The sequence below is a fragment of the Onychostruthus taczanowskii genome, unplaced genomic scaffold (genome assembly GCF_017590055.1).
Source record: "Onychostruthus taczanowskii isolate IOZ18803 unplaced genomic scaffold, ASM1759005v1 scaffold148, whole genome shotgun sequence".
Taxonomy (NCBI): Eukaryota; Metazoa; Chordata; class Aves; order Passeriformes; family Passeridae; genus Onychostruthus; species Onychostruthus taczanowskii.
In genome coordinates, this window is record NW_024498663.1 from 353,785 (window position 1) to 642,142 (window position 288,358).

The 288,358-nt window shown below is 39.6% G+C and overlaps 3 protein-coding genes and 1 long non-coding RNA gene across 4 annotated transcripts; all 4 read right to left on the reverse strand.

The window, feature by feature from the left end:
* Positions 1 to 142,213: 142,213 nt before the first annotated feature.
* On the reverse strand, positions 142,214 to 174,175 carry TRIM36 (tripartite motif containing 36). Its single transcript, XM_041398427.1, has 10 exons — positions 174,113 to 174,175; positions 164,131 to 164,365; positions 156,194 to 156,519; positions 152,878 to 153,024; positions 151,761 to 151,856; positions 150,610 to 150,863; positions 149,883 to 150,007; positions 148,813 to 149,106; positions 148,239 to 148,536; positions 142,214 to 144,149 (listed from the first exon to the last, which is right to left on the reverse strand). The coding sequence occupies exons 1-10, from the start codon at positions 174,173 to 174,175 to the stop codon at positions 143,795 to 143,797; spliced, it is 2,193 nt and encodes a 730-aa protein (XP_041254361.1). The 3' UTR covers positions 142,214 to 143,794.
* Positions 174,176 to 186,151: 11,976 nt separating this feature from the next.
* Positions 186,152 to 222,605, reverse strand: PGGT1B (protein geranylgeranyltransferase type I subunit beta). The gene is given in 10 exon segments (XM_041398426.1): positions 186,152 to 190,439; positions 190,442 to 190,576; positions 193,814 to 193,922; positions 194,235 to 194,419; positions 196,090 to 196,135; positions 201,696 to 201,828; positions 203,249 to 203,400; positions 209,119 to 209,186; positions 217,481 to 217,599; positions 222,464 to 222,605. Coding segments are annotated over 10 exon segments (1,122 nt in total). The 5' UTR covers positions 222,595 to 222,605; the 3' UTR covers positions 186,152 to 190,395.
* Positions 222,606 to 222,868: 263 nt separating this feature from the next.
* On the reverse strand, positions 222,869 to 231,621 carry CCDC112 (coiled-coil domain containing 112). The gene is made up of 10 exons (XM_041398425.1): positions 231,491 to 231,621; positions 231,034 to 231,149; positions 229,752 to 229,873; positions 228,057 to 228,146; positions 226,711 to 226,786; positions 225,737 to 226,127; positions 224,539 to 224,946; positions 223,711 to 223,806; positions 223,086 to 223,204; positions 222,869 to 223,008 (listed from the first exon to the last, which is right to left on the reverse strand). The coding sequence occupies exons 1-10, from the start codon at positions 231,536 to 231,538 to the stop codon at positions 222,978 to 222,980; spliced, it is 1,497 nt and encodes a 498-aa protein (XP_041254359.1). The 5' UTR covers positions 231,539 to 231,621; the 3' UTR covers positions 222,869 to 222,977.
* A 20,937-nt stretch (positions 231,622 to 252,558) lies between these two features.
* LOC121332720 lies at positions 252,559 to 256,562 on the reverse strand. The gene is made up of 4 exons (XR_005952189.1): positions 256,437 to 256,562; positions 255,844 to 255,980; positions 255,162 to 255,239; positions 252,559 to 253,433 (listed from the first exon to the last, which is right to left on the reverse strand). It is a non-coding gene; the product is annotated as an uncharacterized LOC121332720 (long non-coding RNA).
* Positions 256,563 to 288,358: the final 31,796 nt, after the last annotated feature.

Below are 288,358 nucleotides of genomic sequence, written 5' to 3' on the forward strand. Positions count from 1 at the left end.
CTTCTTGAATGTGTTTCCAAGTAGTCATGAGGATTTTTTGAGACTGCACATTTGAGCCTCATAGAAGTTCAGAAATTCAAGACCAGATCCTTCAAAAGAATTCCCCAAAAGGCCAAGACAGCAACCATAAAATTAGCATGATTTTAATATTGCTGAGCACATTTGTTACATAGTCTTCTCAAACTCATTCTGTGACTCTTTGTTACAATCTGAGGTTAATTGAGTGGCTGCAGAATTAAATCAAATACTATTTGTCTACTGCACTAAAGCATTGCCTTTCGTCAGTTTAGTTAGTCCCAAAATATTCATATAAAGGCATAAATAACACCTAGAATTAAAAGTACTGATAAAGTTTATTCAACAAGCAAATAAAGTGTAGTTGAATATAGCATGAAAAGTCTGAAGGAAACAAGCATTTAAGAATGACTTTTCCCTCCCTCAACTTATGCTTTTGAAAAAAGGAGACAAATAAAAACCAGGGATTTTTTAAATTGTAGTTTTGATGTTTTTATTGTTTGTGTATTTTTGTTTGGTCTTGGTGTTGTTTTTTTCTTCAACTGCCACATGTAGAATGTGGTTGCAGAGAGCAAACTACTGAGGCGATACTGGGGCATTTTTCCATAACTTTCTACAGATTCCATGGATAATGCATGAAATAACTCTCAGAAGCACTGAGAGTCTACTTCTGGTCAGACATAGAACACACGTGGAAATATGTGCCAAAAGGAGTCAGACACCTGTAAGCTTGTAGGGAAAGGATTTCTATGTGCAAATAAGGTAGACATATATATTTTTCCTTGAAGGTATACCCTTTAACTTTGAAATCTGCCACAATCAATCTTTTTCCCCAGCAGGAAAAAAAAAAAAATAAAATAAAAAAGACCAAAAACAAAGCAGAAGAAACAACAAATGAAAAAGAAAAACAAAACAAAAAACCCAACTCAAACCCACTTTTTTCCATCCCTATATATAGTTTCTTCTTGTTTTTTGGCATATGCACTACTCTTCTCCTTTGCTATTATTATTTACTATTGTTATTTCTATGAGAAACTACTATTGCCTTTTAAGAGCAAAATCCCCTAGGAGACAGGTAAAACCTAGCCCCATGCTAAGTTTCATCAGTTTAACAGGGAACAGGCCCAAGACTTAGGTCCTTTTCATACACCTGTATATAAACAGCTTCCTGGTCTGCACTGTCCAGTACAGATTCACCCCTTCCAGAGATTAGTGCTGATCTTTTCCAGTTCAGCTTCTAGTCTGTACTGAAAAATTGTTTAGAATTGCTTACAGACCTCCCAGATGTTAAGATGTTAAAAACTGAGGTGATTTGATATCCAAACATTTTACTTTTCCCATACTAGACTGTACAGATCCAGAGTTGGACTTAGAAGTTGTTACAAATTAGAGTGTTTGAGATCGCTTCAAAAATCATCAGTAAGGGCATGAGCAAACATCAGATTTTATATTTAAGTGACAAAGGACAACAAGATTGTTGGCAAGATTCACTCTACTACTTACAGGACAGCTCAGGCACAAGGGAAAGTCAAACAATATCCAGGCAATCAAACAGAAATCAACTGAGAACTATCTAGGGGGATAGGTGGGTGTTTTTAGGAGTCTAGGTGTGGTGTGGGTGTTTATGTGTCAAAAGAGTGCAGGCAAGGATAAAAAGGAACACAGCCTAAAAGCTTAACACTCAAACTTAGCAGTACTTTAACTTTATTTATACCGTAAGCCTAGCAATTTAATATAGGAAAAACACTTAACAAACACCCAACTTAGCTTATAACTTAATTTATAGCTTAACAATCTAACAGAGGAATAACATTTAACAGCATTTAACCTAAGTTATAACCATAACTTCAATGTCAAACTTCACAGCTTAACAGAAGGACACTCAGCAACACCTAGCTTGGCTTATAACTTATGTTTACCAATTTAGAAAAAGAACAACATTTAGCAGCACTTAAGTTTGTAACTATAACTTAACCTTATTTACAGGCCCAACTTAATTTGATATCTGCGGTACTTAAGCATCTAGAAAAGCAGAATTTCTCTCAGATTTGCTGCAGCATATGCACAGGGGCATGTGCGCAGACAGAGAGTGCAGGCAGCGTAACTTGTGAAAAATTCCTCTCAGAGGTCAGTAAAATTCTCACTTTGGAGGCTTTTGCATCTCCCAACAGGAGAAGGATCAGGCCTTGAGGAATGAGGTATCGACGCAGGACATGTCATGTTTCAGCAATTGTGCAAGTACAGAGAACCTGAGGGTTTGCTGTCTCTGAGAGTCCCACTCTGAGGGACGCTGCCGGTCACAGGTCACTGTGGTCCAGGAGTGCTCAAAGAGCCCCACCTTGGACTGCTGTTTATAGGGTCACGAGAGAGCGAGCTGCAGTCAGAACAATGTTTCGTTGCAGCCACAGTTTGGGTCGGCACTTTCTTTGAAAGTGTGAGCACAGGAACGTTGTGGCATTCAGGCCAGAGGAATATTTTCCAAGGCTTGTCATAAGGAAAACAGGAGCTTGTTAGCAATTCCTGGGAACAGATCTTGTTTCTGATAAACGTGGAAAGAGCTGAGCCCATGTGCTGTTTTCAAGGCCTAACAAGAATTTCCCAGATGATGCTGCAGCCTGGAAAGGGGCAGGGAGCAAGAACCACTACAGGTGTATAAATGCTGACATAGATGAACTTAGCATTACAGGATATTTCCTGCTCACTACTTTCAGGCATATGAAAATTAACAAGTCTTTTCTGAGCCTGGGCTTCTCCTGTGCTTGAAGACTACATAGATTATGAGCTGAGCTTTCCACTCCACTCTGAAAGATGTCTTTAGTATTACATGCTACGTTGCTTGCAGCTTACATAAAATGTGTAAGAGTAGCTCAAATACAAGGTATTTTTTACACCAAGGTTCAGCCATCATTGTAAAGACCAAACAGGTTATGTTAGGCTCAAGGATCACAGCAGGAAATCATCGTGTATCATCCTTTTAGATTAAGGGTTCCAAAGAGTTTTGCAGTCTTACATAATTCAGAGAGCATTTAAAAAAAAAAAAAAAAAAGAATGCATTCTTTAAAAACAAATTCACACTACTGCACTAGAGGCCGTTCATTTTATAACTCCTAACTCCATAAAAACAAAATTCTACCTGTTTTCTAAATACACGTCCCATTTCCACAAGAATCAACAAGAATCAATACATTTTCTCTTTCCAGGGGTGATAGAATTAATGTGTGAACATTAAGTTTGAGTGAGATGATCTAGATGAGATTCTGGTGGCATTGAATCCATGGATAGCAAAGGTATTTGCATTGCAATGCTAGGAACACAGTGTCTTTAGCTCTTGAACTCCCAGTGCTGGACCAGAAGATGTTGCAACCATGAAGTGCGCAGTCCAGCTGTGGTATAAACCATTCTGGGTTGATCAAATTCTTGCAAAATGTCAATTTTGCATAAGCAGGCTTTGGGCTAGTTTTATCCTGACTAATAAATGAAAGACAAGGTTTTGCCTGTTCTGTTTTCTTTACCACATCATTTGACAAATCCTACAGAATTGTGGTCCCATGCCATGCCCAATTCAGATTTTCACCCATGAGTGACTTGAGTTTGTAGTGTGCCCATCCTGATTTATGACTGTGGAAGCAGCAGTCAAAAATGGAAGAGATGTTTATAAGGCAATGAACCTTACACTCATGAGTAAATTCTGTTCCATGTGTAGCACATGCAAAGTTATTGGGAGATAAATAATTCTAACATCTTCAATAAATATCTCTCCACTAGCTTTTGGTTTTGTAATTGTACCCATTCTTATTTCTTGAGCCTTCTGCTTTAACATTAGTTAACACAAGATTGTTATTTATACTGAGGAGAAACTAAGCACATTTTTATGGCTTGGCACTGTTAAAGTCAATGTCTCAAATGCTGTCCCTCTCTGCCACAAGTGTTTAGATGCCTGCATTCAAGGTCATCCCTGCCATGGTGCAACCTTGAATGGAACTGCTGGGAAAACGCAGTGTTTTCCCAGAGAGAAAGAAGAGTGAGCTGTGCAATGACTTGGTGACCACCACTACCTTCCTAGCTTGGGAGCTGCCTGGCAGCTTAGGCAGACCCCGGCCGTCTTTGACCTGCTGGCTTGGCTCCTGGCTGTGCCTGGAGCATCCTCCTCTGTGGTGGCCACAGATCCTTTGGCCATCCCTGATCACTCTGTCCAGACCTACACCACTCTCTCTGTTGGGATGTGATGGGTCTGTATGTGGGCTGATGCAGGCATAGTCCTGCCAACCTTCTTAACACCCTCAACAGTTGCTCCTGGCTCTTAGGAGTCTTAGCTCCCTGGTGAAATCCTAGACTTTTCAATCTCCTCTTCTACCCCAGAGTTAAGCAGTGGTGCTCATTTTATTTCAGCTATTTTAAGCTTTGAGATTGTGTCCTTCTGTTGCTCTTTTTAATCTATGTTCCAGAAGTGTCAGGGGAGATATCTCTTTTTATTAGAAGTTCTCAGTAAATTAGCATTTCACACTACTTACAACAGTAGTAGTAGACTATGTAAAGTTAATTTTTTCTAGTTAGGGAAATAACAAAATATTTTTGCATGAAAACTTTTTCCTCTCTAATTGGAAACTGACAGTCACCTAGAGACAAAAATAATTACATGGTTCCCAGTTAATATTTTTTCATAGAGAACATTGAATTTCTGGATTTTTCCTACAGCATACTGATTATTTATGACAGTTTTTAACCTCTCTGATGACAATTTGCCTTTGGATGTTGTGACACTCAACATACTGTAAATTCAGATATCATGAAGGTAAATACTAATTTGGGTACCTGAATTGTCTGTTTTTCCAGTTCTGTAGGCTGAAAATGAGCACCATTCAAATGTCACAGCAAAATTCAGCTCTAAGTAGGTCTCTTCACTTATAAATGTTCATTTAGTGCTTCTAGAAATTTTCTCACAATGCTTAAACTTTGTGGTTTTTTGCTATTTTCCAATGTTTCATTATCAGCTCTTACAGGGTTACTCTTCTTTCCATGGCAAGTAAGTCACCAGTACCACTGATCTTGTCTCATAGAATAGTAAGTAGTCTCAGGACTGGTCAGTACTTGAAAACCAAGCTAAGCACTGCAGAAAGTGATACTAACCAGCTTTTCCAAAGTATTCAGTATAGAATTGATTGCACCTCTATGACTTCTATTCTATTTTATATCACAGTTAACAAGTCAATTCTGGAACAGTTCTGTGAGCCACCTTTTTTTTTGTTTTTTTTTTTTTATTCAGTAAGTTATTAAAATTATTGTGCATCATTTGGGAGAAATGGCTATGATACAGTTTCATTTTGATATTTCAATGAACATGAAATAAAGAAAATTATTTTTCCTGTCTCTTCATTCAGGAAGGCAGGAGGCTAGGTGGATGATGCAGGACTCTCTAGAACAAAAGACAGTTTTTCTTTTTCTTTTATTTATCTTGTATTATTATTTCTATCCACATAGCTGAATTTCCTTTAAAGCTCACTGTAAGGCACAGGTTAGGAAACAGCAGCACTGCAATTTAGGACCCACCAATTAAGTTCTGAAATTGTAGTGTTCACCCTCATTGCTCAATAGTCATACAGGGATTGTAGGAAAATCTGAGAAATGCCATCTTGACCTTTGTGCATAACAATAAAATGAACATATCAGAAATATGCCAGCACCCAAAATGAAAACATATTCCTTTTCCCATTCACATCTTCAAAGATGCAAGGGAAACACAGAAGGAGCTAGATGGTCCCACAGACCATGATGCTTATTTAAAAGGTATACCAATGCTTATCAACACCTACTCTTGTAAGCTTACAGGTCTTCAACACATTCAGATCTTTCTTGTGCAAGCTTGCTCTGCAGCCATGAGTTAAGATCTTGAAAACTGTTCCTGTGTGTTCCTTTGGCCATGCCTTTGCATTGCACACTTGCCTGAGAGGACTTGTATTCGCCATAGGGTGCAGCCAACTGGAGATGACAGTTCCTCAAGTTACAGCTGATTCCTAGTCACTTTTCTCTTTGCTCAGCTTCCCTTCTGCCTCATACACTTCCTATCCCTGACACTGTCTAGCTCAGTAACAGGCTAACTTAAATTTACTTCACTTTAAATTTACTGTTTCATAAGGCATATGTAATGAAAAATGTTTTTCCATGCCCTGACTGTGTCATCTGGTTTAACGGATTACTTTAAGGCCATACATCTATGCACATATAATTCTTTCCACCCTATCCATGCCACTGCTTTTTGTCATGGATTTCACAATTCTCAGAAAGAAGTTGTCTTGCTATTTAAAGTGCTCACATAGAGCCTAGTAGAGTTTTTCCACAGTTCTTGCAGCCCTTTTTTCCCATGTGAAGACTTAAACCCTTTCTTAGAGAGATGCATAGAAGCATCACCTTGATGACCTAGTGAGCCAATATTTCCTTTGCTTATGACACCAGCCCACAAAACATCACAAGGTCCTATTATAAAACTCTGCAACTCTTACCTTGTCTACTAACACAGCAGTTCATATACTGATTCTATTCAATATCACATCTCATAGATTTGTTATAAAATCCTTGTATTGTTTTGCTCTTACCTGGAACTCCGGATCTGGGTTCATAAAGACTCCATGTCTTGACCAGTGTGTAGGACAACACTGCAGAGGAGCAGATTCCTGATGAAACAAAGCTATTCAAATTGATGGTGTTACTGTAGAATAAGACTTTTTTTAAGGTTTTGTTTAAATCCATAAGCAATAGAAAATGCTCATGAATATCCATGAAGATCTTCAGGATACTTACTTTTGGCTACTTAAAAAGATTAAACTCTGAGAACATATAAACATTTAATAAAGGTAAATAAGCAAAATTACTGAGGTAAGAAGTCTTCACCACAAAGAAACAAGGAGTACAAAGGAAAATGGGACATAAAGATACTTTATTTACTTTTTAAAAACAGTACAGCCTTCATTCTCACATAAAGACTACTGGAAATTCTAGAGACAGATTAATGAAGAAAATGTTCTGATGTTTGTCTCAAACTTTTGATGTCTTTAGTCAAAATCTATATCTGTAAAAACTGGAAAGGCAGAAAATATTAATTTCAAAATAGTAATGCTATTTCTGGATAGTTCTGGAAGACTTAACAGGCTGGAGCCCAAGAAACAGTGAAAGAAGAATAAGAAATTCCATAAATTAAAAAGACTACAGGCATGAAATTGTTTTCCTTGCTACTCATAATAAAAACACTTTTCTTGATAAGGTGCAGAGAAAAGATGTTGAAAAGCCAGGAGAACCTGAGCAGTTAAGCAGCTAAAAGGTTTATTGTGTCAGCAATAGTAAATTGCAAGTGCGTGCAAGCACAAGGCCATGGCTTATTATAAAAGCAGCACAGTTTCCATTTCTATACAGAAGAAAAGGAAGTCACAAATTCCAACTAAGCAGATTTACTATGGCTATATGTAAAACAGAGCATTTATTTCTAGGATATTCCCTTATAGGAAAATAGAGTCAAACTGGAGCAAATAAGAAAGAAAAGCAAAAGGAAAAGTTTAACAAAAACTCTTGACAAAGTTGATCTAACAGTAAAATAAGAAAGAGCTGCTGATCCTGAAATATGTCTAATAAAGCATATTGTGAGATAGGGTGCAGGCTTCAGAGCCAGCCATATGCTAAAAAACCCATATTTCTCTACCATTTTCCTTCCACCTTTTTGAAAGAGTACTACTGTAACAAAACTCAGAAGCACCCAGGTTTGTGTTTTGCACTGTCATTTCCTTGGCAGCTGCTACAGTAATGCGTTCAGGAGTCTGAGCTCAGACAGGGAGGCAGAAAGAAGGAAACATTATCTGAACCCTTATCTGTCTTGTCTCACAGGTTAAGTCACATACTTAGGCCTGAGTCACCCTCTATCCTGCTCTCTCCTCCTCCATATCCTCTCTCATTTATGCAGACTCCTCCTCCTCATAAATTTAGCTGCTGTCAGCATCTTTTTCATCATTTCAGTTTTCAACCTGCTTCTCACCTTGCAGGCAGTCCTATGTATGAAACACTCGCACACGGCTAGCATCTTGCGCCTCCTCCTTCTGCTCCCCTGTTTACTAGAAAGGCTCAAGCTGCCCACAGAGGGGTTTGCTTCTCTCTGTACCTTCATGCCAGTTGTGAGCACTGTGAGCACAGCCAACTGCTGGGCTCCTCCAGAGACTGCAGCCAGGCAGAGCTCGTGCCTGGAATGAGAGGAAACAAAAGCATCCAGCTGCTTGGAGTAGGGGATGACTGGAAAGGCACATACAGAAAACTCAAGGAAGGTCTGACAGCTGCAGAGAGTGCAAGATTTAGGATGTTGTTTTGTTGTGCTGCTCCGAGGCTCCAGCACCTCTGCAAGGATGGCCCAAACCACAGCCTACATCTTACTAATGTCCTCTTCCTCAGGACATTAGTACTACTACTATTAATTCTGAGAAACTAAGACTGACTTCTGGCGCAAGGTGATCTATGGAAAAATTAGCATGCTTCTGTGTATCATTGACAGGCAGAAGTTTCTCTTCAAATATGAGGGGATTCCCATATTTATTGTTTTTCTTTATATAATGAAGCATTACACCATAGGAGTGACAACTGATGGTGGGCTATCCCAAGTCATACAGCAGTAAAAGAGGAGTTTGTTATACTGTGCTTGGGATTTAAAATTAGGTTGCACAGAGCGCTACTTAAGCACTACTACTAAAAAGATTTGTACTACTAGGGTAATAAATTAAATTACTTCTAAAATCTTTTTCCTAAAGTTACTACTATCATTTGATCTGTTTTTTCAAGGACCTTTGGTCTTTGATGTGCATAACAGGCCATACCATAAATTGGGAAAAATTTGAATAGGCTTAGGAAGCCTATTGCTACATAACCTGTTGCTGGTTTGATGTCACCAGGAAATTCAAAGAAATCCTTAATACAAGAGGAAGTCATTAGAGAAAAAGGCAACAGTCATTATATTTTGCATTCCAAGTACCATGAGAAAATAGCCAGAGGACCAATTTTTTTCTTTTTTTAAAATGTAACATCCTGAAGGAAGGAAGGAAGTGAATTTGAAGTTTTAGCTTTGTATGCTGGAAAGTGAATAAATAGTCTATGACTAATTAAGCCCCAGGTAAAGCTGAGAGTAATGCCCCCAACATTTTTAAAGGAAAGACTAAGAGAGAGATTGTTGTCCTAGAAGTCAATGCCACATCAACCTCAGAAAGACTCTCTGGAATACCCAACAAGACATGTCTGGCACTAAAATATTCCACATACATTTTCCACAGCAGACTAAATGCCATAAGGAATATTTCAGCTTTTTTTTTTTCTGAGGTAATTTCTGTTGGGAAAATAACTATGCCACTTCCATGCTGAAAACCTCTGTGACAGGAGCCTTTTAGCAATCTGCCATTAAATCTTATCTTTGTATTTAACAGAAGTGCACAGCATATCTTCTTCATTTCCTCTTCAAGACAATGTCCCATCTACAACTATTTTTCTAAAGAAGACCCCAAAATCTTGTTTCTACTGCATTTAAGGACAATTTCTAGTACACAGCCATAGCTACTTGTAAGGAAAGCATGAGCTCCACTGCCTGACAGCTGAGCTCTGTCTCCTACAGTGACTTAGCAGATCGAGGGACACAGGCTGGCACTGCGCAGCAATACGTGGCACTCAGACCACAGGCTCCATGCATACAACACAGTCCCTCAAAACATTCAGATGAGTGTCTATGGAGATTGTTTACTGCTGATCCAGTATTCTATGAATTAAAACTGAAAACCCAAAGACCTCCAACGTGTATTGCAATTGGAGAGTTGTGCTCTTTTAGCAGGTTTAAGGACAAGGATGGGAGTCTTGAAAAGACTCAGTTATCAAACATCCTCTTTAAGGAATTTTTAATGCAAAAAACACTAAGCCTCTCCTATCCTTACAGCTCATAATATTTTGATTATTCTATCTACAATAGTGGGGTAAATAAGTAGGAAAAAGAAAAAAGTGTTTTATTCTCTATTAGGTCAAAGGAATGTATTTTTCAAAAATCTTCGTTCCCACATTTATTTTTGAAACAAACCATAACTTCCTACTCAGACAACAGACTTAAAAATTAGATATTTTTGTTCTTTTAAATTTAAAATAACAGGGGAATAAAAGGCATCTTTTTCTTAACTACTTTGTTCTCAGAAGTTATGACTGTAAATCAAGTTTCCATCTGTCAGACTTTTCCTGCTTAGATGCAAACAATAATTCAATATATCAAGAGAGCAGTTTTATAAAGATACTCCACATAAAGTTATTTTACCCACTGGAGACAAAAGAACAAAAATTTCCAGAATGTTTGAGACTGAGCTCATTCAGATACTGAAAACCTGAGAGCTGTGGAGCTGTGGAGGTTTTTTTTCAATCATATTTAACCAGGTGCTTCTAGAAATAAGCACATTCGTTGACTGCAAGTACTAGAAGTTAAGAATTATTTTAAATAGACATAAGACAGATATGGTTCTGATTCTCAAATTTCATCACTTCCACAAGAAAGGAGAAATTATTTTTTTCTCCACAGTATCATAGTAGAGGCCTAAATGTGACATAACAGAAGTGTATGAGGTCATTTTCTCATCCAGAAGACTTTAGTGTGATACAGCTGTACAGAACAATTCTATATCTATAGATGTAAAAACATGCTTTACACTTACAGTGGTAAAATAAAGGCCACTAATTATAATTTTTAGCCATTCATTCAAAGAGAAGTGTGTTTGTACTTTGATAGAACTCTAGATATTCATGCATTGGTGAAAATTGCTGTCACAGGCTAATCCTTGCATTTGTCCCTAATTTATCCTCATAGATGTGGGATAAGGAATAAAGAAAAGTCTAGTCTCTATGATTAGTTAGAGCTTACTCAGCATTGTTTTCACTCATGAGCAGCTGTTTCCTGGCCCTTTCTGCCTCTTCTGATTGCAAGCAATTACTTGAATACATAGGTGCTTGACTGTCATCCCTTCTACCTAGAAATATACTTGCCATTGAGACCATGGTGAGAGGGAAATACGTGTATATCTATGTCTATATCAATATATATATAAAAAGATATATATAGAGATAGATAGGTGATAGATAGATAGATAGATAGATAGATAGATAGATAGATAGATAGACAGACAATTTAAGGTAAAATAAGGTAAATAGGAGTAATTTCTTGGTACCCTATTTATCAGAGTAGAGTACAACAGGTGATACATTTCTAATGATATGACATGTATTCAAAGTTTATTAAGAGTTCATGTAGAAGCTGATGAGGATTGAATTGAATTAACTGATAAACAACCACTGGTCAAATACCACAAATAAATTCCAAGACTATTGTATTGTATATGTAGAAGATTAAATCAAACTGAACATTTTTTACTCAGAATTAATTTCTAAGCTAATTTCAGAACACTTTAACCACTAATTTATTGTAATTAAAAAAGAGGTTTTGAGATTGATCATATTACTTTATGCTCAGGAAACTTAATAAACAATATTATGGATGATAACAAATTCAGTTCTAAAGAAAGATTGTCTGAAAACCTTCATAATAAATCTTTCTTTAAAAATCAAGAGATTTAAATTATTTAATGCAGAAAAAGGCCATTTGTCATTGAGAGGGGAGAAGAAACAAAGGATGAACCAGATATTGACAAAGTCTTTTTTTCAAAGACTTTTTCTTATGTTGTTAAAAACTGCTATTTCAACTGAGCTGTGCACTTGATGAGAGGAAGTGCTTTAATGTATGTCTCTATCCTGCCAAGCCATAGCTGGCAGCAGAGAGGCATGGTGCTCCACTATGCCGTGCCACTGAAACGCTGCAGCGTGAGCAGGTTGCACTCTCCTTGTTGAATGAGAAGGGAGAAAGAGCCTGCAGTCTGTGCTACACCATCCTGGATGGTGTTACTGAGTGGTTTCTATTGGACAGACATGGTCTGCTGGACGTTTTGCACTGCTTTGCTCTAATTCCCAAATGAGAACGGCTTCAAGGTATTTCATGAATAAATCCTATTCAAAATGTTATACTTGTGTCATGGGGATATAGCCTACTGTTCTTCACAGAACTACTGTTCATTTTGCTCTAAAAAGCTCAGTTCAGGGAAGTTAAAAAGACAGAGATTTTCATATGTGAACTGTTTCTTTGAGGTAGCTAGGGTTCATAAGTGTTTCACTTGTTCACTGATACTTCACTTGCATTTTGAATACCCTAAATCTTACATCATAATTTTTCACTTAAAGGACAGTGATTTTTTTCTGCTTGTAGTAACTTAATCTTTAATCTTTTTCCATTTCTTTCTCTCTTTCTCACGTGAGGGACCCTAATAAAGCCTTTGTATTACAAAACAAATCCATGTGTCTCTCCTTACACACTTCAGCTAAGCCTTCCTTTGTTGGGGATACTAAAAACCCACTGCTGGTATCAGTGGAATTCCCAGCCTCCTGATGGAGGCTGTGTTGCCAAGACAGGGCAGGACTGCAGTAGTTGCAGCAAGCCAGACCTGAGCTAAAAGGGCGATGTCATATCTGTGCTCTTTATTGAGCAGGGTACCAAAACCACACTAAAAATAAGCCAGATTTGGCAAAGATACGTATAATTTAATTTCTGTTAAAAAAAAAAAAAAGGAGTTCCCTTTGTGTTTAACAGCTACAAACACAGAAAACCATGTTCTATATATAGTCCAGGTTCTTAGGTGGCACAAGTGAACATTAGACACTTGTCGGAGTGTCAGAACTTGTCAGAACAATTTGTGGTCTAACAGGATCTGAGCTCTGGTTCTATCACCAGTTAGCCTCTTTCTTTGGTGAGTATTGTGGAGGGGGAATCTGGTTCCTTATCCATTTTGGTCTCAAGAACATTATGACTGGAAAGGACAGATTTGACAGGGAATGCAACCTCTTTATATTATTAGGAAATTGTGCTTGACCTCACTTTGTGTCATTTTGGGCCTGGATGCCTCTGTTGCACCCCCACTGGAGTTTCGTAGTTTTTTGTAAGTGCTCAGGTATCATTTTAATTATTACTCTATAACCTCCTAAGAAGATACATGGAGGGACAGATTATCCATATATTTTAATCTTATAATTCACCATTTGATTCTGTCCAACTGATGCCAAACTGACTTCTGCCATTTTGTTTTTATATATATTTTTATATATATTTGTAGCTCTGTAGCCTATTATTGTATAACCACATAAATTCATAGCTGGCATTTTACCAACTCTGTTAGACAGAAAGGCAAAACACATTCCTAAAGGCTCCAATACTACTCTTGCTTCCTCTGGGAACCAAGGTTAAAACAGCTTCTCGAGACACTTTTTCATAAACAAAGTTTACTAAAGGGAGAGTTTTGGAGAAGAGTTGAACCAAAGGGGAATAACCTCATCATCTGTGTCTCTAACTGGGGATTCTTGTCAGTTATGCTAACCTGCTAAACATGTAAAGTTGTGCCTGCTTTATGTTACCGTGTGCATCTTCGGCGCATTTTCGGTGTTGTATTTTGGTGTGTTGTGTACCATAAAGAAACCTTTATAAAGATAACTGCACCTTATCACCTAACTGTGTCTGTCTCCTGATTTTAGGACCAGGAAAAACCATCACAACCATGTTTACACTGAAACTACTTGTAGAAGTTTTGCAGTAAATCTAGCATTGTAATAAGAATTGTTAGATGCTATTACATACTTTTCTGGACGTGACTAGTGAAAAGAATTACAGATGAATAATTGTCTATAATTTTTATCAAAGATCAAATGGTAATAATGTTTCATTTTATCCAGAAATTATAAAGTGCAACACATTTATCCCCAGCATATTGTTGTGGTTTGGATTTTTTTTAATATAAGTATATAATAAAAAATAGCACATTAAATATGCCTTATATGTACATATATGTTCATTATTGTTCCAAAGGAATCATTCAGCTGAATCACAGCTGAGTCAAAGTACAACCATTAACTCTAAAAATACAAAGTTATTCAAGTAAGTTATATATAGGACAACCACTAATGAATTATAACCATCCAGGTTTTATAAAAGATAACACAAGAAAATAGTGAATTTATATTTACTAGCAAATTATAGAAATTACCATGGAACTGGGTAAAAGGTTTGCTTTAAAATAAAATTCTCTGGGTTTTTTAATGAAGAATTTAGAACTTTTGGTAATTCTCCATGCCCACTTTTTGTTTCACCAGTCAAGTATCACTGAGTAGGCTTCTGTGCAGCAGAACAGTCATGATAATAACCCCAAGACATACACAGCCTCTGCTATAATTCTGCTATGCATATAGGTTGAGCTCTGCTCACTAATGTCAAACTTCCCCAGTGAAACTTAAAAATCATTTTAGTGGAAAATTCCTACATTATGCAACATGCCTATCCACTTTGAAAGTTGTTCTTATGCACTGGTACTTTTATTAGGTAATTTTTAATTTGAACAGCAATATGACATAAGAGCTCAGCTGTGGGTTAGATCCCACCACACTCACCACTGATAACCATAGATGCAAAAAGAATCTGTGCCCCAAGGAATTTTCAAAATAAGGGGTTTTTTTCACTATTCTCATGGGCAAAGTTTTGTTTTTCTGTATCTGCTTATCAGAGAAATTTTTAGCTTGCAAAAATGGACCTAAAAATAGAACAGTATAGAGAAATATAATTCAAAAATATTAGTTCAAATGAAAAAGGGTATATGGGTATGAGACATACAAGGGCTAGCTCATGATAATTCATCACCTTCCATATGGAAAGCAGTCCCAGGAAAAATGGTTGATCTTCAAAACCAAAAAAATTCCAGAATACTGGATAACAAACAGTGCAGAGCTAGGTACAGATGCAAAAGGTATTCTCTGGTTTTTTAGGTAACTTTCATCTCTGGAGTCTTGATTTTTCTATCTTCTATTTATAGAAAAATTTATGGTAATTTCAATTCATCAGCAAAAATAGACAGTGCACATAAGCCTGTAAATTCAAAGCCTTCCTTTTACACACAGAAGGACTTCCATGGTCTCTTTCCAAAAGAAAGATCTTAATATTGTAGGAAAACTATAAATGCTTATACACCCTACAATTAAACAATGGCATCTAGAAGAATATGTACCAGCTTTAAACTGTGTATAGTGATAAGTCACACAGATGATACATAGGTTAAAGAAAACTAAGAATTTCAGAGGCATAGCTTGAAGCTCAGAGACCCTATTCAAATGTCAGGGCTTTATTGTGTCTTGGATCTGTCAGATAATATTTCTCACAGAAGTACAAAGAGAACAAGGATTCTTGGTCAAAACCTTTCTGTTGAGCTATGAAAGGTTTTTAGAAATTAAAGGTTGTGCTTGTTTATTTTTGAAAAAAAAACCCAATACGACTATTTACTCATTAGTATTATATGTATGTTATCTTTGTCATTACTCTCAAAGGTTTTTCCCATAGGCATTTCATACAACAGACAGAAGTACCTTTATAAACCCTTGATTTTTCGGCAACTGAAGGCATCCAGAAATTCAGTAAAAGCAATGGACTGCTATTCCTGCACTTGTATGTGCAGAGTTAGGACTTCTGTATGTTGCAGATGGAGATCAAGAAGCAAAGTACTATTAAAGGATATGAACCACAGAACACCTACCTTGCATGGACCACCATTCCTGCCTATCTGAGTGCAGTTCTTTGGTGACATTTATGGATTTTATGTGCCATATTTGGATGATAGAAGATTGCAAACTTTAAAAAAGAAACAACCTAACAACACAATAAGGTATAGCAAAACACACCATTGCTACCTTAAACACAATTCTCTGAGAAATCTGATGCTTTAATGCCTACATATATACTTGCTAAATGTTATTATCTCGTATATCTATCTTTGTTATTATCTAGTATATCTATCTATATTATGTAGTATACCATCTATCCATACAGATGACTATTCTCTGCATTTCAAAATTGCTAAGGCTTGTTTTTAGCAACTGAGGCAGATTGATTTAATATTATTTATTATGCGAAAACATGATGAACTAAGAAAACTCAGCAAAGCTGAGTTTTGTGTGGTGACTGTGTAGCAGGGAAGTTAAAAGAGTTGTACACCTTTTGAATTTTGCAGATACCATGTAGCAATTTCATTAATGCTAGTAAGAATCATCAACTTGGAAATATCCCAACAAAGAGTAAAGTAATCCACTAAGATGCATTTATTGTTGTAAATGAATGCAATATTTATTAGCATTAGCAGATGCAATACTTACATAAAAAAGGAACAACAGTGAGCATCAAGTCATTAGATTGCATTAAAAAGAGAAATGAGCTTGAACTGAAAAATCTGTTATTTAATAACTTAAATGTTATTAATGTTCAACTGCCAGACTTTGAGTTCACTTTTTTTAATAAGGGGTTGTTTTAGCAAGACTTTACTATATACTTTGATTCAAAGAATTGTCCATGTTTTACATTGCCAAGATGACCTGAAGAACAGGTAGAGATAAGGACAGCAATGTTTATGTCATAATATTTAAACAGTATATCTATAGTTTATAGTATAGTTCAGTATATCTATTCCTGTGGATGTCATTGAGATCATGACCTACTAGAAAGGTCATGTGTGTGTTTTGACACATTTTTTGTTACCTTTCAGCCTCCACAAGATTTGGAACTGTTCACCTAAAGCTTCAGGCTGGTGAAATAATTTGGTAGCAGCTTACATTATGCCTATAGCTCCCAGTGAAAGTTTTGTTCCAGATCTTTGTGAAGCACTGTGATACAATCACAGATTTAAATTATTTCTACATATTTTATTGAATTCTCAAAAAAGTGTCAAAGATAGATATACTAGATAATGTATTTAACTTCTAGCTGAGTCGTTTATCAGTGGGCATGTTCTCTGGGGATGCCTCAGGCCTATATATAATTTTGAGGTTTGCAGGGGACAATTTAAGTCTCTGGGCACAGTCATATTGCCACAGCCTGGTCATCTAGCCTGCTGCTTTTGCAAAGTTATGGCAGGACTATATAAAAGACAAACATTTTATCAATCTACTAATATCTTCCTTGATTTTTTGGAAATTTTTTCTACTAATATTTATTCAGAGACAGTTTGGTATCCTTGTTAGAGCAAAGTCATTTAATACAAGACAGAAAGCAGAATATGTTTTATCCTTGCTTAAATATTTACTACTAACATCTGTGACAATGATATAATTCATGTTGTGTCTTTTTAAAAGTCTACCTCACAAATCATATCTTCACTTTGGCTCAGTAAATTGCAGCCACTTTCTGCTGCAATTGAGATAAATGTATAACTAAAACCAAATGTTCACTTATTTCTTCGAAGCTGCTTTTCATAGAGGAGATTTAAGTTCAGAGTCAGACTGCTGAAGAAGAGGATGTTCTTTGCAATGTAACCAGGTAATTGTTCTTTACTGGCCTTCCTCAAATAGAAATAGAAGCTGTTCACAGATTAAAATGAAAAATGTATGTCTTTTTTCTCAGTAATGCAGGAATGTTCATGATCAATATAAAATGAGTTACGAAATATGGGAAGTATACATTTTTTCAAGGAAATTTTCAAAAGAAAAAGATTTCACAACATGTTTCTTCTGCTCTCCAAAATGCATACGAAATTCCTTAGAATATTATTTTATTTCTGTTTCAGAACAAAATTGTTCAGATGCAAAATCTTGATCTATTTTATGTTTTAAATTCTTATGGGTACTTTGAAATTTTTTTCCACTTTCTACAAGGTTTTATTCTATTTCTTTTCCTTAGAAATAAATACTTACCTTTATTTTGAATACTTATAGACTTTTTTTCCAAAGTAAAATAGGACTCACTTACTTAACATTCAGGATGATATTGCCCTAAAACTTGGTTAATGCAAAGATTCAAAAATAAGGCTTGTTTGACTTATTACAAAATCCTGCAGAATAACGACTATACAGGGAAAAAGAGGAAAATAAGAAAACTACCATTTTCAGAATGTAAAAGGTCAGTGATTAATTTGTGCAGGCCTGCCAGTATTTCAATGGGAAGGCAATGAGGGCTGTGTGTAAGAAGGGAACCTGCATCTTTTTTGAGAGTTCAGAGTACTGAGTATCCAACTCAACCAAACAATCTCTGTAAACAGAATTTGGTTTTATAGATCATTTTTAATAGAAAACCATAATCTCTTGTTGCTAAAAAAGCAGTGACTTTAGAAGACTGATAGGAAAATGTTAATTTCTAATGTTTAATGTAGTTGAAAAAATTTTGTCAGAAGCAATGATTAATGTGTTCAGAATTTTCTCTGCAGGATGTATTCTGCTTTAAATGAAAGAAGTCAGACCTGTCGAGAACCTGTCTCTGTGGATTGCACACAAAGGTTTCCTCCCTACTGCTACATGAAATTACTGTAAATTGCCCTTCAGTTGATGGTGGCTTCAAGCTATTACAAAACATTTAGAAAGTATGATCCACACATTCAGTGCCATTATTATACACAGTTTGAATTGGAGTCTAGAAAGCAAAGAGAAAGTGGTGAGATTGGCAGAAATTATCACAGAATCACAGAAGATGCTGAATTGGAAGAGACCTGCAAGGATCATCAAGCCCAGATCCTGGCCCTGTACAGGACCATCCCCCAGAATCTCATCACATGCCTGAAAGTATTGTCCAAATGCCTCTTGAGCTCAGTCAGGCTGGTGCTGTGACCACTTCCCTGGGAGCCTGTTCCAGCCACCCACTGGGTGAAGAACTCTTTTCCAAATATCTAGTCTAAACTTCTCCTGACTCAGTGTCCATCCATTCCATCATGTCCTGTCGCTGCCACCACAGAGAACAGACAGGTACCTGCCGTTCCCACTTCCCACACAAAGGAATTGTAGCTGCAGTGGTGTCTCCCCTCAGTCTCCTCTCCTCCAGGCTGAACAGACCAAGAGACCTCAGCCACTCCTCACACGGCTTCACCCCGAGGCCCTTCACCATCCTTGTGGCCAGATGGAGGAGGCGGAAAGGGGTATGAGACAAAGCTCCCCATGTGAGGCTGAAGGGGGCTGTGCCATTGAGAGAGACCCCAGTGCTGTCACTGACAGGTAGCAGAAGATTTCACTTTGAAGTCAAGGAACCAGAATAACCTAGTGCTTCCTGCTTCCCACTAGCAGCCCTAGTGAACACTGTCAGGTAGGACACAGTGGTAGCCTTGCTTATACTCCCAGCTCTGAAGAAATCAGTCCTATTAAATTCCCCAGATTGAACAGCACCACTGAGCTTTCACCACCTCACAGCTGCAAGTATGAGCCTCCAGATGTAGTATCTGATAATGAAAAGGAGCATAAGTAGAAGAAAGGAAAATTTAAGAAGAAATTAAAAAAAGAATGAAAGGTTATGGTGTGTTTCAAGAGGACAATTTCGGTGATGAAGCTGGAAGTTCTTCAAAGTTGAAGCAGTCCAAGTGAATACATGTCCTCAAGAAACCCAACTTTAAACAAAATAAAAAATAAAAAGGAATTTAAAATTAAAGAAAAACTCAAAAATGAAATGCACAGAGAAGATAAACATAAGAAAGACAAACATCAAGAAAAAGAGTTAAGATGCAACTGCAATAGAAATTGTAAAACAGTGAGGAAAAAAAAGCAAGCAAAGAGCAACAAGCCAACCTATTGCCAAGTAAAGACAGGAAAGAAATTCTGTTTTACTCAGGATCCTTATCCAGGCATAAAATCAACTGAACTGTGAAAATACTGTAATTTGAATCAAACTGCAAAAATTAGTGCTGGCTGTATAGGCTCTGTAAATAAACCTTTCTTCTAAGCCTGGAGAGGTTCATAATTGTGTCTTCTACACACCAGATTCAGGGCAGTTTAGAGAGCTCAGAAGAGTTCACCAGTGACTTTCAGATTATTTCAAGACTGATTTTCTCCAGGTGAATTAAAATAATTTAGTAGCAGTTTCATTTCCAACCAAATTAATTATTTACATTATGACACTTGCCTTGCTGTGAGTTTGTAAGGAGGGGTTTTAAGTTACACTGAAAGCACCTGAATGTTAAAAACCTTTTGATGCATAATTTTTTCCTTCCAGAATTTACTATGACTAATTTCCTGATGGAGCAGCTTTCTCAACTTCCAAGACATGATTTCTATCACCGTTTCATTGTAAACTTCTGTTGCTTGGTGTTGTTTGTTAAATATATTAATCACCACTACAGTGAGCAAATTATCTGAAAGTCACCATTCAATGCAAAACAAAATTGTCCAAAATTGTGCATGCTTTCAACCTTAAGCCAAGGCTATGTGGGAGAAAAGAGGAATATAAGAGATTGTATATCAGGCACTCTTTATGGAAAGGCAGATTGACATCTAATTGTTTGTGTGGGCTTTTCTTGGTACAGCAACATACAGGCCTTTAATTAATTACTTTTACACATGCTGTGTACAGCTTACTTTTCATAATTGCACATAATTGCAACTTTTTGTGTTTGATTTGAAGTGAGGTAAAAAATAATTTGTTTTCCTCTCCAGATTTTTTACCCTCTGATTTTTTACCTCTGATTCCCTTTTCAGTGAGGAAGGTTTAAGAAAAAAAAATAGTAAAATTTCAGCTTTATATAGTGAAGGTACTTTAAAAGTGTATGAACCTGGCATCAATAATCACATTTCATGATCAATGTAGGTACCTGATTTCATTTCATGAGAATTACTCATCAAATTTCATCATAACACCCATCAGGCCTGTAACATGTGCAGCCTTCCAAGAAGACAAGCCCCAGAAGACCATATGTTAAAGTGACTCTCATGGACTGGGAAATCTCAACCTGCCTCTCCACGTGCACACATTTCACAACTGCAGAGGCCTCCAGACAGCAGGATTTCATGAGAGGAAACACCAACACATTTTAAGTAAGTGGAGACAGTGAAAATAACCAGATGTTTCCGGAGCTCATCTCTGCAGTTTCCAGCCATGCCCAACAAGCTCCAGAGGAAGCAGATGGCAACAAATGAATTATGCAGGTAGCTGAGAAGGGTACCACGTTTTTATAACTAGATATAGATTTGTGTAAGGTTATTCTATGATCATAAATGCAAATGAAAAGAGTTGCTGTAATAAGCTGTGGTCTGAAACAATACAATTGTTTGTTTAGGTACTAACAAATAACAGACATTTATAAGTAACATTTCTACAGACATTGATTATTATGGTTTGAGTAGCATCCTAAATTAAAAAATATGAAAGACTGAGAATTGTATTGAGCTGAAAATTGTATTCAGCTTAAGAAGTACACATAGCTATGACACACCTGGAATAAGTATATACACTTTTAAAATATTACACATTTCTGCGAATCCACCATATCTTCTATTTCTTCCATATTTTTCTGCTTAAGTATCACACAGGTAGGAATGCCTTCAGACATCCTGGGATTTGTGGGTATGTGGGGAGGTAGAAGCTGACATTAAAGAACAAAACCAGAGCATCCTATCCCATGCCAAAAATCGCAGTTCCAAGTAAAGGTGGCATATGACATACATGAATTATTCTAACTGAAGTCCCTGCTTGCTTCTGCAGCTGTAGGATGCCCTGCATGACAACTTGGAGGGTAAAGCCTAAATGATTACCTGGTTTTGACAACAAGTAGGAGGCCTTTCTGAGTCTAGATAACAAGCACATTTAAGTAAGTTAATTAAACTCCTTATGGCTTTTTATAGAAAGAAAAGTAGGCAGCACCTTAACACTGTAAAGTCAGAAAGTGAATGTAAAAGAGCAAAAACACTACAAACCTGTCATGAGAAATCTGGGGAAATCCAATGCTGATTTTGTTGTACTGAAGGAAAGAGGACTAGAAACACAGTCTGGGAAATTTCATTGCCTAGGCAATCACAGACTTTAGCAATTTGTTTTAATAAGTCTAATTATAAGGGTCTCTGGGCCTATTGTTATATTCTTGGTAGTTGAGTTTAAAACATGTACCACTCAGAAGAGCACTTAAATATGTTTCACTTTAAACATATGAACCCTTCAATTGTAATCAGTGGAATTACTGAATGCATATTGTCAGGCACATGTTCAAGTCCCATGAGGAATCAGTTTTCTCATTGCTGCTCAGTAGATTGCACAGACCAGTATTTTTAAAAGAAAACTCAACAAAGCCCACCTGCATGGTTGGGTTAAAAAACAATGGAAGTCACAGTTGCCAGTGACATGGCTTCTCTTAACACTTAAAACCAGAAAGACATGGGACTGTTAGGGCTCACGAATAATTCCTTAGGTGTCTCAGTATAACACTTAACAGTTTGTCCAGATGACAGGAAACTCAGCTTAGTAATTGATCATTAGGAAAGAAATATATACATATTCAGAGTTTTGGATTAACCTTAGTTATGATGCATGACCAATTTACAAAGAAAATGGAGGAAGCCAAATGAAAACCTAGAATCACAAAATTACAGAATCATTTAGGTTGGAAGGGACACAATATCACTGAGGCCAACTATACACTTGATGATGCCAAGTCTACCACTAAATCATGTCCCTAAGCACAGGTCTTTTAATTACTACTTCCTGGGCAGGAACTTTTAATCAGTTAAAAGTATAAAATAGGAAGCAGATCTCTAAATCTGAGGAATGTTCTTCAGAAGAAAGAAGGACAATTTGTCAAGAAACACAGAATATCTTTCTTTTCAATACTAATCCTAAAGAGATCTAATAAGCTTAGGAAACTAAGACAACTGATCTGAATCAACATTACTTTGAATCTAACAACCACAACACAGTAAAGAGAAGTCTTCACCGCGAGTACATCTCACAGTCTTCTATGTCAATACACCACACAGCAAGACTTCAGCATTCCCTTGGTTTATCTGTCACATGTTTAGCGTTGTGTGATGGCCAGCAGGTAACTGATAGCAATGATGGCCATCAAGTAACAGCTTTAATATGTGTAGCTTCAGAATGTGAAATACTCATTTTCCAGGATTTCTGTATAGACTACTTCAAGACAGAAATGAGGCAGACGCATTAAGAAAAACATAACTTATAAAACAAAATATTAGTCTTACTTGGTACTCATATGCTAATATACTGTTTCAAAAATCTTCCCTTGCCTATCAAACAAACATCTCTGTGGTTATTTCCTGTTCCACTGTAGCTGGTGTGTAGAGAATCTACCCGACAGCAACACTTCCTCTCAGCTGGAGACAAAGAAATGAGGAAAAAACTTCAGGAAGCGCTTCCATTCACTATGCAAGGATTTCCTGTCTGCTAGCAAAAAGCCAAACAGAGAGAAGGAATAGATGACACCAAAGGAGCAAAAGTGAGAATGAATCCACAGGTTTTCTGAGTTTTTGGACTCTCACTTAGGTTTAAGTGAGGAAGGCTCTACGATTGTACAATATTTAATTTTGTCAAAGAAAAACCATAATGACGGAGGTGAAAGTCTGAGTATGAGAAAAATACTGTTATTAAAAAATCTAGGCAATCAAGAAAATTACTTCTGAAATTTCCAGATTCTTAAAGTCCCAAATGAAAATGTGGGTTGTCCTTAATAGCATAGTCTGTATGTGTCTATACTGTACTCAAAGGTGTTTCTTTTTCTAATATCTGTGTGGTAGCAAGTAATGCAACACCTTCACATAAATTATGTTGAGTAATTGCTGGACTGTTGTGTGACACATGGAAATCAAGTCAAAGACTAAGAAGCAATATAATAAAACAGCAGAGATGCATCTCTACATAAAAATATTTAGCAGCTACAGAGATGAAGTGTAAACAATGTGAATAAATAAGCAGCTTTTACCACATGATCAGTGTTCAAACACTCTCCCTCAGAAAACCAGCTGAGCTACCCAGTTTCCAGACAGGGCTGGGGATGCCCATCTGGCACAGGAATGGCAGCAGTTTAAATATTCTCTCACACATGCCCACAGGTGACTCTCTGCCTTTCTTCCAGGGACAGCTCTGAAAAACTCTGATGCTGTCAGGACAAGTGCTTCTACGTTCCTCTAATACAAGCCTGTAGGGATTTGCTTTGTGTAGCCCTATAGCTCTGGAAAACCTGCTTTCTAATAAAAGAAATTAGTGTAGGTTTGAACCACGGATATTTTTTTGCCATAAGCCATATGTAAGAGAGAAAACTGTACACTTAGCCTATTGAATCTATATTATGCTATTTCATCTGTAGATAAAATATCTTTTAAAAGAGGGAGAACAGGACCAAAGTATAAAAAAGAATTTGCATGACATTTTAAGCTACTTACCTGGGTTCAGTGCTATTTCAGGATGAAATAAATTTTACATGTCTGGAGGAACATTTGATTTCAAGACCAATACAAAAAAAATTGCCTGATCTCATCCAAAGGCTATTTATCTTCTAATCATCTCCCTGCTTTGCCTCTAGCCCCTAGTCAAAATTTCTCTTGTGCTTGGAAGAATGCCTGCACCAATCAAGATGATTGGCTTGCAGACTATTTTTCCACTGCTCCTTGGGGAAGGAATTCGATCACACTGTCTGACTGTAGACATCCAGTTGTTACCTCTGCTGACCTCAGCTGTTGTCATGATCTGCCTAATAAAATCAGAACAATCTTTATGTGAGAAAGCTTTGCAGTTAGACAGAGATTAAACACACCCTTATCAATGTCTCCAAATTAAATTTTCACATCATAACTCTTTAGCTCCAGACTGTTCCCTGTAAATGTACTGGGCCAAATTAAATTTCTGAATTCACTGCTCAGAATTGTTTTTTTAGTATCATAAATATTAATTCTTTTACTCCTCATGCCAAGTCTAAGACACCACATCTAAAAGTAGAAAGTATGTTTCAGCTCATTAATTGTCTATAACAGAAAATTCTATAAAAATGCAAGAGAAAATGTACAGTGAAGCACTTAGAAAATCATCTGTTGTAAAATATGTCCACTTATAACACAAGAGAATGGGGTGCACAAGAAGTAAATATGTATTTCTGAAGTGAAATGATGTCAAGAAACCATACTTAGAGAAGTCACATAGCAGAGAGTAAGCAGTTCTGTAATCAAAGCACATGCTCTTTGCAGCCTGTAGTGATGTAGTGAAAAAAACCCAGCCACAGCTGGGTTTTTTAGACCATGTTTAAGACTAAACCATAATACTGAACCTGGCAGCACAGGTAGAAATTGTCCAATGTAAAAAAAAAAAAAAAAAATGTTTAGGGATAAGAGCAGCATATTTCAAATGAAAATTGGATGTCACATTTGTGCAAAAAATTAATTTCTTAGGGGAAAAAAGGAGCTGAAATGAAACATATGAATCTCTAGTATGGAAATATAAAGATGTATGTGAATCTTGGGAGAAAGAGTACAATTTGAAGGACAGAAAAGGCTGAAATAACAGCATTATGTTAACCAATATGGAATAAATCCTTACCCCTGGAATAAAAGCTCTAGTTACAGCAACTATGTAACAATTTCCTTTAATAAAAATTTGTACTGACCTAAGACGTGGTTAATCCTTGTCTCTTAGCCAATCACTCCTCCTCTCTCTTCACCCTCCCACCAAACTTTAAACAAGAGGAAACACAGTAAATGAAGGGAAATTAAGAATGAAGTATCTGGAATGTGCCTGTATGGGAGCTCCTGTCACTTTTCATTCATAGTTGAAGGATTGAAATCAAAAGTACTGAAATCAAAAGAACTGATGGAAGATTTTCAGGTTCATTTTCTCCTACAAAAACAAATCTATTACCAAAGATAGACAAGCATTTCAATTTGCCTTCTTATGCAACAAGGACGGTTAAGTATGTTTATGAGGTGCCTCAGATGTCAGGAACTTCTGAATTACCTTTCAGGATACACCAGGATTACTAATATCTGGGAAAAGTGAGCTAATAGCTGTAGTATAGCCTGTGCTCATCTCTTATCCATAAACTCTCTTTCAAGGAAGAAAAAAAAAAAAAATAAAAAAAAAAAAAAAAAAGTTTTGGGCTGATATTTCCCTTCTTCTTGGAATTTCAAGCAGGTTCTCTGCTCCACTGCAGAAAGTGATGGACTGCCTGTGTGACAAGGCCAGGGGGGAGCTGGCTTGGTCCTAGTGACACCACTGCTCTCCGTGACTGCAGTAGGCACGCTGTGCTTTTCATGAATTGACAGCAGCTGTCAGGAGGACAGATAAGCCCAAGTTTGTTGTTCTGGCTCCACAGTCTTTCTCTACATGCAAAAGTTCCCGGTTTTCCTAATATCCACCTCTAAAGATAGAAATATTGTCTTTACAGATTTTGAGAACTAGTTCTCTGGTGTTGGATATGGAATAGAATATTAGAATATACAGACTGGTTTTGGTGGGGGTGTAAGACCCAGTTTCCCACAAATATAAAATACTGAAACTAATGAGAATGCACATTTGTGAATTTCAGTGCATACTCCTCTGCAAAATGCTTACAAGCATGCCCATTAATTCACAATTAGACCTCTTATGGCAAAAGCACAAGGTCTAATAATATTAAATTCAATATGGAAAATTACAGGGAAGTGAGTGCAGTAACAAAAGAAGTACGGAGTTTTTTCCCATTTGGCACAAAGAATCTCTACCTACATTACCCTGAGGAAACATATATGTCTTTAACATCAGCATGTGCTCTTCTATTTTATTTGGTTGCGTTTTTAGCATATCCAATCTGCCTTCTGACTTTCCTTAGTAGTATTTTTCTCAGAGAACTTACATATCTTTATTTCTTCACTTAGCCTTTTCAAACTCAAAAAGGGCCTTCTTTAATACACTTTTTTTCTGTAAGTGTTCATGTTCTTAAAAAATATTTACTTATAAGACCTTCACATCAACAGGTTAAAATTTTTTAGGATGTGATGACACAGAAGAGCAGTGCTAATTATCCTAATTTCTACAATGTCTCACCTTCACTTGTTGCTCTTTAAGTCACTGTTTAGATATTATCTCAAGCAAAACAGCTCTGTATTAGACTATATAAAAAAACTGCATACTGCATTAAAAATAAATCCAAAGACAAAGTGGAGAAAACAGTAATATAAACATATTTAGCACAATTCTAATTCTTATTAAAAGAATCTGCAGCAAACTATTTCTATCTGCATATAACTATTTCCATTATAAACTTCTCTTCCTTTTCTATTGTATCTTCCTCCACACAATCCCAGCACTGCAACTTTGTTAAATGCAAAGACATATTTAAAACTTTCTTACTATTTTCCATCCGGAATTCAGTCCCAAATCAATACAGAGTAACATTGCATAGTGACTGTGTTTTTATCATAGCATTCTGTAGTTGGGATGCTAGTCTTTGCACAGTATATGTATAACTAATGTTAGTTATTTTAATTTACACATAGAAAGCTCAGGCTTTCTGAGAAGGGAATACATAACCCTTGGGTTTCCTTCTACTTTCCTCTGTTATTGCAATGTCACATTAGGCCCTTTCTAAACGCACACTTTCACACCAATCCAAAGAGAACAACTATTTTTCCTTTGAAAGTACATGCAATTACAGGATGATAAGCAGTAACACAGAGCTATTAGGTTTTTAGGAGGAAAAAAAGAAACATTTTCTGTACCACAATACACTACTTCACAGGAATCCATGTCATTTCTTGCTCGTCTCCCATTATCTGTGATTAGGGCCCTCACATTGAACACACCCAGCAAGCAAACTTTGCTGTGTTTGTAATAATAGCAATAAGTCAACATTTAGCACTTGAACAGCCTTTCTCACCCATACATCCCTAAGTGTTGCAAAAAAGATGCAGGAGTAATCTTGTACAAGTTTGAGGCTAGCACCAAGCTTAGGTGAAAATCAAGATGCTCACGATGTCTATAGCACTAGATGAAAGAGGGACAAGCACTGCTCACTGGTGCTGAAGCAAAGTGCCAAGTGGTGCTAAAGTCAGTGTTGATGTTGCTTTACAACTTGGTAGAGATTATCTGTGATGGACCCCATTTTAGTGGTTCAAAACAGACACGGGGGTCAATTAATAATGAAATTTTGTGGATAATTATAAAGACAAAAGAAAAAAAATTCTCACTTCCTAAGTGCCTTTCCAATCTTGAGATTCCTTGGTCAGAGAAAAACTCACCTCTATTGCTATATGGAAAAGAGCAATCAGATAACATAAAAAATAAACAGTAAAAAGATTCACCAAGGAGAAAGAAACAAAAATATTCCAAATGTTAAAGAATTTTCAACATCTTAATCAAGTCACACTCTGTACTGTAACAAAATGCAAAGAATGCTGAAGTGCTCACACTATATCGCAGGATATATCACAGTTTTGTTAAAACTGTCATGTCAGTTATGTAGAAAAATCTTCATTGTTAAATTAGATTAATATATTGCTCATTATTATTTTGTTTACTTTTTTAGTAAAGCAATTAATTCCACCTCTAAATGCAGGAACAACCATTAAATTATTTATTGATTTTGTCCTCTGTTTTCCTAGGTTATACACCATTTTTGTTTCTTTTCGCCAGAAAATGATAACACTGTATTTTTTTATATCAACCTTCATTTTCTTTCTGAGTTCACAGTAAGGAAACTATTAACAATAAATTGTGTTCTGATAAATGCAGGTGTTTTTCTGGTACCATATAAATCATCTCTCATAGCAATAAGCCTTTCTTGGCTAGACTTGTAAATTTATCCATCAGATTCATTCATGAAGCAAAGCCAAAAGGAACCCCAAAGGAGGATTACAGTCACTGGGTATGGCTGTTGTGAAACAGGTCAAATCTCCATCAGTGGTATATTCTTTGTAGTATTCCACTTTGTAAACTCTGTCTGGTATTAGATTAAATCTACTCATAGAGCACCTCAAAGACGTTTTATAAGCCATAGCTGTTAGTTCCTTTCCATATCAGGATAGATTCTGAAGCCTGACTGAGGCAGTCTTCATTTGGGAGATACACACACACACACACACACACACACACACACACACACACACGCACATATATAGACATATATATTATACATAATATGTAATACTATATATAACATAATTCAATTTTTACTGGTTTTCTGGAGCCAACGGGATGCTGCTTTTGCATCTGTTGCTCAGGGGGTGACCTAATGGGAGACATGGCTCACAAATAGTTGAAGGTGTTCCAGAGATTTATGAAGCCTGATACTGCTTCTCTGCATAAGCATGGTGACAAGACATCTTCAAAACTGACTTTGACTTACTTGTAGCCCTTAACAGCCCACCTACCTTTCTAAAGAGTAGAGAAGTTGGAACTGAGAGAATAAGAGGAAAATTTAAGCACCATGTTGTCATTACGTTAGTTTGTTTATCACTTATCTGGACAGTGGCAAAAATCTTCTTCCTTAGAACAACTTAGGAATCATGAAGATGCAGAGGAAGTCATCACATTTCCCTGCTCAGCCACTGAGTGCTCAGAAGGAGCATGGACATCAGCATCACATGGTGGCTGTTTGCTTCACAAGAAATGCAACTCTGGGAAGTGCAGATCATGCACAAGAAGGATAATTCAGAGCTTGCTTTTTGTATACCCGGCTTGGGGTTTTGTAAAAAATTCCTTGTTCTTTTCTTCATTTAGTGAGAAATAAATCACCATTTTTTACTGTAAGTCCATTTTGACATCTCTGCATATGGTCCCAGCTTCAGACATTGTGTATGGGCCACAGTGGGTGACAGGTACAGTACTGCTAGCTCTGTGGACTAAAAAAACCCTTCATATTCCACAAAGAGGTACGACTGTTTAATATTCTGCTCCAGTACTCAGTCTGCTGTTAGCTACAGGGAGTCACTATTAACTCTTTTCACCCACAGAAGAAGGTAATTTAGATTACAAAGATTTCTGGCATTGCTACAGTTGGTACAAAGTAATTGCAGAGATTCTTTATTTCTTCTTTTATTTTCTAGAAATGAAAGAGAGAAGAACAGTTATAAAAATGCATGTTTCTGCTGAGCTGCTCCTGAAAGCAACATGGAGAAAAGAGCCAGATTTAATGGTTATTTAGTACAAATTGATATTCTTAAATTCATAAAGGAGTGAGAAACAACATCATTCAACAATTTCCAAAATACTTTGCATAAAAGTGACTACTTCTTTAGTAGTAGCAGAAAATATGCAAAAGGTAAACTTTGAAGGATTTCCCATTACTAAACCCACTCAAATTCAAACTTCTTGCTCTTAAGAATGAAATTTTTTTTTCTATAACATTTCATTCAGCTTTGTAATGCTTCTCTGTGTAGTCCAACAAGTCTATTTCTTCTATTGACATTTATTGACTATTAAATCCAACTGATTTGGGGTATGTTTTTCAGATGAGGGACCTTTAAAATGTATATAAGTGCTCTTAGTTTGGAAGAGGTCCCAAGCCAGAAAAACTTCAATATTGTTATTGTGGTGATTTTTTGCTTATCTGTTGTTTTGTTTCTTTTTGAGTTTGTTGGGGGTTTTTGTTGCTTTTGTTTGTGTGAGGTGTTGTTTTTTGGGTTTTTTTTTGTTTTGTTTTGTTTTTTAAACATCCCTTCATTTACAAGCATAATAGCATTAATTTTTCCTATTATCCAGTTGGGCACACTTACCTGCTTTTTGTAGTATCACCTACTGAAAAGAAGCAGCTGGATTTTAGAGATCAATGAAAGGGAAAATGTAAAAGTCAGGTGAAACAAACCTTCAGATCTCATGAGTCTACAAAACAATGTGAGAGCTCTTAAAAGAAAATGGGTTTTTACACCTTTGAGATTTCAAATATAATTAGATGATTTGTGTTTCTCCTGAACTCGAAAAGCAAATTAAACTTTGTTCCTTTTTAATTTCATGCTAAATATTTGGTGTCTTGGTCAGAAAGATCTTAGTATTTGATAATTTGATAGCATCCATTTCTGTGGATGCAGTGAATGAAACTGTGCACACAGTTGTAACAGAGAGTAGGATTATTATGGAATTCTTTAAATCATTATGAAATGAAGATAAAAATCTTCTATCACTTGTTAGGCAAATGTCTGTCAAGAACCATATGATGGAAATGGATATAACAAAAACAAAACCAAAAGGTTATAACACAACCAAAAGAGTTGATACTGGTGCAGGATCCCACTGTCTCCCATGTCCATGATATAAAATTTTATATTATATTTATATTTTTATTGATATTTATATTATATCAAACATTTTCAAAAGATTAATGGTTAAGCAGCCAACTACTTAAATAATTTCTCAGGTTTATTTAAAGTCAAAAAACTTCTTTCATTCCTTTTCATCTCTATGACCTGTCAATACCTCTTCTACCAATGTTAATCTTGTCTAAGCCATTCAGGGTATTATGTCCACCCATACTAAATCTAATTAAAGAGTTGCCTTTTTGAGCCATGGCCCTGGGCTATTCCACAAAAAAAATCATATTTTATACCTCCATCTAAAGATGAAATATGATAGAACTCTCTGAGTGACAACTCTTATTTCAGTGTTTAATTGCATTTTTTAATTGATTCAGCTTTAGATGTAAACATTCTTTGTAATTTGTTTTCTCAGAGTGAAAGAAATTATGCTCTATAGGACACAATTATTTTCACCTTTCTAATGCTGGTATTGCATTTCCACAGCCTGAAACTGACATTCCCAAATTCCTCCTGTTCTTTTGACATTACTTTTCTGGTTGAAAACCCTGATATAAACCCTGATATAACAACACAATGAAATCCTTACCAATGCAATGACACAAACAGCATTTTAAAGAATCCAAAAATATGTCATAGAATGGCCTCTGTTGAACGGACTGTAAAGAACATTTAGTCCAAACCCTCTGCTGTGGACAGAGACACTTTTCACCAGACCAGGTTTCCCAGAGCTCCACCCAAACCCTTAAACCCTTTCAGTGATGGGACATCCAAAGCTTCTCTGGGCAACTTGCTGCAGCACCCACCACCCCTACAACAATTTTTTCCCAGTATCTAATCTAAACCTAGTGTCTTTCAGTTGGAAAGCCGTTCCCCTTTGTGCTGTCATAACATACTCTTGTAAATAATTTCTCTCCAGCTATCTTTTTGTGTCTCTCCAGGTACATCCCTTGCAGATCCTTCTTATTAAATATAGTTGGTAAGCATAAGCATAACATGTGACATAAAGCCAAAAATTGCTACTTGTATAAAGTATATTAGAAAGGTGTATTAGAAAACAAATGGGTAAAACAGCTCAGCCAGAAGGTTGTAGATAATTGTGGCATCTAGGAACTCTGCATTCAGAGTGAGGCTAGGGTTCACATTTATTTGGGTCTGTGAGACCAGGCACACAGAATGCTGTAAATAACTTTGTGGGTAAAAGACATTAATAAAATAAGACATTAATACAGTAACTTTGTGGGTAAAAGTTAGTAACTTTGCAGGTAAAAACATGAATAAAAGACAAGAAGCCTCTGATTTCAGCTAGCATCTCTCTTCTACACAGCTCACCTAATCAAAGGAAAAAAGTGGCAGTGGGCTTGGAAATATGCAAAAACACTCATGATTGTTAATATTCTGTATTAAAATAATGTTAGACTCTTCCAAAGTCATCCTTGACTGATCAGACATTGCTTTGGCTTGTTATTCTCACTTCTAACCCCTGACTTCCTGCCCCTAGCTGCTAGCTGGAACAGGAAAAAGTTCTCAAAACAGAGCTGACTCCCAGGAAAAAGGTTGAATTAAACATAATGATAACAAATAAGTTCATAACAAATGAACTTGATAATATGTTGTCTTTCAGGTCAAAATCTTACAAGAAAGATCACAGAGCTAATCAGTCCAAGCTAGCCATGCATTACATTCAAAATTCCTTTGAATTTTGGTGAATTTACTGAGAAAAAAGATTTGGAGAATAGTAGGGTGAATAAAAAGTTAGGAAAAATTCTGTGGATGGTTTTCTGGCACTTTAGGAGCCAACAAAGGCATATGTAAAAAAGAAAATTCTTTGTCATAGGTTCATATAAATATGAGACATTTCTCATTTGAGATATAAAATTACTTCTGTTTGAGAAGTTCTTCATTCTTATGAACTACTTAATCTTTTTTTTAACATCCTTGTTTTTTTATATCTTGTAGAAGTCTCGTTTCCTCTTTTGTATGCAAGACTAATCTGCCGAAAACAAATTAAACAGGAAATTACAAAAGGAGAATTAATACTCATATCCAAATTCCTTTAGTTCTACTCCCACCACTTCTGTAACATGAAGATTGGCAAAGAATTAGAGAGGATTAATGGTTCTTGCTGCTGTATCCCATTTCATAAGTAATCTGCATACAAAGAGTAATTGAAAGCAAATTAAACAGGAAATTACAAAAGGAGAATTAATACTCATATCCAAATTCCTTTAGTTCTACTCCCACCACTTCTGTAACATGAAGATTGGCAAAGAATTAGAGAGGATTAATGGTTCTTGCTGCTGTATCCCATTTCATAAGGAACAGCTAACTATGCAATACTGCAATGTTATATTTACTGCTTTCTTAGTTAATTCTTTTCACTCTTTCTAGCCTAACAATGGTATCCAGCTTATACATATGAGCCAACTGGTAGGGCAAGTCACTCTTCAAGGGGACATTGTTCTCCTCCCTATAGAAAATACTCTACATCTCTTTGCAAGATAAGATCCCTTTTCTTAGGACTGTCTACAACTATTACAACACACAAACAATACCTGCAATGTACTAGAAGAATAATTACCAGTTAAATCTCTAGCTATTTCTTTCACATTAATGTGAACCTGTAGAGGATCACACTGTGCTAAATCAATCACTGTCTTCAGCAGTGGCCACAGAAAAATATAAAAGACCAAAATTTGATATTTCACTACAGATTTTTACATTTAAAAATCATTGCAGGCAAACACTTAAGGGGTAAAGGTTAAGAATATTGTCAGGTAACTCTCAACTGGAATGCTTCAGTGAGAAAAACGTATGTCAGACTGTCTTCTACAGGAAAGTAAGCCTTACCAGTCTTACATATGGTAGGCTAAATTCTTTTAAAGCACTGTAAAGTGTTTTCTGCCATTTTAAAATTTGTTTCCAGTATCCTAGTGTGACCAACACTTGCAGAATATAAGAAGCCTTTATGACTCAGATGTCTTGGAACAATCTATGCTGAGCATTCAAAACCTGTGAAATGCAGGTTTTCCATGTATTTTCACAAGACACGACTCATGAAGATCTAGCTGGAGCAGTGTTTCTAAAACAAATTAATTCACTTCAGCACAGTTTAAAACAACTTTTTCCAGTGTAAGGTGCTTTCTAATATATATTTAAATACTGGAAATGCAAAGCATTTGCATTAAAGAATCCCTTCTAACAGGGATATTTATCCATTCTACTTAATTTTGAAACTAAAAATAAAAGGGAAAAGTAATTTAATTAGGATATATAATTTTGATACATAACATATGCAATTAAGGCTTAGAAATTATAAGAAATAGGGCCTGTCAAACTCTAGTGTCAGTTTTGTGCTAAAGTGTTTACCAGGACTTGGCAGGTAAGGGTTGATGAAATAGGCTTCAGATTTTGGATTTCATTATGGTTGTGGTAAAAAATGGGAAAAGTAAATGAGGTGCAGTTATTTAAAAATGTTAAAGAAATCAAGGTAGATCTCAAAATTTATGCTTATGTTTGTGGGTTTTTTTGTTTAGGGATTACTGAACTAGACCTAAAAGCGGGACTGAGTTTGGGATCCTGGGAATGTAAGAAAACAATGGAAAAGGAAGTATTCATAGATTCCTGATGGGCTGAAGAATTCAAGCAAAGGCTTAATCTACTGCTTAGGAGAAACTGAGTTTAAAGTGTTAGTGTAAAGGAGTTGGAAAGAAATTCCACGGTTTTTGTGTCCATTAGATCCTTTCATCCCCATTGGAACTGTCACCCGAAAAACTTTGTCTGTAGGTCTGTATCTCTGATCCTCTCTCTCACTGTGGTCTAGAAACACCTTCTAGCATAAGATAAAATCAAATCTGCAAGCCTAAACTTCTTTTAAACCCCTTTCCTACCTATTTCTCAAACAACCTTCTGTGTAATGTAGTGTTCTGTGATGACCCAGGATTTAGCTCCTTCTGAGCCTTTATTTAAACTTTAGTCTTTGCTGCAGTCAGTGAGGAACATAAAAACAACCAAAAATATGTTAAACGCCCATCATGGCTTTTTCATGTCTCCTGACCTAACTGGTAATCCTGTTCAAGGTTACCAATTTATCTAACGTAACTTCAGAAGAACTATGTCAGCTTGTACAATGTGTCTTAGCAAACTGTCACTTTTGGAGAAATTAAGAGTGTTTGGCATAATTCTTGACAGAAAGCAGGACTGGAATCAGCATTTGTTTTCTACCCAGCACAGGTGAGGGGAACGAGCACTGCCTGTCTTGAGAGCATGCATCCAGGTTAGGTTTTGGCATTCATGCAAAGAAAGACCATTTGTTTACATTTAAATTGCTTGGAGAATATAAGAAAGAGGTTTGGATTTGTGTAACACTGATGTTGACTCCCAGGATACAAATAAATTAAAAATAAAAAAATAAAAGGTGTAAAAATACATTAAATAGAGACGTCAGGCAAGACGCAGCAGTGGTCAGAGACCAACTTGGTGCCTCAGCACCATCTTGTGTGAGGCCAAGAGGGATCACCACACTGGTGTCAGAGTGCAAGCATGACTGAGGATGTGCAGACAACCAGAACAACAACTTAGACTAATAAGCGGCTCATTGGAAAATGTAAAGGCTTATGTCATAAAGAACTCCAGCCAAAACATGGAAAAAAGACAAGTTTCAAAATGCTAAAGCTATATTATTTTTTCTTAGTTTATTATCATAAAATGACATAAAGTTTTATTTCTTCTTCCTTGGGAAGTTTTTGTAACAACGAATTCTGTTACAATTAAAAGTTCATCTGCTTCTTTCCCACTTGTATTACTTCAATTGATCTTCACAAAAATACATCAAAATGGCACCTTGACAGCATTTTCCATACTCTCAAAATCTCTTGTGTTGCCTATACAGACTGTATTTTTGTACTCTTCACTATGTGAAAAACGAATTATTCTCAAAAGAAAATAGCATGAAATGAACAAGAACTGGGCAATCCTAAAGGAAATAGTAGCCAACTAATCAATTTAATAGTATAAAACTGGCTTTAAAAAATATATGATTATACAGAAGTCAAAACAGGCTGACAGATGCACAATGCTACTCTAACATTTTTATTATTTGGCAGATGTGTTGAGATGGACCAAGAAGCATTTTAATTTTGTGAATGTAACTGGCACCAGAGAGATGGGCTTGTGATGGAATTAATAACTATAACAAAAATTAATTGTTCCTCCGGAATCAGGCATTATAAAAAGTCCAATTTATTAAAAAAAATTCTGAAATCCTAAGCAAAACAGATAAAGACTTGTCTTTTCAAAAGAAGCAGATAATAAAATAAGTAACATCTTGTACAAGAAAATAAGCCGTTAGTACTGTATGCTACAATGTTAATTATTAAATATCAGTTAATAAAATTTATTTCCAACAGAGACAATGACAAGAAAAAAAAAGAGCTTTTGACACGATACATGCCATTAAGAAGCCACAGTAAAATAGGAGCATCATCATTTGTAGCACTGCCAAAACACTGAGAAATAGTTTCAGTCTCATAGAGTTTATGTTTTATAGTGGGATATTTATAGGATTACAAGAATTATATATAGTATTGTAGTGTTCTTAGGCAAGATATAGCAATCTGCTTTTTAGAGGGTTTGAGTTACCCTAAACACTTTTTATGTTATCAGCAGTCTAGACAGACTCCATTTCACACAACTGAAAGTCTACCAACCTGCTGGAAAACTGCAAAGCTTTTTCCCTTGGAATGAGATTCACTCAGACTCAACCACATTGAGCACAGAAAAAATGTGGATGTAGTCAATTAGTAGGAAAAAAACATTTTAAACCAATTTGTTGCTTCAGTATGTTTCACCTCTAGGGTAAAGAGAGATGTTGCCACTTGGACAAAAAGGTGGGAATTCCAGTGAATTAAAACCTGCATTGAATTCACAACTAGATATAAGATTATGACATCAATTCTGAATTCCCTTAGTTCTGAAATGTTTTATTCATGGTTAAAAGAAAAAGGCTAACTTAGAAGTTATTGTATAGTGCTTTCTTGTGCTAGAATTCCATAGGAATAGATCTTTTTCAGCTCAGTAGAAAAAGAAGTCTGTTAATTCATCTTTACAAACAACCTGCAATTATTTACAAGTAATTATCCAGAGAAGGAAGTCTAGATCTGAAGTATAAGATCCAAAGCATTGGATCTATCAACCCAGGTCCTTTGTTACTCTGTGAGGAATCCCATTAAAACCAGAGGGTCACACAAACACTTGGCAGTGACTAAGTCGTCTGAGTGCTCCAGTTTTACTGACCAAATCTGAAGAGGTCCCAGCCTACAAAGCGTGCTGAGCATCTGCCTCCTCAATGTAGATCCTTTTGAAAACTCAAGCTGGGTCATCCCATAAAAATTTTTAAAAATCTTTCTTCTAAAAAGGTTTCAGTTGGGCTAGACCTAGCTACAACATATATAATATTCCATATAACTATTTATGGAGCTTCTTCTATTTGTTCCTTCAGGCTGTCTCTCTGATATATTCTCCCTCTGTGATCTACCACACATATCCTCTATGCCCCAGATAAACGTAATTTTCAGAACATGTTCAGTTCAGAAAGTGGCTCAAATCAAAGTGCTGTTAGAAGCATCTACACAAATGTGTTCCAAGTTTGCTGTTTTCTTTCAGTATATTTTTACACACTTTTATACTGGCAATTTCCAGCTTTTCTGTTTGTGCTGTTGGCAATTCTGCTTTGTTTCCTTCTGCAGCTCAAACAGAATTTTCCTAGCTTTAGCAGAGGTGTTTAAATAATCATGTGTATTTCCTGGTGCTATTTGGCAACATCTCAAACCAACCTAGTGCTGTGGAGCATTCGAAGTTAAAACTCCAGATTTCCACTACATAGCTGAACTTACTTCTCTTTGTCATTAAATCAAGGTGGTCCTCCACTCCATAAAATCAGGAGAAATGGACCATAGTACAGTGTCCCACACCAACAATTTTGTGTAATTTCTTAAGAGAATAACTATAAACAACTATATATTTTCAGAGTCAGTAATGGGTCATTGTGCATTTTGTGTACACATCATTAGGTGCAGATGAAACTCACCTCGAGGAGCCAGCACATGGGCTTGTTTAATATGAACAATGGTTTTTTTACACTGTACAAGATAGCATGCTCCCTCTCAACCTAGAGGTGAATTTTATTTGCATACCTCTCGTGGAATGGAAAAGCCAACATCCTGAGCTCATGTCCTAGGCACACAAATGAAAAGTATTTAAAACCAATATAGAACTCATAAAACTGCATCATTTTATTTGCTTGGTTCTATGTTTAAGGTATTGCTTCATTTATTATATAAGTAACGTAACAACAGTGCTGAAGTAGATACATAAGTAAAGTATGACTACAATATATAATGATAATATGACTATTGTAAGTCTCTTAATTCCTGATATTTGTGAAATCAACTCTTACTTAATTCAAGAGTCTATCTATCTATCTAAATCGAAATGAAACAGTGAAAAGAGGAAATATGAAAAAAACACTCAACAGTTTGATATAAGGAGTTCTTAACCCTCAGAAGAAATATTCTCCAAGACCTCTTATCTCCTATAAATCAAAACCCTAGTTTTACCAACTAAGAAGTGCAGAACATAAAAAAGAAACTGTTCTATGTAAATGTTATGTTTTTCCAAATGCAAAGGAGATTTGGAACTTAAAAGCTTGCAGTTTAATTACTAGTGGTTTTGATCTAAGCAGAGATATTTATTACCTCTTGCAAACCATGACATCCCTAGAGCCAAAATATTTCTGAGGTGAGAGACTTTCATATGCTAACAGGCAATGCTGGAAAAGCCAGCACAGAACTTTATCTAGGCAACAACTTAAATCCGTTTTTAAGTCACATTAGGAGAATATTTAACTTCAGTGAAAAAACTACATATGCTTATGATCTTGTTTGGGTATTTCTTCCTGAAAAGTGTTTCTATTAGGAGACATATTTTTCCAAGGAGATTAGCAGTTGATGATCATGTGAGCGTACTCTCAGAGTTAACACAAATGGTTTTTTGCACCAATTTATTCTAAGAAAAGACAGAAATCAACAACTCTCTTGTATAGAAGGCTGTTGTATTTTGTAGCTTCTTCCTTTTTTTCTTTTTTTTTTTCTTTTTGTATATGTGTGTGTCTGTGTCTGTGTGTCTGTGTGTGAGCAAGTGAAGAGTTATGTAAGAACTGGAAAATTATGCATGGCTTCAAAAAGTTTAGAAGAATTTTTTTAATAATAACAGGTTACTTAAATATGACCTGTTGCTACACTCTCCATGTTTTATTGCTTTGTTAACCTAGTAGTTGGAAATGTACAGACGTTTTTCACACATCACTGTTTCTGCACCCACAAACAGAAGAAGGAACAAATGTCTTATAAATATCTTACGTGGTGGTATGAGACAGAGCTTTAAAAACAATGTAACTCCATCTTCAGTCAATATGAACCACCCTTGGCAAGAAAATAAAGTGAAATCTCCAAGTTTGGATATAAAATACGCAAAAACTTCTCAAGACCAAGAGTCATGTGCTATTACAAAATACTTGTATAATATGCTGGTTGTAGATTAAGACAGCATCACCAAGTAGAATTGAAGGATGATTTCTGTTTTGAATAAATGACTCAAAACTCTATTCACTTTCATAAATATCTGTGCAGATTTTGCAGAAGGGAAGGTTGGTGTCAGTTATTGTGTCTTCATTTCCATGTTTCCATTTATATGGTGATGTGGCTGTGTTGAAAGAATGACAGTGCTTATTTACTTGATGGCAAGCTGCTTTTCCTGTTGCTTGAATAATTTCTTACAAATGACTGGCAAATACTGGGGTTTTCAATGGCTAGATTATCCTGTTAATTCTTTTTAAACCAAACAAAAACCTCTTTTCTCTTCTTCGGTAATGACATGAATTTGAAACTCCCCTTTTTCTGAGAATAATGTTAGCTCTTGCTGTCTAACTTTTGCACTCCTTGTTAATAATTAATTTCATTTGATATTTTACTTCCTCTTCTTTCATTATTACCTTTTCTATCATCTGGCTAACACATGCTGCACCTTCTTCAAAATGAGAGGTGAAGTCCTGCTCAGGAATGGTGTACATGCCCAGGTAAAATTAGTACAAGGAACCAAAATATTTTTCAATACTATTAAGTATAAAAACATGTACTTTGTAGTAGAGCAAGTAATGCTGACAAGATAAAGGAACTCCATCTTCAGAAAAACTGTCTTAAAATCCCACAGTGATTGTTCTAGTTTAGAATACAGTTGTAAAGGCTAATACCAAACAAGATTTGGACTGTCATGTGACCAAGACTAAGTTCTTGAGGAGGTCTAAAAAAACAAATTATAATAATGAGATGACATCTCTCGGGAAGACTTCGTGTAGGATGAGAAAGGGGATTAGGCTATGGTGTAAAGTTTGGTGGAAAACCAAAGACCAAACTGTCTTTAATGGAAGTACTATTAAGGATCAAAGAAAGATTTAGACAGTGACAGTGTCCTCAGTCTTTGATCCTGCACTGCAATAAATAAGATACTCTCACCCCTTGACAGATGAGTGCCAAAGAAGGAAATGAACCATGACCAGCAGACACTATGGGATTTTACTGTCTGTGTGTTATCTAGGTACCAATGTTAGATGAGGAAAAGGAGAAAGTTGAGAGGAAGAAATCAAAAATGAGCAACAGAATAGTCTTTGCACTGAGGCCTGCAGAAAGCAGCTGTACCAATGCCCATGCATGATTTGTCAGTGACTTGACATTGCCTTTGCACAGTTCACAACAACTGCTTAATATTTTTACAACTGTCTTGAAAATTCAGCCTCAGTTGTAAAGGTCAAGTTGGACTTTCTTCCTCTTACATATCACCTCTCACAAGGAAGTGTTCAGATGACCAGCACTCATGCATTTGTACAGGCCATCACCTTCAGGTTGCACTGGCATGTGCTTACCCACCTGTTGCTGTCTGATTTTTCAAAGGATCACTTCAATACATGACTAATAAGAAGAAATAGATTCCTTATCACTCCCCCATCTTAAAGAATAGCAGGAATAAAATGAAGGGAAAAAAGAATGATGCCAGGCAGGACTCTGGGCACACATATGCACACATGCACACACAAGCTCATATGTTATCAATTTGACTTAAGATGCATACAGAGAGGAATTTCTTAGTCCACACTTGTACACAGTAGTGACCAATGTTTTTGAAGCAGATTTTTGTTATGCAGGATGACAATATTTGTTAATTATTGCTTCACCATTATGTAGTACAGCTTCTCTCCTCAGAAATTAGAGTTTAAGTACCTGATAAAGACAACCTTTTTTGTGGCCAGGTTGTGAGTGAGTGTTTACGGGTGTACACCTCTATCTTATTTCCATTAAATGGTTCATTTTCTCTGGATTGCTGAATACTCCATATGTCTCCAGTATACAAACAAAAGCAAAGTACAATATACATATAATTTTAACTACAACAAGAAATCAAGGTCAGATATTGACTCTGCCATAAAGGCATAATAGCATTTCTTTATATTATCTTTGAATCTGCAAAACCTTTGAACTGGAAACAGAAATGTATCATGTTTGAATCATTGAATCAAATGATTTCGTTTGGAAGGGGCCTCAAAGATCCTCTAGCTCCAAACACCACTGCCATATATTCTAATATGGCTCTGTGCTGGCCACAGCTTTAAGAAAAGGTTGCACCTTTTCCTTAAACTGAAAAAATCTTTAAAATTTTAATGTTGTTTCATTAGAACAGGATTAACTAGAACGGAATTTTAACTAGAAGGAGTCCTAGATCTGCCCAGTGGAACAAATTAATAAAGTAACTGGCAAACTTTACCTTGCCCACTCTGTCCACTCAAGGCAGGCCATTTCACAGAATTACAGTATCACATATGTTGCAAAAGACCTCTAAGATAATCAAGTTCAGCCTTTGACCAGTAGCCTACACATCACCTAATCCATGACATCGAGTGCTACATCCAATTTTTTCTTGAACACTTCCAGGGTTGGTGCCTTTACCTCCCTGTGAAGCTTGTTCCAATGTTTATCCATCTTTTACATTAAGAAATTCCTTCTGATGTCCAAACTGAACCTTCCCTGGAGCAGCACGAGGCCATCTCCTCTTGTCCTGTCACTGGCTGCCTAGGAGAAGAGGCTGACCCACACCTGGCTGCAACTTCCTTTCTGGAAGTTGAAGCCAGAATTAAGGTCACCCTTGGAGCTTTCTTTTCTTCAGGCTAAACAACCCCACCTCCTGACAGGACTTCCTCTCCAAAACTTTCCCCAGCTCTGTTGCCCTTCCCTGGACACGGTCCAGCACCTCGATGTCTTTCTTGTGAGTGGCCCAAAACTGAACACAGGACTCCAAGTGTGGCCTCACTAGTTCTGAGCATTTGGGGACAGTTGCTGATGTGGTTCTGCTGGTCACGCTATTACTGACATGAGCCAGGATGCTGTTGGCCTTTCTGGCCACCTCAGCACACGCTGGCTCACGCGCAGCCACTGCTGACCAGCAGCCTGGGTCCTTTACTACTTTACTACTCCTTACTCCAGTCATGTTCCCCAGCCTGTAGCACTGCATGGAATTGTGGCAGACTTGCAGAACCCATCAGCTGGCCTTGCTGAACCTCATTCAGCTGGCCTCAGCCCATCTATCCAGCCTGTCCAGATCTCCCTGCAGAGCCCTCCTACCATCCAGCAGACCAACATTTCTGCCCAAATTAATGTCAATGCAATTAATGCAGGACACTGAGACTGCCCTCAATCCCCTTTACCAGATTTGCAATAAAGTTATTAAACAGAGCTGGTCCCAATACTGAGCCTTGGGGAATCACACAAGTGAGAATTCACCAGCTGGATGCAGCACAATTCCCCAGTACTCTCTGGGTCTGGCCATCCAGGGAACAGTGCACCTGTCCGAGCAAGCCATGAGCTGACAGCTTCTCCAGCTACCTCCAGGATGTATGGTAAACAGTAACAGTTGTCCTTTATCCCAGTCCAGCATGTTCCAGTGACTTCCTCAACTGCTATAAACTTTCTGAACCTCCTTCTTTCCACCCTGTCCTGATATTTGCCTTCTTGTCTCCTCTCTGTTTCTCTCAGGGGATCTGGGCTAGATCTTCATCTGCATCATGTCTGTACCTCTCTTCACCTGGCCTCACCCTGCAGATTAGAAAGATGCTCCCAGCTGAAAACATTCAGATTTTTCATATGACTCAGCACATAACAGCCAAGACAAGACTGTCCAAAACCACATTTTCACTGAAGAATAATGTCTAGCATGCATATGTTTTGGCAAACAAAGAGAAACATGCTTCCTGTCAAAATCTGTCATACAATTCAATGCTAGACGTAAGGTTAATTAAATCTAGGAGGTACTAACTGCAGTGGCAGGAGACACATTTAGGGAATGAGACTTCAGTTCTCTACCCCTGTAATGAGATTTTCCTTTTGAGGAAAGCAATATTTTTGTAAGGAAGCAATATTTTTGTAAGGTTGAAGGCTTCACTTCTGTTTGGTTTTACAGATCTACATTTGTCTTCCAGGCACCTTAAAATCTTTCTCAAAATGCACCTAGAGCTAGTAGACATGCCATCTCCCAGAGAGTATGCATATCTATGCCTACAGGATCATCCAGTAAACATGCACATTCACAGTATTAATATTTATGAATGATAATTAATTGTTCACTAAACTATCATCTCTGTGTACTTTAGCACAGCTAGACTTTCCATTCTTGTTTTTGCAATTTCAGTACAGGTCAAATAGAAAAATTTCTGAGAGCAGGAGGGGATACATAAGGAATGACTAAAGCAATGGTGAGACAAAACATATATTTTGTAAAAATTGTCTGGATCTTCTTATTTAACAGTTAAGATTTTTCTGAGCCCCAGTACTTCAAGGATTGGTCCATCCGTAGTAGCTTAAACTTTAAATGCTTTCCAAATTCTACCTTAAGTTTTGGTAAGTGCTGAGGCAATCTGCATGTTGTGTATTGCAAACTATAAATTACATAAATCAAAGCTGGCAATCTAAAAACTATCACTGAAGCACTTAAAATCCATAATGGTATAATTTAGATGCCTCAATAGATCCCCTTCCAGATTTTGCCAAAAGTTTCTATCACTCTGTGACTCCAATTTGAAAAGATAATGCATTATGGTAGCATTGATGGGATGTGACTATTGTTGTTAAGAGTGTATCAGCATCTATTAGGGAAAACACTGTGTATCAGTCCAGGCTCATCAAATTGTCCATTATCAAATGATTCAGACTTTCCAATTATGTTTGAGTTTGCAATATTATCTGCTAACCCCTATGACATTTCTTAAGAATTTTCTTGGTCTCTGAAAAATGAAAAGGCTCAGCACACATGTTAACGAATAAATTAAGAATTTAATGCAGGAAACTCTGTATCAGAAAAAGTAGAATGCTGTCCCCTGTTGTATCATGCTTTTTGTTTTATCAGTGGGTCTATGGTTTGATTTGTGATTTAGTGCTTTTCTTGGTGCTGGTTTTTTCTTTTGTCTCCACCCTTTTCCCAGAAATGTCGTCAGCTAGTTCCTATTTCTCCAAATTTTACCCATTTCCTAAAACTGTTTTTCTTCCTTGGAAGTTTATTGGTTCACTCCTGTTATTCCCCGCCTGGGTTTTTACTCCCAACTCTCCTGATTTGTTGGAAGTTGGGTCTGCCTCTCCCTTTCGCCTGAGATATAAGTCTTTGTCGGCCCCTTAGTCAGGGCCCAGGAAGAAAGAGGGGAAGAAACAACATCAAATAAAGTTTCCCTGGGACCCCTGTGCGCTGCCTGTGTTTTATACTGTGCCGAAACAACTGACAACTGGGATTCAAGGAGCTCCAGGGGGAAAACTGCCGCCCCTCACTCTCAACATCAGCTAGCCAGGGAAAGCGAAGCAGCAGTCCCCTAACAAAAATGTTCTTGTTTGAGATGTCTCATCTTCGTCTGCAAATACATCAGGTAGTTGAAATGCTGTCCTCTGGAATCACTTCATTTTCTGTCAACAACTACTAATATCCCAGCAGCTACAACTGGACAAATTACCATGAGAATTAGTACTGCTAAGAGATATATCGTGTTCGATTTAGACAGTTAGAGTACCTTTCTGTACTGGCCTCTGCCCTCTCATCCCATTCTGTGGACAAACGCACAAAGACTTGCAGCACCTGAAACATATTTGTCTTGCAAAGAGCAATATTGTCCAAAGTATTGAGAATTGAAAGGTCCTGATGTAAGTATACGTGTTAATTTGATTTAACAGAAAAGGAAGAGATTAGGTAAATCACTGGGGTAAATGAAAATTACCTTGAAAAGAAGATACCTGCAGAACTGAGCAGCAGGCACTAAAACAATCTTAAGAAGGAGTCAGCTGAGGTGATTTTGTATGAGCTGAGTCAAAGTGAATTTACTGTGGATTGCCGTGAAATAAGGAAATGCTGTTGGCAAAAATTAAAAATTAACTGCAGATACAGATATGGGCACAAGGCATTTTCCTTCTCTCAATCCTTCTCTTGTTAATACTCTTTAGTTTGGGGTTAATGACTTTATGCAGAAGTAGTTCGGATCCCTCTAAACATCTTGATGTGTGAGGTATCCATTTCCAGGGCAGTAGTCTCAACACATGAAGCTGAGTCTTTGGAAGATCACAGCCTCTGAGAATAACATGTCTGAACATCAAAGCTTTACTTCAACTTATAAAAATATAAATAAAAAAGCATAATCTGTGATGCATGAATGTGCTATTTTGAAACATTAAGAATCTTATTTAATAGCAATGACCATTTTACATGGATTTTCCTTCCTGGACCCTGCAAACAGTCCATAAGAAAGTGTATTTCAGGTCACGATTCCCATAAGAAAATTGGATTAGAACTGAACGCTGCTGTGCTGGATTATTATATACCATTAGTAGATGGCTGAAATTTGAAGATCAACTTCTATTTCAGGCTTGCTGAAAAATGAAGGCATGTCTGTAATCAAAATTTCTTTGAATATTTATACTGTAGGTCCTTTGTACAGATCTGTTTTTCATACCAAACCATGAGATTTAGTCTAAATTTATATTTCAGTGTTATTTTACTTGAATATGGGAATTCTGGTTTAAGCTTGTTTTGTCCTTCTCTCCAGACAAAATTAATACTGTTTTTTATGTTCTTTGAATTAGACATTTGGCTCTGTTATCTGGGCAAGTTATGTTGTGATGTGTCTATATTTATAAGTGAAATTAATTGAATCTGTGAATTAATCAATTCATGGAATAAATATCCAAATATTTCAAAGCAATTCCAGATGAGGACTCTGGGTATGACACCCTCAGGGGGTTTCTGATCTTTTTTTAGGTGGATTCTCTGTTGTGCTACAACATAGCCAAGTTTGCACAAAAATTGAAAATAGAAGCACCAGGATTCAAAAGGGGTATTTTTGTAAAATAAGTCAGGTCTATGTGTCGTTTTACTCTTCCAATAGAAAATTTGCTTTAGAAAACAGGATGAAGTTCAGAACATGCTGTTTTTGATGTACTGTTCAGTGATGGGGGTAAATTCATGGCAGATGTCTATTACTTTCTAAATGTTAATGGTTACGATGGTGCACTAATATCATGACTCCTTCTCCTTAGAATATTGTTTTTATACCTTAGAGTGGATGGATCTGCTCTACCTTATCCTTAACAGACATAAACTAAGTTCTTGTAATAATATTCCATGTACTTAGCTGGATACCATTTGATACTATGGCAAGTTTTGTAAAACTCCATTGAGATTGGTACTGTGGTAGAGAAGAACATATGAGAGTACTGCACTTAGACAGAGATTCACACGTAACAGAAAAAAATGGAATGAAAAAATATATAATTCCCCATAAACCCATCAGATTAAACAGGCATAGGATAAACAGAAAGGAATTTAAGGCCAAAAAAGCTTCATCTCCCTCCTTTCAATTAATATAAGAGAAATAACTTTTGTCTATGTTATCTTATCTCACCCTAATGTACAAGTCCATTTCAGAACAAATGTGATAGGATCTACTCAGAAAGAAACATAGCTTTCTGAATTCATGTATGCAGAAGCTACCAACAAACTTCCACAAATAAGTGTGCTTCTGCTGGGAAATAAACTGTGGCATTTTCATTCTGGGTACACCAGAGCTTTAAAGTTTCTCTATAGAAAAATCTTTCCATATCAAAAAAAAAAAAAAAAAAAAAAAAAAAAAAAAAAAAAAAAAATCAGAAGGCAAATTTTCAGATTTTCAGGGGAAATTAAATGCTGTGCTAAGTCCTTACTGTTTCAAACCTCCTCAAACCTCCTTGAAATTTTTTTTAAAAAGATGGACAGAGACTCAGGTGTTTCTCTAAACATTACAATAAATATTCCATGCTCACTTATTATGAACAGTGAATTTGTGGCTATTTTGTCTTTTTAGAAGAAGTTTAAATTTTATTTAAAATAAGCATAAATTAGCAAGTAGCGTAAGTTCCACTGGTATCAGAAGGGCAGAGCAAGACTCTCACTACCAAGCAAAAGCAATACAGAACAGGACGTGGTGAAATGTCTTTGTGATTTATTAGTGCGGAGCATACTTCATAGATAAAAACACTACAAGTTCTGAGCAATGCTGGCCAAGTTTCAAACAGTGAAGGCCAGCTTGAGCAGCAGCTGAGGTTATTTTTGTGTGTGTTTATATGGTCTTAAAATTCAGACAATTTGGGGCTCTCCAGTTGTGTAATATTTAAGCTGCAGTGTCAGTCCATGGTTTGAATTTTCATTTCCACCACATCTACCATTTCTGCTAGTGAACTTCAGATAATCTTATTATTTTATTATACATATATTACATATTAAAGATTATACATTTATTATTACAGACCATTTTCTTATTACATATTCTTTTATCTTCCCCTTAAACTACAGACAATTTTTCCCTGTGACAGAGAAAACAATGTGGTCCCCAGCACAAGGGTGCCTTCATGCCTACTTGGGATCTAATGCCAGGCTAACATTAAACCAGTAAGTTAACAAAAAACTGATGGGAAAAGTGGCAACAGATTCATCCAGGATAACCACAAAATTGATCAGAGGTACTGAAAATGAAAGATAGAACACTGAAAGATCTTACTATTTTACTGTTCTTGTATGAAACTACCTTGTTAAACTAATCAACAGGAGAGCAGGTATGTTGCTGTATTACACCTCAGTAATTCACGTGATAGAAAGTCTCAGACTCTGTCTCTAGTATCAACATGCAGTATCCTGCAGCCTTAAGTGCTTCCTCACCCTCTTAGGGTGACAGATTTGAAACTGTTTCTATAAACCTGAAGTTTGGAAAGGATTCTAATCTATGTCTTCCTCTTTGCAAGGGGAATGCAAAATTAATATATAACATTTTGAAATTAAGAGACCTTTATGCCATTGATCAGAAATGTTAGGGGAAAGATTTAATCAGCTGAGTTGTTTAAAATATTAATATAATAGTGTGTTGAAGCACTTTCTTTCAACCTGCATTAGTTTTCTGAACTTCCATTTAAAATATTGTGCTTTAAAATGCTAGCTATAGAGAGGAAAAAGATAAATGTGATCAATGAAAATTTACACACTCTGTGCCTATCCCAAAAATAGCAGAGATTTTTTTAGTTCAGTCACACTCACAAATTCAAAATATGCATAGAGTTCCATACCTAATCTGTGAGTACATTGACCAAGGCCATGTGCTCCTAATACATAATCATATTTAGAAGTAACTACTTGATATTGGTGTATTTCTTTACTCCAGAGATAACTGACTCATTAGTTGCAATTTCCTCACTGCTCAAAAGAGTCTGAATACTTATATATAAGGAGCTTGCTAAGTTCCTTCAAGAGTTTGTATGACCTGATTGCTCAAAATAGGCGGGTGAGCCGAGTAAGTGGTGCAGGAAATCTTTCTCAGTTCAATGTCTCTAAGTGTTTAAGCTCTCTGACCTTCATAAGACTTTCAGAAAAGCTTAAAATTATATGTCCTTTGAGGCTTTGATGTATAAGAACTATAATGGTTGCATAATGGTTTGTTTTCCAAGTGGTATCTCAGAACTATTATATTAATAATGTAATGTGCTTTGCAAGAATGATACATTTATTTGAAGAAAATCTTCAGATGGACAGCAAACTAATGGATGTATTATTATTTACATTTCTTTTAAAGGGATACCACAGGAGATAAGTAAAATGGAGAATGGATTGCTAGTGCAGGGATGGACAATGTAACCACCACTCCTGTGGTTTGCAGCAGGTACCAGAGATTATATCACTTGGCATCCCTGCTGAGAAATTGGACCATAACTTCGCACTAGTTTTATATTTTCAAAATTTTTCTTAAAAGAGAAGCATTTGAATTTATGTGTCTTTGTGTCTTTTCTTTTAAAAAATAAAATTAAAAAAAAATTTAAAAAAAGGTCTGGTATTGAAAAGGAGAAGGACGAAAAAAGAACATCCTAGCAGTCAGTGCCTCATCACTGGCTTACCTTCTAACATATTGGGGGTCAGGGGTCTCTTGGCATCTAATGCTGTCCTTCAGAGGAGGAGATGTGCACAACCCTCCCCTTTCTAAAAAACAGTCTTTTAACCTCTTATCTTGCGAAGTTTCAAGCACAAGAAAAGCTCAAAGTAACTCAACACTTCAGAGCAGATTTCAGGTGACCTAACAATGTTTTATGCATGATAAAGGCAAGTAATTAAGGAGAAAGCCAAATTTTTCATTCACACCACCCTAGCTGTCAGTACTTCATCTTCTTCAAGGCTTTTTCTCTGATGCCATATTGTGTTGTGTCACCTCAGCTATTTTGGCCAGGACTGCAGTCCCTTGCACTTGTTTAAAGTAAGTCTGGTGAGTTCATAGGTGTTGCCGATGCACGATAACTACTGAGAAGATCACAGACTCTATTAAAAGGTATTTTTACATGAGTATAAGCTTCCTGAGTATAGCCTAAATGAAAATGTGTAGGGGCCACTCCTTTCAATTTTCTTTATTAATTCTTATTAAAAAGTACAGATTACATAAATTCCTAAAATCACTACCATTCTTCTAATAGAATAAAATGGAAATCAGTGACAATCATAGAATCACACAATGGTTTGGTTTGGAAGTACCCTAGCTCCAACACCCCCTGCAATGGAAAATGTATCACATAACTCAAAATCTGCATAACCAATTGCTTAAACATTTACTTTTACAAAAAACTATGATTTATTTAATGCTCTGTAGTAGGTGTGCACATAACAAGTTCTGGAAAAGGATAAGAATAATAAAGGAGGTGAATAAGAATAATCAGGAGGAGAGTCAGACATTGAGGGATACTACTGGGCTGCAGAGGGATATGTATGATAATGTTGAGTAGCAGACAACATTGGCAAGAATTTATTCCAATATGAAAATTTTTTGGAGTATTGAAGTCAGACAGAAACAGACAGAAAGTGATGGGAAGGGAAGCAGTAGCAGCGAAGTTATTTAGCAAGAATATTAAGTTCAGACAGAGAAAGTAGGAAAAGAAAATATTGTTCTCAATTTCTAAATTGTCAAATTTTAGAAAAGTAAAAAGTGGAACTTTTTAATATAATTTTGTGTAATTGCATACATCTGCATATGAAAGTCAGATGCAGATGATACAGGTCTTTATGTAATAATTTAAGAAGCAGGCTCTGGAAAAACTCAAAGATTGTGCTCCCTCAAAATACTGTTTAGTAGAAATTACTTCGGATATTTGCTTTCATTAAACAAACAAAGAAAAGAGAAGGAGAAAATCTCATCCTTTCCTTATGCAAGACTAGACCAAGAACATGTCCAAAAGAATCCATGGAATCACATTTATGCAAACCTGACAGTATCATGTTCTGAATCTTTGACTGTTATGATATTATGAGGACTATTTCAGTTCAGTGTGAAATTGTTCAGTGATGATTTCAGTGCTGCATTCTAGAAGGCTATCAGGATAAGTGATATATACAGTAAGTATCTATTTCAGTGGAACAGAAGGCAGAGGAGCAACATATCATTCCCAGGTCTAAAGTCAGAAACACCCTTCCCAGAGGATTAGGGAAAATCTACTTCCTCACCACCAAAATTTTCTACCATACATTAGGTCCCAAATTTGAATATATATATATATATATATATATATATATGAAGTATGCCAAAATTTCAACCTGTGAACCCAGAAGCAACAGGTTCTGTTTTTCTTTCAAGCAGCTTCTCCAAAGCAATTAAATAATAGAAAGATCTATGGAAATGGAAGATTTTATGTGTTATGAATACCAGGTATTTTGTTTTTCAAATCAACCTCTTAGATTTCCTGTTCTGCCATGTGATTGCAGCAGTTATATCTGACAACAAGCCACAGTGATAGACTATCATGCAAAGGTTAACTTGAGTGCAATGCATTCTCTTCTCTCCAGGTATGTGCACTTTCCACAACATGCATGCTATTCTCTAGCTGTCCTGTATATTTGCCCAAATTAATACACGTGTAAAATCCTATACTACATAAAAAAACAGCGCAAGCATGTGAGATTTGCAGCAACTTCTAGATGATAAAGCAGTGTCTGTAGCTGTTTTGCAAATATAGATTGGTAAAACATAGACAAATATAGACAGCTTTCATTTTGTAGTAGAAAAGGCCAAATAGTTTTCCAGAGCCATATACAACTGTACTAAAGTTTCATTTCTAAATAGTAAAGCAGTTTTACAGGGGAAAAAATTAGGCTTATGATGCTTCATTCTGCCCTGATACCAACTACAAATATAGTCTGTATTTTATTAAGAAAACTTATTTTACAGGCTCTATTAATAGCATATGTATATACACAGGTTCAGAAGCCAAGTGCTTTAACTCCAGTTTTTTTATCCACTTGCTTTACCTCACTTTGGACGAAAAGATAAGAGTTGAGTCTCTAATGACTGTGGGATTATACTGTTATACTGTTGGAAAGTCATGAAATTCCCTGTAAAAACAAGCCCGTTACTCCTGCCTTATCAGCATATTTCCTTCATCCTCATGAACTGATTAAACTGTGGGCTTTTTTTCTTCCCAATACAACTACAACTGGCAGTCAATGTTTTATTAACTAAATATTGCATTAGGACCCTTAATTCACAATTGAAAATCTTCAGAATGACGTTGCTTTTTTTCTTTTTTAATTGGAAAATAATTACAGCAAATTGCACACAGATTTTCTTCTAATTAAAAAAAAAAAACAAAAAACAAAAAACAAACCCAAAAAAACCCCAAAACTGAAAAAAAACACTCAGAAGTTAGTACTCCTAGAGCTCTGTCTTAGAATATTTTTCTCTTGCAATCCTCAGGGCTCATTTAAAATTTTTCCACTACCTTCAGAACTGAAAATTTAAATTGAACTGTACAAGAGGGGAGAAGAAAATGGAAATTCTGAAGATTGCTTTGACCCCTTGAAACAAAGCATTTTTAAAAAACCATTTTCCATTTGAGTTTAATATCTCATCAGTCCATGCATTTCATGTCTCCTTTGCCACACTTGGCTCATAAAGGCCATACTCCCTATTTATTTCAAGCAGCTAAGACACACTTTCAGTTTCCCAGATCTCTTTGACCAGCCTGCAGTGTTCAGAAAGATAATGTCTGGCCCTGAAAAATGGTTGATGACAACAGACAGTCCAAGCCCAGGGATGAAAGCTTTGCAGTCTCAGAGACAACTGCCCACCTTCACATATCAGTAACTACTCAGTTACTCAGCAGTCTGTGTTCCTGTTCATTCACTGGCCTCACAGTTTATTGCAGAAACAAGGGGTATTGAACATCAGCAACTCAATCTGATAAGTCTGGATGGCTTTGGTTTAACCTTGATGCCCATAAAGCCAAAATAACAGGCATACTAAAATGGACTGATGTCCAATTACCCAATAACATTGTTGTTTTCATATCTTAGCAATTAAAAAGGGGAGTGCAAAAAGTGATGTTTTAAATAAAAGTCAGATTAACACCTATTCAGACACTCAAGAATGCAGAGAATATTAGAAATCAGCAATTTCATTTCTCCGCACTTGAACTCTAAATTGTTTTCTACGTTGGTGAGTATGACACAGTGGATAAGATCTCTTTACAAAAATAGTTCATTGCAAGGGGATGAGACATAGATGAAATACTGGTAGCTTGCTAAAATGGGCAGAGAGCCATGAAAGCAAGTAGGCGCATATTTCTCACGTAGTATAAGAGGCAAAAAACTAGCTGTAAATTTACTGTAGTCCTCCTGCAATGCACATTTTCCCCTTTCCCCAGTTGCTCACCAACTGCCATACATACCACCCAGACATATTTGTTGTGTCAATTTAAAGAGTCTTTAAAGACAATACTGGCTAAAAATATAGCTCTGTTTTATTTACACTATCTGTATTAAATAATTTCTGCTGTGAAAACAAGGAGTATAATTGGTTGTTATTCAGAGAAAACACAATTCTTCTAGATATTGCTTCAGTTTTATATCAGCATGGAACGAATGAAACCAGTAGAACTCTCTTAGCATAAAACTGTCAGTGGAAATATGAATTAACTTTACCCATTAGACAGCTTCATCTGTATGGAAATGATAATGGTTGCTCTGGCATCTCTCAGAGGAGAATGAGGTTGGATTTCTTCTATTGAAGATCTCATTTCCACCTGCAAATCTCTATTCTCCTTAAAGGTTTTATTATAACATAATTGCAATCTATTCTTATTTTACCTCATCACGGATGAATACACAACTTCCTGCAGCGCAGCCACGCTTAGCTTTGAAGCTGAATATTGTACATGTAAAAACCTCTGAATCCACATCAAAAAAGTGCTGTTGACTGCCACTCTAGACCTGGACACTCAGTTTTCAGGATAATTACCTATCTAAAATATGGCAAGCCTGCAGTCAGGTGCAAAAGTTGCACTGAAGATAGTGAGTACCACTCAAGCTTCTAAACTGCTTCAGAAAGGCATTGAAAAAGCACATCATAGTTTGCACCTGCAGTACATGAGCTGCATAAATAGAATTTCCACAGAACAAGACCACCCTATTGTCCACAGGTACAAAAGCCTGGGACCATCCTGCTGTCTTAGGAGATTCTAAGCTGGTCTTTAAGGATCTGTTCCTAGAACAGATAGTAGGAGACCATATTGCCTATGGAACCAAGTACTGAAAGATGTTGCAGTTATGAAACTCTCCTCTTCTACTCTAACCTCTTCTAATTCTCACCCACATTTCAGTTGTACATGAGATTCTTCTGAAAGCACCTTAATCAATATGTATTACGTACATTACTATCACACACTGTTCTTTATTCTGTCTTTTCATATCACTGTTATAAATTAAAAGAGAGAAAAAAATACATTCGGGGGGTAGTGTCCATAAAATTTAGGAGCTACCTCTTGCTCTTGTAAAGTTTAAAGGAAGAAAAAAAAAATTTTTCCTTTGGACTTGTCAAATACAGGCCAAATACTGATGAAAATTAAGCTGTTATATGAAGGAATACATAATCATACAACTACAGTGAGTAAGAAGACTTACAGGATTTTTTACATTTAAGAATGTTAGAAATCAAGTCTTCATTAAATCTTGAAGACCCACAGAATGCTAGAAATATTATTTAAAGAAAACCCCCAGAAAACATTTATTTAGATTTTAGATACTGTAAAGACAAATAATTCATCACAGAGTACTAACTTATAAAGAGCTTTCAGACATACTGTGCACACTGACATGATTCTGGTTTACTTCACTTTGCTGACATAATTTCCACGAAAAGGAGCCATAAAAAGAGAAAGAACAGCATGACTCTTCTAGGGACAAAAACCACTTGTTCTTGGATTTTACAGAACTAGTTCATTTGGAAGCAAAGCATGTATTTGTGGATAAGAATGGTAGCAGGGTAATAATCTAGATATTCATTAATCAGTAATATGATTTTAAAAGAAAAGAGGTGAAAATGAAACTTGAAAAGACCAGTCTGACTTTAGAAAGTATTTATTCAAAAATTGGATTTATTTTGTAAACTTTGCTTTTATTGCCTTATTTAAAAAAATTAACTTCCTAGGAAGTCTTGATCTAAATTTGGACTGAGACATGAGATGTCAGAAACATATTTTTCCTGTTTATTTGAAGCTCACTTCCAGGAAAATACTGTGTACCATTCTTCTGGTGGATACCTTTTTACTTAATTTTACTGTTATCACCTGCAAGCTGTAGAAATTTAGAAGTTCAAGATGTCAATTCTTCCCACATATAGAAGAATATGTTTGAAAATAAAATCACTAGGTTTCCCATTTGAAAAGGACAGCTTTCCAAATAGGAATAAAGAGTGATTTCCCTACTTCATAGTTCATAGCAGTAGCAGACTCCTCTTAGTTTCTGCAAGGGTTCCCTCGGAAAAAAATGCACTTGCCTGGCCAAGTACTTTTCAGATAAGGTGCCTGACTTGCAGCCAAGGAAGATGTCACTTTGGATATCCTGCAAAAACAACAGACAGCCCAACTCAGCAATGCAGCTCATTTGAATAAGCAGAGGTCTCTGTCTCTTAAAGAGGAAGATTCATTCTCTATGGCAACAGCAATTCAGAGCCAAATGTTCTACAGAATTTGCCAAACAGAGAAAACAAAGCAATATATCATAGAAACATGTGATTTTATGTTACTTAAAGAAACTATAATCTTTGTTCTTACTAAACATCCTCAAAAGTTCTCTGAAGCTGAATAGAATATTCCGATGGACTTCTGCATCATCTGGGTAATTCTTTGCAGGAAAAAAAAAAACAACAACAGCAACAACAAGCAAACAGACAAACAAAAAACCAAACAACAAAACCTTAACTGAAACTCAAAGAGAAAGGATTAAAGAGAAAAGTAAAAAAATCAGAGAGAGTAAAAAATCAGTCACTGTCATAAAATCCTCTTTAAAATTCTTTTCCCTTCTAAGCTTTATGGGTACCAATAATAAATGCATGATTAACATCTTATACAACATGTTAAAATCCAATTACAGATGACACTTCCTTTTGCCATGCAAATTACTAGAAATAAATCCTAGAAGGTGTAGAGATTAATGTGGTTTATATAAGATGTTGCTGTATTTCTCTCCTTTATTTTCCCAGAGATCTTTCTGAGGTTATTCCCTTTTTTTCCTAAATATGTCAAAAGTTTATAGAATTAGCCTTCTGGAAACTTAAAGACTATTATCTCCCCCCATCACTGACTACACTTATGTGCGTTTCAAGTGATAAAATGAATACTGATTTTCTCCTCCTTGATCCTGCTGGACCTGTCAGAATTTTTTAAGCATTGTCTCCAATGTCTGACTTGAGAGGGCATTGCTGAAATGCTGCCAAAGTTAACTTTGCAACAAAGTGACAATTCAAGCTTATTTTCAGAATTTATTAACAGAAGATAAATTAACAAACCATTGAAATTTACGATTAAAAAATTATCAGTCTGTTCTCAACAGCCTTTCAGTTCTTTCCTTCATTACCTTAGTTCTTCAGTCACTACTTATTCCTATGTTGCAGAAATCATTAATGTATGTAGAAAAAGCAATCTTGAGAGACTGCTCAAGCCTGCAGTTTATATTATAAGAAAGTATTAATGAACATAAGTCTATTTTCCTTTTCTTTTTTCTTCATATTTTCATTAAAGAAAAATATTAAGAGTTATTCACTGCTACAGAAAATAATGGTCTGAAAACTCCAGAACAAAATTTACTTATAATAATACTAACAATTTTCAAATAAGGTTATTTTCAGATTGCATTTCCAGTAGTCTTTATCTAGGTTACGGCTAGATTGATAGCAACAGTAGACAGCATGCCAAAATTTTCGAAGAAACCTTACTGATTTCCTGGCGTAACCAAACACTGAGAAAACCATGTGGACTAACTTCTTGTGGGAAATCCAAACCATCAGCCTTAGCATCTAAACTAGGGCAAAAACCAAAAAGCTGCTTGAGGCATAAGAACTAGGGAGGAAATTGAAGTGCAAAGTGCCTCTGCCAAAGCTGTAGCAGTTGCAGCTCCTCTGCCAAGTGCCATCCATCCAGGCGGCTACACTCATGGTATAAACAAATGGACAGTAGTGGTATAAATCAATTTAGACAAAGGATATGAGCTAGGAAGGACCCCTACATCATTCAAGAGGATAACATTAAAAGAACAGGCTGAGCAGCTGGGTAAGAGATTGTGTATCGCAGACAAATCATTTTTTAAATGGCCAAGTTCACTTAAGAGTTGGAACTTGATCCTTGCACGTTCCTTCCAACTCAGAATAATCTGTGGTTCTATGAAGATGAAAAAGCATGGATATAGAAGGAGAGAAATTAGACCATCTGAAAATATTTCATAAAAATATGTCTTCACAACAGCAGTTGTTGTTAATTCTCATGGAAATCAAATAATATCAAGGTATGCTAGTATTTTCAAAGAAGAAATCATGTTTAGAGGATGTAATCCTACAGAAGTTACATGCTCCCAAATGGCATTTGGGTTACTAGCTGTAACCACAGACTTCTCTCACAGAAATTACCAGGTAGGGTTTTCTGCTGAAGTAAGCCTCTGTGTTCACATGTGCCCCAGTGAAATTCATGGCATCTCGGGAAAAACTCTGCTTTTCTTGGGTGCAGAAGTTAGAAAGCAATTCTGAAATACTAACTCTGTTTTGGGGGGACACTTGCTGGCAGGGCCCTGAAAGCAACCACTTACCTTCTGTGTGTCCACACCCTCCACCATGTGTGTTTACTTCCCAACTCAGAGACAGGCACCACTTGCTTCATTACCCAGCAAGTGAAATCCTCAAAAAATTACTGTCCTGCTAGTGGTGGAATAAGATCAATGGTGAGAAATTTTGTTGCTGCTACTGCAGTCTAATACAAACAGGAATACCTGCTAATGAATACAGACTTCTTTCCTTTCAGAGTAAGGCAGAATGCGAAGTATGGAAATGGGTATTTAGCATGATTATATTCTCTGAGGGGAAGCCAAATACCACTTGCAAGCCTCAGTGGGGCTTGCAGACCTCTTGCAAAGCAGTAAACAATGCCACTTCTACCGGTATTAAACTAGCTATTCATTGCCAGTAACTGCATATTTAACAGCATATTTATTAGCTCTTGGGGAGTACAGAATTCAAGCCAGTTTGTTTCTTTCTGCCTGGCCTTGTCATGTGTAGTTCTCTGTTGGGCTGCTGCCCAAGGAGTTCTTAGTTAATTTAATATAATTATTCTGCATCCTACTTTCAAATGCTAATGCAGTTTCACCTCTCCTTGTAACACAATACAGATGAGAGCCCCAACTGTTGTCTGGTACATGTAATTCTTTCCTCTTCAATACATTCACCTCCATAATAAAGCAGCAGTTTGCTGGGTGTTGTTGATCTTTAAGTATAATGTACAATGATGACTAAATTAGTAATGAAAGGTAGTTAAAAGTATTAAAATGCAGTTAGTTCGTCAGTGAAAGATGAATTTTATAAGCATTCAGCACTACTCTTTCTGTCATTACTCATTAATAAATTAACAAGGCAGTCAATTAACACGTTCGTCTTCACCTGAGATTGACAAGCTGTAGAAAGCAGGGAGGACACAGAGGATGCTTTTTCACTGAGAGAGAGTCCTCAAATATCAATAAACATCTGTCAGGGCTGAGAGAGCTCTTAATCAGTTTGGAAAATCTAGATGGCCAGTTAGTGTTGCATTGCCTCCAAAGAGGTCTTCTGTGTCATTTTAAAAGAGCCAGAGCTTCGGGTTTTGTTTTAGTCAGATATGTCTGGTATTTTGGTTTTGTTTTGTTACTTTTTTTTTTTTAACACACTTTAAGACATGTTTTAACTTAAAACAATTATTTAAGGGTTCTTTGCAAGATTATGCCATAAGATTATGCCCCTACATGCAAATTAATAGATTTGGGCAGCAAATATTCTGTGTTCTTTTATATTTATTTTCTTTATTCTGGTGCAATATATATTGAGATTTCAAGAGAAAAAATATTCTAATTTGAGATTTTCAGTCAAAATCTCAGCTTTTTTTTTTTTTGTGGAGCAGTTTTTCAACAGTGCTTATGTAGATCCTTCAAAGGATTCTTTTAAAGAACAGTTCTTTCAAAATGCATTTGAAAATGGAAATGCAGGTTTTCAAGACTGTTACTCTAAGGATGATCTTCAGAAAGCTGAAATAAATTTTTGATAAAGGGTGTGATTTTGAAAAAGAAAATGAGTGTGTTATTATTCAGTGCAAAAAAAATTGTATTTAAATATTCTCATCAGTTCTGCCAATAAAAAATCCTTATGACAGTCTGTGCTGTCAACAATACTGGGGAAGATGTATACTTAAAATTGTGTGTGCAGGCAATTCCTGACACTAATTGAAATTGAAGAGCCCTTGTCAAATATACCTAATTCAAGATTTTGGGGAATACCTGGGAAAGGCTTCTGACAACTTAGAAATGTCTAAATGCATTAAAGCCTCTTTTATTCCTCTTTCCTAGTGATTTTAACATCCAGCATCCTTGTAGATGTTATTGTAAATATGAAAATGCTTCAGCACTGTATCAAAATATCTCAGATAATATGTTTAATTTTAACATAGAATACTGTCTTACCATGGACTACTGTCTTAACTGTTCCACTAGTTGGTATAGAAAAATGTTGGCATATGCTGCCAATGGCCTTGCAAATGATGTTGCCCCAGGACAGCGTGCTTGACCTCCTCCTGTCAGCCAGGGTTTTTAACTATCCAATCTTCCACCCAAAAGTGTTACCTGAGTGTGAAGTTCTCTACCATTTTGGTTTCCCAGCACACAGCAGATTGTTTCAGTTGGGTAAAAGTATGGTAGAAGGAGCCAAGGTGTTAATCTGAGGAAGGACAGATGAAATCATTCTTACAGGATAATTCCAGATACAACAGATTAGTGAAATAACAGTAGTACTTTTGGGTTAATGTTCAGATATTGCACTTTACCCTTAAATAAAAAAAAAGTAGCAAGGCTCTTGTGTTTGTTTTTTTTTTTCGGGTTTTTTTTTTTTTTTTTTTTTTTTTTGAGAATCTCCAGTTACAGAGTGTAAATTCAACTCCCACCACCAGTTTTTCCTTATGTGTCTTGTAAGCTTTAATAAGGGCTAAAAAATATGTTTCTGGCATATTTGTACATATATTCTGTGATGAAATAGGAGAAAAAATTGTGGCTTCTATATAAATAATCATCAGGCACTTAAATATTCATAACATCAGTGAGAAAAGACTAGTTCATAACTTTTTGATTTCTAGTTATTTCATTTGATCAGTTTCCCTTCTGGACATCACTACAGGTCTGTGGCATTATCAAACTTTCTTACTTTGTTACTCCATTATTAGCCTGCCTTCTAGCCTTACCTCAACAGTGGATACCAACCAAAATCAGAACATACTTAAAATAATCTGTACCTCTTACAGCCAAGAGGTCTTCTCCTATTTCACTTGATCATTACACCTAAGTGCTAACTTCTTTTTATTTGGATGAAGACGGTATTTAGTGTCTATCTCCAGACCCTCAGCCTGATAAGGAAATATGCTGGATGGTTTCAAAGTCATATTGACTAGACAGGACTGCAGGAGACTGGAAACACACATCCCCTTGTCTTTATTTGAAAGATAAAAGTTTCCCTTGCATCTTTGTGTTTGCAAAGGACATACAGAAATGTGTGATGGCAGAAATTCAATCCACACCAAAATTAACACTATTTTCTTGAAGAGTTTCTGCCTCATTTGTGAGAAAAAGAGATACAGCTTAAACACTGTTGACTTGTTTAGTCCTGCTGTCTTCTTCTTTTGCAGTTGCCTTTTCTAAATGGTGTACTGGACAAGTAGGGGATTCTTGAGACCATTAATCATGGTTTTCTTATGCCCAGGATAAGTTCTGTTTGCTAACAAGTTTATAAAACCAGCACCTATTTATGCCTAAGGAATGCTATCTCACTGAGATCTTCCATTTTGGAGCTCCTCTCCCAATCTTATAAACAGTCCTATGAATATTCCATTAATTGGAACATGTTGCAAACTGGGAGAAGCAGACAGAAACACTTAAGAGTTGCTCATGTTTCCCATGCATCCCATTTTGTTTTGGTGTGGATGCTCTTTTCAGTTTTGTGCTTTTTTAAATGATTTGAGTAAGATTTTTAAAAGTTTTTTTCACCTGTAATTTCTTATGATTGAGTCAAAATTATGGGGAATACTGATGAGAAAAATTGGACTGTAATAGCTGTAAGGGCTTATTACTGATTACTGCCTACCAGAAACTGCTATTACAAAAAGGCTGCTGTTGCAGGCATGTGTGGAAAACAGAACACAAAGAGACATTTTAGATACAAAATTATTCACTTGCTAACTAATACAAATAATTTAAATAATCAGCCACCAATGTTTATGGGATGATAACATACATATTTGTTATTAACTTCAGTAAAAACAGGAGGTCTTAAGATGACCCTAAATTGAAAGAACAGACATGATATAATTGCTGACCATTTCCTTGTGGAATTAGATGGATGGACAACAGGTATTCATTGCACAGTTGGCACTCTGTCAGGTGATGCAAACTAGGGATGCCATGTATAGATATGAATCAGTTTTGTAACAAAATTTGAACTATTGCTTGAACTGCCAGTTTACACTAAGAGTAAGCAAATTTTGATACAGATGATGAGGATAGTTCTAATCCTTTTGCAGCATTCCTTAACAAAGTTTATAACAGAAATTAAGTAAAAAATAGTACCCCGTGAACTAAAGCTCCTGATGCTTTGTCTCATATTTCTTTCAGTCTCATTAACTTGGTCTGGTAACTATTATCCAGACAACTGTGCATGCAAATATTGAGAGTATCTTCTTAATAGCACACAATCTTGACTTAAGTGGTGCTGTAATATGGAGCTTGATGGCCATTTGGTGAAAGGGGCTTTAAACTAAAGTGCTGCTGGTGTCTGAACTGGTAATGAAAGAGGGATAAAGCAGCTCAAGCTCCAACATTGCAAAACACATTGCGTGTGCAGCTTTTCAGCTACTTATGCAATTACCCTGTTAAGAAACCACCTTCTACTGTTCTAATGCTGCTCTGCATCATGACCACTACCATTCTTCTGTCCCTGGAAAGAGATCGCCTTGAAGAAATGATTCAGAGATATTACCTTATGCAATTTATAAATTGCATTCACTTTCACAATTACAACAAGCCTCAGCTCATAAACACTGTAGAGTTTGTCTGCTGTTTGTACCTCCTTTATCAGGTGCAGGGTGGGAAGTGGAAAACTTCATATTGCACGTCGTGCTTTGAATGTTTATGATTATGTTCATGTTTAGACAAATGTAGGCCTGGAGGGGACAGTTAAATCCACTATATGCTTCAAGACAAGAACACGCACACATCAAACCCTGAAGATAACACTTTTCTGTGTTGTTCTGGAAAAAAAAATAGCAGTATAGATTCTATAACTTTCCTAAGCAGAAGATTCCATTGTTTCACTATGCTGTTACTAGGATGTATCCAATATCTAGTTTCAGCCTTTTTTATTAATTTTAATGCTGTTTTGTCCTATCCTAATAGATTGCTTCCCCATTCTAACTTAGACAAGCTGAAAATTTTCAGCTTCCTTTGTTTTGCTGTCCTCCTCTAGATGCAGGCTGACACATTTGCTCTTGAAGTGTGTATTGCATTCAAGATGCCACTTCAGCAGCAAAGAGTAGAACAGCTCATACTTGGAACTGAAAAGCAAACTCTGATCACTCTATTGCTTGGAGCATGCCCAAGACAGAGGAAATTTCTGGAATATTACACACAAAAAATCACTAAAGGTCTCTACTGTGCTAACAATAGTTTGGTTTTTTTCCCCCAAGGATCTAACCACTTGGAAAATCTAGGAGTAAAAAAAAATATATTTCTGACACGAAGACCAAATCCTTTCCCAACAGAAAGCTCCAGTGTCCAGCACAGGAAGATTCAAGTACTAGATCTTAACACTTCCAAATTCTCCTCTTTGAAGGGTCTATTTTGATTCCATTCTCTCATGTCAAATTTCTCCTCAGGCAACCAGCTTGCAGCTGAGACCTGACCAGAAAATACCAATTGAAAACATGAGGTCTTCTAGACTGACAGAATTCAAAACAAACAATGGGAAAACATTAGGTAATTTTTCCACGAACCATTCAAAATCAGATTTTCTTACTTTAAAAATAATATTTTTTTTTCTCCTGATAGATATGCAGAAAAAGAAAGAAATCTGTCAAGCAAATCAACAAGCAGACATAGAAAAAATAAACCAGAATATATCTTGGCTTTAATTAAAGAATTTCCTCTGAATTTCTATAAGACAGTGGAAGCCTGAGCCAGCAATTTATTTTGGGTAATTAAATCTGTGTCCTTCCTTCACATTTCATTATAGAAAAGAATATTTGTACCAGTCTTTTTCAGAAAATGTAATGCATTTGGAAATACTTGAATAAATGCCTGTCAGTAATGATAGACTAGAAGTCCAAATCTGTGGTCTGAAAATGTATTGAAGGATGAAGAGGTTAAGCAGAAAGGAAAACAGATTACTGGCATACTGAAAGGCCAGTAAAACTGGGCAGCAAAACCGAGCTGAGATAGTCAATAATGTGTTTACTTTGATCAGATAGGGTTTTCTTAATCAGGACACAGGTAATTTCAGTAGAGCACTTGAAGCAAAAACAGAGACACTGGTGTTAAGACTCCTAAGAATTTCTATTGACAGCTCTGGGTAATGACTCATGCACAGAGAACTAATAAAAGCATTACTATGTGTGGTTTAAAATTTCAAGCCTGTAGTTTTTACTTATTTTTACAACAAATAGCACTCACAGAGTGACAATACAGATCACTACTATCTTACCCAAAGTGGGTGTTTTTACATTTAAACACTAAATGTTTAATACTTGGCAATGGGTCCTCATCTTCCTACACCTGCCACTATTTGTTTTTATAAAAATGAACCCATACATTTTCATCTGTTAAATGTCTGTGGTCCAAAATCAAAAATTATTCAAGGCTGGTCTGGAATTTTGCTATTTCTTGAAACTATAGCTCAAATTAAACATACAGTGATTTTGCACACTGTGGGAGTGAGTGTGGAGGAGGCTAGGAATGAAAATTTGGAAGCAAGCTCTTCTTCCAGTGATCATTGTTTGTGCAATGGAGATCAGAGTCACCAGCTTCATAGGGAATTTACTGAAGAATAGTGGTGGAGCTTGTAGCATTTCATGCAGCTTACATACTCTTCTTACAATGCCCGTTCTTATAGTGCCTTGGAATCTGCAAACACCGCTGTTCTTTCAGGAGAGAAGCTGATTGAGGCAGTGTATTACTGGAGCAAGGAAGAAACACGGGGTAAAAAATTAGGTAACAGCTCCAGCTTCTGGAAACAGGAAAAAAAAAAAAAAATTGCTGGCAAAGATCGAGAAATTTCCTCACTTTAGGAAATAAGATAATGATCTTCCAAAGAAGAGCATCAACGAGTGACACAGCAGATTTGCCGTTCTTTAGCTGCTGGAGGATGACAATGGGCAGTAAAATTCTAGTGTCAGCTGGAGGGTCCCCAAAACACATGTTTACATTTTTTATAAATAATATAACCTGGGGTATATGTATGGATGCGTGTTGAGCAGGAGGAGTTCTTCCAAATCCCTCAAACTGTATGGAAGCTCTAAGACTGCTTTAAAAATCCTTAGGCTTGAAACTTAACTTGGTTGTGAAAAACAAAGAAAAAAAAAGTTGGGTTGTTAGCTCCCAGCTGTGAATCTCACAGCTCATCAAGAAACTCCGTGGAGTCACAAAAGCCGGTCAGACCATCCTTCTGAGCAGGACCTCTGCAGTAAAAGCTTTCTTTAACATTGCTGCACCAGGTACACCTATCTCTCAATAACTCTTCCCAGACACTACATTTCATAGTAGAAAGTATGATGTCAATTTGAGAACAAGGTAAAGGTTTTAGTGTCAAAAGGGGATGTGCACAAGGATGATATGGCAGTCACTTTTTTTATTTCCACCTTCTATTGACCTTATTTTTTGTGACCATGAAAGCATATGGACATTGAAATAAATGGGCAGGAGATCTTTCTCCTTTTTAATGCCTTTATTAAGCTCAGGTGGGGAGAAATCGACAGGTTGAGCCCATGCCGCCACAGCTCCCAGGAGTGGCACGAAGGAGGAGCATGAAGCAGCTTTGTCCGCTGGTCTGCAGGCAGAGCTGGGGACTGCGTCCTCACGAGAGATTAGCAGATTCCTGCTTTTCGGTCCAACACTTCGGATCCCCTCTTTAGCGAACATCCTTTTAGGTTAGGGTGAGAAGCAAAAAGGATCCAAGCAGGCACTGGAACTACGCGCCCATCCTTAGGCATCACCTAGGTCTCCTAATTCTATGTTGGCTCGTTGTGTTTAGGGGTTTTCCTGGAAAACTGGAAGATTTGGAGCAATGCATTTCTCATCTGCATACGAGGTCTCAGGCCACTTCTATTCTCCTGGTGCTACCTTGTCCAGGTGTTGCTCCAGGGCAAGCATCAGGAGGACAATGGCTAAATCACCAACCATTAACAGGCAGTTGAAGAAGAACTCTTAACAATGAAGCTAACTTAACAGCAACCGGTTTTAACCCTGCAACCTTAAACAAAAATAGATAACTTTTTATTCATAACAGACATTCTGGATTTCTTTATTGATTTTTCTACTGGCCCCTGACGACACAAAGGCACAATGCTATATCGTGCCAAAAATACCAACCAGAACTTTACATCAGTGGGAAAGGCACATGATTTTTCTCTGTTTCAGAGGAATATAGGTCAGCAATGTTAGGAAAACCATTTTGTTTTGGCTGTGATTCATTGGGAGCAAATCAATGGAAATGACATCAACAGTTTGTAGTCGTGGTCACTTTTGTTTGACTTCATTCTGCAGCTGACACTATAGATAGAAAGATTTTTGGTCCTGCAGCCCCATAAAATGAGTGGGAACTTAAAAATGATTTGTTACTTTCCTGCCACAGGCTTAATAGCTAATTTTAACTGGGCATCTTAAGAGTTCAGCTACAGTTTAGCAACAAGATTAAAAAATCAAAGGTTATAAAATAGTCTAAATGAAGGTGTTAAATGTATAGAAACATGTATTTAAAACAAATGCTCATGCTTTTATTTATTAGGAGGATCAAGCACTTTTTTTACATGTCCACTATGTGGTATGACATGAATAGGGCAGGAGATCTTTCTGTAGATTTACTGGGAAACCTATTACAAGCAAGCCCACATTATCCAATGTGACCGTAGAATTCTCTGTTCACGATTTGGATGTATTCAATTTGGGAAGATACAACAATGACTTATGGTTGATGTTAAATGAAATTAAATACTTGAGCACTTCGTGATTCAGATGTTTTTTATTAATTTAATCTTTGTGTAACAAAGCCTATGATCCTCTCCTTTTTCTGACTTACTTTTCTTTACACTTGAATACAGCCAATAAAATACCTTACTTAGCAGGAAGAAGGCATTAAAGACACCTTCCCTGAAAATCATGTCAGAAAATATGCATTATTTTTCTCCTAATTCTTGTTTACAAGAAACATAACACTGCAAGAATTTATGTCAGTGGAAAAAAAAAACATGTATTAAAATAGAAAAATATTAAGGTCTCATAAGCTTTTTTTGGTGGTGCTACTTCCTGTGTCTTTTTTTTTTTTATAGAGAGCATTGGCTGAAGTTAGAGAATAGCAAGTTTTGTACTAAGGGGGGGAAATGGTACATCTCATTGCAAAACGATTGAAAACCTTTAAACCATGTACTATCCCATAAGACAGCTTGCTCTAAGACTTCACTAAGTCAGGAAACTTTTGACACTACAGCTTTGTGTTTGGGAAAGAACTCAAAAAAATGATAAAGGTTAAATTTTTCATCATTTGACACCACTAAGTTGTCTAGAAAATTGTGTAAAAATGGATTTATTGAATCCATGACTAATGCTATGATGGACTTGTCTGGAATGATATAATGTTTTACCAACATCAGCCAGTCTGAAGAAAAATTTTATTCAGTCTTTTGAGAAATTTGTCATATTCTGACCCTTCCTTTCATTCATTAGCTATTGCAATTCTTCCGACAAGACCACAGGGAGAATTATTTGTAATTTTATTTGTGAATTATTTCAGATGTTCCCTTTCAGGTAAGGACTTTGTTGCTCTTCTAAAGTTTTTCTAAACAGAAACAAAAAATTATAAATCCCTTCAGGACAAAGGAAACCAAATTATCATGTATCTTATTTTACCCAGATCTGGACCTACAGCTCTAGGCTTTCATTCTTACCACATTTCCCAGGGCGTATCTATTTTTAACTTTTTACCTTTTTTACAAAATAAATACCACATAAATGCAAAAAGACAGGATCTGTATTTCTACATTGTTTTATAGTTAAAGAAAAAATCCCTTAGGCTGCTGGGCAAGCAGTATATTTTCCTACACTTAAGCTGACTGATAGAGATAAAAGATTGACATCTACTTACAAATATTAACATCATTGTGTCTGTCAATGACACAATGGTCATTGACATTTTGCTGGTCAGAACAGCAAACAGGCTGACGTCTAGAAAAAAAATTTTTTAATCTACTGAGTAGTAGTGCTTTATTTAAATTTAATTATACTAGAAGCATTTTTTATTCGAAGAGTTTTAGTCTACATTACATTTAGTTTACATTGAGAGTATCCCAATGTGCAATAAAAATGTATGTACTCAGACTGGAATGAAGATATTAGGAATAAATTCTTCACTGTGAGGTTGGTCAGGGCCTGGCACAGGTTGCCTAGAGAAGCTGTCCATGTTCCATCCCTGGAAATGTCCAAAGCCAGGCTGGATGGAGCCCTGAGTAGCCTGATTTAGTGGAAGGTGTCCCTGCTGATGGCATAAGGGTTGGAAATAGAACTTTTAGGTTCCCCCCAACCCCAAAAATTCTAAGATATTTTGTGCTTATGTTAGTTCTCTCCCACCTATCTGCCTTACCTACACCATATATCTTCTTTTTCCTCTTTGTGTTCTCATTCATTTAGGACATCCTCCTAAGTAATTACTATTGCTGAAAGGATTCATGAAAGAAAAATGGCTTCTGACACCTTCTGTAATACACAGCCAGTATTGTGGTTTTTATAGAACTAGTTTCAGTAATAAACGAAAAAAAAAAAAAACCAGTGACAGGTGACCAGTCCGGTGTCACCCCATTCACTGTAACTCCTTGCGCCAGACCCCTGAGCCAGTTGCTCATCTGTTGTATGCTGTGTTTATCCAGCTGACCACTGAACATCTTATCCAGAAGGACACTGAGAAAGACAGTATCTAAAGCTCTGAATCCAAAGATATCACCTCCACTGGCTTCCCTTTGTCAGCTGGGTGGGTTACCTTGTCATAAAAGGGAACCAGGTTTGATATGTTGGACTTTCTTCCACTGGCTGTGACCAATAAAGTAGTGTCTGCTTCCTTTGTACCCCTATTTAGAAGGTGAAAAAGTGCTTTTACATACTTCTGGTGCAATCTTATCCTCCCCTTCACAGAGCAGGCAATGTCTTGCAGCAATACGAGATGGCACACAGCCTGCAGGACACTGGCCAGGCTGGCACACTGATAGTTTCCTCTGGATGTGGGTTTGTGCATTCTTGTGAATTAAGAAAAGAAGGTATAAGCAAGAAAACCACCCATCTGGTTTATACAGTCCTTAATTAAATCAAGTGATTTTGGTTTCTCCCACCCATAGGTGATACGGCAAGAAAAAGGGTATAGTTAGTACATGAAAAACATATGGCTGAACCAAATTTACAGCCTTGCTTTTGATTATTGCCATCACTCTGTGTGTGTTGCCTTATATATTCCTTTTATATATTTGTTCAATGAGCCATGACTGTAGCAACACCTCAGAACAAACACAAGTTTCGGAAGCTCGTGAATGACAGTGATGCACTGTGAAGGCTAGACAATTTGCTATATGCTGTCTTATGGATTAGTGAAATTCAAGAGAAATGGTGCTGAAATGTGAAAATGTCTCCAAAAAGTAATTGGTCTCTGTTTGTAAAGTGTCAACATTCAAAGCTTCATTTAAAAGTGTATCTTTAATTTGGTCACTTTTTTTTCTGTCTAAATGGGGCATAATTTAAAACCTATGTTCTGAGCATCAGCTGAAAAAAAAAAAAAAAAAAGCATTCATGCCTAGCTAGTTCATGGGTATGTCTGATAGACAGCCTGAAGCACCTGCAATAAGGCGGTGATTCCTAGGGAAATGTGTTCCTAGGAGCAGTAGGACAGGGTGGAACCTTCCTAAAAGTCATAAAGATCTATTTCCACCATAATACCTTTTCCTAAATTGAAAGGCTTAAACATCACCTCTATGTTAGTTATACCATTTTCCTCCTTCTTTTGGAAGGCCCAAAAGCTTTGATCTGGTTTGGTTTCTACTTTATCTCTAGCAGGGCATATATAGAAATCAAACTGTGCAAAAATCAGACTTCCTCTCTGCCTTAATGTAAAAGAATGCAAACTTCACGCTTTTTGAGCTGTTCCATAAATCATCTGCATATACCTGATGAATTTATTTCTGTCTGAGACAAGAAATGTCTCTGAGATTCCCACTGAAGTTTATCGCCATGGTCTTGTGCAAGAAAGTGAATGTTGTCTTTTTCTGTTGAAAGTTATTTACCTAACACTTCACACTTATTTTTCTCAAAGTAAAGTCAAATCACAGTTATTCCATTGTGATTGAATTCATTGAGGTCAGCACAGTTTCTTTTGCTCTCAATGAATAAAACTCAACTGTACGCTCACTATTGACACCTGATTACAGCCAATTTTTCATTTTGGATATTTGCATTTCAAGCCCACATTCTGCCATTCCATTTATTAAGCAGACTCAATCTTAAACATATTATTTTTTTTTCATATTATTTGAACCCTCAAAGGCTGTCAAGAGATTTCTGTCATGCAAAGTCCTCATCCAATGCAAATGGGAGATCCCCTGGCTTACAGACCCTGGGCCTGCATTCTCCTAGTCCAGACCTTATTGAATAAGGGATATGCTTGGAAACACTAAATAGACCAATGAGTAAGCCACTGATCTCAGATTATGAGTCAAACCTCTCCTGGCACATCTCAGATTGTACGTATAGCTGCAGTGACAAATACTAATGCAAGGAAATCAAATAATAATGTCATCATGTGGTCCCCATCTCTCACTTTGAGGCGGCCTCACAGATCAGACAGCTTTGGTCCAAGTGCTAAGGATCATATCCGCAGTACACAGAATGAAGTGTTGATAACCATACTGTGGATGCGTCTGCTGCAAGGCAAAGTAATCTGGGAAAAGAGAATTTGATGTCACATGTGTCTAAAGCCAGAGAGTGGAAACTAAATGCTGCCACTTCATGACATGATAGGGAAGCCATCAGGATGGGAGTTATGGTGAGGTGTCCCCCAAGGGGTGAACAACACCTATTCCCCGCCCTGCCTCTGACGCTGCCATGAGTCTCCAGTGCCCAGGGCTTCCAACATGCCAAAGACAGCTTTCCTATCCATTACAGCTGGCTATGTAGGTGCCTCCCACTCTGTTTTCAGATACAGGATGTGCAATGCATCCATTGCCTCCAAAGAGGTCCTACCTGTGGGTTTAGGGAGGTTATTCTCCTAAATAACCTTGATAAGCCCAGACTGAATTACAGAATCACTAGTTGGAAAGGATCCACATCGATTATCAAAGTCCTACTCCTGGCCCTGCACAGCTCCTTCCCCAGAGTCACACCATTTGCCTGAGAACATTGTCCAAATACCTCTTTAACTCTGTCAGGCTGCTGCTGTGACCACTTCCCTGGGGAGCCTGTTCCAGTGCCCAACCACCCTCTGGATGAAGAATCTTTTCTAATACTGAACCTAAACCTCCACAGAAACAAATTCAGGCTGTTCCCTCACGTCACCATTGAGAAGAAATCAGTGTCTGCCCCTCCTCTTCCTCTCATGAAGTTATAATGGAATTATCAGCTCACTTGCACTTTGCATATTCCTAAGTGTTTTAGGTTCCCTGTGACAAGGCTAATTCAAATAAATGGGCTTGTATATTTCCATCCTATAATTGCAGTCCTTTCTGAAATTAGGGAAATAAATGTAAAATTTTAAAAATATTTTATATATAAATATAAAAATTATAAAATATATATATGGTTTCTATAAGACAGAAGCAGTTAAGGATGAACATAAATCTACTGTGGACATATTTTTCTAACTTGAAAATTAGATACAGATTTCTGACTTGACATTTGCTGTCATAATATCTCTACAAAACTGGATGTTTCAGATGCTCCCTGTATTAGTCAGTTAAAAAATGAAAACTGTCCTGTATCATGCAGAATTCCATTGGATGGTTCAAAAATAATCTGTGTCAGTTGCAGGATAATGAAGGTGTGCAAGAAGGGCCCCAACCAGTCACTTGCTGTCTGCAAACACTGGCATTTGAAACATGCAGGACACCAAAGGCTTTATTTCATCAAATATTTAATCCAAGTCTTAACTTCAGATATTATATCTCAATTATATTTATATCTATGTAAATAAAGATATTTACATATATATTATCTACAAACATAACCCCTATGTCTACAACTAAGGAAAACAATGTTCTGTAGCATAAATGTTACATAAAGGGAATCTTCTGCAGAAGTTGACTGCCCGTGGAGAACGTTGTTTGAGATTTTTTCTGTAACCCAGATTAAGCAATTTGAAAGTCAGTCAGTCTTTCTCCACTGCATATCACAGAATCACATAGAATCATAGAATGGTTGAAGGGACCTTAAAAATTACTGCATTCCAACTGCCTTGTCATGGGCAGGGACAATTCCTGCTAGACCAGATTGCTCTGAGACCTGTCCACCCTGGCCCAGAACATTTCCAGAGATCAGGCATCCACAGCTTCTCTGGGCAACTTGTTCCCATGCCTCACCAGGTTCACAAGCAAGAATTCCTTCCTAATATCTAATCAAAGTCTACCCTCTTTCAGTTTAAATCCATTCCCTCTTGTCTTGTCACTCCATGCCTTTGTAAAAAGTCCCTCAAGCTTTGACACCCACTTCAGGAGACCACGCAAAAATGCTTAAAACCCTGAGGCTGAGCATTTGTGCAGCATGTTCTGTGTCTTAGGATGTGACTGGGCCCTTGTGTGGGGTGGGAATTGCAAGCAGTGTAGAATGGATATGAATTCTCAGCCAGTAACTATGCTGTGACTGGAAATTATATGAGAAAGTAATCTGAGAGATATACAATACCCAAAAATGATGATGCAAGTTAGTGGATGCTCTGGATCTCTTGTGATCCCCTGTGAAGCAGAAAACCTGGATACAAAAAGAGGCACTATCACAACATAACAATTTTTATGAAAAGCATTAACATTTGAAAATTACAGCAAACATATTGCTGTAATGACTGCACCAAACTCAACTATTACCCCATAATAAGGTTTCTTGATAATTTTGAGATGTTTAGTATTATACTGTTCAACTTCATGCTTGATGTGACAGGGAAATACATAAAGTAAAATTCTTCTCAACTTCTTAAAAAAGTGCTGTCTATTCTTTCAATTAATCCCCTTAATCCTTTTGAAATAATTTATGAATTTTATTGCCCTATTTTTTGAATGCTCCTCTGATTCATCTCAAAGCCCTGGAGGACAGAACACCAGCCATAGCTCTCCTGAAGATAATACAAAATAGTGCATAGGTCAACAGAAATTTTTAGCCATCTATCTAAAACAATTCTGTAGAGAAGTGTTCATGGGTCCCACGGTATGAGTTATTCAGATATATACATTTTATTTCTTTGTACTTTGCTTGAATTATTTTTATAGCCCAAGCCTATATCTCTTACAAGAAATTCCCCTTACTCATTAAGTCTGTATTTCACACAAATTAAAAAGCAGTAAAGTAATTTGAAATGGGAGTTTTCTAAAAAAAGATCTTTTTTAAAAAAAAATAAAATAAAAAAAGAAAACAAACCAGAATCTGAGTCTAAATATTTCAGCATAACAAGTGTTTCTTTCCAAGACCTATTTAGTCAAGTCCACTGCAAAGCTGAATAGTATTTTAAATAGCACATGCTTACACCAGGGATTTCTCATCCCTTCTTTACACTTGGCAGAATTTGAAGGGTATTTAATGCACCAGAGTACCCTTTACAACAGTTATTTTTCCCAATTAGCATCAAATAACAATAATGGCAACAAAATAAAATTGGCAAAATAATTTACTTAAAATTTCTTGATAAAGAAATTTTAAGTAAATTATCAAATTTCTTGATAAAGAAATAGTGTCAATGGATGTTTCAGTTTTTGCTGTGTGTTTCATGGTCATATAAAAACATGAATTGGCCAGGCCATTTAACAGCAGATGTCTCTCACCTGTTCCTAAGTGAACTTCAAAACATTCAATAGTGTGTGTGTACCAACAGAAGAGTGATAGAATTTAAAAGTAATTTGGCAAACCCCATCTTTAAATCTTTTATTTCTGGCAATACAGACCTCTCAGTGGATTTACTACATCTTCTCTGAGTGGGGGAGAAAAGAAAGCTTAATTTTTGACAGATTTTTACATACTATGTTAGCAAAATTCTGCGGTACAGTAGACTCAAAGATAGCCTTCTCTATCTACTCACTGAAATGTGAAAATTGTGATCATAGGAAGAAAAATAGCATTCTATGGCACAGAAATACTATTTCAGTCTTATTCGTTTTGAATTTTTAAAATGTAGTATCTCTGATTTCAGATATGAAAGAACCTTTAACTTCAAAGTTGCCTTAAAACCATCCTGACAGACCATTTAATTTATGAGACAGTTTTACATCCGTGGTTTCTGGAAACCACCTATTTTTTTCTCCCATGATTGTTTACAGTCAGTTAAATTGGACCACTGACATGCAGTGACAAGTTGTGAATTGTCTGGAGGAGTTCTCCCATCAGTAGCAAAAGAACAGCAAAGTCAGGGAGCTTTTACCTACGCAGTGGCTGTGCCACTAACAGTACAGAGAACAGTACACAAGTACTTCTGTCACTCTCGCTCCACTAGCTGTGCCTTTGAAGAAACACTGTAATGTTACAGAGGCTTCAAATGGCAAAATATTTGTGCTGTTCTGGCATTGTAAAGCACACGTATGTATTCAGAGAATCAGAGTATTTGCTGCATTCTGATGTAAAAAGTTATAATGTAATTAGTTACTAGTGCTCTATAAAATACTTATTAAAATGATTATTACATGTATTTTCATAATGCCTGAGTGCTCCAATCAGGGGTCAGTGGTGACCAGTACTAGTGGTTAGACAGAAATTTTTAATTCAGGCGAGTCCTTTCCTGAAGTTGTCTTACATACTGTCAATGTAGATTACTATCAATGTAGATTATTATGAATATAGATAGGTAACACAAGAGCGGAATTAAGATGATTTAGGTCACCTCTGCACTTTTCAGTATCCAGATCATTTTTATGTTGAATCACGTTTAGACTGAAAGGTTTGCAAGGTTTAATCAGTCTTGTGCTTTGCTTCAAATGTACAGCTCTTTTAACACACTGCTGCTAATGTTATTTGATTTCTCTATCCCTTTTGACTAATGACTACTCAGATAAGTTGCCTACCTTTTCTTCGCTTTTTCCACCAATACTTCAGAACACTTTCTTTCCACTTGATTCTCCCTTTGGCTGTTTGTTCTTGTGCAGAATCCTGACTTTTAAAGTTATGAACTGAGTTTCTCTTTTGGTGAAGTGAGGTGCTCACTGGACCTTTATTAAGTAAACAGAGTTTAACTGTTTCTCTAATAGTAGTGTTCTTTCTTTATTTTTTCTTTTCTCTGCATATGAAAAGCTTTCCTTACAAAGCATCAACATCCAAACTGTAATGGTGAATGCCTTTGTGACTTGGTTGATATGGCTGGTTTTTGTTTACAGCTTGCTCTTTGAATCAGGTGATTAAAGAATAATCTGAAATTCTTCCTATTTGTACTCTTAGAATTTTTAAATCACAAAAAAGCCCAGCCAGCATGTAGTGGAATATATCTCTACATATTTTGAAATCTTGGGGTTGTTCTCCAGGCTGTACACCTTTAAAATAGCTGGGTGAGTAATGTTGAATCTAATGTAATGTGGACAACATGATGCCTTCAGTACAGAAACTAGAACAAAACATGGGAAATACTACAGTGGGGGAATTTCTGCTGTGTAATCCAAAAACATTTGCAAACTTGACTTCTTCCCAGGAGAAGGAAATTCCAATAGCCCCAGGTGGAACTTCCTATCCCCATATGAGATAAGCCTTTAATTTCATGGCCAAGATATCTCACAGAGCCAGTCAGTTTACATTTTGGTCTTTTTCTAATGAGAACCTTTGATTTATAGCCTGAAAACTGCACTGCAGTTCTTTTATTTCACAGCCACTTTCTAATTATGCTGCTTCTTAACAGTGTTTTTCCAAGCCGTACATACATGAACTTGCTTGTTGCAAAAGCTAGTTCTTCCCCCATCTTTCTTTTTGTACCTGAGCTTTGAACCTGGCAGCACATCTGGAGAGCACGCTGGGGCACCTTCAGCAGCTGTACCACCCACCGCCCAGAAGCACCGGTTGTTCAGTGGATCTCAGACACATTGTGCTGAAGATTGGCTTCATTATTCTTCTGCCAAGAATGACTGTCAGTTTCTCAATAGATCTGATTGTGGATGAATGAGAGGTTTGAGAAATCTGCGTGGTGGCTCAGCTGGAACACCCAGAATTCCCAGCAACAGAAGAAGAGGGGCAAGGGCAGGAAAGCAGGCAGTTTTCATGCAAGCATTCCTGCCTCTTAGTCCGCAGTTCAGATTCCTGGGGTTGTAAGGAGAGTCTAATTAAGCTGTTATCTACCTCCAGCTCAAACTGGATGGACAAAAAATGGATTTTTTTAGAAAGGTAGTATAGATGGGGGCAGAACCAGTTGTTACCTACTTCTGAGCTGTAAGATAAGTATTCAGGAACAACAGGAGACCTTTCCTGCATCTACAAATTCTCATTTATATATTTCCCTTTGTAACTGTAGTAGGAGGCTCTTTGTGACTTGTTTACAAAAGAAAGAAAGGCTTTTGTAATCACAAGGCTGCTTGGCTGTATTTTTCCACCTACTTGAAATAATGGCTCAAAAAGAAAGCCTGTTGGTTGTTCAGCAGCAAACTGTGAGAACTTTACAGCAGTTACATGGGATCATTCAGAAACAGGAGAGTTGTCAAGTTAATCAGCTTGAACTCCATCTTGATTCTAAACGACAAGTTGCTACAGCACAAAAGTACTTCAGAAAAGCATTCCTTTTTCAGTAATGTCTCTCCTCTGAGCTTTCTCATGCAAAATATATCAGGCTCTCCCGACACACAGATGGGAATCAGTGGAGACAAGGCAGTTCATGACACAGCCAGGACATACACTTGACATGTAGAGTAATGTATTGTTCTGTCAGGAGGAGGAGTTGTAGTAATCGTGAATGAGATATGTGTTATTAGGATTGTTTTTCTAGCTCTGTGGATGTAGAACAGATGGATTTATTAACTAACATGTCACCCCAAGATGAGATACCAGGGGACTGACTCAATAGTATGATCTAGGATGGCTGGCTCCACTGACCTCTCGTTCCATACCTCTGGCCTTTGCTGGTGCTGATGGATGGTGAATTACTAGCAAAATAAGACAATGTCTTTTGTCAGTAGCTAAACTTAGAGCTACTTTTAAAAAAACAGTACCTATAATAGAGACAGAAGTAGATTTGGTCTAATTCATTCTCCCACAAGGGTCTCATGTCCTAAATGTAGATATTTGGTACCAGTTCCCTAGCAGAGTATTTTAAAAAAAAAGACTCAGCAAGATAAGCTTCAGGACCATTTATCTAATAAAAGGGTGATGTTCACGATTTTTCTGAAAGGAGTCTAAAACCATTCCCAGAAGAATCATTCATATTTTAGGCTGTAGGTAATAGCAGGATATCTCTTTTAAACCAAAAGAAAGACATATTTTTTCTGCTAGTCACACTGATCGGATATGTCAGCAGATTAGCCTGTAAGGCCATCAAGATAGTTCTGTGTTTTCCAGTGCAAACTTCAGTAAAACCTCTATATTATGGAATCAGATTTTAAAGTCATAGCTTATCAGGCTTGTTGTCAATAAGGGAGTGTCTCCTTTGTGAATGAGTGTAAATATATCCACAGTTACTGCAGTGACAAAAAACTTTGTGGTAGAACTTTTACTGCTCCTCTCTGTAGTATAATCTTCATTACATATGATAGTACAAAACCATCCAGATTTATCAGTTGATTAATTCCTACTAATTTCCATGTCTCTTTCAAAGAATGAAGACAGGTTTTCCTTTTTCTCAGTCTGAATTAAACATATACTTATAAAAGTCACAGGAGTCATAAGTCATAAGTAATGATTCCGTCCTTAGAAGAATTGTTTATTCTCATGTTACTTAATTGATGTCTCAATTTCCGTGATTACATTGGTGAAATACATAAATCAAACTTCCTGCTTTCTTCACGGCAATTCTTCAGGAGTTTAGGAGTTATGATGTAAGAAATCTCAGAGAAAAAAATAGCTTTAAAATTAATGGGCATGTGCTTGAAGTTCTAGTAGATATATGACTGCTGTATTGTCATGTACTAAGTTGGAATGTTTGCAAGTGAAAATGCTTTAAATTATACATTAGGGACAGCACCACCACAGTAATGACTCAATGCCAGGATGAGAAAGAAAGAAGTTTAAGGAAATAAAATGACCAATACTCACCAGCACAATGATTTCTTAGCTACACCAGCTACCCTTCTACTGAGTTACCATATAATCCTTTGAAATGCTAAATATTGACAAATTATTGACAACTGGTGTAAGTCAAGGCAGTTTCATAAATATTCTTCATCTACCCAAGGAATTAAAAATATAGTTTTAAAAAAAACAATCCTGGCAACTGCTAAAAGTACTTTCCTGACACTTGCCCAAACAAGACAGTGTTTTGAAAGTCAGGATTCAATTTCATGGGAGTTTTGAATGCTGATGGAAGAATTTGATGTTGAGAAACTTGAGTACTCTTTTCTTTCAAATTCCATTTGTTCTGGTGTCATGTCATGGTTTTCCAGAGAAAAGTCAGAGATTGTTTTTCCGTGTAAGAGTCCTGAAAGATCATCCACCTGAGAGAAATTTTTGTTGCATAGGCAAGCTGGCTAACACCTCAGTCTTTCTTATTCTTTTGACATCAGGGTAGAAGCCCCAGTACAATGCTGCCTATGAGCAATACCTGGGAATGAACTGCCATATTTTAGGACAGTACACGTATTTTATTTTGTTTTAAAACTGGATGGTAAAAAGCATGACTTAATACAGACTTAGTCCAGAATAAATCTTGAATAGTTTAGTACAAAATGCCTTTGAAGGAAGGATGAAAATCAAATTAGGGGACTTGTGCTTCTTCACTAATTTTCTATTTTTCTGTGTTTTTGTGGTCAATGGCACACATATAAAAAAAGGCTTGAAATTCTGTACGTCATGTATAGAAAGTTTAATACCTCTTCACACATATGTAAATGACTCTGCAAAGTGCATGTAGTTAAAGTAGTTTTTGTATTGCAGTGGTTTTTTTTCGTACAAATGCATTCTCTTTCTTTCATTCAGTGAGCAGCATTTTGTTGCTGACACTGGTTGAATTTTCATCCCTGGTAAAGCACTTCTCTTTTGTAAGTGGCCATAAGATGAGACTGACGTGTTAACCTGACCAGGTTATAAGCATCTCAGCTGAGAAAGCACGAATAGCACAGGTGCAAAGCCTTTGACAAAGATCCAAGTAGAGGTCTAGATCTTAGAAGGAAAAGGGTTTTGCTTATGCAAAATGAAATCTGTCTGTTTCACTGGTAGATGTCTTTCTTCTAGTCTCCTGTCCTGGTTGCATCTTACAGCCTCAGGAATAAATCCTTCATATTGATTGGCTGCTTCTGCTGTTATTCAGTTTTAGTTTTCATTGATATTTTTTAAGCTGAAGTCCCACCTCTCAGTAATGTATTCCAACAGAGACATTTTAGGACCTAGTATACTTACTATATTCAATCAGCCAATGGCAGAGCTAACTCATTAAATTAGTACACTTTTTTCTTTAGGACACAGAAAAAAAAGTGAAGTTACAAATATCAGACTGTCCCTCAGATTGCAAGAATTTGATGGCTTTTAGCTTTATTCTTCATTTATCAGACAAGTGCCTTAGGTGAAAATGCCACAGGTGTGGTTTCATCTCTGTTATAGTTTAAATTAAATTACATGGCTTGTCATTTTTTATGCAGGATATACATATTTATATGTTTGTTTTTTTTAAATCCACAGAGGACAAATATGTGACTTTAATAAAGTTTTACCAAATACGCCTGCTACCTGAGTAAAGACAGATTCATCTGCATTGTTTTAAGAAGCAGCAGCCTAATGCGACACACTTCAGGCACCAGACTGGAGCCCTATAATATCTGAAGTGTGAATCCTTGTTGCATATTCTGGCCCAGTTCTACATGTCTTATTGAAATTAATGAGCTCCATGAATGGAGCTAGGCCAGAATACACAATGAATTAAACCTGCTCTCACAGAGCAGAAGCACTCTGCAGCTCAGGTGTGCTAACTGTGCCTTCCAACAAGCACCTCAGCAAAGCACCAATGTTAGGAGTTGAATTCTTCATACCTTAATGCTTGGTCATCCAGGATGTGTAATTTTGCCTGTTTGTTTAGACAACATACTAAATGAGCCAGGGATGTTACCTTCCTCTATGCTTAATACAGTGTAGATGTGGGCATTTCAATAATAATATAAAAGAAGAATGAAAATTCAGTCTCAGTTTACTCCTCTTTCACAGCATTTTTAAAGGACCAGCATCTACAATGTATAAAGGACAGATGTAGGTAAAACTGCTTAGTCATGAAGTTGGTAAATCTTGCTCTCAGTTTATGATAGACCCTACTAAAACAAAAATAGATTTGTCAATTAAACAAGAGTCATTCCTTTGTAATTTGATACTACAGAAATTATGTTTAAAACCATAATCGCATAAAACAAAGAATCATGGAAGAGGTTAGTTAGAAAGGAACATTTAAAGGTAACCTAGTCTAGCTCCCTTCCACAAGCTGACATATCTTCAACTACATCACATTACCTAAAGACCCATTCAGCCTGACCTTTAATGTTTCCACACAGGTGGTACCTACCAGCTCTCTGCACAGCCTGTGCCCATGCTTCATTACCTATATTTATTGAAAAAATATATATCTAACCTAAATATACCCTTCTTACACTTAATCATTGTATTGAATGTTGGAAAATCAATGGTCCTACAGCACCAGCAGTTTTCCTTGCGAAGAGCGCAGTGCATCAGGCAATGGAGATCTACTATTGGTGCTGGGTAGGCTTCCGCAAACCACAATGTGTGAAAACCTACTCAATGTTGACAGTAAACTTGTTGCAGACATTTAAACTCTACTCTTTCTTGAAGTGGAAATGGGGTGGAATGTACATATGGGTTCAACCATCTGGCACTTTTTAGAGAATTTATACAGGCCAGAAACCCTGTTAAGTAAAAGATGTGTCTCCTACTCTCCTGTTAAGTAAAAGATGTGTAACCAGGTAGGGCTGCTCCTCAGCTCTCAAAAGGAGTATTAAGAGGACTCAGCATGGGACAAGTCAAACCAGAAAGTCCATTGAATTTCAAAGGACTTTAAAACCAAGTTTTCCAGAAAAGCAAGACACAATCATCAGAAATGGACCTCAAATAATATTTTGAGCTTCAGAGAGAGGCAAATACAGACATGAACACATTTTAGCAAAGAGAATTATTCTTGCAAATTACAACTGGATCCTAGATTAAGGCAGATTAATTCTGTTGAATATTTTTTTGTTTCTGTCAGGCTCCTAGCTTCTATTTTTCTCTTCCTTTAAAATGCGATGTTCCAGAGGTTGCTTCCAAATCTTTGCTGAATACAGCCTCTTTTATTTCTAAAAATTGTTTATCAGAAATTATGTCCTTTTTGTATTTCTTAATAAAAGGACACTGGATGACATTTTGGTCTTTGAGATATGTCCATTGCACTTTTAAATCCTAGACAGTTTCTCTGTATATTTACTGTCTAGTTCTCTGTAATTACCTATCCCCAAAAAATAACAGAGTCACCATATAAACCTCTAGATGGTGTCAATTTAGAAACAACTCTGCAGATATTACATCTGTATCAGAGTTATTTTCTCCTCATACTTTTGCTACAAGAACATTAGCTTTCTGTCACCTATCCCTCAGGTGAAAATCATAACTGTATTTCTGTGATGTTATCACAAAGAAAGACCCAGGAAAAGTAGGGTGCAAACAAAAGCAGATAAGCCTTAATGTTATAAAGAATTTTATTCCCCCCAGTAATATTTTTAGCCAAAGCAAATCAAACAGATTTTTCCTATTGATGTTATGGATAAGACTGAGGAATAAATAATTTTCTAAATAAAATAGTTTTCTGTATCTGCCTGGTCTGTAGATAAGCTAAGTAATCCTCATAAAACACCACTCTTCAGCTTCTGTGAGGTTAGGTTGTGAAATAACAGTAATAATAATCTCTTTGCTTCCACAACACATTTTATATCTTATGGAAGTAAGTGATCTTTACAGAGCCACTGTTCTCTCTATGACAGCTCTGGTAGGACAGCTGTTTCTTTTTTGCATGATCTGTCTGAAAGTACTAATGCCATTAAAAATATTCACCAGAACACATCAAAGGGTCTACAAGATAAATTCTCGCTGCTCAGATTATAGTGAAAATGTCAAATCAACTGGCACACCTTGAATTTAAAATAACCTGAGAAAAACAGATTCAAAGTGTTGACATTTTTAATTTCCAAAACATTGTTTAATTTCCAAAGCATTTTGTTGTTACTGTTGTAAAGGATGAGACCTATTTTAGTTTTAAAAATTCCAAAGGGAAATGAGCCTCAGATCACAATCATGGTTTGCGCCATAAAAATAGGTAATATTTGAACTTTGAATATAGATCTTGTTCAGTTTTCCTGTGTGTCTATCCAGTTCTTTTCTGGGCCATTTCTAATATATAAAAATAAAAATTCATTAAAGTTTCAATAAAGGCTTTTGACCGTGTAACTAGAAACAAAATGAATCACTGAATTACTATTTGTAAGTATGTGATAATATCAAGAGTTATAGACAATTCTTCAATTTACTAGATTTCATCTGTCCCTTGTCCTACTATAAAAATTGAAGTAGAGATAAAATTAAAGGTCCGTGTAAAAAAAATATTTGTATAAAGCAAGTAGGACAAATACTGCGTAAGAGCTAGTATAAAATCATAAGTTTAAAAAGCTGGAATTCTTTAAAAAATTGTATCGCTATAGTGAGAGATGTATGCCAAAATATATTGCTTCAATAATACACTGAGAGACAGTTCAGACGTGGTGAAGTGACTCATGCTTACATCATAAAATCCACAGAAGAATACTGAATTGGCAGTGAAAATATATTCTGTCTCCATACAGATATCAGTTATTCTAATGTAGGTGTATTTTTACATGGTCAATAAGCTCAGCCTGTGGCCACTAACAGCGGATGGCCCCAGTGGATGTTTATTTCCATACTCTGCTTCTAACAAGAGTGATAACTGAAGCACAGTGCATAACTAAGTGTAATGATCTGGTAAGGCAAATGGGCACTACCTGTGACTCAGGTCACTAGCCCACCTACAAGGCCATTCATCTCAGGGAAATATTTCTCACTTCAATTATTATTGCATGGCTGATAAAAAATTGATCTATACTAAACAGGGATGCTTCTTCGTCAGCCTGATTGAGCAGTGCTGTCCATCAAAGAAGTTCTCCCCACAGTTTATTAAGAGAAAAAAAAAATCAGCAAAAAACCTTGCAACAACTGGACTGAAGAAACTGAAGTATTTTACTCATTTTCTTCAGGTGCCACTAATATTTCTGGCTGTCTCTGAGCATCCAGTCCTCTTTCAGACTCATATTTTGCTCTGTCTGTGGACAGGATTCATGCTACTCTCTAAGGGTTTGTTATGATCTAGTGAAAATATTCTGAAATGGCCAAACATCTGTCTCCACTGTAGGAAATATTTTTTTATTTAGCTCACTTACTGATCTAAGGCTCAAGTATTACCTAGTCATCCTGTCTCTGTGACTTCTCTTTTGTCCTTCCTAAAATACTTACACTTCCTACTTTTTATTCCCACAGTCCTGTGTTGAAACGTATTCTTCATTCTTGCCACAAATAATATTTTTTTCCTAGATATAAATGTCAGCTGCTTTTTTGTAATTTTCACTTATCCTCATCCAAAGCACATGTAAAGCACTAAACAATCAGTATGGTGATATTTTACAATAAGTTTGTAAGAAAGTACAAATGACTACAGAGGATCCATGGCCAGTAAATATTCAGATGCTTTTAAGAAATATGCAAAGATGGCAGAACTTTGTCCATAGTGTCCTCTTCTATTATGTTATTGGGGCTGGGTAACTAGATAGGATTTGAAAACCTTGTTCATTTTTGTGGGGGTAAACAATTGGAAATATTAACTAAGAACACATAATGTTTAAGTGGGTAAATTATGAGATACTCTATCTTCTGGCACTTACAATTTATTAACTTGCTGAGCCAGAGGCTGTGTTTGGAACATCATTATTAGAAGGCAAGGAATGTCATCACTTGAATCCATTTCTTTAAATGTATTTTGCCATTAGCCCTTTGGAACTGTAGCAGCTGCAAGATTCATTGCCTCAACCTGTGGGGAATGAGTACGGTAAAAAGCCATCTACACAGAGAATGAGATTGTTTCATTCAATTACATTTTCTAAAACTGATGTATCTAGACTATTTATCTGGATTCTCCCTGTATTCACCACCCAGAAAAATGTGCCTCCAGGTAATAATTTACATTGTGTGTTTTCACTGCCTTTCCTCATGTGGGAAAGATCATACACTTGAATAGCTACTTTCTCACAATGGATTTTGGGTGTTTACTATACTAGAAACTTCCCAATTTTAGACAGCAGAGTAGATGAATTTACTTCCAAGTGAAGTCTCCACAGATCACCTTACACTGACTGCCTTTTCCCATTGTGCAATACAGAGGAATGGGGAAGAATTTAGATCCATTTATATGGGCAATTAATAATTTATATGGCACATTATCTGGTACACTATGCTAAAGAGCAGACCTATCAGGGATAATCCGTTCTCTTTGGATATATCCAGAGACACAGAAGCAGCAGAATGGCAGTCCTTATTGTACAAAATCCAGTATAATTTAAAAGTTTTATGGACTAGGAAATAACTAACAGCAAAATTAGCATGCGATCAGTGATTCCCACAATAACTAAACCAAAATTTTTGCTCCTGATGATATTACAGTTATAAGCTCCCAGTGTAGTTAAAAGACTACCTTAAGTGACCACAACAAAATCAAAATCATAGCACACACCAGCAAAGAAATATGACCAGAAAGCAAAACATAAAAGAGGTACAAACCAATAAACTGCTAACAACGACTGCATTCCACTCTCAGCAAAAGCTGCAGATTTCTGGGCAGCATTCCTCCTGGTACTGGGGTGGGAGCAACTTCAGCTCCCCCATTCACCTTAACTTAGCAGTTTTTAATTAGGTGTCATGGTCTGAGCCAAGTTCATGACAATTCCAACTGATTTTCAGAAGTCCAGACAGAAATCCAAACATTTAGATGGATATTTGGTGCTACCAACTCAAGTGGTAGAGAGCAACATCTTAGAAAATTTACAAACTCCTACCCTTACAGCATGTGTAAAAAGAAAGTAAAAACAAATAAATAAACTGTATACAAGTTTTGGAAGTTACTCAATAAAAGAAGGATACTTTAAGTTAATGAGAAGCACATGTTTTATTTCAAGGCACAAAATACATACATACTTTTATACATGGGGATGCACAAACACAAAATAGTTCCCAAAGAAAATTTTACTTTGACTTGTGTTCTATTTTTGGCCTCGTCCAAGAGTAACTCAGCAGTTGATAGCAAAACCAGTATTTACTCCTGGGCGGCAGGTCAGAATCGCACAGGGTGACAGCTGTTAGTGTGTGTTCAGTTTGCATGGCAGGGTTTTGGTAGCAGAGAGGTACAGGAGTAGCTTCTGTAAGAAGCTCCCATAAGTTTCCCCAGTGTCTAATGATTCCGGTGCCACCTTGCTCCTAGACAGACTTGCCACTGGCTCAGTCCATCAACAATAGTGGCAGTGATTACAGGACAACAAATTTAAGAAGGGAAGGAAGTTATTGCACAGAAGCAAATTGTAGCCAGAGAAAAGGGGAGTGAGAATGTATGACAGGAAGAGCCACACAGGCACCAAAGCCAGTGAAGAAGAAAGAGGAGGAGGTGCTCAAGGTGCTGGAGCAGATTCCCTTGTAGCCCAAGGTTCAGCCCATGGCGAGGCGGCTGTGCCCCTGCAGCCTATGGAGAACCCCAAGCTGGAGGTGAGGATTCCTGAAGCAGCATGGGAATCTGTGGGAAGCCTCTGTGCTGAAGCAGCCTCCTGGTAGGACTTGTGGCCAAGTGAAAAGAGGGGTCAACACTGGAGCAGGTTTCCTGGCAGGACTTGTGACCCTGTGGGGACCCAAGCTGGAGCACTGCATTCCTGAAGGATTGCACCCTGTGGCATGGAACTGCACTGCAGCAGACTGCTCCCAAAGGACTGCACCATGTGGGAGGGACTCATACTGGAGTAGTGCATGAATAATTGCATTCCGTGGGAGGGATTCATATTGGACAAGTTCATGGACTTCTGTCTCCTGTGGGAGACAGCACTGTGGAAGAGTGTGAGAAGTCCTCCCCCTGTGGAGGGAGGACCTGAAAAACAAAGTGTGATGAAATAACCACAGCCCACCACACTGTGCCACTGGAGGGGAGGAGGGACTGAATCTGGGGTGAAGTTAAGACCAGAAAAGAGGGAAGGGTGGCTGAAAGATATTTTTAAGATTTTATTTCTTATTATTATACTCTAATTTGAGTTGTAATAAGTTAAACTAATTTACCAAAGAAGTCTAATATGACTGTGAAGGTAATTGGCGAGTGATGTCTTCCGTCCTCATGTGCACACATGAGCCTTTTGCTGCATTTTCTCTCTGTCCAGCTGAGGATCAGAGCAACAGAGGGGGTTTGGTGAACACCTGTCATCCAGCCAGCGTGTTTACCACACCCTGGCACCACTACTCTCAATGTGACTGAAATAACACACAGAGAGTCCTGCCGAATCTCTTGCACTGAGGCTGGATTTCAGCCTATCTTACCTAATGACCAGCACCGACACCCAGAGCCCCAAACACGCTTGGCAATATGATATGTTTCTGTGGGATGCACATACATTATTCCACTTCACCTAAAGCTACCGGTGCACTCCAGAGCTTAGCAGGCCAGAACATCAGAAATTTGACAATGAGAAACCCAGCAAGAAAGGCATCCAGCTGTGCTGGCACTGTGTGACTGAAAGTACAGGGGACTGAGATTTAGATCAACCTACACAGATGTGAAATTATCAAAAAACATCATAGCAGACTTGTGCCATTGGTGTTCATGATTTGAGGCCATAGCATAAATTGGAACTTTTGGTGTGGCAGTGTATCACTTGTAGACCTAATATAAGAAGAGCTCTGATCTAATATATTTAAAATTGCGCATATTAGAACAAATATTAGAACATTTTTTCTAATTGTAAGTTAAGAATAAAATATGAAGAGCCTTGATTTGACAATTCATATCCATCACTGAAATATACAGACTGGAAAACTGAGGGCAAGGGAAATGTTTACTTTCTCTTTTCAAAATATAAGAGCATTTACAATTTACAACTACATTTTTCTAGCACAGTCACAAAATTTAACCCAAGAATCCCACAGCACTAAAACTTCAAACAGATAAAAATTCCCTGGTATATTATGGCAATAACGCCTTTATAACAACGTTCTGTCATGTACGGTCTAATACTTTCCCCGTGACTTCAAGTTCATTAGACTCTGAATTTTCGAATGGTCTCAAATCTTTATAAATGTTTTCAGACATATTTGTTACTGAAACAAGGGGGCTTTATGTGATTTACTATTGAAGCACTCTAATTATAGTGTGTCTGAAGACTGAACAAAAACAGAGCATATTGTGATAGGTATGCACACACACAGAGGCTGTCTTGTAAAGCCTTAAAACATAGGTAAACATAAACATTTTACTTCGTGTGTATTTTTAAAAACACATTAGAAACAGAAACTTAACCTCATCACTTTTTTGTACACCACTTGGAGCAAATATATCATCAAACTCAGTGTCACACTGAACACCTCTGGGAACACACAGAGGATTTACCAGCAATGGAGATAATTTGTCTACTTATACTCCTCATTTTGCAATTTGATTAAAATAGACTCTTTTTACTTGGAAGCAGTGGGCAGCATAAAAGCATATAATGAAACAGCAACTGGACCAAATTTTGCATTAGGTACTCATCTGTCAGGGAGCATTGCACTTCATCTAGAGCCACATGACACTTCTGACAGTAGATTCAACTAGGTTAAACTTAAATCCCTTTGCAGGTATTTTAAATATGCTATTTTTTTGATGTATCATTGGTTATGGAAAGCCTAGATACTTTCCTCAAGAAGGAAATACATTATAGTGCACTAGAATACACTGGTGTCAAGTATAAAAACTATTAACACAAAAGGTATTCTGGGCTGCCCATGTGTTTCCTAGAGGAAAGAAAGTCAGAGGAAAAAGCTGTCTTATGTAAAATATACTCTACTTCAAGGTGAAGCACTATGGAAGAAATACTGTAAGATTTACCAATGGATTACAGGAAGGGTGGTCAAAACATTTCCCTATCACTATTAATGTTGCAAAATCTACAATAACTGTTCTCTCTATGTTAGAAGTTGCTAGCTGTAGTTAGGCATTTCTCCTCCCTCCCCCAACAAAACTTGAGCATTTCTACTGCAAATGTTCCCAGCATTTTCATCGTCCCCTTTTTGGAAATAAAATAGTTTTTTCAACTCCATTTTGACAAAATGCACAATTTATGGAATAGTTTGCATACCATCTTATTTGGCAGCCAGAAAGATTTAAAATGAGATTTAGATTAATATCTCCACAGTAGATAAACAGACAGTAGGGTAAAAATGCATGCTTTCCCAGTCCTCACTTGGTAACTCACAGATCTGAATCCCTGTTTTCATATCAAGCTAGTAAAACAATTAACTGGAGCTTATGAGGAGAGTAATTGCAAAAAAAATTAAAGACTTTTTTTTTCCTTATGCCTCCCTCTATTTTATTGTGTGTGGACCTGGTCAACTTTTGTTCACAGTCTTTTTCATCACATCTGTAAAGCGCCATGAACACACATGGATAGGTATTAGTCATTAGTTATACTGTGTGCAAATATATTCAAAAACCTTTTTGGAAAATTATGTTTATATATGATGAAGCAAGCATCAAGTCATTTTTGCTTTTTCCAATGACATCTCTTAAAATTCCTTGTTTGCCAGTTCTGCAGTAGCTTCACAGATTATATGAGTCATTTACATCAAAAACTTGCACAGTAAAGGCTCGGCTTCTAATTATAGAAATATGCTGGATTCATTACGGTCACTAAGTTTTAGAGCAATGCTCAGCACACTGCCTGGCCAAAGTATTTTATGATGTCAAAAATATTAATTTTTGACACCCAAAGCATTTTTAGAAAGATTCTAGTGGAATACTTTGCAAAAAAACAAAAGAAATCACATTGTATAGCACTCCAAAGCAAGTTATCTGGTTATTACATTATATTATTATTATATTAGGTTATTATATTATCCTTTCAGTGATAATGTTGTCCCAAATGCAGGCTTGTTACCCAGTACAAAGTGCCAATTTACATTGCAGGGAGGGGTATTTCTAGTTTTTTATTCTACTATGTGCAAAGTAGGGAGCTGGGTGGTAACGCACAAAAGTCTGGGTTCCTGATCACCAAAATTTTACACTAGTTTTACATTTTAACAAAGGCATGAGCATTCTCTGGTTACAGATAACAGAACTATCTCATTGGTTAGTACTTAAACCCCTACTTGTTACAACTCCAACTTCTCATGCTAATTAGTCCACTTGAGCAGTTCTTCCCTCCATTTGTCTCTTTTGGGTGGTCCATGTCTTGCTGGATGTGATCTCCCAATGTCTGAATTACCTTAGTCAGCTCAGTTCTGCTGACTTCACTCCTGGTGGCTTTCATCCAGATAGTCCATTCATCTTAGGATTGCCTTCCCTTTTACTTAAAACAAAGGATTAGACAAGCATACAATGTTCACAATGGAATTGCTTAGTCATAGCTGTCTAGCTATAGGTAGTGATTAACTTGAAAAAAAATTGCGAAGTCTGATTCAGGTCTTGAGGGGCTCACATCTTGAGAACCTCAATGTCAGTGTAACTCCACACAGATTTCCCCAGTTGTCAGTGTTGATATCATTAAAAAAAGGTAATATATTTGATTATCTTGAAGTTATATTCCAAGAAACAAAACTGTTCCAGCCTTGAACCACTGCATTCCTTTAAATATCTGTTCACTCAGGGCCTAACTGAGTATTTCAGTAAAAGCAGGCTACATGTAGCAAAAAGCATTGCCAGTAAATGAGGAATTTCTGCCATATGGTATCCATCAAGCCATTTCATGAGACCTGAGGGAAACATCCTTAGAAAATGTTTCTGAGAAATACTCCCACAGAACATTATCAGGGAGAGTGTGCTTCTTAAGTTCCACCTTCAACATTTTTACAAATTATTCTTTGGATACCTGGGTAGACCATTCATATTGTGGTTTTTTATATAGGAATTAAGACAGTAAATTCTCCTCAGATTATATTCTCTACCATTGCTACACAGAGGAATGCCCACACATAGAACAATTGTCTAGTATTCTTGGTCCTAATTTAGTTTTACATCACACAAAATGGATGGAATTTGTATAGAATCTTACCTCACTGGGGGCACTGTCCCAAAATCTAATCCTAATTCTACCGCATTGGGAAGAAAGCTGTGATATCACAGCAAAAATAAACTGAAAGTCATTACAAAGTTGCAACCAACTAGAAGTTTCACAAATGTATGATGTTAGTACAAATTACTTCTGGCAAAGAGAACCTGCAGTCTGAGTATGAATTACGCTGTTAAGAAGGTAGAAAAGTACAAAGATTTTTGTTTTCACCACTGCTACTTCATGGGTAACTGGACTGTAGCTCTGGATTGGATTCAAATGTAAGTGCATAAATGGCACACAAGGAGGCACATTAAAGTTACTACCCTGATCGGTCTTCAGCAGAAGAGGGTAAATGTAGAAGTGTACACTTGCAACAAGAAACTAATTCTCCTGAGAGCTGCTCTAATTCAACTTATGAGAAACATGAATGATGCAGTATAGCTTATCATTACATGCTGTCTTTTTACAGTAAATCATGAAAAAGTGATGAACTAGTGATGCCTTAGGATTTTAGGTTTTATATTTTTCAGATCGGCATTAGTGTATAACTCGGAACTCATACAGTGTTAGTAAGCTGTCCCCACTGTTTGCTCAGACAACAATCTTTCCAGGCCTGAGAACCAAGGTGATCGTCACAGCCTCAGGCCCCAAAAAGTATGAACAAAAGTGAATTAGGTGGGAGCAAAATGGGCAAATGTGACTTCATTACCTGAAGCTGTAATTGGACAATTGACCTCTGATATGTGAAAAGACCAAACCTAAATCTGTCTGAGAAACCCATGACCACCATCCACATCTTGGGTGTAGCCCCTTTCAGAGGCTTTTGACTGCCCAAGGTGTACCTACTAAAGGCCTTTAATAAATGTCTACTTTATTCTCTTAACCCTGTCCAGCCTCTGTTCTAGGCAGCCACTCCAAGGCATCAATAGAATTCTTCTTCTAAGAAAATATCCTTTGCAGGCCTCCTTTGCAAACTATTAAAAATAGTATACAGTTTCACTGTACATCTGATATTGAAGTGCACAATTTAGTATCAGCAATACAAAGGGATGCTTGACAGTCACAGACTGAGTACATACATTTTGAAATAGAGCTTGGACAGTCCTTCATTTAAATCAGACATTGCCTTCCTGCTTCTCCTCACATTAGTATTCATCTTTAAATCAGCCCTGGTTTTGCTGTAATTCATACAGAAACTGGAACACTTTACAAATTTCATTGCTCTATTTCCATTTTCATGCTGTAGCTGTATTCCTATTAGCCTATCACACTTTTTATCACATGAAAGATTCCTATGTCCAAGTAAACTGTATTTACAGTGTACACTTACAGTGTATACAATACATGCAGTCTATCTGTGCACACACTGGAAGCACTGTCACTATTTTAGAAAAGTATAGAAAAAAACACTACAGCTCACAGATACTTTAAAGGAAAAATACTAAATACTTATGGTTTTCAGTAAAGTAAGCTAATCTTCAACAGCATAAAGACGAATAATACTCTCTCTGTCCTACTGAATGCTTCTCTTCCAAATCCAATTCAAAACTGGACTTGTTTTGGTTGTTAAGACAACGTGAGCTTTTTAGGTGCCATTGTTTACAGAATGAGCCTTACCAATCTCATCTTTCTCATTTACTTTGTGGTGTCAGCATTTTTGCCCTTTACCTTTGTCTTTCTGTTGATCTCTTTCAGCTCCTTTGGAAATTAGATAGCAAAAATGTGTTAAAAAATTAAAACCTTATATATTAAGAGCACAATTGACATGAGAATTAACTAGGAGGCACACAGCATCCTATGACAACAGCTTTTACAGCAGTGTTTTTCATGAGCAAAATGTTCCTGGCAGTGCAATTTAATAATGGTCAACCATTATCCTTGGAAGTTTCTACCTCAAATTGAAGTACTGACCTGACCATATTGGAAATATGCTAAGGTCAGAATGTTGCCACTGACTTCATAATCACTACTAATAAGGACAAATATCTTTCAGGACATGAAAAACAGAAATCCAAGCTTTCTGAATAGTGACCAAAAAAAAGCAAATCTTGCTATCATTGCAACTGGATGCAAATCAGTACTGGAGGTTGGCCAGACGAAGGTTGCAATAGGTGAAGTAAGTGAACTCTGTTAAGAAAAAACATTAAGGTACCAAGAGAAAAAGACAGAAAATCTTATTCAAAAGACTATATAAAAGATACAGAAGGCTTTCATACTGGGCATTAGACTAGAATTTTGAGTTACAAATGAGATGTAGGAAAAATAAAGCAGAAATTCTCATTATTTTCACTGCGTTTTTATCTTTGGGGCTTGCTTGTGCACAAATGTCATAGGAGTTGTTGGCTCACTGAAAGTATTAGGCCATGGTTTTGTCCAGATAGTCACTGAATTTTTAGTGTACAGTAGTAATTCTGTATTTTTACAAGGACTTCAGCAAAATAAATGTCATAATTAGTAGTGGTTTTCCCAGTGTGGCACACATAAAAATACTCACTACTGCCATGTTCCATAAATTTTATACTGTCTAATTCCTTATCATCAGAAACATATGTTAGATACTTCAGGTAGGTAGGTTTTTATTGATTTTTTTTTCTAATTATGCCTTCCTTACAAGCTGGATGACTGCATCAGTAGTTTGACCTCAAGTGGAAGGAATTTGGAAAGTATTTGTGACCAGTTACAAAATGCAAAAATGCTTTCAATTATTCTTTTGTAGTCCCTTGAGATACTGACTGCTATCCAACAGCTCTTAAAACTGTATATATTTGTTTGTTAGTTTAAGGACACCACATGTGGAAACCCCACGAAAGATAATTTGAGATCCCCCACATACATCCAGTGAAATTAATCAGGATATTTAATCATGTAATTTCAAATTATTTTGATATAGCTTGTCTTTAAGGCAGTGTGAGGCTCAGATAAGTCCTAAAAGAACAGACCTGACACTTGCAATGTATGGGGTAAAGTTACTTTTTTAAGCACACAAGATTTTTGTTTAACCTGGGCATTTCAGGTCAGCAATAGAACCTGGGATTTCTCCACAAGTTACAGCTGAATAGCAATTATTATTGCTAGTCTTACCAGGGCTTCCATTTGCCAAAGCAAATCAATAATTGTTAGCAGAAGGGCAGAAATTATGTAACCAGGGTAGGTAGATAGAGATTCTTGATTGCCATTAATGATGTTCTTGATTGCCATTTATGATGTTCATTAATTTTTCTTTGAAAAATTTGAGTATCTAATTCTTGATTTGAAACTGGGAACAACAAACAGCTGTGGATTAATTTAATTTTTATCATTTAATATGACACTTATTAAAATGAAAGCTATGAATATTTTTGACTACTGTATGCAAACATGACTTTAAGCCATTTCAGAATAAGCCAGCCACACTGCACTTATTAAAGGTATATATTTAAGAGATTTCAGAGAAAACAGATTTAGCGGATGAGAATTAAATGTTTATATCAATTTCTCTTTGGTCTTTTGTTTTAAATAGCTATTTAATCATCACATCTCTTAAAGAGGATAAAAGAAGTGGTACTGATGATTGTGTACAAACAGAAAAGGAGAGGAATTGTTAATATACTGCATTCATTGCCTATCTAGTTTGTAAATATTCCCTTCTCCCTATGTTTTTGTCTTTAAACTCCCGAACAGTATTGAGTTTTACCTTAAGGATTCTGTTTTGAGAAGCCTGGTAAACAGTCAGGCTCTACTTTTGAGTGTCAACAGTCATACAAGAGGCTTTTCAAACTTTTGGCCAAATCTTCAAGCACCATGCTTAATCAGGCAAGCCTCTTCATGTCTGGACAACAAATGCTTATTAGCATTTAGGCACCTGAGTGTTTCCATCAAACAAAAAAGAGAAGACACTAATAATTCTGGTGTGTAAATAATTGCTCCTTATTATTTAAAGTTGTGATTCCTAATTAGTTTGCAAATAAAACCAAAATTCAGAATCTGTACCAAATAGTTAGACAAATATTCTGTACTAATTAGCTGTCCGTACATCCAGAAGTTGTGGATGTCCATTACTGCAAATGTTCAAAAACATTTTGGATAGGATTTTAATAACCTCATCTAATGGAAGGTGTCCCTGATCACGGCAGGGGGATTAGATTAGGCAATCATTAAAGGTCCTTTTCCGCTCAAACTCTTCTGTAATTCTATGGTGATTCATCTGCTTTAGAGGAAATGTACACATTACCAAAAACTGTGGAGTTGCAGTATAATTTAAAAATTTATTTCATTTAAATAACCAAACAAATTAGCAAAAAACAGTGATGATGAATACTGGAATAATGCAAATAATATCACTGTCTTCAATATTTTGACAGTTTTCTTTCCTCACTTACTTAAGATGCAGCTAGAATTCAAGTACTCTGTAAAAAGTATACGGTATAGCAACAGACCGTATGCCCTGAGAGTGGTCACTAAAGTGCAGGGAAAAGCATAGGCACTGTTTATCCCCCAGTGCATTCATGAAGTTTCTCATAGTGTTTACCTTTGGGACTTAACAAGTCTATAGTTTTTTAACTCCTCTAGCACGTTAGTACCTCACTATTCCTCAACAGTAAGTTCCATAGCTTGATAACTGATTGTGTAAAATATTCTTCTTTAGTTTGTTTAAATTAACTATCTCCTAGCTTTATCTGATGACCCATAATCTTTCATTGACACTGAAAGTCCTACCCCTTTAACCACTCACATGCTTTTCAAGATCTGTCAAACTCTCTATCAAATTCCCCTTTCAACCATATTTTCCAGACTACATGCTTAGTCAATGTCTTTTTGTTCTAGAAGCATGCCCACCCTTCTGTATTGCTTTTCTTTTATCTTATCAAATCTTAATATGCCCTTTAGAGGTAAGGAGTGGAGAGAAGGGAATATAGATATACATACAGCACTCTAATTATAAACTGTACTGAGTCCTGACAGCATAACCTAGTTTTCTGGTTTGCTCTCTACTCCTTTTCTAATAATTTTTGCTACTAAACCTTTTTTGCATAAGCACTAACAAGTTTTAGTTTCCACCCATTCCCATTGTGAGCTCTAATATGTAACAAAGGCTTGCTGTGATTACAAGGCAATCAACACACTATTTAAACATGTGTGTTAATTCTTCTTCCCTAAACCCATATATGCATACACACACTTAGAAATCCAAGTAATACACGACTGTAAGAACAAAGATGCATAAATTATCATTTACATAGACTCTAAATATCTGAAAAGTACTGTTGTGTCATGTTCCTAGTAGTGGTATTGCATTTCATTGTAGTCTATAAGCAAGTATTTCCCTATGCATTGAAATTAATGCATTTTTGTTTCCCTTTGCATATGGCTAACAAAGGCGACTAAAAACCTGACATCCTGAAACCCTTCCCATTGTCAGAGCTTTGATAAAACTTATTCCCTCCTAGATTCCTTCAGTTGTGCTCGCAGGCAAGCTCCAATGTTCCCTTTTCTTTTTATTAAAATACTGGCATGGTCTTTTGCTCTACCCAGTTTTCATTTTAGGAAATTAATATTTTGAGACTCATAGGTCCCTCATGGAACCAGTTGAAATTCACCACTTTATAACATAATTCAAACACTTGAAAATGATGTCTCAAAGAAGCTTATTTTTATGGAGAGTTTACAGTTTCCTCTTGAGCTTGGTGGGTTAGAGTTTTCTTTTCTTCTTCATGCTACAGTATTCAAACTGGAACACAAAAACCTTTTGTTCACCAGTACGCTGCCAGCTAAGTGCTTACACAGAAACAGAAGACAACACACTTTTTAATGTATGGCCCAGGGGGCCAATTCTCATTAAAGCAAATCACATGATACATCTCTGTGTAACTGGGGCAGAAATCTACTTTTTTACTGTGTGCACCTTTACCAAGACTGAGTGTTTGAAGAAGCTGGAAGCATGTTACAGGTGAAAACTGATGTGCAGAATGGCTCTTCAGATGAAAAGACCCTGGCCAAGTCTGGAAACTAAGCAGGTCACATTTGCTCTCAGTCAGATTTTTTGGAAGAACAGGTGATTTTCTCAATCCAACAGTGAAGAGGTTATAGCTTCCCTAAAATAAGAGGGATGTGCCCCTCCAGAAGAGCTGATAACAGATGCTGATTTCTAAGCAATGTTTTCTATCTCTGTGAGCAGTATGTTTCCATGTGAATTGCTGTTTTCTTTTGTAGGACATATTTGCCCTGGGTTTTGCAAAATGTTTGTTTTATAATATTATTGAAGCATTTTGTGGGTGGTAAAATCCTTATGCCTTCTTCACATATACTATCCTTTCCCTGATTTTTATTATTTCTGCAGAGGTTACATAATTTTTTTTAGTGTTCAAATATGCTTAAACATTAAAATTTTATCTTTATTTGTAACCTATGACAAGTTTGTTTAGATTTCTTCTTGCCAAGAATAATAACTTCCTATTCATAATTAAGGACCAAAAGAAACATGGCTGCTTTGCACAAAATTACTTTTGAGCAAGCCACATTGTACTTGTTGTACTGGAAGATAATATTTGACACTTTCAAAAGATGAAGAAAAATTTTAGAACTCTAACATCTTCAGGTCAGTTGCCATACACCCACATTTTGGCAATATTTGCTATGATTTATTAATATTTTGTGTTGGATTTTCATCCAGACTTATTTTAATTTTGGAGCTTTCTTATTTTTCTGCTGAGATCTGAAGACAGCCCAACAGCCAACACTTCTCTCTTTATGTCAGCTGGCTTGGGTAGAGATCTGGTATGGTGATATAGTTACTGTGTTGCTCTCAGCTTAGTTTGTTTTGTAAAATTTTTAGTTTTCAGTTTTACATACCTCAGGTAGTAACTTACTTCTGACAGCTGTTACATATCTGTGCCTAAAAGATGGAGCCAAGACTGTGTAATATGCAGACCTACTCTACTACACAAACTGTTTTCTATAATCAAATACTCCTCAAAGCAGCCTTCTCTAGGTCTGTACTCACAGCCACAGAATTATCCCAGTCAAACTGGTAAAAATGTGACTTTATGGAGAAGAAAAAAAAAAAAAAAGATGACCCAGATGCAAACCTTTCTTGTTTCTTCTGTATCTCATCACTGTATCATAGGCTCATTTAACTAATGTTCAGAACAAGGTTGAGAAAAACAAGAGGAAAAGATATGAGAAATCTTACTGTCAGTGTTACAACAGCTCCCATTAAACCTGAAAGCAGGAAGATAGTCTAATTAAGATGTAGTGGGCAATCTGTGACAATTGTGTCACTTCTCTACGCAGTTATTTTCTTTCATCCAGTGCTATGATATGCATTTGAATATTAGGTCAAAGGACATGAAGAATTATTTTTTAATTATTTTTCAGCTTTGATAGTAGAGTTTCCTGCTTTTTACTGATCTCTTCAGCAAAAGCAGCTTTTAGCAGCAGCTACAGTTCGATTCTTTTCAAAGCATTTATTATTTTCTGTCTCCAAAATAAAGATGTCCCACTCCAGTCTGCACTGATACAAAAAGGCAGCTATAGAGCACAAGTACATTGATAAGATATTTTTATCTGCTAATACTATAGTTAAAACATACTCTTCCAGTATGTAATATCTAAGTAGATTTCTGCTTTCCCTGAGTACACTTCTCTGGTTTTGATGAGCAGTCCAAGCTGCATCTTCTGCCTTGGTGCTGTCCTGAGCTGCAGAAGATGCTTGTCTGTCTTACTCAGCTGGACTCTTTATCACTTGTCCATATCTTGATCACACAGACTATGCCCCAAAAAGCAGAAAGTGGAAGAGATTGAGATTAACAGTGAACTCAAAGTTTGAAATGTATTTAGCAGGCAGGTGATGGGGAAATGACTCAGTTCATTGTTCCACCCAAACCACCCATTGCCTACAAGATGTTCATAGCTCTCCAAAGGGCAAGAGAAAAAGACAAAAGTAATCTTGAAATATGTTTTCATAAACCCATTGCCAAGGACATCAGATACCATCAGACCAAAATGGAAAACAAAAAAAAAAAAAAAAAATTCTAAGGGACCATATATATAAAAAGACTGTGCACAAGGCAGTCTAGAAAAACCTGTTTCCTCTACACTTACAACCCAGTGGTATGAAAAATATTAGCAAATTAGAAATTACTATGCTATTTTAACTGCAACTTAAAACACCAATGACAAAGTCCATTTAGACACCGATAATATTATTCAATTCTAGTGCATCGCACTATCAGATACTGAGAGATCTGCAGCAAATTCTCTATCTTTTCCCCAGCTATGAGACAAGACAAGCCTCTGTGTATTCTTCACTTACTTGAAGTCAAGTTAACTTGAGTACATTCTACCCCTTTTGAACTTCTCACATTCAAAATCCACATTCAAAAAGAAACTTTTTTCATTATCTCGATGACAGAGTTGTTCTTTTTAGTTAGATCAATCACCCACCCATCCCCACCCCTTTCAAGGAGAGTTGCCAATATGTTTTACCTGTTGCATTTTAAATTAGAAAACCTTAATGGCTTCCAAAAACAGTGCAATATAAAGCTAAATAGATGTCTCTCACTCTATTTCCTCAGGATGAGTCATCTAAATTGTTAAAAACAAATAAGAGTACTAATGTCCTTCTTGGTGACAATTCAATAAAACAAGCAAATGAGACACTATGGGGTGACTGAAGTGGTATATATTTCCTTTTCCTTTTACGTAATTTTTTTAATTTGATGAGTGTCTCCCCTTTCATTTAATTTCATTTAACCAACCTGATTATAATAACTTTGAGTCCAAAACTTCAAGTATTGGGTTGTATTTGCAGACAGACATACAATCAGATAATTCTGTAATTTACCTTTATAGGAGAGTTATTCCCTCTCAGTGCTTGTACCAAACTATTCTGGTAGGACAAGTCTAGAAAAATCTAAGTAAGGAACCAGTGTAAGATGTAGAAACACATAGACTTGACATAGGCCTTTCAATGCACTAATCTCACCTTTCACATGATTTGGCTAGATGCCTACTCCATCTAATAGGCAGTTAGGTTGAAAAGGTTTTCCTGGGTTTGCCCCGCTTTGAAGTGCTTCCTTTTCACTCATTTCCTCTGTGCATGTGTGCTTGCATGCATGTTCCTGCCAGCTTCTGAGCTGAGCAGCTGATTCCAGTCCAAGTTTGTCCAAATAAGGATAGCAAACATTTCTTTTTGTGACTCACAACTCCTTTCTTCCGTACAGACCCTTAACTGGACCAATAAAGTGGCTCATATTGCTGGTTTAGCTCCCAGATAGACCCTCTTGCTGGGATAGTTTAAATGTGCACTGGTTCCCTGAGCTTATTTAATGCCCCATGCTGTTCTTGCCAGCAGCTGAAGTAGCACAACTAGTCTTGAATGAGTACTAAGGAATTGTATAAAAGAATGGAGGGCTGATAATGTTCTAAATCTCTACACTGTTAATGAAATCAGGCAGCTGGGTACAGAGGATACAGACCTTTTAATGTTCTGAACAAAGGAAACAACTCTGCGTGTGAACACTTCTCACTGGACATGAGAAGTGAAGAAACCCACTTTGTTTCTCAGCCCAGGTATTAATATGGGGTTTTACCTGTTCTGAGTTTCAGCACTAAATTGTTGTTAGCCTGTTAGGACATTCTTTCAGGTGCATTCAGTTCAGAAAACTGAACCTGAATTGGCTTGGTAAATGGGTTGAAAAGGATGATAAAGGTCTTCTGGAAATTTTAAAAATAATAATTGTTTCTTTAAACCTGCTCATGAGTTCTGTTGAAAGTTTTCCCAAATACAGAATCATGTGGATCATCAGATCCAAGTGAGATTCTTTGTTGTCACCTCAGACTGGCAATGAAGTGGTAAAGACTGGCAAACAGAGCTTACACTTAACACATTTCATGCAAACACTGAGAATTTCCGTGCACTGGATGCTTCCTTCCTAGGTCTTGCAGCTATTCTCAGCCACAAAAAGAGGAAGATGGAAAGAACCAACAGTGGAGTTCAATCCTGCATTACCGGACTCCCAAGGATAAATATAGCTTTGCTTAATTCCTGCAGTTCTAAGGAAGGGGTTTTGCCATGGCTGTTACCCATTCTTTAGCAACTGAAACACAGAGTGCATGTGCCTGGCCAAAACATGAATGCCCAAGTCTGAATTTACATTTCATAGGCAAAATGGCTTTCTGGATTCCCTTTTCTTAGATATATATGAGACATAACACTGAGCAAGAGAGTTTAGAAACAAATGAGGAAAAGACCCTCAAACATCTGCTATTGCAAGAGAACTAAACATACTTCTGAATCAGGCTGACAGCTGCCAGAATCTTGGAGTTGGCACTGGAGCTCTGGGTGTTTGATTCTTCCCATGCTGAAACAGACAGGACTGCATGCACACTTGTGAAGAGCAGAAATACAGAGAACAGCCTAACCAAATTACCAAATTTTTCACCTGTTAGAAATACCTTGCAAGACTCTCGGTTTCGCACATTTATTCCATCAAAAATAAACAGATTCTCAAGGATACAGCGATTCTAAGGTTCTCAGGCCATGCTGTTTATGGGGTGACACTGGTTAGCAAATGCCAGTCTTGTTATAAGGAAGTTAATAGATTTCAACATTCATACCAAAACATAGCAAAGGAAAGTTTCTTGTTTTCATGGTCAAAAAAGGTGACACAACAGAGAAATCTTTTTTCAAAAGTATGTATGTAGGGGAAGAACAATAAGGCACTGCCTGTTTGTTAGGGGAAGAACAATAGGGTAGTGTCATTGCCACTGTAATTATGAAGCAATCGGGTTTGAGAGAAAAGGTTCAGATGTAGAGAAACCACACAGAGCTGTTAGCTGAAACTTTCCAATTCACCCAAAATTGCTTTCAAAAGTCCCCTGATGATAAAGGGTACATCTGTAAATCAATGTTGAGTTGATTAATACTAACCACTGTGCTCTATAGTTGCATAATTTTCCCATCTGACTTTTTTTTTTTTTTAATCTTTTTGTTTGTTTTGGGAAGAATGAAGCTTAGCAGCATAAGAAATGAGTTTTCAGACTGCAGTATACACATCACTCCAGAGTGGTAGAGGCTTGGCACACACCCAGGCTAGAAATTCAGTGAATGGCAGGCTCCATTAATGACCATAGTTGCCACTGAATGTGTTACCCAAGGGGAAAAAAAATTTGGGAACCCCTAGTTTATGGTGTGCTAATGCCATCAGGCTATGTGTCTGCAAGACATATTCTTTTCCATTTCCAAAAGAAAGAAATACAGTGTACAGGCACCTATAAATTGCTGTTTAGCAGCTGTTTAACATATCCTACACTGTGGCAGGCGCTAGATAGTTTCCAATAGGTTACCCCATAGTGAGAAATAGAAAAACTTCCTTGTTTTTTTCCTTAATCAAGGAAGAATCTGTATCACAGGGTTTGACAGGACATAAGTTCGCACACTATTTTTCCCACTTTAATTTGTGATGTTGACAGTAAGTTTGGACAGGGCAACAAAAGTTAAGGTTTTATTTTTCCCCTATTAGAATGAGTCTGAAATATTTACAGAGTCAAGGGAGATCTTGATTTCTGGTAAACTATTCAGCATGCCTCTAATTGCATTCAATTTTAGTATCAGATCAGCTCACAAAGGAACACTGCCCTTTGATTTAGCAAAATGCATGCTGGTAGATGGCCAGAATTTGAATTTTGTGAGATATCATTAGTTATCCTCAGAAGTGCTGTCTTTGTGCTATTCTGAGGTCTGAATACTTAGATGAATTAGAAGGAGATCTCAATTTGCCAAAAGACTATGCAGCTGGAGAGTGAGATTTGTTCATCATTGCCAAAAGACAGAGCAGAGCATGGCTCTTTATATAATAACATGAGGTTTTAATGAGATATACAGAGTTTGGTGATAACATTTTCTGAAATGGATGTTACCAGCTCAACTTGTGACAAGAAAGCAACTGATGGCAACTTCCAGATATTATATGGGCTGCCTTGAGTCTATCATCATTAGATTTATCGACCGTAAGCATTTTGACTGGAAGCTGTGCTGTGCACACAGTTGACTCACAGTGGACTGTGTATGTTAGGCTTGCACTATGGTTGCTGTCTGAGACATCCAGTCAGGCTTTGACTTCGCTCAGGAGACAGACAACTGGAATTTTCCAGTGCCCTCTGTGTACTAGCCCTGTATAAACAGAAAATTACAACTATAGATGAATCAGTCTTCCTGACCCCCAAGTATTCCCGAAAGAATAGATCTCAGGCAGATTGCAACAGGAAAACAGATTATAAGACTTTCCCAAAAGTCTGCATATTCATATAGTAATACTATGGGACACAGCTGCGCAGGGACTGTAGGGTCAGGAGGCAGATAGGCAGTAGAGGATATCCAGTACTTGCTATACTCAAGCACAGAGACTGGAAAAAGTAGTTGCTGAAGTGGAAAGCTGAAGAGTTATGGGCAGATGGATTATGTTCTGTTTGTGGAGGTTTTTTTTCTTTCCAGGGAAACAGCAAGTCTCTGTTTGCGCCCATAACAATGTTATGAACATAGAGCTCAGACCAAGGAGATCACTCAAGCAAATGATAGCTCTGCAGTGAGAAATCTCTGAGAGATAAGCAGCAAACTTTCTAACCCTGGAATCATGCAAGTTTCAACCCACTGATGAGAAAGGTCAAGGTCTCAAAGTCTGAAGTCACAGGCTGGGTTTCTCTTGAATCTGCCAAATCACGCTTCCCCCCTATTCAGCACCTGTTGTGGGACCAGCACAAGTGTCATTTATCTGAATCAGAGTAATTCAGCTGAAATTTTATTCTCAAAGGGAAATTGTAATGAAGGAAATATGCTTGAGCACACAGCTGCACTGGCAGAACTTTACTTCAAATGCTATGCTTCAACTCACAGTTCTTATTTGTGTTTTAAAATCTGTGTGCCCTAACCTAGAGTCAGATGAGACTAGTCTTCAGGCCTAACCTCTACTCTTGACAAGAGGACCATGGGATACAGGGAAGTTTTGGCAAAGACAAAGCATACTCCATAAAGGCTGGCCTGGCAGATCCAGAAGTGTCATACCTTCTATTCCATTCTTCCTTGGTTTACAGAAGAATCTCCCAAATAATTTCTTGACAGCTGCAGTCTGTGATTATGTTGTGAATACTGCTAGTGAATACACAAAATATACAGTCTTCTACAGGAAACCTAATCACACTAAGTTCTTAGTAAAGCAATCTTTTATTGGAAGGTTATTCAGCACAATTTATTTCTGACATTCAAACATTCTCATCACTATTACTACAGTTTCAAATTATTTTCTATAAATAGCCACAGAACTGACACCAGTTACAACATATGCAGATTTGTATTCCTTGGTACTTTTAAGACTGTTTTTTATCTTTTCAGATTTTAATTTGAGAATGAACTTTGATTATAGTGATGTTCATTACAATAAATGGCCTTCACATATGCATTTATTCTACATTTTTCTGTCTAAAGTTTCTGAAACAGTGCCAAGACATTTCACTAATAATACCTACAGTACTGATTTTTAAAAATAGAATTTTTTTTGTCCTTTTTGCACTCAAGGCATATGAAACAGAGAAAACACACCCAGACTGCTACGAATCATCATCCTGAAGTAACTGCTTTATTGAAACCCTTGTTTCAACTTCTTAAACTTCATGTTCTCTCATTTCTACATATACAATCTTGATTTCTTTCTCATACTCTGGTAAATTACTTATGGACTTCACATATCATGAGACATCTAACCATATTTTCAGCTAACATATATTCAGCTTTTACCACACAGTGGTTCTTAAAATACAGAAAGACAGATAAAATGGGTGTGACTATAATAGAAGACATTAATAAATACCCCAACATCTTCTGCAGTTGCTACTGACCAAGTGGCATGCAGAAAATATGTAAATCATATAAGCATGTGAGTACTTGCTGATTGTAGAGGGTCAGAATTTCCCCTTTCAGTTTGATTTTCTTTAAAATACAGAGGAATTGAGACATCCTTCTTTCCTGTACTGTGCACAGAGTTGGAAGCATAAAGGAGACTCTTTCAGTTTGAAGAATACTTTTGTCTTATGAATTTTTAGTTACATTTCCAAATTTAAAAGTATGCATTGAGTCAGCTTCCTGCAATGCAAGTCTGACTTTTTAAGCAGTTCTCTTGTCCTGTTTTTATCTTGCACTTGTTGCTTCTTAGGCTGCTCCACAGACAATAACCCAACAACACTGATTTCAGAAAGTTCTATGTTAGGCAAGTTCTTACATTAACATTTAGCCAAAGGAATGATGTTTAGTATTTATTAAGACCTTTTTAACATCCTTATACTGAATAATTTTTGAATATTTGCATGAATCCAAAGTCAAATGGCTTCTTTTGGGTTTTGTGGTTTGTTTTGTTTGGTTGGTTGGTTGGGGTTTTTTGGTTGGTTTTCTTCTTTTACTGATGTATCATCTTACATCAGCTGCAATGGGTACATCTGTCTATTATTTTCCACAAGAGTAAGAGAACTTCAGGGCATAATCAAAAGTATATGGTTGTATTAAATGCAAGTTCCTTGTATTTAAATCACCTTCAATGGTGAGAAAAACAGAATGAGTTATGCAGCTACAAATCATAAACAGAATATTCCTTGTGCTTCTTACCATGAACACCACAGTCTCCACACAAGACTTCCTTTAAAATTCACTGGCATAGCTCATTTAAGTAAGTGATTTTGTCTGATCAACTATTCTCTTCATAGTTTTGTTGAGCCTTTTAAAAGAAATAATTTCTCTGCAGGTAGTTTCATAAAAAAACTCCACTTTCTCCCAGGAACCTGGGTCAGACAGGATGATCATTGGACCTAGAGGCAAATTGAGGCAAAAAATTCCTTCAGAATGTCACCAAGCAGTGTTCAAACAAAGGGATGCTTTCTATTGTACCTCTCTCATTATAGAATGGAAAATTTAAATACCCCTCAGTATTGTCACCAAGCAGCTCACTGCAATATCTATGGAATTGACCGAGAACAACATGGACAGTCCTGAAAACGTCAGTGATATAGAGGAATCACAAGAGTTAATGATAGTCTTCATAAACAAAACTTCAGGGAGACTGAGAAAATATCAAGCTCAAGAATCTGACAGTTGTAAGACCTGGAGTATTTATCTAACTTAGTTATGGATGACATTTATTTAGAGAAAAGCAATGCTGTGACAATCAGTCAAGACAATTACTTGGGAACTAGCCAGAAAAATTGAATTTCTGAGATGAAACCTGCATGTACAGGTTTGTGATGCAGCAGTATGGCACCATTCCACCCTACACCTTATTTTTTGCTCTAGGTAGTGTATTTGAAGACTATTTGCCCCAGATGAGCCATGCAGTGGGAATTCTATGTGAGAAGGGACATCTGTCTTTGTGATGAGTCCCACTTCAAGTGTTGGCCACTCAGGTTTTGTGAGCTGCATTTCTATACCTTCACTGCCCATGTGGTACAAGGTGAACGGGATCCTGATTATTCAAATTAAAGATTTTTTTAGTGCTTAAGTACTGCCAGCCACATGGCTCAGTGGTAGGTCAGTGAGAAATAGCCCTTTGGAACAAACCACCTACCAGCAGGTGGAAAGCCTTTGGTTTGCTCACAAGAACCCAGCTATTATCCTGCCAAAACCCAGTGCATTTCTAGCCCTGCCACTCAGCAGATAAATGTCGATAGGCATCATATTCAGAATTGGTTAGTACTTGATTATCGTGAAGGTAATAGCAGTCCTGACAAAATTAAACCCCCATTTATGAATTTTAATTTTCAAAAGCTGTTCTTTTAAAAAAATAACCATTAGCACAACAATAAAATGCCAGGGTTCCCCACACACTGTGCTGCTCAGCACTAACGAAGTGCCCACAAAGCTCTCCAGGCTCCCAGCTGACCTGGTGGGACAGTATTGTCTGGGCAGCCACTGCAGCAGCCCACTGGCACTAGAGTGGCACGCACATATATTTAATAACCAGCAAAGGTCCCCAGCATTTTCAATGAACACAGCCTGCTTTGACTCAGTAGTGTGCTAAAGAAACTATTATTTACTTACTGCAAAATGCTTTTCTGAATGTAACCTGCCTACCACCAGTGGCAGAGAAAAAAGGAGAGAGATCAGGAAGATTATGTGGGAGAAACTGCAAACAGCAGGAAGAAACTGCAAACAAAGATTGAAAATATCTTATTATTCTGAATTTCTGAGCAATGCTTGAAATTTTTCCTACACTTCTGGGAACCACAGGCTGTCATGACACACAGGTCTGTAGAAAGCTGTTTCTCTGTACAAGTATAGCACAACATTCATGTCTAGTGTACAATGCCAGTGCTCTGACCATTTCACTGCTTGGTGCCTGCAGATTTCATAGTGTTTCCCCAATTGCTAACACAGCTGCAAGACAGTCAAGATCCTTTGTTCTCCTTTTGTGATATCCCTTAAGACTGCAGAACTTCCTTCTCAGAGCAGGTATTCCAATGTTTTGTTTTATTATTTTTCCTTAGCAGAAAAGTCAGCATTTGAAGGACTTTGTTACTAGCTCATAAACCAGCAAAATTGCTCTCTGTTTTTCAGGCAGCAGGCCCTGGCTGTTTGGTGGCAGTGACTGGAGTAGCTGTCTCTCTATACAGAGGAAGCACTGTCATTTTCTTTCCTCTTCCCCCCACCCAGGAGGTGTGAGGGACTGTGCTGCCCCAGCCCCTGCCCCTCAATTTCCCCTGCATTAACAGCTTTCCTCGCTGTCCCCACCCAAGCACACCAATGCAGTCTGGGAGACAGGACCAGAAGCCCATTAAAGACCTTCAGAACATGGCACGACCTTCCCCTTGTCTCTGCTAGCCCCTCTGTCCTCTACCCCATGGGGAGGGTCAGGGCCAGGTGTGCCCTCCTCAGCCTGGCTGGATCTCCTGGCTCCCAGAGGAAGACCTCAGTGTGGTTTTGATTCCTCCTCTGGGTTTTATAAAAATTATAGTTCAGATACTCTGATACATGAATTCATTCATATGGCTTTGCTACCAAGAAGGTAATACATGAGCACTTTGATTTTGTTAGCTAAAAGCTAATGGCAGTGTCATCTTATCTATCCAAATTCAGTCTTCCAGGGAATCCTAAAGGAGTGTGCCAAGATGCTATGGTTATGGCTTTTCTCCAGAGGAAGCAAACCTCTGCTGGCTGTCGTGTCAGCACCAGAGGGTTCACAAAGTGGGGCATGGCTGCTGGTCCAGGCAGAGGAAAGCCCCCCTGCTCCCCAGGTCTCACAGGGAGGCAACTCAAAAAAGGCGATGACTGTCTTAACAACCATCCTTGCTCAGGGACACCCCAGTGAAAGTGCAAAGCAGCAGCAAAACACGTTGCTACTGCAGCTTTTAGAGGATCATATGTTACAGTGAAGGAAAGGAAGAAAATGTCTGCAATAATTGTCAGCTTGTTACCCTTGGCACTTGTGTCAACTAAAGGCAACTCTCAGATGTGATGTGACAAAGCTGTTGGAACACTAGGACACGTCAGTGGTTTCCTTTTTAAACCTATTGCTTTGTGGCAATCAGCCTGGACATAATTAATTGCACCAGCTGCAGAACACCTCCTCGGCAAGGGAAGCTGCTCGCTGCAGGTGACCTGCCAGGCCTGCACTGCTGCAAGCTGCGGCCACCAACAGGAGCCTGCTCTGAGCTCCTCGCCTCCCAACCCCGACTGCAGCAGTCAGCAGGGGCGTCTGTGCTGCCGAGGAGTGCGGTGACAAAAATCACATTGCTCTGCTCAGGGGTTTGTGCTGCCGCATCTCTTGAGCCAGCAGCTCTGCAGCCCCCTTTGCTTTTTCTTTGTCTCAGAGGCTATGTGATAAAAACCACCTCCTCAAGGTTACATAGCTCACTGGTGATAGAGTCAGAGAAATAAATTAGTTTTTTGCAATTGCTGGCCATGCTGGCCTCAAGTTCTCCTGCAGAGTAGCTGTAACAGCCCCTGGAGGTGGAGAAAAGCCCACAGGGAAAGGCCAGCATCAGCTCAGCTGGTAATACAGCAGAGGAGCAGCAAAACACAGGTCTGCATGGCAGGCAAGCATCAGCAAGCATTGCCCTCATCACTTGCAAATATCCCATTACTCTGTTAGATCTCAAAGCATGAGCATTTTGTATGAATGAGAGTCCATCTTCTAGTAAAGTCTGGAGAAAAGCAATCCCATCCTCTTTTCAAAGGAAAATGGAAAGCAGCTTTATCTAAATGCAAATATTTTACTGGTGATTCAAGTTAAACCTCTACTCAAAAACTCTTCATATATACCTTTTCATAATGGAACCACAATTAATCTTTTATAGTTTATTCTGCAAGACAAATAAGACCATTTTAATAACTAATACATAGCAGCCATTCTTAATGCCAGCATTAAAATGTGAACACATTCAGACATATGTCTGGTGTTAATACAATCTGTGAATACACCCTGCTACAACAGTGTTTTCCTAGATTCACACCTTTTCTTAATCCCCTATAGCTGTGCAGAGTTGACTGAGATGGTCTGTGAGCCAAATAAATATGTTGCATTACAAAAGCTGTTAACAACCAGAGCATCATTTACAAAATGATTTTTGTTTTTTGCTTTATGTTTGCCTGACACTAAAATAGCACAGTGACATGACAACTCAAATATTGTATCATATATAGTATATATATGTGCTACTGTATATTCTGTGTGTCTGTGATATACAGTGTATATGTTTGTATTACATATGCAATACTTTTGTTATATTAACTGGTTTTCAACCTAACTGTATACTGAGAAATATTCCATAGTAACATACATGACCTTGCCTTTCAAAGCTAGGGGTCATGCCTCTGTTGCACTCACTCTGGCAACTCAGTCCTAATCAACTCACTAGGAAATTCTCAGCCAAGTTCAGAATGCTTAAAAAAATAACCCATGTACCATGGGCACTCTAATTAATTTCAATAATACAGATTTTAAAATTATTCCCTTCCTAAAGTGCACATTTATAATCTTTGTGAGGTTTCATTAAAAACTTTGTCTTGGCCACTCACTTCATAAACAATGAAAATTAAACTAGATTGAATCTCACAGGCTAAAAAGAATTCTTCATGTCAATGATGTGCCTTAGGAAATTTAGCACCTTTTCTACAGATGATTAAAAATATATACAAGAGATCATTTACTACATGTGGGAGCTAATTATTAGTAAAAAAATGACAACAGTTTTTCTGAAACTTTCATCTGTGAAAAATATATACTTGGTACCTTGCATGTTATGCCTGTTATTTGTGTTTCCGGTGTGATAATGAAAAAAATTGTCTTATATTTTTCTTTCACTTTACTATGCACTGCTTAATATTCAAGGAATTCTTCAGTCATATACAGTACATGTTGTTCTGCTGTTGTGATATATGATGCACCTTCAACACGGCTGACACTAGGAATTGAAGTGGCAGCCTTTATCATTCACACACTCTCCTTATGTGTCTCTACAGCTTGAACTAAGGAAACAAACTTCTTATTGAGTAGACTCATATTCCAGATACATCAAGCACATGTCCAACAAATTAGGTAAGTACAATGTTAGGGAATTTAAACTGGTAAGAGATTGTGTTATATCACTTTCATATCTGTTCACCCATTGCCAAGCAACTAGCAATACCAATGAGAACAGATGAGAGACAATCCACTGCATCCCATGCAACTGAGTCTCTAGGTCCTTTGAGCTCCTGTCAAATTGTCTTCCCTCCTGGTCCTAAAAATAACCTTTGACTGTGTGATAATTCTGACAAGCTGAAAGAAAAGAGTGAAAACACTCAGTGCTTCCTTGTCAATAAATCTAATCAAACTGAAAAACAGTGATATGTCTACAAGGAGTAAGTGCTAGTACCCGGACAGAAAAGCACCCTAACTGAGGGAGGCCTGAGCCCAGGGATTTTGGTGTCAGGTGAAAAGCCCTCAGCAGAATGGGCTAACAAGGCTCACAACACATCGTGGCAGGTAGCTATGCAACTAAATACCTGTCCTGGTTTCAGCTACAGAACTTCTCTGAGTAGCTGTTACAGTGCTTGTTTTGGATTCAGAATGAGAATGGTGATGATAACTCACTGATCTGCTTATCCAAATTCAAGGACTGGTTTTTTTTTCTTGTCTCTCATGCTCTGCCAGTGAGGAGGTGTGCAAAAAACCCAACAAACTGGGAGGGAGCATAGCTGGGCAGGTGACCTGAATTGGCCAAAGGGATATTCCACACCACAGAACGTCATGCCCAGTACATAAACTGTGGGGAGTCACCCAGAAGCTCGGCCAGTCTGGGTTCAGGAGGGGGGTCTGGCATCTGTCAGTGGGCAGTGAGCAAATACATTGTGCATCACTTGGGTTTTTTTCCATTATTATTTTTTTTTAAATTTTATTTTATTTTAATTATTAAATTGTTCTTTTCTCAACATACAAGTTTTATGTTGATTCTCCTTTCTATTCCACTGGGATGGTGCAGAAGAAATGAGGGAACTTGAGGAGTGGTTGCGTGGTGTTTATTTTCCAGTTGGGCTAAAAACAACAGCAATACTTAAGGTGAGTCTGCCTAGCTGCTAACCTGAAAAGCATGTTTTTATAGTGAGACACAGAAGACAGGGCACTTGTGATATTGCTATCAGCAAAATGTCCCTGGCCACACAGAATCATAATGAAGGACAATTGAACCTCAGGAGGCCTGAAATATCCCCCTTTGCTCCAAAACAATGAAGAATGAAAATGGGCATGAGAAAGAGAAAAAAATTTAAATACATGTGAAATCCACTGCACTGAAAACCAGCAAAGATTATAAAGCTTTCTGGTGCATTAAAAGTATCTTCTGGTTGTGTGGTGCTGTTGGCTGTACCTCATTACAAGCAGAATAATGAAACTTTTGGTCCTTGAGAAAATAGGTTATTGCCATTATCCTTGCACCCTCTTCCAGGACTTTTTTTTTTTTTCCTAATGCATCAACTGATGACTGTAGCAGACATCCTGTAGCTGAATATAGCCTCGCTAGCTGGAATAAAACCATTTTTATAATGACAGTCCAATTCAGAAGTTAAGAACAACTTCCACTGCAGAGTGACTGTTACTGGACCTTTGGCTTCAACTTTGTTCCTAAGGAAAATTTCATTAAAAAGGTCTAAGAAAAAAACTTATTTCGTATTTCATGTGCTTACATTTCCAGAACTTTAATACTCACAACCTGATTTAGAGCTAATGGGAAGCAAGTCACCTAGTCAGCAGCATCATTTTCTAAAACCTTCTTTAAGGTGTTTTTTATAAGTTGCCTATACCTGTGCTTAATTCCAGTATTTCAGTTTAAATAGGGGTGACCACCAATTGTTCAACAAGAGGCAAATTCCATTCCCAAGGCACAGAACACATTTTCTTCAATTCTCTCTTTTCTAGTTCACCACCTCTAGTAGTTTTACAAATGGTCCTCAGTTTTGTTCTGTTGGGCAAAGAAGGTGAGTGCTAAAAATACCTTTCTGTTGGATTATCTCTTCAAGGGGTTAGAGTAGTGGAGCAGATTCTCCTTGACACCAGCTTGAATAAATAAATGGACTCAAGTGCCCTCTTGTGTTTCTCTGCCTAAAGCTTTGAGAGGCTTAAGAAAATACATAATATTTCAATAGCAAATGCCAAAAAATTGAGAAAATATCCTTGACAAAATATCCTTAAGAAAATATTTAATAGCATATAGCTCTTAAAACATGAAAGAGATATTCAGAAAATATTTTTTTGCCTAGTCTTTCAGGCAAGTACTATCTCATTTCACAGCATGAAAATTATGCTGAAATACTTCTAGTCTTTGTTGATCCTTTGTCCTGTACTGTACTGCCTCAGCACTGCTGCATTCCTATCTAAGTTACAGCATAAATCAACAAAGCATCAGCAGAACAGAGTTACTAAAATAAACACTCATAAAACAGTTGAAAATGTGACACTTTTGCTTTTGTCCATTTCCTAAAGTAGCATCTTTTAAAATGGCAATAAAGCAAGGTTTTATGCCAAAAAACCCCTTAAGTAGCAAATATTTAGTATTACATTGGCATCCTTTTTGTCAGGTGAAGGGGATTACTTGCAGACCTTTTTATGAAGGGGATTACTTGTGGACCAAGGGACACGCCTGAAATGTTTCTGTGGTTGGCTTATGTTTCACAGTAGGATATGCATGTTATATGCAAATGTTAATGTTTATATACTGTTTTAGCATCCTTTTCTTGGGAGAAACAATCTGAATGATAACAACAAATTTATCATTCATTTGCGAAGAAGGAAAATACCTAAAAAACTAATTCACTTTGGAAGAATCAATAATAAATTGATTGTAATAGTTTGCAAAGTAGACTCTCAAACTTTTATGTGTCTTTTACTATGCATATTCCCAACACATTTAGCTTGTTGAGAAGTGCTGTGTTTTAGGAATGGTGTTCTCCACTTTCATGCTCCCACTAAAACCATGCTGCAACCCCCCTGCTCCCCCTCTCCCTTCTCCCTCTTCTGGTGACTGGCAGGAGAAATGGAGGCACAAAAGGTGAAGATCACAAGTTGAGACAAGAACAATTTACTGGAAACAGCAATGAGATAACACCACAAATGGTAACAGCAACAATATTAATAACAAAAGCGTTAAACAAAAGAGAGTGATTCACATGCAAAATTCTCAGTTTGGAGCCTGCCTACCTCACTCTCCTGTCAGGAACCCCTTCTCCTTAAAACACACTCCCTTTCTCCTGCCTCTGACAATGATGTGAGGTGGTAAAGAATAACCTCCAGGTCCTGACCGTTCCCCCTCGTGGCTACTGCAAAAATTACGACTGTCCTGGCCAGAACCAGGACAATGAGTTAAAAATCAAAAGCCGTATACGAAGTCCATGAAGTAAATTTAGATAACTGCAGCAAGAACAGGCACCTGCCACATCTCCTGGGCTGGCAGAGACATCAGGCACTGTTCATCACCTGGGTTTTTCAGCTCACATCACAGCATTCCTGTTCAATTACTGCTTTGCTCTGTACCCTCATTTTTGATTGGGAGGTCCCTGCAGATATCTCTTTTAATACATAACAGTTGTAATGGAGCAGTAGTTTGGGAAAAGAAGCAGAGGTTCTAAGATCTTGGAAATTTTGCCTGGAGATGAATGCCTCTCTCATGGAAGTGGCTGGTTTACAGTTCCAAAGATTTAAGTGTTCATTTTTAGGTTGCAATTCTGGTCTTTTTTTTTTTCCCAGCTACAAAGGCTCACTCGGAAATGAAAGATAGAGTTCTGTTCCATTACTATTTGATGCCCATCAAATTATATGTTAAATAGGCCTCTAACCACAAATATTAATCTAAAGCAGACAATGGGATGGGGTTGGGCTGGTTTTGGATCTGTAAAAATTCAAAGCCTGATATGTGTGCAGAACTGGGCTGTCTGTGGAGCATTGCTGCTTTATTTCCCCACAAGTCTGCTATAATTTGTCACATCTATGTTTTAGCTCCTCGCTTGAGCTGCTCCACACAGACACACGCTGACACAGCCTCTCCTGAGGAGAGAGGAGCAATTTTTTTGGCTGTCAGTCTCCCAGAGGACCCTGAGCTCTGCAACAATCAACATGGGGGTATCTCAAAACCCACAGTCCTGTCCCATCCCCTACTTCCTCCCTCTCTCCCTCTGCTGTAATGGAATATTTTTTGAAAGCTCAGATTTTCACAGACTATTATTTTTCTCCTTCCTCTTCTAATACCACTTTTATAAGCCAAGACCTGACAAATCAATATATGTTTCGCCACCACCAGGTGAAAATTCAGGAACCCTGAAGAGGGTTCACCGGTTATTGTCTCACTGATTCCACTCTACAATATCTGAATACTGATTTAGTCTTTGATGACAGAAATCCCTTTCTAAAAGATAGTCTGACTTACAGATGCAGCTACTTGGGTTTATTAATATTCATAACTACAGCCATGAATAATAGCAGTGAACAACTGCCTCTGCTATGATAGTATTCATTTATTATTTTTCACTTATTACTGTGTTATATTCTTTTATATTTGGATGTCTTTTTTATTTTATGTGTTAAATTTTGTCTTTATTTGTTTCAGCTGCTCATGAATTGTGCATACGCCCTAGATAAAAAGCTGTGTGAAACTCCAAAAAGCATGAAAGAGCAATTCCCATCAGACAGATGACTAGCATGACCTAGTAACCTGCTTTCTTCACTCAAAGTTAGAACTAGTATGCCATTTCTCTTTTCTTGCCATTCCCCTCACTCAAGATTTGAATCCAAAGACTTCTGGGTTCAGCAGAGCTCTTCCCAGTGGCTTTTTTTCATTTGGCCTGTCCATCAGGAACCTGACTGTGACACACATGTTGATCACTGACCACTGCAAGTTCTTTTAACAGCTTTGAAAAAATAAAACATGCCTCTGAACTAAGCACTGAGCTCACTGGCAGAAAGACCACGACTGTTAGCCATGACAAGCAGACAAGTGCGTTTTCAGGAGAAAAGAACACAGAAGCCTTGTGCAATCACTCTGTGGAGTACTGAATGATAAATCTCTGCCGTTTGTGGTGTCCTCTTTCTGTAAACACAGACACTGATCAAAATAAGTAGATACTATAACTATCCAGGAAAAGTGCTCAGATATAAAATATGTTCTGAGTTAGAAAATTATCATAATGAAATCAGACACTGCTGAGTATAATGAATGAAGATGCATCTTGCAAGATTGACTAGTGATAATACATGTGATGATCTTAGAAGTGCAAAATTTTACGTTCTTTAAAGCAAACTATTACTAAATTTTATGATAGTGTGATTATGCACAATTTTCTACTTTTGGTTTTCTTTTTGTTTAGATAAATGAATATGCAATTTGCATATCTAGTCAATATAGGTAAAAAATGCAGACTATAATTTATTAAACAGATTCAGCTATCTGTTCTTTGTTACTGCAGTATGAGATGACAGGGAGTAAAAATAAGAAAGGATTTAGAGATGCTGAACAGAGGACAGTGTCATGATAAGTCACACAGTCTTCCACATAATATTTTTATAGGGTTGCAATACCAGCAAAAATCTTATAGGCCCTTGAATTGGTTGGCTATTTCTATTCAGGTACGTTTTCAAATAAATTTGTAGTCAGCAAAACCTCTAGGCATATGCTTATTTCTTATTGCTTAAAAAACTGTAGTCAGTCTATCAGTTCTATCAGTATCTATAGGAAACTCACTGGAATATAGCACTTCTCATGCTCTAGATAGATGTTGCAAGTTGCACTTCCAAAAGGATTATTCTTTCAAATAGTTGTATTTTCTGTGTGTTTGTACTCCTCTGTCTGTGTCAAATATTGGCCTTGTGGAGCTGACAAAACAGCTTACTGTCCTCACATGTCTTTGTTTCTTTCTATTATATGCTAAAGCATTAGGTATAGTCAAAGTATCGGTTTTAAGAAACATTTTGGAGGATTAGGGGCATAACAAAGGTCCCATTATTTATTTCCCTTTTGTCATGTTTGGATTTGAACATTGAATTACCGGGGCACATGACAAATATATCTAGTCAGCCATATTATGAAAAAAGAATTGAATAGTTTACTAAAGTTAGAGGGAAGTCAAGGACTTTTTTTGTTCCCCAGAAATGACATGTCAGCTTTTAAAAAAATTTCCATTTGATGCTCAATATAGATACCAGAGATAAGTGAATTTCGAGTGCTTGCCTTGAAATGACATGAACTGGCATCTCATAAGCAAAATCAAACTGGTGTTAATGACTGTAGCCCCAGATGAGCTAATGGTGCTAAATAAAACCTTAACAGCTGAGGATCTAACATAATGCATATCTTAGTATGAGCTTAAGCATTTCCGTCAAGAATCACACCTAAGATGAGTTCTTCTGTAATTATTGGTGTAGGTTTGATCAATTCATAAGTCTATTCAAGTCAAAAATAGCAGAAGCTATGAAAGGGCACCAAGTATCTTCTGCCAGAAACCTAAGAATTGAGGCCAGTCTACATAGATCCTGGAGAAAGACACCAGCCAAATGGCATACTCCTCTTAAAATACTGACCTTCTATTTACCCTAACCCTTGATAGGATTATTCAAAGCATACATTTTCTTACTTTGACTTTTGTGCTCTCTCATTAGGATTTTCATTAATAGCTTATAAGAAAATAAACAGTTAGATACTGTGGATGTGACAGCCTCATCAGAGAGTGAGAAAACTATGTACATTTTCCCAGAATCAGCTTGAGAGACTTTAGGGAGTTGAATATAAACAATGATAGCTTATTATTATAAACAACCTGCAGGTGCTGTTTACCTACTCTATGTTTTCTTGTTTTTCTCAAAGATTGTTTTTAAGAAAGGCATCTTGTTAATTAGCCAATCAGGTGAAATGTATTGATTAATTGACCAACCAGGTCTATCTGTATTGGAACAATGTATAAAAAGAGCATCCAAAGTAAGGACACATGCTCTATGCAAACCAGCCTTCTGGTGTCATTTTCTTACTCAATAGCGACAAGCTACAATATCCCAGAAAGGACTTTTATACCGTGAAAGTAATCTAGATACCAAGCTGATAAATCTCCCTTGGTAGGGCCATTGAACAGACTCCAAAATGTTCTCATGGTGCTTCCCTTACCTCACATATTGTCAGCATCCATTTCATTGTGATACCACCTAAATTCAATGTAACCTGAGTCACCAGAACAACCAATATGAGTAACTGCATCCACACTAGATGTCAGAAGAATATACCTCAATTTCATGATAATAGTTGCAAAAGAAAAATTTGCTGTGATTTGCTGTACTCCAAAGGGCTGCCCAGCTAGCTGGGGTTCTCACCAGTGACTTACAGGCAAGGCTGCCCTCTCAGCTGCATGCCAAGGCTCAGGCAGCTGCAAATAAAGGCTACCAAACTACAGACAATACCTGAAATCTCCACAAAATCCTAAAGCAGATAATGGTCAAGACTGTGGAAGCAACATAGCAGACTGTCATGTGTCCAAAAAAGTTAAGTCCAAGAAAACCAGTATACTTCTAATCAATCAAATCCATGATCTAAAGCAATTAAATGAAGTACATTGACAAACCCTATTTTATTTTAAGCCCTATCGACTGTCATTAATTCTGCTTCAATCTTTTAAACATTCCATCTTCTGGCCACAAATCAATGCAAGATTGACCTAAAATTACTCAGGTCGTTTCACTTACCTTTCTAAAAATATTATCATGGCTTTCATACTCTCCCTTATCTCCTGGAACATATACTGTTATAACTTTACAAGAAATTACAGACACAGCTCTATGTCTACTACAAATACAAGCATTTTCTTGTCATCTTGGTACCCTTTTTGGGTGGAAGAGACTGGCAGAACTCAGGCCTCCAACTTGTGTTGCCTGATGCGGATAGAGGTGGTATCTCATTAGTCCCTACTCTCATCATACACCCCGCTTAGCCATTCTCTCCTCAAAATCTTAATGCACATTAGGACACAGTCAGTCTGAGCTAAGGAATTTGCAACCTGCACTTCTGCAAAATTCCTCAGGCTTGTTACCTGTCCCTGTGAAGAAGAGTGCGAACGTCAGGAAAGCAGTGTGAATCAATATACCCTGCTGGGAGAAGAGGATTTGTCCCTTAAGATGTGCTGTGGATTAAGGGAAATGTACTACAACTGAGTAAAATAAGCAAGTCCCTCTCAAATATAATTGGCCATGACTCTGGATTACATATTGCTTACATCATATTACCCTTCTGAACCAACACTTGAATCTTAACATCTTATAGCATTATGAGGCTGTTTGTTCTTGAATTCACCTCTCTCCACACATCCTCCTTCTGGCTGAAGTAGTACTAAATTTCTGACTTCTTCTAAGATAATTTTCTCTTCAGGACCCTGGGGCTTTGTCTTTGCTTGATTTTGAACACCATCTCATTTCTTTCAAAAGAGCCTTTCTTATAATGAATACCTCAACAACCACTGCCACTAAAACTATTCTTTCTCCAGATTTAACAGTGATGACAGCATTAATTAAAAAAAAAAAAAATCAGTGTATCAGGAAGAAGATTGGGGAAGGGAAAAACAAACTGGGGTAGCAACTAGTCCCTTTAAAATAATTAGCTCTTATGATAAAATGCATGTCAGAAGGCTTCAAAATCTCAACCATTAAATGAAAGTGACTGAAAGTAAGAGACACGGGTATACTCAGGTACGCCTAGCTGCTATGTTTCCCTATGCAGTGATTCCTCATGCTAGACTTATCTCTAGCTTTCAGAAAACTGAGCATGTCACTGACATGTTCAGAGGGCATTTCACAAGTCAGACTAACTTTGTTACATAACATGAAAGCAAAACTACACATAGTCATGCAGCATTTCCAGCAAAGGCATGTTAAGATATGAATTAAGCCCTGCACCAAGGTCCCAAGGCCATGGTGTGGTATGTCTCATTTCACCCAGTAAGGCCAGAGGGAGAACAGTGAGGAACATCTCAGTCACAGTAAAGTCAGAGCTGAAACTCCCTGCTGAGGCCTTTAAGGCCCAAACTTCATGTTTATTTTGTCAGTTTCTGGTAACTGCTAATAAATGTATTTTTCATGGTAAATCATTACTTGCTGCATGCTCAGCACTTTCTCCTTCATGCTCCAGCATCTTTGTTAATGGCACCTGGTTCAATGGTTTTATTTTGTTTTCAGTCTCTATTTAAAGACATGGACAGTATTGACTACAATACACTAAACATCTATTTAAACATCATGGTACAGGCAGCCTTTCAGACTGCAGAGGTTCTCTCTTCAAGTGATCTGAATGGCTGAACATTGCTTTTTAACTTCTTTTTAGTTTATCAAATGGGCCACTATGCTGTTCATGTAGTTTGTAGGACAATGGACAAGTGTACAGTAGGACTGGGTCTTGAAAAAGATCTATTTCCACCTTCCATCAATCTTTAAATATAATCCTAACAATATAGGGAGACTGAAAGGTGAAACACCAGTGACTGGTTCTGTCTGCTAACTTAATGGCTCTGATCCCAGTTGCAGGAGGCCTCCTCCTTCCCTAGTCAATAATCATTCCTGTGTTCTCAAACATCAAGGAAATGTATGGACTGCCAGGATAATGAATTTCGCATAATCAGACTGTGCCTGGAAGCAAGATAAGGAGCAAAAGTATCGAAGTTGGTCAGGTTGGCTGTTCAGACAGACATGCATGTCTTGGCCAGTTGAATTTTGACAAGCTTGTTTGAGGGAAATGACATTTGCTGATAATGGATTGACCTAGTCCCTAAATTCAGAAATAGGAGATCTGAGCATGGAATTTCACTTTAGGCAGAATGGGGAGTAAGAAAAGAACCTCATTTTTTTTCTGCACTTAGAAAAGAGTCCCCAGAGTACTGACAAATCTAAAGAAAACACCAGCATCCAAGCTGAAGATCTGCCATGCAGAGGTGCACACTCATCAACAAAACAGGGACAAGTTCACACAAGTTCATTGTTGTAAGTGGACACAGCCCTTTATATCCCATGGAGTTACTTCTCTTTTAACCATCAAAGTAAATGCTACTTCTCAGTATCACAGCACAAATACCCAGCCTACAAAATTGCCATTGCCCCAAGGACCCTTTGTGTGTTCAAATCATCTTTCAGAGAGTAATCAAAGTAAACAAATCAGGGTGTCTTCACTCAAATTGAGAGGGTGACTCATCTGTGCACACTGGTGGACTCTGCCCCTTCTAATGGGAGTGTTGAGCCAAATCCTTTGGTCTCACCCCTTGACTAACCCCTTCTGGTTGACAGGCCTGCTGCTGGATCTGAGCCCTGAGCTCCCTGGAACTCCTGGACTACATCAAGAGCAATAGGGAACACTTCCCTTCCTCACTACAGTACCCTCTACTTCTATGGGAGAATTTCCTCCACAGTTAGCAGTAAAAACTCAGGTGAGCTGGAGACGCCATCATCAGATTTATTTGGCCATTATGACTGCAGGTACTGAATTTTAGGCATATTCTGAACATTACAGAAATCTTCATAGATCAGTCTTAAGTCAGGACACATTGGAGCTGCACAATGACCTGAGTAAGCACTGCATGGACAGCTACTAGCAACAAGGGAGAAAGGGTTTATATCACTTCCACTGCCAGGGGAAACTTACTATGGAATGATATCACAGGACCCTCCAAGGTGGAGAAATAAAGGAACAAGCCTGATCATGAAAGTACAGCAATTTTTTCCATCACTCCTCATGAAGAAGGCATTAGTTAAGGCCATGACAGACAGAGCACCTTATACAGTTATTATCCAAGCTGGAAATATAGCAAGATGAAGCACTTCAGCCTCCAGAAGAGTTTTTTACTAAGAAAAATCATCCCAGGACACTAAATATTTACAAGACAGTTTAGCAAAGCAAGTGTCCCCATCCCATGCATCTTGCTTTATCCATTAAAAAGGTCTTACTAAAAAGGTACCAACCTTGCTAAGTTCATCAGCAAAACACTAAGTGGCTAAGATACAGTGATTGAAAAGCACTGAAGCAATCTGTTTCTGAGCACGATTAGGCATCTGCCTGGCACAGAGGTACGTGATCACAGGATTACAAATTAGTATTTATGTAACCTGAAATACTGCATCTTGTATTTGGACTGTGAATACACCCATTAAGAAACTGATTGGAATCAGTTGTGTGTTAGTCCTTCAAGAAAAGCAACAGCTTCATGAAATCATTTTTTGTGGAAACAATACTGACTGATGTTAAAACACTTCACTGCAACTCAAGCAAAGACCAAAGTTCCTCAATGCAAGAACTTTTTTTAAAATACCCATTTTTATTCCTCTTACCAGCTACCTTCACAGAGCAGTAAATGAGGTATCACCTTAATAGTAACTCCCAAAGCAGGGAAATAATGTAATTTTTTTCATTTCTTTTGCCTATGAGTCTGGAATTAGAATTTTCCAAAGGTAAGTGAATGATAGCAAACAGCCCTAATTGCTAAAGGAGGGATTTATTTTAAAAGAACCATTATGAAGGAATTTTTATAAACATCCAAGAAAAAATACATCTCACAGAATGAGATGTATTAAGTTATATGTTCTTGCCCTCACACAAAAGCATATATTAAACATGTGCAACCTCTGTAATGTGTAAGCAAATTTGGAACCTGAGCAGCATTTTGTTGTTTTCTGACTGCAAGGTCCCATTTGTGTGATTCATGCATGTGAATATATGTGGATCTCAGAACTGCCCTGAAAAACAAACCCCACATTTCTATGCAAAGTCACAGACTGGGATGTTAAAAGGTCAAGTTGACTGGATTTTTCTGTTGTTTACCCCTCCATCACATACACATACACCAAATGAACCTTCCCCTCTAAGGAAAGTGAAAAATCTCTGCTGTACAACATTGACTGTCACTGCCAGGTACCCTAGAGCCCTTCTAAACAACTGTCACTGCCTTCTGCTTCCTGACAGGGTGGCCTCCTGCAGCCACACCTGACCAACCAGGACTCACACAGCCACTCCACTACTGCTGCTCCCAGGAACCAACTGCCTCAGTTTACCAGTATTTCCATGAATAGGCAGGATTCCTTACGGAGAAGCCTGCAGAGGCTTGTTTGCTCTCTTGCCACCCTATCAAGATTATTTTATTTGTACTTCCCAACACAAAATAACTACTCAGCCATCTGTGGAGGAAATCCTCTGCTGCAGCCTGATTCAGAGGCAGGCACAAAACTGTAACCAAGCCCTCCACTGCTTGATGGGCTGGCATCAGCAGATCAAAAGAGTAAGCAACACATTGCTAAAAATCACTGCCAGAGGAAACTTTCAAAGCACTTTCAATCTGTTTTGGTAATAAAATTATTCCCAGTCAATATATAAATTGAGCAATATAGAAATACCTATTTTTAATAAAATAAGGCTTCCAGACTTTAGAGGGGACTCTACTCTAGAAGTCAGTGCTGATCACTAGCACCCAGGCTCCCAGGAGGCTTCCCAGTGTGACTATCAGAAAACTGCATATCTAGTTAAATTACAGCACAATAATGGAGAGAATTCCACAAGCGTGCCAGTTTATTTATCAAAGAAAACCAGAATAATCTGAATAAAAATAAATTATAGAAACAAAAAAAAAATTAAAAAGAATAAATCACTGCATGCCTCTTCTGGCACTTGGCTACAGAGTATCTAGCTCATTATTCCATGTCACATTTTCATAATGTGGTTTAATTGCCAAAGATGTTCACCCTTTCCCATGGCATGTTGCTCATTCTCACCCATGCAGTACCAGTCACTGCTCTTTTAAAAAACGTCTGCTGGGGGTGTGAAAAAAGCAGTCAGGCAGCCGGTGGTAGTGTGGTCAGAAGCATCTTAAATCAGCTTTGCTGCTTAAAACTGTGATACCGAATTACATCACTGCTCTTTAGAGAAAATGTGACTTAGAAGCCTGAAACAGATCCCTTCTTCACTTAATCATGACATAGCACTGATGGCATAAGCATGGCACTGTGCCCTTCAGCAAGGCACAGATGATTCAGAGAAGTCAGTGTCCATGTGTCAGAGAGAGGAAAATTATTACAATTGTTGGGCTAATTGTAGGATAAGCTCGTGATGCTACCAGGTGAGGCTGAGGTAATGAGCCATGAAAAAAAAGCACAAAGATGCAAACAGCAGATAAAACACATGAGATACAGAGATTCAGGACGCTGGATCCCTTGGAAATACGAGCCAGGAAATACTCAGGGACACTGCAGTAGCTGAACGTGCCAAAACATTCCATTTTTCTCCCAGGGCCATCTTTGAGCTCACAGTTTATAAAACCAGCAGATATCATGCCCTAGATGTTGTGAAACTAGTTTAGCAATACCAGGCGAACAAACAGTCTTCTGGTTGACACCTTCAAAAACAGTAATTTTATAACTTTAATATGTTTAATTAGCTAGAAGGTTTCTGGACTGCCGTAGAGAAGCAGCGCCCTTCTTGAATTAATTTTTTTTTGCTCTTTGAGAAAAAAAAAAAAATGTGCTGAAACTTACAGGCAAGAAGCTAATAAGAGTGTGAGAAAACAGATATATGTAATTCAGACTCTCCATGGCATGCTTGCAAGTATGAGACGTGAAGCACTTGCCTGCTCTCCCTGGCTCTGTGTTCAGTTTTGGACCTGTCTTTCCATAAAAATAGAAGCCAATTGAGGGGAACTAGAAGCATGATGAGGGTGCAGGAAGCAATCAGCAAGCTAGAAGGCAGGACTTTTAAAGCCAGATTAAAGAATTTGGCAGAGAGTTTGTACTTAGAAGGAAAGAACAAAAAAGGAAGTAGTGTAATAAGGACCTTTAAGACTTCAAGAAACTTCTGCCTAGGAAAGAGGATGATTTGTGGAACTCCATCATACAAAAAATTCAACCAGGCAAGCTATATTGCTGCAGGAGAGTGGTACACTACCAGTACCATCCTGGGAATCTGTGGAAACTCCCATATGGGGAATGGTTAAGGACATGTTAGGTTACTCCATGTCAGGACATTGTTATCAGTGATCTACTCACACCATGGCTGAGACCTTTCTGCATCAATTATTCTGGTATTTGTTTTTTTATTATGAAGGAATTATTTAGTGAGCTGATCACGGGAAAAAATTATCTCATATGTGTTGCATAAAATAAAGCAAAAAAAAGTGAAAGATACTTTTTCTGATATGCTTGTCAGTAGAGAGCCTTTCCAAAGCTGAATAGTTGCATTGCTTAGTAAGAGATCCAGATATTTAGATTCCCAAGAAACTGCTTTAGATGGCTACAGCCCCATCCAGACAACTGTCTAGGTTTGAAAGGCAGGTGTCTGCTAAGGAAGGCAGGAGAATGTAACCCACTTCCCTCTGAATAACTGTGATTTTGAAACTCAGGGGCTCTCAGGAGCACCGGGCTGGGCTGACAGGATGTCTCAGCAGGCAGGGGGTGCAGAGAAAGCTCGGAGCAGCGCTGAAGAAGAGGCGAGGGTGGGGGAGCAGCAGCCTGGCTCCCAGCAGGGCAGGGAGAGCCGAGCTCAGGATCCCGGGGCCCTGAGCAGATGGGACAGGTCCCTCTTTCAGTGAGGTCGGTGGTAATGAGGGCCCAGTCCAGTGGCTGCTCTCACCAGCAGAGGCTTGCCCCACGGCAGAAGAAGCAGGTCTGGGCTGGAGTCTGGCAGCAGCAGCCAATTCCCTTTCCCAATCCAACCGTCCTCTGAAGCCGAGTGAGAGACAGAGAGAGCCAGCAGCTGCCCCAGCCCATCCTTTACCGCCCAATTCCTGCGGTATCTCTGCCCCTCAGAGAGAAACTCCCAGATAAGAAAAGTGCAACCAGAGACCCTCCTCCCCTGAGCTTGGCCACTTCTTTTGCTTTTGTTAAGTACTCAGTTGTTAGAGTTTCCCAGCAGCTTATGGGAAAAATTTCTATATGTAAAAAGGACAAAAGGAAAGAAACTAATCCCCAACAACAATTTTTTTAAAATGTCCTCTGGACTGAGAAGTCTGTTGTGTAAATGGTCATCGTGTCCTCTTTTCACCTATGGATTCATTACCAGATTAAGAAATGGTAGTGTGATCTTCTCCAAGTCTTTTGGTTTTAAAATTATTTATAGTCTCAGGCGCACAGTGCCTGCAAATTGAGTGTTCAGTATTAGAACAAGCTGTATGTCCTTCTGGGAATGTAGTGAACATATGCCAAGAACAGCCTCCAGCTGCGACAACCAGAGCTCAGCCAGAGGAAGGCTCTGCTTCACCTCACCTGGGGCGACTTGCTGCCCACAGACCATATTGTTCCCCTGCACAGGGCTCGGGGACCAAAAGCAGTATGCAGGCGTTGCCTAGGCACTGTGAACGGGACACTGCCACTCAACTACCAGTGTGGGAAGGATGTGGAAGGGAAGGTAGTTGGCATCTATTCAAATTTAATCCTGAGTGAAAAAAAAAAAAATGGTGTTTCAAAAGCATGCCTGGAACTCAGCACTCTTTCCAGAAATGAAAAGGTGTATAATCTTTTTGGCTGGCACATGCACTCACACAAGCAACCCCCAACCACCTTCTGACCCAGCAATCAAGAAAATGTACCTAGTGCCCAGTGCAGAACTCCATTGTAGCTGTTCCTGCGATGGTGGCACAAAGCTGAGTGCTTCTGGCATTTCTAGAGAGATCAAAACTGTAAGTCTGAAGCATGTCTGGTAGATGCATTAACCAAGTGCAGATAGAAGCCTCTTTTTGTGTATATAGGCCTTACCCTCAGCACTGCCAAGTGAACACATATGTTTTTTCCTCAATTTTATTTCACTATATCTGTCTTAGGTTTTTGCCTGTTGGCTAGCCTTTGAAGTCTCCTATTTATATCAACTAGTAGGGCTCAGAAGATTTTTACCACTCTAAGATGTATGCCTAATGTATATATCCTGCCTAGTACCTAAGGCATACCTAGTGCATGCATCCTACAATTTGTTCTTGGTCTTTGCAGCAGTTCTGTTAGCACCAGTGCAACAAGAGCAGACACAGTGCACGGGTGGTAGTCCTGCATCTTCTGTCTCACCTAGATGGCCCACAGATGGCCAGACCACGACAGTGTCTGGCTCTGACAGCGACACAGATCATAGACTCACGTGTCCCACTTCTGCATGGGGAACCCGGTAAGCAAAGACTCGGCAGCTATTTGGCAATCGACTTGGCCTTTGCTGTCTTCCGCTCTGGGAGCCTGCTGGCAAAGCACTCCTCCTCTATTTCTCAGCTCTTGGAGGGGCTGCAGGACTCCCAGGTGCTTCCTACAGGGCTGGGGATCTCCCCGGGCATCAGGCCAAGGCAACCAGTGAGCACACAGGTGAAACTTGGCAGCCAGCGCTTCTGCTGCCGCTCGCCAGCACCCTGCAGCTGCTCTGCGGGCTGGGGTGCTCCGGCTGTATCCCTGGGAAGTGGGGTCGCCTATTTCCCGGTGTCAGAGCAGCCCGTGGGAGCGCTCCGCGTTCCCGGCCCGGGAGCTGTTCCCGGCCCGGGAGCTGTTCCTGGGCCCGCGCTGGCCCCGCGGCCGCGGAGCTCCGCGGGCGCCGGCTCGGGGCAGTGCTGCCCTCTGCCGGCAGCGCCGCGGCAGAGCGCGCCGCGCCGGCAGCTTTGCTCATTGATTTGTTCATTGATGCAGTTGGGTTTGCTTGTTTATGTTTTGGACGGTGTTTGTTGCTTGGGGGTTTCGTTTGTTTGGTTTATTTTGTTTTCGTTTGGTTTGTTCTGGTTTGGTTTGTTTCGTGTTGTGGTTTGGGTGGTGGGCGTTTTTTAGGCACGGGGGTTTGAGTCAATAGGTACAGCTGCCACCCCTTGCTGCTAGACAGAGCTCCTGCTACACTTACAGACCTGCTACTGGGCATTCTGGTCTCTGGCTGGGTCCCTTGAATCACAGTTTGGAACAGCTGGCTCTGGTTATGGTAGGATTTCATTTCGGGTGCTAGTGAGCAAGAGCTGTTTGGGGCCACAAGCTTTGTTAACGTGACTCCTTCCAAGGTCACTGGAAGGGCCACATCCCTAAAACCCCACATCTCATCAAATGGACAGCTAAACACACTGAAGTTGAAGCAAATATCTTCTGCTGTAAAGCAACAGAGTTTTTAACTGATTGGTACTGTGGGTGCTTTGGACCAGACATTGTTTGACACAGTCTATTGAGATAATCAGTTTTGACCTTCTCAGTACTTTTTTCTTTTTTTCCTCACTGACGTTTAGAAATGTTTTGCCTTTATAGCAGCAAATTTATATTTGTCTGCATTGAAATACACCCTAACAGAGAGCTTCCTCTATTCCTACAGCACAAATTAATACATCTGTATCTCTACCACTAGCAGCAATCCCATAACTCACTTTGAGCAGTACATTAATTTCACCTGTAGGTTTTATATTTAAGCAGGTATCCTATTTCCAATTTCCCCTTTCTTATCCCAGTTTCCTTGCCTTTCATTGCACTCCAAGTAGAAATACATGTTCCTTGGGATTTCTCTTTGTGGCATTATGGTCTGTCATGAGGTCAAGCAGAAAGAAGACCCATCTAAACACAGCTGCTTCTCTGCACAAATCCACAACCTTCCTCTGGATCTCCGGATGACCCTTGAGAAGGGGTCACTGGCCCTGGTCCAGCAGTGCTCCATAGCAGCTGGCCAGCCATGCCGTGGCCAGGACACAGGCAGGGCCCCACTGGTACAGCTGCAGAAGAGTTTCCCACATACTCTTTCCTAATCTTTCCCTCATAATTCATTCCAGGCATCTGCTCCATAGACACTCTGGGAGGGCACCCAGTATAATCCCTCTTGCCCATCATGGACCGCTCTGCCCGCTACTAACTTCAGCCTGGTAGTGAAGATGGTAGTGACAAACCAACCAGGCAAAGGTCTGCAACTTTTGTGTGCAACATGCGGTGGGCAATAACCCTGCCAGCAGCCCAGAAAATGGACTCTGGTCCTCCTGTAGCAGACTTCACTGCTTGGCTCCCTCAGGAAGAGTGCAGGGCACTACCTTACAAAAACAAGGGAAGGCACTATCTTACAGCTTCTACCTGTGTATTTACAGTATTTAATGAAAATACAGCCGTTTTGAAGATTAAGGGACTAAATACTTTACTTCACTAAAAACACTGTTTAAGAAGGCTTCTCTCTGGGCTATACCCACAGTATTTCACAAGAGTTGCTGTGATCATCATGCAGATGGTTTAATGACAACAACTTAACGGAACTAAGCTCACTACTAAATTATATTAATTGTCAGACCTGGAAGACTGCATACAGCACAGTGCCAGGCTTTTGGGCTGAAGAAATACCTGTTTAAAACTGAACCTGAGTGTTTCAGTAGAAGAAGAGATGATCCTGCTAACTGCCATGATTTCAGAGGTTAAAACTCCAGCCACCTGTCATAACTGTGTGTAAAAATAGTCATGGTATGAAAAGTGAAACATGAAGGAGAAGGGAAAACAGCAGAGGGTTTTGGGTTTTTTTCGATACACAAAGAAACCCAAGACTATTTATTTGCAAGAACCTAAGTTGTCTTTTTAATATGATATGCTTCATGTCTGTTGTTAAGAATTTCACCATTCTGTCACATCCATGTGGGCATACACTTGCATCTCTCCATCAGAAAACTAGTTTGGAGTTTAATGAAATGTGTTGTTCTTCTCCTTTTCTGGGGTCTATTCAGGAATTTATGAAGCAATGGCAATGTCTTGAAACTAATACAATCAAGACGAGTTTAAATTACTTTCTCAGAGCTGTTTTTGTTCCATTTGCTTGGCTTTGTTTTTGACAGCCTTGCTGTGTGGAGCAGTTTTGTAAAAGGAAATGATCAGTCAGTATTTTGTCAATAAGTACTTTCTTAAGTAAAGACTTTACTTTTGAAACACAGCTGTGTTTCAACATGAGAAAGATTATTTAGTATTTCACTGCTGAGGCTCAACACATGGATTTTTCTTCTTTCTTCTGTTGAATCCAGCAATGTTTTTTTAATAATATGAAAAAAAATTAACACAAAACTTAAATAATTGGAAGCTTGTTGATGTTAACTGTGTCAAATGAACTACCCAAGGACCAGATCAGAGCTTGTTAATGAAGGTGTAAAACAGGGTTGCTCTTCCTCTTCAATGGGATGGTAACTTCCAATATTGTAGTCTTAGCACTTTGCTAAGATAGAAAGCCCTAGCTGTTAAATGAAGGAAACTAACATTAATTATCCATTAAGTATTTCTAATGCTATTTATGTCAACATATACAGTATTTTGAAAGGCATTTAGACTAAATGTTTTAGAAGAAGGGGAAGGGCAGAGAGATAAAAATGTTCTGGTAACTTAAAATTACAGAAAAGAGAAGTAGAATTGGCAGGTTCTTGTATTTCAAAGTTATAACATTACCTAATCTTTCTGCAGTATTAATAATCATATCCTTTATTCATTTTCAGTATCTTGGCTTAAAGCTGTTTTCTTCCAATCTATTACTTGCTTCAGCAAGCCATGGAACAAAGCCCATTTCATAGCTTCAACCAGTTTTGAACTGAACATCTTAGTCACACGCAAAGTAAATGAGTGAATGAAACCTAAACTTGCTTTGGAAACTGGGAAAATTCAGACCAGAAAGACAGATATGCAGAGTTGAAGAAAATGGTTAAAATCCTGTCTGCACTGAAAAGGAGAATCAATCATGTCTGCATCAGATATCTACTTCCCTAGTCTCAGTTCAGGAAGATGTAATCAATAGATCATTTAAGAGTTTTGTCCTTTTTTAAATAAAATATAATTTTGTTTTGATATTAGAAAAAAATTGTAGGTTTGTCCATTTGGTTTTTTTCTCAATAGAACCTGCTTTTCTTTTGTTATCCTCAACAAATGAGGGAACCAGGAGGAGAAAAAAGTACGGTATAGTTTTAAAAATAAATAATCAAGTGTAAAAAAATCACTTTCTGCTAATTCCACAGCATGAACAAATGGCAAGTAAGAAATCTTTCTTGTATTGATAAAGAATATTGCTTTCAAATTCCGTAGTGATGGCATAAGGACTTCAAGCAGATTTCTCAGTGTAGAAGCCAAACCTAAATTTCTTCTGGCAAAAACATTGCAAATGGGAAAAATATTGATGTGAACAGAGAAACACAGTACAATCATCCACTGAGTCACACTGGGGAAGGGCAAGATTTTAACTTAATTTTCTACAAGCTGGTCTCTGCAAACCTGCTTTCAACAGGCCAACTATTGCTTAGCATAATAGCTGTAGAAAATAAGAATATGATTTCTCTCTTCCTTTGCTTCTCAAAACCTTTTGATAGTCACTCTCTAGAAAACATTTGCATTGTATTGTGCCATATCAAAGGCAGCAGAGAGGCAGTCACTGGAGCAATGGCTTTGCCATTGGGTTTGCATTTCAAAGGAGAAGAACAATTTCCCAGATTTACTTCAAAGCAGCCAGCCCTTGTGCCTTTGCCTTTCTTGTGTGGCCTGTTGAGGACAACCCAGTGCTACCAGCAGCACTGGAAAATACACTAAAGCCTCGTTTGGTCCAAGTCAAAGAGCACTTCACACAGCTCTAAATCTTTCACCTCTCCCTTGAGAAGTAAATGGGTACTTGTGAGATTACAGATTGTACAAAGCAAAGCACACACTGATTGTACATGAAGCAGAACAAAGAAGGGTCAGCCTGTCTCCCAGGAAAAACTGCTGATGGCTGCTGTGAAAACAGATAGCTCATCTCTCCTAACTATTTTTGTTTCTGCTTATCCATCAATATGTTTTGACTATGCATTCTTAAAAATATTTCAACATTCTTCCTTGCTGCCCGGTTATGTGTTCCAGGCTCACAACAGTACACACAATTGGCTTTATTAGGGTGAACTTCGAGCTAGCCCAGACAGGCGTGTCCTGGAGTAGAGGATCACACCAGGGCACCTTGGGGAGTTTTCATAAACTGGCAAAACCTCAGTGTTAGTAACAACAGAGGGATCAGCAGGGAGAGCTGAAACTCTGAGGGACAGTGAACATCCCTCCACATGGACAGCTGAGCACAAGCAACCAGGATAAGAGGCCAGGGCTCACTCTGCTCCAAAATCTGCATCCAAGACCCAACAAAAAACCACATCAGGGCCCTGTGGAAAGGCTCCACAAGACAGTGTGTCCTGTTGTACTCACTGCTCTCACAGCAACTCACGAAAGTGTTGCTGGAAGATAAACTCATACTCAGTTACTCTATGAATACAGTTACACCACGAATCTGTATGCTGGATGTTATTGCCCCTTGATTCGGAGCAGTAAGGCACCATTGTGGGTGCTGTGCCTGCCAGGTGCAAAGGCACCTGGCTAGTGCATGGAGGAACTCAATGGGACTTAGAGCTGGCCAGCCTGCCTCCACGCAGCCTCACAAAATACAAACTGCACAAAGTAAAAAAAAACACCCAAAATAAAAAACCCAAAAAAATCTGAGTTTGCAAGGGATTTGTGGTATTTGGACAACAAATAGAATTTACACAGAAAAATCTTACTTTTCTCTCTAGTGTCTTGGAAATACATTTCTCATCCTCTTTTATGTCTGGAAAAAAAATGAGATGCTCTGAAATAAAATTAAAATAGTACAAACCTGGTACTGTATGTGATTTTTTTTTCATAATAAGTCCAGTCTTATCCTTTTTCATCCTATTTTTCTGTCTCGGTGAGTCTCTAAAATGATCTCTATTGTCATTGTAAAAAAAAGATAAATCAACACTTTGGGTTACATTTACTTTGTGTAAGGGTTTGTTTTCCTGTTTCTCTGTGGAAGCAGGAAAAAGTCACAGTAAAACAGGCATGAATGAATTCACACCTGCATAAATACCCTGGAGTATGAGGCGGCATCTGATTTATAGCATCTTCTAAATAGGGAAAGAAGTGACAAATTCAGCTTAAGTGTGGAATGCCTGTGGGAAACCTGTAACTCCCACGCAGTCCACAAAGAAAGTTTCTTCCAGAGCCTGAATGGCCATCCTGTGGACATGGCCACAGAGAATTTCTACCAGGTTAGAGATACACAGGAACTGGGCTCCCTAACATCACTCCCAAGTCTAGAGTCTTATTACTCCCAAGAAATGGCAGGGAGGGACCTGAAAGTGTCTGTATTGTCTACAGGTTTGGCGAGGAAAAAAGTGAGAAAAAGTAATCCTGTCAGCTCCACTGGGGTACAATGCCACATCTTCACACCTTCTGTAGGTTTAATGTTCACAGGAGGAGGGGATGCACTGACCCAGGTGCAGTCTCAAGTAGACTGTCCCTTCACCCTGTTCACTCCCAGGTGAGGAAAGAAAAGGAACATGCTCTGTCATCTTGATTATGTAAATACCTGGCTGCAGCGAGCACACTTAGCCAAGCAATATGCACAATTTTGAGTAAGATGGGCCTAAGAACAATTATCAGGATTATTTGAGTAAGTCCCGCTGTCTTCTGACTTTCCTAAAAATGTCGTGAGTAGTCAAGTAACTTTCCAGGAAAAAAAGATACATGCACTTAAGCACAAATACAAGCACATTTACCCAAGATATATATAGAGGCAGGTTTTATGAGAAATTATATTAGCTTTTCCTAGCCAAGTACTTAGTTTAAATCCCTGCAATTATGTTATGAAATGACTTCTTAAATGAATTCTCACTTTTCAACCTTCATTTATCGCTTGCCTTGGTTTTGAAGGAGTATTTATGAGATTATTTTTCAAGCTTTTTTCTTCCACCAGTTTAGTTATAGTGGTTTTGTGGCATGCTATATAGCAAAGCATGATGACTCACTTAAATTAGATTGCTATAAATACTACTACTTAAAAGTTATACCACAGTTCTCTTTTTAAGAAAGGATGGATAGATATGGAGACAATGTTTTTGTTGGAGATGGGTATCTTTTAAATCAACTGACACACAGACAGTCTAAATATAATAATTTTATTCAAGTTCAGACATAAGCAAAGCCACTTGCACATTATACCACATAGGAAGAAACTGAATGTTCCCCTGTTTTAGCCCACCAGGCTGCAGTGCCTGACCAGTCCCAGAAACAGTTCTGGACAATATGCCAAGCTGTTCTGTGGGCTGTCCATGTTTAGCAGCACCAGTGGGAGCCTCCTCTGCCTGCATGATTCCCTTCCCTGCTCAAACACCCATGCAGAATGGTCACTCATAGAGTCCAAGGTAGAAAATAATTATTTTTCATGTCTTCTGAAAATACTGTCCTTTCTTGCCTTTTTTTTTTTCCTACCAAATTGAAAGTTTTCTGATCTACCTAGGGCACTTTCTCCCCACCGTCATCTAGTTTAAATATAGCTCTGTATTTTTCTTTCTTTTCTTCATCAGTCAGAGTGAACAAAGGAGCAGAATACTGCTGTTTTCAGGTCTGAGAAAAGAACAGGAAACCAGCTATGATAGAGCAAAAGAGAGGAAGAATTTAACAAACAGGGAAAAAATTAATTTTTGAGAGAAGTATTTTTAATAGTGTTTAAGCCCCCCACTTCTCCCATGCAAATGTCTTATGGGAGACAGGAGGAATAAAAGGGTTAAGAACAAGGACTAAGCCTACCCAATCAGGCAGGCTTGCTAAAACAAATGGATTCTTTCAGGTTAACTTGGATTTTCTCAGTGCAATTTTTATAGTTGGAGAATAAATACACAAAAAGCCTTACTATTTTACCAAGAAGCTAGAAATATCCTTCGGGCCAAATCAAAGCCACTTCTTTCTAATTTGAGACTCTAGTGCAAACTGAAATTCTCTCTCACACAGACGCATTTGTTTTTCTGAACCTCAAAATAGGCTTTCAGACACTTGATTCTGAGCAGGAACTGAGCCAAAGACCACGAACCATCTCAGGTTTCCGCTGATGGCAAACACCCTGGAAAGCACCATACAGCTCTGCATTCATATGGTGGTGGGATACTCAAAATATTCTCCACAGCCCTTTTCAAATGCTTCCTCAGACACCCTTCTGTCTGTTTTTACAACATTTCAGTCAAAAAAACAAACGTGTCATTTATACCTTTGAACAACCTACTGGAGAATAGCAGTCAAATAAAAAGCTTACTCATAGTGGGCAGCTCTGTATTAGGGGGCACTGCAAGCCCCATCTGCCAGTCTGATGGAGAGACAGAAGAGCTGTGATACCTGCTAGGGGCTAAGATCTGCGATGTTGCCTAGAGAGCAGCCCAACTTGCCAAGTAGCCAAGTACTATTTCATGTGGGTGCAAATGACGCTGCAAGCCACAAAATAGTCAGGATCAAGGAAGACTGTGAAGTCCTCATGAGGCAGGTGAAAAATATTAGGGCCCAAGTCCTCTTCTCATCTATGCTAGCAGTTGGAGAAATAGAGACAGAAGAGAAATAAATAGAGAGACACAGAGAAAGAAACAGAGACAAAGAAGTAGACCCATAGTGCTGATAAAGATCTGGCTTCATAACTGGTGCCATCAAAATGTTTTTGGGTTTTATGGCAATGGGCTGTACTTTAACAATGACAGCCTGTCAGGGAGAAACAGGAACCACCTGTCTAGAAGGAGCAAGAGAATCTTTGGCAGCAGGCTGGCCAGTTTGGTGAGACAGGTTTTAAGTTGAAGGACTGAGGGCAGGGATGTGTTCTGTCTGAAGTGGCAATGCTCCTGCCACTGCTTCCTCCTAGGGAGCCAGTGCAGTGACAAATCTCCCTTGGCTGCCTCTCAAGATGAGAACCATAGGGCTAACCACATCAAGGTGTGTATGGCTTTGGTAAATCCCTTCTAGTGAACCTGGATGCTGTGCCACATCTCTGAAATGCCTGTAGCCAAATGCACATGGAGAGTAAAAAAGAACTAGAAACCTAAACAGAACCTTGATGTCATTGCTCGCATTACTTTAACGTTGTCATGGATGGCTGTGTACTTTATAGAAAGGACAGCTCAGCATGGCAAGGCAGTGGCATTGCTCATTAAGTGAGGGAGTACCAGGAATGTATTGAGCGCTTTCCAGGGGCAGATAAACGAGTTCAGAATTTATGGGTAAGAATTAAGGGACAGACTGACAAGGATGACACTGTTGTGAGTGGTTGCTGCACACCACCTCATCAGAAGGAAGTTGATGAGGCTTTCTGTGGGCAGCTGGAAGCAGCCTCACAGTCACAGATCCTGGTTTTCCTGGGGGACTTCAAACACCTTGATACTGTTGGAAGGGCAACATGGCTCAGCACACCCACCCAATAACTTTTTGACAGAAGTGAAAGAGGACCCAAGAAGGAAAAGTATGTTGCTGGACCTGATACTAACAAATCAGGAGGAACTAGTCACAAATTAGAAGGCTGGGAACAGTCTTGGCTATAATGGCCATGTGATGGTGGAACTCAGGATCCTTCATGGAGCAAGCAAAGCACTAAGGACTAGAACCCTGAACTTCTAGAGAGCTAACGTCAGCCTCTTCAAAAAGGAGCACGGGTTAGGGGTCTAGAAGATAAGGGGGTCCAAAAGAACTGGTCAATATTCAAGCATCACTTCCTCCAAGCAGACTTATGTCCCATGATAAAAAAATTCAAGCAAAGTGGGCAAGAGACCTGAATGGATGAGCAAGAAGCTTCTAGCTGATCTCAGAACAGAAGACAGCAGTTTATGTGTCGCAGTGCGCTCGGTGTTATGTGCTTGATGGGGGCGCGACACCTCCCCCAGGACCCTGAACCTCCTAAGCAGTTGCCAAAGGATCAGCATAGAAAAGCAAGATAAGCCTTGCTTGTTTATCTGAGGATTGTTTATTAAACCATAAGGGTGAAAACAAGAGCTTCCACAACCCCAACATAAAACAGAAGCAAGAACCGTGCAGAAGGGCAGGGCAGTGGGTTTTAAGGGACAGGACAGGGGTGGAGTTTAGGGTAAGGGACCAATAACAAAGGGATTTGGGTGGAACGCAAGGCAGGGATTGCAATGTTTAAGCCAATAGGGAGTTAGGGAGTTAGGGAGTTTAAGCCAATAGGGGAGGGAAACACTTTAACTAAACCAATGAGGCATCGAAGGATGCAAAATTGACAGGGAAATCTCTGGAAAAAGGGGTAGGTATGAGGGAGGACTGACAGCTGGGACTAAACCAACGCTTTAGGGGAGGGGAAGGGGTACAATACCAACAATTTTGAAAACAATAATATAACAAAAACACACCACAACATTTATGGGATGTAGAAAAAGGGACAGGCTATGTGGGAGAACTATAGGAACATTATTAGAATATGCAGGGACGCAATAAGAAAAGGTCCACTTGCAATTGAATCTGGCAAGGGATGTCAAGGACAACAAGAAGGGCTTCTGCAAGTACATCAGCAGCAAAAAGAACATGATGGAAGATGTGGGGCCGCTGCTGAACCAGATGGGTGTCCTAGTGACAGAAGACACAGGTCAGGAAGAATTACTGCATGTCTTCTTTGTCTCCATCTTTACTGCTGAGGCCAGCTCTTAGAAATCCCAGACCTCAGAGTTAAGAGAGAAATGCTGGAAGAAGGAAGGTTTCCCCATGGTCAAAGAGGGTGGCTGAGGGAGCTTGCAGATATCGCTGTTAAGATACCCTCCATCATCTTTGAAAAATGATGGAGAACAGGAATGGTCCCTAATAAGTGGAGAAAGACCAATGTTACCCCATCTTCAAAAAGGGAGTACACAGGAAACTTACCAGCCAGTCAGCTTCACCTCCCTCCCTGAAAAGGTGATGGAACAGATCTTTCTAGAAGATTGGTGTTTCATCACCAAGCATGTAAAAGAAAAGGTGACCAAGAGTAGTCAGTTTGGATATACCAAGGGGAAATCATGCTTGACAAGTATGATGGCCTTCTGAGATGGCATGGCAGGATGAGTTGGTGAGGAGAACTATGGATGTTGTCTACCTTGGCTTCAGGGCTTTTGACACTGTCTCCTATAACATCCTTGTAGGTAAGCTCAGGAAATGTGCATGGGGCGACTGGACAGTGAAGGAAAACTGGCTGAATGTCAGAGCTCAGAGGGTCAGTGGAGTAGAATTCAGTTGGAGGCCTGTGGTTGTAGCATTCCCCAGGGGTCAGTACTGGATCCAGCCTTGTTATCAATGATCTGGACAAAGGTGTATAAGGCACCCTCAACAAGTTTGCTGATGATATGAAACTGGGGCTGATGTATCAGAAGGCTGTGCTGCCATTCATTGAGTCCTTCATAGGTTGGAGAGTTGGGTGGAGAGAAACCTAGTGAGGTTCAGTGATGGCAAGTATACTACAACAGGGGAGAAATAACCCCAAGTACTAGGACAGCTTGGGGACTGACCTACTGGGTGGCAGCCCTGTGGGGAAGCACCTGGGAGTCTTCATGAATGACAAGCTGACTGTGAGCCGGCAGTGTCCTTGTGGACTGGAGGGCTAATGGCATCCTGCCTCAGGAAGAGCGCTGCCAGCATGTCAATAGGGAGGTGTTCCTGCCCCTCTCCTCAGCCCTAGTGAGGCCATATCTGCAGTGCTGTGTCCAGTTTCTCAGTACAAGAAGAACAAGGAGCTAGTGGTGAGTGTTCAGTAGGGGCCACAAAGATGATTGAGGGTCTGGAGCATCTCTCTCACAAGGAGAGACTGCAGAAGCTGGGCCTGTTTAGTCCAGAGCAGAGAAGACTGAGAAGGGACCTCATAAATACAAACATCTCAGATGTGGGAGCCAAAAATATGGTGCCAAACTCTTTTCAGTGGTGCCCAGTGACAGAACAAGAAGTAATGGCCATAAAATCAAACACAAGGAGTTCCATGTTAACATGAGGAAAAACTTCAGCTGAGACTGGGAAAGCCCAGGGAGGTTGTGGAGTCTCCATCACTGGAGACATTCAAAACCCATCTGGAAGTGCTCCCGTTCTCCCTGGCTCTGGGTGAAGGTCCTGGTTCCACCCAGGGCAGTTAACTTTTGCAGAAGCCATGGGTGGCACAGCCAGGTTATTCTATACCAGCTCACGCCCTGCACAGTGAGGATAGAGGAGTGTGTGGTTTTTCACCGAGGTGTGCCGGGTGCGCCTTCAGGTGGCACCAGGTTCCATGTGCTGAGCAATCCCTTGTCAATTATCCACCTGTCTTGTATACTCAGTTATTAGTATTGGTGTTGTTGCTGCTCATTTTCTTATTTTTTTCTAGTAAATTCTCCTTATCTCAACCTGTGATCTTTACCTGTTTGTGCCTCCAATTCTCCTCTCCATCCTTCTCCAGCCACAGTGGGGAAGGAAGGGAGAAAGCAGCACATGTATGGGCTGTTTCCTTGGGAACACTTAAGTGAGGAATACCATTCCTAAACAATGACAGTGACCCTGCCTTGGCAGGGGTGTTGGACTAGATGATTTCCAGAGGTCCCTACGCACCTTAACTGTTCTGTGATTCTGTGAAAATTCAGCAGAATACTGTTCTTGGTTTCAATACTCCTGCTTTCACAGGAGCATCAGTCTGCCTCTCCTAAAGCATACACATCTACATATTGGCTGCTTTAACTGCACTGGCTCAGCTCACAGGAGATTCCCTGTGGATACAGCCTCTCTTTCTTCCACATGCACACACAGCTGGCCTGAAGGCAGCAACCACTGGAAGCGGGAACTTTACAACGTCCTGCAAACAACAGCATCAACTAATGTAAACATTGAATGGAACAAGGAATGCAGATTTAAGCAGTGGCACCAAGTTTCAGAACTGAAGAACCAGGCAGGTCCACCCAACCTGAGGTCTTCTGGCAGAGCTGTACAGGTTGAAGAGCTAAGCAGCATCTGCTTCCTCTGCTAGGGAAGGGGTAGGTTCCCTTGAAAATGCTCAAGAGCCAAGTTCCTTCTGGATGCGCATTTTCCTTCCCTGTCTAGGGAGGAAGGCTCAGGCACTCAAGTTCCTAACATCAGCATCTTAAGTAAAAGCCTGGCAGTCAGTCCAAACTACTCTTTAGTCCTCCTAAAATCAGAAGTACTGGTATATGAGCACACTTGAGAACCAAAGCAATGCTTTCTCCCCACAGGTCACCTATTGTCATGTTTTGTAGGAAAAATTATTTCAACCAGGATACTTAGGAGCTGGAATGTAATAATGTGAATGACTAAGATAACGTATTTCAGCTTTTATTGAAAAAAAAACAAGACATCACTTTTACATTTCAGAATATTTTCAAACAAGGCCTTTCTTTTAAAGCTTTAGGTATCTAAAAAGTGTCTACATGATTCACACCTGCATGAAGCTTTGCAAGTCACACCATAGTCACCAAACAGCTATATTGCACAAAGATCCACACAATACCACACCATTTTTAGCTTAGTCTACATTGTAAAGTGCTGTTTTGTAGGGAGAAACTTGAAAAAATAATTATCTGTATAGGCAAGTACTGCTGAACTGTATTTCTGAAAGTTGACACTTCCATGGTAGTGGAAAAAATATCACAGCATGTTGTCAGTGCCTCATGACAGTGTGTGTTTTATTTATTAAGCTGGAGTAAGCACCAAAGAGTACTTCTGGAATGCATACTAAGTATTCAAGTAACACCAAAAGCCAAATCAGTTTTTAAATTCAGAATGAGATAAATACAAACAGTTATATCAAAAGGTAGATAAATGTTTAAAGTAGCATCAGTCTCTGTCCAGTAGAGTAAGTAATTGCATAGCAGAACACATGTTAAATGAATTCGAAACTCTAATAAAAAAGCCCCTAAATTTTGAATTTCTTACTTCTACAGTCTCAAACCAATAATCTTTTTTATAGATCATTGAGTCTAAGGTGCTGTCTTCATATCTGCAATAGAGTGTTCCATTTACAAATATTTCCATAAAGTAACAGAAGGTTCGATGATACAAATCTAGATGCTTATAAAAAAATCTAAATGTGGAAATGTGGAATGCTAAGCATGACATAAAGCCTCTAATTTAGACCAGTTTCTGAAACAAAGGAATCAAAAATGAAACATTTGTCTGTGGAAGAAGATTTGGTCTGGAAAAGAAAGTTCAGCCCTACAACTTACAGCTCTAAGCTGGTTCTTTGTGTGGTAAATGAACTGACCATTGCCAGTTATACAAGGGGAGAAGTCACAGCTACTGAAGTGAGAATCCTTTCTCCTGGCTCTCTCTGACTGCTGCACTCACACGTAAGATCATGACACTCATACTCAACAGAGTATACTAATGAAAGAGTTTTCAGTGCTTGGCTTGGGGTTTAATAAATATTGGAGGGGGGGGAAAGAAGTGGAAGGAGCAAAAAATCTTAACAGCAGAGAGATATTCTGAGTCTCACTACAACTTAGTTTGCTCCAAGACTTGGAAAAGCAAACAAACAAAAACATGGGCATGTTTGTGTTTCCAATTAAGCCACTCGGGAATATCCAAGTCTAGAAGTGACTGAAGAGCTGCAAAAGGCCCTCAAAACTTAGTGACTAGGTAAGCAAGCATTATCAACATAAACAAATGCAAAGCAGCACACCAGGTGGGGAAAACCCTGCATGCAGAGCTAACCGTCAGGACTGCATGAAAAATGCTGCAGAAGAAGCTTTGTCATGAACATGGTATTGGGTATTGTTATGAATAAAAAGATACCTATTTTTATTTAAGGTTACAGAGAAAAAAAAACGGTGGGACCAGTTGCTGTTAAATTAGCTTAATTGTAAAGAGTTCTTTAATTGCCCGTTAATGGTTGGTGATTTAGCCATTGTCCTCCCAATGCTTGCCCCGGAGCTACACCTGGACACGCAGCCCAGGAGAATAGGAGTGGCCTGGGACCACGTACGCAAATGAGAAATGCACCGCGCCAAAATTTTCCCGTTTTCCTAGAAAACCCCTAAAAACAACGAGCCAATATAGAATTAGGGGACCCTAGGTGATGTCTAAGGATGGGCGCGAAGTCCAGTACCTGCTTGGATCTTTTTTGCTTCTCACCCTGACCTGAAAGGATGTTCACTAAGGAGGGGACCCGGAGCGTTGGACTGAAAAGTAGGAATCTGCGAATCTCCCGTGAGGACGCAGTCCCCAGCTCTGCCTGCAGACCAGCGGACAGAGCTGCATCACCCTCCTCCTCCGTGCCACTCTTGGGGACAGCGGCGGCGTGGGCGCGACCCGTCGATTTCTCCCCACCTGAGCTGAATCTCTTTAATAAAGGCATTGAAAAGGAGAAAGATCTCCTGCCCTATTTATGTCAGGTATCAACGAAATAAAAGACAATTATGGTTTTAGAACTACAGGAAGAAGGAAAACACAAAACTTTGTAATCCTTCACAGCAACAGAGTGCCTTATGGACAGACTGTTCAGTCAGCATCAGCAGGCAAAAGAGCAATGGCTTCAATCCAGTAAGAGGGAAGATGAAAGGGAGGGAATGACAGAAATTAAAGGCTATAATGATAACCATCTAAAACAGAAGAAATTACTAAGAAGGCTAACTAGTAAGAGACAGTTTGTCTTTTCTCCTGCAGCAGAGAATTCCAAAAGTTACCCCATACTTCACACCTCTTGCTGGGACATCAAAGTGTTTCTCACACAACTCACACTGAATCTGTGGAGTGCACTTTCAGACTGCCTTATCAAGACAGAACATTTGCAGGTGAGATCCAGACAAGAAGTTGCACTTGCTGGGCCTTTCTGGCTGTCATGCTTATGATGGCATAGACAACTGTTTCTGACACCTTTTTCCAACAGTGGCCACAGTCAGAGGCTTAGGAGAGAAGACACTGGGAGAGGTGGACTCCAGGTCAGATCAGTACAACAGTTCACACAGCAAAGCCTGCAAAAATTTTGCATTATGACCTACATTCACTTAACTGTATTGTGATTTTCAGGTCCCATTTCGCAGCTCTATAGCTGTATAGATGTACTTAGTAAGCATACTTCACACACATTCATCAAGATGCAACACTATCCCCAAATTACAAAGCATATCCCCAAATTAGAAAGCATATCCCCAAATTAGAAAGCACCAAGTACTTACTAGAAACATTCTTCACTTTAGATCCTTATTTTTCCACAAGTCAACAGTTCAGGCATCCTACTTTTTTTTTATACATGGGTTTCTATCAAGAGAGGCAGTCCACCTCCATTCTCAGTAAGATCATGTAACAGAACCTCCTGGAAGATAGGTCAAAACTTATGGAAGACAAGAAAGCGATCAGGGACAGCCAGAAGAGTTCACCAAGGGCAAAAACTGCCTGACTCACCTAGTGGTCTTCTGTGACCCATTGTCTGCAGTATTGGATAAGGGAACAGCTAAGAGATAACATGTAGCTGGACTTCTGTAAGGCTTTTGATAAGATTCCCCACAACATTCTTACCTCTAAACTTGAAAGAAGGGTTTAAGCAGATGGACTGTTCAGTGAATAAGGAATTGGCTGGATAGCTATACCCAAAGAACCACAGTCAACAGCTTAATGTCCAAGCAGAAACCAGTAATGAGCAGTATCCCTCAAGGGTCTGTCCTGGCACCAGTGTTGATGCGGATCTCATGAAGTTCACCAAGTACAGGGTAATGCACCTGGATCCAGGAAATCTCCACTATCCATACAGACTGGGGGATGGAGAGCAGCTCTGCAGAGAAGGACTTGGGCATCCTGATGAATGAAAAACTGACCATGAACCAGCAATGTGTGTTTGCACACACTGCCTTCAGCTCTGAGACCTCCAGTACAGAGTCCAGAGGAGAGGCACAAAAATTGTCAGAGGGCTGTTAATACCTCTCCTGTAAAGACGCTGTAAGAGATGGAGTTTTTCAGCATAGAGAATGCTCCAGAAAGACCTTATTATGGCCTTTTAATATATAAAAAGAATTTTTTAAAAAGATGGAGGAAGTCTTTTTACCAAGGCCTTGAGAGACAGGACAAGGGGCAATGGTTTTAAACTAAAAGATGATAGATTTATGTTGGACATAAGGAAGAGATTTCTAACAGTGAGGGTTATGGAGACATTGGAGGTTTCCCAGAGAAGCGGTGGATGTCCCATCCCTGAAAGAGTCCAAGGTCAGGTTGAATGCAGTTTTGAGCAACCTGGTTAGCAGAAGATGTCCCTGCTCATGGCAAGGGGGGTTGGAACTAGATGGGCTTTAAAAGTCTCTTCCAACTCAAGCTGTTCCCGTGGTTCTATGATTCTGCAAATGTGATACAGTTTTTAACATTAGAGGAACTGAAATTTGAAGGGAGACATCCTTTAAGGCAGAAATTAGGTCTCAAAACTTAACCAGTGCATTTTTAACATTCTTACTAAGAAAAATCCAAGCTGCTACTAGATAAAAAAAATTAAATCAGAAATTTCTTTAATACTTGCTTTTATAGGTTAATTTTTTAAATTCACATATAATTACTCATGTCAGCAACTCACTTGCTTTTGCCTAAATACCAGGTACCATTATTCACACATGCAAACATTTCCTATTTTTGACTCCAAATTCTGACATTTAAGGTACAATTGCACTTTATTTTAGATAGCTTAGAGTAAAAGCCTGGAAAAATAAAGAAACTTGCCATTATGCCACCAACTATATGACACTGAGTGTCAGAACTTGAGTTTTAACTTACAATCACATTAAGGGTATACAACATGCAATCAGATTCAAGTTTACCTTCATCATTCCAAGTATAAGTTAAACATTCAACACCATTTCTAATTTTTTACTCTTCCATATTATATTTTTTATATGCTATTCTGTGCTGAAAGGCCCAACTGGTGCTCAGGGTTTAACTGGAAAGCATTTAACCCTGCAGAGGCATTTAGGCAGATTTCTTAAAAGGAGAATGGCAATCACACACTGTCAGCTTTGACTTCATTAAATACAAAACTGACTATGTAAGGATGTAAGTTAAATAAAAGGCAGATTTCTACCCCGAAGAGTAAGTTTTGGTTACTAGTCCTGAAAAGTAAATTTTGGTTGCTAGTCAGATTTCTTCCCTGCTTCCCCCAGGAAAAGAAATCTGTGGAGAACAGCATTGCACAGATCACAAGAAAGGCAGGAGAATTCCTGTGCTGCAGGAAGTGCCTGGACCTTTTATTTTAAAAAATCACAGGCCAGAGGCTTGTGAGCAACACGTAGGTAGAATATAATTTATCAGGACTAAAAGCTAAGGTAGAATTCTTCTGCTTTCATCTTCTGTCTCAGAACAGCAACAGGAAGAGAGGAAGAGATTGCTGCACTAGATGTCATCGTGGTACTCCCTGTCCTTGGCTGTGACAGCTTCCTCAAGGTGCACTGCTGCACTGCCCATTAAAGCAAACGCTGGATACATCAAGCCAGAGCAATCCACCTCACATTCGTACAGGCACTTCATACGGCCTGCATCGTAAAACCCTACCATGCCTCTGTCACAGTCCAGGCAAATGCCCAAGCACGACGGCAGGGGAAGGATTCTGCTGGCTGGATCCTTAGGAGCAGCAGGTGTGTCAGGGATAAAGAACTTCTTCATGCCTAAAGTGACCAGTGTGCAAGGCTGCGATGAGTCAAAGAAGGCGTCTTCACTCCCACTGTCATGACCGCTGTCTTGCTCATATCTGGAACACAAAAAACCCAACGTGCTTTTCTCAAATGCGGAAGTGGGATCAGTGATGTGAACAGGAGAAGAACATTTCTGTAAGACAGGCAACACCACATGATCACCGAAAAAGCTTGGGTGGTAAAAAAATCATAGACTCATAGAATATTCTGAATTAGAAGGAAACCACAAAAAACATTGTATTCCACGTCCTGGTCCAGCACAGGACAACCCCAAGAGTTACACAGTGTGCCTGAGAGCATTGTCCAAATGCCTCTTAAGCACTGGCAGGCTTGGTGCTGGGACCACTTCCCTGGGGAGCCTGCTCTAGAGTCCAGCCACCCTCTGGGTGAAAAACCTTTTTCTAATACACAGCCTAAGCCTCTCATGACAGTTTTATGTCGTTCCCTTGGGTCCTATCAATGGTCACCTAAGGGATGAGATCAGTGTCTGCCTCTCTGCTGCCCTCAATCTTCTCTTCCCCAGATTGTGCAATCCAAGTGACTTCAGTTGCTCCTTAAAAGGCTTTCCCTCCAGACCCTTCACCATCCTTGTTACCCTCCTTTGGACACTCTCTAACAGCTCAATGTCTTTTTTGTGTTGTGTCACCAGAACTGCCCCAGCACTGGAGGTGAGGCTGCCCCAGTGCAGAGCAGAGCAGGACAATCCCCTCCCTTGCCCGGCTCTCATGCTGGGCCTGATGCCCCCCCGGGCACGGGGCCCTCCTGGCTGCCAGGGCACTGCTGGCTCCTGTTCAACTGGCCATTCACCAGGATCCCCAGGATACCTTCTAGAGCACTGCTTTCCAGCCTCTCCTTTCCCAGTCTGTCTGTACATCCAGGGTTGCTCCATCCCAGGTGCAGAACCCAGCACTTTCCCTCATTGAATTTCATGCAGTTGGTGCCTGCCCAATCCTCTCATTTGTCAAGGTCTCTCTGCAGGGCCTTCCTGCCTTTGAGGGAGTCAACTGCTGCTCCCAGTTCTGTGTCATCTGTGACCTTACTTAGTAACCCTTCCAGTCCTGTGTCCAAGCCATTTCTGAAGCTGTTGAAGAGCACAGGGCTGAGCATGGAGCCCTGTGGAACACTCCAGTGAGAGGTGACCAGTCTGGTGTCACCCCATTCACTGCAACCCTTTGTGCCTGACCCCTGACCCAGCTGATCACCCATCACATGATGTGTTCATCCAGATGTGTGCTGGAGAGTTTGTCCAGAAGGATCCTGGGAGACACAGCATCAAAAGCTTTACTGAAATCAAAAGATTACACCAACTGGCTTCCCTTGGTCAGCTCAGTGGGTTACATGTGTCATGAAAGAAAAGTAAGTTTTTCAAGCAGGACTTTCTCCTGATGGCTGCACTGTCCTTCAGGTGTTGTTCAGTAATTCCCAGAATAATCTTCTCCGTAAATTTACCAGTCACTGAAGTGAGACCGACAGGCCTGTAGTTACCAAGATCATCTTTCCTGCCAGTGTTGAAAACTGGGACATTTGCCAGTTTCCAGTTGACTAGCACCTCCAAAGACCATTGAAACATCAGAGAGGTCTCACAATAACATCAGCCAGCTCAGTACCCTAGGATGAATCCCATCAAGCCCCACAGACTTATGGGGATTCGGGTGGAACACCAAATTCTGAACAAATTTGGGATTGGCTGGGAGTTTATCATTCTCACAGTCATGGTCCTTGAAGTCTGGGACCCCCAAAGGCCACCATTGGTGTTGAAAACTGAGGTCAATAAAGCATTAAACATCCCTGTCTTGTCTCTGTCCCTTTTAGTGAGGTGACCATCCTCCTCCTGTAACAGGCCAATGGTATTTCTGACTCCCTTTTGCTATTAATGTATTTTTTTAAAAACTCTTCTTATTGTTCCCTACAGTTCTGGCCAGCTTCAACTCCAGTTGGGCTTTGACCACATGAATTTTCTCCCTCAAATGTCAAGCAGCATCTCTTTATTTTTCCCACGTTGCCCAACTTTGCTGCTATTGGCCGTACCCTTTTTTTTTTTTTTTTGCCTTAGCTCTAGAAGTTCTCTGCTCACCCATGCCAGCCTTCTGTCTTGCCTGCTTGACTTATGACATTTTGGAATTGCCTGCTCCTGTGCACTTAGGAGGTGGTCCTTAAAAAGTGATGGACCTTAGCACCTTCAATAGTGGTCTCCCAGGGGACTTTCCTGATTAGTACCCTCAGCAGCCTGAAGTTTGTTCTCCTCATGACCAGAGTTGAAGTTTTGCTGGCACTTCTGTTCCTGACAACAGAGATTTTAAATTTAGTTGCTTCATGGTTGCTGTGGCCAAGATGGCTGCTCATCTCCACTTGGCTCACAAGATCCTCTCTGTTGACAAGGAAAAAATCAAGGAGAGCACCTTTCTCAGCTGGCTCCCTTAATACCCATACCAAGAAGTTATCATCCAGGTGTTTTAGAACTCCTCTGGACCTGTTTGTATCACCTATGTGGTGCTCTCAGTTAACATGTGCCAAGCTGAAGTGCCCTACAAAGACAAGGGTGGTTGATGTAGAGATATTCCTTAGCTCCTTAAGGAATAATTCATCAATCCTCATATTGGCTGTGTAGCCTGTAGTAGATTCCCACAATGACATCCACTTTGTTTGTCCCTTAATCCTTACCCGGAGGTTCTGAACTGCAGCATTGCCAGCTGCAGGCTCCATACATTCCAGACACTATGTTACAGACAGTGCCACCCCCACACTCATCTGTCCCCCTGTCCCTCTGAAGAGCCTGTAACTAAAAGGGCATTCCATTCACAGCAGTCATCCCACCAGGCTTTGCTTACTCCAGTGATACATACCTTAGCCAGGAAAGAAGAGGCATTTAGTAGGTGGGATTTCATTTGCGTTACTTCAAACAATTTATAACAGCTGAACTCCAATAAGGACAAGACCACAGAAGGCTTTACTAAGGAGTGGATGTATCTAAATGTGCTTATGCTAGGCAATCATTAGTGAACCTACAGGTACAGTAAATTAGTTAACTTGAGAAGTAACTTAGCAAATATGACCAATCCTTACAGACAAGAACATGTCCTGTGAGTTTTCTATGATGGTGCTATGTTACAGTATCTGTAAAATTCACAAAACAAAAGGTAGTGTTTTAGTGGTTTAAGTCTGGGGGCTTTTTTTAAAGTACTCTGTCTGAAGACTTCCCTGAACAGCTTCCCAGATGGTTACTGGAGAGTCTGCAGACATATTTGGTTAGTCTACATGCTTTTCTCTCCACCTCTGTCCTCAGATAAAGACACATGGGGAAGCACACATTCTTCAGTAGAGACATTCCCTACTTTGGATTTCAGTTTTGGGATGCTTGTGGGGGCAGTTGTTTCTGTGTCAGCTAAAATTTTACAGATATCTATGTGGAGAAGGAAAAAGAAATCAGGAAATTTAGATCGAATTTCTCACTTTGCAAATGCCTCCATCTGGCTTTAAGCAGCTCAAGATTGTGCTGACATATTTTCTTGTGTTATACAGGAAGAAGCCAAACATTCATTAAATTTCTGAATAAGAGTCCCCAGGAGATAGCCTCCCTGCCTGCAGTTCCCACACACATCCAGGCTTGCTACTACTGTAATTGTGAGATGGAAATCTTTTTATTGGTTTGTCCACTGTACTTTGCCTTGTGCTCAGTAGCACTCCAATACAGTATGCAAGCATGTAGCCTGGGGTAAGCCAGTGACTCGGAATCCACTGTGACACAGCTACTCCAAAAACATACAAATATGTACAGTGAACACTGTTCCTCTGAAAGGCTGCCAGACCTTGTATGCCAAGGGAATTAAGGCAGAGCCTTACCACTGATAATCAAGCATTGCTTCAATCTTAAAACTTACACTTATTTTTAACCTTCTTGCTTTAACTGACATTCCCTGACATATACAGGAACCTGACTTCTTTCCCAAAAAGAAAGAAAATGGGACTCTGGATAATCAGGGCATCTTTCTGCTTATAATGGGACAACCTGCTTACACCATATCCTTCAAACTTTTCACTGGTTAGGTTCACCTTGTGTACTGAGAACAGACTTGCTCTTCATTTACCTTTTCAAAAAACCATCCCCTCATGTGAAACATGCATTAAAGCAAGAGTATGCAATTTACCTTGGACTGATAACATCAGGGGTATTGTGGAACAATTTCTGTATCTTGTTGCTAGGAACAACTCCTACTTTCACCAGGTATGAATAGGCTTCCACGTTAAAAGCCCAGAAGTGCTTCCCTTTGGCAATCCCAGTGTCGCCAATGATGTAATCCAGGGTTGTGAAGCATCCAACCTGCAAGCGCTCAGATCCCAGAAGCAGAGGAAATCCAGCCTGACTTTCCACAGAGGTTCGTCTTGGGTTCAGCTGGAGGTGATCATTGTTGTACCCACATTTGTCATCGAAAAGAAAACTGAAAACTGAAAAGCAGCATCCCAAAAAAAAAAATCTGCTTAGTTACGTATTTGGCCTTCTGTGCTTATAAACTACATTTTAAGTCATACAGGCATTAGAATTTGCCACTTTTAAAGGCTACCAAGGAATGTCATGCAAGCTAACAGTCTCTGTATGTTACTGACTTAATCTGTAACAGTGCTTCTAAACATTTATGAAACTGATAACAGTAGGAGACATCTGGGAGCTACTGGAAACTACTTTCAGCTCTTAACACGGACGGACATAAGAAAACCCCATACCTGGAGCTGGAGGAGTACGCATAATCACTTCTCTGCTCCAAGGGCTACAGATGGACCCTTTGTAACCTCGAACTCTAAAGGCATAGCTACTGTCATCATCAAGATCAGATAATACTTTGCTCTTGCCACAAACTTCAGTCTTCTGCCATGTCACACTCTCCTCTTCTTTATTAAGTTTATGATATTCAAGAACATAGATATCAGCTGAATCTGTCTTCCCAGGGAATTCCCAGCTGATCAGAGCTTTGTTGTACATCCTGCTCTGCTCTTCATTGATTTCTGGTATTTCTAGACCTGAAACACATGAGAAAAAAAGCTCTGAAATTTAGATACATGTTGTTTTGGAGTTAACCGTACAACCAGTCCTGGGTAACCCAAACTGTTATTGTATTCCAACTCTGTCTGTGCCCCTGTGAGATTTCAGCCACTTTATAACTAGGGACTGTAAAAGTTATTTTTGGCCCATTGCTATTTTGGTTTTTTAGTAAACTGTTATTTTTTTTCACTTCTATCTACTCATATTTGTTTTTCCTTATTGGTGGAAAGGGATTGGTTAAAACTGTATTGGGAGGAAACTCATTTTAAAGCATCCACCTCTTAAAACTGTCTTAAACCAAGAGATAACCCCTTTGTTGAGCTATAGCACTGTTAAAGGGGGGAATCTGACTCTCTCAGTTAAAAGGAGTAGATGAGGATGGTTCTGTGTTCATACACTTAAATAAATCCCCTATTTTCTGTTTTTCCTTTGAGCCTTTTATTTTCTGGCAGCTTTAAAAACTATTACTTTCTGTCATACAAAAAAAAAGCTTTTAGAAAGACTGAGTGTGATGTAAATACAATATTTTGGAAGCCAGTGCAAACTGGTACTAAAGGAAATGTCTTTTTAGCTTCTTTATGAAAGCTGAAGCTAACACTGCTGCCAGGTAATGCCTTCTGAATCGTGCAGACAGAAGGAACAATGCAAGTCACAACACTGAGCTCTGCAACTGCAGCCCTGTTCAGTTCTGTCTTTCTCCAGAGAAGCCCTTACAGCTAAAACTTGAGAAAGACCTAATGCTCTCAGAATTTACCATTGGAATGGAAGGACAAGTCACCAAGGATGTCTTCTTGCTTGGCAGTGTCCACCACAAAGTCTTCAAAAGTAGTTTCAGCTGCTGGCCTAAAGCTCTTCAGAGACTCAGTAGCTTTTTGGATTCTGAAAACACAAAAGTGGGATAACACAACAAAAAAAAAAAGGCAATTCAAGTGGGCCATTTGTTAAAGTAAAAATGCTAGGTTTTGCTTTAAAAAAAATTCTGCTTTCATGTACTTACTGATGTCTCCCAGAAATTTTCTCTAGAATCTCTAGAAAGGTTCTCAAAGGCCAAATTTAAAGGCCTTTTGTACATCAGTGTAAAGATAATGAACAGGCAGTCATTCATTTGGCAAATCATTTAAACAATTTGGAGCATTATGTTCAAAAAACAAAACTGATGTAGGGTGCTAGTAAAAAACAGCAAGATCAAAGAGCCTAAAGCCAGAAGAAACCTGTTAGATTAACTTGCAAATACCTGATAAAATCTCTGAGACCAGGAATTTGTCAGGGAGCTAAACAGACTACCCTCCCACTGCAGTCCCACTGAACACGGCTAGGCATTGTGGCAGGACAAGAGCACTCCTCTCCTGAGTGTTGTTTCCTAGGGCACACTCTAATGCAGGAATTCCAGCTGAACATGAACAGGACCATCTCCCAAGAATAAAACTGCACAGACATCCTGGAACAGTACTTGCACCTCAAACAGAAGATATTTAAGATACCTGACATGAAGCTGTTTTGCTATTTGAACAAAACAGGAGGGATCCGTTTCTTTAAGCACTTCTTGAGCATATCCTACAAGGCCATTATTTTCCAGGAGCCCTTGGTATTCTTCCACTTGTGTTTGCAATTTTTCCAACCTTATATTCTTAGAAGTTTCAATTGCCCTAAGAGCTGCAGATTTCTTCTCTTCCAGGACACAATATAATTTCTCAAAACTCTGAGATGCCTCTTGTTTAGCTCTTTCACTGTTGCACTAGGAGCAAACAAAAGACATTTCAGACAGATTCTACATCATTGTGACTCTTACTTAAGAAACATACTTAAGGTTGTTCAAGACATCACAGTAATCTAGTCATCCATTTGACAGGTAAGACTAATAAACTTTGTTATGCTATTCAGCACTGAAAATGAGATCAGCACACCACCCAAGCTAGTCAGCATTTGATGTCTTTAACAGGAATGAAAAGCAGGAAAGTATTCCTCTGATCACACCTTGAGTTATGCATTACATTTGTCTAGATAGCTCATGAAAAAGCACTGTAAAAACATGTTAGGCTCTGAAGTCTTCATGCCCAAGAGCTAGATGCTCTTCCACCTTTCCCAACCACCCTGACCTGAGGGTCCAGCCCAGCTTCTCGTGTATGCCCTCCGAACCATAGTGTCACCTCTAAATACTGCCCTGGATAAAAGAAACTGCAAAACACAGATGCAGTCTGTAATCAAGTATTTGTCTTGAAGTACTAGGAGCTTCTTTAATTTCTGCCTTTGCGTTTTTCAGCTTGTATGTGACTCTTCTGCAGGGAGGTTTTGTCCTTAATTCTGACTTTCTCAAGGTAAACAGACAGTGTAAATAGTGCACCATCACTAACACACAAATACCCTGTGTTTAATCCACTTTGGTTAAGGTATCAAGGAATCTTTATTGTATTTAAATTTACAGTAGCACAAAAAAAAAAAAAAAAAAAAAAAAAAAGCAGCACTTCCCATACTGGCAGGACTAGGTCTTACCATGTGTGATTTAGTCTCCCACAAACTGTTCAAAAATTGTTTTACTACTTAACTGAAAAACTCAATTTCACTGAAAACAGTTTTGAATCCTTCCTATGTCTGTACAAAGGCCAACCCCAGACAATCTTCAAGCCACTCTTACCTCTGTTTCTTTCAGCAGCAGATCCAGCTGAGTGATGCGAGCTTTCACCTGGGTCTCCTTACTGATGAGGTACTCGATATCTTTTGAAAGCTTCTCCTGTTGAAGTTAAACAGCAAGAATAGGGCATCTCACACAAAGTGACAACCAGAACAGACAGGTCATCCTGTTTTGTCCTCAGTTTATCTAGCCACAAGGACAACAGCATGACACCAGTTGTGAGCAGCAGTCCTGTGGAGAATTGTTTGGTGACCTGCAGTGATTGCAAAGCAACTGTGAGTGAGACTGCTGGCACAGGCTCTTAAGGATCAGAGGTAACAGTGTCAGCTGGCTCCCAATCACCCAGGAATCACCCTCTCTTAGACTGGGAAAAAGAGGCTTCAAGACATGAAAACTTACAGAAAGGAGCTGCTGGTTATTAACTCATTTGTAGTAAGAGTTGCTAGAAAAATTAATAGTTCAAATCACAGATTTGTCCCTGTGCTTCCTAAGCTGCAAGAGTTAGGAGTTGTACAGGAAAAACCTTGCAAACTGGTGAGGAGGCCAAATAGCACAAGGCAGACTAATCTGCCCTTTTTTTTTTTCCCTTTTTTTTTCTCCTGAGAGCAAGAGAGGAAGAAAAGGAAGAAGAGGAAGTAGGTACTGTTTTCAAATTGCAAGTCTTTACTGCTGTGCTTTGCTTAGGAAATTAACAGCTATGCCGCTTCAGAAACATACAAAGATATCAACAGATATTTCAGATGCAAATTTCTCAGATGGGCTTGTCAAGTGTCCTCTACCACAAGCTACCTGAACACTGATATTAAAAAAAATTGCTTGTAAAGTTGATTAACTACTTAAACCTTCTGTGTTGTCTGTATTGCTGTACAATTAGCTGAAATAAGATGACAGCACTTTTCTGGGGTTATGTTTCAAGCATCATAGCAAACAGTTTAGTTTCTAAAACATGCCCTATATCACATAAATATATACATTAACAAATGTTGCACAATGACAGGGCTCAAAACTAGTTCAGGGTCTCCTAAACACACAGCCTGGCTTCTATCCAGTGGGAGTTTGCCCTCACATTGGAAGTACTCTTTCCCTTCTTAAGGCCAGGTCCAATGATATTTTCCTTTACCTTAAGGGTTTTGTAGGCAGTGCTCATGGTTGTTACTCTATGGTTTGCATGACCTCCACCCAGTTTGCAAAGATGACAAACAGGTCTTCTGCAGATTTCACAGTACATGTTTACTCTCTCCATTTCATGTTCTGGACACATCAAAATCTGTGTGGGGGGAAAAAAAAAGAGCAGAGACAATACAGGTGTACTTCCAAAAACGGAGGTTCTCAACAAGAAATCAAAACACCAAATGAACCCAAAGCAACATGTGACTTCATCAGTGAATTTTTTACAGTCAGTTTATCTTCTACCTTTTATATTTGTCAATGCTATTGAAAGCCAGCAGATGAATACACACAGTTTCACAAGGTTTACAGTAAGTAAGCCTCTAGCAGTGTCTGTGTAGCCTCCATACAGCAACCAGTCTTTTGCTAAACCCTGCCCATGTTGTTTGCAATGCCTCCAGCACCCTACACTCCAGCTCAGAGCTGTAAACGCAACATATGACACACCCAGCCTGTCAAACTTAACCATGCTCATGCCAGCATCTCTTGCAACAGCTGTGAACAGTTTCTTAAAGCAAGAGCTGACATAACATTGTAGCAATTTAAGTCCAAGCTGGATTTTGATAAACCACATAGCCATTGCTCTTGGAGCTACGAAGGGCAGCCACCACCCACAACTACAGTAATTTCAAAGACAAAAGACTCCAATGTTTCAATCTTTCTGTCTGACTCCAGTTACAAGCTGTTCACACCGGCTGCTAATTCCAGGATTATCTCAAACAGTATTGCAAGAAAGCTTGTGTTGGCTAAAAACCACCTTTCAAAAACAAAACTTGTTGAAATAAATGCTCAGAGTTAAAAAAGAGCTGCTCAAGTTCAAACTCAGGCAACAGATTAAACCATATAAAGCATGTGTGTGTGCGCGTGTGTGTATGTGTGAGTGTTTTAAAAAAAAAAAAATGCTTGCTTTGCCTCATTCTAGAGCACTGAAAGACAACGTTTGGGTCATCTATTCCATAGAAGTTACCACAGAGGAGCTTTTGAGGAAGCTTTTCAGTTTCAATATGCCCCCACTCAAGAAAGGTCAGAAAAGAGCATAAAAATAGAAAATTGTGAGTGGCACAAATATGGACACAATAAGCTAAAACCTGAAACCAGCCCTCAAGTCTCAAATGTTATCTTATGGTATGGTGAAAAGCCCAAAGGCATACCAGTCTCACCATCACCCTAAGACTATCATTAAACCAAATATGCAGTTAGTGATCCCATTTGGATTGACTACTAGATTTGGAAGGAAATAAAAAAGGGAAAAAAGGAAGCTGCCAAGAAAATCAGCTGTGCAGGCAAACATCTCCAAAAGCTACAGTCATTCTGTTAGTCTGTGGAAGCAATTTTTCCAGCAGTGTGTAGTCACACCTCACAGAAAATCCTTATTCTTATTCATCTCCTCATATAAGCAAGAACTACAGCCTGCAAGCAAGAGACAGCAGAGGTCAGCAGACTGCCTTGTCTTCTCTCAAAACTCAAGAACAATCAGCCCAGTATGTGCTTCTCCCATCCCCACCACACACGCTGGAAAGTGCTCTCCAGCCTGGTTGTAAATTAAAGTGATGACTGAGAACATTGTTTAGGAAATTAACAAATACTTCATGCTTTCAGCTCAGGTCTTAAAAATGCAGTGCAACGAGAAATGCACTTTTCTTTCTTTGCATTAAGCTCAAACAGTCCTCAGAAAAGTTTCTATAAGAGCACAGTAAAGATCAGCTTACCACAGTGGGGAAGTTTTTCAAAACAAGTATATGTAACTAAAGTTAACTACACTATGCTTTTCTCCTTTTTTCTCCTCTCCCTGTCTTCACATATAATTAGAAATGCTAAATCCCACATGTGCACACATACTCAATACATCAGTGTCAGAATAATCTAAACCACTTCACCCCGTTTTGCTCTGCTTCAAGAGAATTCAGCTACCGACTTTTAATCCTTGAATTCAGTCCGCATGTAGTGTAACACCACAGGGCACTTTTGGGAGCGCACAGGAATCACAAGATGCCTTTGGTATTTTCCAGTAACAATGTTGCAGCTGTGAGGGTTTAGATGCCACAGGAGAGAAGCTTTTAAAGAGCTGTATAACCATTTTAAAGGAAGAGCTAGAAGATAGGTGAAAGTTTGCATACTTTCTCATTTATCCAATAGAGGGACATTTCACACAATGTGTGTGCAAGCACATTTAAAAGCATATGAAGCACGTGCTCACTTTTAACTGGAATTATCTTTTAGACTCAAGGAAAACACCACCAAGTGGACTTTTGGACATTCAGTATCTCCCAGCCTCCTAACTTTAGAGGCTCAAATTTTTCCAGTGTCAGAAGGAAAGTACACCAGCAGTCAAGAGCTTCTTACACATTGCACATTAATCAAATTTACTTAATTTAATCATAATTAATCAGGACTCCTTGACCATCAGCATTTCTGGCACCTGTGGGACGTCCTGCAAGGAGGCACAGGCACACCGCATGTGTTGGGACGTTAAGGCCCTTGTTGTGGTCCCTGGTTAGCAAGACAGCATCTGTGACATGTAACATCTGTGATCTAATAAATTCAATAAGGCACTGCCACGTACTGCACCATGCTCAGCATGAGGCACAAAGGTAGTGGTATTTTGTTATCACTGTTTTGCCTGAATGCAGTAACAGCAGTTATGGTCTCCATAACTCCACCTTTTGCTCTTGTTAGATGCAAGGAAGGAGAGAAAGAAGATGCTTGGTGATGGATCAAATTCAAGCACAAAGCATCCAAAGGGGATGTACCTAAAGGGGGCCTGGAAGAGGCCAGGTGTGTTGAGGTCTTTAAGTTTACCACACACAGGCATCCTCCCTAGGCAGTCCATTCTAGATGCTCAAAAGCAAGGTGCCAATAACACTAAGCATATGGATTCAATCCCTATATGAATCATTCACTTAAAAGCTGACTTGATGATCCTTGTGGGTCCCTTCCAACTTAGAATATTCTGTTATTTGTGATCATTAAGCCTAAAAAAAGAAAATAAATTTAAAAAAAAAAAAGACAAGGAAAGAAAGACTCAAATCACAAGTAACACAATCCATTCCACAAAGTAAAACGCCTTATTTTTACAGGACCCTTCAAGTATGTTCTCAATGTCCCCTTCAATGACAGCAAAGACCACCAAGCTTGTGGTTCACTCAATAAATAACAGCAATTGTCAATAAAGCAATCATGGTCCTGAAAAGCAACTATCATTACACAGATATGTCCGCAGCTACATGAGAATGCTGCAACCTGAATTCTGTAAGGTACAGTATACTTACCTTGGGTCTGAAGTTGGTGGTTGGTCCTACGTATTCATGCTGGGCTTTCACAGTTCCCCAAGGATGGTGAATTTTGAAACATTCATTGCAATAGCTTGCACTGCAGTCCATGCAACTCTTTGTGGACTCCTGAGGTGGAGGTTTGCAGAAATCACACATAATAGCAATGGCTGCCCTGGCTGCCTGTCTGTATCTTTCCACAATGGTTTCCAAAGTGAAGTTGCGAAATAAGCCATTGATGCCACGCTCCCCGAGATCAATATCCCGCTGGCAACTCGGACAAGGAAACAGAGTCGATCTAGGAGTCAGTGAATTGCGTTTTCTGCCTGTGTAGACACCAAAACCCAATTCAGGATGAGCATAAACCAAACTGGTTTAGATTTTAAAAGAAGCACAGGAATTTACGAACCAATTCCAGACTGTAGCACATCATCCAAACCAGTACAACACCAATTCATATGCAGTCTGCCAAGCCAAAGAGAATAAAATTGCCCTGACAAGGTAGTGTAATGTCTGACTCCAAAGAACACTACAACCTACTACTTGAAAACTTAATTTTATGTTAAGATAAATTTAGCTCTTCCATTTACTTATCTAGTTTTGGATGCACTCAAGCTGTAACCTTTTGAAACAGTAAACACAAAACTTTGTGGAAGCCAAGTGGTTTTAGACTAACTGGTTACCTGTACAGAGAGCAACAGTTTCCTAATGTATTGAAGTGAAAGATGCTTACTCCCAGAGCAACAGAAATACATAGCTAACCTTGAGCTCCCTGAAATTTGCTTTGGCCAAGTTCAAACTTACTTTACTCATCCCAAGAGATATCACAAAAAAAACCCAGGAAAGCGCGGGAACAGTGTGATATCTTGTGGATGTGACAGTCTGGTCAGAGAGCAAGAAAACTAGGTAAGTTTTCCCAGAATTGGCATGTGAGACTTTAGGGAGTTGAAGATAAATGATAGCTTGTTATTATAAACAACCTGCAGCTGTTGCTTTCCTACTCTCTGTTTCCTTGTTTTTCTCAGACTGTTTATAGGAAGGGCATTTTGTTAATTAGCCAGTCAGGTGAAATGTATTGATTAATTGACCAATCAGGTCTAGCTGTATTGGAACAATGTATAAAAAGGAGAATCCGAAGTAAAGCTGCTATGCTGTGTAAACCAGCCTTTAGGTGAGTCTGTGGCATTTCTTACTCAACAGCGACATCACCAAATAATTTAGTCAAAAAATGCTGAGGCTCACTTGGCCCCTCCTGAAAGGCCTCAATAAAGGAGGGCTGCTAAATAAGCCCTGCACACCAAAGGGGAATCTGAGGTAATTATATCTTCAGGTAACTCTACCCTGAACTGAGGAACCACAGATCTCAACAGGGATGTTAAACAGCATAAATCTACCTCTGTTAATTTCTAAAGGGGGAGCTGCAGAGATGCTGCACTCCTACCAAACAGCTACACACAAATTTCCCGTTCTCTCCAAAGTAAAAATCACAGGCTCAAGAAAAGCCACTAACTTAAGAAGCCTTTTGAGTCTGTAAGGAGATGGCTCACACAGATTCAGAGGTTATTCACAAGGTAATACTCCTGAGGTTATCAAACCAGGTGTGCATCCTGTCTCACTCATGAGCCCACAGGCTGCAACTACCACAAAGAATCCTTTATGTATTACAAAAACAGGCTAAGCCAGTCTTTAGGCTTAACTTATATTCTCTCAGCTTTCCCTTACAAAGAAACAAAAAAAAAAACCATATTCTGTAGTGCCGATGTGTTTCTTTAATATCTCTTTGAGAGCACTGCATATTGAAATTAGGACTAACTGTCCTGATTTCATCTGGGTTAGAGATCATTTTCTTAGTAGCTGGTACAGTGCTGTGGTTTGGATTCAGTATTAGGTTATTGCACACTGATATTTTGGCTGTTGCTAAGTAGTCCTTACCCTAAATCCAGGAGTTTCCAGTTTTCCATGCTTCACCAGAGAGCAGGAGCATGAAAACCCGGGAGGGAGAACAGCCAGGACACCTGAGCCAAACAGCCAAAGGGATATTCCAAACTATAACATGTCCTGGACATGACCTAAACTAGGGGCAGTCAGGTGTGACAGGGTGGGCACTGGGTGAACAATTTCATTGTGCATCACTTGTTTCTCTTGGATTTTATTCTTCTCTCTCTCTTGTATTACTATTTTTTTATTTTTGTTACCCCTGCAATTTATACTCCAGTATTTAACTCTATTCCAGCTGAAACCAAACACTAACAAATTTGTAAATGGAGATATGACTTAAAGCGGAATTCTTGGTGTTGAAATTGGCTCTTCTTCAGAAAGGGAAATTTGTTCTTCTCTGTATTTAATCAGTATTTTCCCATCAAAATTGCTAATGCTTTATTTCTTTCTGAAGGGTCCTGTGATGTTACGCAAAACACACTTGCCTTGGGCTGCTCTCCTGCTGCTCCTTTACCTAACAATCTAAAACCTCCATTCCTATCATGTCCTTTCCAGCCTCTTCAAATAAAACACCAAACCAACACTCCTGTGAAGAATCAGTTCCTTTAAATATCTTTGAAATTTAACCCGTGGCAGTAATGCGTGACTGTCAGCTAAGAAGTCACAACCAGAGCATGGATAAGTGTGCATGCACTGACAGTCTCCCACCCAGCTTGGTCCCATGCTTTTCTGTAAGTTCTGAGCAGAACAACTAGGCTGCATTTACAGAACAGGATGGGTGACACAAGGCACAGGTATGCAACTCTCTATCTAAGGGAGCAGAGATTGTTGTCCAATTTCACGGGTTTTTTTCATATTTACTTGAATTAATTACTGCACATCCTGCAGTACCTATAACTTGGCATACACAGCAACACACACATGCAAGGCACAGCAACAACAGTGAAACACAAACTTGTAATTTCAGTGTATGTTCCAAGCTAGCACTGCACAAAGGAACACAGAGAAATCTTCTACACAGACTTCCACAATGTCCTAGACAAAAAGATGACTTCACATGCAGTGCCATGCAGACAACAGCTACAAAAAGTGATCTAGATTACACACATTTGCTGAAACTAAGAAAATAATCATACAACGCAGCACATATTGGGACTGCCTACAAGTAGTATGCTAGAGCAGAGAGCGAACAATGACAAAGCAAGATAACAAGGAAAAAAAAAACATGGTGCAGTGGTCAAGTTTAAAAATACAATCTGAAATTCTTATCCATCCCAATGGAGGCCTTTCATTCTGCCTGTGGTGGACTGAAATGAGACTGTCATCATGAGCCATGCTCTGCAAAGACTGGTGACATTCTCTACAGAAAGCAATCCAGTATCAAGGAACTCCTGCACACCTTCAGATGTCTCATCCCTTTTCATTAACAGCACTCTGAGAATCTAGGTTGGAGTTTTTTTCCTGGTTTAAATCCTGGTTTTTTCCTGTTTTTGGAAATTTATTTGCTAAGCTGCTTGGCGTGTTCTGCCACTTCAATACTCAAAAATAAGGAGATACATCCTCTTTTTGCCTCGTGACTGTTAAAATACCAACACTCTAGTTTGCTTTCTGCTTAAAGCATTTCTACACTCATATTTTAAGAAGAAAGCACTGATGAAGTAACGAATTACACTGGACACTGTCTTTCCTATCTGTATTGTGTCCAATTTGCTGAAACTAAATTCTGGTTATATTAAAAAAAATCCAAAAAGCACACCAAAAAAAAAAAAAAAAAAAAAAAGCCTTAGATTTTGTAGACATATTTAGATGTGCAGCTCAGAGAAACTTAGCTCCTACCCACATTCTCTTTTACACTTTGCCAATTCAGTTTACAACAAGCAAGTATGTATTTTGTGAAATATTAGAAATCATCACACAAAATTTTCCACTGTGATTTGTAAACTGATTGCTCCACTTGCAATAAGTTGCTCAATCAGTTACAAAAAAATATCACAACATACACTCAGACTCACAAATATTACCATACAGATTGCAAAGACTCAAGTCAAAAAGCAATTTTAAGTATGTCCTTTAAGGATCCTTTAATGTTTAAACATCATCTTCCCAAGGAGAGATACCAATACTTAAAATGTTGAAAAGTCCAAGCTGCAGTGAATGGTTTGCAAAGGGATAAGACATCTTAAAGTTGTGTTTTTCATGTAAACAGTATTACCAGAATTCTATGGTTGTGGAGGACATGGACATTAAATGTGTGAAAGTCTAATAAAAAAGATTTAAAAGTCAACTGGATTCTCTTGCAAGGTTAGGGTTTTTTTTTCAAATAGAAATGTATATTGCCACCCTATAACTCAGTTAATGTTTTTGGATGGGCTTTTAGGGGGAAGGAAAAAAGGAAGGGAAAAAAGGGGATAGGGATAACAAGGGGAAGGGATAAAGAGGGGAGAGAGAAAGAGGGAGGGAAAGGGGAAAGTGGAGAGGGGAGGGGCCGCCTAAGAGAAGCCAGCAGAGCTAAAATGTTACTTTCAGATACTTCAGTCTTTCACAAATCAAAAGAGCTTTCTGCACAAAGAGCAGACATGGACAGCCTTCCAAGAGATGTGATGGTTTTGCACAGTATCTCTGTTTAATGACACTTTCAGCCTTCAGCTGGGGCAATTTAAACTTCCTCTTCTGATCAGCTGCTTTGTCCTCCACTGAGTGTGAAATTCAGATTTGTGTTTAGCTCAGTTCACATCTTTCTTGAAGGACACCATATTCTATGGATTACTCATGTGTCTGCCAGTACTGTGGCAATAAGGAATTTGGGGACTTTTTCTCCCATTTTTGACCGGCAATTACATTTAAAAAAATGTAATCAGTATTAAATGAGTCCACACAGTGACTGAGCTGCTCAGACAAAGCTCAATTTTGGAAATAAGATATAATTAAAAGACTGACTATCCTTCAATCTGATTGTGTCATTAGACACACCAAATATTACAAGTCTAAGTGTAAAATGTTTCATTTTCCTCACATATTCATGTGCTGTGATAAACTGTGAGATTCAGAACTACCTACTCATATAAACATCGTACAAATTTCAAGCTGTTATTCATTAAATTAAGCAGGCTTAAATACAATAATGAACCAATATTACATTCCATGTAGCAATGATGGCCAAACACGACCTGTAAATGTAAGGAAGATCAATCCAATAATCACACTTCATTACCAGTAAGACAGCAGTTTCATTGAAACTTGAGCATGTCAACTCCTGAAAATCAAAAAGCAGAGGGCAGAGAAGGTGGTGTGGTGATTGCTGGGGTTCTGTGTGCATTTTTGTACCCGCCAATGTATATTCAGTCATATACACACAAGGAAAAAAATATAATCCAATCCTTAACTGAATTCCAGTCCAGTTGACCTTTAAATCAGTCTTGCACAGAATGAAAAGCTGTCCTTACAGAACTTCTTTGCTGTATCTTTGCTCACTGCAAACGAATTTTTGTGGACTTGACCACTGACAAAAAGCTATATGCTAATTGACAATATTTAACTCGAGATCTAAATGCTAGACTATCTCTAGCCAACACAAGAAGTGAAGCATTTCTACCTCTGCACCCAAAAGACCTCCTCTGTGAGGCTGCGAACAATGAACAGAGAGCTGTTTAGACATCAAAAAATGAGGTATACCATTGGTTTACAATGGTTCAAATGAAAAGCACCAACTCTTTTCTCTCCTGTGGCTGTTTAACTCCTGCAGGGTTGAAAGGCAAGAATGTTTAATTTCCTAGCATATCAAACAACAGTAAGATTTAAGCAGAACAGGAAAAGGGAGAAAGAAGGCATTGGTGGGGGGGGAAGGGAGTGGCACAGGGAGAGATATTTCAAACATTTGAACAAGTGTCAACATAACCGCATTACACACTTTAATTGCACCAACACTGTAATTACAGTAACATTAGAGATAACTGAAAAGCAATAAGAAAGAGCCTTCATTTTCATGTTATATACAGCAAGACTTTGTTAATTAAAAATTATTTTAAATACAATACAAACAAATGAGTATTTTTAAACCAACACACTGGTTTTTTAAGCAGCACATACACTCCATTTCAATGAGTTCTGTAGCTTTTACATTAAGATAAATTGTACTTCTAAATGCAAGCTCTGTGTGCACAGCAAATACAGAATATGACCAAATACAGACCAGCTCCTTCTGGCATACCAAGAATTCAAATGCCAACCCATTTAAAACAGATTATATTCCTTATGGAGACATCAGGGATTCTTTAAGTTGGGGGTGGAGGGGAACCTATAGTGGGAAGAAGGTGTCATATGCATTTTGAAATATGACACTTAAGGTCTTGACACTGACATACCCTGCACAAGCCTCACAGAAGTTCCAGTGGATTTTTCTTATGCATGTGAGACCCCACTTTGGATGTTTTCCTTACATTATCTCTCTTATGGAGGTGTTTTCTTGCAAATTCCCCTACAGATCACAAAGCCAATTTAGCAAGGCAATGCACAGTGTGAGTACTTCAGATACAAGACAACAAGTATGCAAATGTAAATTGCAAGATGGCAACCATTGCTGGTACCAAACTGGTCTGAGAGCAAATCTCACACTCGATATAGCAATGAAGCTATAATGCCTGTAACATTAGAAGCAAAGACAGTATAATCTGAATTTAAACATCTATTCTTTAATGCTTCAATTTCCATATGCTTTTCATTCTGCAAATTGGAACTGTCTGAGATGATAATTTTCCTGTGATGTACATCTGCCCAACGCTCGTTGAGGTAAGAGGGGGCAAGCTCATTATTTCCAAATCTCAACCTTCTCTTGCTACTCATCAAATAGGTCTTTAGGAAAGCAATCAGCTCTCTGTTAGCAGGTCAGATGAGGAAATATACTCCCAACAGTTGGCTGAGATGGTGGCAGACTACAGTGAATTTAAAGATTTACAACTCCTGCAACAACTTGTGTACATGTATCTCAGGACAGGGTGGTGGTGGGAGGAGAAGTACCAAGAACTAGTGGCTTTTTGCTTAACAAACTGATTTGAAAGAGTACTGGTACTAGCAATTCAGTACTAAACAGTACTAAAAAGTTGTTTAAAAGAAGCTGGTGAAATCGCACATTTGATATGCAAAAACTGGGAAGGATGAACTTTAGTGACACGAAATTCAAGATAAAGCTTTAGAATTTGTCTTGTTGGTAACTCTTCCTGAGCACAAAGGAGTGTGGTTTTAAAGTGGATAATTATGTCAGAAAAAAAGCCTGAAAGCCAAGATCAGATACCTTTCAAGAAGTAAAGCATGCACAAAGCACTTTCAGTGTATCTGTAGGAGAGCAGACCAATTCATCCCTGGATTACAAAGACTGCAAGAATCTTTCTAGCAATACCACAAAGAGCATGGGGAGTCCTAAAGCTAAGCACTCCTTAAATCTTCAAGCAGACCACAACGAAGGAGGCTGTTAGGGCTGTCTGCTTCCAGTCATCTGCCCTTTAAATCTGCAACTGTGCAATAATCATAACCAATATGATAACCAATGGAAAATTATTTACTGTATGCATAATGAAGTGGGCAGGACAAAACTAGCTTGCAAAGTCTACACAGGCTCAGAAGGAAATCAGAACTAATGCGCTGGGGCGGGCTGAAACCAGAGCACTGGATGGCAATGAAAATGCCAAAATCTACATCTCCATGTTGCTGAACATGATGCTACTACATCACCATGTAACTGAAATACAGAAATAATCAAACACAATGGTTATAAAGATTTATAGAATGCCACAAAGCCAATCTATTATAGATGGAACAGAGTGCATTGTTCTTAAAAATATTCCCATTGTTCTTGACACAAAATTAACAAGAGTAGCACTATCCCTAAGTTATCCCTATAACCGCATCAGGAGTACCAGGAAGATGTTTCACCAATGTAGACACTATTCAGCTCAAGCCAATCTAATAATAAAATTAGGAAAACATGCACAATTTCTGATACATACCTGATCTATTAATCCTGTCAATTCTGTCCATGCTAGAAGCAGAGATTCTAATTCGAGGGCTACTCTGATTAGAGGATTCAGAGCCTCCATCAGCAAAGGAGTCTTCAAATGCAAAAAGTATTTCTTTCACACATTTGTGACAGACATTGTGCTGGCAGGGAAGGATCAGTGGATGGGTAAACAATTCCTTGCATGCTGGGCAGATAAGCTCTCTTTCAATACCCTTGATGGCAACCTTCATGACAGAAAGAGGGAGAAACAAGTGTAAGCGCAGGAAAACAGGAACCACCAAGATTTATGGCTCTTACTGCGCTATGAATATTCAGCTCTGCAGAATAAATGCACACAATTTTATCTGGTTTGAGGCACTTCTTTGGCTAAAACAAATATCAATTAACATTTATGAAAGTACTGACAGCATTCATTTCAACTGAAGTGAACATTGCCACTAGGCAAACTCAGTTCATCTTTAGGTCATGTCTGCATTGCAGGGGAGGAAAGGAGGGGAGTAGTCTTAATTCCACTCAAGGACCTAGTGAAATGCAACCGAACGCAACCATACTTGTTAACAATAGGAGTCCATATGTTTAGCTTGCTCGCTGGCTTACAAAGAGGGAGAAGGGGAAAAAAAAGAGAAATTAAGTGTCAGACTGGTCAAACAACAGGCTTTCCTGACGTGTAATTCACGTTTGAGGGCTGAAACTGTCTTGACTTCATTAGGGCAGTAGTTCCGAGTCAGGAACATCATTTATTTATTTATTTATTTATATGCTTATTTACGTCTTTTATCTGTCGCACAAAGAGCCGCCTGTGGATCGGTGCGGCTCTCCAGTAATTCCGCGACCCCCGCGGCCGGCCCTGGCAGCGCGCCCCGCCGAGCAGCGGCTGTGGGGCGGGCGCAGGCAGCGGCCGCTCCGCCCGGCGCCCTCCGGGAGCGCTTCCCCTCCGCGCCCCGCGCCCGTCGGAGCTCCCTGCGAGCCCTGCCCGCCGTCCCGGCTGCGCCGACAGCCGCCCAGCGACGAACCTGTCGGCGCACACGGCGGGGGACGGACGGACGGACGGACTGACTGACAGGCAGGCAGGCAGACGGACAGGCAGGCAGGCACACACCCTACAGCCCCCCGCAGCACAAGAAGAGGAACGAAGCACCCCGCCCCGGCGGCCGCGCCCCGCCGGCTCTCCCCACGCTCACCGGGCTCTCCAGACGATCGCTCTCCATCCCTGCGCCTCTTCCTCCTCCTGCGCCGGGGCGCCGTCAGCCCGGCCGGGACGCGGACCGTGGCGGCGCCCGGCGCAAAATGGCGAGCGGGCGGGGGAGCGGGCGCGGGGCAGCGCGGCCGCGCAGCGGAGCTGTCCAGCCGCCCCCGCCGCGCAGCTGCCGCCGGACACCGGCTGCCTCGCTCTGCTATTGTTTTGGTCCTTCTCTTTCGCCACGCGGTACCGGAAATGCCGCCCGTCCCGGCGGCCGGCGGTACTGAGTGCTTTCCCGCTCAGCCCCTGCCATTGATCACCTCCCGTGGTACCCGTGTGATTGAATGGCTGAGTGGTAGAACGGTTTGGGTTGGAAGGGATCTCGAAGATCACAGAATCACAGGGTCAGTCAGGTTGGAAAAGACCTCTGAGACCATCGAGTCCACTCTGTGTCCTAGAGCCATCTTGTCAACTAGACCTTGGTACTAAGAGCAACATCCAGTCTTTCCTGAAATACCTTCACCACCTCCCTGGGCTTTGAAAAAATTCTCTTTCATGTCCAACCTAAATTTCCCCTGATGCAGCTTCAGATGGTGTCCTCTCATCCTAAACATCTAATTCCAATGCCCCCCCCCCCCCCCCCCCCCCACCCTGTGGCCCGGGACATCTTCCAGAATGGATTGCTCAAGCCTTCTTCAACCTGGCCTTACTCCAGGACTGGAGCACCAACAACCTGTGCAGCCTGTGCCAGTGTCTCATCACCCTTTCAGTCAAGAATTTCTTCCTAATATATAATCTAAACCTGCCTTAAGTTTATATCCATTATGCCTTTTTACACTACATGGCCTCCCTCTCCCTCTTTTTCATAAGCCCCCTTTATGTACTGAAAGACTGCAATAAGGTTTCCATGGAACCTTCTCTTTTCCATGCTCAGTAGTAACCAACCCTCTCAGCCTGTCTTCACAGGAGAGGTGCTATAGGCTTCTGATCATTTTTATGGCCCTCTTTTGGACTCACTCCAACAGATCTCTCTGTCTTGTGCTGAGAATTGCAGACCTGGATGCAGTGCTCCGGGTGGATAGAGTATGGGCAGAGTAGAGGGGGACAGTCTCCTCCCTCAAGCTGCTGGCCACGCTTCTTTTGATGCAGCCCAGGATACAATTGGCTCTTTGGGCTGCAAGTGCACACTGCTGCCTGATATCCAACTTTTCTTCCCCCAAGTCCTTCTCCTCAAGGCTGCTCTCAATGACTCCTTCTCCCGTTTGGAATTGCCCCAATCCAGGTGCAGCTCCTTGCACTTGCACTTGTTGAACTTCATAAGATTCTTGTAGGCCCACTTCCCTGGTTTGTCCAGGTCCCCCTGGATGCCATCCCTTCCTTCTTTTGTGTCAGTTGCCCTGCTCAGCTCTGTTGCCATCTGCAGATTTGCTGAGGCTGTCCTGGATCTCAGTGCTCATGTCATTTATAAAGATACTGAAGAACACCAGTCCCAAGAGAGAACCCTGAGGAAAACCACTCATCGCTGGCCTTCAGCTGGACACAGAGCCATTGACCACAACTCTCCAGCCAATTCCTTATCCACTGAATAGTCCATCAATGAAATCCATGTCTCTCCAATTTGGAGATAAGAATGCCATGTCAAAGACTTTGTCAAAGACCTTACAGAGGTCATCTCTTGGTCTTGCCTTGTAAACTTTTAGAGTCACCCCATCGCAGAAGGTGACCAGTTTAGTCAGGCACAATTTGCCTTTATTGAAGCTGTGCTGGCTGTCTCAGACTACCTCCTTGTTTTTCATGTGCCTCAACTTTTTTCCATGAGGACCTGTCCCATGATCTTCCCAGGCACTGAGGTAGGGCTCACAAGTCCATAATTACCCAGACCTTCTTTCTTCCCCTAATCAAAAAATAGGTATGGTGTTTCCCCTTTTCCTGTCACTGGGGGCTTTGCCTGACTCCCATGTGTTCTCAAATATGATGCAGGGGGCATGCACCAGGCTGATTTTGTGGCAGCTAGGCTGAAAAAGAGGGGAAGTGGTTATGATGGCCAGCACTTCCTACCCTTCCTTTACAGCACATTTCCATTGGAAAAGGGATAGTAAATACCCTTTTCACCATCCACCAGAACAAAGTAAAAATACTTTTAAATTTCCAGCACCTTCAGGTTTTGGAAAGGGTGCACACAGAACCATTGCAGTGGCAATAGTTAACATAGCTTAAGCTAGGGGAGAAAGAACCAGTTAGCAAGCTTCGAGTGAAAGCATGCACTGTCCTCACATTACACAGGGGAAGGAGGTTTAGTTAATTAAAATACATGAAGCCTGGCTTATGTGAATGATGAAATGTTGTCAGTTTGACAAACACCAAATTTGACCTACTTGCCTATTTGAAGAAAAATACCAGGATAAGAAGTTCCCTTTTCCCCTGAAAACTAGTTTTCATATGAGTCAATAAAACAAACACTGTTAAAATGCCTTCCTTGGGCATTATTTACACCTGGGTTTCAGGGCCTGGATGTGAAACTTGAATGGAAATTTACACTCAGAAATCATGAAGACAGAGGTGATTTTTTACATGTCCAGTACAACAAAGAAGAACTTTGAAGAAGAACAGAAGACTGATAAAGATATTATTTAGCACTTACTTTAGTAACTAGTGTCATAAAAATACAGAGTGCTCTGGTTGAAATTATTCTGATAATGCCAGTAAATGTACAGTATGTGTATTCAAACTGAAACATGTCACTTAACTGGGCGTGGGGAGAACAGGTTGGTAAGGTCGTATGTTGTCAGCCTTCCAACTATGTTTTGAATAATGATTTGCAAGCCTCTGAATAAGGATATTATCTCTTACCCACCTCTGCTATTCCCCAGCTTTCCTGATTCCGTCTTTCCTTACCGGCAGGCAGCTTTTAATAAGCACTTGTCTGCACTAGCTGGATACCCACCACTGACACTGGATTGTGGTCGATGCAGGGCCAAATAAACAATCAGCCTCAGACTAGAACAAAGACCCCTGGGCTCTAAGGCCTTTGAAACAGTCGGAAGAACTTTTGTCTTTGGTGCCTCAGAAAGGAAACCGTTCTGCACTCTATGCCAAATGCGTAGATGGCCACGCAGGTGGATGTTGCCAGTGCGGACAAACACGGAGCACACATTTTCCCCTGTCCTCCTGAGTCTTCACATGGACCACAGTTCCAGCTACTGTTACTGCTAGGACTTGTGAATTATTCTTTGTTCAATCTCTTAATAGATTGTTAAGGTATTATCTTGTTTGTGTACCTGTTTGCTCTGGCTTCAGGGTAGTTTAGAGCAAGATTTTAATTACCACCTCCATCACATTAAGTTATTACATCGAAGAAAATGTCCTTGAAGGTCTCCAAAGGGCAAAACTCCCTCTTCTGCACTCTCACCTTTTTACTAATCTTTTGATCCTCCCCCAACTCAGGATTACTAAATTTGCCATGCCAAAATTCTCATCAGCTTCAAGTACTGGGAGGAAAAGCAACAGCTAGGAATGACTGACACATTAAAAAATAAGAGCACAAACCAATGTCAGAAAAGACTCCTGTCCTTGCTTCTGAAAAGGGTGTTAATAAGATCAGTATGACTACAGAAGTCAGACCCACCCTTCTGCTTTGTTTCCAGCCAAAAATGTGCATCAATTGGACACCCTTTCTGCTCACAAGGGATTCTTTTTGCATGGAGCAATGCCTGGGTATTGTTTAAGTAGCTCTACGCGTCCTTCAAAATTCAGCCCAGTTGCTTCAGCAGACAGGGTCTGACCAGGATTTACAGCATGCCGTGAATTCCCAAGTAAGCAGAAGAAAACAGTAACTAGGATAGATGGACATTGCCATCCTCTTTTCTGCCCTACCTCAGTTTAAATATGCTTGTTAATTAAAGAATTGATATGCAGAAATCTCCCAAGTGCTCATTTGCATTAACTATTAAGGTAGTTTCAAGAAGGATGCAGCACTGCTTTCCAACAAGCTGTAAAATCCTACCCTTATTAAACAGTGCAGCTGAAGTCCTACTGCAGGAAAAAACAAAAGCCTGGCCCAAAGCACTAGAAAGGTTCTGCCAACACCTCCCCTGCCTTCAGTAGGTCCTCAAACCAAGATTTTCAAGATATTTTCGTGCTGTTTTTGCAACCACAGCTTGAGACTGAATCAGTTTTCTGCTGGTCTCTCTTCTTCTGAAATATTAGAGCCACTGCATCACTGTGGAGATTTGCAGGATGAGAATAGAACTTTTCCTGAGCTCGTATGACTGACCTGGGGACTGAGCTGTCACATAAACATTTTTCTCCCTGTGCAATGTGTTTTATTCCAGGATGAATTCAGAGGGGCGTTAACCCTCATCCTGCTCTCTGTAAATTGTCAGTGATGCAATTTGCTTCTCTACTTATTTCTAAAGAGTTGAACCTAATGAGGATCACTTTTACCCACAGGATTCTTCCAGTCATGCAGGCTAAAAAATGAGGCATCAATAAGGCAGGAATTTATGCTGCCTGAGAGAAATGTGCCTGTTTTGGCTCAGGAGCAGAGGCTCAGTTTTGTCTTCACAACAGCTGCCCTTCAACTGTGTGAGTTGAAAAGCTAGCAAGGATCTGTAGACCTTGGGTGTTTCAAAGTGAACATAACTATGGTCTGAGTATCTTGTCAGAAAACAAAAATATCAGTCCCTAATCCCTTGGTTCGGGGTTGTTTGTCTTCTCTGCACGGAAGTGCCTCAGGTCCATAATCCTCAAGGCAGGACAGGTTTCCTAACAGATCCCATAACCTGATCAGCAGGACTGGACAGGTTGAGAAGGTCTCATGTGCCACTGCTATGCACAGAGCACTGAGTCAGTAAAGACTGTACTCATTGGACTGCCAGAATACTGGGTCTGCAATTAGCTTTGGGTAGGATTTGTAGCTAGCATGTTTCAAAGTGTGCTAAACTGGTTCAGTGTGTCTTTTTAACTTATTGCCAAAGGTACAGTACACTGCTTCACTTCCAGGACACCTGGAAAGCAGCAGAGGATCCAAGGAGCAGCTACATACAATAGTCCACACATAGGACTCTGCTCTTTCCCTCCATATATTGCAATCACTTGCCAAGCAAGTGGAAGAATTCAAATGAAAAAGCTTTCCAAAAATAAAATACATTCAAATCAAAATATCTCCCAGCTCTTAATTAAGAGACAGTCCTACCCCTAAAGAAATTATTACTGCTTAGCAGAAAGAAAATGTAAGGTTATTTTGAAAAGGATTTAGAATATAAACCATTTACATTAAAAAAAAATACAAGAAAATCAGTCACAGGCTCAGCTTCTGACACTATAAGGGTATGACACAATAAATAGTACAGTAGACATGGAACACAAAGAGATCTTCTCTCCTTCACTTCAGACTTCAGATACCCTCTCACAGCAGAAAAAGCTGTCAGCTCACCCCTGCCATGTCACATCCCATGTGCTTCTGGGTGCTTCAGGGAAACTGTTGGAGAGATGAGGACTTGTCTAAGATGTGGAAACACACCTTTGTCATACAGGCTGACTAATCCAGCCAAGTAACTGATTAAAACTGATCCCTCCTCACAGGGACCCAAACCCCAAAGAAGCACTTTCCTGCACATAAGCAAGAAACATGTAAAGCCTGATCTTCTTTCACAGGAGGAGCAGAGCGCCAGTTTGGCTGAGTCAGGCAGCCCAGAGCCACCTGACACAGCCACTTGTAAATATTGCATTTCTCCTCTCTGGCTCCTCATTGTGATTTCAGTTTGAATCCCTGTATAGCTCTGTCTCTTTTTGTTGCCTGGACAAAAGCTGAAATGCTACCACAAAAAAAATTTTACATTAGTATTTCATGAAACCAGGCAGAAGGCAGGGAAAGAAATCAGTGTCACCTGCAGGTTGCAGGTAGAGAGCATGCAAAACTTGAAATGTTCTTAAAATTATTTTTATATATTTCTCATGTTCATATCATATGGGGTTTGCAGCGTGTTTTCAGCAGTATCTATTTCTTTAAATGCTTTTTCTGGAGAATAAAGCTGTTTCTTATAAACCACAAACTGTTGGTTTCTGCAAACCATGCAGAGTGTTGGAATAGATGGCAAAACAAAGCAAACAAGTGAGGAAAAAAAGAGAGAGTGAGAACCTTGATTAAAAAATAGAGCATGCTAAGATCCTTATTTCAATTAAATAAGGGGATTTCAGTGACAGTGTTGGTGTTGTTAGCTTCCCTCTGAAGCTCCTATTAACCAATAGCTTATTGATTGTATCAGCTTATTGATTTTATTCCGCTTACAGAAAAATGCTCAAAAATGGTTTTATGGAAAAAATGGCAAGTATTGGTATCACTTAGCCCATAAGATATGATTGTTTCTTTACAGCATCCAAAAATTCTTTGGAGTTAATACTACAAGAGAATCCTATGCATTTCAAAAGAAGACAACATGCACCTATGAAAGTAAAACAATTTGGAGTTTGGGTGAATAACTGGGGTAGGAGTGTGTGTGTTTTGACTACTGCAAAAGTAAACTTTTGAGAATAATCTGGGGGATGGGTGGGGAAGAGGCAGGATTGGAAGAAGCCCAAGACCATTTCTGGAATGATACATCATTTTGAGAGAGATGGGTATCCTTGCTGCGGTTTGAACTGAGATTTCAGAGACTGAAAGAAGGTCATACAATCTCCTTCTGCACCAGTGCCTCTGATACAAAATGCAGCTAGTTGTTAATCTGTCTCTCAGGGGTATTTTAAAGTTCTCAGATGCTACTGTGACATTTGTGACAGGTGCCACGGAGGCCCAGAATATCTCAGAGAGTATTGTAGTGAGCCTAAACAGTTGTGGATATATGGATTACACAAGGAGTGTCTTATTGGAACTAAAAGTGCTGCATGCATCTTTCTGTTCTAGGTACTATGTGCAAGTTGTATGTGTGAAGGGGAGTTGCAGGAGAATAACGAGTACAGATCATTAAAAGAGATAACAGGTTTTTGAAGTGACATTCCCCCGGGGAAAAGTGATATATAATGATTTGCCCTGTTTGAGAGGTCTGATGGAGGTTGCCAGCTAAGTGGAAAAACAGCGTGCTTGCCAAAAGGGGTCATGTGCCCAGGGTTCAAGAGCTGATGCATCCTACCTGCAGGGACCCTGTCTATTGAGAGGTGAGTGTGCAAGTGTAAAGTATTCTTATTGGGTCCTGATGTTCTCATAGGTCTTTGTTCAGACCTTTGTGAAAGCCAGATGCTTAGCAGTTAACTCAGAGAATGTTAATGCTAGTGTTTCCAGGCTTTATTGAAAAAGCTTTATTGATGGGGGGGAAGTGGGAACAGGAAGACGAGTGCTGAAACCTCTAAGCAGCAATACCTTGACCCCAAGCAAATACAGTTTAGCATGTAGAAGAGTCCTGTTGCTGGCATGATTTATGTCATCTGAGAAAGCAGTTTAATTATCCCAGCAGAATATCTCCAAGCTGCTGGATAGCATCAATAAATTACAAAGAGGCTGTAATCTAAAACCCTGGTCTGAAGGTTCAAAAAATGCAAAAGGAAAATGTGGAGAGCAAAGGGTCTCAGAGCAGGGAGCTGGAGAAGCTCAAGCAGTGACTGTCACTACGGGAAGTCTGTGGCGGTCACACAACTGGTGTTGCTCCCCTTTTCTTCGTGTACATCAAGTGTCTGTGATGATGGGTCTTGGCAATGTCATTGTCTATGTATAAACAACAGTGCAGTTTGTAATAAACATGCATATTTCACACTACTGTGCCAACTCTGCTGTCTATCGAGCCATATGCTCTTGCAGAGGGTGTCTGAATTAAGCACAAACTGCTTAACTGTGGGATAAGGGACAGATGTAGCCCCCCATGACAGGGACATTCCAGGCACAAGGAGATTCTGGCCTGAAACATTTTATGATTTTCTTTGGCATGTAAAATGGACAGAACAAGACTGAATTTTCCTTTACAGCCCTGGCATGATTATACTCAGGCAAGGAGAAGCAGAAAATCACCCAGGAAATTCCTCATTCACCTGCTCTAAAGGTTCTTCTAGAACTTTTAGAAGAGGGAGTGGAGGAGAGGGAGGGGGAGAAGGATGTGCACAAAGAACTGGCTGTGAAGGCAGCCTTTGGAGATATGCTGGAAAGCATGAGTCTGGAACAAGCAATATTTCTGATAGCGCCATTGTTTGCCACAACTATTTTTAAATTTTAAAATATTGTGGCCGCTTCATTTTTTGAAAAAAGCATGCTACCCGTGAATCTTTGGTGCTCCCTGGTTTTAAACACACATCAGCAGCTCAAAAGTACAACAAGGTGGATTTCCTCCTTTTTTTTTTTTTTTTTTTTTTTTTTTTTTTTTTTTTCCTCCTTTCCTACGAAATGCGTGCACAAGTTTTCCTCAAAACACTTGCCGACTGAATCAGTGCCTGGAGAAGACAGCTCGCTCTCCAGCGTTGCCCGCAGCCTGTGGCTAGCAGCACAGCCCCCGGGCAGGGCGCATCCCATCCCCTGGAGTGGGGCATCCCGCCGCGCTCGGAGCGGGCGCCGGGCTGCAAACGCCGCAGCTCTGCTGGGCGGGGGGACGCTTCGCCTGGAAATTATTGTTGAACTTTTTCACCTCGCAGCCTCGGAAGCGTGTGGCAAGTATCAGTCGAACCTCCAGAGTGCATTAGCTGTAACGACGAGTCATTCCTGCCCCAACATTCCCCTAAAAAACCGCGACAAACCGCTTGCGAAGGGAGCCGTCTCTCCCAGCGGGCTCTGCCTCCCGCCCCGCGGTGTCCGGGTGCCGCTCGCCGTCCCTACCTTGCCCCGCTTCAGCAGCTCCAAGATGTAGCCGAACCGGGCGCTGTCCGCGGCCGCCTCCATGGCCCCTCGCTCCCGGCGGGATCACGCCGCCCCCGCGCTCCCGTTGCTCTGCGGGCCAGTGGTGCTCCGCCACCACCCTGGGGCCAGTGGTGCTCCGCCCGCCCACCCGCTGCCGGCACTCGGGATGCTCGTGGGAATGTCGCATCCCGGAGCGTCGCGGCAGGACTGGCAGGCACCTGGAGGTGCCCAGGAGCACCGCGTCGCTCAGGTGCTGTGTTAAAGTTACACCTCCTGGCGGTCTCATCAAAACTGAGCGATGCTGCAGCAATCGCTGAGCCTGTGGCATTGGGCTGGTGCCTGTGCATGCCCCCCAGGGCAACACCCAAGATGGGCATGCCTCCTTTCAAACCACAGCTTGTAGTCTGCGTATGCTGAGGAACAGCATGATGCACTTGTTCCCAGGGTCCATCTGGTTTTCTTAAATTCTAAGCTTATGTTAAAATGACAAATCATGTCTGAACAAGAGAACAACTACTAATGTGCATAATTGCATACATGATGTCTCTCGTGTGTTTGCACTTGACTGGTGATGTGTTTGCGGGGTAACTCAAACAGGAGGAAATCTTCCTGTCATCTCTTCTTCATCCCAGGCCTGTTGAGACTTTTGGGGATGAGATGGATACAACATGCCTATATACAACTGTGGCAGAAAAACTGGTCCCAGCAACCCAAGTACCCTCCTCTGCTTGATGAAGGCAACCATCAGTCCCACGGAAATGTTCACACAGGCAGGAGGATCAGCTATCAGGTGAGGCACTACACAGCCACCCAGACACAGTGGGCAAGGGTGCTCCACAGGACAGTTGGGGAATGGTGTTTGACATGTGGCAGACATCACATTTCTGCTCCATGCCTGTCCCCACTCCATGCTTTATATATACCTTCCTTCTGGTAGAGGAACTGCAGTTCACTTCAGCCAGCAGTGGCTCATTCCTTCCTGTTCTGGAGTCAAACTTCCCCAAACACAAAGGTCCCAGCTGCCTGAAAGACCTGGGGGAGAAGCACAGGTGAATGGCCAGCCCACTGCAGTCTCACCAGTCCTCTTCCAAGATGAGAGGTGGAAGGTGACAAGCCCTTCTTACGCTGTAGCTATCAGGTAGCCCATGGAGCACATCACCCCTGTGTGGTGAAAACACACCAAAGAGTATTTTATAACAGTATAATGTATCCCCTCAGAGGCTGCATTTCCTAAGATATTGATATAGTAGTAACGTTATCTCAAATTCTCTCTACAGGTTACTCACTGAAATAGTATATCCTCCCTTTCTCAGGAAACGGGACTCATGAATAGCTCGAGACTTTTCTGTTACTAGATATTGCACAATCATGTATATCAAATTACTCATTGTTCAAATAGCTCATTATTATGATATAGACAGGCTTTCAGTGCACTTCTTGCTTTTGTGCAAACAGCCCAGTGGCACTGGGGACAGTCAGATGTCATCACCCACACAGCTGAGAAGTCCTCCATATATAATTGAACTCAGTGTGAGATATTTTGCTTCCTGTTTTGACTTCAGCTCACCAAATGGCAGTCAGTAGGAAATTTTCACTACTGTAACTTCTTTGTCTCAGTGTGGAGTGCTGTTAGAGAGCAGGGCTGGCTGAGGCTGGGACAAGGGACTGCCTGAAGGAGTCCCTTGCTTCTCCCATGCTGCTCAAGTCCAGTAGACATCTGCAGGAAACCACACTGGCGGTGGCCTTGGTGACAGTGGCACTCCTGCGTCAAGGAAGGTTGTACCACCATATCAGTGTGAATCTCCAAACGATAACCAGCACCAAGAGCAAACATACCTTTGACCCTACAGCTCCTTAACGACAGGCTGTGTGAAAAGCCAGAGAATTTACAACCCTTTGTGCTCCACAGCACAAGCTGTTTTCTCCACTGGAACCTTTTCAGCGGAAGGCATGCCTGCACCTGAATCTCACTGCAGCTTTGTCATGCCTTTGTTAAGCAACCCCCAACAGCCACCAGCCAAAGTATGTGAGACGAGTCTCCTCCCATGCATGCACCATGGATCTGCTCCAAATCAGAGTTCTGTCTTGTGTTCTTTAGCCACAAACCACACCAGTATTGTGAACTATGTGCTCTGAATTTCTGGCTGCTGTCTCATGTTTGTTTTTTTTTCTTCAACAGTTGGATTTGGGTTGAGTGTTTTTTTCTCCATTTCTGCCAAACCTTGTAGGTTATGGCCAGCCTGTGCTGCAGTTCAAGGATTTAGGACAAAAAAGGGTGATTCCTGGTTCCTTCACCTCCTCATGTCCCACTTCCATAAATTGATAAATGTAAATGTAAATGTAAAGAGATGTAAATGTAGCTCAAGTCATGAAATCAGCCAGGGTAGGAAGGATACAGGAGAAGATGGAAGAAGCTGATGGTTCTTTCATGATCTCTTCCTGGACTGGTCTTGTTTCAGGATTAGCTCTGTTAGCGCTCCAGGTTCAGATGGCTGCCAGTGATAGTTAAGCATGAGGAAGCCACAAACCACTTTTGCATTGATTTCACAGCTTCAGCAATGGCATCCTCCCAAGGAGCTATAGCCAGGATGATCCTGGCCCCTGCATGACATCGCTCTCTGCCATCAGCCCTGCAGAAAACTGTTTTTCTGCAAGTCCAGCACGCCTGAGCAGAGCCCTGTGGGCAGTTCAGCATCATTTACATAAACTCTCTCCATACATCCAGACTAACTAGGAATTTGGGACTATCCTCTGCAGAAGATATCAGTTCCTGTAGCCATTCTGAGGGCTCCCGTTTACTTCTCTGTGGATAGCACTCAGTTTGTGCCAGCCTTTGTCTTGACTGGCAGAAGGCTGACAGGGGAATGTGCACTTGGAAGAAGGCAGACAGATGGGGAAGCTTCACGCTGCAGCTGGTGGCCCAGGGGCTTTCACCCCTCTTGGTAACCGATGGCTGTGTTTTACACAACCTTTACTGAGGTGGGCTGTATGTTGAAAATAGCTGGGAGCTCCTCAACTGTTCCACATAAATACAAGTTATGAAATTGCTTTTCGTACTTTTCCTTCTTTTGTTTCATGTTTTACATGATCAGTTCCTTTCTAAGGAACCAGAACATCTGAAAATCAATTCAAACCTTCTGTTGTCATGAAATTATCTAAGAGTATGTCATATTATATTAATGTGAAACATACAGGATCATATTTGTTTTCTGTTCCTTAAACTTGAAGCAGGTCTCCAAAAAAAAATAAGATTACCAAATTATATAAACTATTTGGTATAATTTTATATCAGTAGAAAAACAGTCCTGTATTTCAATCCTGAAATGCCATGTAGCACAGGGTTCTGTTGTGGCATGTTGGTACACAAATTAAAACACAAAGGAAATTTGTGCTTCCTGACCTGTGAATTATGTTGATTCTCCCAGGACAACGATGACAGCTCTAGATTTTCTCTTTGATCTCCTTCTCTGTCTTATTTGACTTCTAAACTAAATCTGAATGGTGAAGCTTACTCAGATGCTTTTGTCTTTCTGTTCCCCTAGGACTGTGAGGTATTTTCCCATTTCCATTGCACAGGGAATCCAGTCAAGCACACACCCTCAGTAGCTTTCTAGCACCATGGTGAGGTTGCTCTTCCCCCACTGCACTCCTGTAAACACACTTGAACTTGTTGGCCATCATCACCTGAGGAAATCTACTTAAAGGGTGTTTGAAACCAGTGCAGGTGGTGATATGGTTAAGGGCTAGCACAAGTAATTCAGTATTTAGGAGAGAAAGAGCAGTTCCATTTTACAGGATGCAGGGGGCAAATGGATCTGTGTAGATGTACTTTCACCTCAGACAAGTCCTATGTCACTGAACAATGGAGATGCAAGGAAGGTGATATTAAAAGTAGTAGAAAACTGTGTTAGTATTCGCCATGAAATGCTTCACTGTTGAATTGTATGTGTGACCAAACATTTGACATCATGGAAGAAACACCTCTGAAATGTGAGTGTGCATGCCTGGTAAAGACTGTGACCTGCTTTTATTCTCCAAACAGCCTTCAGAGGCCTGCATCCTACTTGAGTAATATGAAAGAGAATCCATGTGAATAGTTTATGAATTTTATATAAACTCCTTCCTTCTGCGGGAAGTGATGTAGATGTGAACTGACACTGGCAGAAAAATATTGCCATGAAACAGATAAGACCTTATGATGGCTGGAAAGGTGTTGCAAGTAGGACAAATGAGACCAAACTACTTCAAAGAGCAGAGTACTTGCATGCAGGCCTAAACCTCTCCCTGCAATTAACCCCATCTCTAGTTTTTCTAGGCACCACAGGGGCATTTTTTTCTGCCATTTCCCCCCCACCTGTGCTGCTCTTGGATAAACAGAGGAGCAAATGTTTCCAAAGTCTCTTGACAAGCAGTCAGAAAACTGTCTGCTTCTGCATCTCTTCCCCATTTTAAGTGATGTCATTTTCAAGGTGGCCGACTCCTGCGCCTTCACCCTGACAACCACATTAATGAACTCCACTCAGGATTCAGATTGAGCCTGGGATCCCCAGATCTCTGCATGATGCAGCTGCAAAATCACATCTTTACTTTCTGCTGGAGAATTTGATTTTTACCCTTTCCATGTCTCTAAACTTTCTTAGTGATTTTTGTCCCCAGTCACCACAGACTGAAACAGTGTTCTATTTATTTTCATGTACTTTAATAGAAAACAGCAAAAACATGAAGGTCACTAAACACATAGGACTTAATATGGCCAATAAACAATAGCAGACACTGAAGCAGTGGCTAACACAAAATACTTGACTGCTAATGGCCAGAAGAAAGATTCTTACCCTTTGCCTGTACCTCTCGTTTCTCTTACTTCTGGCTGTAATTCCTTGGCAAATGTAATAAAATTGAAAAGTGAATTCCAAATCCATGATATATTGGAGCCAAATAATTTGTTCTACTGTGCTCAGACCTTTTTGACACTGGAGATATCTATCTCGAAGCTTTTTGTCTTGCTTTAAAGATCTCTGTTCAAGTTCCATTAATATATTCATTCAGTATTTTTGAGACACAAGCACACAAAATAAAGTACAGAGAGAAAACTGCATCTGCACTGTTTGAAAAATTATCTTTATGTATGATGTCCTCCTAGCCTGTCCCACATGACACTAGCAGAGTATCACATGCCCTGGGAACAAGCTCATTTAAGAAATATGGGTTAAGTATGTAGATCATTATTAATATTTAATGTATTGAGTATGTTATTAGATATTTATGAGGAATAGAGTACATAATTATGCATACCATGAATATATCATGTAATTGCCATTTTTTGTTGCAACGACTGTTAATCAAGTTTGACAATACAAAGAGAATTTGGGCTATCTAGAGTTTTAACAAATATTAATTGAGCAAAACACAGCAAGCTTGAGTCTATTAATTTACTGACTATTCAGTTACTTAAAGCAATGCGTCTAATGAAGAAATCAGAGACATGCAAATCAGAGAAAGAGAAGGGAAAGATGATCACTGCTGAGATCTGCATGCAAATGTTGTCATGTATGTTTTGGCAGTTTTGTGTGTTTTGCAAAAGGGGCAGGTCTGTAATTGTGAAGGCTCTGAAGAATGAAGCATAGACATGAGAGCTTTTTAGGCTCAGCTGGCCTTTGGAGACTATTATACCCTTCTACAAGGCCAGTCCAATTCATGCCTTCAAGGTTTAAGTGTGTCAGCTGGGCTCTTACACTTTTCTTTCAGTTTAACTATACCAGGATTAGGTTTGAATTAACTTTCCTTTTTCAAAATGGCATGCTGTGCTCCTACAGTTAAATTCATCCCCTGCATTTACCCATGGGTTAATAAAGTCTTTAATCCCCTCTAAAGGTGGATTAAGCTCCCTGCAGATTGACTTTGCACAGAGCAAGGCACACGCAGACCCTGCTGTGCCCGAGGGCTGACCCTCCCGGTGTCACACAGCAGCACGAGCCTGCCCCTTTACCTGTGTGTCCGCTGGGCATCTGAGGCTCTCCAGAGCCCCCTCACCAGTAACTCCACTTAACACCAGTATCCAGCTGGGATCAGCATTTAGGCACGCTGCTGGAGTAGCTGCCTGCAGGAGCACTGACTCGGCTGCCTCTGGGCAGGCAGCACTGCACTGCTGAGAGCCCCTGTGCCTCCTTCCCCCGCTGCAGGCTGACAAAGGCACTGGTGACCTGTCAAAGAACAAGTGGCTCAAACAAAGTTGGCTAATGTATATAAAGGGATGTGCATCACAGAGCAAAAGGTCAGAAATGTCACTTGGGAGACTGTCTGAAATCACTACACAGAGAATTGCTCTTTTTAGTGTTTATTAAAAGCCAAGGGTGGAGTACAGTGACACTCCTACTCCCTGGTATTGTTGTGTGGAGTGTGGAGAGGATGTGGGGCCTAAATTTGTTCCTGGCCAGCAGTATTTGGGGTCCAAACCCCCAAATCATGGCTCTGCTTGGTCCCTCATGTGTGCTGCTCTGCAGGGCAAGCAAAGCATCACGAGGGGCAGAGCCAGGCAGAGGGTGCAGAAGCAGAGAGCCATGGCTTCAGGTGCTGTCCCACAGATACCACTGAGCAAAGTGAGCTGTTGCCAAACTTGCTGTGTGGCCTTGGTCGCCTTCATCTCATGGGTCACAAGCAGAAGCACAGCCCTCCATGACGTAAGTCCCTGCCGTGGCCCACAAGTACTTACACAATATTCTGCAGTTTCTAGGAAATGAAATCTCCCTGGATTCCCATGCAAATTTATTTGCATTCCTTTGACTTCTACAGACTGGTTGACAAGCACAGCAGTTCTCACCAGGCCTCCCTGATGCGGCAGCCTAACCGAGCAGAACAGATTTCCCTCCAATTCAGCTGCAACACACTAAATCCACAGAGGCACACTCACTTTGCCCTGCTGTGGAGAGGAAAGTCAAATGCATGTTAGTGTGCCAAGGATGACCCCTCTCAGTCCCCTCCCCAAATAACTTGTCAGGCAAGGCTTTCAAAGAGGTTAAAGACAGACAAACTCATTCTTTGGAATATTGTATTATTTATTACAATTTTACTGCATTTATGTTGAACTGAGGTGTGTAAAATGTTGTGTAAAATTGCACATTTTAGCCAGTTTAATATTTTTTTACCATTAGTTTAAAGCAAACAAGAATAATCTGTTCCTGAGTGACAGCAGTAGACAAGAAGAAGTGTTTAGGCTAGAGCTGTCTGAACCCATAAGAGAAGGCACATATAAAGTGCATGAATCTTCATTTGCCAGTGTCTCCAGAGCACAAAACTTTACTGAAGTGACCGAGATCGGGGCGTTCACTTATTTAAAAAAAAACAAAAAACCAAAAAAACCCAAACTTGCTTTACATCCCTGCTGACCCCAAATCCAGATAGCATCAAAAAGCACCAGAAAGCTCAATTTGTTCTGACAGGACAAGTGGCTTGTGGGTAGCCGGAGTAGGCTGGGCAGCCAATAAGGGGATGGGAGGGGGGTACAGTCCAGACTGGCTATCATATCAACAGCTGCTGCAGAATTTAATTTCCTTTTATAGAAGGGAAACTGTGTGAACTGTTGCTCTCCACAGTCAGTGGAGCCTTTGGTTTAAAAAACTGCCCTCCCTGGGGAACAGACGCTGCGTAACATCTGAAATGCCTGCGTGTTTGCTCAGGTTTCTGCTGCAGCCAAAACCAGTGTGCTTGTGTTTGCTTTATGCAGGGACCTGTGACGCCTGCCTTTTCTGTGGCTTAAGGACCATGACTTGGAGTCACAGGAGATGAGAAAGCAACAGTCCCAAGAGGTTACAGGTAGAGGGCAAGGGAAATGCAATGTTAGGACCTTCCAGAGGCAGAAGGAGAAGCGTGCCAGGAGCATTCCCGCTGCTCTGCATGGGGCCTGTGGGGCAGAGCTCAGGCTGGGATGCCTGGCCAGGTTTGGCTCAGGTGGCCACTGAGCTCAGAAGCTGTCACAGGGGTGGGGAACAGCTTTCCCACTGATAGCTGCCATTCTCAACTCGTGCTCTGAGCTGGCAACGCCCCTCAGCAGGGAGGAGTGTGCATCCCGGGCAGAGTAAATATGTGCCTCTGCTGTTCCCTCATTCCTGTGTTTAATAAAAACTAGGATAAACCAGGGCTGGCAGAAGGGAAGGAGACAAGACTTGTCTTATGGAGAGGGAAGCTCACCTTGTTAACGCAGTTAACACCTTTTCTGCAGATGCCCACCATCACAGTCCTCACTTGTACCAGCAGCTCCTCATTCTGTAGAATGAGGTTGTTGGGAGGCTGGAGTTTTTTTACCCTAAAAACAGATGTCAAGGCAGGGAGCCATCAGAAAAAAAACTGGTGGTAGTAGCAGTTTGCATGGTGTGCACAGGAAGCTATCTATAGCAACTGGGAAGTCACAGAGGGCAAGTTATCACCGCCCTGCAGGACTCATTCTGGCCACATACAGGGAGTTATATATAGAGCTGTATACAGAAATACAGAAGAGCTCTGTGCCTGTGTTGGAAAGCCTCCTCAGGACTTCTCTTGAGCAGACTCCTGTCCTTGACCTCACTAGAGAACTGCATATTTCAGAGGATATTTTGGAAAGATGCTGGACAGCAAGTACCTCCTGAGGATAGCTGATCTATAAAATACAAGTGTACAGACCAGGCATGTATGCCCAATCTATCTAAGATTTCTGATTTCCTTATGAAGTATTTTTGTGCTATTTATAGAAACCTTCCCCTGGTCCCACCTTCCCATCTATGTACCTCACAGACTGGCTCCACAATAAACTGTCCCACCAGAGCAAAACTCTCCTTGGTATAAGAATCCACAGGTTGGGGTTTTGGGGTAGTTAAAAATTAAAAAATCTAAAGAACTGTAAGAACTAGTCCACCAAAGTGCCCAAGGCAGGATAAACTGTCCCTACACTATGCCCAACAGTTCTTAGTCTAACCTGCTGTGAAAGGGAAGCCCTGACACATGCTCCCCAGGCAACAGGTTTACACAGATGATCCCTTTCCCCATTGTAGGGTCTGAATTCAAAGGAGGTTTTAATGATAAAATAAGCAGAATAGATGTTGAGACAAAGATGAAAATGCAATTTGGTCAAGTGAGCTGATTTTAGTAAGGCTTGGCTGTAATTTAAAGAAGGTTGTTAAAGACTTCTGGACAGCACAACAGCAAATAAATATAGCTCTGTGCTTAGGGAAACATTTAAATTAAACAAAGGCAGTATGCAATTTCAACAGCAGTCTTGCCTATTTAGCTTTCTAGGCAGCATAAGCACCTGTCCCAAAAGCACTCAAGAAAGGCAATAAACCACAGAAAATCTTGACTCATTTTCACTTCAAATTTTTGTTTTGCAGATTTTGCATAAAAGGATAAGGTGGGAACCTCCCTCCCAGGGTGAGGCAGAGCCTTTGTCTCTGGAGCAAAGGGAACACAGGAAGAGTTCTGGATGGAAACCCAGGCTGGATCTTGCAGAAATAGCCTCATGAAAGCCTCCATGCCCTCCCAGATTGAGGATCCAAAGTGGTTGCTTCAGCGGTGCACAGGTGTGGTGGGTTGACCTGGGCTGGGCACCAGATGTCTACCAAACTGCTCTGTCACTCTCCTTCCCAGCTGGACAGGAGAGAGAAAATAAGATTGAAAAGGACTCACAGGTTCAGGTAAGGCAGTTTACTAAAGCAAAAGTGAAAGCTTGCACATGCATAGGCAGAGAAAAAAATAGGTTTATTCTCTTACTTCCTTTGTTGGCGAGCAATGTTCAGCCGCTTCTGAGGAATAAGGCTTCAGCACCTGGAGTGGTTGCTCCAGAAGGCTAACACTGTAAATAAAAAACATTCCCCTTTTTCCTCCTTTCCTTAGCTTTTATATCTGGGCTGATATCATATGCCATGAAATATCCCGTGGGTCAGTTTGGATCAGCTGGGCTGGTTGTGTCTTCTCCCAGAACTGTGCCCAGCCCCAGGCTACTGATGGGGCAGGCAAGAATGCTGCGGAGACTAGCTGATGCTGTGCCAGCACTGCCCAGCAGCAACCAAAGCACCGCTGTGTTACCAGCACCTTTTCAGCTGCCTGTGCAAAGCACAGCCCTGTGAGGGCTGCTAAGGGAAAATGAACTCAGCCAGACTCAACACAGTAGCTCCTGGTCCTCGTACTGGAGCTTGGTTATCATCACTGTTAGGAGTTAACATGGAAGCCACTTTCACAAGCAGGCTAAAATTGTCAAAACTCAGCTGCTACATTCATATCTCCCTCCTTGTGTTTGTGAATTTAATATAAACAGCTTGTATGGCAAGTTTAAAGCTCTTTCCTGAACGTTTTTAATTCTCAAAGTGACAGCAGGCAGATTGTTTTCATACAGATTTTCTCTTCCTCAATTAACTTGCTCTTTTTACTGCAAGTCAGGACTATATTCTTCCTCAGAATCCTACTTGTTCTCCAGTGATAGCAGCCTGTCCAATCCCATTCCCAAGTACAGAGCCTGTATCTGCAGATAAACATTTTAAAGGATGCCAGTCTCACCTTAGTGGAAGGCAAGATCATGGAGCAAATCCTCCTAGAAATTATGGTAAGGCATGTGGAAAACAAGTAGATGATTTGTGACAGCTAGCATGGCTTCACTAAGGACAAATACTGCCTGACAATTTTGATGGCCTTCTAAAATGGGCTTACACTGATGGATATGGAAAGGACAACTGACATCGTATATGTGGACTCATGTAAAGCCTTTGACACTGTACCACATGACATTCTTGCTCTAAACTGGAGAGGGTGAACCACTCAATGGATAAGGAATGAGTACAGTATCACTCAAAAGAGTTGTGGTCAACACCAAATGTCCAAGCAGAGACCAGTGATGAGTGGCCTTTTGCAGGGCCTGGTGTTGAGACTGGCACTGTTCCACATCCCTGTGGGCAGCAGGGACAGTGGCCTGAGTGCACCCTCAGCAAGTGTGCCAATGACTCTGAGCTGCTTGGTGCAATCCACACACCAGAAGGAAGGAAGAGCATCCAGAGGGACCGGACAGGCTTGAGAAGCGGGCTTGTGTGAACCTCATGGAGTGTAGTATAGCCAAGTGCAAGTGCAAGGTCCTGCAGACAGGCTGGGCAACAAATGGATTGAGAGCAGCTGTTCTGAGAAGGACTTGGGGTGCTGGTGGGTGAGAGGCTGGACATGACCCAGCCACGGGCACTCACAGCCCAGAAAGCCAAATGTGCCCTGGGCTGCATCCCAAGCAGTGTGGGCAGCAGGGAGGGAGGGGATTCTGCCCCCTCTGCTCTGCCCTGGTGAAATCCTATTTGTAGTGTTGCATAAGAAGGACATGGACCTTCTGGAGTGCATTCAGAGGAGGCCACGAAGATGATCAGAGGGCTGGAACATCCCTCCTGTGAAGACAGGCTGAGAGGGGGAATGTTTGACCTGGGAAGTAGAAGGCTGTGGAGAGACCTACAGCACCTTCCAGTACCTGAATAAAGTTGGAGAGGTCCTTTTTACAAGGGCATGTAGTGACAGGACAAGGGGGAACAGATTAAAACTGAGAAAGTAGGTATTAGGAAAAAATCTTCTCTGTGAGGGTGGTGAGGCACTGGGAAAAGGTTTGTCCAGAGAAGCTGTGGACATCCTGCCCCATCCCTGGAAGTGTTCAAATCCAGGTTGGGTTTGGCTTTGAGCAACCTGATCTGGTGGGAGGTTTCCCTGCCCTTAACAGGGGAGTTGGAAGAGATGATTTTTAAGGTCCCTTCCACCCCAAACCATTCTATGACTCTGTGCTCTCACAAAGTAGTTATCAAACAAGGCACTTTTCCAGTGCCTCAAAAATAAAGCAGCAGTGTCAAGGTTTGCTGCCTTTGATGGGTTCAGCTTGAAGAAGGCTTGGGAGGCTGTCATGCTCTGTGTCCTTTGGAAGATAGGCCCTCACCCAGAACATGTAACTTGGGAGAAAAACACGTGACAAGAGCTACAGTTAAAAAGAAATTACAGTTTTCCCTCATTTTCTCAACAGTTCATTGATTTTTATTAAACTCAGAAACTAATCAGGCAAATAGAGACCAGGAACACAAAAGCTTAATAATGGTGAACAGAAAGTGTAAATCTACAACATATTGTAACCACTCAGAGGAGTAATTTAATAACCATTTAGTATAAAGATGTTGAGACTACTTTTTCACCCAGTGTCATACGCAGTGAGGAAAACCTGTTAAGTGGTCTTTTCTTGCAACAGCAAAAAAAAGAGCTTTTCAGAATCACCACAGTATTTAATATCAAGGTAAACAGACCAATAATCTCATTCAACTGATGAATTTTGGAGATGTCTCATATTTAGTTGCAACAATAGCATCTTATTACTTAGGGTCTCTCTGCTTCTTATGCATGTCCTGACATCTCTTTGCCCTCCACAGGGACACTGATAGCAAGTTTCTCCAAAATGCCAGGAGGTGGGCAGTCCATAAAAGGCTTTGACTTTGGAAATCACTGTTTCTTCCCTTCTATATTAGGCAACCCCATACTGAATGGCTCACTCAGCACAAAATTGAAATGTATTTTTTAGGGAAGACAACAGTTTCTATAGAATATTTAATTTCTATACTGGCATCCATGGAGAAAGCATATTTCATGCAGCTTCTTCAGCTCCTCTCAGCTTATCTTTTACCTTGGGCAATAGAGCATAGAGCACAGTACTCTTAATATGTGCTTCAGCATATGCATTTCAGGTATTTCTGCAATACCCAATTTACTTGCTATTTTTTTTCAGTGATGATGATTGTTCTATTTAGAAAAAACAGTTCTCAATATGAAAATTCATAAATACAAACATGCTTGGAAGCAGCCTTCCAAAATGGTGTTACCACATCTGTCAGCAGCTATGTACAAATCAAGTGGGCCTGAAAGCCCTAGTGACAATGTTTAAATCCCCAGACCTCAGATCCTGTGGAAAAGATACATTTTACTTCCTTTGTTCAACATAACATTTTAAAGCTGTTTTTCTGGAAGAGAAACTTGGGCCACACATAGAGTTTGGGAGTGTTTCAGATAGGATAGAGGCAGTCACACTTGTCAGCCGGATAGCCAAGAGGTTTTACATCCTCAAGCACACAGTAAAGACATTCAATGCATGAATTCCTTATGTAGGTTCAGTCTCAGCAATGTAAAGCTGTGGGTAACACAAAATTATTAGAGGTAGGTAATAATTACATGGTTTGCTTTTTCTAGCTACATTTAAACTTCACAGTTCACATTTAAGTTTTAGCTCTATTTTGATGTATCCCCTTTAAAAGTGATTTTAGGTTATGGACTTCTATGAAACTCTTGTCCACTTACTTCTCATTTAACATTTTTCTAGTCAGAAGACACAATGAACCACAAAAATCAGAGAGACAATTCAGTACAGTCAGAATCCAGATGTCTGCTACACAGGAACATTCAATGTTCATAATCTGTTTGCCTGACAAGAATTGGGACATTCAGAATGGCAAATCACATATGCAGAAGTGGTTATTAGTACTGATTTTTTAGTAACCTAAAAAAGATTAAAGACTTCAAAAGAATTATAGCAATTACAGACTCAATGTAAGATGAAAGCATAGGTATTTTGCTGCCTTCATCAAACTTTGGGTTAATGAGAAACAAATATGCCTTGTGCAACCTTTAGGAAAAGCTAGCTCCGCAGTCAACACGCAGCCTGAAAAGGTGTTGTAGAATAACTGGGGCCAAGGAGATAAGAAATGTAAAATTCATATAAAGAATGCAGGGTAGCTTACAGAAAACAAGCAAGAAATGTTACCTGTTTTTTGAGACAGAAGAAGTTAAATTACTTGCCATGAGAATTTTTCTTGTTCACATAGTATGATTTTTCACTGTTACCCCCATATTTTCTGCTGAGAGACCCCGATGAGCCTCACAGATGAGAATGTGTCACACATAGGACAAGTCAGGAACCATAGTTCAGGATTTTGCAAGTATGGATTTGCCTCATGATAATCAAATACATAATTTTTCACTAAGCTAAGTAAGAACAAATATTTAGACTGTTTCCCAGCAGAGACTAAGAACACCTTATTCAACTCTTCTGAAATTCAAAGCTACTGCCTCTACCACGGTATGTAGTAAAAGCTAAAAAACTCAAAGATGGTTCACCAGCAAGGCAGAGAAGCAATGGTGAGGATGGATAGCTACAATTACATCTCATCTTCATTGTCACTACACTGTGTTCCAGAAACCCAACCTATCCTACCATGAAGTCAACTTGTTGTCACCATCTGATGTAAAGACAAGAAAATACCATGCTTTTTTTCATCAATTTTTACTTCAAGATTTTTGTTGTTTGGTTTTAAATGGGTTTTTATCTAGGTAGACCCCCATGACCTTAGAGACTTCTGCTCAGGGAAACTACTTCAGCCTTTGCTGTCCAATATCCCATTAAACCTATCCAGGAAAATGTGATTCCCACAGGAACTGCTGTAGGGAGCCCCCTGTCAGGGAGATCCTCTCTTTTAGCTATCTTGCTAATTCTTTTTACTTGTGGCTGGACTTCTGGTCATCTTGGCTTGTGGGCAATAAAACCAATTCCCAAACTCTGTCTTTTCCCCTTAACTCCTTCATGTTCCTCGAGTCAGTACCTTTCTTTCGCTCCCTAATCTTACCCTAAACAACTCAAATAATTTCCACCAGTTTGGTTCCATTACTGCTCCACATTCTTCTCTCTTGCCTCCAGCCTCAGTATCTCCCAGTTTTCATTTCTCTTACTCTGCAACAGTCCCACTCAAGCACCTCATTCCCCCTCTCCAGTACTAACCTCACAGTTCTCTTGGTTCCACCCCTCTGGACTTTCCAGTTTTTACAACTACCGAGTCTCTCCTCCTCCAAGTAAAGTGTCTACTGGGACGTGTCTAGATCACACACACCCCACCCCGTTCCTCCTCTGCTTTTCCAAGGAGATTACTATCACTAGTCATGCTCCCAAAGCTGCCATGAAAATTAATCTGCTATAGAAATAAAACCTATCTATATAGGTAGGAAGGCTGATACAGGTTTGGGCAATGGGGTTGTTCTCGTAGCCTAAAGATACCTATTGGACCTCTCTGACATGTGTGCTAGGGGTACAAACTACATGACCCCTTCTCACTTGCCCTGCATTGCAAAACAGGAATCATGTTTATCCCCAAAGTTCTTTTTGCTGACCAAAAAGATCTACATCCTGTTTCTTTGGGCTCAGCAGTGGCAAATGGTGCACCTAATCTGTTTTAGGAAGTCTTCAGTTGTCTTTGGAACCTTTAGAAAAAAAAAAGTGCTATTAATGACTGGCAAATAGAAAGACATTGTGGTGTCTACTGAATGCACAAACTGACCTGCCACAAACACACCAGCTGCAAAATTACTTGCTTCAACTGTGAACAGCACTTCAAGCATACAAAGTAAGGCACTAGTAAAGCATTAAAGAAGCTGAGAATGTTCATCATTACTCTAATTTGAACAACTTCAATGTATTGCAAAGGTTTGTCTTTGGAAGCAGGTTCTAATGCTACTCTTGCATACAGGTATGCTTCCAAAAGACTGGGCTGAAAATCTCTTATTGATGCACATCAATATGCCACACTCTTAGTGAACTTCACATGAAGAAACTATTTCAGATGAAAACTCTTTGTCTGGCTAACAATCCACTGCATCTGTGTAAAACCTATTCAGAAGAATTATGAGATCCATTTAGTAAGGCCACACAACCTTAAAAGTCCAGTATATTGAATAAAATAATTTTATTTGTATTTAATTAATTTGTTTATGAAAAACAAAGTTTATGGAATCTGAAAGTTGACGATAATAGGTAATTTTTAACTGAGACTTAATGTGAGAGATTCTCTACCCAAAAATATGTCAAACAGTAAGATTATAAAGAACTTCAACGTTCTGTGCTATACTGTATGATATGTAAACAATTTTGAAAATATTTCCCCATTATATATTTTGACACAGTATGCACAAATTTAAAAAAATAAAATTAAAATGAAGTTTAAATGCCTCAAGGGATTTCTTAGAAGTAAAGCCATCTGAAAAGCCATTTACAGTCTGCGGTGACAAATTTCTATATAATCAAAATATTCCCCATTTCACAATGCAGAATAACCTGCTGAAGGCAACTCCCTATCAAAGTGATGCCAGCAACACAGATCTGATTGTATGACTCCAGCACTTAAAAGAGCACATTGGTTATACATGGCTTTTAACCCTGGGCTACAGTTATGCTACCAGAACTAAATTCAAGTCTAAATCAGTCATGTAGAGAGGTGTGTGTCATCGGAGCGCTGTTTAAAGTCCGTGTTTTCCAGATCTGATGAAGGTGGTGAAGACGCTCTGATGCTCTTGTGCTTACATTTAGGGCGGGATGAACTTTGCTAATACCAGATTCTCCAATTAATGACAAACCACAGATCCCAAAGTAGGCATGTAAAGCATCTGAAAGAAAGACAGAAAAGGGAAAAAAAAAATTCAGGCTGTAACAGCCAATACTCAGCCCATATTCAAACACCTCAGAGTAATTGCAACAAAGGAAAACAAATAATTAGGTGTCATATTTTAAACTTCAGTTTTGATGGAAGGAAAACACTTCTGCCCAGAGCTACCAGCATGAACTAAGGTCCAGATTTCTTTTACAACAACTTGTACACTACTTCATTTTTTTCTGAGTGTCACAGCCAAAAAGCAAAAGGATTTAAGTATCTAAAAATAACCAGTCCAGAAAGCAAGTTTTTTTTCTTGCAAGCATTTTTTTGTCTGTTTACTTTATGAGCAGCTAACTACTGAAGCAACGAAATTAGTGGAAATGGCTGCCAACAACAGCCATTAGAGAAACTGAAGAAGGCATTACTTTTCCTAGCTTCCCATTTTCCTCAGCGACTATCCTAAGGATGGGAATTCATGCAGATTGATCAAGAGATGACTGCCACCAAAATGGGATACTCTTACTCTCCTGTTCCATGCTGCTCCTGATGTCCACCTTACACCAGGGTTGCAGCTCGCTGAGTCTGCCTCCTCTGGGCAGCAGCAAGCTATTAGATTGGATTATCTGCCCTTGAAATCACAGGTGAAAGATTGAAAGATGATGGGAATTTCATGTGCCCCTTGAAAAAGCTCAACATGTAGCACTCTGTGTAGGTATTAATCATTTAGTATCTCACTAACACGATCACAGAATCATTTATGTTGGAAAAGACCTCCAAGATCAGACTCCAATCCTTAAACCCTGCCTCTAAGTGCCATATTGTGTCTCCAGGGATGGTGACTCAAACATTGCCTTGAGTAGCCTGTTCCAATGTTTTACAACCCTTCTGGTGAAGAAATGTTTCCTACTATACAATCTACATCTCCTCCAGTGTAACCTGAGGCTGTTTCTTCTTGTCCTGTCAGTTCTGTGTTAAGTAATGCTAGTGACTTCCACAACCAACAATATTTTGATGACTGCTAGCATGGGAACACAGCAAGACTACAAAATATTACTTCCCTGAATAATCAGCTGGAAAGAGTTACTTGTTTACATTGCAAGTCCATATAACACATAGATTATCACCAGTAGTTGACTGTCTTCTGAAATTTCTTCTAGTCTTCTTCTTTAAAACATTATTGCACAGCAAAAACAGCTTGAGTTCCCAATTTAAACAGAGCTTTTACAAAGTAGGAGCCACAGAAGCTAAAATCCAATTCTGATTAAGTCTAAGTGTCAACATGATCAAAAGACAACTTGCTGTTCAGATATGAGACTGAGCTTGCAGGAAGCTCAGTTGTGTATCTATAACAATGAAAACAGAGAAGCAATCTTTGCAATGTTGCATTTATAGTCTTTCTTTGTATCAGAACTGCACTTTTTACTTTTTCCTTTGAAAGATGATCATGGACTTATGCCACCATCTGCCTGAGAAAAAAATGCTACAGTAAGCCTGGAAAATACACAAACATGCACACACAGAGCAAAGGAAAACAATTATTATTTATCTTGCCTTTTTAAAATCTTATCTCAAACAGTCACAACCGTACTAAAAGACAGAATCATAGAATTATAAAATATCCTGAGTTGGAAGGACCCCACAAAGGCAATCAAAGTCTGACTCCTGGCTCTGCACAGGACACTCCAGGAGTTACACCACAGGCCCGAGAGCATTGTCCAAAAATTTCTTGAACTCTCTCAGGTTGGTGATATGACCACTTTCCTGAAAAACCTGTTCCAGTGCCCAACCATGTTCTGGATGAAGAACCTTTTCCTAATATCAAAGCAAAACCTCCCTAATGCAACTTCAGGCCGCTCCCTCATGTCCTGTCACTGTCACCACAGAGCAGAGATCAGTGCCTGCCTGTCCTCTTCCTCTCACGAGGAAGGTGTAGCTGCAGTGAGGTCTCCCCTCAGTCTCCTCTTCTCCAGCCTGAGCAGACCAAGCGACCTCAGCCACTCCCCACACGGCTTCACCCCAAGGCCCTTCACCATCCTTGTTACCCTCCTTTGGACACTCTCTAACAGCTCAGTGTCTTTTTTGTGTTATGGCACCAGAACTGCCCCCAGCACTCGAGGTGCCATGTACTGGACAGTTTGTCCAGAGGAATCTTGGAAGGAACAATAGTGAAAGCCTTAGATTACATCAACTGGCTTCCCTTGGTCAGCTACAGGGACAACCTTGTCATAAAAGGAAATTAAGACAGGTTAACACATGATGGGTATTTGAAATACCCAAAAATTCTAATCTCTGACTCACAAGGTAAATGTTTCATTAAGATAAACCAAAACACTCCCTCCAAATGATACTGTTAAATCTCTATGATGAGGAAGCAATACATCTAAATTCCTCAGAAATACTAAGCTGGTTTTCAGGGAAGAGGCAGAAGCAAATCTATCACAAGCACTGTATTTTCAGTGTGGGTTCACCTTGAAAAATTCTGAACTGTTGTTCTAAATGAAATTATCAACAGAACAAATACCAGGGCACAGATTCTAAACAGAGTCTTCCTTTATTATGACTAAATTTTTATCTTATTTGGTCAGTTTACATAGACAGTTTATCTTCCCTGTACAAAATGCCATGTGCACTGAAAACACTACTGGCAAAAGCTTTGTTTTCAGAAGCTTGCAATACCTTAATTGAATTCTAACAACTTTGAAAATTAAAAGATTTTAACATCCTTTTGAGTTTTTTCACTACTTCAAATTATCCACTTCTGAAAGCATAATAACTGTCAGACATACTCGTATAAACACAATCTGTAAATCACAGTACATGATTGTGTAAACTTTGACTGCTTTTACATACATCAATGACTTCTGAATATGCTTAAATTATTAATTTACTAAAGAAACAAATATTTTGATATATTAAACTCAATTTACAGAGATTCCTACAACACAGAGATTCCTTTAAGCAGAACAGTTAAACACATACAAAATAGACAATAATACTCTTTTAACAGTAATCTAAAAAACAGCTCACTTCCTCTGCGGCTGAACAAGGAAAATCTTCATCTCCCTCTTTCCACTTCAAGAATGAAAACCCTTTTACGTTTTTAGGTTTTTTGGGTTTGTTTGTTTGTTTTTTGCTTTTCTGGGTATTTTTTTTTTGGAAGGATACAGTTTCCCTTACACCTCTGAGATGTCTGCTGGAATTTGTTTCTCACTTAGAACACACTTAATGCAATTTTGAGAAGTTATTTTACCTGGATGGCTGTCTGGCCACTTGGCGAATCCACCAACAAGGCGATCTTGAGTTGACAGGATGTAATTTCGGTTTTTCTCAAAATTTGTATATTGGAATATGTTCAAGAGCTGAAAAGAAATTAGATTGTAACAGTAATATAAGTCTTAGTATACTTTTAACACTACGTCTTAACTAAGTCTTAGTATATTTTTAATGCTAGAATATAGTGCCTATTTTTGAGATAAGCAGTAACAGCACAGATAGCACTGATCTGGTAAACTTCCATTTCTGACATTTTTTGCAAGATGAAAGACATTAATAGTCATTGGTGAATATTGGTGCACTTGTATCAAATATCTAACTCTTTCAAGTAAAGAAAATAGTGCTTAAAGAAATCAAAACAAGTCAATAACTATCCCTACACCTGTTCTGTACACTACCTTCAGTGTTGCTCCCACCCAAAAGGAATAGCAAGTGTCTACAGGTTTGTTGGGTCGTCCATGGTATCCATTCTGTTGCCTCATTATACACCATCTTCTTATTCTGTTCAGCTCTTTTTCTGAAAAAACTTCCTCCAGTTTGCCCATCAAACACAGTGATGCAATACCACAAAATGTAGAGCCCCCTGTGAAGAGAGAGCAGGGTTTGCTATGCTTTGATTCACAGATTTTCTGAAGCCTGTATGATCTCAGTGAGAACTTTAACTAAGCTATTAGCAATTAAATCAATGGACTTTTAAAAGTATGAAAAAGTAAATTTTGAGTCTAAAATCCAAATAAATAAGAATATTCTAGTTCAGCAGGTATGTCAAAGGTGGGGGGAAACCCTCAACCCATCTCTTGTAGAAATAAACCAGCTCATTTTCTTAAAGCTGTTTCTTCTCACAATGCTGTGAAATTTACATTACACAGCAGTCCAGAAGCAAGTAAATGGAACTGCAACAGAAATATTTCTTCACTTGTAACTTAAAAAAGAAAACTATTGGAATGCCAGCAATCAGACTGAAGCAGAGATGCCAAAGCCAGCCTCAGACACAATCCCCCAGAGAATATAAACAGACAGAAGTGGCTGGAGAGCAGAAGGAAAAAGAAAATCCAAACTAAAATAATTTTTTAAAAAAGTGCACAGTTAATATGGCGAAAAGACTCCTGGGCTCTCATAGTTGCAATACATACAAATTGTGCTTCTAAGGAATTTTTTGCTGTCAAGGAAACTGCATGGTAAAAAAGATAAACTCATGTTCTTTGTGTAGCCCAGCCACCACTTTTTAAAGACCATCAAACTTTATTTTGAGTCAAATACTTGATGTGAAAAAATCAGAGGGCGGGAAAGACCATAAGCAAGCTGCTGACAGAAGACTTGGGCCCCAAAGTTCCTTATAATACCCTGGTGCTGGAAGACCCCAGGAGCTGTAAGATTATTTTCACTCTGATGCTGAAATGCAGTGCTGAAGTACTGCTATTTCTAATCACTAACATTCTACAGAAAGTTAATTAACCAATTGTTTTAATACCTAGAAGTATAATTTAAATTTTTCAGCTTTATTGATCCAGCAAGAAGGAAACAGACAAAATCCTAACGAAGCTCAATACTAAGGGTTTATAAAGATAACATACATTTGATAGGATCATAGAATCATTTACGTTGGAAGAGACCTTCAAGATTATCAAGTCCAACCTTAGACCAATCAGTCAAACAGACCACAGCACTAGACATAGTATCAGTCACCTAAAAGCCAAAAACTCCTCAGTCACAAGCAGACTGCTACTTCATGGCACAGAAACATTTTGCTTAAAAATCGCAGTCTCTTGGGGATTCCTATCTTCAGATCTACCAACTCTTTACAAAAATTAACTGTTACTTCAAGATTTAAACTCACAACCCACAAGATGCTGCATCTATCAGAGGAAATGTTTCTATGTTTTACCAAAGCTGTTGAAATTGGAAATGATCAGTTACATTGCACAAAATCTCTTGCAGATAAAATCCTCAGAGTCACAGTGGTGCATGTGGAATAAGTTTGCTCTGTCAGCAACAGCTGAGAACTACAAGCAACACCTTTCAACAAAACACGCATGAGATAAGATTAATGGGAGTGATTAAAAAAAGCCTGTCTGTTCAAATAATAAGCTAGATCTAAAGGAAGAAGTCATATTGGAGGTATGTTTTGGGTTTGCTCCTCCTCACACAACTTCCTTAAAAATCAGAAAAGAAAGAAAAGTATGGCATACCCTGCACCTCCTACAGCATTTTCAATACCACTCTGGAAGGTGTAGAACACTTTGACATTCTTACCATGAGATTCCAGTCCAGCTCCCTGTGCCAGGCCATTATCATAAGACTGAAGAAAAAAAAAATCCCACAAAGCAGTTACTTTAGAACCACAGCACTTTGAAAGACATTGCAATTCTTAGTTTACCAGCAAAATTATCATCAGATCATTGCCACAATTCAACCTCATTAAATTTTGAACCTCCATAAGTTCTTGCCACAACACAGTTAACAAATCAGCTCTTTTTTCAATGCAGGAAGTTTTTATGACTTCCATGGAATTCATTTTAGTTGTGACATGTTAGAAACCTGAAAGGGTAAACCACAAAAAAACCCCATGTAATGCAGGTATAAAAAGAAAAAAAAGCATTTGCAATCAAAACAAAACAGAATTAAACTTAATCTGTCTCTAATCCAAGAGCAGTTTAACTTCTAAAAAAAGAGGTAAAATGCAAAGTACTACTGTGTGTAGAATACATAAATCCAAGCAATTCTTCAGTAAGAAGCAAGTACATCAGGCTTTAAAAAACAATGAGAAGGGAACCAGAAGCAAGAAGAAAATTATAACATGCATTTGAATAAACTTAAACTGGCCCATCAAATATTACTGTTAAAAAATACCACTGCAGCGCTGAAAAACCACTCTGTTAAGTGCAACAAAAGGGGAAACTCAAGTCTGACAAAGCACCAAGAGTATCATAGTTTATGTCCGTCACAAGCAATCTATCTAGGAACAAAATGTAAGAATAATAATCTTTCTTCCCTAAAAATCCATTCAATCATTTTACTTGAAAAGAAACAAAAGATCATCACAAAAGAAATTATTCATAAAATGGAAAATATTTATTTTACAAGAGTTCATAGTATACTTAATGAATTATCTCTGAACAAATACCTACTTAGTAGGAACAATGAGGTGTAACTCTTGAAGTTAAATTACACAGGCCCAACATATTCTACAACTGCTCAGTTAAGGATTGGATCAGCATCTGATCAGACACAAAGCACCAAAAATCTTTCCCCCACATCCTCCAGGTGCTGCCTATGAATTTCTCATTTCTCTAAAACAGTGGCTAGTAGATACAGGACACCTTGACAAACCAATAATGACTCCCACAGTCTTAACCAAAGAATGGCTACAGGACTATTGTATCTTTAGAAATTACCAAAGGATTATTTTGTGCATGAGCTTTTAAAGCTGACATTGAGGGAAAAAAAGTAAACAGAAGAAGATGACACAGAAGCTACACTAAAATTGTATTCCTAGTTTTGAATTGTTGCTGCAAGTTGTATATTTGATACATACACTTCAAGCTGCAACTTGATTTCTCAGAGCTGAACTAGTAATTTTTAGTAATCTCTATGAACTTCTGAATGTTAAAGCACACAGTGTGAACTCTTCCTTTTTCACTAGCTTTTGAGAATGCAACACAAATGTGCTACCACACTCCACAGATGCATTAATTGCTAAGAAAAGGCAAGCTGATTAGAAAAGCTATGCTGGCAAAGCTAATTAACTCTACAAACAGCAATTTTAAGAGGAGGTGGCTTGCTTTATGTATGACAAAGTCATTAGCTCTAGAGAAAAGCTATTAAGTGTGCATCCCAGACGCTGCTATGTTGGGCTGTATAATTAGCTTTAAACTCTAATAGACAATAACTGACCCTTGGCTAACTGATACCTATTTATTTACAGACAGCAGCTGCTCTCTGGGGACTTGTGTGCCTTAAAGAGCTAGGGAATACTTTCATTTCTTGGTCCTTTTGAAAAGATTCCAGAAATTGAATGCAAAAGGAGCTCTTGATATTGCAGCATGAAAACTGCATAATTAAATACTATCCTCAGGAAATGTGAAAATCCAGTTTGGTAAAATCTTCACTTCAAAGTCTACAAGTTTTATGACCAGTTTACATGTATCAACAGACCAATAAAAGTGCATTTGAAGAAGACTATACTAGAAGAAGTAGATGATATTTTAACAGCTTCTTGCAATATCTCTACTTAAAAAAAAAAAAAGTGTTGTTACAAAGAGCAGTGTTATTGAGTCTCTGGAAGTCACGAAGTCACTCAAATTCTCAGCATCCTAGCATTTGCTGTCTTTTGATTAGTGATATATCTGAATTTTGAATGTGAAAGACAAGAGTCAATCTACACTGCTAAAAATTGGGTGTTGAAATCTATTTTACTGACTTAAAACTGGTCCAGAATTATTTTTGTGATCAGCATTGTATGAACACTTTTTTAGTCGAACAACAACAAGAAGGCTATCTATTTCATATGAAGATGCAATTCTTTTTAACATTTTAAACATGGTGTATGTTCTAATCTCTTGCTGTTCTTGACATGCCTAACTAAACAAATGCAATTCCTCATTCAGCGGTATTGAATTGTACGTCACAATTCTTACACTGCATCACTAAAGGCAACAAATTCCAAAGAATAAGCTGAAAAGTCCACAAGCTTATAACAAAGAGTACTGTGGTTAACCAGTTACATTATTCTCAATCCAGATCAGTTATACTTCACATGTATGGCAATCTGAAAAACTGAAAGGAGTTCTGTTAACTGTCATGTGCTTCATCTAGGTGCACATGAGTGACACACAACAGTAAATCAAAACCACACCTTCCTGTCAAAGCAGTTTGGTACTGAGCAATGCAATCTCTTCTTTTTTATAACTAAAGAAAGTGACAGAATGAGGTGACACTGTAGCAAAACAGGAATAAGCACTTACAATAAAGCCTATAGTTATTAATGGTATAGTTAGTTACACAAGGAGTAACAAATGAAATAACCTCAAACAGAATTTACTTTAAATTGTTCCATTGTATAGGTTACTTCTAGCACCATCTACAAAACCCTAATGAGAGAAATCAAACTAATATTCTTGGATGCCACATTTCAGAGTCATTGTGTTTATTTATGAGATAAAGTTTAAGAAATATCTGGTTTCTGTGACAGATAATTAAACTGAAATACATCTCAAGGAAAAGTGGCAGAAAGAGATGAATGAATGAAAGAAAAGAACAACCACTGCTGTGAAATGATCCTCACAATGGACTACTCCCTCAATGTCTTGAGACTTCTTCAGACACATTCACAGCTTCTAAATGTGACCAAGCAGGATGCAAAGGTTTTACGTCTTTTCCTAGAATTGCCAGACACCTTGAAACTGAATTAACTCACAGAAATACTGGTGGGCCAAGGAGTGAAAACCCAGTAAACACAGACAGAACTAGCGTACATGTGCAACCAACTCTGCAGTGAATTCACAGCACACAAGTGACTTAAAGAAGTCCTACTGAACATAGTGTAGAGTTACCTACCAATTCACAGTAAACCTGGACAAAAATAGAGTGTGTCTTGCTGCACATTTCTACACACTGGAATGACTGCTCCTTACAGAACACTGCTTACAGGACCTATCTAAGTTATTCTCTGAGCTAGCCAGGAAAAGACACAACCTTTGAGATAAGCCACAGTGTCTTCTGAACTTTGACCATGCCAAGACTTAGTTCTACTTTACTGGTGAACTGACGTATTAGTAGGAGGCCTTCCAAGATGTCTTGCCATGGTATGGCTTCAATTATTAGGTTTTTTTTAATGGTACCTATTTTTGCAATAGGAACATAATGACTGGAATTTGCAGGTGCAACAATTAATTCTAAGCTCTAGAAGCAAAGTATAAATTTGGTTCAAGACCACACCACACAATAATCTCCAGTACCACTTCAAAGCTCTAAACTTTCAAAAACTCTCCATTTACCTGCTCTGTCAATGGCCTCATCTGAAGTTCTCTGTCTGTTTTTAGAAAGAAACAGTTGCTTCTCCCTCTCTATATTTTTTCAGAGCTGCCTGTTACATTACATTTCTCTGTCACACTCCAGTTAACAATCTCATTTCCAGCATAAAGACTCCTAGTATATTAAATACTCCTTTTACACAAGCTGATTCATACCTTTCACAGTTCAACTCAACTTTCTTTGTCCCATTCTGAGTTCCACCATCTCCTTTGGGATCAAAACTGCACTCAAATGTTCACAAGGTTAACTAACAGACAGTGTGATGTACAGAACCACAATGAGGATTTTGCAGTTGGGTTTTGTTTTCTATTCTTTTGTAACACTTGATTCTCCTATTGTAACTTTGCCAAGCTATTTGACTAAAGACTGATCTCAGTAAACATTAAGGTCCAGAAATGATCAGAGGAGGAAGAATACTCCCAACCTAATCAGTAAGAGCAAGCACCCTGCCTAAGCTCCTCTCTCAGACTGTGAAAGGAGAATGGATACGTCACTGTCCTTGGGTGAAAACCACTGAAAGGATTCAGCAGGGATATTCTCATGCTGAGAACCCACGCTAACTAAGGCGAGCTACCAACTATGGGAGAAGGGCTCTTAGGGGAGGCAGGGGAGGAAGATTCCAGGATTGTATAGAAACCCACTTTTCATGGACATTTTTCTGGGGAATGCAGGGGTAAGCACAACTTACTATGGGATGGCTAGAGAAAGGGCCAGTGGTAAGAAACAGAAGTATCAAAGCAGACTGGGGAAGAACAAGCAAGGGGAAACAGAGGGGGAAATGGGATAAAAGGTGCTACTAGGGTGTGAACAGACTGCAGGTCCCTATCCTTGTATGACTGAGCCCTGGCCTTGATCATCTCAGTCTGTCCAGGACTATGGCAGTGTGCCAGAACGCTTCTTGAGGTGTACAGTAAGAAATACTAAGGCATCCAACTACGTCCTTTAAAAATAAACAACAAATAAAAAGCAACTTGGTCTGAAGCAGGAGATTTTGAAGTCTTTTTTTAAACTTGTTTCTCACATAAATTGTACAATCTTGCTGCTGACAGCAACTACTGAAAATAGTCATTTACAACAGAAGTTGTGTGTCATCAGATTTGGGTCTTCTTTGTGGACCACAAGAGTTTAATCTGTGTTTACTCACACTAAGGAAACTGCAATTTTCAAGTTTGCTCAGCTTCCTTAAAAGACTGTGTTTCAATCTTTGAAAATGTAATGCAATTAAACTAATGTAACAACATGAATAAAAATGGAAATCTCCTTTACTCCAATTGAATATGAAGACAATTTGCACAGACACAGAAAAAAAATATGTACGTCCTCGTGAATATATTTTTTCATTACAAGTATCTAATAAATAAATTAGGGAGTGCATGACTGGAAACACTTAAGCATGAACTGAAGTCAATAATTAGTTTATTTGTACCTTTTAAAAAGCAGTACTACAGCTCAATGAAACATGAGGATTTTACTGGTACACTTTTCCAAAGTGCTTTATGCACTTTTCCTAAGTTACACAAACATCACACCTTAGTTTTCAAAAACCTGCTTTCAATTGTTTAATTATTTTAAATAAAGAGGTTTTTTAATACAATTTGCAATGAACAAACACACCAAATAAAAATATCTTGCTACCACAAGCATTTCAATGAAAATACAAATGCAAAAAACCAATGTACTTTGTAATTCTCAACTCGCTGGAGCAGGAAGAAAAAATAAAGAAATTACCGTAATACACTTTGGACAGACATTTTTTCTAGCCATAGTTAAGAAAAAAAAGCTTAAAGCCTTAAAGCATAGGAAGAAGTAACGTTGTGAACACTCACCATACTTCTTCTAATGTAGTCTATTGCCTTCTTCATATCCATGCCTGACCAGTTATTGAGCATGTAGCAGATACAGGAAGCACAGTACACAAACCTCATATCATTCTCACTTCCTTCCAGCACTGCACAGAAACTGAAAGAAACATTTCTGTCTTTAAACACTGTTTTGCCTGTTAGACCAGAAAATATGAAATGTGGTTCAAAGAATTGCACAGTGTTTTCTTTAAAGATTAGTTTACAGTAGTCTCATAAATATAACCCAAAGCTACACTAGATTTTCTTTTTAGAAAATGTGATTCTAAGCCAAGTAAAATGCACAGAACTCTGAACATTTAGGAGCCTGAGCAACTGTTTTCAGCAACATAACAATACTGGTGTTTATTTATTCCAATATGTCTATGCTTACAGTCTTTCACCTATTACAGTATATACAGATGCATGACTTAGCATTTTACTTCTTTTGGGCAGAATTCTTTGACTTCCTAGGAATCCTAATAGCTCACAAGACTTTCTTTCCTTACTGCAACTTGAGGACCAGTTTCCAGGTATGTATAAAGGTAATTGCAAATACTACGATTTCTAATACAAATGGTGAATCAGTTTTTAATTAGTTATTGTTACAATCACACCAAATTCTATGAACATTTAAAAATTCTTGTATCTGAGTTATTTTGGCACAATCTCAGAGACTCTTAAGATGACGATGAATGCCTTGATTTGGATATTTGCATCAGAAAGTGGCCAACAGAACCAGGGCAGTAACCATTCCCCTGTACCGGGCACTGGTGAGGCCATGCCTCTAGCTTTGTGTTCCATTTTGGCCCCTCAAGACAAGGAAGACCACTGAGGTGCTGGGAAGGGCAGTGGAGCTGGGACTGGTTTGGATCACAAATCTGGTGAGGAGCAGCCAAAGGAGCTCGGGCTATTCAGCCTGGATAAAAGAACACCAAGAGGACACCTTATCACTCAACTATCTGAAAGGTGGCAAGGTGGAGGTTGGTCTCCTCTCCCTAGTGGGACAGAGAAAATGGTTTCAAGTTTAGATTAGTCACCTAAATTAGATGTTAGAAAATATTCCTTCATCAGAAGGGCTGTCTAGCACTGGAACAGGCTGCCCAGGGAAACGGTGGTTACCATCCCTGAAGGTATTTTAAAGACACATAGATGTGGCACTTAAGGACATTGTTTAGTGCTGGACTTGGCAGTGCTGAGTTAAGAGTTGGACTTCATGCTCTCAAAGGTCTTTTACTACCTAAATGCTTCTATGATATACAAAAATAGGTAAATGTTGAATTACCTGTGACAATAAATAAACTTTAAATTGTTTCTTCTAGGATTTGCTGCTTGGCAAGCCTCCATTTGGTTCAAAGAGCTAGTTAGTATCCTTTGATGACTTAACTACTTCCAAAAAGTTCTATGACTCATGTGACTACCAATCAAACTATTTTTCTAATAGAACAACAAGATTATAGCTACTTCTATAAATACCATGTTTCTTACGTTTCATTCTACATGTGGGTAGTGGGAGTTGCAGCATATAAAATATTGTTTACCTTCCATCCTCCAGCTGGAGAGCTCTCAGTCCTGCCAGTATGGCATCTTTATTTACTCGACTTAAATCATCTCCAAGAATAACTAGACATGATAGTCCTGTGTAAGTCATTGCTATGTGCCCACTATCATATGGATGAGATATACCTGGACCCTAAAAAAAGAGGAAAAAAAATAGAAATATTGAAACATCACAATAGCTTACACTACAGCAAATTTTTTTTTTTTTTTTTTTTTTTTTTTTTTTTTTTTTAAGGTAAGAGGTAAACAAATTACTTTTCCCTTCACTCATTATGGTTAAACTGAAGGTATCCTACTCAGCTTTCCTTATCAAACTAAGCTACTGCTTAACTCTGCTGCTATTGTAAACACTTGGTCAATAGGAACCTTTGGAAAAAAGCTTTTCCAAGAGCTCCATTTGTGAAACAATTAAGGAAAAAATGGGATCTCCTCAACTGTACCTAAGTTTGTCCTGACACACCACTGGGCATTAGCTTCCTGTCAGCTGGGTAAGCACTCTTAAACAGACAAACTCTGGAGGCCCCTCAGCAGAGATTTTACAACATAATGATCTACAAGGAGAAAGCAGTATGAGAGATTATTAGTAATCTCTCTGACAACTGAAGCAATACCAAATTAGCCTCTTACCTACTTTCATCTCTATTTTAGAATAACAATCAGAGTTCAAACAAAGTATTTATATACCAAATAATCACAGAAACATCCTGAGTTGGAAGGTACTCACAAGGATCACTGAATGTCAACTGAGAAGCAAAAATTATAGTTAAAGGCTGACTAGTCCCACAATACAAGTCATAGAAATGGGGAACGGATTGACACAGCTGTGCTAAAACTACTGTTTTTCTTTATGGGATTTTATAGGCCCATCCTGGACTGTACCACTTCATGAAAACAAAGACCACATGTAAAATACTGTGGATACTTGGATGGTTCAGTTTGGAGCAACTGGAAGATAACTATTTTATACACAATAACATCTATTTCAATACTGAGTAGTAGAGATAGATTTTTAAATGATATTTTATTAGCATTATTGCCTAATCAGTTGCAATTCTTATTTTGCAATACATTCTAAAAACACAAAGAAAAAGCAGCATAAAACCAAATTTAATATTATGTTATGTGTAACTGGTATTTTTCAGGCAAGTCATGCTTATTTCCAAAGCCAAAAAACTTTGCTTCTAGTAAGAAACTGGTAGAAAAATTACTATTACCCAACGGACAGCAAGAGACTGCTTTCACACAAGGAAATCAAAGACAATTGGGAAAGGGAGGCAGAAAACAGGGTGAAATGGGTTCAGCAGCACTAAAAAAGCTTGGTAACAGTGAAGGAGAACAGGAGTGTATGTGCTGAGAGCTGCACCTCCTCTCCCTTACTTCCGGTCCTAGACCCTCTCTTGAGGTGGCATCACAAATCCCAACAGCTCCCACTCCCATCTCTGTATTGCCAGTGCTCCCATCACTGTCTCCTACCCTACACATTAAATAGACAAACAGGGCACATTAAATTGCTTTTGTTAAGTGGTCTCTACTGACCTGAGCTAATGCACTGGTGCAGATATACTCTGAGAAGACAACAAAGGGGGTATGACCAGGGTCTGTTCTATGCACTTTGCCTTTTGTAAGAATTAGTCTGTAGGTCCCATATGAAATACATTTACTTAGATCTCAGAGATGGAGTAAACAGTTCTATTCTGTTGGAATTACCATCATGTTCTCCACAATCTCAGCCTTCTTTAAAAGAATTAACACTTGAAAGATTTAAGTTGGGGGGAAGCTTTCAAACATTTAAACTTGGCTCAGTGATGTGACAACTGTGTTCCCTACTATATCAATTAGAACAGCCATTAAAACATAACTCAGGGCAACCAAGAATTCCCAGTGACCACTGCAGAGCCAATAAACTCTCTCTGCTGCATAAGCATGGGCAAGATCTCTTCAAACACTGACAAAGAATGCTACTAAATATGCACTTGCACTGGCACAGTTCCACTTTCAAGGCAGGGTTCCTTCAAGCAGGTGCCAATCCACACACGGAGGAAAGTGGTTTTGAGACGTCTGCACAGAGTATGTGCGGAGTGCTAAGTCCTCCAACCCAACACACCTGGTTACAGCCAAGAAGCATAATTGTGCTTTCAAAATACACAAGTATGTAGTTATCTAATTTCTAAAGAAATGCCTACTAAATAGCTATTTGACAATCTATCTTTTGCGTGCTTTGATGTATTTCACAACACACTTTTCAGGTGTTCAGTTGGCAGGGGTCTTCACTTGGACATGGGTAGCCACAGCTTTAGAGGCGTCTTTTTCATGTTATAATGACTTAAGTTCATCTAAAGCATGTGATTTTAGCTGGTTTAGCTAATTTGAGTAAAACTTACAGCATGTTGCCAAATGCAGTATCTAGCCACTAATTCAAGATGTCTTTACTTCTGTAATCTCTTTAATAGTTTCAAAACTATTCTGCAAGACCTTTCCATTCCTCACTTCGTGGAACCACAAAATGCCCTGGGTTGGAAGGGACCTTAAGGTCATGTTGTTGCAATTCCCCTGCCATGGACAGAGACATTTTTCAGTAGACCATGTTGCACAGGACTTCTAAAAATATAATACAGAGATGTTTGCTTAAAATAAAAAAATATGGAGTACAGAGATATTTCGGCCCAGGCTTACCTGGGTTTTTATAGTATTTATTTTTATCTTACATTTACTTTTATATTCTATTTATTGGGGTTTTTTTAAATTCATTCTGCAAAATATTTATAACTATTCATCTTTCACCAGTATCAGTGTTGCAGCCTTGAGAAAATACAATGTTGTGTCAGGAACATAAAAGATATCTTTTTTCCCCCCAAGAGAAAGCATATGTTAATTACCACAATCTTACATAAAAGTTGCAGCTATTGAAAACTAAATTCTGATTCATAACACTTTCAACATACTAAACCTGAATCACAACACTTCCAACATACTGAAAAGACCTAGGCCTACCTGAAACTTTGAGGAGACTGTTCACCCTAAATTAAAAGCTAGTTTAAACTACAGTAACAGCAAATCTGAGACACTTCAAAATCTGGAGCCATTTCAGTATACAATTATTTTCTAATTCTAAAAGTAATACTGTTTTGAATGTGATGACAGAGGAGTCACTCTTAGCCGACATTCAGAATTAAGACTGTCACAGCTCATGAGGGCTGTGTGGTGAGTTGGTGGATATGTTTTTGTTTCACTTTTGCTTCTGTCCCAAAAAGCTGCAAAGAACACGACTGTCAAACACCTCAAAGGCAACAGCTAAAACACCACAACGCCCAAATCAAACCCAAATGACTGCTCTTGAGAGATTTAGTAAAGCTGGATATTCTAACATAACCCTCACTTTTTTTTTTGTTATTTTGAAGGGCCCCTAGGGACTGAATAGATTTGGCTATCACTCTCCTAGAGTTCAAGAACGAAATCACTGTAGTGGCATGTAACAGAGAGTAAATGTCAATGCGGATCCAAAATGCTTACAGGCTTTTTCAAAAAATATTTTTCATGGCAGACTTAACAAAACACTTTTAAATAATGAAAAAAGAAAAATTATATGACTGTAAACACGTCCCAGAGTCATGGCAGTCAATTTTCAAATCTTTTTTTCTGAGTTATTTCAGAACATTTCAAGCAACAATGCTGTAAATGTTTTGCACCTTTTTTTGCTAATAAATCAAACAGATGCAATCCCTGAAATGCAGATACAATAAAGAAAGTACTGCAATGCTTGCATAAAAACCACATCCACGTGCAAACAATTTTCTAGAGACAGTGACCTTGCAGCTAATTTCTAGAGGTAACTTGATTCCACCCCTTCAGCTCAAATGCATAGTGGCCAACACATTCTAAGACACCAATGGACAGCAACATATTTCCTGTAAAGATAATATTTCACTATGAAGCATTTACTATTGGAAGGTGAGAATTAAATGAAAAAACCAGAAAGTGCTGGGAGGGTAAAACAATGCTCTGCCAATCTTACAGAGATGGCCCTTTACAAGACCTCAGAACTATATCCAGAATAAACTCTTCTAGCTTCATAAAGCTGGGGAGGATTTGAAAAAGGTTTCCAAAAGTATGCACTACTACTACTACTACTATTTAAAATACTACACTGTAGAGCTGCTAAAGGTGTGATACAGCTGGAAATGGAAAGTAGAGGTGAGTGTGTAAGAAGGACTGCGAAAGCAGTAGAGTAGTTCTGTCCTGTGTTTGAGAGTGAAGAATCAAATCGTACTGAAAAGTGGATGAAAAATCTGTGAGACCACTAAACTAGCCTCTGCTAACCTCATTTCTGTCTTTTATTAAAGGCATTTTCTTTTCATATGCAAGTTAACTCTACTGAACCTCAGTTCACTGGGCTTCAAAGCATCCGTTCTTATAGCCATGACAAACAGGGATGAACATGCCTAAAGTCCAGGTGGGTATCAGGTGCAGTCAAATATGCATGATTCAACACAGGAAGAGAAATACCAGTTGCAGACACTGACACTTGCAGTTGCAGACGCTCACTCTGGAAGAAAGAGTTAGGCCCAGTCTATCAATACATGCCTCCCTGGCTGGTACCACTGCCAAGATTTTAGGTCGTTTTTTTGACAATGCCTACATGGCACCAGACACACTGGCATCAGACGGGATTCACTTTTCTCAAAGGACCTGGACAAGCTTCAGAAGTGGGTCATGAGAACCTCATGAGATTTAACAAGACCAAGTGTAAGGTACTACACCCAGGTCTGGACAACCCCAGACTGGGAGTGTACAGGCTGGGAGAAGAACAGAAGTCATTGAGAGCAAAGGACTTGGGGGCCCTGGTGGATGAGAGGGTGGACATGACCTGGCCATGAGCAGTCACAGCCCAGAAAGCCAAACGTGTCCTGGGCTGCATCCAAAGCAGTGTGGCCAGCAGGGCAAGAGAGGGGATTCTGCTTCCCTCTGGTGAGACCCCATATGGAATGCTGCGTCCACCCCTGGGGTCTTCAGCACAGGGAGCATGGGAACCTGTAGGAACACATTCAGAGGAGGCCACTAAGTTCATTAGAGGGCTGGGACACCTCTCCTCTAAGAGTAAAAGAATTGGGATTTGTCAACCTGGAAAAGAAAAGGCTTTGAGGTGACTTAATTGTGGCCTTCCAGTTCCTGAAGTGACCCTACAAGAAAGATGGAGAGAGACTTTTCACCAGAGCATGCAGTGACAGGACAAGGGGAATGGCTTCACACTGAAAGAGGGCAGGTTTAGAGTACGTATTAGGAAGAAATTCTTTCCTGTGAGGGTGGTGAGGCATTGGAACAGATTGTCCAGAGCTGTGGAATCCCCTTCCCTGGAAGCATCCAAGGCCAGGCTGAATGAGATCCTGAGCAATCTGGTCTAGTGGAAGGTGTCCCTTGCCTGTGGCAAGGGAATAGGAGCTAGATGATCTTAAGGGCTCCTTCCAGCCTGAACCTTTCTATCATACCAAAGAACAGCACGTTCTGCACCACTTAATTAGGGTTGTTCTGCTTGGCTTCTCTACCTCATGACAGTTCTTCAGCTAGAGAAGTTTTCCTTTGTTAGGAGAAGACCAGAGAATGAGGAGACTGCACTGAGATAAGCCACAATTTATGTGTCAGTTTCTTCATTGCTGTGAGAATTTAAGTTCTAGGTATCATTTTAGTATGTTTCTTATGCACATTTCTTAAAAGTTCTGCAAACATTTCAGTATTAACAGTACAAAATTCCCTGCCTTCCAGGTATTCTGTAATTATACAGTTAATATTATAAAAAAAGACACAAGATCATTTATTGCCTAATTGAAAACATTTCACATACACATTCTTAACTGACCTTGGAGGGATTGAATGGCATCCCTAAATATGAAGAACCTCTGAATCCACAGCGATTCATATTTGATCCTGGAAAAGATTAAAACAATACTCAACTAACTTGTTTTGGTGAAACATTTATTATAAACCATAATTCTCTAATGAGATCAAGACCCATTAGTTCAACACTATTCACAGCCTTAATAAAGTGTGCACGTGTCTCTCCCAACCTTAGTTTGGTATATCTCTGATTAACCAAAAAAAAAAAAAAAAAAAAGAAAGTATACCACAAGCAAACTTAACCTACTTACTGCTGTAGTGAGAAAACACAAAGCATCAGATTTTAATTTGGTGGAAATACAGTTTGTGTCACCACAGACTTGTCTTCCATGCTCACAAGAAAAAAAGAGAAAAGGACTGCTCCCCTGGGAAAATGGCCAGAGTTAACATATTTTTTTATTCCTCTCTGGATTCTTGCCTGGTAATACTGTCTGTTCCCAAGCAGAACTGTTTCAAGATACTTCACAACATGTTCAAGGATAAACAAGTCACAGTTTTAAGCACATTGTAGCTATCAAACATTTCTGTTAGTGATACAGTGTAATTTGTTTCAAACGTGTGGCAATACCTGAGCATGTAAACACAGAGCCATGAACCACACACTGTTAAGAGTTTAAGTACAGCTTTGCAGGGCTCAAACTTGCTCTGCATGGCAAAACCTCAGCTGTTTACTGCTCAGCGTCTGAAACTAAAAACCTAAAGAATGCGCAGTCAAAGAGCAGCTGGTTGTTCCTAAATACTATTGATCTCTTTTAAGTTATTCAGCCTTTAAGCTAAAAATCCTCATGGATATTAGAGAAAATTGCACCAGATAAATAAGAATGAATAGTTATAAAGCTGAAAGGTCTAAGCATCATCACTATGCAATGCGGCCTACAAACTCTGGTGTAATTTAGCAGCATATTACCTTCTAATTCTAAATATACTCTGTATATATGCAAAACTTAAACTAGAAAGGTTTTATTAGCTTAAGAATTTCAACTTGGCCTGAAGTATGCAAGTTTCTCTGCCCGACAAGTCTTTGGAGCTAACTGATATGGAGCGAAACACCTGCAATTCTCCACTTCCTCCACAGTTCAGTCAAAAATACTTCTTAATGATTCTACACACGTAACAAAACCAACTTCAGCCTGCTTCAAAGCTGGTGTGCCATAGTCTGATCCACACAGAGGAAACATAAAGAAAGAAAGAGAAAGAAATAAAAAGAAAAAATTAATAGCTGTTTTATTTTATTATAATGTAAACATTCTCAGCAGAGAACATTAGTTTGCTCATTTGCAGAGTCAAAAACTTGCATTTCATGTTGCCTCAGCCTCTGGAACGCGCAAAAAATGAAATGAGCCTTAAAGACTAATCTAACGTCCCAAAGGACACTGGCCAAAAAAAAAATCACAATTTCAAAAATGACACAATGTGAACAAATCAGTAAGAGAAGACCTAGAATTCCTGCCTGGTAAGTCCCAGATTTCCTAGGCAACATCGTGGGAGGGGAAAAAAAAAAAAATCACCATTCACATTCATTTTCAGTAAAAACGAACCTGCGTCTTAAGTTCTTAATCAAACTAGAACACTCACTTCGAAATTATACTGGTGTGGAAACTTTTCACCTAGGAAAGAGTTATTATGCTACTAACATAGCTGTTCTGGCCTGCTGCAAAGGATACACGCTACAGTTAAGACAGCTCTGCAGCTGAACAGAACTCAGATGACAGCTGCTAGATGGAAGGATTCACCTCAGAAATACCGATCCCCAACCCTGGCCTTTGTAGTGTAGCTTGTAATTCATTATCAAGGGAGAAATGGCAGCATGAAACCCAAGTTTGTGTGCTGCTAGTGGGTCACTATGATCACCTTCTGAATTCACAGATGCTATACAAATAGATTAAAAGTAAAGTAATGAAATCATGATCTATTGCTCCCTTTAGATGTTCAATTTTCATGTAGTATTTCAAAACTTTTCTTGTACTACTAAGCTTTTATTAACTAGAAAACAGCATCTGCAATTTCAAAATTGGATTTTAAAGTTGGATTTTTAACTCTATTGCTATGAATTTAAAATCTATTTCGGCACTTTTTGTCAGAACTTCTCATCTCCCACTCCAAACTTCACACACTGGCTCCTAGGAAAAACAGAAGACCAACATGCCCTTTAGGGAAAACTTTAGCGCAAACTTTGCAGGGAATTTGACCCTGTATTCAGGATCAAATAAAATAAATGCATTAATGTGCTTGCAATAGATGCGTCCTCGATCTTCCTAGACTATTACAAGTGAGTTGCTAAATCTCTAGTCACAGTACCTGAAGTAAAAAATAGAATTCTGACTTGCTAAAGAAGCATTAAAACAGGAAGTGAAAACAGCTTGGTTTTAACCACATGACTCTGGAACACTGATGTAGTGTCTCAAAATGTCTTTTTAGCATCCTGTGAGTACACTAGTTGAAAAGCAAATAAAAACCAAAGGCAAGTTACAGGAAATGACTGCCTTTCAGTTTATGAAAGAACCTTTACCATATGAAATTTCATCTTCTGTAAAGTTGACTTTACTATTTTATTGCTATTTACTTGTACTTTTTGTTTTATGCAATACCTTAGTATTGCTAATCAAACTCTTCACTTTTCTGAACCAAAAATGGGCTGTCAGAATCAGAAAAAGAATTAAAAACAAAACAGAACCAAATTAAAAGTATGTGATCACAGCCTATGTCCCTTGGGGAAAAGCTGCTGGAGTTGGTCAGTTCAGCTCCAGCAGAGTTTGCAGAGCCTCAGCTCAACTGCAGCTGTGAAATGGTACCACCTGGTGTTCACTTCCACCATCAACCTTATGTAGCCACTTTCTGCAGGAGCTTCAGACAGAGCAAACAGTAACAAATATTTCATAAACTGCTGTGTAACTATTTGTGGTGGTTTGAAAGCTGAAAAAACACACCTGAAAAAACTTCTTGGATTTGACAACTAAAGAAAACTGACCCTTTCCAAAACCCAAAGACTTCATGCTTAAATCAAGAACTTTCCTGTGAAGAAAAACATGTTACTTATATGTCCTTAAGCCAGAAAGTCCTTAAGACATGTAAAAAAGAGCTTCAAGCGATGACCACAGACAACTTATCCTAAGATCTCTTTTTTTACAGACAGGGCATTTTTGTTATTTATATTTTATGACTTCTCTTGCACGGAAGGATTGATAAACTTTTACCACTAATTTTTCACATTCAGATTATCCATGCATTCCTCTGGCTGGAAGACTTGTTTCCTTTTGCTAAGTACAGGAGTTTACATACATTACTAATATCTTATAATATATAAAAAAACCCATAGCTTTAACATAGGCTGATTGAGTCAGTATATCCAGATAAAAGTAAGCATAAGCTCGTCCCACTGAACTAGAGCTTGTAATTGCTCCTGTAAATCAAAGCACTAGAGGATGTCACTAAATGCAAAGTCGCATTCTCTAAAATGGAACTCCATTATACATCCAGATAAACTGGATTTATAAACTGGATGTTTAAATGCAGCCATAAAATATAGTTATGCTGGAAAAAAAAAATTTGCCTTTTTGCTCAAGAAACTCATGATCAGAAAGCTCACATGTATTGATGATTTCAAAAAAGTCAATGCCATTTTATACATTTTTTTTCAGTACTGCCACATAAGAAGAAAGATTCAGTAATACAAATCTGAATTTAGACTTTGTCAAAAGTAATTTTTAGGTCTGTCATGTATCATACAGTTTTTTCAGTCTAATATCCATGGGTCCTGGGGATTCAGACCAACAAATAAGTTTTGGTATTCCTTTTGGTTCCATTTCTTAGTACAGCAAAGCTAGTGAAGCATCCAGCTGTCAAAAAGTACAATTTTCTTCCTTCTCCCATTGTGGGCTGGCACTGGCACTCCCAATCAACACAGCTCACCTATGCGACACAAAGCTAACCTCCTGTTAGATAAATAAATGCGTGTTTTTCTGCCACTGCAGCAAGCTCTCAAGCAGGGTCAAACAAATGCCACTGTTCCTGTGGGGGAGGATGGTGGATGAATATGGCCAAGCAGTGTGCTTCCACTGTGTAATTAGATTACTTGAGTACAAAGCTCTGGATTCATTCTCTTTCAAAAGTGCTGAACTGGCCCTGAATGTGACTTGCAAGAAATTGGAATACATCTTTCTTAAATTGCTATGAGTTGCACTTTAGTTAGTTAAAATAAACTTGAAATTCTGTCAAGGAGCTGCACTATGAGAGGAAAAAACAGTAAAACACTGACCTGATCTTAAGAACAAGCAACTAGTTAAAAGAGGGTGTTTCGTCCACCCTTCCTCAATTTCACTAACACTTCAAAAAGTAACATTTTAATCTAAAAATGTATCATTTCTGCGAGGCTTGTAAAAGAACATCACCCTCCTCAAAATGAAAAAAGAAAAAAGCATTTTTTAAGATTTCAACTTCTTTCTAGGAGGAAACATCTTTACGTCTTCTTGCAGCGAGAACACAAAGAAAGAACAAAACGACATAGTAGCTATGCACCTAAGTAAAGCATTCACTAAAAGGGAAGGAAAGGTAACAATGGCCAAAATCTCAGCAAGATAAAGCCAAACTATTTAGCATAAGTTACAGAAGACAGGGGAGGCAAGTAGAGGCAGCAGTAAGTGGACGCATTCAGCTAAGAATGTGTTCCTGTGTGAGGCTCAGTTTGCACATGTGATGTGCTGCCATTCCCTCCTAATTAGAAGTGGTATTAAGCCAGTCTCCGGAAGACTCGAGGCTAAGCTTATGGCACCAAAAGGACATTTTTTTTGTTTGAATCACAGCTACAACAAACCCACAGAAGAATACAGTCTATCCTGACAGATCCTAATCTTTAGCTTCCCTAAGTGCACTTTGATTAGACTGAAGAGTGTATGTTTGCCTTCTTACTCAGTAGATCAAGATCTCTACATTAGTGAGCTTTAGTTTCACACAAAATTTCAAAGGCTACAAACCTTTGAAGTGAAGCTATCATTAGCCATCAGACACATTACACACCAGTAAATACAAACAAGTCAGTTAAGACTATCACAGGGTATTGTGAGACTTTATCTAAGCAGTGTTTGAAACCACCAAATTCTGAATTTTCTAGCAGGTTCTGTAACACTCTGCTGTGGTGGGTTGACTCCAATCAGCAGCTGAGGTAAGAAAACTGAGAGATGAAGGGAAGACTGACAGAGTGAGACAGAGACAGTTTGATAGGTGAAGCAGAAGTTGTGGGCACACAGCAAAACAAAGTAGGAATTAATTTACCACTTCCCATTAGCTGTGCAGGTGTATAGTCACTTCCCAGAAAGCAAGGCCTCAGGAAGTGTACGGGTTACCCAGGAAGACAAATACCAGAACCACAAATATTGTCCCCTTTCTCCTTCTCCTCCCAAGCTTTTATTGCTGAAAATGATGTTAGATGGCGTGGAGTGTCCCTCCGGACAGTACTGAGGTCAGCCTGGGTCAGCTGTCCTTGATGTGTCTCCTGCTATATCTGCCATGGGAAAAGGAGTGCAGAGGAGGCAAAAAGAACCAGCCTCGACTAGCACCACTGAGCAATAGCTGAAAGACTAAAACACTCTTTTAGTACCAGGCTCAGAACACAGCAGATTAGAGGCTACTACTAAAAAAATTAATTCCAGCCCAGCCAGTTCACCTACAATAACTATAGTTATTGATAAAAGATAAACAGATACTAAGTTTGCGGAGCACCAACTACTCTGTCTCCAATCCACTGGAAGAAAGACCCTAAGGTAGCAGTAGTTGGCAAAATAATATAAATTTGTTCATCTTAAAAAAATGTTTTAAATAAAAATCAAGTTAAGAGCTGCACATAAAGGAACCTTTGGAGGAAAAAACATGAAAAGCAAAGAAATTTATTTTTCCAATAAGAATTACATGAATTCTCTTTTTGACTGATAGAAACTTTTAGAAATTCAACCACTGATGCAACCAAGAACAAACCCCAATATTCTGTAAAATCATATTACCATTTAATATGTAACTTTTAAATTGGCTTTCAGTCCCAAAGCCAAACTTTGTGAAGACTTTCATTGAATACAATGTGGTTACTTTAGATTGGTGGAATTTATCATTACAAAAGAGTATTTTAATTTAAATTTTTACAAACCAATATTCCATGGAAAGAGACATTTATCAGAATGCATGAAAAAAACGCTACAATAGCACATTTCTTTAAAAGTAAAACATTGTGCTTTCTTAGTTTTGGTTTGTTTTTTTTTTTTTTTTTTCCAATCCATCAAGCTAGCAATGTCCTCTTTAACTAGAGATGCACAAGCACTTTAAACCAAAAACTTCAGTGCTGTAGCCTACCACAGTTTAGTCACTTCTCCAAAGGGGCCAAAAGAGGGAGTAGGAGCTCTGCTGCTGGGAGGCTGCCAATTAACAAGCATTGCACCCACCCAGGATTATAAACCAGAGAGCCAATACATTTTACTGGAAGTAGATGTTACCGGAGTGTAGGTGTTTCCTTCTTCACATTCAGTCATTCAATACCCAACCTGCTGCTATCAGCATCATTTACATTTTTGCACTTTCTATTGTCCAACAAAAAATGCAAAAATGAAATACAAATGTCGCTGAAGTTTTAGCGGTCAAGTGACCAGATAAGAGCAGTGTTATTACCAAAAGCACAGGAAAAACAGGAGTTATTAGAGTATGATAGAAAAATATAGGACTGAAGGGCAGCTTGTTCTTCTAGTGAAAAGCAGATTTATTACTTGGAAATCACAGAGTGAGCTGCCAAAAGTGCCTTCCCGAAAACTCATCCCAGTTTTATGAGGGGATGATAGCTAGAAAAAGAAGGAGCACATCTCTGGTGAACTGTCAGCCTCCACATCAGCACACTGGTATTTTTACTGCCTCCCCTAGGAGGCTCCAGACAATGGCAATATTCCAAACACTGACCAGGTAGAATCCCCAGATAATTACTACATACTGTCAAAGACAAACAAACAAACAGAAATGCCTGTTCTAATTTCTCTTCTTGCAAACTTCCCTCTTCTTTTGGAATTAAATCCCAAAGACTGGGATAAAAGTCACAAAGTGAGCAACTCCTAGAAACAAAACATGTACACTGTGGAAAGATTTCTTAACAGTAAGGCACAGGAACCTTCTAATCACTAAAAAACTTTGTAGGAATATTTATGTAATCCAAACTTCTGTTTTTCAAGAATCAATCCTGGAATGCAATACAAGAAAAAAGAAATCTATCAGAACTAGTTCATGTGGTGGATCTGATGTTTTCTAAATCTCCAGAGTAAGAAAAAGGATTTTTTTATTACCATAAAATAAAGCTTCAGCAGTCCTGACTTCCATATGTTTATTTCATAGAACTGATTTTAGAGACCTAATTTGTTGTATTTAGAGACCCTATCTCTTGTATATAATAATGAATAATAGAAAGAAACACAGAATTTTCTGCCGACATCCATCCAAAGTGCATGGATGGATGTATTCATGATTTTACAGACAGAAAACTGGAATTGCCTTTTCTCTAGAGACCACCAGCCTGGAGCTATGCCCACACCAGCATTTAACACAGCAGAACCTTCTGTCATAGAGCAGCAGTGCCTCACCCACGTCTCCCTCCCTCCTTCCCGCCCCTTGCAGTGCAACCAGCCATTCACTTGGGCTGCCACGCAAAAAACTGCCTACACCAACTACTAGCCCACAGGAACAGCACCTCCCTAACTTCTGTCAAACCAGCCAGAAAAGGGACATTTCCTGCGAGTTCCCTTGCCAGCTTTTCTGCTATGCACCTTTCAATCTGAGGACAGCTGGGATTCACCAGCAGCATTATTCCTTCTCAAAATCTAGGGTAAATTCAACCTTCACAGACCTAAGGAACATCAAGCAGGGACTCTGTTTATTCTTTTTGCTTTTTACTCTTACACCTCCGAATCTCCAAAAGCTGCTGTAAAAAACCACCCCTGTGATCACAGGTCCTGGCATTGAAGTGGAAGTCAATATAATCACTATTACACTTGTAATACTTTTACAACATATGCATTATTTTAGAACCATGTGAAACATTCCTCTGAAATGCTTAAAGGTGCAAATTTATTATACTATTTTATACTGGCTGATCTTGAAATTAATTTCTGTTTTTCTAGCTTTATTACTTGTGAGGAATCTATATCCAAGATCTGCTCAACATCGCTACCTCAAATTATCAGGACTGTACTTTAGGAAGTTCAACCTCGTATTTTATAAAAACAAGAGTCATCCACTATTCCCCAAGTAAAAAGCAAAAGTAAAAATGTTAATATCAATTAAAAAAAAACTAAAAACTCACTCACTGTCTTCTGTGGGAAGGACCTGCAGGGAATAAATCCATTCTATTATATCATCTTTGTTCACCACATCTAAGGAATCCAACATATCCAGACCAGAGAGTGCGAAAAATGCAATTGTCAACCTAAAAGAAAAAGATAAGACTTACACTTCCCACCATAAATATCATGGGGAAATTAACAAATGGTTGAAGCAACAGACACATCTATAAATTCTCAGCCTTTGACAGTGGTGCAACATAGAGCCTAGCTTAGAATACATGGAAGTCATCTACTGGACAAAATAATGTTCTCTGTACTGAAAACATTTCTCTGCCTCATCAAGGTTTTTCATATAAGCTGCCCCCCCTTTTATATAATAATGATATTTCAATTAAAAATTTACATAAGAGCCTGTTTACCCAAAAGAAAACCCCAACAAAACAACCCATTGCAAAGTAAACTAGGTTATGATATCAACATATGGAGCACTAGTTATCCGTGAAGAATTCTTACTGAACAATCCCCTACACATGCACTAGGCACATATGCAAGGTAACCCTTAACTATAGCAAATGCCTCTTACTGTGTCTCAAACCCAATTTCAGATGCTTAGATGTCAATGTCAAACAGCAAAGCCTACTTTGTAAGCAAATAATGCATAAATAGGCATATAGAATGAATTAACATCTGGAGGTACTTATTTCTGGTCCTTGGGTGTAACGCAGCCTAGATGACTATGTTACTTAAACATCTAAAATTAAGCATGTCACGTTCAAGTATCCAACAGAGCAGTGGAGCAGCTAGCACACTGAATATCCTTCTTTTCTACAAGTTGTTTCCTTCCATGAATGTGTGCTATCATACCTGCTAACTAACACCTTCTTTACTGGGCTTGTTTTAAGCCACTGCAGCCATCCATGGCATGGCACTCCAACAGTGCATTACTCACTCTGACACAGCACCAAAGCAACAGCACTGGGTTAGGAACTCGGGAGAACCTACTATGAGAGAAAATGCTCATGTAATGGTACCTTGGATGTTCTGACTCAGACTAAAATTAGCTGGATGTTTATTTTGCCACCCACACTTGTCTGCTGAGCCTTCTAGAAATTCTTGCTCTCCATACACCAGATAAGATGATGGATTGTGAAACAACTGCTACACATGCAGTACACCAAAGAAATACCAACTTTCTTTACAAGATTAAGTTGTAATTCATATTTACCTCACAAACTGGTGAGTCACCTTGGCCAGAGGTTGGTACCTCTGAAGAGACACATGTAGACAGGAGCCTCCACAAACACTTAATTTCTGCATGAGGTTCTGCATCAGAACCACAAACAGTAAGACCATGTGAGTCAGCCCAAAGCACACATCCAAAAGAATTATTCTAATTAAAACACAGCAGCCAAATGACAACACAGCAGATGTTAATCTTAATACAGTGGCACAACCTCCTAGGTTGACATTCCTACCAGCATTTACCAGCAGGCTGGTAAAATATGTATATTTACTGTCATTATTTCAAATAATTTTTTGAGTAGAGAAAGACAAAGTATGTTGCACACAAAAATATTTCCATGTAGAACAAGAGTATATTTTAACCCTTCTGATGACTAAGAAATTGTCTTCCAAAGTGCAAAATTTACACGTCAAGGCTTGTATCAACTTTTTCCATTTATCAGATCTAGTTTAACCCAGAATTTGACCCTAGATAGCAAATAACTAATTAAAAAAAAAAATCACTATTTTATTAAAAAAAAACCCCAAGGAATTTACTGTTCAGCTACAATAAACTATTTATTTGAAATACTGACTGTTCTGATTTTCATGAATACTGACAATCTTTTACTAGAACTATTAAAAAGGCATTTTCACTCTATCTTACCCAGCTAAGTTACTTCCAGTGAGGCACAAATATGCCAGCATCAGCACTAGAAAACTGCTGCAAAGTCCAAAACCACAAGGCTATACATACAACACAGACAACAAATCTCACCTACAGTTAAAAATGCATATATTATACATTTTATATATACATTTTATATATGTCAAATATATGAACTTAAAAAGTGGGTTTAAATACAGTTAGGGTTCAGTTCACTTATTAAGAGTTGACTGTCTGTCTCCAGCATTACTAAAGAACAGCCTGTAGAGTGATGGAACTTACTTACAATGGGCAAGATTGTCTGGCACCACTACTCATACACAGGTTACAACACAGCTGTTTAGGTACTGCATCTTTAGTCCATATGCTGTCCTCCCTCACAAAAAATTAACAGACATATATGCTAGCAAAAGCAACTCCGCAGCACCTCAGATGACAGACACATGCCAAAAAGTGTAAAAATTTTATCTACAGCCATTTCCACAGAGGATGGCCACCAGATAGCAAATTGGATAGCAGATTCAGACCCCTCTGGCTTCAAGAGAAGACAAATGCTACAGTTTTATAAAATAATTCAAAAAACATTGGAAGTGACAAATCTGAGAAACTGATTAAGTGTGCTACAAAGAGCACCATGAAGTACCAGAATCTTAAAGACTTCAGAGACCAGAAAATTGCATTCTCCTGCAAAACCTCACAGTACTAACAAGCAGTGTGTACAAAACTCTATCAATCAGAATGCTTCAAAACTACTCTTGCTGCAACTACTGTTGCATGCAAATAACTACAGATAAAAATAATTACAAAGGCTTTGAGGCAAGAAGTTGAGTAGAGAACACAAAATGAATTTTCTTTATTCTCCGTTATTGTTTTACAATCTACAGCTTAAGTTGGAATGCACCATCACAGTGAGGAAAATTTCTCTACCATCCTTGTCTGGTGACAACAAACACAGTTTTCTACTGCAGTGCAGTGAAAAAAAAATCTGACAAACCACTTTATTTATTTATTTAACAAATGTCTCTTAAATTTAGTTGAGTTTCCCCACCTAACTCAAAACAGAACTACTCCAATTCAGGAACAGGAGAAATTAAAATAAAAAGGTAACAGCATTTCTTTCTGCAGCTGAATCAGCTCCAGAGGTTTGCTGAAGGCTTGCTGAAATCAGTGACCTTGAACTGGCAAAAAGGGAATCTTAACACTCTTGAAATCAAACTGGAGATTATGCATTTATAAACTCCCACTCAGAATTTGTCAACAGACAGGCGTGCACCTCTGAAGAACATGGCTACATTGTCAAAGGCCCCTGGAGATCAGTGGTCGCACCTTTTGAAGAACACAGGGCCTCAGAGGAGATGACCCAGGATCCTGAGAAGCCACATCTTCAAAGGTGACTCCATCACTTCAGTGGGCAAGCTTTTTACCGTTAACTCTTCTAACAGCGAAGAACATTTTTCCTACAGCCATATACTTCTCCCCTAAGTATCCCATTCCCACATCCTCCTGCCCATCACCAGGATCCCTTGCAAACAGTACACCTCCATCTATCTTTGTAAGTATTTTCCCACCCATGGAAGAACGTAATTAGATCCTTCCTTCTCTGAAGGAAGAAGGCTGAAGACATCCCATTTCTTTAGCTCTTTTCAAATGTCAGTGGGGCTAATGTCAGCTACATGTATTATCACTCTAATACATCTGCATGCTCTGATAATTTTAAGGCCTAAACACAGTTAGGCACAGGATGCCTTGACTTCCCCTTGCTGTCACCCAAAATGAATGCGAAAGTAGACTGAAACACCAGCTAATTTTTAATGAATAAATGATCTACAGCTCTGCAATCAAAATTTCACAAAATTACAGAATAGCGAGATTTGGAAAAGACCTTGGAGATCATCTCATACAATGCCCTTCTCCTAATGCAGGTTTACCCAGAGCAGGTTCTACAGGATTGTGTCCAGGCAGGTTTTGAATTATCTCCAGGGGAGAAAACTCCATAACCTCTCTGAGCAGTCTGTTTCAGTGATCAGCCCCGTGTGAGGAAGCTTTTTCTCATATTGAGATGGACCTTCCTGTGTTTCTGTCTGCTGCCCTTTGCCCTGTCACAGGGACCACTTAAAGAGTTTGGCCCCATCCTCCCATCACCCACCCTTTAACATACTTTAATGCACTGGTAAGACCCTCTCTCAGTCATCTCTTCTTGAGGCTGAACAGGCCCAGCTCACCCAACCTTCCCTCACAGGACAGATGCTCCAGTCCCTTAACCATCTTCACAGCCCTCTGCTGGCCCCTCTCCAGCAGTTCCATTTCTAACTTTTGAATATAAAGTTGACTTATTTCACACACAGCTCAGCACTATCTGTTCTAGTCCTTACATGTTTATGTCAGGTGTTTGTGCTTTCAACCAAGATAAAGCAGGATGACCTGATCAAAGCCACGGAGCATTCCACACAGGATGACTTGCCAGACATTACAAAGTGGAAAAAATCTTACTATTTTATTGGCTGAAGAAGATTATCAAACCATCTACTTGTCGCCAATATTTCATCAAGGGCAACTTGATAATCACATCACTGGTATTCCTATGGTTTCGAAGTAAGAATATCAAGTACATCCTGAAGCCATTAGAGGAACAAATGCCGCTCCAATTCAAAGTGAGGGACATAGTTCGCTAGTATTTTCTCTTCAATACTAGGTAATGAAGACTTTAAATTATTTGTTACATGAAGAGGAGTCTTCTGCGTGCCGAAATAAAGCTTAGGTGATTTATTTTAAAATGGCTTCCAGAGCGGATTAAGAGGGTAAAGCACTGGATTTAAACAGATTAGAAGGATCAACAGGTCTTCCCTCGTGGATATCAAGCAGTTTACGCGAGCCGTGACTACACCCCTACACTAACACATATTTTTTTGGGAGCCGTCTGCTGCTGGGCAGATTTATAGGGATGTTTTTCCTTCCGGCCGCGGGGCGCTGCTCCCGGCCGCAGGAAACGGCAGCGCTCCGGAAGGGACTTCCCTGCACCGCGACCGCCCGACGGGAAGGGAGCGCGGCCGGGCCCGGGACGGGCGGGGGGCGCCGGGCGGACACGGCGGCGCCCGTCCCGCCTCCCGCCGCGCTGCTACCTGCTGGTCTCCAGGGACGAGTAGCGCTCGGGCAGGATCTGGAGGCACCGCTGGAAGAAGCGCACGTGCCGCTCCCGCAGGAAGTCCAGCCGCTCCGGCTCCCCCGGGCACGGCGTCGCCGCCATCTCCATCTCGCCGCTGCTGCCCGCGCCCGGCGCGCCCGGATCGCGTCAGCCGCGGCGCCCGCCCAGGGCGGGGAAACGGAAGGGGGAAGCAGCGGGAAAAGGAAGGGAAAGGGAAGGGTAGGGGGGAAAGGGAACGGGAGAAGGGGAAGGGGCGCCTCAGTGCACAGCGGCGGGGGCCAGGGTGGCGATCCCACGCTTAAGGGGCCGCCACAACAGGGAAAACGCGCTTTTAATGCCAAGGGACATCACAGCGGCCGGTCTGAGAGCCGGCGTGTCAAACCCGAGACTGGCAAAACACAGAGGTAATACACGCCGTGGGTCAGCCCAGCTCCGTGCCGGGAAGTGCTGGCTGCTGCTTCGCACTGCGGCAGGGACAGGCTGGTGCGCAGCTACGAGCCTCCTCTCCAGGCTGGGACAGCTCTGACAAGAAAACAAAAAGGCTTAAAGTATAGAAGTGCGCTTGTGTCATGCTGCACGCCCATCGGTCCGCTCCTCACCTCTGAGAAAGGCGCAGCAGCGGTTCTGCAGCTGCTGGTGCCATCTCTTGCCTGCGTTCCTCCCAGCCCTTGGAAGGTCTGTTCAACCTGGATCGGTCTCTGGTGACCCGAACCTCGACCTCAGAGTGAAACAAACAACCAAAAATAATTAGCCTTTTTCGTTCATCACAAAAGGAGCTACATGACCCCCACCGGGTCTCCACTGTAAAAGACAGAGACACCGCTTGCTGTCATTAAATGTTAATAATTTAATAATTTAAAAGGTTAAACTTTTGTTAAACCCAGTGTACACATAATGCTTCTGGGAGACAGCCTACTTCTTTAACTAATGGTAGAAATCTATTTGAAAAAATGAAAGCCACCACCCATATTGGAGCTTCCTTTAGAGGCCTTACCGAGTGAAGTACTGTGAAACACATAAATTCTAGGGGGTTTTCCCATTTTTTTAAAAGAGGAACAACTATGCCTGCTGCAATTCTGTCTACTGATAACAGGCATGACTTTTTGTTTTCTTTGATCAACCATTTAGAACATTTAAAACAATTGCTTTTTAGATCAATGAAAAGAAAATCTGCTTAAACCACCAAGCTGCACACATCTCTGGTTAAAACAAACAAAAAGTTACCTTCTCTCTTAACTTTGCCAATCTTTTTTCTTTTTCCTGTTTCTCTGTCTCTTTAGCATGTTTCTGCAGAACTCTTAGCTCCAGTTTGTGTAGATCCTGAAACATAATGAGTGGAAAAGCAAACTTTTCTTTGGAAGTAAAACAAATTATGTAAAAATATACATGCAGCATTTTCACAGCTTTTTCTTTTTTTGTTTTTCTTCTGTTTATTTTTGGTTGGTTTGTCATTTTTGTTTTGAAATTACTGCAATAGTAAAGAATAAGGTTTCACTACACAGCTACATGCTATAGCTTGTCCTTCACAGACAAATTATAGTTACATGGCTTGGAAATAAAAAAAGTAGTAGTTCAAACTCTGTTTATAAAAGTTTGGTATGAATGCTGACAATAATATCAGTTCTCCAGTAACTGCATTTACATAGATATGGGATCTGAATTTGCCTAACAGGTACTGAAACCTGCAGGCTATTCAAACTTTTTCTACCTCCCATCTGAATACAACACTCAGGTCCTCTGAAGTCTTCTTCATAGCCCAAGTACTTTTTCTCAAAAAAAATTTACTGAAGAAATAAAACCACTTCTACATGGATAAAGAAATATGATCTTGAGTAATCCTGTAGAATTTAGATATTGAAGAAAAGGAGCATCTTTGTCTAAACTCAAGTTTCATACTGTTTATCTGCAGTAGATGCTGTTATTTGTAATGAATCAATAGTGGATTTAGATGAATGATACTTGGATTTTAAAACCTGTTTAACTGATTATATTGTAGTAGGATGTATCAAATTTAAAACAATGACATGCAAAAATGGAGGTGAAATTACGCACATGCTCTTGAAACTTAAAAATTTCTTCTGCAGCAATTTTCTTCCTTCCCTCCTTTTCAGCTTCCTCTTTCTTCTCATTTTCAAGCTTTTCAAGTTCCTCCTTGACTTTTTTTTGCAAGGTATTCCTTTCCAACAATAACTTCACGTGGCTTTGGCGCTCTTTTTGTTGCTTTTTCTCTTTCTCTTCTAGTTTTAGTTGTGATGCTTGATCTATTGCAAATGCTACTACTTTCTGTTTCTTCCAGACTTCAACTGCAGCTTGTTTTCTTTTTCTTTCTTCTTCTACTTTTTGCTTCTGAGCTTCTTCAAGCTGTAGCCATCTTTCTTTGAGCATTTTTTCTGATTTCTCTTTCTCCTTCAAGTTTCTTTCTTTTTCTTGCTGCTGCTTTTCTTTCCACTTTTTAATTGACTGCAAGAGACCATGGGAAAAAAAATCCAAGGATTTCATGAAAATTTTACATATTCACGTTGATTCAGTCTGATGAAGATAAGTGTTCCAAGAACACAAAATGCACATAGGGATTAAAAGTCTACTGAAGGCATAACCTAAAACCAAGAAGCATCTATATGTGTTTTCTCTCTTCTTTTTTTCTATTTTATGGATCACACAAGCAGATTTAACAGATATCTGCTAAAACTGTTTCAGTTACAGCAATCATAATAACTTTGGGTAGTTATGAATGTTGATGCAATATACTTTTTTAATGTAAACGTATTTCAGTTCTTGCTTTCTTTCCAATTAACCCACTGTTTTATAGTACTTATGTCAGTACATGTTTTATTACTTAGATAGTTCTTGAGGGAATCATAATTCTACATGTCAGTCTGTCTTAGGTGTATTGCTTATACAGTGGGACACACATACTTAGAGACAAACATAACAGGAGGACAGGATCACTAACTGCTCTGGGCTTGGCACCTAACTTGCTAAATCACTGACTTCAAAAGCATTTGTAATATACTTTGCCAATACACAGGCCACTTCTCTGTGTTGTTAGGTCTTTGCCTATCTGTAATTATTACAGACAAATACTTTGGCAGGCTGGGGATGCTAAAGACCTCAGTTATATACTATCAGCTGTAAGACAAATCTGCCTAGCACTACAACCAGAAAGGCAGATAGAAAAACAAGACAGTATGCATTTCAAAAATAAATACATTTTCTGAAATCTTCAAAAGCCTTAGAGGTGTTATTTTACCTCTTTCTTTCTTTCATGTAAAATTACATATTCTTGATACCATTTGTCATGCTGTTCTATATCTTCTTTTGTTCTTCCGCTGAGATACTCAAGGGCTTCATCCATGTAAGACAGCCTTCCTCTGTATTTTGTCCGTATTCTCAGAAAATTTTGATGATCATAATCATCCCAGCCTCCTTGCCGCCCCCCTGTTCGCTGAAGAAATTTTTCAAACTCTATTACTTCTTCAGGTAGGTGGTTTTCCAGTGTTTTATCAACTGTGACCCTGGCTGAAGGTAACTTCCAAACTTTTTCTGCTGTTGAGCTGCCTAATGCCCACAGTTCCACTCTTCTCTCAAAGAGACTGAGCTCATTAATGACAGCTTTTTCCTCTTTCAAAAGCTGTTGGTATCTGAAAAGAGACAAACACTGAAATGTAAGGAAAAAAAAATCCAGTATTCATTCTCCATTCACCAAAAATGTATTTTGGAATTGTTCAATGCCACACAAGAGCTATTCTTCGAAGATTAAGAACTGAAGTGGTAACAGCACAGTTGTAATGATCGGTAATAAAGCCCTACACAATGAGAATTAAGTTACCCTTTTACTGAAAGAACACATTCATGGCATGCATACAATTAACTCAATCCCCTCCTGACACGAGTAGAAAGAAAAAGAAACCCCCCAAACCCAATTAGAAAACACAACAGCAACAAAAAAAACCGGCCACAATCTAATCTCTTCTATAGCCTCTCTAAAAAGCCTATTCATAGGAAAATCCTTGTTACATTGGAATGCTGCAATAGCTGTATAAACACCCTCTCTAAAAGTCAGTTTAGCAAGAATCTAATGCTGACAGCTTGTGCTTTGATTTGCCTACCACAGAAATCACTACCAAGAGAGTAAATCATAAGAACAGTTTGCTAGATTAATGCAGTTTTCATTGTGTCTTACAACAGCCCTTTTTCTAGTAGCTGAAGCATACATAAACATACATTTGCCTTTGTTCCTCTTTAAAAGCATTGATTGCATTTTCTATTTCTTCCATCATTTCCTTGATCTTGTCAACAACTAAAAAAGGAAAAGAAGAAAAAAAAGCATATAACTTAAGAAGTCTATGTTATTTATCAGCACTATCCAGAAATGCAGGATTTGTGGAGACTTTCAGGATACATATCCCAGTGTACAAAAACCCATGCATTTCCATCTCAAACAGCCTTGAAATTCTTATTTATTCAAAACGTGTGGTTATGAAAGGACTTAGCTAACTGGATGCAAATGCCAATATAAATGTTTATTTTCCTTAAAGAAGTCTCACCTTGACTAACCTTCAACTGATGTCCAAAATAAAACAGACTTATCCTAGAGTTCCACTTTTGTTTCTTATAGCAGTGCAGTTAATGACTTAAGCACACTCAGCTCTGGTTTACACTACACTACAGCAATTCTATTTAACCTGCAGGCAACTACTTTTACAAAGCTGACAAAGAAACATCAGAATAAGACTTTGTCCTGTACCGTCAGCATGCTGTAGTCCTGACTTAAGATGGTAATACAGCTGTCCAGAGAAGATATATTTTGCAGTGGAAGAAAACCCACCTATTAGATTAGATATATTATTAGATTAAAATATCTTTCAAATCAGCCCAGCATCTCTATGGGCACACTGAATGCAGTTCAACTAACTGTATTTTGGAAACTAAATCTAATTTTTCAGCTTTCATGCCTTATTAGTTCTTAGTATCTTAATTGACAGTTTAATGATTTTTTTAATAGATAAAACACTGAATAAATGAAATGGGATGAATTTTATCTAGCATCAGAAAGCCCTCAGATAGTAGGAGGCCCTCAACCTGAGCTCCACAAAAGGTAGTAGGCACCACATGAGGATGGTTCTTTCAGAACCTATTTCCCAAAAGTTTTAAAACATCCAAATTGAACAAACTGCTGCAGCATTTTCTGCGGAATATTCCAGTCTACATTTCAAATCGGTGGCTAGAAATGAGTTCCCTGTAGAACCTACTCTGTGACCTACCAGATCAAAGGGGTTACCTGGTAGTAGAATACCAAGTTTATTTTGCATAAGACAGATAGGAAATCTGGCTTTCAACAACCTCAACGTACAAACATACGCCACTTTTAAGACAAAGTAAATTTCTGTTTCCACACAGAACTGCACAATCTTTTACCATTTCTAAGGTTTCTGCCATTTCTAGGTTTAGTCTTCCCTTTCCAGATTCCTGCAAAATCTTAAAATGTCCCAAGTCTGCAGGAGAAAGACAACTATGCAAGAAACCTATCTGTAGAGGAAAATGTTTTTAAACCTGTCGTCTTGACTTACACTCTGGTGTAGGCTTCACATCTTTCAATTGCTGCTGAAGTCTCTTCACGTTGCTTTTTATTTTTGACAGCTGCTGCAGAATTTTAGCTTCTGTTAAATAAAATAAGGTGCTGATAATTTTAATAGTTTCTTTGTGCATTACATTCAGTAAAAGAACAAGAGCAATGAAGTGTCCAAAATAAACCAGGGACTTGATCTAAGCAGGGACACAAATTCTGTTTGATGATAAGAAACTGCCACAGTACTAAGCATTTTAACTGGTAATTGCACGTAGATGACCATGTGGTCCATGTTAGCTCCCTATACAGCATCAGCAGATTTTAAAATTAGTAGCTGCCATTTCTAAAGGGGAACTTTTCGAGAATATTGCCTATGCAGGTGATAGCTTCTAGAGTTTTGAGGCAGACTTTGACCTAGGCTTCAAAACACCCATTCATGAAGAGAAAACAAATTTTGAAAGTGTATATGAATGTACTACTTCAACAAGATTGATTCTTCACTGTTTAACACAATGAATAAATGAATGTTTTCATGTGCTCCAAGCATGTGTGCACTTATTTGCATTGTTACCACTTGGCTCCTCGTGAGTCCATAAATACATCGCTGAAGAGGATGAAGTTCTGGCTACATCTTAGATACTAAGGACCTGTATCTTCTATCCTAAAAGATTTGGATTAAGGAAAGTACAAGTTCCTGCTAAGACCACAGAAAATCTTACAGCATACAGATCATGCTGAAAGACCTCAACATAGTAAATGGGAATCTGGGAGGGGGGGGTTGTACACTTTCATATATTTTAGGATATACTCCTTCACATCTGACATGTAGTGCTCTCATCATTGTCGTCTTTATTTTCTCATAGCATAATTTCCATCCATATGCCATGCTCCCTTCTCACTCATGGAAAAAAGTTTCTGAACTTATTAGCTTAGTCATCCCTCAAAAATGTACATTTCTTAAGGACTGCAAGATGTAAAGGACATTCTAAGATTCCTTAAATAAAAGGCGCATATCAGAACACATGCAAATTTGTAAGAAAGTATACTTTTGATTGTTTCTGTATTACTTTTCTTTCTTCAACTTATTTTGATCGGTATCAGATGGCTTAGCATGATTTATACGACTATTGTTGAAAGAATTCAGGTACTGTAAGTCAAGGGAGTAACTTTTTTTCTTGAAGTATATTATACTCTGTAAATGGAAGAGATACTGTAGGACAGACTGTGTGCCAACTCACAGCACTATTTGAACTAGGAATATTCACTGCCCAAAAACTCAAAAAATGCAAACACAGGACAGTTTAAAGGGATATTTAAAGGCAAAAATCAGTGTGTGAATGTTGAGGTAAGAATATTTTTACTGTACCTTAGCTGGACTACATTAGGTTTTGCAATATACACACAAAATTGATTCCAAGTTTCTTGAACAGTACACCTTTCCACCACAGTGGTTTTACATTGAAGATTAAAAGATAACAGTTAGTAACATATGAGGCCCAAAATGCTTATGCTTCTGAGTTTTACTGAACTCAGTGAACTGTCTCTTTCTAAGATGGTGAAATACCACACTTATCAGTATCCATCTTCCATCCAAACTCATCTCTCTGTACTACTGACTTTTAAACCATTTACAAAAACCACAGCGTATTAGAAAAAAAACCCAAAAGCAAACAGGGCCAAATAAAACCTCACTTACTTTCCATTTTCCTGCTGTCAGTCATGCTGTGTTCCAGTTCCTCAAGTAATCTGTATTCTACCCTGAAATCACTCTTCCTGTTATAAAAGCGTCCAGTTTTGTCTTTTTCTATATTTGCAAGCCTAGGAAGAAAGGGTGACAAAGTGAGTAACACTCAGCAAAGCACCAAGATTTTACAAAGTTAGCGTGCAGGCTGTGTTAACAGGACTATCTTAGATTTCATACAAATCCCTGGTTTGTTCTACAACTGTTTTCAAGGAAAATATTTCTGCAGCTATAGGACTACACACCACAGTATCTCAAGAACTTTAACAAGAAATTAACAAGGAAATCACCTCAGTGGCATGCAGTGGTCTACACACTGAAATTTTACGTGCATGCATTCTCTCTGGAAGCCTTGCCAGAGTTTTCCCTGGGAAGGGCAGGCAGACAGGCTGTATTAATGCAGTGGCACGCCTAGATGGAGCCCCAGCACAGACAACATTACAGAGGGATGCCGAGCCACAGTTAAATGGCATGCCTAGCTTCAAGCGGCTTGGGAACATTTACATTATCCACCAGTCAAATTTCCCACCACAACCCAGGATCCAGGGTAATTAAGGTGAACTCGATTCAGACATGCAGGGTGAAACATTGGTGTGAGACTAAGTGCCCTGTTCAATCAGGATTCACAACTGCAAACCTCTCCTTTAGTCAGATGGCTACATTAGCTATTCCCCATAAAGCTTATCAGTTGGAGAAGAAAACTCCCTGTTCTTTCAGCTGCCAGTGTAGTTGTCATCAGCACTTGGTCAAGATGTGGGGAAGCAGATTTAAATCACTTCTGTGCCTGAGCTGTCTTGAACCCTTGTTTTTGAAAACAGTGGCCTAGATATTCTAGATGCAGTCTTTCAATCTTCTGTTGCTGCAGTGCACCTTTTGTTTGTTAAGGGCTTTAGGTCCTTAGAGGGTAAGCACAGCTAAGCAGGAAGACTGAGAACTCAATTGTGCCTCACACATTTCCTTTTCTGGTGCACCTAAGAGCAGCAATTCCTACTAAAGTCTTACTACACGACTGGCCACTGGCGTAAGTCCAAACAATTCAATTGTAATTCAAACAACAGGGCATTTTGGAGCTCATAAGCCTATCCTGAGCTACTGTGGCAACCACAGCTGAGCTCCTGAAAATGATACCTTTAGCCTAAAGATTTCATTATCATATATTCTTACTTTGAACCTCGAATTAATAATGTTACCTCCAGAACAGAATGAAAATGTACTTATGATAAAGTGTTTAACTTACTGAGCTTTTAGCTTTTCTGCAGTTCTTATGAATTCAACTTTCTTAGCTCGTTCACTTTTGATCTTCCAGCTCTGAACCTGTCGGCCAGCACCTGGAGTATTGGAACAGCTCTCATTCTGTAGATAACAAAATCAATTGTTATTAACAACCTTTTTTTTTTTTTCCTTTTATGCTCATTGGTTACTTTCAAGCAGACAACACCACAGTACAAAGCTCAGTTTTCTATAGGCGCGATTCAAGTAAATTTAAGCGGCAGGGGCACGAAAGTGAAGTGAGGGGCGTGACACGCCCGCACATACGAATGCACTGTTCAACAGAGAAACGCCGAGCCCGCCACACCGAAAGGCTGTCCCAGGCGCTGGGCACCGCGGCCAGCCCGACACACCCGCGCAGCCCGGGGCTCCTCCGGGAGGCTGCGCTGCCCCGGGAGCCGGGCCAGGGTGCCGGCGGCCTTTACCTGCAGCCGCCCGGCCGCCGCCGCCAGCGCCGGCGCCAGGGCAGCCATGTTGCCGCCGGCCCGCCCAGAGGAGGGGCGGCCTGCTCCTCGCTGCCTCCATTAACTCCTTCCTTCCGCCGGCTCGGGTTTTGCTTGTGTTCCCGGGTTTGTATGGATTGCTTCCTTCAGGAGCGCCGGGGTGTGGAGAGTTCCACATGATTCAATGAATTCTTGGGGGCGGGCTCTGAAGACCAGAGATTTTAGGAACCGGTGTTTTCCCGGCTGCAGGACACAAACGCATTCACAGATGCTGCCTGAAGGGCCATGCTGAAGACATTGTATTGCCTAAGTGAAGTTCTTAACAGCAATTTCCAGATACATTTTTCTCTTTGTATTTTATGACTATACTTGTTCTCTTGGTGTTTGCAGAATAGGAATTAAAAAGTGAAGGCGAACATTTCAAAGCCTGAAAATACTCTTCAGCATAAAATAAAGAGGGTTTTTTCACAGGTTGCTGCCTGAAAAATTGTAAAATATTCTCATCTCAGTAGTGTTTCAAAGTCCTCTTTGCCTTGGTCTTCACTATTGGGTGTAAGAGAAAAAAGTAAGTTTTGTTAGCATTTGCTTTCTTTTGGTGATTGTCAGCCCTTCCAAGTTTCCTGTTACTGTGAGCAGCAAATTGGTCACTTGTTGGGGACTGCTCTGCGGGAAGCACCTTTTTTCAAAAAGTGCTTTAATAAGGTGATTCCACTCATAGTGTAACTCAGGTACTGCTCAGTAGTTCACCAGTTTCTGGCTGGTCAATCTTTGTGACTATTTTACTTTATTTGTGAGTTACTGACAGAGTTGTTCTGGAAACTATATGAAGGGATATTTCAGATATCGGAGCATAGTCAGATTTGGTTACTTCTGGCTTTGGGCAGCAGGGACTCAGACATCCAGTTGCAATGCTGGTATAAAGATGAACCCTGGCTTTCAGCTGTGCCAGGACATTACTTCGTTCTCTCTGTGGAGAAAACTTCATTTCAGCCAGGATATGCCTGCAGTGGGTTCACCTTGACTGGGCACCAGGACTCCACAAAGATGCTTCACCACTTGCTCTGCTCAGCAGGACAGGGGAAGAAAATGAGATTAAAAACTCATTGATTGAGATCAAGGCAAAGGCCACATTGGGAAGCAAAAATTTAATTGCTAATTGCTCTTAGCAGGTGATGTCTGGCTACTTCCTGGGACTATTGTCCCAGTACATGTTGCAGTTGCTTTAGAACACAAACACCTTAATAACAAAAGTTCACCACCTTTTAGCTTTTGTTTTTCACATCATATAGTATGGAATATCCCTCTGGTCAGTTTGAGCCAGCTGTCCCAGCTGTGTCTCCCTTCCTAGCCTCTTGCACACTCCGGGCCCGCTGGCCGTTATGGGACGTGTTGGAGAGACAGCCCTGATGTCACCTGAGCATGGCTCACCAGGCGCCCAGCACTGGAGTGGTCTCAGCCATTGTGGCTACAAACACAAAGCACAGCTGTTTGAATGTTAACTTCATCGCAGCCAGACCAAATACAATGCCACAACTCTTGGATGGCCTGTTTGCCAAACAGGTAATCTGAACACAGAAGAAGCAATCTATATAATTATGTAATTTCCTTCTGACCTCTACCACATTATTTTTTTGGCTTAGCTTGGTGTTTGAAGTCAATGAATCCCTGACTTCTCTGTGTGTTTGGCTTTATAAAATCTTCCAAGATTTGGCAGAAAAAGAAGCCGTGGAAATACACCAAGCCAAAAATAGAAAAAATAAAGTTGATAACATTTAAAGGAATAGAGAGCACATAGAATGGGGAAAAAAGCAATTAACACAAAAAAACTGCTTGAAGATGCAATGCCAACAATCGAACAATTGATCATGGTCACCTTATTTATGGCACAGGCCTCATATGTCACAGCATTGATTCAGTAGTATCTGACATTTTCCGAAATCCTTTGAGCGAAACAGAGAGACAGGACTGCACCAGAACTCAATATTCCTAGCCATGAGATCCTTGAAGAAACCGCCTGTTTCACTACAAGGTATAAACATCCCCATAAGAAACACTTTTCTAAGTACATATTTTTCTTCAGAATACCTTTTATCCCCCCTCTTTATATTGCTAACTTATTTCTGAGACCTCAACAGGGATTCATTAGGGCAATTGCAGAAAAGACAGACACTGTAAAAGCAGCAAACTGGAATTAGTTTAAAAGAGTAAATTAATAATCAGAAGAAACTAAAGCCTTTAACCCTCTGAGTGCAACTATCCACTTGTGAAGGCATTCATAAAATTGTCCAGTTATCCCACACCATAAAAGCACCCTGTTGCTGCTACCATGGGCTTTCCCTGCATTTTTATTTGTGGAAATGGTGTGTCCACTCTAGCCTAGCCTCAGACGTGCAAGTCAGAACTAAACAAACTCAGGGCATGAGTTAGTATAATAATTAAAGAAGAAAGAAAGTGGATATGGGTGCTGAAAAAAAAAAAAAAAAAAAAAAAAAAAAAAAAAGCTGTTGAAGATACATGGGTGATAAGTGCTTGTTCTGGGAAACTGTAATAATGGACCGGGGGCGTGGGGTGGATAAGCAGAGTATGGAGGACAGCTGATAAGTGCACCTGCAGTAAGTGCAGTAATGCAGTTGTGAGTAAGGATCAATGTTCTGCACTATGAAGGCAGAATGCTTTCATCTCTTTAGCTTTTGTCCACCAGGTGTCATCTGAGAAGCACATGATAGCTACTAAAGGCTTAGCTTTTGGGTTGTTGATTTGTTGTTGGTTTGTAGTGTTTTTGTTTTGTTTTGTTTTGTTTTTGTTATTGTTGTGGTTTGTTTGGGGTTTTTTTGGTTTTTTTTTTTTTTGGTTTTTCAAGCTTTTAGTGTCTGTAGATAGCAGAGCCTGCATTCAGCCTTTTGGCTGTCTCTATCCCTCTTCATGGCATGATCTAGCCCCATATTGATATCATCAGCTTCCTGTTATTTGATGAGGACTGAATTTTTGCTGTGAGTCCTGACGTGGAGTGCTGACAGACTTGACAGCCTGGACACAGACAGGGTAGTGGCTCTGCAGCTGCAAACCAGTGTCTGTGTCCCCCAGTACCTTCTCCTGCCAGTGCCTAACTTGCCCCAGAAGTCAAGGAGCTCCAGACTTGACAATGGCATTATAGAAATTAATTTTCTGTTCCCTAAATGGGTGCCTATTCCACTCACCTCAATTCATTTTAGCATAAAGCTGAGCTTTAGGTAGAAGGGAATTTGGTTGGTGGCATGATGGCAAGGAAAGGTAGCTTGGCTATCATCTTTAGTACCCTGTAGATGTTCCAAAGAAACTAAAAGCCTCAGATGTGAAAAGAGGCCTGGAGTCAGTAACTTAGTTTCAGTATGTGTTTGTAGGAATGCTGGAATGCAAGCCTCTCTGAGTCCCTCAGAGAGGGAGATGAATGCAGGGGTTGAGTTACAGCCTTTAGAGAAATTAAGATATATTAAGCCACATAGATATGAAGTAGAAGTGTAGGTTTAAGTTTTAAGTTTTAAGTAAATAGAAGTGTAAGCTGTAGTTTTAAGTAAATTTAAGTTTTAGGTGTTAAGTAAGTAGAAATACATTCTAAGTGCCTTAAGAAACTGTATCAACTAGCAAAGGCCCTAAGGCTTAGTTTATAGTTCAGTAACTTAGCCCTAGTCATATCAAAAACATAGCAGAACCTTGCCACTAGAGCAGATAGAATTATTCACGTAAAATAGATAAAACTACATGCATAAATAGATAGAACTATTCACGTAAATAGATAAACTTATTCACATAAATTTGAAGTAAGAAAACAGATAGTACATTTGCATAAATAGGTAATACTATATACGTATTTTTTTAGGTAAGGACTGACACTACTTTCATACTACTTTCACGCATTAGAATCAAGTTCAGATTGGTTTAGAAAGAATGTTTTAGAATCATGTTTTTAGCTGATTGGGTGTTTTATAAATAAAAAGCACCATAGTGGGGTACAATCATCATCAGCAACATCATCTTCAGCATCAGCTTCACCATCATCATCGATCATCATGCCATCAACACATTAACAACCACGAGGAGAAGAAGGTGACAGAAGAAGAAAGAAGGAAAGAAAAGCTGTGGTCCCTGCTGCTGCTGCCTGGAACATCAGACTCGGCTACCACTGCTGCCCCGAACATTGTACTCTGTGCCTGAAAACAGCTGTTGCTTCTCCTGCACAACCTGGGACTGTAGACCAGAAAGCAGCCTTGCAGCTGCTGCTGCAGCTTGGGACTCTGTACTAGAAAAGCTTTAACACAGACTCTAACACCTTGAACTCTTTGCCTTTGAGACTGATATATTCATGCAATAAACAACCTAATAACAACCAACAACTGCTCATGTCTCTTTGAAGACCCTAGACCCAGTAACAACCTTGACACAGGAGAATATAGGTGGTAGGAATAATAAAAATAAAATTTAAAAGCTGTATTCTAAGTATCCATTGAAATATCTGTTCAAGTAAACCACCCTCCCCTCTCTTCCCTGTTTGAGTCCTCATTGAAATCTAGATTTCACATTAAAATTGAAATGGAAACCAAAGGGGAAAAGAAAAAAACCTTGGCAAAGTCCAAGCGTCCCAAGTGAGCATAATTTTTGTTTTCTTCCCTGTCTCCTGATTTATAACTCTATAAAAGACAACTGAATAATTATTAATTATATTAATTACTTTTTCCCTCCAAATTCTTCCCTTTTTTTTTTCTGTTTTCTAGAATTTTTAATATATTTTCACATCATTTCCAACTCTCACTGCTTTTGTAATTATCTCCTTGTTTATCTCCCTTTTCTGTTATAAAAGGAGAAGGAAAATATTTCTCACAACTGTACTTGAAAGAAACAAAAAGAGATAGCAGGCATGCCAGTAAGCAAGCACTTCCCAATGTGTCTTAAGTCTCTAAAGTTTTCTTGAAAATCATTCTAGATATGATGAAGGTGTTAATTCTAAGTTCAAGTCCCAGTGTTCCAAAATACTGCTCTTCTTAGATCTTGGCAAGCAAAGGACAGAAGAGTTCTCTGGCAAAATTACAGAAGATTTTAGTCTTGGCCAAACCTCAACACAGCAAAAAGTTGGATGCTGTCCCTGGTACACACTTGTACATTCAATCAACAACCTTAGCAGCTGCTTGTGTTGGGAACTGGCAGGCTGTATAGGTCACACTACTACATCAGTCATGCTGGGGCTTAAAGACCTTACTCAGCAGCTGTCTCTGCCACTTTTTCATCATGAGTTTTTAATTTATCAGCTCCTATACTGCTTTGCTGTAACTGGTTATTAATGCAGCCAAGTGTGGTTGACTTTCTTATGGCCTTTTGTTGCTCTTTTCTGAAGCTTCTGCAAAAAGCTGGCTGCCTACTTTGGGCTGTTGGGAGCTTTTCTTCCTCCTGTCACCTGAAGGCCAAGATTTGACTAACTCAAGCCACACTGGGCAGCTTTCCGAAGACCTCAAATAGTCAGAGACAAATAAATGAGAATGCCTGACCAATGTAATGGAGGCTCCTCTAGGGAAGTGTGTGCTTCAGAAAAGATAGTTCCTAATGGGTACTTTAAACCCTTAGGTTTTATGATTGCTTTTGTTTTTCTCAGTTCTGTTCCCTACCAGCTTGCTATAGTATCTATGAGAGTTAAGTTATTAAATTAGTGATCAGAATGAGAAGGTGCAATTTAGAATGTAGTACTTCTATATTTTTTTCTTTGTAGTTACTCTAAGTCCTTATGCTTAAGCAGCTGAAAGAGCATGTGTGTGACTTGGGACTGTGTCTGCACAATCAGCACAGCAACACACATATGTCTATCATAGTCACAATTTTCACCTCCATTATTCTGGCTATGTGGCTGAAAGGTGCAAGACACATTCACTGCTATTTAACATGGCTTCGTAGTTTAAAACAGGAACACATAAAGTCCATTTACAGCAAAACCCCCTAATATTGTCCAAATTCAAATGAAAAAATAAACTTGAAATAGGGACAGCATTTACTGCTTTCATGGCCACCATAAGGCTATTCCAGTTTCACAGATTATTCCAGATTTCGGTAGCACAGGGTTAAACATTTGTGGCTTTCACAGATTTACTCTTGTAATGAAAACCAGCAGTTTGCTAGCAGGTTTTATTCATATTCACTGAATTTTATTTGACCAACACCCATCTATCAAAGAGAAGCACCTTCCAGACCATATTAAATATTGCCTCTAATTTTATACCTGGCCTCAGAATAATTTGAAAAATGTGACAGTACATGTGCAAGAATATACCAGTCGGTGCCAATATTAAGTCAAGTAAGTGTTTGAGCACAAGACATGGTAAAATTTTGTGGGTAGGATAGGATCTTGATACTATTTTAGAGGAAGGGATTTAGTGAAGACCCTCAACATATTGCCTGTTCCGCTGATCTTTCATGGTCTCTCTCGTGTAGCATACATTCTCAAAGTCATGATTCTGGGATAAGTACTCCTGATTTCTGTCCTGATAACGTCCCAGTGAAGTCATTACGAATGTTGCTGTATGAAAAAGTTGACACAAATGATACTTGATGCTTTTGATAAGGCTTTGGATAGGTTTTTCCGCCTGAAATACTACACAAGGAGCACTGACAAGCAGTGAGATGGGAAACAGAGTTAAGGAGGCTTTAAAGGCCTTCATTTAAGCTCTTGTCCTAATTTGCAATTTTCCTTGATTATAAAATAGTACTAGAGCAAGAAGACATCCAGCAGAAGATTTAAAAGTGGAAGCAGATAGGCAACAGGGCAAGGAGAGAGACCACCTGTTACAAATGCAGGGACTGATGTGGTAGTCTGCTGCCATTCCCACAAAACCGTGCCTGTAGCAATACCTTTTGGCACCTCATGACGCCACTCCTATTGCTCCCAGTATTGCCCCAGGAAGCTGACATTATAATAAGAATGTGAGACATCCTCTGTGTCAATGAAGTTGCAGATGTGTTTGAAGACAATGATCTCTCCTCACATATTTAGCCAACAAGAAGCACGAAGTGACATAGACCCTTCTATTTTTGTGATGCTACTTCTGTATAGCTACCTTAGAAGGATCTGCATAGCCATTATTGATTGCCATCTGCAGTAGACAGAAATCAGAAAATGGTTTAAATTACCAAGAAAGTGAAAATATATCAAAGGAACATTATTTTTAATCATCTGTTGGAAACCTTCAATGTCAGATAAGGATTGTGGTAACAGGGATTGAAAACAATTTAATTAGTAAGAAAGTCACAGCCAAACAGAGGTCAGTAACTATGTTTTTGCAATTTTTATTCTTTCCTATTCGTGTTTTTCGCTTTTCTTGAGATACCAGATTTTATCTCTTTTAAAGGAGAAAATCAAAGCCGAGCACTTTTGATTAGTTCCTGCCTGTTGGCAGAACTGCAAATTATCAAGCTGTTTTCAATGAAAATGAATGGGCTAGCAGAATATATAAAACACAGTCACTTGCATCTAAGTGAAGAAAATCTTTACATGCATAATGTGGTATCAAATATGCAAGGTGCTGGAGATGGCTGGAGTGAAATAGCTCACAGTGGAGGCACAGTGATGCAGTGAGTCTGGAATGTAGATTTAGGAGAAAAAACCCATGCAAACATATGTAGAGTGTTTGTATAGTATGCTATACTTGCTAACTGTGAGCCTGCACATCACAGTGGCCTTTAGTTAGATAATCCTGTCAGGACCAGAAATATATTTGGTTGGAACAAAACAGCGTTGTGGGGCACTGCAGAGAAAGTGAAGGACACATGCTTGATTTCTCCTCAAACAAGCTCTTGTATCAGCCTAAGCCACGCTTCAGGCACTGATAAGGAAATGCTGTTAGTCATACAATGAATTTTTTTCCCCTTAATGAAGTCTTTAAGAAAGAGTAATTCTGATGATTATGTGTATGAGAGAAAATAGCCTGCATGAGAAAGGTGAGAGGCTTGACTATATGTTGCAGAACTTCCTGGCAGATTGGGACAAAAATATGTAGCACAGTATGTTTCCTATTAACAGACTGTTACTAGGAGAATTTGCAAGGATAATTCACCAGCAGACAGCCTGAATAGTTAGATAATTAAATGATTTTAGCTGTGTGTGGCTCAAAATCTAAAGGTCAGGGTGAGATTACAAGTGGTTTTGATGCTGGTAAGAGTAATATGCTCACAAAGCCAGCTGCCAAACTGGTGTTTTTTGGTGTAGGCCGTTCTGTACTATTGCTAAAAATTACATGCACAGGTTTTCACTTCTTCCTGTGTCCAGTGGGTAGTAATCAGAGGCCCAATGTACTTCCTGCATAAGTCTTCACAGGATACTTCTGAGCTCCACACAGATGAGTTACACCCAGAGCTAAAGCAGCACAAAAGAATATTTTAAGTCACTGTTCCCACTGCCACTCCCCTCCTTGCCTTCTGGCTGAGTTGTCTCTTCGGTACCCAGGGGATTAGGAACCAAAAATGACCAGCTGGATGCCAAGACTTTTCTCTTGTCAGAAGGCACACTTCTGTATCAAAAAATACACACTGTCAGTGCCACATAAATAAAAAAAAAAATAGCAGCTATTACTCAAGGCAAAGAAAATACAGATGCGTGCCCTTTACAGATATTTAGCTGAAGCTGTGTTGAGAGAGGTATTAAATGTCTGAGCATACAATAGTCCATTTGGAAGCATATTCTTGGTCAGTACATGATAATGCTGGAAAACATCCCTCAAGTTCAACATTCCCCTTAGAAACTATTTCACTGAGCAATTCTGCCATTAAGCAAAATGTTATATGCTCTGACAGAACTTCTTAGGCAATTTTCTCCATTTCCAAGCAAAGTTGATTTTTCTTTCTTTCTTTCCCCACTGTGTCATTTTATTTATCAGAGAACTCCAGTAGGACTGATATACTGTCTCTCCCTCTGACATCTGTCAAGAGCTCTTTCCAGTATACTTTCTTTTAGGGAGAGCAAATCTGGATCCTGATCATTCCTGCTAGTCAGATTACAAAATCAGAGCCTGCCACTCTACTGAGAACTTTTAGTATCCCAGTTGTATCCTGCAGCACTGAGGATAATGAAAGTTTATGACAAAATACTGTGACTTATCTGATGCTAGTGTGTCTAAGAGTAATTTTCTTTTCTTTTCTTTTCTTTTCTTTTTTTTTTTTTTTTTTTTCCTTTTCCCTGCCTCTATTGATGTTTCCAGGTTTTTGTTTGCAAAGTGGTGGGGTTTTGTCACAGCAATGCACAGAGCACTCAAATGAGTACCATTTGCTAGGACTCAGGGACATGAGCCAAGGCACGCTCCTGCACTGACAATGCTGATGTAATGTGATTTGAAGAGTTCCCCCACATGGAGAACCATCCTGCAGTGAGGTACATGAATTTAGCACGATCTTTGTGTCTGAGGCCTCTATTAACACATCAGCACACGCACTAGGAGTTCACTACCACTTCCAAAAAAACCCCAGTCCTTCTAACACTCTGCTTTTGTGCCCTTGGCACTAGATGCTGCTATGCATTAAAGGTCACTTTGTGCTGTTTCCCAAAGCCATATGAAAGGCCCAGAAGGATTTTCCCAAGGCACCCGTGTCCCAGGTGGCTAAGAGCTGACGTGTTGTCTATTCCATTCCCCAGCTGAGGGAACCCCACAGCCAGGGGTCAAAGCTTATTCCAAAATAAGAGGCCACATACCTGGAAATGGGTGACTTTGATGGGGATCTGGGACAATGAGTTCCCACCTTGGGGAACGTGGTTGTTCCTGCAGATCAGCATCTGTGGCTCTGCCTTCCATCCTGCCCTCAGTCTCTTTCTGAGTGCAATCAGTGTGATGTGTGTGTCTGACTGCCAGACTGTGTTTCACTTCACAACTGCTCTGATCATGTTTGCACGTTCGTGCAGGGGCGAAGGGACAGGCACAGTCCACAGCCATGAAGTCAAAACACAATGCTGGACCTTTCAGATCTGATTATTATATGTCATATCGTGATTTACTCCCAGGAACATGCAAATGAGAACTGACCAAAATGTATTGTAACCCTTTCATTTCATACAGCTTTTACATAGCTTGGCTTTTATCTGATGAGATTACACTTGGGTGGATGAAGAGGCAGATGCTGACAGAGCCCTCTCTAGCACTGCTGCTGGACCATCTGCAGGAAATGAGTGACTTCTTGGCTGTGGAGACATCCATTCAGGCTGAGCCTGTGCCTGTCAGCTCTGTCCTGTCACATGTAGTGTCTGTTGGTGTCAAATCCTAACCCAAATGCCAAATCCTGTAACCAGGTACATGCACAGATAACTGGACATGGTTGAGTGGTCTCCCATAAAGCAAATGTTCGTGATCTCAGATTCCAAGGTACAGAGGAATATGTAACACAATCCCCATGCCAATACTAATTGGTAGCCTCAGGACACATTTTTGTGGGAACATGCTGCTATCTATATATAGTCTGATTTTAAGCACTTCCAAAAATGACCTTAACTATCATTCCTTGTCTAACAGCTCTATCTTATCTTTCTTAAAAGTATGTCTTCAAAATGTTTTCTTATTTTGCTGTGCTTGCTTTGCCAGACAGCTTGAAATGCTCGTTGTAAAGGTCACAGAAGAGCAAGGAAATTAAAAGAAAGATCACTGCTAGGACCATTGCTGATCTAATCAGCAATTAGAGGAAAAAACAATGGCAAGGGAATTTACAGGTGCTTGTGCAACCCTCGTGTAAATCCTGAGACTTAATGCACAGGAATTAGTATTAACCAAAACAAAAGACTCAAATTCTTCCAGATTATTTTCATTTATAATAATAAACCTTTGAACATTTCAATCATAGTGTGCTTTTTAGTGAGTCAGGCCATGTCTCTCCATAGGCCCTTTTTCTGAGTTAGGCCCCATCTGACCAAAAAAATGCTGCATTAAACTGTATCTAGAAGAAAGTGCAATACAAAATTGTACAGAAAGACTAAACTCCAGACCTGTGCCTGAGATGTTTAAGCATTTCTTCTGAAGTGTGGAAGGCTTTATGTGGGGTGCACCTGAGATGGTAGCTGCTGTCACAGCTCACCAAAAAGTGTAAACAGTAAATGCCATTTCTGTCATGCTCCAGTCCTGAGGCCATTTTCATTCCATGTTTGCCATCTGCTGGGTGTTGACTGGGGGCATGAAAAGAGCCTGTGCAGCTCCCCCATGCTGTCCTGGATTGGGGCAGCCCTGCACACAGCTGCTGTGGTGACACGACTGCTGGGTGCCCAGAGATGGACACCCTGAATGTTCACACATACTTCCTGTATTGTAAAAAAACCCAACAAAACCAAAAACAAGCAAACAAAAAAAAACCCAAAAAAACACATAGAAACCCCAAAAAATCCCCACAAAAACCAAAAACCAACAGACCAAACAAACAAAAACCCCCTAAAACAAACAAAAAAAGCATAGACTGTTATACCGTCTTCTTTGTTGAGTATTTACCTGGAGTTTCAGAACAAACTCTTCCCCACAGTATCTGTGCATGTACCTAGATAGTGGCAGTAACCTCTGTCTTTACAAACCCCTCTCTGCATTGTACCCACCTACATTTCAGTGTGTTACATTACTTTACAAAACTGGCCTATTACTTAAAGTAAGACATAATTAAATTGAAATACCTTTCATTACAGTGATTAAGGACTATTGGGAAGTAAAATCTTGTACTTTACTTAAAATAGAAGTGTTCACTCTTTCCTTGCAAAATGGAGACAATGACCACTGAGTCTCAGACATGCTGTACTATGTTAACAGTGTATGAGGATCACATTTATTTTTGTTAAACAATTAATACTTTATCCCTGCAGAAATACCATTTCTAAATCAGTTTGGACACATACACAAGTCCTTTAAAAATCTCTGCTAATCTGGGGTTAAATCATAGCTGTCTTTTCTACAGAAACCAGTACCATGGGGGAGAGACCCACCTTGGGCTTTTTTGTTCCAAAGCCAAATGGACTAATCAGATATTCCCCTAATTGTAAAAACTAGTAATGGTAAATGGATACATTTCATGCATTTGCATTAGTAATCCCAGTAGATGTAATTAAAAAGCTGGTTTAAAGCAGTTATCATTTTCATTTGAAATTGCTGAGCAAAAGCCAGCTGTCTAAAAGCCAGAGAGTGGGTCAGTATTACAAATTTAATGCATTGCTTGCAGAACTGCTCCAGAAAGCTGCATAGTCTGAGAGTATTAATGACTGAACCAGAAACCAGGCAGTAAACACTTTTGGTGCTTTTTGAATTAAGGCACTGAACTGCTGTTATCTTCATAATTTCCTAAATTGTTAGCAGACCAGCAGTTAGGGGTGCTTATATTTTGAATACAATACAATCTGATAAAAATATTAATATAAAAATTTTAACTGAAAAAAGTCTTAACCATCTTTTGGCAAACAAAAGTAAGTTGACACAGGAAAATATATAATGGATACAGAAATTAATCAGATAATATGTTGAATTGGTCCTACAGAATGAATGCTCACCTTTTGAAAGTTTTATGCACAATCTAGAAATGTACAGGCTTCTGACTCTTGATGAAAATAGTAAAAGTTTTATTTCTAAATCATTGTAAAATTCGGTCTGTGGACAAGTAAGAATGTAACACCTGGTCTACTACAATGTGAATCAGAAAGAGAAACATTAAAACTGCTATCCAAGCTGTCTGTTTCTTTAGTCCCAGGGACATTTTCATTTTTCTGGCCTTTCATCAGTGTATTAAAGGTGTTCAAGAAATTTATCTTGCCGAAAAATGTTAGCACCCTTTCACAGTACCTAGACAATATCAATATGTTGCTATTATGTCCGCTCTAAAGTGCATCAAGCATCAAAATGCTTGAGCAGGAACTCAAATGATGTAAATAAATATACAGACATCTGCTTTCTAGATTGTTTTTACTCTTGCAGTTTGAAGGTACACTAACATAAATTTAAGCATGCACTAAAATGTTAGATGCATTAAATAAGTCAACGCCAGAAGTTATTGTCCCAATGCACATGACATTAAGGTCACAAGAGGCACTTCACAGGAGAAGACAAGACCTGCCTTCTGCTCTTGTGTGTGGCCAATTCCTCAGAGGTGGTGGATGAGCCTCTGAGGAGCAGCCTGGGAGGGAAACAAGAAAGGCAAAGGCTGCTGGTACACCACAGCCACAGCTCACAGGGGAATAACCCCCTGCAGCAGGGTGCCCATCATCACCTGGAAGCTAACACCGGGACAGATCCAGACGCTGCCTCCAGAGGCTGCTGAAGAGCTGAAGTGTTGCATTTCTGGTGGAAATCTGCTCTTGGGTTGGTCACCACCTGGAGACACATGGCTGTCCCAAAATAGCTTCCAAAGCTGATGAACAGGCTGAACACCTCCCAAGTGCACATGTTTGCCTGGGATCCCTGGTCAGGCACCTGACAGGTATTTGCAGAAAAGGACTCCATTGTTGTTCTCTGCATCATGTAGCTCTTGCTATGAATGATATATTCTAAATTTAGCATTTTGATTTCTTTAGCAGCAAAAGATTTAGCTTTTATCTTACCTGGATTTTTTTGTATTTTGCTTTGCCAGCAGAGGCCAAGCCTGTTAGATGTTAGAGGAAAGACCTGATGCTCCGAAGTAAAATATAAATTTCTTATAGCAAATAAAAAGGGTAATTAGTCTAACATGGATCATTTCTATTTCTTTTGATTGAGTGCAGTTCACAGCAGACATAAATTTATTTAATTCAGGTCAATCTTTCTGCTGGCTTAGGAAGCTGCAAATGTGCCAAGTATCTTCCTCCTGCCTGACCGAGCAATATCAACGTTTTAATTTTTGGGTATATATTCAACTTCCCTTGTCTACCAGCATTTTCTGCATGTAGTGGGCTAACTCTGATCTAATCAGCACCTTTTTTGGCTGGTGTTCTCCTGTTAATTTTAAACAGTTGATCGAATAGATCCAGCTAGAAACTGTGCAATAAAGGGCCCTTCTACCTACAGCAGTACATCTGCAGCAGAATGTGCTACAGACAAGCACAGATCTGCCAGGAATCTTATTTGAAGACCCAGCTGCTGAAGCCTGAAGTGTTACACTAATTTTACTTTCTTTCTTGTTAGTTAGAGCTAGTTTAATGTTCTGGGGAATGAAGAGACAGCTGCCACAAAGACAGTTGGTGATTATAAAGCAGATGCCATGTCAATGAGATGAAACAAGCTATTTAAGTGGTGCTTCAAATGTTGTGACATGAGAGGATACACAGGAAGGCCTGATCCAACACCTTCTGGACTCAGGGATGGTCCTTTCCTGGCTTCTCTGAAAGAGAGCCTTGGGCGCAAGTGATAGCTGGGAAGTGTTTGAAAACATTACTTTGGCAAACAACTGTTGTAACGTAATCCCTTCGTTCTCGCAGGAGGCTTTCCTTTATACAATTGTGACTCCACTGCTCACTAAATATACCTGTGATTATGCACATTCTGTGCAAATAAATTCATGGGTCTTACTGCAAATGTGTATGAGCTTTAGACCTGCCCACACAAAGACTGAGCCTGAGCAAAAGCTAGGGTTTGTAAAGCCACTTGAAATGAAAGATATTTGCAAATGCAAATTAGTATTATTATGGTAATTTATTTCTTCATCATGCATGATGCTTTTCATCTTAGAAAATTTCACTTCTTCATAAAAAGTGTGTACATATCCCATACATATTTATTAGAATAGAAGAAGACAACATAAATATAAATGAAGTTTACTTTCAGATACCTGGACCTAAATGCAAAATACCATGAAGTTTTGTCCTGTTTTATTGGGAGACACTTTAAAATGAACCTGAAACAAAAACACATGCCAATAAATCTGCAATTTCTAGGAGTATAACCATATTAGAACTTTAGTCTTGCAACATTTCTGAATGTTGACACTTTTTTTAGAAGGGCATTTTCATGACATAGCTTTGAACTGACACACAGGCAAGCCAAGAGTGCTACAGACACAGCTTCACCTGTTAGAGCTGCCTATGAGGCTCCAGATTGTGCAGGAATGTCTCTTTGATAATAAAGGATCACCATCTTACTACTTAAAATAGAATACATATATGTTGGGTTTCCTATTTATTTAATACCATACCATTTCCATACCTTTAATACCACATAAGTACTGTGAAATTACTGCCTGCCATGGAAAAGGTCACAGAGGTAGAAAGAAGTCATCAGTTCTGAAATGTCCTGAGTCATGAGTTTCTAATGAGCCATCAGTTTCTGATGTTTCCGAAATGGTAGTGGAGCTGTAGGTGCAGGCTGGCTGTTTGCTGTGCCCAGAGGTTGTGACTGCATGGATGGCAGAGGGCTGGCAGTGCACAGTTTGCCTCCAAGAGCCCACAGGTCATGCCCACGACAGCAAGTTGGCACGTACTGCCCCAAAATTTTTCCTATATCTGTTCTGAACAGGCTTACAGCACCACTGAGAACATTTCACAGGCCTACCCAGGGTGGCTATATATTTACTCATTGCTAGATATATTTATTTTGCAAATGAAAAGGGAAGAACTAAAAACTAATTTTCCAAGAAAGGAAACATGCTCGGCCAACGGGGAAACCATGGACATTTGCCACAAGAGAAAATCCAAAGCGCATATTTAGTTTTTGTGTGTTTTCTTACATCTCTGCCCAGAAGAGGACTTTTACTAAAATAGTGTAGGAGTCACTGAGTGTCCTTGGGCCAGATTGAAAGGCGGATGTTCTCATCTGGTAAAAGGAAAGTTGGTCAGCACTCTCACAGAAAGGGTCTTGCAGTGACTTGGGCACCAAGAGCTGTAGAATTTGACAGTAAAATACACAACAGGGAAATGTGATTGATTGCTGAGGGTAGATCTAGAAGGTTAATTATCAGTAGGAGTGTTATAAGTGATGTTAGGTTTAAAAATAATTTTTGTCCTCCCTTGTTTAGTGGGATCATTAGTGTTGTGGGAAGTAGTAGGGCAGGAAATAATACTGAAAGAAGGATTAGGGGGATTCCTAAGAGGGACAGGTTTGTGAATTGTTCAAAGTTCATTGTCAGGTTCAAGGGATTTTTTTGTGGTTGAGAGGGTTTTGTTACAGGGGGAATTGTTAGGGGTAAATGATGGGAGTTTGGATTGAATGATTAATGAAAAGGTCAGTCATGGTGTTAACAGAATGAACAGACCAGCTAGGAAAGCCCACACAGAGTGAATGTGTATGTGCAAATATGTCCTAAATATTTAGTCAGTGTCAGTCCCTCTTTCATGTCAGTTTTGTGTGGATTTTTTCCAGGATCTCTTAATTTTGTGGCATTACTATCAATATGTGGTATTATTGTTATCAACATGGTAGCATTATTAGGACTATGGTATTATTATTACAGAGTAATATTTCAACAGGTGATATTTTCTAAACCATTTACAGTCCAAGACAGGAAAATATGCAGCTAATCAATATGCTTCCTGCAAACCAGCTACTCTAAGCTTCCTTCTCTGAAGCCAGAATGGGGGTGAAACATGTCTTCCAAATGAGGATGCTCTTCACTTGATTCCTGATTTTATTTACATCGTGTATGCATTCCTTTTTTATGCATATAAAAGGCAGGACAGGAGAAAGCCCTGTAATTTGTCAGGTGAGAGAATAAAATACCATTAGGCTACAAAGCCCAGCTTTGCAGAAATTGAGCTTTGTGTCACTACAAAAACATCAGGTTTAACATCAGTTAGAATGTTCATCCACAAGCAACATTGCTCAATTTACCTTGTTTTGATCATATCACATCATTTGCCAAGCTTATCTAGTGAATGAAACAAGTGGTTGACAGAAGGTCTTGCCCAAGCAGAAAATTAACTGTAGTCCAATGAAGCCAATTATCAGGGAACATGTGTAAGTTACTGGATATAAGCTTAAAGCAAAATAAATTATCTACATTTTTTTTCTTGTGTGGTGACCTTACAGAGGTCACATATCAAACTCAAATTAAGAGTTATGGTGTTTTTTAAACTCACAAATCATTGCACACATAGACATAAATAAATAAAAATAAACTTCAGAAACAATACTGCAATGACTAAGCACTCTAGATTATGTGTTTTTTATACTTCAAAATTCAAAAAAAAGTGTTTGTTGGAGAGAAAGTCAGCAGTGTGGATGGAATAGGCCTATATGGGGTTTTTTGAGCAGTCAAAAGTTACAGGTCAATTTCGTTTTGAACCCTCAAGAAAGCTATTTTACTGAATTTGGTGCCATTTGATTTAACTGGCTATGATTTACTCTTCAGCTATTTTCTCATTCCTAGATGTCAATATGTGGCTGAGTGACCCAGTGTAATGCAATATGTAACTTTAATTTTTTTTTTTTTCAGTTTACCTCACTTGTGAGTGTTTGCTTGCTGTATTTTATCCTGAGGTATTTAAAAGTCATCAGAAGAGGGGTTGAAAAGCACCTGGATTTCTCTGGGGTTGGAGTTATGTCCACCCAGTCCCTTACAGAGCTCAGACAAGACCCGCAGCTCCTTTCATGCCACTACCATTGGCCGTAGGAATTAAGACCGTCACCATCCTGACTTCTCAAAGCTCATGGGTTTTCTCTGCTCTCCCAAAAAAAGTCTTAAGGTTTCCTGTCCAGGATACATGTTGCCAAATCCAGGGATCAAAACTACGGTGGACCCATTTTGCTTTCTGCTCATTTTGGGGTAGGCCTCACACCATCCACAGTGTAGATCAGATTGACAATCTCTGTCCACTATGGATGGCAGCAGGGCCACCCGGGGACTATATCAGCAGCTTGAAGGTTTCTGGGAAGAAGTATCTCTGCAGGGAGCAAGCATGATGAGGCAAAGGCAGCGATGAGCTCTCCCCTGGAGGTCCACACATTGCTGCTGTGGGTGACGCTGCTGAGCCGGGGGGAGCAGCCACAGGGCAGAGTGGTGCTCTACATGTATTTACATTTCTCATGCCAGAGTTCTTATTGGCCATGAATCACTTTTCAGTGGTTTGGCCTACTGAAAGAAATCAAAGGTCCTCATTTTTTCCAGGGCAGGATGCCTTTTAACATAAGTACAGCTGTTGCAGATTCCTGTTTGGTTTATACAACAAGCTGTACCCTTAAATGTACTGAGGACGGAAAGTATAGAAATTCAAGAAGTCCCTAGCAAAAACCAAAATTCTTCTTCCTTGTTCCTCAGTGTGTACTCAAGAAATAAATGGGACACAGTTTTGGGAAGAGAACAAATGTTATAGCCACCTGCCTTCTTTGGTGAAGAAAGATGCTCCCTTCTCAGCAGTGCAGGCTAGTACAGTTTGTCCCCCACAAACCCTCTCTGAAGCAATCAATTTCACTCTAGTATCAGTCCTGTGAACAAGAGCAAGTTATCAGGGTAGCATAGATTGGTCTGGGTTGGAAGAGACCTTAAAGATCATTTTCTTCAGCCCAGCCATTATGGGCAGGAACACTTTCCACTAGACCAGGCTGCACCATGTTCCATCCAACCTGTCCTTGAACAATTCCAAGCATGAGGTACCCACAGTTTTTCTGGGCACCCTCTTCCAGTGCCTCACCTCTCTACAGTATGCATCTGTTAGCTCATACAGGCAACATGAAATCCACACTCTTTACCCGTACAATTCATAGATGTTAGAGCTACAATTATGCTAATTAGATATGATTTTAGAAGAGATTTTCAGATAAAACAAGGCAGGCAATTTCACCTTTAACCTGATATATCTACCCTAATACTTATAATTGAACAGGTTGCAATGTGTATTTGTTAGAAAATAAGCTGTAACAAAAAGCTTTAGTAGAAAGTAATCCACTTTCCCTGCTCCTTTTTAGTGGACTGAGGGTAGGCATTTTCCATCTGAATTTGACCATTGTTTAATTTAATCGGATAGGTTTCTCTCTTTTCTGGATTAATCATTATTTGCCTCTCTATCATTTCATTTAAGACCAGGTTTGTGCAAATGGAAACTGGTGACTCAGAAGGATAGTTCTGTGACTTCTCTTTTGACTCTGCAGAAAACATCACGACAGCTTTTCCAGAGAGTTCCCTGAAAATACAGAGTGTACTAACTCAGTGTCCTGCTAGGTGTGGCTGGGCTTTATTGCTCTGTGTGCCTATGTATCTTTCTGCCTGCCTCTGAACCAAGCTTATTTATGTAAGGCTACTTGTGCAAATGAAAATGCTGTTGTTCCAAAGAACACAGGCAAGCAGTCAAACAGCGTATTGAGTTTCTAGCTGGCCTCGGTGCTTTGTACAAAGAGTCCCCAGCTTGTGAGTGCGCAACATGTTGGGAAGCAGAGACAGAGTCTGTCATCAAAAAGATTTTGCATAATTTGGAGTCTCAATTACAAGAAACGCCCAAAAAGGTGTATTTGCGGTATATGTATCTTTGTATTAAGAATTTCTGCTGTCAGTACTCTAAATAATTAACATTTGAAAACAGAAGTCTAAAGGACGAACACAGCAATAATAAACAGAGAGGAAGCAGTGCCCTGAAGCGTTGTGAAGTAACAGAGTGGGAGACACACGCAATGAAACATCTACAATGCTCAAAACCACCATGTGTTGCTTTGCTAAGAACTCTAGCTGTGCCACTTAACTGTGCTGAGTATTAGTCATGAAGCAAGCCACCCTCCTGGGAGGGAATTGGAGTTAATGATCCTGCCTTTAAAGAGGCTTCATAGTGCAGGAACCCGCTCCAACCACAAGTTTTCAGTCTTTTGCAGCAGGGGCCTTCATCTTTGTTAAGACTTCTACTGTGGTATATCCAATAAAAATAAACTTTGCAAGACTAGTTAAAAAGTGATTTCTAATGCAATTCTAGAATATTACTGCTCCACAAGCCTTGGGGTATTTATATCCCTTGATGCCTTTTGGAAACAAAAGACCTGCCCTAGTGGGTGGTAGGTCCCTCCCAGCTCACCTTCCTACATAATGGGCAAGGACACATCTGGAAACCCAGGTAGGAAGTTTTGCCAGTGCCTGCCACTCCACTGACTTGGTTCAGACTGATTCTTTTTCTCCATTAGGCAGATGTTGCTATTGTAAAGTGGCTCCAAATCTACCAGATTGGTCTGCAAGGAATGTTGGTTCTCAGCACCATTCCGAAAACGGAAGGAAGAGGCAAGTTGCTCATAAAAGGGTAAAGGACTAAGCAGTGAATGCCACTATGCCACTGTATGTTTAGCTATGATACAGCTTCATATTAGACAATGTATCTTGTTTGAAATAGCTCAGAAAAAGTCAAAGAATTGAGAAGTTCCAGGGAAAAAACAAGTGAGATTTGTGAAGATAGAGAACAGGTTTCATATGATAAAATTTTGAGCAATTTAGAACTCTTCAGACTGGAAAGGGGCAGAACTCAACTACACTCACTAAAAAAAAAAAAAAAAAAAAAACCAAAAAACCAAACCAAAAAAAAAAAAAACAAAAAAACCACCAAAAAAAAAAAAAAAAAAAAAACCCCCAAAATCCTGGCCGGGATGCCATTGGCCTACCCCAACTTCATTCACTATAGAATATTGAGTGATTTGAAGGAGATGGCTGTTTTTCATGGGCTCTTCCAAGACATTACCTCAACAACGCTGACCGAAAAAAACATGGGACCAGCACAAGAGGTGGATCTTCACAAAAACCAGTTAACTTCACAAAAACCAGTTAACTTGAATCACTCATTGCTCCAAGATATTGTAAATTATAAAAGGGGCTTTTTAAATGTAAATGATACAAGTTTGGATTTTCAAAATAACTCAATACATTGATGGGAAAAATTAATCTAGGTATACTAATAAAACAAAACAAAACAAACAATCAAACAAACAAAACCCCATCACCTAAAATTATAATAACTTAACAAGTTTTCTTGTTAAGGTCTTCCCTGCCCTTTTATCCAGACTAAAGAACTCTCATTAAAAGGTTTCTGGTCATATTTTATATGGCTATTTAAACCAGCTTTTCTGCTAGCAATATCAATGCCCTTGGAGCTAATCAGTAACCTGTCCTTTTCTGTAAAAATATTTATGACTTGCAAAATACTTAAAAACGCTAGGCAAATATTCATAAGTGAATAGAAAGAATTTTAATTTCTATGTGAAATGGTTAGTAAGATTAGCAAATCAATCTGCACGTGTAAGTGTACCTTTGCAGGTGGAGGTTCTGATCAGTGTCACACACTTATGATTGTGCAATGCTTATGAAAATTGGTTTTAAAATGCACTGGACTGGATTTCAGTCCAAACTATGCACATGGTCTAATTAATTATCTTTTGAGCATACTCAGATGAATGCCAAAAGCAAAAACAACTTCAGCCTCAAAATGAGAAGAGAATATTCCTGTGCAAGTCCTGACTTCTTAGAAAAGCAAGAGCAGCATTAAGAAGCCTATGCAGATGACGATCTGTCTGTTTTCCCTGTCCACTTCTGTCTGACCCTGATCAGGATCTTCCTGCTTGAGGTTACTCCTGAGGTCTTGTTCATGTCTTAACTATTTATGGGAATTTTTCATACATATTCCAGGTGCGGTAATGGAATAGAAAATGTATGTGTGGCTGAACTGTGATATGAAATCTCTAGTATCCAAGGAAACAGAGAAAACAAAAACACATGAGCAACTCCTTTTGTGAAAAATTAAACCAAATTATCTGTATCATTTTACTTCTCCAAGGGACTTACTATCTCACTCAGATAAGCAAGTGTAAAAATATTTTAAATGTCAAAGTAGAACTCACAGTGCAAAATATAGATCCTAGTCTCAAGCACCCTAGTTCTTAACTGGGTTTTCATACTTGGGGGTAATTTTGGCCTAATAAAATCACAAAGATGAATCACAGATAATTATTTGTCTCCAAAACCCTGGATCTTCTCTCAAGATGAGATGCTGATTGCAGACAGCTTGACACTGGACATATTTTCCCATAGCTTGCTAGTTTATGCCTGCCTGTGAAAAGAAGGATATAGTAATGAGGTGATTAAGCAAAAATTGAGATGTATCAGACAGAAAATAGTAAAACATTATCCAGTAATCTCAAAAGAATCACAAAAGGAAAATGTCCCCTCATTTATTCACTACAGTTATCTACTGTTGCCCAGAAATGAGAACTGCTGGAGTGCTTGGAAAGAATGGTTCTGTCTGGAGCTTTCCATTGCAGGAGGGCACTCACAATATGAGTGAAAAGGAGAAGAAATTTTTAGGCAAGATTTGATCTTTTGATCTGCTTTTGTATCCAGGCAAACGCCATGTAATTCTTTTCAGTTCTGTTGCTTGCTTTTAGACAGATATATCGATATAAAGCCAGTGTCGTTATCCAGAACTGCTATTTTAATGAATAACCAGGTGTGGACAAACCCTCAGGCATAAGGGCCAACATGGGGTACAGAAACTGTGTGTAAATTTCCATGCTTATTTTTTGAGCTGGGAGAAAAGGAAATGTAAGATATCCATGATAAACTGTGCAAGAGAGAGGTGTATTCCTTGGTGTAAAATGTTGTGCTTTGGTGTTTCCCCACAGCACACATCCTGAGCCTGATGGGCTGCCTGAGGGAGAGTTCACATTTGCTATGGATTTTCAGATCCAGGAGAGAGACTACAGTCTACTGGTAGTCCACATTGCCCAATTAAATAATGACTTTTTGTCATATCACTATTAGGTAAAAAGCAGAGAGGGTAGAACTGCCCAGTCCTGGGTCTAGACAGTCCCAGCCAGTCTAAATGCACACACATACCTGTGTATGCACCTATAAGCACACACTCCTCAGAAGCAGAAAGAAGACAAGCCTAAATGCATCTGGATATAAATGAAGTCTCTACAGAGGCATAAAAATTGCACTGTGTTTCAGTGGGAGGGAGGTCAAAACCCTCTAACAATGGTGCTGGAGCTGTGCACAGTCCATCTGACTGACATGCAGACCCTAAGAAAGCTGCAGGCTTACAGAGAAACCATAGCTGTGATGATCTAGCAGTCTGACCCTCTGCTTGCACATTAAAACAATTACTTTCTAGATGTCCCTGGTGTGATGAAAACCTGAGCTCTACAGAAATGTGGAAATTCAAAAGGAGATAGACTAAAAATTTGCAATTTTAATGACTTCAAAGTGATTCCAAATATTCTGGGATGGGGAGGTGTCTAACTGGTGAAGTTTTTCTGATCTGGGCTAGGTTCAACTTACTTGCAAAAGAACAAATGTGGGCTCTACACTGCATAGCCAGGACTTCCTTGGTCAGTATTAAGGCCAGCAACCAACTCCAGCAGCTGTGGACACTGACACCCTACAGCTACACCAAAAGGTGCAATTAAACAAAACAAATTAATAGTTACCCATGTAATTTGCTTAGCTTAATCACCATATCAAAGAGTCAGAAATGACCTATTGTGAAGATGCACTTTATAGCCAGTGCTGGGGCCAATTTTCCTCCTGGGTAAGCTCTGTTCTTAAAACAATAATACCCAGGGAGTGGTGTGGCTGAGAAATTCCTGTTAATGTTTACTGTTCTGCAGAGAAGAGGTTGTTAATTTCTGAGAAGAGTATCAGGTTCAACCTGGTGTGGCCAACAAGAGCTCATTCTAGAACCGACCATTCTGGCACCCGTCTCCAGATTAATGATTTCACTGAGGGGTGGCTTTCTGTGTCCCTGAGCACTTTTGACAGATATGGTAAGAGGTCTCACCTCTATTGAAGATGATTTTCCTCATTTTCAGGCTGTTTTCAATTACTTCTTGACTTTGTTCAGCTGTTCCTTTAATTTCTGTAGACAGGAGAAAGGACAAGTCAGTCAGGGGTGGTCTCAGCTATGTCATCATTTATCTGTTTATTACATCTGACAAGAAGCCAGGGAGTCAAGATTCCTTCTACATCATCCTTCTCAGCACATCTCTCCTCCCCTGTTGCCCAAGAGGTATGAGCAGAGACAGAAGCTCCATGTGAACTGGGTTGCATTACTTTCCATCCTGACATGAGCACCTTATGGGAGCTCATAGGGGATGAATGCTATTGTAGTAATGGGACTGATGCTGATTCCAGATGTTTATATATTACAGGACTGAGAAGAATAATACAACTAGCTAGAAAAATTATCAGGATATTAAAATAAAGCTTGGGCTCTTTTTAGTTGCTGTTTAATTTGTTTTTGACATTTAGAGCAGCATTTATGTTGTATTCTCCAGCTTTACCCACATCTCTGACAAGTAGAAATATGCATGTATTTTCTGCTTAAAAAAAAAAAAAAAGAAGCAAGCTACTACAAAGTAGTTAAGGCATCTATATCTACATTGTTTAGGCCCCTGCTTCATCACAGACAAGATGAAATTCAGGGTCAAAATTCTGAGAGGGATAAGAAATGCTGTTCTCACCTGACATGCCTGCAGGCCACTCTTGCAGCAGAGCATGGTCACCTGTGCTCTCACACTCCTCCTACTGTTCCTCACCTTTCCAAGTAAAAAACCAGGCACTGTAGTCTCATGAACTGAGATTATGGGCAATCCACAGACTAGAAGAGAAGCATTTATCATCTTGTATTTTATGATCACAGAATCATAGAATCAATTATATTGGAAAAGACCTTGGAGATCATCAACTCCAACCTCTGACCTAACACCATCGTATCAACTAAATCATGACACTGAGTGCCACATCCAGTCTTTTTTTCAACACCTCCAGGGATAGTGACTCCACCACCTCCCTGCACAGTCCATTCTAGTACCCAACTCCTCTTTCTACACAGAATTTTTTCTTACATCCAGTTGTTCCTCTGGCACAGCTTTAGAGACTCTCTCATCCTCTTACTGGTTGCTCAGGAGAAGAGACCAAAGCCCACTTGGGTACACCCTCCTTTCAGAGACTTTTGGAGAGTGAAAAGGTCTCCACTGAGTCTCCTTTTCTCCAGGCTAAACAACCCCAGCTCCCTCAGTCGTTCCTCACAGGGCTTGTGTTCCAAGCCCCTCACCAGCTTTGTTGCTCTCCTCTGGATGTCCTCAAGTGTCTCGACGTCCTTCCCAAACTGAGGGGCCCAGAACTGGACACAGCACTCAAGGTGCAGACTACTCAGTGCCGAGTACAGGGGGAGAACAACCTCCCTGCTGGCCACACTATTCCTGATCCTGGCCGGGATGCCATTGGCCTTCTTGGCCATGTGAGCACACGCCTGGCTCATGTTCAGCCAGCTGTCACCAGCACCCCCAGGTCCTTTTCTGCCTGGACACTGTCCAGCCACACTGTCCCCAGCCTGTAGCACTGCAGGGGGTTATTGTGGCCAAAGTGTAGGACCTGGAACTCAGTCTTGTTGAACTTCACATTGCTGGACTCAGCCCATATATCCACCCTGTCCAGGTCCCTCTGCAGAGCCCTCCTACTCTCCAGCACACATGCTCCCAGCTTGGTGGCATCTGCAAATTTGCTGATGGTGGACTCCATCCTCTCATCCAGATCACCAGTGACGATGTTAAACAGGACTGGCACTGCACAGACCCCTGGGGAACATCCCTGGTGAGCAGGGTCTGATCTCCTGGCTGTCCATTGGTGTCATTTGATCACACTGAGGATGATCCATAACCTTGCCAGGCAGTGAGGGCAGGCTGACAGGTCAGGGTATAGATCACAGCATCATAGAATATCCTGGGTTAGAAGAAACCCAGAAGAATCATCAGAGGCCAACTCTTTACCCTACACAGGACATGCGAAGAGTCATCCCATGTGCCTGAGAGTATTTTCCAAACACTTCTTGAACAGTGTCAGGTGCTGTGACAGCTTCTCTGGGGAGTCTGTTACAGTACCCAACCACCCTCTGGGTGAAGAACTTTTCCTGATACCCAGTCTAAAACTGTCCTGACACAGCTTCATGCCATTCCCTTGGGTCCTGTCACTGTCACCACAGAGTGATGTGACAGTGCCTGCCCCTCCTCTTCCCCTCACAGGGAAGTTGTAGCTGCAGTGAGGTCTCCCCTCAGTCTCCTCTTCTCCAGCCTGAACAGACCAAGGAACCTTAGCCACTCCTCACGTGGCTTCACCCCAAGGCCCTTCACCTTCCTCATGGCCTTCTTTGGACACTCTCTAACATCTCAATGTCCTTTTTGTGTTGTGTCACCAGAACTGTCCCCAGCACTGGAGGTGAGGCTGCCCCAGAGCAGAGCAGAGCAGGACAATCCGCTCCCTTGCCTGGCTCTGATGCTGTGCCTGATGCCCCCCGGGCACGGGGCCCTCCTGTTTGCCAGGGCACTGCTGGCTCCTGTTCAACTGGCCATTCACCAGGACTCCCAGACCCTTTCTGCAGAGGTTTTTTTCCTTTCTTCTCTCTCCCCACTCTTCACTAACTACACCTTCTAGATTCTTCAGCATCCAAATGATGTTTCACAGCTGGAAAAATGTGTGGGCTGCAGACAAAAACACCCCACTGTCCAAATTGACTTGACTGCTTCTTGTATGAGCAGTGCATTGATTCTAGTTTGAAGGCTTCTTCCTAAGAAAATTAATGTCTATAGCTACAAGCTCTCTGATAAAATGTGATATGCTCAGCATCACAGGAACCAAGTTTAATTAATTAAAAGGGAGTCTGTTTTTCTTGATTTGAGAACAGCAGGAAGAGAAAAGGAGGCAGAGAGATGAAAGTGCTCCTGTCTGGCAATGAATAATGCACAGCATGAGGAAAAGGGAAGCTGAAGTGCTGGGATTATAATGTGTGAATTTTTTGAGTTGTGCAGTTATTTGCTGACCTTTTCCACCAGGAGTTCACTGCCATTACAGGACATCCAGATAGGATGTGTAGTGAGGTAAATGTGCTGTCAGACTCAGAGGACTGCATCTTCCTTATAAACATCAACCTTATATGATGCTCAATATATTTAAAGTGGTTGTGATTAAAACCACCAAGTGTAAAGCTACCACACATTCCACTCTATGATGTCATCTGTCCTTAAGTTTGGGGACCATACTGAGGCATATCAAGCACACCAGAAATTACATGTATAGGGAAGTCCGAAAGGATTTCACTGAAATCCATAATTTTTTAGGCTTTTGAATCACTCCGTAGTATTTTCTATGGACGTTCCCCTGCAGAAGGGAGCATCGGAGGGGACACTGATACAATGTATTGTGGTGGTCCCAGGGAGAGAAATGCTGGTTTTACTGACACTGCTGGCATTGTAAGCTGGCATTACTAAATCTGACAAAGAAGTTTGTGGGCTGAAGAGAAATGTATGTGTACTTTTCCTGCTTGACAACAAGTTATGCTGAAAGTTTTAGAGCAGTGGTGGCTGTGATGAGAAGTGCCACAGGATGGGGACTTACACAGATGCAGGGCTTGGTGCTGAGGAGAGCTAAGCAAGAGGGGCTTCCAAACCTCTGGTAATATGTGGCATCGTGGATGCAGGAGTGGCTCTTTTCAGCTGACAATTTAGGCTTGTTCAGGCAGCTTTGACAACAGAATTTATATAATGGGAAGCCTTGGCACTGCTGAGGATCACTATGAAGGCAGGAAAAGGATGCTCATTAGTGTGATAGAAAGAGAAAGAACAAGCTGTTGCTCCTCTGTGCCTGTTGTGTCCCAGGCAGGCATTCCAGCTCAGCAGCTCTGGGCTTGGCACACTGGCAGCCCATGGAACAGGGCAGAGCCTCAGAGGGATGCCAGAGACCCTCCATGGGGTGGAGAATGTGCTGTCCTCATCTCCAGGCCCAAGCCCAGGAAGGAGTCCAGCCTGGCCTAAGGGCAATAAAGAAGATAGTGCAGCTCCTTCATTATAGCATGCTTTCGGGTAAGAAACAGAAAACTCCACCTTCCCTTTTCCTCTGAACTTTAGGCTGCCCATGTGAAAGCACAGTGAGGCTGGCGGTCTCACTTAGGCACACAGCACTCCTGAGCATGTGATCTCTGTGGCACTGGAGAAAGAAGCCCACAGTGGGAAGCAACATGAAGGTCAATAATTCTTTATTTTATTACAAGAGGATGCTGCTTGTCATCCAAATCTCCCCTGTTAAATGAAAGAGCCTGCAACATCCTAATGAGTGTAAACAACGTTGAGTACACAGTGTCTGCCTCCTTTTCACCTTGAGAGCCACTGCTCTTAATTTATTTGTTAACATTTTGTGAAGAGAGCAGAAGAAAAGCACTACATAAATCCAAAATCTGTTTCTTTTAGTGCAGCAGATGTGGAAAAGTCAGCACTGGCAAGTCATGGGTGGACCTTAATTTTTTCCGATATGCCAAGGGAAAACCAGTGCTATTACTTTGCTCAGAGCTGTGGAAAAAATTTAAAAAGGCTAATAATTAAATGTCTCCTCCTGATCCTGCAGCATATCCTTCAAATATCCAGAAGATGCAAAGAGGCTGCAACCAACCCAGGGACAAAGTCCTGATCCTGAGTGCTTTTTGCCCAGGCAAATAAACATTATTGAAGTCAGCATGACTTCAGAATAAACTTTACCCTTGTACAGGAAGAGACTGACAGACAGAAGCTAAAGTTTAGATAATCTTTTGCTATCTCCCATTCAATAAAACAATATTTGTACACTAAAAGGAGAGGAAGATGAAAGGCAATATTGCATGTTCATGAAATACACAAAACAGGCTCCTAGTTGTTATACAAAAATGCAGCAACTTTAATTACACTGAATGCTTTTGACGGAATTTTAAAATCTAAAGGATTAAAAGCTTTCTGACAGCTTTCTCAGTTGTGGCTGAGTCAGCCAATAACAATGTGTTGTGTATTTGGAGAAGATAACTTTAAGCCATACTGAAAAACAGGAAGGAAGGGGTGAAAAAGACACTATTGATTTTTCACCCTGCCACAGCATGTCATAGCTCCCCTGAACAAAACTAGTAGATACAGTGGGAAAGGAATAGATATTGATACCTGTGCTCAACTTATCCAAGCTGAGTGGCTTTTACCATTAATAATTACTATTATACCCCAAGGATATAATTATCCCTGTTATCACATGGTTTAGGAAAGTTTCCATTTTTATGCTGTGAAGGATATGATGTGAAAGTGGCTTTTTAGACAGAACTTTGGTGAGGGGTTTGGTCAATTCCAAATCTCCCCCAAAATAACATGAGGACTAGGAGAAGACTGTAGGGGAGGGAAAAGGGCAGGGTGTTTTCAGACCCGCTGCATCTCTCCAGCAGTATGCTCTGCTCCAGTCCACAGTTATCCACAGGAGTGAAATTTTGTCACCCGCCACCTCCCTCAGTGCACACAAGCATGCCAAGTCCATGGCATGTGCTTGTGGTGGCATCCATAATAAATTTAGTGCCACTTTGAAAAAAAGGCATCAGAAAATCATTGTCAATAGAAGTGAGCAAAAAAGGCAAGGGAATTTGAAGCCTGAGAGTTTTTGTTAGGTCTTCTTTCTTTTATACACCACCCCCCCCACCCCCGCTACACCTCCCCTATCACTTTATAGCAATATATGCACATATTTTAAAACATGCACTTTTTTCTGTCTGTTATCAGACATTTCAACAACACTGCCAGCAACATCAGCCTGACAAGGCTAAATTGGATGAGACTATGAGGGAATTTGTCTGCTGTTACAAGCTGGAACAGCTCTGTTTAAACAAATGGACCTGTTTCAGTTCACATCTGCTGAGCCGTTTTCTTCTCTAGAAATCACCTTCTCATTTCATACCTCCCACAGTAAGTGAAATCAGGCAGGGATTTTTTGGTTTGCTCTGGGAGACCCTGCAAACAGAGGCACAACAAGAGAGAGCTCCCACTGGTAAAGATTAACCCTCAAGCCCATTGCTTTTGGTGTCACTGCGTGCTTGTGCAGGGCCCTTGTGCATGGGGCCCTGAGGCTGTTGCTCCTGAGGGGCTTGTGAGAATTAATGACTTTGTACTTGCATTTTGACAACACTAGCAAACCTTAAGCCAGGAGGCTTCAACACCCTAGGCACTGCATAAACATGGACCGGGACTCAAGTTGCAAAATAACCCTCTCTCATACCCACCATTCTGCAAAAATTATCTAGTTTTCACTGACAAGCAGTCCTCTAAGCTGTCAAACTCTGCCTCACATGTTTGGCACTCAGAATTAAAAATCTTAAATAAAACGGGCATTTTAGAAAGACAAATATATTCTAGATACGAGAAAAGCTATTTTCATGTATCTAATTAGTCACACTTGGGAGTAATAATAGCACTACTTGGGTTATGCTAAGTTATTGAAATTATGCAAAATACAAGATATCAGATGTGTCATCATCTTTTTTTTTATCACTAGATCACAATTTCATCAAACAATATTTTGTCATGTAAACTTTTTTCCCCCTAATTTTACCTCTCACATGTGAAGGTGCAAGTGTACTCCTGCTAGAGGAGCAGGAAGGAGCAGAAATCCTGTCAGGAATTGAGATGCCAGGTTTGAACCCCACACTGGCTGGAGAGCACTGAGCACAGGAACTGGTGCTTTCTCAAAGATGCTAATTTGGAAATACAATTGTTTGGTGCTGACCCCTGAAAAATGGCAGTGCTTGCACTGGCTGTTGCCTTTATTAAGGAATCAACCAGTTCAGCTGAAGAGGGTGGTGGTGTGGGGCTGGAAACCTGTTGTGCTGGGAGGAGGGTTCTAGCTGGCATGCCCGGCCCTTCGGGTGCACTGGCTTGCTCATGCTGCTGCAGCGTGATGGACAGGACAGAGATGCTGGAGACTCCTTGGGTGGCCTGCTCCTGCTGGTTTTTTTGGCAAGTTGAAAGCCCCAGTTGCAGGACATGTGCAATGCAGAAAGACACAGAGACAAACCTGGTTTGGTACAGACTGGTCAGGCAGTGAGATGTCTTGTACCTGGAGAGAAGGGCACTGCCCCATGCACTGACCAGGGGTGGAACCAGGAGCTGCATGCTCACAGACCCCAGCCCTCAAGACCAAATCCGTCCTCCCATGTCACATCATGAATATATACTCTGGTGTGTCTGGGGAGACAGATTTAGTAACAGTGGACTTTGTTTTTCTTGGTGTTTAGTTTAGCATTCAACCCTCTGTACTGCAAAAAAATATTCCTTTTCTTTCTCTGAAATAATATGTGTGAGTTTAAATAGATATTTATACCTTTGAACAAAGATTTTAATTGCATTTTTATATATAAATATATATGCATATATATATATTCTCCTTACTAAGGCAACCATCCTCCTCATAAAGATGTATTTGCTCCATTTAGTGGGCTGGATTGTGTCTTTCTCAAGCAGGTGCTGACCACCAAACAGGGTCCCATGATCCAAAACTACACCCTGCTGCTCAAACATTTCTTGACAGGCAGTCAACCTACCAGTTGCCTTCCCCCTTCTTACACTTTCAACCCCCTCTGACAGGAATTAGAACATCACCTGTGTCCCCAGCTCCACCCCCAGAGCTCTGTAGTCACTTTGGATACTCTGCAGCTTTCCCAGCACTGTCATTGGTGTCTACTTTTAAGAACATCATGGAGTAGCAGTCAGGGGGTCAGGCAAGCTCTGGCAGTGCCCCCAGCACCCAGATCCAGGTTCCTAGCACTCTGTGAACTTCTGCAGCCCCGGGTCAGGCTGGCAGCGGTGCCGCTGTCCCCTGCAGCACGGAGTCACCTGCTGCTGCCACTGCTGCCCCGTGGTGGCCCCGCGGAGGTCAGGGTCAGTCGGCCCAAACCTCACTTGAAAGCATGGCCAGTTTCCTCAGCCTTGAAGGCAGTGAACAAATTCCTCAGAGAACATGTGGATGCCCCATTTCTGGAATTGTTCAAGGTTCAGGTGGGATAGGGCTCAGAAAAACCTGGTCTAGTGGAAGGTGTCCCTGCCCATGGCAGAGGAATTTGAACTAGAGAGTCTTCAAGGTCCCTTCTCAGCCCATATTATTCTAGCACAATACAGTTCTATGTTTTTATGAACCTATGGCATAGTTACAGGCCTTTGGATAGAGCAGAAGTCACCAGCTTTCATCCCTTACTTTTTCCAGAGGCTGCCCTTGCTGTTCTGGAACAGACCCTGCCGGCATCTGCATTGCAGCTGGGGCCTGGGGTTCTTGAAGCTGTTGCATGTCTGAGAAGATCCTGTCTATCTCTCTTAGTTCCACTACATATTCATTTTCTTTACTTTTTTCTTTTTCTTTTCTTTTTATTTTTTTTTTTCCTTTAATATGTGGGAGATATTCTTATCTTCTGTCACTATTTCTTTGTTACAAAGGGAATGAGGAGGAAATTACCTTGGGTTTCTGTACAGTAAGAGATTTTGCATAAGCAGAAATCACTTATTCAGCATAATCTCCTATGAACCTGCACAAAAGGCATTGGAAGCACATTAGAATAAAGATGTCTTTGTCTAGCTAGCATGTGATGTTAGGGAAAAATTTATTTGCATACAAGGAAAACAAAAAGTCAGCATATCACCCAAAGCTGGTTGAAACTGTGTTTCAGCTGAAAATAGTGCTGCTAATTTCCCTGGAGCCTCAGTACTGACACACAACTCTGCCTCAGGATGGCTTTCTTGTTCTACACCTGGTTTTAGGCAGCAGTTTTAGGGGGCTCCCTTGTTCTCGGGACAGAAGTGGAGAGCTACATGGTTAAAGGAATATTTGCTAAGGTACTGTAACCCCAAAGAGATCACAAAATCTATCAACAGAAAGACACTGTGTTCTCCATAGCCCACTCCCAAGGCTCCACTCCACAGGCCCTTCCTTTTCCTCTTGGGTCTGGGCACAGAACTTGCAGGGGTGTAAAATGCTGCAGAGCTGAGATTGGTCAGGTGAAGCTTTACCTGTGAGGATGGACTAGAAAAGAAATATTTCAAGACTTTACCCATGTAAGCTGCCAAGTAAGCCTGACAGTATTAATGAGGCAAACACAACTTCTCTCCCTGCTTTGGCAAGGATTTTAGAAGACCTTTAGCACCAATTTTGTCCATCCAAAATACCCTCCAAAGCAGATACACTCATGAAGACACCATTTTGTCCATAAGGGAGATGAGACCTGCTCACAGAAGAAACCTCTCAGAGCCCTGTTCTATTGCCTCCCAGGACTCAGTTACAACTGAGAAAAAATTGCAAATTACAAAACATAATCTCATAACCCTCTCACCTTTGAGACTGCTATTACATTATGTTTCCTCATTTCCATCTTCTGTCACCAACTTTCAGACGTGCTTTCTCTTGTTACTGTGTTACCAGACCGGTTCATGCACTGTCTGCTTGGCAAAGCTGTCACAACAGGTTCAATTTCTACCCAGGGACTCTGACACATAATTTTGCCATTTTGCTTGATGGGTGCAAACAAGCAACTGCTGCCATCCCACTGACAAGTATGATGATCTGAATGTTTATCAGTCCAGGGACAGAAAACTGCTCATCCTAAAATAACCACTTATTAAAATAAACTTATTAAATAATCAGAAGCTGCTCTCTGCCTGCCACTGTGAGGAGGGGTGAGCCTCGTATAGCAGCAATATGCCAGGCTAGTGCAAATCCACACCTGTCATGGCAAAGTCTCTGTGACTCTTCACTGATCCACTACTGTTGCTGCTGGCTTATGATAGCTGGAAATCTGATCTCCTTTTATTTTTATTACAGGTTCCTCTTCCTCTTTTACTAGAGCATAAAAGGTAGGACAATTCAAATATTAAGGGCAAGAAACCACCCTATCTCCTAATGACCTGGTGCCAGCATTGGGTAAGACCTTGGAAATGAAATATTTCCTTTCAGCTGCAATAATTCATGTGGATACATTTTTGTCCACAAAGATTACCTTACAGAAGATATTACATGAAACACAATTTCTGTAGTGTTTTATTTTATTTTGTTTGACAGTATCTCTCTTCTTACATTAAAATTAGAGGATACATCCTCTTTACCTCCTCCAGTTGAAATGTCATTATGTAACATTTTCTGTTATCATCCTGGAGACTACAATACTTGGAAAATCCCCTGCCACTGCTCAAGTGTGTATGCCAGGAGAAGAGGAGAAAGGCAAGTAGAATTGGCTAGTGCTTTCGCAGTACACACTTGCATCTTCAGAAGACAGGAATACGCCAATGCTAGGTATCAAAGTGCTGATAAGATAAACATTTTGTTCCCTGATGGCCAAAGACTTGCAGTCCCTGCACCACCGGTAGGATTTTTATTTGAAATATCCAGTAGGATGGTTATTTGGAAACTTGGTCACAGTTTATGTTCTTAAATTTGATTTTAAAAACAACATTATTCTAATAATAACAATCATCACTGTGGTAAGTGTAGGCCCTTCATATTTTTTAAATATGACTTTTAAACACATTTCTTGTCAAGGAGAGACCTGTTTTGATGCCTGCATGGGTTGATAGTCTCACTCAGCATATGCCATCTAAAGCCAGGACTGTTTGCTTTAAGCACATGTGGCAAAGTGTGTATTTCCCCTCCCAGACAGGGTTGACCATGCACCCACCCATCACCCAGTAGCACGATCTTCCTCCTGAGAGCTGGTATGGAGATGCTGGCCACATCACTGTCCCTTGGGACCCTCCATGAAGACGGAGAATGAACTGTCATTGTTATCTGTAATCCTTGACTGAAGGACTATGTTCTGCTTAAATCCTGGCCTCCAGGTTCAGTTCTAGTTAGATATTATATTCCTCCTCCTATCCCAGTAGTTAAGCTGGGTCCACTGTCCACAGGGACAGAGTTGCTGAATTTCCCCATGGAAATCAGAGGAAGCCACGAGCAGTGTGTCAGGCACAGCAGCTCCTCTGTGGTATCCCCTTGTACAATGCAGGTGTGCTTGCTGCCTATCCAGGTGCACTGGATCTCATTAAATCTAAAATAATTTCAGCTCTGGATACATGGAACACTTGTTTTCCTGGGCCTTCAACATGCTGGTCTTTTTATTTTTGTTCCTGGTATTATAATTAACACACCTATCCTCACACACAGGCTGTCTTTGTGTCTTGCACCTCACAGCTGTCAATTGTTATTTTCATGGTAGCATGGCTTTTTATGAGATTGTGTTGGTCTTAGGAAGGAAATTCAATTGAGAAGACTGCCTGGAATGGTACTGTTATAGAGCTAGTCTCTTCCCAATTATTACATCTCCAGAGAGAATTTGTAACCCACAAGCACAGCGTTCACTTTCCTTATTTTGTATGCTATGAGCACTATGGCAGACTTAGAGAACAGCAGAGACTTCTTAGGAGGAGGCTCTAAGGGTGTTGACATTAAGTGCAGCTTGCTGTTCTGCTGCTAAAGGCAAGAAGTTACTGATAGAATCTCCAATTTTAAAGTTTCATTTACCATTCAAAGAGCAGAGGTTTCATGAAACTGTTTTTTACGCCACAGGACAAAGCAGATTAAACTGACTTTACATAAATGCATTTTGCATTTCCTTTCCCATTTTGATCATTAGAAGCTTGCAGAAGCTCTTTTCTGCCAAAAGAGACAACATACATCTCTTCTGTGAAGAGGATTTTATTTTTTCTGAGGGAATGGGTCTCCTCTTATTCAAATCAAAATACTCATCCATAATCAGCTTTTATTTTTTTCTGTGAATATACTTAATGATGCTGGTTGAAAGCCAGTCTCCTCTGAGACGACTTGAAGTCAGCTTGTTCACATGCAGAAGTAACACTCTACTGTATGACTAATAAGTTTCCTAATTAGCAGCTGGCAAACTATTATTATTTTTAATTAAATCATCCACCAAGGCTCATTCTGAAACAAGCAACTCCTTGTCATTAATACAAGTTATATCCTGACATTTATATTTTAGCCCAGCTAGCATAAAAGGCAAGCCCTCCAGAGCTGCACAAAGCCTGTGCACCACAGACCATCCATCTGTGTTTGCACACAAGTGTTTGTGTGCAGATGCCCTCACACTGCCTCACACTGACACATGCTGATTGCACACAACACACACACACACACACACACATACACACACACACACACATACAGGTTTGTACGTGCATTTTTCAGTATGGTTTTCAGCTCATGTATTTTCTGAATGTTTCCTTCATGTGTTTCAGTACCGATGTAGCTATAAATCAACCTACCGTCATGCCCAGGAATATCTGTAAGTTCTCCTTCATGTTTAAAAATGTGTAACTCTCTAAGGTAAGGTTTGCTTTACAGCACATGAGCAGTAATCTGTGTCAACAGGTGCAGTCTGATTTGAAAGCAGAATGAGGATCTTGATTGAATTCAATCTGTTGATCCCAACACACTCTGTTTTTGCAGCTGTGGCTTTTTTACAAACTTGCTGCGTCATATAAGTACCATATAAATATAACTTACTGAGAAGTAGAAGAGACCTTTCGTCCTCAAGCAACTGAAGAGTTATTAATAGTGGAGTTATCCACAGCAGCCAAGCCATATTAGACAAGATCAAGTCCATCTGAAACCAACAAGTGAAAATGTTCTGGGAGATTTATTCCTGTGCATGATAGAGAAGTTAGAGGAGCAGAACTGGTTCCTTCACTGGAAGGAAAATGAATTCTAGAGAAACAGGCATACGAAGCAAAAACCAGAGTCACACACCAGCCCCATCTACCATTTGCTTTTGTTTTCTCTGGCCTTTTGCAGTTCAGATGTCTCCTGAGGCTGAGGGAAATGGGTCCATATCACCATGAGGAGTCACCTGTCACTGGCAGAGTGCTCAGTGGTGCTAGAAGGCTGGGGCAGCCTCTCCTCCAGAGCCCAAAGACCAGTGAAAGGAGAGGAATTGCAGCTGAAAAATAGAGTCATCTCCTTTCTCAATAATCTCTTGCCTGCCTCCCCTCGTATGTGCCCTGCCTGCTCACCCCATCTGGCATGCAGGCTCCAATTTGCTGTCAGGGCGATGTGCCACTGCTTACTCAGCTGTGTCCCAGCTGGGTCCTGAAATGTCTTTGGGGTTTCCAGTGCCACCAGGGAGTAAAGCATCCTTATAAGCCTACAAAAGCCACTAATACTGGTTTGAGGAGTGGGAAGCAGGGATAATAAATTTTAGCCTAAAAATTGTGGAGTTTACAAAGTTTTTTATCCTGAGACCTATCCCAAGCAAGGAATGGTTAGGAAGGTGATCACGAGCAGTGGTTTGATCCCGCCATACACAGACCTAGCTCCCAGCTGAGCTGTACATAGACTGTCTGTCCCAAACCTCTGGATGCTTTCCATCTGCATCAGGCATGCAGCATCTGGACAATGCCATGGCACTGTGGTCCAGCATGGAAAATTCAGGCTTTAAGTAATGTCAGGCTGAGCTGTCATTGCTCAGCTTCATTGAAGGAAATTGTTAACCCTGGTGGTGATGGTGGCCTTCCTAACAGGCAGTGGTGAAGCTGTAGGGAGCTCCTTCTCCAGCTGTAAGAAGCTTCACTTCTCCATGCTTGGAGAAGTGGGGGCAGGAAGGGCTGAGTCCCCCTGCCAGCATGGTCACCATTCCCACATGGAGAAAGATTTTCTTGCCCCTCCCATCCCCCTGGGTAATGTTTCATAAGGGATTTACATCTACCCGAAGTTCTTTGTGAGGTATGAGCAGATCATTATATTTAATAGCTCTGACATCATTATCAGTCATGGATTTAGCAAAAGGATAATGGGCTGCTGTTTGTCACTGCCTCTAGCATTAACCCCACAGTGTTAATGGGCACACCCAGTCATGTAACGTCAGCAATTACACAGCCTCATCTTTACCTTAGGGCTACAGTCCACATTTTTTAAATCATCCTTGGCTCTTGTGCCTCTGACTTGTACTGGAAACATCACCTGCTCTCTAGGCACCTTCCTAATGGGTATTATGAAAATACCAGATTGTTTTGTGGCTAAGAGGAGAATTTTCTTCTTTGTCTTAAATGCCAGAAGACGTTGAAATTTTCAGTTGATCAGTAGATACAAGAATATTGTTTCTGGGATATTTTTTTAATTTTCAAACTAATGTCCCCTAAACTTCCACCCCTAACCAATTTTCAACACATTTAATTTTTTAAAAATAAATAAAATAAACTATTTCCAAGTCTATTTACTGCAATCAAAATCAGAGTACACATTGGCATTTGGGTGGTACTTTTAATCTATTTTTCTCCTTATGTAATGACACACATCCCTGTTCTATTAGGTGACTCATCATACACTTTAGCAGTAGAGTCCTTTGAAAAACAGAGCATAATGCATTCCTGACAGTTACATATTTCTTTTAAAAAAAAAAAAGTTATAGTCAACCAAGATTGATAGAAACAAATAAGGTACATAATTTAAAATAGTGTGGTCTATTTCACCACAGCACTCATTTTAAAAATGGCAGCATTGTTTGTGATTCATAGCCATACCCCCCTGTCACATAATTATACATTTCATTCCATTGAGCCACCTACATACATCACCTTGCTTTTCACCTTATTGTTAATTCTTTCCTACTTCACCCAGGCTAATGTGGTCCCAGAGCTCTTCTAAAGTAGTAACAAATACATTTATTTATTTATTTATTTCATGATGATTGATTGATTGATTGATTGATACGCTGTGCTTCTAGGCTTTTTTTATGAAATTCATTGCATAGTTAGCCAAAAAAAAGTCTCACTCTGCTAAACATTCAGCAGAGAGGTCTAGCAGGAGGGATGCGTTTTGCAGTATCTGGGAGGGAATCAATGCCTTTGGGAGATTTGGATCCTCTTGCTTTCCTGTCTGTCCCAGCATGAGGGAACCTGCAGCCACAGCCAGGTTGTATCGCAGGGCAAATCCCAAGACGTCAATGCTATCTCACAACCAGTCATCAGATTGCTCAGTCAGTTTGACTCTCCTAAGCAAGCAGGAATCAGAAACTGTTTTATGGGAATATTCTTTCATAAAAGAACAAGTTGTGCCTGCTGGCCAAGAGCTGAAAGAAAGTTGCTATCCAAACCCAGGAGAGCGGGTATTGCCATTGCCAGTATCAGGCCCTTCAACATCTCAAGACAAACCTCATGTGCTTTGGAATCCATGTCTGGGCTTTAGTTTTAAGCAGCCTGAGAAATCTGAGCACCTGGCTGACATTCCCATGTTTCTCCTCGTGGCTGAAATCCAAGTGTGCTGCCCAGCACACCATCCAGCAGGCTCATTTCCAGATGCAAGGCATTGCAAGCCTGTGGGACACTAAGTGTGGACCTCTGTGGCATAGCTGTGCATCTAGAGGAGAGGGAGACAACTTTTAGTTTGCTGTAACATGAAAAGCAGTGCTTCTGCAACTTTGAGATTTATGAGTTCACCGTGTGTATAAGGAATTGAGTGGGACAATGTGTGATGTCAGTTTAAGATTTGCCAGAGGAAAGACACAATAAAAGTTAGATCCAGCCATAAGTCTTTGATCTACAAGATTAAAAACATTTCAAAGCAGTGACAAGTTCTAAGACATTTACTTAAAAATAATATCTTATCCTTATTTTAAGCAGTTGATGAAACAATTGTACAATACTATGAAGAGTTCAGATGACAAATAATGTTAGGGTTAACCATGTGTGGAAGAAGTTGCCAAAATATTAACAAATATAAAAATTACAAGTATCAGAGCAGTTCAGGAGATCTGCACAATGGATTTCAGCAATTCTGTCTGCGCAGCTCAGCCACAGAAACAATACTGGAATTTTTTTCCCTACTAATAGACAGCTCCTATTTGAATTACTTACTTGTTCATATCCTGTGTAATGAATTAACATGTTATTCAGATTCAAGATGTAGGAATTAGTTTTACTCTTCTCTCGGCGCATTCACTAAAGCTGATTTATCCTGTGCGTTGCTCTTGAGCAGTGTCTTTGGCTATCCCTTTTCCCATGGCATTGCTTCCCAAGGCCCGCTATGACTTGTGCTCAGGGATTGCCAGCTTGACACCCACACAGCAGGGAAGGAATGAAAGGCAGCAAGCCAACAGAACTGGTTGATCATCATGTTGCAAATGAACAACTGCACAGTTTCCATACTTGCTCTGATGCACAAGTATCGGTATTTGGAAGAAAGGATGGTCAAAAAGCAGATAAGAGAAGTTCAATTTAATAAAGCTGATAAACTGGTCACACTTATTCACAAAGCATTAGTAACTTACTGTGCTGTCACATGCTAGAAATTTTTGCAGCTGCTTGCACTACTAATAAGGATTTTTGGAGTCAGAGCTGAAACTGTAGTTATCATTCATACTCATATTCTCATAATAGAAACATCACAGCACTAAAGTAACACATAATCTCTGGAGCTTTACTTATTATTCTTATTATATACTTATTATTTACTTAATTATTCAAATGTTTACCTCATCTGCAATTTAATCTTCCTCTACACCACCTAAAATAGATTAAGCTTAGGTACAGGCTAAATATGTCTTTTCATGTGAACCACAGAAAGTTAGATCAAGACATTTGGCTGCAACATTCTTGTCATTTATGTTTTCCATAACATGACAAGAAATAATGTGAACTTCAACAAATACATCTACTAACTCAAACTCATCAAGCTTCTTGGGGAGAAATTTCTATTCTTTAACAAAAGAGTAGCTGACGAATTTTCCCCAAACTGGCTGCAGTGAGGTTTATTCCTATTAAAACAAATCAAGCGAAACTGATCAAATCAGGCTGTTTGCTACATTAGTCACATAGGTAATGTTTTCAGTTTTTACCAAAAGTAATTCTTCAAATCTCACTATGAATCAAATGACAGTGTGCCTTTATTGATGCTGAAAGTAGTGAAATCACTGATAAGATCAAGGGGGAAGAATGCTGAAGTTATGATGGATACAGGAAGCAGAACTTCTGTTGTAATGATTCACTTTAAAAAATCGAAAGGACTGTTTCAAAATAATGAAAATGGAAAAACTTCCACTGTATGAGCTTTAGGACATGTTTTGACACACCAGTGATAGAAGATCAATTTATTAAGTACAGTGCAATGGATAAAGAAAACAACCACTCTCTAAAACTCAAAGAGCTAATGTCCCAGCTGAGTAGAATGTGAGAGATGGAAGAGCTTTCATTGCTGCAATATCATGCTTGGCCATATTAACAAACAAACAAACAAACAAACAAACAAACAAATTGAACAAGAACAGACCTGAAGTGCCAAAACAGTGAAAGGTGGTAGAGCTTCTGAGGGAAGAAACCCCATAGGAATACTGTGTGGAGGACTTTGGCAGAGAGGAGTGACACATCACAACAGAAAAACAAGCAAACCCTCCCCCTGCAACATACAAAAACCCCAAACAAAACAATAACCCCCAATAATTAACTGGAATTGATAGATCCAGAGAAAGATAAATCCATGTAATGTATGGGTCACAGAAGCTGGTAACGGGCGAGAGAAAAAAAGAAAAGATTGAGCCCTGCTCAATCTAATCACGTGATGCAGTTAAGAAAAGTTCTAATCACGTGATGCAGTTAAGAAAGGCCAACTATTACAAAGAGAAGTGGAAACACACTATTCAGGAATATGTGTTAAGGTTTGACTCCAGTCAACAGGTAAACCCTACACAGCTGCTTGCTCACTCCCCACCAGTGGGACTGGGGAGAGAACTGGGAGGTTAGAAAAAGTAGAAAACCCGTGGATTAAGATAAAGACAGGTTAATAGAAAAAGCAAAATCTGCCCATGAAAGCAAAGCAAAACAAGGAATTAATTCCCTGCTTCCCATGGCAGCAGGTGTTCAGCCATCTCCAGGAGAGCAAGGCCACATCTTGCGTGATGGTGACTTGGGGAGACAAACACCATCACTCCAAACATCCTCCCCTTCCTCCTAGTTCCACCCCACTTTCTCTACTGAGCATGGCGTGGTGGTCTGGAATGTCCCTTGGGTCAGCTGGGGTCAGCTGTCCCAGCTGTGTGCTCTCCCAACTCCTTGTGCACCCCAGCCTGGCTGCTGATGTGGTGGTCAAGCAGCAGAAAAAGCCTTGGCTCTCTGTGGGACCTGCTTGGCAATAACAAAAACATCCCTGTGTTATCAACACTATTCAGAACAAATCCGAAACACAGCCCTACTGGGAAGAAATTCAACTCCATCCCATGCAAAACCAGCACAGTATGGGAATACCTACCTCTGTTTAGAGCTCCTCCTCTCTGTTCAGTGAGGACCCATTCAGGACATGGATATTCCAGTGCTTTGTGTACCTCATGGTGTACCAGATCTGCATATTTCATGTCAACTCACTGGTTTCCATTGTTTTTGGCAAGCTGCCTCCTGAATTAACATTTTAGGGAAGCTTGGTGTACTGATCAAACCACGATGGTCAGTAAACCTGAGGTTTCTGCTCATTTATTTATTTACCAGTGATGTTTCTTTCATTACTGGCTGCAGTACTAGTACCAGCTGAGTTTCATGAAGTGTTGCATGTCATCAGGAAAAGGCTTCATGGATAAAAAAAACCTGCCATATGAGCTCTGCTGCAGTATGGCAAACATATTATAAAATTTCACAGCCTAAACACTGTGTGGTGCAGGCAATTTCTTGGAAAAAATAAAAAGGAAAAGAGCAAAAAGAGCACCACATCTTTCTAAAGCACCCAGAAGGCAAGCTGTCAAGAAACTAGAAATCACCCCCAGCTATGTGAGTATGTAATGGAAGTGCCTGAAGCTTTTTACTCCTGGGCTACCCAAGGTCTTGGAGCCCTGTTTACCATGAGAAAATATCTACAGAAACATCAGCCATGAACTGACCTGTGCATGTAACTAGGGTTCACAGCTGCATGGTACAGGGCAGTCAGAATCACAGAACCATTTGTTTGCCTTCAGGAAGTGCCTGGCCTGGACCTTCCTTCCCTGTGAAGTGAGACTGTGCCATCATCAAAGAAGCCCTCAGGAAACTTCCAAGAGGCATCTGCTCTGATTTAACCTCATCATTACAGTATGATCCACAGCTACCACATAAATGTTCAATTGATCTAGTTTTAGGGTTTTTATTAGTTTAATTATTATTTCATTAAATATTATTTAGTCTTTATTATTTTGCATATGCCTGTAAGCAACACAATACTATTGCACCAACCAAGCAGAACACAGAGAGTGAGACAGAAGAAGACAGAATTTTTTGTCTGACCTCAAAGTCCAGCTCTCAGATGTAAATGCTGTGATTGTTTCTCAGCTCCCTCCATAGAAGGAAGACTGAGTAAAATAATTACAGACCTTCTCTGAGCATTTTTGCCTCCTAGAATGAAGAAAATACAACAGAACATTCATTATTTATCTGTATGAAGAGAAGCAACTGAGAATAGATTCAGGCAAACCCTTTCCGGTTTCCCCTTCTATAGTTACTTGTAGGGACTTTCTTTCATACACTGTATTTTTTCTGAGGTTTTATGTTATCATTGCTAAACATATGGTGACCCAATATTTACCTCAGCAAGTAGCTCTGAGAGCTTTGCAACTTTTACAGCTTTCCTGTAGAAGTGTTATAGGCCAAAGCAGGCTGTTGCACCTCTAGTGGACTTTTGCTACATCAGAGGCTATTGCATTCCTCTCTTGCGCTTGCTGCCACTACTTTGGGTATCGAGATATACTCTGATATAAAATAGCCTGAAGAGTAACACTGTGCTTTTGCAAAGGCAGGGGGTTTGATGCTTGATTTTGTGCAGAATAAGTTCCCAATTAACAGCTTTAGTAGAATGCAACAAAAATTATCAGTTCTTCTTAATCCCTTGTGAAAACAAAGTTTCTATATGCCTATGTAACAATTGCCAAAATTATCTGAGGACTCTGCTCACCTTGTGTGGCAGGTACCTGTGGCTGTCCAACTGCAAAGTGTGTGGGACACACAGTCTCTCTGCAGCCCCCAAATTTAGCACACTTATTTTGATATTCTCTAGATATATTCTACACTAGATTTATTCTACACAGACAAGAAATTGTGAATTAAGTGCAAGGTTGGCTGGGTGTGATTCCTCGACCTGAATTACCTAGAGGTTCTGAAGGATGTTCAAGCAGGCATTTGTCTTTGAACTCTGGTGGACATGTGTGCTGGGCAGTAGACATGGATGGTGTTTTCAAAGCAGGATGCATAAATGTGTTAGACAGCAAGCTGTTAGTGGTGATCAGCAGATTAGGAACCCTGTCTATGTCACCTAGGAAAAATTCATGCCTTTTGTGGGTCCATAGAGAAAAAAATCACTGTTTCTTAGCTGGTGTGCAGGGATATAGAGTACTTTTAGTACATGTGGAACCTCAATCTTCAAAACAATATATATTTTTAGTTGATTCTAAGTTTTCCTTGCAGCTTTTCAATACTTAAATGGGGCTTATGAAAAATTCGGGAGACAGACTTTTTGCAAGGGCAGGTAATGATAGGACAAGGGGGGGACTTTTTAAACTAAAAGAGAAGAGATTTAGAGCGGGTGCTATGAACAAATTCTTTACTGAGGGAGTGGTAAGACTGGCTGCCCAGAGATGCTGTCATTGCTCCATCCCTGAAAGTGCTCAAGGCCAGGTTGGATGGGGCTTTGAGCAACTAGGCCTGTAGGGATTTGGAGCTAGATGACCTTTAATATCATTTCCAACCCAAACTATGATTCTAGTATTCAGTGATTCACTAGATGTGTTCCCAAGATAACGAAAAAGGGCTTTGTGTTTTTTCAGCCATGCTAGGCTTGCTCTGTGAATTACAGCAGAGGCAGTCCTGACACTTGACAGAAGCTTGTAAGGAAGTTGGGATGCTTGACACAAGGTTAAGCTGGTGATAAAGGACCTAGATTTACCCATAGCCTTTACCTTGGCTAGCTAAATATATGGTAAATCAGACTCGACACACATTGGAGTGTCTAGAGAAGAACTGAAACTTACACCCATCAGCTTTCTACCCACAGCATAGCCAGCACCTCTGCCCTGGGCAAGAAAGTACTAAAAGAATGTGGTTACATGGTGATTAAAATACAAAATGCAATTATATGGCAGGTCTAGAACTCAACTGGACAAGGATTTGATAATAAGATCGTGTTAACAAAAACATAATTTTGATGGCTCCTGCCTTGGAAGGGTGGAAGTGAAGCTTGAAGTCAAAGCTTTCCTGGTCAAGAGCATTTCTGGGGACAAAGGCTTTGTGCCAGCATTCAGATCCTGGTGGGAAACCATGTAGCATTGCTCAGATTTGCAAAGCACCTGATCTGCAGTGAGCAACTGCCACTACAGTCCTGGAGCTCAGCCCTGGAAGCCAGCAGCCAAGCACAAACCAGCCCTGCAGACACAGCTATGTGTGGAAAGTCTGGCAGGCAAAGAGCTTTTGATGTAGAAGATTTTAAGATGTCCTTAATTACAGAAACATTTTTTTCTATCTCCATTACATCCAGAGGACATATTACAAGAGATAATTGCTTCTGGAATGTAATTAGGCTGTAAAATTGTTATATTAAAAGCAAAGCATTAATAAAATGTTCATTCTGGGCTTTTATACAGCTATACCTTTTTAAAAAAAGGAATTGCTCTGTGTTCAGTGCTGATGTACATATAAGTTCCTTTTTTTTTTTTTTTAGAAAAGGATTTAGTGACTGGTTCCCAATAAGCTGTGATAATTGTCTGTTTTCTGCTGCGATAGATAGAAAGATCTATTGCTCCACCAAGTCTTCCCTCAGCAGTGTGAGTATATTTGACCCAAGCTGCACCACATGAAAAAGATAAATACTTGTTCTGGTTAAGAAGAGTGGAAATGCATGGCATTTTCTATCGATATTGAAGACTTGCTTTATTATTTTTTATCAGGAAAAAAATTATGCTTAGAAACATGACTCATATTGCAGGTGAGGAGTAGTTTACAGCTGGCAGCCCTCTCCATTTAGTGTTGTCCACTGTGGAGCAAAGGAGAAACATGAAATTCTCACTCCTTGTTTCTCAGAAGAGGGCAAATGTGGCATTAGGTCTCAACTGAGCCCTCAGTAGTACTTGGGCCTCAGATCCAGCAATGCATTAAAGTAGATGTCACTTAAGCTGGGAAAGTAGAGGAGGAGAAGGAAGAGGAGGAAGAAGAAAAAGGAATTATTTGTGTAGCCATTGAGGAATGTTATTGTGATACAATTAGCAGATGTATCTCTGCTCTTAGCTAGAGGAGTATTTTAAAAATAACTAAAAGACATTGTAGAAGGTATGAGGAGTAGGAAACGTTGCATATTTGATAAAAACAGGGAATGATGTATTTAGCCTTAAAAAATTTCATTCTTTCATTTTCCCAGAAGAAGGACTAATGCAGGCATTATTATTTTAATAGGGGTTTTTAAAACTCTTGTTATTACTGAGTAAATACATATTCCTAAAGACTGTGAAATAACTATAAAACAAACTCCTGCCATGTCCTATGAGGAATGACATCAATGTGCAAGCACAGCCTCTTCTATCTCTCGTTCACACACTGTTGTTCTGTTCTACCCCCAGCCCTCTGACTGCCACCATGTGCTGTTCACACATTTCTTCTTAAGCCAAAACACTGCGTCTCATTCAGACACTAGCCCACTGGGCCAGGAAAAAGACTTTCCTGGACAGTCTAATGATTAGCCCCAGATAAACCACCTAGGTGTGGAGGGTCCTACACATACCAGTGCCTCTTCCAGTCCTGTGCAGATAGCATGTTATCTCTTCCAGCATGCCCAGTCAGTGACCTGTGGTCCCTAACTCCCGCTCCCACTGCAGTTTCCTTGGTGTTTTCTAGTGTCAGCTGTGTTGGATTTCCCAGAACTAGATTACCATGCTGCTATTTATTTGCCAGAGCTGGAATAATTTCAGTCCTAGCTGAGTCAAAAGCTTCACTGAAGCATCTCTGCTGCAGCTGGGTCCTCAGGGGAGAATGTGCACAACAGGTAGAATTCCATAAGCAACCCACACAAAGCTCCCACAGAAACCAAAGGTACTTTCCGGGATACATTGTAGAGTCTGCCTAGCGAGGAAACCTGTAATAAATATAACAACAAATTGCTGCTTAATGAGTAAGACTCCATTTGGCAGAAAGGATTCCTCCACTGACTTCATTGGCATAAACACTGAAGGTGTGGGAAGCCTTGCAATGTAGAGGGTGAGGAAGGCGGGGTGAAAGGCTAGGATGGGGGTGTGGTCTGGCACTAAATAGTCAAGCAGATCCTTCAATGTTTTCATAACCTGAATAAGTTCATGCATTTTCATAGAAGGAGAGGACAATGCCTAAACCAAACATGTCTTTTCAATGTGACAGATGCAGTGGAATAAAATGTGTTTACTGCATATTATTCCTATTGGAAATAAATTCATTTCTACAGAAGTAAAATGGTACTGCAAATATTTTCTATGGCAAATCACATACAGAGCAACTGATTTTGAATGGCAAGATTTATTAAAGGAGAATAAAAAAAAGGAATTTTCCAGGAGATCTTGTGTGAGAAAGACTGAGCAACACTGTATTTAGAAAATAGATGCTAAAGATGCTAAAGAAGAGATGAAACCACCACTGTTCCCAGTCATGATGCAGTTGGCTAGTGGCTTGGGAAATCTCAGTTCTTGCAGGTTGAAGTGGAGCTAGGGGGTAAAATTTTCTCTCCAGTGAGGAAGTCTGTGCAGGGAAGGTGAAGCTGCCACACCGCACCTGGTGTCCTCGCAGACATCAGTGTCCTTCCCTGCTCTCAGGAAGTTTGCTCTGTTTGCACTTGGTTAATATGAATGCAAATTGGCAGCACTCATTCCAGGTCTGTGTGTTGTGGAAGCCTGAAATAATAGCACATAGGCCTGAAAAACAGGAAATCTAATTATTGGAACGTTGCAATTAATATAATAGGAGATTGAGAGTGCAACTGGTAAACAACTTGATAATAGGCCAATGAGGAGGATGTCTGGAGTTCACCAAAGGGATGTCTGAGGCCTCCACAGAGCACCTGAGGTATTTTATGACAAAGACATCCAAATACAGCACTTGAAGATCTACAGCATAAACTGAACACGTGGTGCTGCTAATGACAGGTGCTGGACTATATACTTCACCTAAGGATAAAATAATTACCTGGTTGAAAACACGTGCTAAATGCATGCTAGATGGTAACAACAAAAAGGCATGATGCAAAGCATCAAGGACTGATTAAACCCAAGTCCTGGGGAGCCAGTGATGTAGACTGCCTCTGTGGCATTCGCATCCTTCACCAAAACCCAAGTGCTGCAGGTTGCTCAGATGTGGCAGGACACCAGTGCCCAGTGCCCAAGCAGCTGGTTCCTTGCATCTCTGGTAGGCATGCAGGACCCCATCCAAAAAAAGCCCTCAAGGCCATACAGCTTTGGCTGTCTCCTCCAGAAAGCACTTCAGGTGGGGAGGGAAGGGAAAGGGGCTGTAGGAGAGGGGAGGGAGCCACTGCCCTGCCATTGACCTGGTACAATTAGTCACTGCTGCAGCAGCTCATTTCTGCCAGTGGGTGTGAGAGGAGGGAGGGGAGGACTGAGCTGGAAAAACACACAAAGGCAGAGCTGTGCAGAGCCAGACGGGGTTAATCCCAGTGGGGCTTATGCTTCTTCTCCCTCCTGCAACCCTAGAAACTTCAGAAAACCCTGACTACAGCACATACATAAAAACAAAGACACATAAATAAATATAAACACACATGCACAACAAAGAATTACTTATGCAGGCACAGCAGAAGAGAATTTTGCAATGATACAAGCTCTGGTGTCAGAGTCAGAACTGCCAGGGCACAGACACATCACACACAGGAGAGCTTCCCCATGCCCATGGGGATTTTGGTAAAACAGGGGCTTGGGCCATGGTGAAGCCATAGGGTGTTTGTTGCCAAGGATGTAGCTTTGTCTTTTGGAAAAAAAAAAAGAAAAGGGTGTAGTTTAATTAACCCCAAAGCTGTGGGAGCAAAGAGGTTTGCTCAGACCCTGGCAGACGGGCTGCTGGCCTTGGGGGCTGAAGGTTCAAATTCTTGCAGTGAATGTGTTAGGCTATTGCTTCATTTCCTCCTGGAGACGTTCCCCACTGCCTGAACGATTCAGCACCTGCCTGGTGGCAGCATGGCAGGCTGGGGAGACAGATGGCTCCGGGTGCTCACCTGAGGCAGGAGCACCGAGTTCAAAGCTGTGCCCCAATTAACAGGTGCCAACAGAGAGTGAAACTGCTCCACTCCAGATCCCTCATTCTGCAGCTGGGGCAGAGAAGGACTCTGTACTGCCATCTGCACCCTTCTCTACCTTTCCTCTGTCAGACTCTAATGTTTGCTGGTCCATCCTCTCCTGTGATACAGGAAGACAACTCAAAAGCTGGAAGAAATGGGCATAATGTGAATTGCATGCATTCATTAGAGGATTTACATTCCAGTAAGGAAAACTTGATACAAAAGTATCAGTACATTGCATTGCGTAAAAGGATAGTGCCCTTAAAGGGCTTTCAGTAAAACAATTTAAGAAGGAATTTGAGGCACAGTGATCAATTTAAAACACAGTATGTTATACTTATCTGTTACCCTGTTCTTTCTCCCTAAAGGGTTAAAACACCTTTTATGAGAGGAAGAAGGTTAATATAATTTATGCTAGAAATTATTATTACAGTGGCAGAGAAATCAGGGCAAGTATTTTTGTTCATGCGCACATTTAGCACGACAACTTACTTTTCTAATGCCCATGGGACCCCACTGAAGAGCTGTAAATGATACCACCAGCCACATCTCAGCACAATCAGTGTCTCACACACACACACACACACACACACACACACACACACACACCCAAGTGGCATCCTGGCAGGGCAGCAGATCAAAGATAGCCCGAGCAGGATAGCAAGAAGAACCCTTTACATTCTACAGCCTTGTGTGCTACTTTTCCTCCTGCAGGTCCTTGGTCAGTGTGGTTACACTGCAGGTGAATTTATCTGTTATCTGCAGAACTTCTCAACAGCCACACTGTTGCTGTCACTGTACTGCCGCTTGAAGACAGTCACGGCATATGGGATGTACTGAGCACACAAATCCTCCAGTTATTCACCAAATGCTGTGAAACTTGTAGGTGGCTCAGTACCCAAGCAAACAGCACTTGCAGCTCCCAATTACTAGCAGGATGCCGTGTACAAGCCCACAGTGTACTTGAGAAATTAGTAGGTAATAAGCGTGGATCAGGAGAGGTGAACAATTTCAGATTTTTCTTTAAGCCTGTTGCTAACAGTCCTGAACGTGTAATGGTTAGTTCTGAGCATGTTCATAGCACCAGGTCTTCAACTCTTTACAGAAGAGCCCATCTCTTAGGGTGGGCATAGGTACTTTACAACTGAAGCAAGCTCTTGACGTATATGGTCTCCAAAAAATCTAGTTGTTTTAATGGACATAAATCAATAAATAAAACAGAGGTAAGTCTTGACAGAAAAGGCTGTATGTAAAATAGAATAAATAACGTGTAATAAATGAAAATAAATGAGTAAATAACATGTTATATTGATTGAAAGAAAAAGTGCAAACAGATGTTTTCAAGTTGACAACTCACCTTTGGTGGGAGACACTAAGAGGAATATAGGGTATGATAGAGCCCATGTCACAGGATTATTTAGGAAGTCCCGAGGGGAAACCAGATCATAAGAGCAACTGGGAAAGTGTCATAGAAAAGTAAGGGGAATATCCTGCAATATAGGTTATGACAGCTGGGACTGAGTGTGTTATTTCAGATCTACTTAAATTGGCTTAAGAGGGTTTTGCCTCAGACTGAACTAGAAAAATAAATTGGGAAGGAGCTACTTCCCTGGATCTGAAGAGGATGGGGAAAGCCAGGTGGCTTGAGATGTGCAGAAGGTATTTTGGGAGCTACAGATTAAAGGAAGACAGAATTCTTGCTACTGTGTCATATTGCAGGGACAGTTGCCATAGCATCATTTGCTCTAAGAATAGATTTCTACAGCCCAGCAGCAGGTCAAAATATTTATAAGAGTGAAGATTTTTTCAAGGCCAATTCAGCCAAAATGCAAGTCCCTGTACAGAACTGCTGGAAAGTTCATCAGGTAACTCACACAGCCTAGCCAGAAACTAGAATGATTTGGGGCAACTAGGACACAGCCATGTGGTGTCTGACAAGAGCTTCCACAAAAATCAAAGTAATCATTCTCTCTTGCCTGGGTCTTTGACTGGGAGACAAAGAAACAGAGCATGGATTGTGAATCAAAGCAGAAGATTTTGTTACAGTATGAGAGACAGAACAGTGACCTGAAATTATTTTACCTCTCATCCACTGATTTTTCCCTCATAGGGAACCTGGCAGCTCTCTGCACTCCTTATGGTGCAGAAAAGAGACTTATGAGCCCAAATCAGGGCTGTGTCTGTCCTGTTGTCTCCAAATGTGGCTGGCAATCCAGCTCCTCCAGTCAGAAGCAGAGCAAGGGCGTCATGACGCAGCTGCCCCAGGCACAGAAATAACCTGCCCCAAAACAGGAGTTTGGAGGCAGTAGCTAGAAGCAGGTTTTCTAATTAAGCTTGTATTGTACATTGATGCAGTATGGGAACTCTCCTTGCTTCCCCAGCATCTATGAGACACAGTGAAAAAGACATTGAGCAGCACAAAGCAGTTTCCAGCACTGTGGTAAAACAGAATCTGATTAGGGAAACACACTGCTTAGGGAAACCTTAGGGAAACCTTCTGCAATGTAGCTGACCTGCCTTCACTCCCTCGCCCACATGTGGCTGCACACCTGGGCCACACCATCAGGGCAAACTGCACAAGCCTCTCTTATGGCATGGAGAGGGTTTGAAAGGTGGAACTCAGACTGTTTTTCCTGAAGAAGCATAAAATATGATGACAGTCTCCATGAAACCAACCTCTTTTTCACTTAGGACACTTCTGACATAAGAAAATATCAAATTATGAGTATCACAGTTTCACACCTCAATCACACATTCGATTAAACACAAGAGACTTACGGCAGAAACAGGCAAGCTATGGGCAGAGAATACTTCCTCCTCCTCTTTAGCAGTTCTTGGGGATTACAGTGGAAAAATCAAAGAATTAAATTAAAGGGTGATCAAGAAGGAAAAGGCAAGCACTAGAGTCTGCCACCTTTAGGGAATATCAATTAAACACAGAGACTCTATGGAAAAAATGGTGATACACTCTGTGTCTCTGAGTACTACTGCAGAACGAGTAGCTCACTCTGTGCTAATTGCTTATCTACCACTGCCATCAGAAGATCATAATTTCAAAACTAGGATCTGTAAAATAAATACAATGGCCAGGGGCCAAATACTGACAGAAAATCTGCAGGCTGTTCTCAAAACTCACCAATGCACTAGTATGTTCTTAGTATTCTTTCCTAATGTGTTTGAGCTACATATGACCTTGCCACAGCATTAGCATGATGAGACATTTTTTATTTTGTGACTGTGAAGTTCACATAAAGACATTTGCTGACTGTAAGTAATTGTTCCATGAACACCTGTATGGTGCACCTCTTTCTGTCTACCCACACATTTCTATACCAGCTCACCTTTTATTCAATTAAATATCATCATTTTAGAGGTTGATATAAGCTGGGCTGCAGTGCCAGCCACTTATGCCAAAAGGATTTCCCACAGGGCATGTAAGAGAAGCCAAAGTGGGATATGACATGAACTTAAGTTTTTGTCTCTTAATGCTTGTCTTAGTCAAAAGAACAGTTGCCAGTGTAGTGAAATAGGCCCTTAGGAGAAAACCAGAAAATGTTATGGGCAACCCCCCCCATAATATGCTACTGGCAAAACACACAGCATGTCTTCCTTTTAAACACAGCCTAACTTACAAGTCCCAAGAAATGCATAACTCTGTGCTGACATGTAGCTAGGATGATTTTGATAGCACAACTCTAAAATAGAAGTCAGCACATGCAGACACTGTGGGGATTTCTTATTATTTGGAATGTCCCCTAAAAAGTTCATCTTTAAAGTTGTGTAGAAGTGAGAAGAAACAGATCCTCTTAGCAAGCTGGGAGCAAGCACACAGGATATGGGTAGGAGTAGAATACTAAAAAACAAATAAGCCAAAACAGAATCAGTCAGGTCACTTCCCAAAGGTGCTGTATCTGGGCTGAAACCACAGGCTTCTGCAGAGCACACACTTGTAGGACAGAGGACTGCAGGAAGAGAGGAGTCACTGGAAGCAAGCACACAAGTCCTTGAAGAAAAATCATTGCCTCAGCTGCATGTGAGACAGGGTCAGGAACCTGTAAAACCACTTCAGCTGCTGTTACACTGCAGCAGAGCCTGAGCTGAGCTGAGCTGAGCTGAGCTGAGCTGAGCTGAGCATCACCAGAGTGCAGTGTGCTGCTTGGTTCTGCAAGGTGTCAGAGTGGAGACAGGCAGCATCCCCTGAACAAGATAGCAAATCCAAATTACAGACCGATGTTAAACCTGTAGCCATTCTCACTAATGCATTATTTAAGCTGTCGTGCTGTCTTTCTACAAGACACTGTAGATACAAGGCACTGTATCTACAAGGCTTGCTGTATCACTTGGGAATGTACCTGCTCATGATGCTGTGGTGGGCTGGGAGGTGTGGAGATGCACTCCCAATACCAGCCCTTCTTACAGGGACATTCCAGTGGACAGGTGGAGAGTCCCTCCTGCACCCTTTCATTTGGTGGGTTTATCTGTGAGCTTTTTGTTTCCCATCTGGTAGCTTTACTCTAGATTAGAGATAATTTTTGTGAACATGATTATGGTACCGCGAAATCTAAAGCTCAGTTTGCAGGAAATGTAGTGATGACGCCACCAATTATTAATACACGTATTCTGATTTATTCCCTTTACAAAAATTACAGGATTTGTGTCATAATAAGACAGACAAACATCTTTATTCCCAGATATCAAATGAATGTATGCACTTAAAGGAAAAACAAAGGTCTTCTCCAGATTATGGAGAAAACACACCTCATTTTCCTGTAACCAGCTATTTTGCCCCTTATGGGAGTGCCATGCTCCCAGTCTTGTCAATCTTTGCTATTGACTCCTCAACCAGTTTTCTTTTTCTGGTACTTTCTTGTTTCCTCTTCCCCTTTTCCTCCCTCCTTTGCTTTCAAACTCTTTCTCCACTGCTCAGGAATGTGCAGTCATTTGTCACAGCTGCTTTTCCCAATCACCTGTCCAGTTTCTGTGTACATGTCATGCTGAATTAGTGGTCAGGAGGCACTAAGCTTGCAGGCGGAAGGGGGGAAGCAACTGAATTTGCAGCCACAGCCTTGGGAAACCAAAATTCTGTGATGAATATTCTCAACACATACTGCTGCTGGAGATCAGAGGCGAGAAAAGCACCTATTGTTTTCCTTTCATCATCTAGGCTCTTCCAGTGATATTTTTGCTCACTGTGTTTTTTCTGCCTCAAATTATGCAATTCACAGGAAGTCTCCTGTGTATAAGAGATTGTTGAATAAATAACTGTTTACACAAGTCAGCTGCAAGCCTAAAGATGTTACACACTGAAAGAAGTCAGCTGCATTTTTTTGTCATATCCTGTTGGTTAAATTATGTTGAGATGCTGAGACAGTGAGTCCATTGAAATCTTCATTGTTTTCGGTTTTAGCATCACTGAAACATACCCGATGGACAGAAGACTTGTCCTGTGGTTTTGTAAGAGTAGCATCATTATTTACAGAACAACACTCAGGGCAAAAAGCAAACACGGCCTATGTGAAGATCTGATGGCATTACTTTTCTATACTAGGAAAAATAAATAAAATACTAATGAAAAATTATTTTTGTGTAGTGTGTGTAGGGCAATTAAAAAAATCCCAGAAGTAATCAAAGAAAGTACCTTTGTGACTCTCCACAAACAGCTTCTCTTCTTGATATCTCAAAATGTGATCCACTGGAAATGGGAAAATAAAGTTTTATAGACACAAGCAACACTTACTGGCCCTGGATGGCATAACATTTGGCAAACTGCTTAGTCAATAATCAACAAACAGATAAAGAAATTTGAACAACTTGAAAATTTCGGAAATAATGCCAGTCCTGCTTTAACAGAATTGTCACAACAGAGACTTTTTAAACAGAGAAATTTCATTTTCAAGTGCAGTGCTTTTGCATTTTTATTCAGACACAAGTTTTGATTTTTTCTCCCCCCTGATTGGCTGACCTAGATTTCACCTAAGTTCCTAATGTCTTTCTGGAGAAAGGGGGTTACAGCAGCTGCCCAAACTGTGGGAGCTGACTTGTTAGAAACCAAGCCAGACAGGCAGGCAGGAGCTTGCCATCTAGGTCAAAAGCAATCTGGGTTAGCAAGTGTACTTCTCCAAACACACAGGATTATGCTAGTTTTGCTCTTTTGCAAAAGGCACAGGAGGTCTGCCAAAGTGTAGTACTAAAACTGTTTGCCAAAAATGACATTCCAAGTCAAAATTTAAAGTCTTAAATTTTTGGTTCTAGGAAGAAAAAAAAGTCTCACTTAACGAAAAACCAGAAAACACAGATGTATTTTAATTCCATTTTAGCCTGTCCTTCCACTGTAATGCACAACTCAGCAGCAGAAGAGTCATCATCCTGGCTCAAGCTGACACAGTACCTGCTATTACCCTTGAATACTCAACACCTAATGATAGAACATAAATACAAGTTTTGAAAGGTTTCTACAAGAGGAAAAAGAAGTGGAGTACAATGAGAAAAGAATCTGTAGACTAAGCATTTCATATTCTATAAATGCATTTATTTGAAAGTACAGGGGACAGTACTATCAGAGTATTGCATATTATGGTTTTGAAGTACAAGGAAAATGCCCTATTAAAGGGTAGTGGAAAAGAGCAGAGACACATGCTGTTTTGCTCCATGGGAGTGTTAACCAAGGAACACCTGCAGCACTTTCCACAGCATCCCTTTCCACATGTGCCTGGCAGAGAGGTCTCCGCTACTCCAGCCAGGTGTTGTGCTCTGAGCACCATGAGAAGCACCAACAGCCAGATCCAGGTGGTTCCATGGGCTGACATGGCCATCACACACTGAACAGCTGTTCACACACGATCTCAGGTATTGCAGTCCCGTTTACTGAAGCCTCCTGAAGGCCATCCTCTCTGCTTATGAAAGTAAATAAAAGATTTTATATCTGTATTTGACTTTCCAGCTGGATTAGCACCATCTGCTTCCATGTCATGTGTCACCCCCATGACAGCACCACCAAGGAGGCCACCAAGCCTTTTGCATGGGTGTTCAATCCACCACACTGGGGACCCTTGGCTGGAAGTGCCAACCAAGACAGGGCTGCTAGCAGAGAGCACAGCCACTATCCCTGTGTGAGTCCTCCTGGAGTTTGTTCTCTGGCATGGATAGGCAGAGGTCCCATTGATGACTGTCTGGAGAGGAAACAACTGTCTAGTGCATTCTTCTGCTCTGCAAAGGGGTTGGGAAAGAAACATGGCTTTGCAATGTTAGTGCCCAGCATACCCTTGGGTACCCTTCCCATAGATCACCATCCTCATGGCAGCACCGATTATAAGTCTGTTTGCAAGATGGGATTCAGCCCTACTAAAGCACAGATACTAAAGCTGTGGATGATCTCAGCTGAGGATTCACAGAAATAAGGGCAGCCTTAATCTCCCTGAGGAACACAGATGGAGTCACAGAGTTGGAAATAGCAGCATGCATGCAGTAAACAAGCGCAGCATTAGCTGCCCTCCATCCACATGCCAGCGCTACCTGCCCAGTGTGAGGGGCATCTCAGGCCCCTGACACGCACCCACACGAGCCCCAGGCACTCAGTTTCCCCACCAAGCACCAGCTGTGTCTTTGCTGTGTCACTGCTGCATTTCCATGCAGAGCTTCACCTCTGCTATCACAGGTCCTGAGAAGCGTTGTAGCATCATGCGGTCTACAACAGCATCTTAGCAATCTGGGAAAGCTGGAACCATCTGCAGCAACCAGCCACTATGCCAGGAAGAAGAACACACTGTCCTGCACCCGACCAGAAATTCAGCTGAGCTCTTAATGGCCAAACCACTAATACTGATGCTTCCACTGCTTGCTCAAATAGCTATTACAGCCTGTTCTTGTTGTTTCAGCATAGTAACTGAGTATCTTATGAGACACTTTTGCAATTCATACATTTGT

Coding starts and splice junctions, on each gene's coding strand:
- TRIM36 (XM_041398427.1), bottom strand. CDS start 174,175: ATGGAGGCGGCCGCGGACAGCGCCCGGTTCGGCTACATCTTGGAGCTG. Junction 153,025..156,193: donor CCACCAACTTCAGACCCAAG/GTAAGTATACTG, acceptor CCCCCCACACAG/ATTTTGATGTGTCCAGAACA. Junction 148,537..148,812: donor GCGTACTCCTCCAGCTCCAG/GTATGGGGTTTT, acceptor GCTGCTTTTCAG/TTTTCAGTTTTCTTTTCGAT.
- CCDC112 (XM_041398425.1), bottom strand. CDS start 231,538: ATGGCTGCCCTGGCGCCGGCGCTGGCGGCGGCGGCCGGGCGGCTGCAG. Junction 228,147..229,751: donor TGACAGCAGGAAAATGGAAA/GTAAGTGAGGTT, acceptor TTTATTTAACAG/AAGCTAAAATTCTGCAGCAG. Junction 224,947..225,736: donor TACATGAAAGAAAGAAAGAG/GTAAAATAACAC, acceptor GGTCTCTTGCAG/TCAATTAAAAAGTGGAAAGA.